Below are 288358 nucleotides of genomic sequence, written 5' to 3' on the forward strand. Positions count from 1 at the left end.
TTTAAATAAAAAAATGCTTGAAGCAATTTTCAGTAAAAAAAAATAAATAAAATTTAAATTATTAACATTAAAAATAAAAAAAAATGAAGTCAGTAATTTTAAATTCCTTAAAATAAAAAAAAAATAATTATTTTTAAAAATAAACCTTAATTTTCTTGAATTATTAAAAAGTTACTTAAATCACAATAACTGCTTTTTGCTACAAATAAAAAAAAATTAATACAACAATAGAAACAGAAAAATACACTTTTTAAACACACTTCATTTACTAACAATATTACACGCAATAACGGTTAAATAATTTTGAAAATTATAATAAAAATATTTAATTAATATTATTAAATGAAACATATAAATATATCACTTACAATTCAATTAATTATTCAGAAAAAAATGAAAGAAAACATAAAATAATAAGAAAAATTAAGGGATGCGGTTTAGAATTGAAAAAAGGAAATTAGAAGTTAAAAAAGTTTAAATTTTAATTCAATTAAAATATAATTTAATAAATTATTGTTTCTAAATAAATCAAGTCAGAGGACTTTAAAATAAACATTTATTTAAATATGATTTAATTATTTAAAAAAATGTAGAAGATGAAAAAATATATAAAAAATAACTAAAAAAAATAATAATAATGAAGACATAGTTAAACAACCAACAACCCTATATAAGCATCACCTGTATATATGAACAAAAAACCTCTTGGATTATGTACTTAATTAAAAAATTATTTATTAAATTATAATTATTATTATAATTATAAAACAAAAAAAAACCTATTTATACACATATAATGTATGATTATTATATTAATTTATTACATTATTAAATATATTATAATTAATTATAAATTAAACAAAAAAAAATATTAAATTAGTATAAAAATTAAATGAAAAAAAAAATAGTCATAATATACAACTTATAATTTATTTATTTGCTTATTTATTGAGAAAATTGATTATAATGAAATTATAATATGTAGTAAATTAAAGATGAAATGAAAAAAATGTTTTTTGCATTTAGAAAATAATTTTAAGTTTTTTAAAGTAGTTTCAGGATAAAAAGGTAAATTTTCTTTTTTTTTAATTTAAATTAATTTTGTTCAAAAATATTGACCATTCCTTATTTAATTTTATTATTTTATTTATATTTTAAATTTTTTACCATCTTCAGGATTAATTTTTAAGTATTTTTTTGTTTTAAAAATATAAATATAAATGTAAGTTAAAATAGTTTTTGAGTAAAAATCTTTAATTTTTTTTACATAACTACAATTATATTAGATATAAAAAAAATCATTAAACTTATATTATAATTTTTCATAATTTAAAAAATTATATTTTTTTAATAAAATTAAATGAAATTGAAAAAAAAAATAATTTAAAAAAGGAAAATTTAAGTTCAACTTTTAAAAATTTAAGATTATTTATTTTTTTTTTTTGTAAATTTAAATATTTTTTGAATTAAATTAAAAAAAAACTTTCCTGAAAAACATTTCAGAAAACTTTTTACTTCCAACGGTAATTTTTTCACTATCTTCAGGATTAATTTTTTAGTATTTTTTTGTTTTTAAAATGTAAATTTAAATGAAAATAATTTTTGAGTGAAAATACTGAAGTGTTTTTTTTATAACATAATTAAAAAAAAATATATTAAATTAATTTTAAAAAAATCATTAAATTTATATGTAAAATTTTCATAATTTAAATAATTTTATTTTTTTAATTTAAAAATAATAAAATTAAATAAAATTGAAAAAATAAATATTTTTTTTAATTTAAGGAAAATTTAAGTTCAACTTTTAAAAATTTTAAATTAAATTTAAAAAAAAACATTTTTTCAGTTCTATCTATCAAACTAACGTTTATTCATCCATTTTAATATTAATTTACAATTATTTTTATTTTCATACATTTTTTTTCGTTCCTTTGCTCAAAATTTTCTCTTGTCACTCTAACCCAAAATTTATCTTAATTTATTTTTTGTTTATGATTATTTTAAATATTTATTAATGACAAATATTTTTTTTTTTTTGCTTATTCAACTTCGTGAATGAACAATAGAAACTTGATATTATCACTCGACAGTTTTTTTAGTAGATAGTTTTAATTAATTTTTAATTTAATTGTGCAATTGAATCACAAACCAAATGGATGGTTGGTTGCTGAAAATTTATTTACAAATTAATATTTAATTTTTTTTTATATTCTCCAGAGACTTTTGAAATCTGGGTCACGTGAAAGAAAGCAATTTTAGGTGGTTTCAATTTTTTTTTCGAAGGAAATTTTTTAAACTTTTTTTTTCTATCTATAGAAAAGTTTTTACTTTCGTCGACGACGTTTCTTGTCAGCTTCATACAATTTCGGTAACTCATGTTCCAAATCGAGCAATTGAACGTACGTCTTAAGCACGTGTTCCTTATTATTATTTTGCACGGAAAATGTGGAATAAAAAGTCAAGAGCTCTTTGGATCCGTCATCGTCGAGATCCGCTATCAGAAGTGAATTATCCAAACTGTTAATTTTGGGTTGACAGGTATTTGTGTCGTTTCGACAGAATTGCATCACGTGACTTTGACTCGTATTTTCGATTATCAGATCGTGGGAATTTGTGAAAGCTACAAGTACGACAGTTTCCTTCAGTAAACGGACTGTGACGTTAAAGCGAATGGCAATGGTGTTCTCGATTTTACGCAGAAGGGAGACAATGTGGTTATTATCTTCCTTGTTGCTCCATTGGAGATATTTGAAGACGAAGCCATAGGTATGAGGTTTGGCTTTCACAAAAGTCAGTGGCTCGGGAAAATGTGTATACATATTGCTTCCGGTAAAGTTATACAAGAGATTTTCGTCTCCTGTTCGGGTATTATCGAACAATTGGATGCTGGAATTGCAATTTTCCGGACATTTTCCGGTATTTTCGATTATCAAGCTGAGATGCTGAAGAGTTGAGTTCGATTTGAACGGTAATTCGTGATCGTATCTGAACTGGGGAATGGAATTTGTGGAGTTTAAGTAACCAAGACCGATTTTTGATTTGGTCAAAGCACTATATAACTCTGACAAACCGATTTGTTTGGTATAAACAGCTGTGGCATTCATGCACGAATATCGTATTGTATACATTTCTGCTAATTCAAGCTTGAAAATGAATCGACATTCATCGACAGTGATTGGATTCCCGATTAACTTCCCCGTTTTGCCGGAAAGGAGCGAAAAGCTATTTTGAATGTTTGAGTCTGAGCTGAAAATATGCAAAAGTTCGTTCACTTTATCGCCATTCAAGTCGGGCAAGAGTAACGGAAAGTTGAATAACTCTTCAAATGGTTCTGGAATTTTTCCATTTTTTGCTTCCAAAGTTTGCCAAATCCAAGTTCCCGAAATGCTCTTTAAAGTACTCAATTGCCCAAAGGCATCTACAATTAAGCAATCCATTTCCCCATCAAGATCGACATCAATTATCGAGCAATTTGTGTAACGTGGTTCAACTTTCATTTCCGCAAACCACGAAATCTTTCCAGTTTTACTCAACATCGAAATAATTCCATTCGGTTTCGGGTTCACTTTTACCAGGGGATCGATAAATTTATCTCGCTTATACATGAAAATCAAGCTAGTTTCAATGCGGTCCGTCATACGTCGTTTTATCACATTCACAGGTCCACGCATCTCGAGTTTGTCGTAATCTTTCACCCAACTCATGCTGTCGCCATTTCCCCTGCACTTGCCATGTTCCGGACACGGAAGAACGAACAAGAAAATCATCACGAGTCCCAGGAGAATCACAATGGACGAGATGAAACAAAGCTTTCTGCCTGGCGACATGCCACGTTTACCCAATTTTCCACTAATCATCATGAGTTGGTGCTGATCGTCCGCCTCCAATGTCGACAACGAACCTATTGAGCAATCGTTCATTGTGGCGTTGTTCGATTCCGTCTCGGAATCCATTGCTTGTGATAAAGCTGCGATGAAAAAAAAATACAAAGAAATTTTTTTTTTAATTTGACTCGAGGACAGATTTATCGATTTTATCTTACGAGCATAAATTTTGTTCGATTGATCAGGCATTTTTGCAATGCTGTTGTGTACAAATCTCGTCAATACTAAATTTACTGCAAACTTATTAACTTTTTACATATTTAATGAGACATCAATTTGCGAGAAAAGTTCGATTTTTTTTCGCAGCAGAAGTTTGGTGCAATTTCTGTTTATGTTTTCAATGGAAAAACAGGAAACGAATGACACTTCCGGAGATTGCGCAATGCGGCGGAACTCAGTGACGAGTGTTTGTGTAAAGGAATTTGACGTTTGGAGACATTTTTTAGAGAAGAAAGATTTTCTGGGTGAGTTACTTTATGATATCATGAATCGGGTTGAAATATAACCGGTTCATCAATTTGAAACTTAGTTGCTTGAATTTTATTTTTTTGAGGATGAATTTTGCTTTGATTTTTTTTTCTTTGATAAAAATAACAAAATTTATCCTCAAGTAGTTCAATTTCTTTTAAAAATTAATTACTTTACTTTTTATAATTCTTAATAAAAGATCTGAAATAAAATAACCGATTCGCTTTTCGATTAAAACTGTTTTTATTTAAAAAATCGGTTCAAAATTACCGATTCATAAATTTGAAAATTAACCGATTGATTAAATTTCTTTTAAAAATTTTTTACAATTTTTACGGCTATCTAAGTTTTTTAATTTTCGATAAAATTACATGATTTCAAGTCAAAAAATGTACACTGATCACTTGAATTGCCCGTTTTCTGTTCGGCCAAAAAATCGGTTAAAAATTACCGATTCATCGATTTGAAATTTAACTTTTCTTTTTTTGAAAATTTATTTAGTTCAGCAAAACTTGAATAATTTTCAATTTGATGATTTTCTTTATTGCAAAAATAAAAATTTATATCTGCAAGTAGTTTTATTTCTTCAAAAAATAAAATTACTTACCGATTATTTTTTTTTCCGCGTTTTCTGCAAAACCTCCATTTATTCTCATAAAAAGATTCAAAATAAAATAAAAAATATCGATTGTGCATACAATTTGAAAATTAACCGATACGGTTACACATACGTGTGATTGCTTAGTTTTAATATTCTGCAATAAAACTTTAAAACAGGGTTTTTTAATTTTGCAATACATTTACGATTTTTTTCAAGTACCTACGAAAAATTTTTCTTTTTATAGTCAAAATTTGAAATATTCTTTTCAATTTTAAATTTGAAATTTACTCGTCATTTAGCTCATAAAATTACCGATTCATAAATTTGAAAATTAACCGATTCATTTCGTGCGTCATTTAATCCGTTGCCATTGAATATATCACAGTCTTCCCTCAGGCCCAGTTGGAGTGTTTTATTTGGTTAGAGTGATCATTAGTTAAATTTATTTTTCTATAATTTTTCATTTTTATCAAGTAACGAAAGTTTTCTAAAAATTATGTTCATAGTTTGAGCCAATTTATATTTTTTTTTAAATTTGAAAAAAAATTAAATATGATATATTTGGACTGTTAAGTAAAAAATTACCGATTCATAAATTCGTAATTTAACCGATTCACTAATTAAATTTAAGAAAAAAAATGGTTTGTTCAAAAATTATTTTTCTGTAAGTCTAAAATTAACTTTAAAAAATATAAATTTAAATTAAATTTAATTAAATAAATAAAATTTAATTAAAATTTAAATAAAATTTATAAAATTTAACCGATTTCCGTAAATAACCGTTAAAATTCTAGAAACGTCAAATAACTCACTTCTGCTCCAAAAAAGTCGCTCATTCTCTCTTTTTGTAGACATTTTTCATTCATATTCCCATTCATAATAAACACACAACTTTTATTATCACAACAAATAGCTGATTGTGAACGACGTTTGTTATGGTCCCTTTTCCGTACGCACATATCGCACAAGTCTCCACACCGTATGTCGTACAAAAATCAATTGGTGCCCATTTCGCATGCGTGCTCTCCAAAAAAAAAAAGACAGTAGTGAAAAATCTGACATATCTCTCACAGGCTGGTGCATGGCTCGTCGTCGTCGTCGTCAGTCTGTGTGTGTCAAACGAAAAAATAATACAGATGAAAATTTGACCAAGTTTTTCTTTTTCATTTTCCCAAAAACATCACAAATATTTAATTGAAATTTACACGAGCGACACGGAAAAGTACAAAACTCTCGCATAATTTTGCCGTTAAGTTGTGATAAAACTCTTTCGATAGCTTTTTTGCGTCAAATGTGATTGCTTAATCAGTGGATTAACCCAGTGCTAGTGAAAAAAAACTAAAAAAAAATTTTTTTTTTTCGTTTCTATATATTTAGTATAAGTAATAATATTTTCTACTACTACTACTATAACAAAACCACTTGGTCTCTGTACTACTTTGCTTCTTGGTGTGATAACTTTTTTTCGCCAGCACAATATTTTGCGAGGCTTTTATCATCATTTCGAGCTGCTTCTCACGAATTAATGCAACAAAAGGAAAAAAACACACAAACGCAGAGAAAAGTGTCATGATGAGAATTGCAACGACGACTGTATGACTTGCAGGCAGAACGAGCATCTACAGCTAAAAAAGTGAAGAAAAAAAAACTATTGTCGTAATTGAAAGGGAAAATATTTTTGTGTGCAATTTTTGTACAAAAAAAAAAAAAAATTGTGAATACACAATGAAAAACTTGCGACGACGTACAAATCCGCATCATTATCACCAGAAAAGTAACAATAAAAATAATAATAATCGTAGATAGTTGTTCCAATTTTCAATCAAATATAAATTTATCGCATCATACATTAATGTATATTATTATCAAAAGGGAGAATTCTGCTATGTGTGCATGCATCAGCGACGAATTAGGACGACGACGTTCGTCTAATATGAAATCAAATCACGCGCAATGCTAAGAAATCACATCTGTATAAATATTTATTATTGTGAAGTGTGAATATTAAGTAATTCAACACATAATGGAAGTGATCAATGTCAAAATAATCCAACTAAAATTAATCAAGCAGCACCGTCAGTGCGAAAAAATGTGCGAACACAGAGAAAAAACTTAGAAAAAAGCGTCATGATGTCGAAAAGTCGAAACATCAACTTATGATAAGAAACTGGACGAACAAATAAACTAAAAATAAATTTAAAAAAAAAAAATTAAAAGTGATAATAATAAATAAAAATAGAAAAAGTCGTCCGTTTCTCTAAAATAAATAAAGTTTAAAATAGTTAAAAGCTCATTAGTTATTAAAATAAAACAAAACAAAACAAAAAGTTATTAACTTTTACCTGAAGAAAAATAAATAATAAATAAATTGTGTCAACGTTATTTTTTCTCTCACCTCTCTGAAAAATAATACTTAAAAAAAATATTGAAAATAAATAAATACAGTTGTGTTATTGTACAGAATTTAGTGTAAAAAAATATCAAGTAAATAAACAAAAGGATAAATAAATAATAAAAAAGGAGCACATAATATTTATACGTAACTGTGTATTTGTTGTGTCTATGATGTCATTGCTAAATGTTACAGGTAAATATAGAAAATGCATTTTCTCGGGATTTTTCGTTCTACATATTTATTTACGTGGAAGCGATGTTCTGGGATAATTTCATACCCTGGAAATAATTTGACGACCGACTTTATTATATTTAGCGATTCAAGGATTTAAGTCGTAAAATGGGGATTTTTGAAATTGGGTTTGAAAGTGAGAAGGATATTGATAAATTGAAAGGGAAATTATTTATAGAAATTTTTTGGTATTAGTTGAAAAATTTAAGATAATATTTATTAATTAAAGTTTTTTAATTAAAAATTAAAAAATAAATTTAATTTAAAAAATTAAAATTAAAATCAATTTTATTTTTTAATAAATTAATTATTTTATTTTTTTTAAATTTTATTAAAAAATTAATTATTTTTTTTTTATTTTTAAAAATAAATTATATTTTATAATAAATTAGTAAATTTTATTTTTTTAAATTTTTAAATTTTTTAATTATTTTTTTTTTTATTTATTAAAAAGGAATTTAATTTTATAATAAATTAATTAATTTTATTTTTTTTATATTTTTTAATTAATTAATTATTTTTTATTTTTTTTATTAATTTATTATTAATTTAAAAAAAATTTAAATAATTATTATTTTTTAATTAATTAATAAATAAATATTTTTTTTATTTATTAAATAATTAATTATTTATTTTTTAAATTTAATACCAAAATTTACGACCAAATCCCCTCAAAGCAGACTTGTTTTATATTTTATTTTTTTTCTTATTTTTTTTTTATTTATTTATTTTTTATTTTATTTTTATTTTATTTTAGAAGTTTAAAATTAATTATTTTAAATTAATTTTAACTTTAAAATTATTTAGACCATGAACAATTTGTTAGAACATTGGGGAAGATAAACATTTCATATTTTTTAACTCGGTTTTCTAGAAGATATTTTTTAAGACGATCACTTAAATCGTAATCATATTCCCAAAAATTCACGTCATTTTAACAAAATTTGTTTCTGTTTTCACCACGATACTCCTTTTAGATCGTTTTATACTCTTGAGAATTTGCACGTGAACCATGTAACAGATTTGTTAAATTTTATTACTCTCCAAGAATTTTTTGTCGACATTCTTATCTTTGTTTGGGATATTTTTACTCCAGAGAACAAGTTCATGACTTGTTTGCAGATTAGAAGAGGTTCAAAAATTTGTCCTTGAACATTAATTCCGCAAATACCAAAAATTTCTCCCACAGGAAAATTTTCTGTTTTTATTGTCTCACGTTACTCCGTCAAGAAAAAAGAAATTTCAACCTTGAATTTTTTGTCTGAAAGAATAAAAAAATTCAAAAATCATTAACCTTGAATGAAAATTTAGAGTCAAAATTAGAATAGAAATTATTCATTTACCCGCAGCATTAACGACCGTTTATCAAAATCCTCAGTCGTATGCTAATTAGGTTCCCACAAAACGATTTAATTGTGTAATCTTCTCGTCTTTGTATGTGTTGCGTATCCCAAAAACGAGTCTCTTCTCATCCAGCGAACAACAAAAAGCTATCATCACGCAACAGCCCGTGCAAAATAAACAATTGTTCGTCATACATGTGTGTATTAGACGTCCCTGTGGGTGAAAATGGGTCAATTTAACCCCTTAACGGATCACGTTAACAATTCGGGAGTTTATCTAACCTCCCAAATGATCTTTCTAAACCGTTAAGGGATTAGGTGAAGCCTTAATAAGAGGTTAGTTTAACTCCTCGGGAGTTAACTTGACCTTCAAATGACATTGATATCTCCAAAGGTCAGTTTAACCCCCTCGGGACTTAATTTAACGCCTTGAGTAATTTTGTAATTCCCTACTGGATTAATTTAACTTCATAATGGGAAGTTTGATCCCTTGAGAGGTTTAATTAATTCCATAGGGTTAATTTAATCTCTTGAAAGATCAAAGAAGCCTCTTAAAGGATCAGAAGAACCCCTTTGGAGTTAATTTAACCCCTTGAGTGATTTTTTAACTCCTTACTTCTAAACGACTTGCGCCCTCCATCTTTACGAAATGCAGCAACGCAAAATTCGCTAATTTACAAAGGGACATTGCTCTTTAATGAAATGGCAAAAAAAGTGAAAACTGATACTGAAATTAGTGAATTTAAGAAAGAGCTAGAAAAATATATAAAAAGTCATATTGATGCATGAAAAACCAAAAAAAAGTGACTAAGCTAGAAAAATTATCAATTGACTCAAATCATCGCAAGATGGAAACCAGCACAACAACAACAACTTAATTAATTTAACTTCTTAAAAAAATTCTTCTTAATAATTCAAATTAACTCTCCTATCTCAAGGACTAAAATTAATTCATTAAGGAGTTGAATTAATTCCTCAAGGGGTTAAAAATTCACTTAAGGTGTTAACTTAACTCCCGAGGAGTTAATATGACCCATTTTTTGCCCATAGGGTATGATATCCGATTTCCAGTAATTCTCATTAACTCTTGATGACTGAACTGAAACATTCAGACTTGTTTTTCGTGCCATGAGACAACAACAACATCATCCCATAACATAATAACAATGTTAGTTCGCATTATTTTGTTTTCTAAATATATAAGACAACTACTCGTTTAGGCCATTATTAAATCTGTATTAGATAGATATGATTGAATCTGGAAATGAAAATGTCAAGATAATGCTCGTGGCTGCTGCGAGAGGAAATACGAAAAAAAAAATATGCAATGGAGTATTTGGCATGACGTTCCATTTTAAAAAGCGATTTATTATTATTTTATTAGTTTGTGCGGTTCTCTGTTCGCAACATAATCACGAACAAACATAGCAACTACAAATAAATCGCAATAAAAGACGAAATCCTATTTCTTGCTTCGCTTGTCAATACTTTTATAGATATTTATTTTGCACAGTATCGATTTGTGTATTTGTTGTGTGTGTGTGCAGAAGAGTGAGAGAGCGAAAGTTTGTTTGCAACACTAAATAATACGTCAACCAGCTACTTAAAGAACTTACAAAAGTACCTCAAACAGAAGCTTATGAAGTAACGAATGACATTTAAATATGGATGAAAAGAAAACTTTTCCTTAAAACTTTTTGAAAAAAAAAATCTTTCTTGATAAGAGATGCTTTTCCTTTGAGACTTTCCCGGAAACGAAAATTAAATTTTTTAACAAGGTGAACTTTTCGTGATGAAAATTAGATGGAAATTAATAGTATTTACTTAGGATTATTTATGTGGAAAGATAAAAATAGATTTAGTTACCTTAAAATATGTAATGAATTAATTTTTCAATATTTTACTCCTCAAGGTATGCAATGAATCTTAAATAACGTTTTTGCAATTTTCCTGAGGATTTAATGTTATTTTAATAATTTTTTCTGCACAGAAACCTTCTCATAATTAATAAAAACCGTTTAAAAGCAAAAATAGTGAAATTCGTGGAACAAAACTTGAGTTATTGCATTTCTATTAATTTTCTATAAAGAAATTAATATTTAATAATTTTTTTTTAATTTTATTATTTTTCTAATAAAATTAATTTAAGAAAAAATTATAATTTTTTAAAATATGAAAATTTTTTCTAATTCATTAATTTCAAAAAAAAAATGAAATTTTAAAAATTTTTTCCTCAAAAAAAAAAATATTAAAAAATACAAAAAGTGAAAAAAAATAAATAAATTACAAATTTTGAATTTTTTTATGTTTTAAAAAATCCTAAATTTTTTTAATTTTTTTTTTAAATTAATTACAATTAAAATTTGAAAAATATTTACAATTAATATTTATTTAATTAAATTATTCAAATTATTACTACATTTAATTATTAACTTATTATTATAATTAAATTTTATTATTTTTTAATTTTTATTTAATTATTTAAATTTAATGAATAATAATTTTTTTAAATAATAAATTCTAAAAAAAATCTTAAAATTTTCATCTCACCAAAAAAATGCAATTTATGACCAAATCCAGATACCACAAATTCCAAAAAATTTAATAAAGCAAAAAATCTTCTTCTTCATAGCCTCGAAAAAAAATTCAATTCAACGAAAAAAGCAAATTCCCACCAAATCATTAAAATTTTCTCACGAATTTGCTCATATTACAGCCTTTTTTCTATGTAGCGCAACACAATCAGCAAATTTTCAAGGACAATGTCACCCAAATTTCCGTCATAATTTCATTGAATCGAAAAGCAAACCGTACTCCATCGCATTGAATGACTACCATTGAAAGCTTTGTAAATTAATTACCTGCTAAACACTTGTCAAATATACGTCAAGCAACACTGCCAGCATGATACTTTATTGATCAAAAAAATTTATTGAACGTCACATTTTCGAATTTAATCGAGCAGGATTTTGTCTCACCCTCAAAATGAACGAAAAAAAAAACTTATTTTTAGACTTTAATTTTACGAAAGATTCTTGTTCTTCCAATTCATTAAACCAGCTGAATAGCGATATGACAAGACCAGTTAGGCGCTGTTCTAAATATAAATAAATCTGGGACCGGATGAATTTATTAATACAATAACGACAAAAGTATAACATGTGTTTGCCTACCTTTCCTACCGGGGAAAAAATGTCGGTTGATGTTCTTTTCTCTTCGCTTCTTGCTCTTTTTGTTTGGAGATATTTACAACAAAAGGGAGCAAATGCATTTTCCTGCGGATGAAAATCATTTAGAGTGAAAAATCATCATTTCATCGGGTGACGTAACGCGGTTTTTTTATGTTCGAGGGTTTACGCTTGTGTGCCATGCAATGTGCTTATGATGATGATTGAATGAAAAGTGTGTTGCTGTCATTGTTGTTCGCGCTCGGAAAAAATTCAAAAGCTTGTAATTTGTTTAGAAAGAATTCTATTGTTAGTAATTTTAGAGTGACATTTGACGGCAAAAAATACCAGGCAACTCCACGAAATCTCTGACAATGACAGCATTCGATATTCTGTACTAATAATTGAATTGATTGAATGTTCCGTCATTTCCGTTATTCGAAAGACAAAGGGGTAGGACATGATTTTACTTGAATTTAAAAATAAAAATTCTTGAACTGTAGAATTATGTAAAATTAATTTTAAAAAATTCATTAAAAATTTTAAAAATAAAATTCATTAAAATTTGTCTAAAAATAGTTAGAAATTTCTTTTTTTTAATTCTGATGTTGTAATTTTGATAAAATTACATTTTTCAGTATTTTAAGTAATTTTATTTAATTTTCAAAATTTCAAAGTTAAAAAAAAATAATTAAATTTAATTTAATTATTTTAAATTTAATTAAATTAAATATTTTAAAAATTTACTTTTAAATTTTAAAAAATAATTTAATTTAATATAATTAATTAATTAATTTTAAATTTAATCAAATTAAATAATTTAAAATTAAATAATATACCTAATTTAAATTAAATTAAAATTAATTCATTCAAAATATAAATTTAATTTATATTTAATAATAATTTTTGACTGACAAAAAAAAGTTTCTAAAATTATTTTATTTTGAAACAACTTTATTATTTAATTTGTAAAAAAAAAATTCTGTAGGTACTAATTTTATTTTAATTTATTTTTATTTTAGATAAAACTTTAGCTTTATTAATTTTTTATTCAATAATAATTTTCGATTTTAAAAAAATAAGCCTAATGTCAAAATTATTTCATTTTTATGAAACATTTTTTAAAATTTTTACTGTAATATTTTTTGTAATTAAATTTTTTTAAAGTTTTCTTTAAATTAAAAAATCTCAGAAATCTATTTTTTAATTTTAAAAAACTTACGGTTTTGATAAAAATTTTAAAAAATTTATTAAAAATTTTATTTAATAAAATTATTATTTTTCAATAAAATTTAGATTTAATAAAATTTTGTTTTATTTTTTAAATTAAATTAAAATAAAAAAATATAAAGTTAAATATTTTTTATGTAAAAAATAAAAACAATTTTTTTTACTTTTTGAATTTTTATTTTATTTTTATGATTTTTTTTAAATTTTTTCCCTCAATTTATTTTTTTTTATTTTATTTTATTTTTTATTCTATTTCTTAACTTTTTTTTGTTAAAAAATGTCATTTTATGCCCTACCCTCAGCCTCTTTCGCATCAACAAATTCACATGAAATTGAATGATGAAGGAAAATTAAAACGAATTTTATTGTTCAATTATTTTGTACACCGCACATTATAATTGACGAGTTACTAACATATAAAATACAGGATTGAAGTGCATCCTGGCTTCGTATTTGTTTATGGCAAGCGTTGAAATTTGCCACATGGGAAATTTCATTATAAACTCTCGCACCGTGGGTAGATGAATAGAGGACAGTGTTAACAACGAAACACAAAAAAAAAACTTCAACACATAATTTAATGCAATTGGTTGCGTTTACTGATGAGCTTTTGTTTGTCCTTGCGCTGCTCCGTTCCTGATGTTGACAATAAATCCAGTTTGCTCGTTAAAAGTTTTGCTCTATTATTTCGGGGAATTAAACTTTTTCCATTTTTTATCTGAAATAACTGGCCTTGGATAATTTTTATTTTTCAATAGAAGAAGTTACCTCATCAGAAATTTTTTTTTATAATTTTCATTAAAATCACTTATTGGAACGATTTTTTATTATTTTGTCGTATAAATGGCTATAAATATATAATCGACACCCCCGAATATGCTAAGCAAGCAACAATCATTGATAAGCACGCAATCCCCTTTTTTCAACCGACTGACGCGTCTCTCATGCCGTCGTATTATATTACGAATCAACCAAAAATAAATGAGATTTTTAAGGTTTTGTAGAACAAACTTGATCGTATTTTAATATTTTTTCTAGTTTTCCATGATTTTTCGGAAAAATAAATAAATTTCCACAATTTACTGAAAAATTTTTAGAATTTTCCCAAATTTTTCGAAAAAAAAATCATCAATTTTACAGAAAACTTTTATAAAAAGAAAACTCCTCAAATTTTCTTAGTTTTTCCGGAAAATTAAAATATTTTCCTATTCGAAAATTTGTGATTTTTTTTAAAGTTTTTCGAAAAATTTATCAAATTTTCAAAATTTTTCGAAAAATTTATCTACTTTTTTATTTTTAGGAAATTTTATTTCAATTTTCCAAGAATTTTTGGGAAACTTACCTAAATTTTCCTAATTTTCCCGGAAAATTAAAATATTTTTCCATCCGAAAATTTTGAAATTTTTTTTTAATTTTTCGGAAAACTTTACCAAAATATCCTAAAATTTTCAAAAAATTCATATATTTTAAAATTTTCAGGAAATTTGTTAAAATTTTCCAAGAATTTTCTGGAAACTTACCCAAATTTTCCTGATTTTTCCGGAAAAATATTAGAATTTCCCACAATTTTCCGAAAAATTTTCCGTTTTTTTTTAATTTTTTTGAAATTTTTCAATTTTCCACGATTTTCCCAAACAGACATCAACTAGTAACATTTTTTTCAACATTTTATTCGAAATGCGGTAAAAAAACAACAATAATGCGATTGATTCAATCATTTCATTTTCCTTCATTTTCATTCGAATTGCGAGCATGAATTTTGTATTTATTTATTTTTCGTCTAAAAATAGGAAATTTTTCGTTACTTCGACACGATTTCACCGAAAGATCCATCATTATATTGTGTGTGTTGGCGGACGGCTTCGTCAACAATGAATAAACACAAAGTAACACTATCTCTCCCTTTGTCTTCTTATTATAACCGTCTATTATGATTTTCTCTGAAAATAATCTTCACTTTTCTCTGAACGAAAATTAAACCACAAAAAGTTTGCCTTTTGATTTTTTTTTCTCAACACTCAACGAATGCTTTATTTAATGCTCATTGCAAAACAAAACAACGAAAAAAAGCGACAGAAAAAAACCAGAAACAAGAATAATTTTCTCCTTTTGTTTGAATTGCGATTCTTCCAGTTTTTATTTCGCTTCGCTAAACACAATTTTACGGAAATTGGGAGCAAATGTATGAAGTTGCTGTTTTTTTTTTATATTAAATAAATGCGTTTTAAAACAAACAATTATAGGGAAAACTGCGAGAAAGACACGAAATAAAATGTTAAATCAGCTGTTAAGGGATAAGAAAAAAAATTATTTATGAAAGCGCATTTTGTTTAAAATATTTTTTTATCGGATAAATATTTTGATTAAAAAAAATAAATTTTTTTAATTTTTTTAATATTTTTTTTATTACAGAAATAATTTAAAAAATATTTAATAAATTATTTTATTTTAATTTTAAAAATAAAATAGAATTTTTCGAATTAATTTTTGTACCTAAAAAAATTGTAAAAAGGACAAATTTTATGAACTGTCTACATTATCAAGCTTTTAAAAATAAATTTTAAGTCTCTCTAAATAAAAATAACAAATTAACGAGAAAATTTCAAAATTATTTAATAAAAAAAAAATTCTAAATTTTTTAAAAAAATTTTAAAATTTTAGTTTTCCTTTAATTTATCAAAATTTTAACTGTTTTTATTTCCTTTTTTATGACATTTTAGATAGTTTTAATTTTTTTTTATTTATTAAAAAAGCTTAAATTTAACATAAAACTATATTTTTTTATAAAATTTTAATTTATTTTACAATTTTATAAATTTAATTCAATATCAAAAAATTCAATATCAAAAAATAGTCAAAAAATTTGTTCACACCTTTGAAAAATTTGTTCTTTTTTATTTTAATATTTAAATTTTTTTTAAATTTAAAAAAAATATTTTTAATTATTTTAAATTTTTTTAATTTTTAAAATTTTTTTTTATTTTTTTATTTAAATTTAAAAAAAATTATTTTTAATTTTTTTAATTTTTTTTTATTTTTTTTTTTTTTTTTGTATGTGAAAAATTTTATTTAATTTTTTTTTTTTAAGACTTACACGGACAATTAATCGACGAAATCCAGAACATCTTCCACAAAAACATAAAATTATCACAAAATTTATTGTCTTCTTTTTTTCATAATTTCAGTTAAACGAGCTTCTTATGCTGGAGACCAAGGTAAGTTATATTTTTTTTTGTCTTATTCAAATATTTGCGGCTGTCTTTTCAAATCAAGCCCGAAACGAAACAAAAAGAAATTATTCGAAAAACTTTTAAACTGACACGTAAAAATTTAAATTGAACATTTTTTTTCGTCGCTTACAGCTTCCCAGTTGAACACATACGTAACGGTAAAATTGCAAAATGTCAAGTCAACCACTGTGACCGTAAAAGGCGCCGAGCCATGTTGGGAACAAGATTTTGTGTTGTAAGAATTTTACCTTTTTTTATTTAAATGACGTTTAATTAACGCGCAAAATTTGGCAGCGAAACAACAAGTGGCGATGTCGGTCTCGTTGTCGAAGTTTTCTCCAAGGAGATGCTCATCATCAATCATCCAATCGGGCACAAATACATTCCGCTAAACACCATTCCTTACGGGTATCCGAACGAAGTGACGAGCAAATGGTATACGCTGGACCGCGAACTTGTCACGCAAAATGGCGTCGTCGTTGGCTCCAAAGACCCCACGCAGCACATGCTGATGCTGGATTGTCGTTTCGAGCTGCCATACGGTGAGAAAATAATTGCATTTTTCGCAAAAAAAAAAATAATTAAAAATTGTAGATATTAAATTCTATTAGCTCGTATAGATTATTATAAACTGTGGCTCTCTCTCTTTCTCTCAATGTAACTCCCCTCCCTTTATCGCCCCATAAAACTTTATGTTGTATTCCCGGTAGTAATCTTGTTTTCTTGCGTGAAATGTCGTAACTATAACTACTAACTGCGCTTTAATCTGTTCTACCTCCTTCTTAGTCGCCCACAACTCTCGCACAAAGTCAATTCTATTAACTTGCACCTACTAAAAAAATTATTTTCTCGGTAAAGTCCCACTTTCTGTGTCTTTCTCCCTTCTAAGAAAAATCACAGCTACACTTTTACACGCACTAACAGCACACAACTTTTCTATAAAACATAAAAAAAGAATAAGCATGATTCACTTAATCCATTTTTCTTTGTAAATCTTCACGATCTTCTTATGTTCCTTTTTTATTTATTTATTTTTTACTTTTTTTTTAACGTGAGAAGAGATATCGTTCCCCGGGCTGTTAAATTTAGGTATTTCGCAACTTTGAAAATTTTCTGAAAAATTTGCGAGATTTCAGAAATTGCTTCTTAATTTTTTTTCACGAATTTTAAAATATTTTTCTAAAGGTTCAAAAATTATCGAAAAATTAACGGAAAAATATTTACCTGAAAAATAAAAAAAAAATTAAATGAGATTCTTAATAATGATTTTTTTTAAGTAAATGAGAATTTTTAAATTTTAAAAATTAAATTAAATTTTTTTTTATTTTAAAATTTTTGAAGTTTTTGACCATTTAGGACTAAAAGTTTTTGAAAATAAAATCTTTGCTTGAATTTTGTTTCAAAAAATGATTAAATCGACATCAAATTTCTGAATTTTCTGAAATAAAATCTTTGAAGTTTATTATAAATTTATTTTTTTTAAGAAAAAAAATTATAAATGGATTTTTTGTGTTTCGAACCCAGATAATAATAATAATAAATTTTTCATTAAATCTAAATTTAAAATTCTTAGAAATAACAAATTTTTAAAAAAATAAGAAAATATTTGATTTTTGACCAATTTTATTATGAACTATTTAAGGATTTTTTTAAAAATGTAAAAAAAAATTATTCAAGGAGATTAAAAATTCCTTAATCAAAAAATAATTAAGAAAAAAAATAATAATTTTGAATGAATAATTAATTTCATCAAAAATTAAATTAAATTGTTTTTTTTTAAATAAAATTAACAATATTTTAAATAAATAAATTAAAATAAAAATTATTTCAAGTTAATTTAAATTAAAAATAATTTATTAAAATTTTTATTAAAAATAATTCTTTTATTTTTAAAAGTTCAAATTTTTTTCTTAATTAAAAAGAAAAAAAAAATTAAAAAAAACTCGAAATCATACTTTTATAATCGGTTTGCAAAACCCAAAATTTTCACAAATCTGATGGAGAATTTTGCAAAAATTATCTCAATTGACCAAACTTCAGACGCCAATTCAACTTTTCCTCTGTTCCTTATATTTTTAAAGCTAAATGCTTTCAAGGCACCTTTAAAAAAATAGAATAAACAAAAAAAGGTGTAGAGAAATTTTTTTTATCTCATTTGTTTGTCCGTAACCTGTCTCACACTCTAACGCCAAGTCAGCTTCTAAAATCGTTGTCAAGTCAGCAGTTTCCGCTTATAATTTCCTCCTTTTTTGCATATTCTTCAGGGATCTATCATTCTCACTCTTTTAATTTTCTGTCATTTCACTTCATTCTTTCGCACAAAATTTTTTTCACTTCTTTTCATCTCCTACATCCAATCTCCAAGCATGTCAATGCAAAAGGTAAATCTAATTACTTTCCAGCAGTTATTTCGCATTTTTCCTCTCCTTGCAAGACCCATTTTTATTTATATTGTTACTGGGACGACGACGACGTTGATAAGGCAGTTAATGAATGTAACAAGTCGCCTTCTATCAACACAGACTTATTATTACGTCGTAGATTCCTGTGGGAAGAAAAAGATTTAATTTTTTGATTTATACGACGATGATTAGATGACCTAAAAACCCGTTTTTTTTTCCTTTTTTGTATGACGAAAAGACTGACAATCAACCCAAAAACTGACACTTTGACGGATTTTTGCACGTAGTTTTGCCATCAATATTTTCTTTTGACTTTTTTGTTGTTGCCGCTGCTGCATGACTTCGAAGAAGAAAAAGTGGCAAGAAACTTTTTCTTCATAAAAAAAAAATGGAAAAATGAGAACGACCGACGAAGGAAAAGAAGACAAGCAGGTGCATGCAATATTTCACGCTGGTGAAGACGGTTGTTCGTCATTTGTTCACTCACTCAAAAGAAACACCAAAAATGTTGTCTATGATAAAATTTAAAAAGAACTTTTGCGAAAAATATGGTAAAAGAGGTTTGAGGTTACTTTAAAGAAAAATGATTTTTTTTTCTTTGTTAAGAGACACAAGTTTGACTAATGAGCAACTTTTATCAGGAATCTTGAGGGACTTTTGTGGTTTTTGATGCAAAAAATAATTATTTTAATAAAATTTTTATAAGATCTAATTGAGGTTAGTTTTTTTTCTTAGAATTTTTCTTTAAATTTAACGTATTTAGAAAAAAGTAACTTTCTAAATCTTTTAATTTTTTGTAAGATTTTAATTTTTAATCATTTTTTTTTTGTTCAAAAACCCTTTTAAAAGCTTTTTAATTAAAAATAACTTTAAAAAAATTTGAAAATTGTTGATACTGTCTTTCCTCGAAAACAAATAACAAAATCAAATTCTTGTTTGGTGAGACATTTGTTCGTTGGAAGACAGTATTCGCTATATTTTGACATATCTAAATAAAATTTGTGAAAAAAAAATTTTTTTTCATCTTCAGCTTTTTTGTTAAAGGTCCAAACCAAATACTTTTTCATATTAAATTGATAAAAACAGATGATAAAGTTTTCGAAAAAAATCTAATTGTAAACAAATATTTCCTTTTAAATAAAAATAACTTAAATATCTCCATTTGAAACCTCATAACCTCAAAATTGCATTAAAATGAAAATTTTAAAGTTTTTGAATAAAAGCTAGTTATAGAATAAAAATAGAGAGAAGTTGGGACTTTTTAATGACCGTTAGTCACTCACATAACAGCTTTTCTTCTTCTTCAACGCGTTTTAATAGATTTTCCGACATCTTTTAATATCTCTCTCATTAACATGTCTGACGGCAAAGCCTTTAATACTTCCACTTCACCAAACTTTTTTGCTTGTTTCTTTATTTTTATTTTTTCCATGAATGTTGATGTCGCTCTCTTGATGTTTTTATTATTTTCCGATATTGTTATTATTTTTATTTTATCAAATTATTCATACATGAGTATTCCGTACGTTTTTCGCATGGATTCGAATTTGAATTTTAAATTTCTTTTAACAACGTTTTTTTTTTGTCTTTTTCGTTCTTCATACATTGTCATCTAAATTCATTTATTAATCCACACATTTACTCACGCCAAACACACACAAAAAAAACACGAAAATAAAAATAGATGGAGATTCCAGTGTGAACCATATTCTCATGTTGTCTTCGTCCGCCACGCAAAAATCGGTTTCTGCAGCTGCCACAAACGCTAAAAATGCCAGCAATAATTGTAGTGCTAGTAATAGAGATAAGTTTTTCGCGAATCAAGGTATGAATGCGAGTGCTTATGCGTCCGAATTTAATTATGCAGGACAAAAAGTTGGGCAACAAACGATGAACAATGCCACGATGATGCAACAACAACAACAGCAGCAAGGCATGTATGGCGGGAATCAGTATGGCGCGATGACAACAACAACAACAAATAATTATATGCAACAACAAAATGTGGCACAATATCATCAGTATAATAATCAATATAATCAAAATATGAGACAAGATAATTCTTATGAGTATAGTGGCTATTATGACGACGGAAGTGGATACAATAACGATAGTTGCTACAACAATCAATTAGTTCCTGACGTGAATAGTTGTTATCCGGACGATACGGCGGATTACGAGCAAGACGATGATTTGTATTATAATAGTCGTCCCATGAAGTGAGTTTTATGCCAAAATTTATTTTGCGACTTAAAGGAGACATTTTTAAATTATTTTACTGTTTTTCGCCGAAAACATGACACACTGATCAGTTTTTGTTTACATATGCTATATTTTCGGCGGAAAACTGTAGTTTAGATTTTAATTAAAAACAAACACTTACAACTTATTTCAATTTTCAGAAATAGTTGGTCCAAAAGCAATTCACGTCGAATGCAACCGCAACGTCGCAGCTTAGAACGTCAAGATACGCTTTACAGCGACGATATGACATACAATGGCGGCAATGTTGATTCCACGTATTCCGACGGTTACAATAACTACTATCAAAATGACGACAGTTTCGATCAGTCTCTCGATGCGGATTACATTTCGGAAGAATGGGGCAGCGGAGGACGTCATACGTCATATGGCAAACGACTTCCCGATGCTCCGACAGTTCGTGGTAGTACGAGTGTCAGCGAGGGCCTGTATTACTCCAATAAGCGTGGTGCAAGTCTTCCGGCGACGCCGTTAGCGCAAAAACGAAATCAACAGTCGTCTGTGGTGACGGCTTCGTCGCGCGTACTTCCACAACCAGTTGTTGGAGCAAAATCGCAAAAAATGTTACCGCAAGTCCCAATTGCATCCGTAACAGCAGTTTCGACGTCCTCGAGTAACTTTCTCAGTAGCACCTTTAATACGACGAGCAAACGAAAGATGCCCGTGCCCAAAATCCAGCCAGATATTTATTCGGAGACAGATGTAAGTTGCTTTTATTTTAAAAAACAAAAAATTGAATATTTGAACTGAATTTGAATTTTCGTTTAACGACAACCCGTGTATCACATTTTTATCCTTTTTTCTGTTGAAATTGTTTCATTTCCGTTCCACATAATGAATTGCAAGTCATCAAAAAAGGAAATCTGGCAATAAGTCACTGATTGTTTCATCCTTTTTTCCTCTTTCTCTTTTTTTTAGACAACTCTCAATAACTCACCGTACCATAATAGTCACATAACAGCATATTCTAGTTCAACTCAAAACTTTAATGAGGATTACAATTATGCTTACGAGGTAAGACTTTTTTTTAACAATTTTATGAAAATTGATATTTAACTTTTTTTCTCGTCTCTTTTTTTATTCGTACAGGGTTCAGAAGCAATAAACGATAACTTTTACGAGTCTTATGGCAATTCAACTAGAAAAAATAGAGTAGCAGCATTACCTAGCGTTCCTCAGGTGACATCGTCGTCATTAGCATCATCATTAGCCATTACGGGTGTCTCTGATAGGTAATTTTCGTATTTTTTTTTTCTCACTTAGAAACAGGGACATAATTTATTGTATTTTATTTTAGTACAAGTTTGTATAACAACACTTACAATATTTACAACTCATTGACGCCATCAACAATAGCAACTACAACAACAAACTCTTTGTTTCAAAAGGATTACGGATTATACGACAACACCTATTCTTCCATCATCTCGCCGGCAATTACGACAACAACATCGTCTTACTTGAATGACAATTATGCGACTTCGAATTACTCGAGTTCACTTTTCGGCTCGAATATCCAGACAACAACAGCATCCGTGCATCACGCGGACGAACATAGCAAAGTCGATAATTTGTTTGGAAAATTATCGTCGGCAGCGAGTGCGCTAAAGTCGACCGTTCAGAAGCAATTACCTACGACATCGACTGGAATTGTAACAACAACTTCGAGCACGTCGAGTTATAGCACGGGATTATGGAGTTCAAGTGGCATTGGAAATTTCTCGGGATTCTCCTCGTCACTCACATCAACAACTATCACGAGTAGTAACAACACAACCTCGATCAATAACTTCTTGAATAGTAACAAACTACCATCCGTTCCTACAATAACTAATTCCTCATATGGCATAGATAGCTCGTCGCTTCTCCATACGACAACGTCAAGTTATCTTACGAGCTCATACACATATTCGGACTCGATTTTACCATCAACTGTAACGACGTCGACGAGTTATTTGACAAGTTCTTACACGTATTCTGATTCGATTCTGCCATCAACTACCACGACATCCAGTAGTTATCTTACAAGCTCCTATACATATTCAGACTCAATTTTGCCGTCAACTACTACGACATCCAGTAGTTATCTTACAAGCTCCTACACATACTCAGACTCGATTTTGCCATCAACCGTAACGACAACCAGTAATAGTTACTTGACGAGCTCCTTGTATGATACTGCGCCAACAACCACAACTACAGCCAATAATTATCAATCCTTGTTGGAGACACGAAGCACAAATGAGAATGATGATTCGATGTTTAGTCGCTTCAACAGTTACGAAAGCGAAAGTGTTCCGTATTCGACGTCTAATGACTTGTCCATGTACACTACGGCGACACAAGGAGGACAAGATCTAACACTGACGGAATACGAAAATGCTACCGATGTATATAATGATGACCTTGGATACGATTACGGCGGAGGAACAACTGACATTGGCAATTTGAAGCAAGATTTGGATGGATTTGGAGATTCTTTCTACAACACAACGTCATTGGTGACGACGACGCACAATTCGTTAATAACGACAACAACTAGTTTAGGCATATCAGATATCTATAACAACTATACAACAACAACATCGTCGACATTACCTGCAAAAACGCTCCCACCTATCCCGGATTCCGCTTATGACACGCAAAACAGCAATTTGTACGATGAAGAGGAATACACGGATTTACAGAATTATTTGAATCCCGTGGCGACTACATCTTCCGGTATCGCGACAACTACAAGCGCCCCCTACACATCCACGCTCGATGATTACATGCTGGAGCCGACAACAACAGCGCCATCTATCATGAACACGGATTACACAACAAACTTGGCGCCGTACGAAGAGCAATACGATAATCAAAATATCAACGTCACGAGCACTACAACTCCTGGCTTAACCACAAACCACATGACGGACAGTGCGTATACGAGTGATTACTATGACAATTGTCAGTACGATTACGAGTACAAGGAAAATGAGGCGGATTTCTTGGCGTCTGGCGATATCATTGAAAAAACCAAACAACAGCCTGTCATTAGCACGGCAGCATCTAGCACAATGTATAACGTCATGAATAACAATAATAATAACAACAATAACATCTACACAACAACGCCATCTATGACAAGTAACTTTAACGCCAACTCGTATCCGTCGTCACGCCCAGCTGTGGAGCAAGCAAAACAACAGGAACAAAATAAGACTGCTAGTATATTAGGTCAAAGCAAAAGTTTATTTGGTGGTTTAAGTAATATGATAGGAAGTAGCGTAACTAGTTTGATAAGTAAATCAAGCGAATTGACAAAGCCAGCGACATCAGCGCCATCTAACGTCAATACATCGTCCGGATCAACTCTCGGCGGTTTCGGAAGCAGCATGTTTAACCAATTTAACGCATCATCTGCAGCAGTAACAACTTCTGTGGCAGCTACAACTACCGCAGCGTCGATGTACGGATCATCAGCCATGCCGACAACGACAGCTTCGATACCAACAACTAACGCGTATGGTAGTTATGACATGAACAACATGAGTATTGCACCGCCAACATCAACTGTTGATAGTTTAATGAACTCGAATACGGATCAATATGGAAATTCTTTGTACAATGATGGCGGAATGATGTTAGATATGATGGGTCAACCGGAAATTCTGGAGCCATATCGAGAGGATTTCGAAGATGAATATCAGAATAACGGGATGATGGGAGGAAATCAACTGGATGATGCTTATACCAATGGATATTATGATGAGAATCAGGTAAAATTCTTTTTAATTTTTTTTAAGAACAAAATTTTTAATATTTCTCTATTTTTTTAGGTAAATGGCTCACAAATGATGAACAAACAACCGCAACAACCTGGCGAAGAGACTTTCTACAACACATATAACGACTACATGGTTTTCAACGAGGAAGACGAGGACCAATATCACGAGCAGGAAAAGCTCGAGGAACAATTGGAGGAATACAAGGAAGATTTCGAGGATGAATATATGATGCCTCCTTCCAGTAAACCCTCAACCACAATGGACAATAGCATGGTGCCCGTTAGTCAGGGCGCCTACTCAAACAATCATCACACCTCACACTTGAATAATCAGAGATCCCTCCCGCCCCAAGACTCCTTCGACGACTTGGAATACGACTCGAAACTCAATAAAAACTCCCGTTTGCTGCAGAAACAAGACACGATTCTCAGCGAAGCGACGGAATATGTCGAACACGATCAGGAATATTTGGACGAGTATCACGAAGACATGCCTCCAACGTCGACATCAGCAACTTCGACATCCAAGCGTCATCTTCAAACGCAAGAATCGCTGTTACCGGGCGAAGAACCCGAACCCGATATGTACGCCGAGAAACCTCATGTCGATAAAACGAGCGGAATTGAGATGATTCACGAGGAGCCGCCTCCATCACGCAAAGATTCTGAACCAATTCCGACGGTGTTGAAGGAAAAACCAAAACCGAAGCCCACAGCGAAGGAACGCTGGCACTGGGCTTACAACAAAATCATCATGCAACTAAACGTAAGTACAAAAATTTTCAATTTTCTCTTATATTTACGACTTTTTCTCTCGCAATGCAATTCAATTAATGATGAAAATAAATTTCCAACTTATCGCACGTCATCAAAATTGTTTGATGAGAGAATTCCAAGTTTCTCAAGTGAAATCCTTCAACATATTAAAAAACTTTGTTATGCAAAATTTTCGTGACCTAATAGAGTTAGATGTGCAATATATTCAACCTTATTGACACACATACGTCAAAAAATGACGATTGTCTCATTCATTCAAGAATTTAATGAAAAATTGGAAAAAATGCGGGTTCAAATCATGATTTGAATAACAAATGCGAGTGAAGCTGATATCAGACGACGAGACCTTAATGCCGAATGACACATTGCTAATAAGGTCGAAATTTTAATAATTATCAGTAATGTGAGTACGCAATGATATGAAAAACAACAAAAATAGACTTTCATTGTTTATGGACTCCATACGAGAGAAACGTGCAGCGCGCCAGTATTTTGTGACAGTCTATAAATTTTTCGCGTCAACACTTACTCGTAACGGAAATAAAAACAACAACAAGTGTTTGTGTTAGTTTCTGTGTATGGCTTGTGAAAGAGTTAATACACGGGAAAGGGATTTCAGGTCTGTGAAATTAAGTTGAATACTTAAAATTTTTCGTGAAACATAAAATTAAAAAAAAAATTAACTGTTATTTTATTCTAAAAATAGAAAGAAAATTTTTTTTTTAAATGAAGAAAAATTTTAATTACCTAAATCGAAAAATTTCAAAAATTTTACTTTTTTGAGAATAATTTAAAAAAAAATAATGAAATAAAAGTAAAATTCTTAAATAGAAAATTACAAATTTTCGAAGTTTATAGTAAATATTAAATATTTAAAAAAAATAGAAATATTGAGCAACATTTGGAAATTTTTTGATGAAAAATTTTATGAACTTAAAAAAATTTTAATTTTTCTTTTATCCTTAAAAATCTAAAAAAAAAAATCGAAATTTTATAGAAAAATTATTTGATTCAATAAAATCACGAAATTTTATAGAAAAATTATTTAATTCAATAAAATTACGAAATTTTTAAGAAAAATTATTTAATTCAATAAAATTACGAAATTTTAAAGAAAAATTATTTAATTCAATAAAATTACGAAATTTTATAGAAAAATTATTTAATTAAATAAAATTACGAAATTTTAAAGAAAAATTATTTAATTCAAAAACTTTTTAAAAAAATCAAATAATTTTAATTTAAAAATAAAAAATCAGAAAACATGACAAATTTAAAAAAAATAAAAAAAAAAAATTTAAAACCTTTTAAATATCCGAAAAAATAATTTATAAAAAGGAAAAAAATATTAAAAACGATAAATTTGCTTCTCGAGAAATTTTTACTCTAAATGAAAATCTAAAACAAAAAAATCCAAATCGCACAACTCGAAAACCCCTTTCCGTGTCTCACACACTTTTTTCTGTCTCTTTCTTCATTACCGCTGACTGAACATATTGCTTTTAATACCCGTGGCGTTAAAATCGAATTCTGTCGTCGTCATCGCATTTGCGGCAAATATTTCCAAGCAACCAGTAGTTGTTTTTGTTTAATCTACGCATCCAACAATATTTAATCCATCTGGTCACACACACAACATTTTTATCACCGCAACTCATTTCACGAAAGATAATTGCCAGATAATGTCGCGTTGTTAACATTGCGCGCTCGTCAAAGATAAAAGTAAAATTTTCCAGTAAATTCCATTAAAAAAAAAAATTAATAAAAATGGACGACGACGTCTTGTCACAAGCAAGTACTTCGAGTAAAAACAGTCGAAAATTCTCGTATCAAGGACCGCCGATTTCGTCAAAGGAACGTACTCGTCGCTTGAGTATCCTCTTGAAGCACCATGGAAGTGTAAGTTTTTGCCTTCTGTTTTCAATTTCGTTTTAAAATTTCATGTTTATGTGTCGAGAGCGAATGTGTGTGTGAAACATTAAAAAGGTACCTGGACCAAGCATTAAAAGTGCCATAAAAGAAAATTATAGTCCCGTGGTGTGTAATCTTGCGAAATTACACGCGCGTACACACACAAATTTGACAGTTAATGCCACGTCTCGAGCAAAAAGGCCATTTATGCGAGAAAAAACACGGATTTCTTTCATAAAACAAGAATAAAACAATAACAAGGAACATTTGTGTGAAGACGATGAAATAATTGAGGGTGTAAAAACAAACGAAAATTTAGTGTGGGGCTTCTCTCAATTGATTCTTGTGTCACAAAGTGTCAAGAAATGATTAAATTTCAATAAACAAAAAGTGTTATATGAAACTCTGGATTGGATTAATTAAAAGTATTTGTTATTTGAATACAGAGAGAAATTAAGAGGCAATTCAAATTCAAATTTGTGCATCTCATGAACAAAGTGAATTTGTGAGAAATTAATTGATATCAAAGAGTATCAAAAATGATCAAAATGCTATCAATTGACACGTTATTCATTCGGAAGTAATTGAAATATTTGGCAGTCAATGTCAAAGAAGTAATTTTTGAAGGCATTTTTATTTATGGCATGAATTAAATTAAAAATTATTAAAATGCCTTTAAGAATTATTTTAATAAATTAAAAAAAAATTGAATAAAAAAATTATTTTAGTAATTATTTCAATAAAATTAGAATTTTTAATATTTTTTCAAAAAGCTAATTTTAATTTTATTCTTTTTATCAAAAAAAATTAACGTTTAAAATTTAATAAATTAATTTAAAAATTTAATTTAATTTTTACTTAAAATATTTGTTCAAAAAAATAAAATTTTTAATATTTTTTCAAAAAGCATTTTTCTTAACAAAAAAATTAACTTTAAATAAAAATTAATAAATTCATAAAAAATTTACTTTAATTTTTATTTAAAATATTTTTCATAAAAAATTAAAATTTTTAATATTTTTTCAAAAAGCTAATTTTAATTTTATTTTTTTAACAAAAAATTTAACTTTAAAAAAATTAATAAATTAATTAAAAAAATTAATTCAATTTTTATTTAAAATATTTTTTATAAAAAATTAAAATTTTAAATATGTTTTTAAAAAGCTAATATTAATTTTATTTTTTTAACAAAAAATTTGACGTTTAAAAAATTATTTTTAAAATAAAACGAGTCATTTATATTTTTTCGTTATTTTTATTTTTTTTGGATCAATTCTTCTTAATTTAATGAATTAATTTAAAAACAATTTTAAAATATTTCTATAAAAAAATTAAATTTAATGTTTAAAAATATATTTATTTATATTGAAAAAAAAAATTTTTTCTTATACCTAAAAATTCTAAAAAAAAAAAATTTTTTTAAGGCTTAAATTTTTTTTATATAAATTTTTTTAAAGCAACAGTTGCCGAATCCTTTTCAGACGAAAAAAAAAACATTTCGTAATCCCATTTTTCTGTCTAATTATCTCACTAATCATCCGTTCACGTAACCTAATTAGAATTTCCGTTAACATCCTTTTTTTCATCTCGCTCATTTCTTCTCCCAAAGCAAGTCATTGCTCGCTTAATACTTTCATTCCATTTCATTTCTCTTGAAAAGTGCTTACTCCATGTCGATCCTTATCAAAATCGTAATTCTAATAAAATTAAGACAACACAAAAAAAAAATCATCTGGACTTTAGTTTTTCGTCGATTACGTCTACATTTTTATTAATAACCGTTCGTTATACAACTTGTTCTTGTTATTCTTCCCATTCGTAACAAAGTATCGCAGACGAATCCTTGCCATTGTCGAAAATAGTCATGAATGAACAAAATGAACACGGTGCGCGCTCGTTTCCATGCCATGTGGAGTCCATTCACTTTTATATTTTTTTTTTTTTTGTATTTTGCCCCCCGTACGCATCTCGTACTACTACTACTACTCCGAAGGGGGAGGGAGGGATGTAAATACACACACACAGCCCGTCGCCGTGATCGATATATATTCGTTGAGTCAGTTGGCGCATGCACTCTTTTTTGTGTTGTGCCCCACAGAAATCTACGGCATGTACGAAGAGGACGAAAAATCTACTACGACAATTTTCTGTTCGAACAAATAACGTCATTTTGGGTGTGTATTGGTTACCTTAGCGGATCTCCATCCCAAAATAATCAAAAATTTACGAATTTCCCAGACAAATTGTGACTAAAAGAGGTCATCAAATCCGGAAAACTGCCAATTTTCGTGCCAAAAATGGACTGTAAACCCCCAAAATGGGGCAAAAATCAAAATGTTTTCATTTTTGCTGCAAATGTATGTGTGAGCCTCATGAGTACCGTCTTTCGTGGTATTAGTGCCATTTGAGTTACTTCTCGACAACGTACCAAAATTGTGGATGAAAAGTTTCCCATTTTCCATTTGTCGCTGTCACATCGCGGTTCTATCTCGCCAAAAACTCACACAAAAAAAGGGAAAATAGCTAAAAAAAAATTTAAAATTATCATTTTGTAAATTTTGTCGCTTAATTGTTGAATTAAATTCGACGTTTTTCCCTTTAAATCGTCGCAAACGAGCGTTTTCGGTATCTCGGTGCTTTAATTTCTGCGAAAAAAGACGGAAAATCAAAGAAGTGATTAAGAAAAAAAAAAGTTTTTCTCACGAGCTACGCCATTATACTAAAATCTCAAACTTGCAAAAAAATTTCTTGTGTGACAGAAAAAAGTGTTTCAAAACTCAAAATTGTGCATAAAAATTCGGAAATTTGTGGATAAAAAATAATTTCACACCCAACTCGCATTACTATACAAGAAAAAGCGAAAAAAATTCACACACAAAATTTTTCCCGTCGTCGTTTTCGTTCAATCTAAGGAAAAAGAACCTATATGTGTGTGCGTGTATATGTGTCTACTAGCTATATTATATACCTACAGTGTGTAAATATAAATAAATAATGAAATAACACTAACTAGAGAAACATAGAGTGACATAATATCGCTACAACATTACAACAACAACAACAACATACACTACAAGAAAAAAAAATAATTAAAAAAAATTATTTAAAAATTAATTGTCCATTTTTTGAATAAAATCTAATAAAAATCTACAATCTCTGTTGCTTCAAATATACAACAAAATACGAAAAAAATCATTTTTTGGATGGAACTTCACTTTACAACACAACGACTTCTGTGTACATGCATAAAAATGTTGAATTCACGCATGATCCAAGCATGTAGCAAGTGAAGTGAAAATATACACGAAAAAAAAATTTAATACAAAAAAAGTCAACAGCAAAAAAATAGAATTTACAACATTTTACAAAATAAAATATTCTACAGGATTTATACAAAAAATTTTTCTCAACATAATATTTCTTATTCTTCTACTACAACAAAACAACAACAACAACTGCACACACCAATAATCTTATCAATCTATAAATATATATGAAAAAAAAAATTGCTAGTGATAAATAAAAATAGATAAAAATAAATAAATAAAAAAATCACACAAGTGAAATACAAATAAAAATAATAAATTATTCAAACGAATTTCTTAATGCATATCATATCGAAATAAGTTCACACAATAATGTACGAAAAATCATAAAGCAAAAAAAAAATATAAAGACAAAGTAGTGATATATAAAGCCTATCGATCGGAAAATGATACTGCCGCACACCAATGATAATAATGATGAAAAGTTCGAAAGTGATATGTGAGCCTCTATCGTCGCGGTATTAAAAAAAAAAGTTTGAGAAGTGTAGGCGTCATTTAAATGAGACAAAGCTTGATTTTTATTTAATGGAGTTTGGTTCGGAAAAAAGTTAGGCACGGATTATGGCTATTTTTGTAAAAAGCAAAGGAAAATGTAATCAATGATTTAATCGAGTGGTTATTAGTCACAGTTAGGATTGTTTTTTTTTTAAGGAAAAATGGTTAAAATATTTCTAAAAATTTATTATTTAGGTTTAAAATTATTTTTTTAAATTATTATTATTATTATTTTTTTTTTTTTTAAATTTTTAGGATTTTAATTTATATAAAAAAATACTGAATATCCGGAATTTTTTAAATTAAATTAAAAATTAAATTAAAATAAAATTTGAAATTTTAATTTATTTAAATTTAATTTATTGAATTGAATTTAATTTATATTTATTTTTAATTTAATTTAATTTTAATTTATTTTTTTTTAATTTTTAATTAAATTTAAATTAAATCTGTGCTCAAATTTATACTTTTATTAAAAAAAAAAAAAATAAAATTAATGTTAATTAATTTTTTTATTTAAAAAAAATCCTGAATATAAGAAATTTCATAAATTAAATTAAAAATTTATTTAAAAATTAAATTGAACTATAATTAATTAAAAATTTGATGAATTTTATTTAATAAGGAATTTGAATTTAATTTATTTATTTTTAAAAAATAAATTAAATAAAATATGTGCTTAAATTTATAATTTTATTTAAAAAATAAAAGAAATAAAAATATGTTAGTAAAAAAAATTAATTTTTTTCACAAAAGAAAATTTTCAATGATTTATAATTTGTATCGATCTAGATTAGTGAAAAAGTATTACGAAATATTAATGTTATTTAAAAGAAGTTATTGATGGATTCTTTATAAGTAATTTAACGAAAGCTCATATTTTCATCAATAACTAACTTTTTAATGCAAGAAAAATAACATCAAAAACTTTTTCAAATTTTGTAAAAAAAAAAATTAACTTTTCGTTACATTTTTAATTAATTTAATTTTTTTTCTTTAACTTTTATTTATTTTTAAAATTAATTTATTATTAAAAATTTTAAACAATTTTAAATAAATTTTGTGAATTTTTAAAATTTCAAAGAATTTTTCCAAATTTTATACATTTGAATCAATTTCAAGCAATGTTAAAAATAAAAAACTTCCAAAAGTCATTTTTCATTGTTGAAACTTAAAAACTTTCAAATTTCAAACCAAACTCCATTAAAAAGTTTCTTTGTGTTGAAAATTTTTGCCCAAAACGAATGAAATTTTAATGTTTCGTAATCCGTTATGCGACGGCAAACTTTAGATTGACACAAATTGGTGTCAATTAGTCTCCATTTCGCATGCAATCCTTCTCCTTTGTGATTTCTCACTTTCGAACTTTTATTGATCTATCATTGGTTGAATTCGTTACAGTTTACCGAAACTAATCCGATTAATGCGTTGCTCGGATATATTTTCGGTGAACTTTTAACGAACTGTATCAACAATTTTTCGGTCTGATTTCAGAAATAAATAAAAAAAATCAACTAATAGAAAAAAAAATAGTGAATTGGTGGCATTTTCCTCTATCTACAAAAAATAATAAAATAATATCAACACTTATATACGTATACTCAATCTGTCAATAAACTAACTAACTAAATGTCTAACTGAGTGTTTAAAATAAAATATCAAAATGTCTCACAACAATTCAGATTCGAATAACGGAAAATTAGCGAATCAATTGATGAGCAACAGCATGGAAAGCGAAATGATGGATGAGCAGTTACGAGCGTCGTTTGCTCGCATGACAGCCAGTACGACATCTAGCAATTCGGGTGTCAATGAAGCCGTGATTCAACATCAGCAACAAATTGCCGCGAGTCAACAACAACAACGTATCGCTTCGCCGCGTCATCGTCAATTAATTCTTGCCTCGACATCGGCTTCGGCGTCTCCCGTACCCGGTTCGTCTCCGACACGCGCTCGAAATTTGACGCCAACTCGCATGATTCAGTCCGATCATCAACCGCGTTCGCAACCCATGTCGATTCCCTTCCAATCGAATAATTTGTCGCACGCCATGTCCTCGCAATCTTTGCAACACATGAACTACATGCGTTCCCAGTTTGGCGGATCGCAGGCTTCGTTTGCCGGATCCCAAGCCGACATGAAAAAATACTCGAGCGATCAGCATTTGGCGATGATGTACAGTGCCCAGCAACATTCTGACTACATTATCTCCGATTACATGGACAAAATTTCGACGAAAATAAACCTCCTCGAAACCGAGTTGAAATACGCTTGGCGCGCATTGGACTTACTTTCGGGGGAATACGGTAAAATGTGGCAACACTTGGAAAAGTTAGAAAACTTAACAGTTGAACAGCAATCTGTGCTTGCGAATTTAATGAATTTATATGCGTCGACAAGTCAAAATGCCGCCGCGACAGTTGCTAACCTCAAAGATCAAAAGCCCTTCTTGATGCACGATATGGGCGGCATGATTCCGATCGGAGCTCAGTTAATGCATCCGCAGGACATTGCAGCACTGAAAATGGCTCAACAACAAATGCACCAAAATGCCAAGGCAAATGTCGAACAAGAAGCTACCACGACGGAGTTTAATGAGATGTTGGAAGAATTGAAAGCTGATGCCATTCATAATAACAATCAACCGGATTACAATCAAATGCTACCATCATTGCCAATTTCCGGATCGGCGGGAATGTATCAAGTCCCAAATTTATCGCAAAATTTCCTGAATACGAACGAAGATACGACAATGAATCCGATTTATGATGAACTTGCGGAAAGTGTTAACGAAAGAAATACTCTTGCGGCATACGGCAGCGCACGCAATATCGCTGGAGCCCAAGCCATGGTTAATCCACGTGATCAGCTAATTCATAATTTACTTACGGAAGCGTATATCAAAGAAGGGTTCGAAGAAGGTATTGACTTAATGAATCTCCCGGATGGCATGCAATTTGAAAGAACAGCGCAAGGAGCCGACGACAAATTCTACCAAATGGGCCCCGACCTGTCGCTGTTCCAAAATGAAAACCCGCGCCTCCGAAATGTCGAGCAGGATTTTTTTCGGTGCGGCGAGATCAACAGAGATATTTATAGCATGAGCGGTACGACAGCGACAGTGACGGATCAGACTATTAACGCGCTACTAGCCACGCATCCGGACAACAGCGAGATCACCTTCGACCAAATTGAACAGTGTCTCGCTGCGCAACGTCCCTCAATTTCGCGTCCTGGCTCGTCGCTCGGCATGATATACGAGGACAACGAAGAACAAGAGGGCGATGGGGGCGGCGCGAGTCAAGAACACTCAAGATCCGACGATCCAAAAGGTCGAAAGCCGAAGCGTGGCAGCGAAAGACGTCACAAGAAAAAGCGACATCACAAAATTGACGCAGAAAATGCGAAAAATGCTGGTCTTACAAATGCTGAACTAAAATTGCTACAAAAACAAATGGAGGACTCGGAAAGTGATGAGAAGGAAACTCCCGCAGACTCGAGTTTCATGCGAAACAAAGAAGAACGACGTCAAAACAAACAAATTATTGAACAGCTAATGCTTGATATCGGAAACGCGGAAGATTTAAAGGGAAAAGATCAGGAAGAACTCGATGAATTGAAACGAATCCTTAAACGGGAAATTGATTTTTTTAAACGTATCAAAAAGAGAGACAAAAATTTCATTTCACTTCTGTTGAATCCCGTCACGAGCGTCGATAAAAATGCGAAACACGTTTTCGTGCAGAAAATCGATAAGAATATTCAAATCCTGAAGAAATTACTCATCAACGACAAGACTTTTTTAGATGCTTTTGTCAAGACTGACTTTCCGGTATCGAGCACTTCGAGCGATTTGGGTTCAGTTAAAACGCCAGGTTCAGATGTTTATGGCTCAGATCCGCGTTCTCGTTCCTCAGCTGATCTTTTTCGAGACTCGCTCAAGACAAGTAATGCTGAGTTACATGCCCAACTCAGTTTTTTAGATCAACAACAGGATTATTCGATGCCCACAAAGTCAACTTTTGGTTCGTCGATTTCTATTAAAAAAGCTTTGAGTCCTGGACAGACTAATTCTTCTGCAGCAATGACATCGACTTCGTCTATGCATAACATTTACAGTCAAGACGAGTACTTGAATTCGTTAAAAAAGAGCTTGGAACGTCACAATAGTATGTTATTCTTGATGCGAATACAAAATCCAGAGATGCAAAATAAATTATTGGATGATGAACAGTTAAGCAATCATTCGAGTAGTCCGCCTCCTCCAGCGCCCAATGGAGAGTCTAGCATTTATGGAAGGTATAGTGATGGTATTGACGAAAATCTCATCGCTACGAGTGGAAATCCGTTTGCTGCAGATATAATGATGATGCAACAACGCAGAATGAAGCCAGAACAGCAAACTGTGCGTCAACTAGGTGTCGAATATTCACCAAAAAAGACAAAAAGTGACTCTGGATTATCTTCAATGAGCGGTTTCTCGAGCTTTGAACGTTCCCCCAACTCTCCCATTCATAAGGCAGGCATGCTTTATCAGTCCCATGCTCCAATGCATACTCAAACGAAGAGTTTGTTGTCTGGGCAGTCCGATACAGGAGCCACAAGTACCGACTATCAAAACGAAATTAAATATCTTACGGCAATGCTAAAGATGCAAGAACAAGCAGCTACAGGACAAAACGAATTAAATGCGAACAATTTAATTTATACGGAGGAAAATTTGAACTACATACGAGAATTATCTAAAAATGTGCCTATCTGTTCGGTGTTCGAGAATAAGTCGATATTCGATATAAAAGAGGGAGGCGAAGGAGGTTCCAATTCATCGTGGAACATTTACAATCAGAATAATTTAACAAATAACGAGAGTTATGCGCAAAAATTATACAAATCATTGGCGGAAAGGCAAATTGCGGCATCACAAGCAGCATCAGGGCAAGCTTTGCAATTGCCAAACTACCCGGATCTCGTAATGAATGAAAGTAATTCGAGTGAGAATCAATTTTTTCGTGCCATCTCGCCCATTCCATCACCGCGAAATAAGCCGCAAAACGAAGAGGAAGTAGTTTATGCACGTCCCATGAAAGGTCCCGACCGCCAAAATCGCAATCTCACAGATCATTTGGTGTACTACCCTTCCTCGAGCAAAGTTGATTACAATCCAAACGTGAATTATTACGCACGTACTTACGTTCCTGATGCGCATCGTTCATCTCCGCACCACTCGTCATCGTCTCAAAATGTCTCTCAGGAGACCTACAACGCACGTACGCTCATCAATCAGCAACAGCATCAACAATATTTGCGTATGCAAGGCATTCCGCCATCCGCATCCTCGTCGTCGGAGCAACAACGCGAAGAATATCATCATTATTACGACGCACAATCCGCCCATCATCACAATAACTATCGCGGCGATAATAATTACCAACAAGCCCAAAATCATCATCATCCAGACTACCGACAAGACAACGGCAACAAACATCACAAAGGCGCCAAAGTTATGAATAAATTGAGTAATTGGGTACACAATATGCCCGAAATTAAGCTTGGAAAACTCACGAAACGACATCGATCGCATTCGCTGCCCGATAATGTCGATGCCAATAGTCAATCTTCGTCGTCGCCGCGTCACGGAAATGTTCAGCAATACATGCAAAATGCCCGTAACCGCGAGCCAGACTTCCAAAATGATGGAACGCATCACGGAAGGAAATCGTCGGCTTATATTAAAAAGAAACGAAAACAGTTTGCCAAGCAAATGTCGAATTTTATGCAAAAAGCTAAGCAGTATCGAAGACACAGTTTTACGCACAAACCTCCGGATTACGATGACATTTCTATGGATCGCCCGGCTTCGTCGTCGACACGACATACGAGTAGTGTCTCCGATACTGAGGGCGCTCAAAGTATCTTTAGCGACGAGGATTACAGTGTAAGCGAAGCGGAACAATTTGACGACTCAGGGTTCGAACAAATGAGACCCAAAGCTCTTTTTGAGCAAGTTCGAGCTCCTGCAGCAGCAGCAGCTGTCGTCAAGCCTGTTCCATCGCCACGGAAATCGTTGCAACCAAAGCCTCTACCGAGAACGGAAGAGCCAAAGTACGAAGACGAATATGAGCAAGAGGAAGCAGAAGAAGAAGAGGAAGAAGAGCAACAGCAGCAAGAGGAATATGACGACGCAAATGAGATCGATAACCTTTTTGCGACTATCGGTGAGGTAAAGAAAGCACACGAAGAAGAGAGAACATCACCACCGAAGGAAAAGCATGCTACGCCGCCAGAAAAGGCACAATCTCCTCCACAAAATTTATTTGAGACAGTCCAACCTGTCATTATCGAGGAAAAACCCGTGGAGCAACCGAAAGATAATCACTCCGTATCGAGCGTTATATCGCCCGAGCAATTCAGCAGCGATGACAGCAACAAAAAATACAAATTCCCAAGTACAAGCATGGAATTTGCCGCGAGTCGTAAAGTTGGCAAGTTCAGAAAAAAGAATTCCGTGACAGACGAAAGCCCGGGGGAGAATCAAACGCATTTACAACCGATCCAGAATCGAAGTGCGGAAGGCGGAAAATCATCGGAGAGCGATAGTGAAGGTCGCAGTGCGAAACAGGCAGCAAAATCACGTCCAAAATTGCAAACTGCACACAGTGTCTTGCAAAAAACGCATTCAATTTGCATCGAAGATATGACCGACTATACTTCGGAACAAAATGCACCGAAAGAAATCTTTACACCGCCATTAGTTGTAAGTCCTCGACCCGTCGAACAGCAATCTTTTGACAATCAGATTACGCCAAATAGCTCGCAACCACGTCAGCAATTCCGCTTCGGGCAACGCAGTCAAGCAAGCTTGGATGTTCCGCGTGGAAATGCCGACGACGAAGACAGTCGCAGTCAAAATTCGTTCCGTACGTCGCTTTCGTCGCGACGACAAAGCACAGAAGATAGCATCGACACCGACGACGAGTATTTTTGCTATGAGATGAGATATTTGGAGGAGATGGAACGCAAAACGCACGAAGAAGCGGAATATGTTGAACCAGAAACGAATCAAATCGACGAAATTGTTGAAAAAGAATATCAGCCAGCAGTTAGTTACTCGCCAGATCCAGAAGTGCGCGAAAACATGGCACTGCTATTGGAGGAATTGAAGGATACTGTTCGTGTTGCACCTGCTCATGAACCGACTTTTACCCAAGTAGATAGAAAAAGTAACAAATCAATGGATGCTTATGAGAAATTTGCTTTAGTGACAGATTCCGCGTGGCAAAGTAACGCAATAAACATCGAAGTAGATCCCGATGGCGACCGTTGCATGAAAGAACTCGACATGCTCGAACGCGAAATGAAGAAAAATGGCGGAAAGGAACTTTCGTATTTCGCAACCACTGAGCCAACGCTCGAGCCGTATACGGAAGATCACGAATACGACGAACGCTATTTGGTGCCAGCTGACAATGCACGAATGGATGACGCGTATTCCCATTCATCGGGAGCCACTTCGGGTCCCGATTCGCCGATGCAAAGCGACGACGAGTTCCCGGAGCAACATTCGCCGCGACACCTTGATGCCGCAAGTCGTCGTAGCTCCTTCCGTGGAAGCGATAGTCGTCGCCCTTCGCATCAACCTGAACCCGTAATTGTGTCACAAGAGGCGTACAAGAGTCCGCCAAGCGTAAAGTCACCGCCATCGTCGCATGCGGTGCCAGAAATGCGAGCACAAGACATCTCGCAAGACGACAGTTTTGAGACCGATCCAAAAAACGCGGTAGCTGCGCCCCTTGGTGGCGCAGCGTTTTCGATGGATCAAGCTGGACAGCTTCCCGCGCAGGAGGCAGAGGCCAAACCAAGTTCTTTTAAAGCGGCGCTCGGCAAGAAATTGAGCAACGAAGGGAGCGTTGACTCAATCGCGAATGGGCAACCAGGCGGAAGTCGTTGGAAGTTGCTGAAAACGCTGAAAGAACGCAAAATTGAGGAGCAAGTTAACCAAGAAAAGATCAAGGAAGAGGAGGCAACAAAAGACACCACAAAGGTAATTTATGTCAAAAATGCTCGTAAAAGAATTTAAATTGAATGATGTTACACTCAGACAAATTTCCGCCGAGATAAATCTTTTATTTTTTCGGCAACAATGAAAAGTTTGAACAAAATTTGTTGAGAAGAAGAGCATTTCGAGATAAAAAAAAACACGTGACTTATTTCATCTCGAGATAAATTAAACCACGTGACTTATTTTATCTCGAGATAAATTAAACCACGTGACTTGTTTCATCTCGAGATAAATTAAACCACGTGACTTAAATTCATCTTGAGATAAAATAAACCACGTGACTTATTTCATCTCGAGATAAATTAAACCACGTGACTTCATTCATCTCGAGATCTCGACTTATTTCACCTCGAGATGAATTTAACCACGTGACTTATTTTATTTCGAGATAAAATAAACCACGTGACTTATTTCATCTCGAGATAAATTAAACCACGTGACTTATTTCATCTCGAGATAAATTAAACCACGTGACTTGTTTCATCTCGAGATAAATTAAACCACGTGACTTATTTCATCTCGAGATAAATTAAACCACGTGACTTATTTCATCTCGAGATAAATTAAACCACGTGACTTATTTCATCTCGAAATAAATTAAACCACGTGACTTAAATTCATCTCGAGATAAATTAAACCACGTGACTTTTTTCATCTCGAGATAAATTAAACCACGTGACCCATTTTCTACAAACTGATAAAAAAAAAGCGATTTTTCCTTTAGAAATTGCTTTCCCAAAAATAAAACCAAAGAAGAAAAACTTTAAATTGAAAAGAAAATAAATAATGAACTTTTTCAAGAAGATTTTCGACACACAATTCAAGCCCATTTTCGGAGGAAACGCAAATTTTCATTGTTCGCCGTTAAAATCGTTCTTTTTTTTGTTCTAATTTGTTTCGTACGAACATGCAAATGTACAATAACAACAACATTAAAAAGTTCAAGCGTTTTCTACTTGAACTCTTGATAACAAGTTTTCACAAGTAAAGCTCTTTGCCTGGTTGTGCAATAAAAAGGAGGTTATTATGTTCGTGCGTATGTTGTGTGAATCTGTTGCTGATGCTCTCAGGGGCAATGAATACGAGACTGGGATCAAATACCGAAGGGAGATGAGAAAAATAATTTTGTGTGCTTTTTTGTGTGTAGGTAGAATAAATATTAATTGGACGATTTTCAGAACCTTTTTTTTTTCTTGTTTTGTTTGGTACAATGTTGTTTATTTATTTTTGTGACTTACTTTGCGACTCTACTTGTAATAACAAGTTACTTGTCCATTCCATTCCATTTCAGTTATTTCGTTCAAAAGAAAAATTGTTTACCAAGAAATGTTTGTTCCAGTTTTTTATTTATTTGTTTCACAAAAGATATGCTCGAACGTGAATTTTTGTACTATGAACTTTTTTTTGGATTTGTGGTCAAAATTATCTTCAGAGAAATTATTTAAAAAGAAAATAAAATTTTAAAAAAATTAATTCAATTTTATTTATTTTTTTATACAAAAAAAAACTTTTAAAAAATTTATGAAAGTCTGTAAAAAAATTGAAAAAAAAAATTAAAGTTTGACTTTATAAAATTTCTTCAAAAATAACATATTTTAATTTTTAATTTTTTTTTTAAATTCAAATATTTTTTTTTTTTTTAAAAAAAAATAAATAAATATTTTTAAATAAAAAAAAATCAAATTTTTATTTAAAAAGTTTTCAAAAATTAAAAAAAAATAGTTAATTAATTTTTGATAATTTATTAAAAATTTTTTATTGAAAATATAAAAAAAATCTTTTAAAATCAATTAGATTTTTTATAACAAAAATGTCAAATTTTAAATTAATTTAAAAATTTTCTCCAAATATTTTTGAAAAAATTATTAAAAATTTAATAAAAACTTAATTAAATTAATATCAATTTTTTTTTTCAAAATTAAAAAAAAATTAAATTTTTTCTCAAAAAATTAATATTTCTGCACATTTTCATAAACTATCTTTTTTTAACAAATATTTTTTTTTTTTTGCAAAATCTGACAATTTTCATCAAACAAAAGTCAGCAGTACAAAACAACATTTTCACCCAGATAAAATATTGCTTTTTGTCATTTTATGAAGCTGTGCATTGCCTCAAGCTGTCCGCATTTTTTCCATACCTTGTTTTCTCGGATGCTGTTTGTTTGTTTTTTTTTTTGTTTTTCAACGAGATTATGAGACTGCCACAGAATTAATTTCATTTCTCACTCTCTGGAGCTGGAAAAGTGAAAAAAATGATACAACGGCAAAAAAATTAGGTCAGCTCTTCGTCGTAATTGAATGCCATGCCGACAATAATGCATCTAATGGCATCCTGTTTATGTGCCTGCACATATTTTGCACATTTTAACGGAAATAATTATTAATTGAGTTGCAGCAGAGAATATTTATATGCTCGAATGATAGTAAAATAATTTGTGAAAACATGAAAAGTGCATTTTACAAATGATAAATTATTCAAATATTTCTCTTTCTCTTCGCATTTTCTTCTTTTGCAAATGTAGAATGGTGGCTCTGACGGTACCGGAGGACGTGGAGGAAACGGGCATCCCGGAGACAATCCTTTCTACAGCAACATCGATAGTATGCCTGATATTCGACCAAGGCGGAAATCCATACCTTTGGTATCAGAACTTGTAAGTACCGCTGAAAACTTTAAATTTTCTCAAAGCAAAAATTTTTTTTTGTTCTTAAAAATAAAATCTTTTGTTATGTTGAAATTCAGTGTCACACGTTGCAGCAACAATTCTGCTGCATCTCGACTTTCGCGAGGAAAATTTTAAATTATATTGTTACAAATGCTCGCGACGACAAAGAAAAAAAATCCTCGCCGAATTTGTTGTTTGTTGGCGGCTTGCCAGAAGCAAACCAAAAGCAATTATTATCTCTTTGAAAGTTTTATTTCATATATTTTTTTTTTATTTTGCACAACATCAAATTTTCAGTCAAACGACGAGACTCGAGAGTTTATAAACATTTATTTTTTTTATATATTTATATCCCCCGTCGTCACACGACTTCAGGTGTTTATCGTTCGTTAAATGTGAAAAAAAAGTTATTATGATCCAACTTCTGTCATTCATTTTTTTTTTCATATAAAAAAATTTGTTGAGAGAAGTTTTCATGATTTGTCGTGAAAGGAAAGTTGCTTCGAGCAATGACGTTAAAATATTTTTTTTAATTAAAATGCGGTATATTTCAGTTTCAGTAATAGAAATAAAATATTTCTCGGCATATAATTGAAGGGAGAAGTTGCATCGTTTGAGATGATCCTTGTTTCAATGGAAATACTTTGATGACTTATTCTAGAATTTTTCATTTTAATATTTTTTTTTTGAATTTATTGATTGAAAAGTTCGTTATGAATAAAGTTGTTCATTTTTATTCGAATTAATTCAATAAAACTTTGGTAAAAGTAATTTTTTATTAACAATTACAGGAAAAAATTGTTCAAATATTTTTGAATTTTTGTTTCTGAAGGTCAATTTAATTTTTTATTTTTTTTTATTTACTTTAAAACTTAGATTTTTTATTTATATAATTAAATTGAAGATCAATAATAGAGTTAAATTAAATTAATTAAAAATTCTAATTGAATTATTTCCTTAATAGAAGGATATTAATATTTAATTGAATAATAAATTACATTTATATGACAAAAATTAATTTTTTCAAACTTTTTGTAACTGTGAAAAATTAATTTAATTCATAAAAAAAGTATTTTTTTCATTGCTCATAAGGACAAATATTTGCTAAAACATCGGTTATTCAAATTTTTACGGTTATTCAAATTTTTACAGTTTTTCAAAATTTTATCGGTTATTCAAATTTTATCGGTTATTCAAATTTTTACAGCCCTGTTCCTCATCGACAGTCGAAAGATATATCGAAGTCATATGTCGACGATATGTCGATAGATATGTCGAAATTTCCCGAGTTCGGCATATCAATCGGGAGAGAATTACCGCTCTCTCATATTGTTATACGGCTATTATACAGTTCTTTCTCGCTTATAAAAACTTAATTTTAATTGATTTAACTTATTTTTATTTATAACAAAATAGTGTCAAATTACATAAATTATATGAATTCAGGTAAAAATATCCACACTGATCACTTGAATTGCCCTTTTTTTGTTCAGTCCGAACAGAATTTTGCTTAAAATTACGAGACTTCGCCATTGAACACCCGATTGTTGATCCAAAAAACGTTTATCTGCCTCCGAAATGCTGTTCTCGAGTCACTAATGCTCCAAATACAGCCTGAAACACGAAAAAAACTTGAAAATTTTGTACAAAATTAGATGAACAGCAAAACTTACCCATAATTTTCACATATTTTGATGATTTTCTGTTATTTTTGCGATGTAACTTGGCTTCGGAAGCATTTATTTCTCCTACATTTTCAGGATATCTGCAAAAAATGACAAATTTGGTCCAAATCGCTCCATTGTAAAAAAAAAATAAAAATTACTTAAAATTTTTTTGTCATAAAATACGGTTATTCAAAACCTTTTTTTCCTGTAAGTTGGATGCTTCATCTTGCCTTTTTGCATATTTTTAACCCGAAAATAAACTAAAAATATCGAAAATTGTGCAACACAAACAATACCGCGTGGATAAATATGATCGACTACACAAATGCGTACACATACGTGTGACAATTGCTCGTCAAGTGTCATCACGTACAGAAACGCGAATGAGTGTCGATGGGTCGGAACAGGGAGCTTTTCAAAATTTTATCGGTTATTCAAATTTTTACGGTTATTCAAATTTTTACAGCTTTTCAAATTTTTACAGCTTTTCAAATTTTTACAGCTTTTCAAAATTTTATCGGTTATTCAAATTTTATCGGTAATTCAAATTTTTACGGTTATTCAAATTTTATCGGTTATTCAAATTTCATCGGTTATTCAAATTTTATCGGTTACTCAAATTTTTCGGCTCTTCAAATTTTAATTCGTTATTCAAATTTTATCGGTTATTCAAATTTTTACAGCTTTTCAAAATTTTATCGGTTATTCAAATTTTTACGGTTATTAAAATTTTATCGGTTATTCAAATTTTAACTGTTATTCAAATTTTTCGGTTATTCAAATTTTATCGGTTATTCAAATTTTTACAGCTTTTCAAAATTTTATCGGTTATTCAAATTTTATCGGTTATTCAAATTTTAACGGTTATTCAAACGGTTTAACGGTTATTTTTCACTTTTATTTCACAGAAACCATCATTCTTTAAAAATAATCCCTTTAAGCGACCTTCATTTACAAAATTACGTGTAATTTTCGGCTTCAACAAAATAATTATTCACATTCCTTTATTCACAAAAAAATTTTTTTGCTGATCCACATACGTTTGGTTTCTCGAACGTCACAAAACAACCCAAAAAACATGACGCACATTACGGGATTAACTCAATAAAACTCAATGTGTGGCAGACATGCGACCATGAATTAAACCGTCAAACGCGTTCCATTCATGTGTGTGTGAGAGCTTTCACAGTTCCACATAACCATCAGCGAACGCAAAAAACAAACAAAATTTATTATCACAATACTGTCTGTCACTCTTTTTCCTTAATTTATTGGGATCATGATGCAACAAATACGAGCCCTGTCATGCAATGCTCCTCCCGATGATATATAACGCAAATTTTATTTTTTTTTTCAAATTTATGCAAAAATTGAACACATTGGCGAACGATAAACGTAAAACATAACAAAAAATAATTGAGTTATCGATAAAAAAAAAATTTATATCATATTGAAGGGGATACTGTTTTAATTTAGAAATTTTTCTGCTGTGTAACGTAATTTTGATGCAGAAAAAGAGTTATTACATTTTTTTTAAATTTTTTTTTAATTTTGTCGGTGATGATGCCTTCAAAAGTAGGTCAGATATCAACGAGTCTCGTTATGATTGAGAGAAAAAAAAAGTTGTGCTTCATATTGAAGTCAGAAGTACCTCTCGAACATTTCAGTTAACTGAAGAGGAATACATTCACATAACATGATCCTTATCCGGCATTGTTTTAACATTCGTGTCTGTGATAAGGGATGATTCAATTTTCTACGAAACACGAATTTTTTGATTTAAATCGCTTTCGGTTCACTCAACAATGAAAAAATAAAGGTTTAAATTTTTTTTTTTTTTGACATTTGAACCGATTCAAAAAAAAAATTTTTTTTACATAAAAAAAACGTTAAACTAAAAAAAATATCGTAAAAAAATTATTAATGTCTTTAATTTTTTTATTTTTTTTTCTCCTCTCTCTCTCTCCAATTTTTCCAAACAAATCAATTACCCGTCGAAAATAAAACAACTTTGCATATAAAAAAAAATCGAATAAAAAAATTATAAAAAAAAATTAAAATGGACTGCAGGTTCTCAAGGTATATAAAACATTCAAAATAATAATTACAAAGTACTTTTGCTTAGCAGTAAATTTAAATTATTAAAATATTGTTCTTGTTATTTTTGAAATGTTTTCAAATCTTTGTATACTACAAAAAAAAATATACAAAGTTTTTACTTTTGTATTTTTAAATATTTATTTTTAATAAATTTTTTAATAGAAGCTAGATTTTTTTTAATTTTTTTTTGAATTATAAAAAAAAATAAATAAATAGTATTTTAGAGTAGAGAGCAACAAAAAAGCATAAAAACGAGTGGAAATTCGGTTCATGCGAATATTTGACGCGTGCGATTGAATTTCCACTCGCGTAGTTTTGAATGATTTCTTAGAATGCTTTTTATATATAAATTACTTAAATATATTCTTATCACTTTTAACGCACATTTGCGCATTTCACATGGAAACTTTGAACACTCATATCGCTTAAATTCAAGTTTGTGAAGTGTTTTTTTTGCATATTATACGTTCACTAATTATTACACACATTTTGCATTTCTATTTTTATCATTGTTTGAAAATTGTTCTGTTTTTTTTGCAATTATTTCATAATATAATATTTATCAAGGTTGTTACTCGTTTTTATGTTTCTACATGAAAAAGTTACAAAAAACATACATTTAAGTTACAAAGTTTGTGATAAGTGAACACAGACACTTTTGACATTTAAATATATATTTTGTGCCAAAGTAATGTGTGATAATCTCCGTGCGAGTCTCAGATGATGTAAAAAGGTACAACACCCCTTTTTTACGTATGTGCGGTAGATTTATCTTTCGTAATGGAGAAAAAACATTAACGATGATGATGATGATGATACTTTGTAAAAAAGTAACGGATCTAACGAATTTTTTGTTCTAAAATATTTTTAGCAAAAAAAAATTCTTTAAGTTTTAATGCTTGGTTTGAATTAATTAGATTTTAGGATTTTTGAGAATTTTTCAAAAATAAAAAAAAATTCTCAGGTTCCGTCACTGCTCGTGCACGACATAAATCTACTCACAAAATCAAAATTATCTGCTGGTTGGTTTTGTGTTTGGTTAAAATTACCAAAGATTCGTTCGTATGAAATACCTGAGATAGCTTTGCTTCTCTCATTTACTGTTTAATTGATGAAATGCGCAACAAGGGTAGTGTTAAGGTTGACAGTGATGATGACAAAATAATGTCCCTCTAGTTGCTGACCATCTGTTTGTTTCACATGAATGTGATACACGGACAAGGAAGTAAAAGATTTCAGTAAATTACCAGACGTCTCCACATAGTGATGATAAATTTGAAGGGTAGTTCGAAGTCGAATCAATTATTTATGGGGTTTGTCTTGTTTTTGTAATGTACTCTATTTTTGATAAGATTTTGTCAGGAGTAGGCAATCAATTGTAATTTTGTGAGAATTTTTTTATATTAATTTTTCTATAATTTAAAAAAAAATATTTTTTAAGTGTTGCTTAATTCTTAAATTAATAAAATATTTCAAAAAAAACGAATTAATGTACTATTAAATATTTAATAAATTAATTTAAAAAAAAATATTTTGGTATATTTAAAAAAAATTATTAAATATTAAATAAATTTTATTTTTAATTTATGAAACTTAATCATGTAAAAATTTAAGGTTTTATTAGTTGTAATTTTGTGAGATTTTTTTAGGATTCTCCTAATTTTTTTATTTTAATTTTTTTTTAATTAAAATTTTATTTAAAAATTTAAAAATTTTAATGATATTTAATTATTTATTAAATTGAATATATTTTTTTTATAATTATTTTATTTTTAAAAAAATTATTTTTATATTAAAAATCAAAAATTAAATAAATTTAAAAAATATTTTTCAAAAAAAAATTTTTAATTTTATTTAATTTTTGATTTTTAATCAAAATTGTAAATAAATTTTTAAAATTTTTAATTTATTTAAGAAGATAAACTACAAAAAACACAGAAGAAAATATATTTAAAGTAATAAGAATATTTGTATATTAATTTATAAAAATATTTTTAAATAATTAAAAAAAAATTTTTTTTTCAAAAATTTTTTGCAAATGTCTAATTTTCTCACAAAATAATTTTTTTCCTGTTGATTCATAACCTTCAAATATTTTTCGGTCGTTATTTACATAAGAAAATAAAAAAAAAAACAATCATCCAATTGAGACGAAGAAAAAAAGAAATAATGAACATTTTTACGACTTCTTATGAATTCAAGCAGACAAAAAAAAATATTCAAATTTTAATTTTTATTTTGTTTTAATTCATTTGCATAATTTTTATATTCAACTCGCTATACAAAACGTTTTTTATTTTATTAAAAAAAAAAACGAAAAAAAAAAATTACAAGTTTATTTATAAAATTTTACAGAAATTTTGTAGTCACTTTTTGTCATTAAAACTTTTTCTCGTCTTTGCGTTTTTTTTATTTACTTTTTTTTAAAAAACAATCAAATTTTCATTTGACAAAAGTAGAAAATAAGTGAAAAATCTAGTCGTGGCGTGTGTTATGTAATACTTTTAAGAAGGGAAAACTGAAATCTGTTTCTTCTCGTTTTCTCTATAAATTTATAAGTCTTAAAGCTTTTCCGTATTCCATTAAATTTTCGCAAAAACCATAATCTGTTTGGTTTCCTTCTTCGTCTTCGTGGCATGCAGGAAAGAAAAATGCGTGATTTTTTTTCTACAAGCACTAAAAGCACATGCCACAAAGTAGCTACGAAGAAAAAGAAACATTAATCCCGTTTATTTTATCCGTACAGTTCTAACCGTTTATTCTCACGTAAATTGCGCTAATAATTTTATGGTTAAGTCTAGCTGTGTGCGAACGAATAAAAGAGGAAAAGAAATTTAATCGGGCACAACAGATGTTCCACACTACAACTCGCAGTACATTATGTTTGTTTTAACCTCATTTAACGAGAATAATGAAGGTTAATTATTATTTTATTTTTTTTTTTCATAAACGTGCTTCTGACTGACCATTGGAAATAGGACGTACAGTACATTAAAATTTTATAATGTTTTTTACCACGTGTTTGGCGCCCAGCTTTATGCGATTATGATTATGGTTTAAATGCCCATTTATTAATTCTAGAAATATATGTTCAACTTTAATGATCCGTGGCGCAACAGTTTACACATAAATGATGCTTGAAATGCGTTTTATTGCCTCAGGAATTGAAAAGTGGTTGATAAGGAACATATTTGGTATTAAATTAACACTATAAGGAGCTAATTTTGCTTCATTTTAATACTTTTAGAGACAAAATGTGTTAAATTAACCCTTTATGATCTAATTTCGGTGTCTTAAAGGGTTAATTTAACACATTTTGTTTTTAAAAGCTTTTATACGAATTTATTTGAAGCTTAGTGGGATTTAATTAATACCTTCAGAGTTCCATTTAACACCAAATGATACTAATTTGACATTTGAAAAGCCAAAAGTAACATCTCAAGGTATTAAGTTAACCCTTTATGACATAGCTTTAAGATCATGAAGGGTTAATTTAATACCTAAAGATATTAATTTTGGCTCTCGAATGTCAATTTAGATTCATTTGGTATTAAAGTAACTCTGAAGGTAATAATTAAATCCCACAAAACTCTAAAAAATCCGTATAAAAGCTTTTAGAGGTAAAATGTGTTAAATTAACACCTAATGGCTTAAATTTAGTACCTTAAGGAGTTTAAATAGCTCTTCAGAGTGATAAATTAATCTTAGAGGAACTTAATTTAACCACTTTAAAAAATTTTATAGAGAAGAAAGATGTTAAATTAACCCCTTATGGTTTGAAAATTATATCATAAGGGGTTAATTTAACATCTTTGAGAGTTAATTTAATACCTTTAGATACTAAAATGATGCTTTTGAAGCTTAAATTAACTAAAAGTTTCAGCTTTGAATTTCTAAGGGCTAAATTAATACCTTCAATGATGTTAATTTAATACCTTTGGATGTTAATATAACTCTTGAAGGTATTAATTTAACTGCTTTTCACATAAAATTTAATTTTTAAATAATTCAATTTTATCTCTAAAGACCTAAATTTAATACCTAAGTCATAAAAAACCATCTTTTCGATTATTAAAGCTGCTCCAAACCATAAAATACCAGCCGCCTCCTCCACACGTGACTTAATTTCAATAAATCCACGAAGAAAAAAAATGTATTAGGAAGGAAAAATGAAAGAATTACCGGATGCTGTCCGGAAAATATCAAATACACACGCATGACACAGACATTCTCTGCTGTATTATATAGAAAATAGCAGAAAAAGGATGTGTCATAAATAATTTTTTTCTTTCATCATTACATTTTGCTTTATGCTCTTTTCCGTTCTCCAGTAGCGTTTGGCACAGTTGGGCATCGCCCGTTTGTTTCCATTTATATTGTCACAACTTACATGTCTATCATAAATTTTTATCACAGGACAGTAATAATAATTATTACGAATCCTAGCATGATGGCGTGTCGAATCTAATTTTATGTCGCGTTTTGCGTTTGAATACAAAAACAGGAGAACGCCCATCCATCGACTTTTGACCGGAACAAAAAAATCACTTTTTCTCTTTTAATCTATTTCGAGAGGAATGATATTTAGATCCGTCGTCCGAAGGAAGTAATTTTCAAATATTTATGTGTGTCACTTTTTTGCCTTTTTCCCATTTCATCATGTGCAGAATGCTACTCAAACCCTTTTTTTTGCCTCTTCGTACATTCGCTTCTAATATTATTATCTTTTATCATAAATAAAATCACGTATAAATAGTGTCACTCGGTGCTTTCTGGCAACGTAACACACGCAGGCATTTGTTCCATTCATTCAGTCAGAAATGTTAATAAAATGGGAATGCGAACGAAATGCGAATAAGAAAATTCATGAGGTTGACAGACTGAATGTTCATGAAACATCCTTCAAGATTTTTTTTTTGTTTTTCCATCAAAACGAAGGTTTTTGTTTTTTTATCGCATCTCAAAAAAAAAAGATTATTAGGAAAAGTAAGAAAATCTTTTGGGAAACTCAAATTTCTTACAATAAGACAAAAAAAAAAAATAGAAAAGAAATAATAGTGAAAAAAAAATTTTTTTTTTTGAAAATCGGGAAATTTTAGGAAAATAAAAATTTGGTAGTGAAATTTTCCAAAATTTTCCGATTTTTTGAAATTTTAATTTTTTTTGCTTTTCAAAATTTTTTTAATAGCCATTTCCCTTGAATATTAATTTATTTTTTACATTTTTAAATTTCCAAAATTTCATAAAATTTAATTTTTGTGGAAAATTTTGGAAAAATAAGATAAGAAAATGAAAAATTTATTTTAATAAACCTTCGTAAAAAAATTTGGAATTTAAGAAATTTAAACAATTCGTAAAAAATCCAGTCAATTCTTGAAATTCTAAATTTTTTAAATTTTTTTTCGAATTTTCAAGAGTTTTCTGGATTTTTCACGAATACAAAATATTGACTATTTCTTAATTTAAAAATTTTTCTACGAAGGTTTTTCAAAATAATTTTTCATTTCCTTAAATTGATTTTTCCAAAATTTTATACAAAAATTAAATTTTATGAAATTTTGAAAATTTAGAAATGTAAAAAAAATAATATTCAAGGAAAATGGCTATACAAAAATTTTGAAAAGCAAAAAAAAATAAAATTTCAAAAAATCGGAAAATTTCACTACCAAATTTTTATTTTCCTAAAATTTCCCGATTTTCAAAAAAAAAATTTTTTTTCACATTTGTTTCTTTCCCACAAAAAAAAAAAATAAAAATTTCGAAAAATTAAGAAAACTTAAAATTCGATAAAAAAAATCTGAAAAGCACAAAAAAATCAAAATCTCGAAAAATTTTTAGAACAAAAAGTATTTTTTTCCTTACACAAAAAAAATGCTTCGAATTAAAGAAAGAAAAAAACTTGACAGATCAGCTTTTTTCTTCAAATTAAGGTCAAAAAGGTAATTAATCTGATGAAATATTAATCTCACTGTCAGCCAATCTACCGCCAACCTGCTAATCAATAACAGAAACCAATCAATCTTTCTTCCCATATTCAAACAACGTCTCAATAAAATCTCAATGAGAAAAAAAAGCGAAAAGCAAACAAGGGTTTCATCATCGTCGTCTGTCTGTTGTTCATCCATTTATCCCTCACACCCTTCTTCTTCTTCTTCCTCTTCTTCTCGAGTGAGATATATTAAAATGAAATATAAAAAGATCAACATCTCCGTTCCGTTCCTTTATTACCATTAACCATTATAAATAAAAGGTTTATTTCGAAACCTTCCGTTTTTTTTTCTTTTTTTTTTTCATGTGAAGTGTGTCCCTCATTTTTATGAGAGAAATATTTTTCAACACAAAAACACGTTTTTTTGCACAAACGCACACTTTTCCGCACAAAAACACACAAAAATTGTGGATCAAAAGTCAAACGATCTGTGCGGCGACCTGCACTGACTGTTTATTACTAGATTTTATGTTTAACAAGCACGCCTGCTATAATAAAAAAAAAAAAACAAAAATAATAATCGCACTACTTACATACATGAATAATAAAATTCAACAGGTTACTCGCCCACAAGGCTTTTTTGTAAATATTTTACACACAATTTTAATAAAATTATAATAATAAAAGTATTGCTTGAAATTTTTTACTAAATTATTTATAATTTTTTCTTTTTTTTATAATTTGGCATGAATTAGAAAAATTTAATAGACGCTTTTATGTAAATTTTTTTAATAAAAAAAAATTAAAATTTTAATACAGAATGCAATTAGAGCGCTACTTTAATATTTTTTTTAAATAAAATTTTATTTAATAAAAATAAATTAATTTTAAATTAAATTTTAAAAATAGAAAAGCTTGAAAAAAATTTTTATTATATATTTCAAAACAAATTTTTAAACAATAAAAAATCTGCTCTATCTAAAAAAATAAAACTAATCAATTTTCTCCTTTCCTTTTGCTCTGCAACTTCATCTTTAATCAAAAAACAAAACAAAAAATGTTTCATATATCAAAAACACAAAAAAATAAAAGACTATGGCTGCTACTAAACGTAACGCTGGCTTAACATCTGCTGTTCCAAGAGCTACACTTAACGATGAGGAATTGGTAATTTGATAACTATACGACTAAAACGAAGATTTTTTTATCTAAAAATTGGCATTTTTTTCTTTTTCTCTTTTTTCTCGCTCTTTTCACATCAATCGCATCATCATCCATATGTGTGTTTTCATACAAAACCAAAAAAAAACAAAAAACAAAATAGAAAATGCATGTCTACAAGAAAGCTTTACAAGCCTTGATATATCCTATTTCATCTACAACACCACACAATTTCGTTCTATGGACAGCCACTTCTCCCACTTACTGCTATGAATGTGAAGGTTTACTCTGGGGAATTGCGAGGCAAGGTGTAAGGTAAGTCACGAAAAAATTGAACTTTTTACTTTATTTGTGTGTGTGTATGGAAGGGTGGAAATCAAAAGGTTATCTGAAGGGATTTGGAAAATATTGTATTACGACAAGAGAGTTGTGAGATAATTTACGAACGGAATTAAAAAAGAAAAATCGAATGAAATTTGTATCTCGCAATTTTTTTGTTGTTATCAGAAGACTCGAAAATTAAATAAAAATTATTTTTATTGGTTTAAAATTTAATTTATAATTTTTATTTTTAATTTAATAAATTTATTATGAATTTATTTTACGAATTTAAAAAATATTATTTAATTAAAATTTAATCAAAAAAATAAATTTAAATTTAATAAAAAAAATAAAATATAAAAAAAAATAAATAAATTTAATAAAAAAATTATAATTTAATTTAAAAAAAATTATTTAAATTAAATAATTAAAAAAAATAATAATAAATTAATTTTAAATTTAATTCAAATTTAATTAATTTTAAAAATTAAATTTAATAAAAAAAATGATATAAATTAAATAATTTAAAAAAATCTTATTTAATTAAAATTTAATCAAAAAAATAAAATTAAATTTAAAAAAAATAAATTTCCTGAACAAACATGAATTTTTAATTTAAATAAATTCAAAAATTTTGCATGCATTTGGCCGACGTTGCGTTTTCGCAAAAAAAAAATTAAATTTATGCCAAATATCAAAAAAATAAAAAAATTTAAATAAAAATTAAAATTAATTTAAATTTAATTCATTTAAAAAAATAAATTTTAAAAAAATTAAATTTTAAAAAAATCTTATTTAATTAAAATTAAAATTTAAAAAAAAATTAAATTAAAATTTTATTAAAATAATTTTTAAAAAAATTTAAAAAAAAATTTAAAATTTAATTTTTATTTTGAAAATTTAATTAATTTAAAAAAAATATTTGGGTAAATTGAATAAAAAAAATTAATTTAAAAAAAAAAAAAATAATTTAAAAAAAATTAATTTTAAAAAATTAAATTAATTTAATTTAAAAAATAATAATAAATTAATTTTATAAATTATTATAATAAAATTTTAATAATTAAATTTAACTAAAATATATAAAAATATTTTTGTTATTAATTTAATTTTTTTTTCATAACTTTGAAATTCAAATTCAAGTTAAAATATACTTTGAATAAATTTTGTTACAAAAATCTCTTTCACAAATAAAATAATATTTAATTTTCGTGCCTTCTGTTACTTTAACATGAATTTCTCACAAGGTCAAAACTTTCTAACAAAAACATTTTCTGATTTTTTTTTTCTTTTTCTTTTACGTATCTTTCACGAACTTGACGAATTGCAACATCGAAACAACCAACAATCCAACAGGTGTACTGAATGTGGTGTCAAATGTCATGAAAAATGCAAAGATTTGCTCAACGCGGATTGCTTACAAAGTAAGATATACAATTTCTTTTTATTTTACATTTTTTTTTTCTCTAACAAACCTACCAAAAAAAGACATTTTAATACAGAAAGCAAAGATACTTCACTACTACATCTTTCTTCTCTACAGAACTCTCTCTCTCTCTTCAAAATATTTTACAAATAAATAAATTTTTCTTACCTTTTTAATATAATATGATATGATAATACAGATACATTTAAAATGAATCCAGGTTTTTATTATAGAGGATTTGTATCATGTAGCAAGAAAAAAAAATAAGTTTATTTAATAACCCTTTCCATTTATTTTTCACGTATGTACGGAAAATTTCTCTGCTCTTTATTATTATTATTTTTATTTCTGCTGATATTGATGACGGAAGCCATATTCCGATTTTATTATTTTATTTTTATCTTTCTTGCCTTTCTCTCTCTTTATTTTATGTTATTATCCTTAGCCTAGAAGTGCCTTTTCTTACTTTTCTGTGTCTCGCATGCAAATTTTCATATTGGTGTCTAAAAAGTCAAAATTATTTTTCAATCATCCAAAAATCTTTTTTTTTTTAGTTTTAATTCAGAAATGAAAAAAGTGACCTATTAAAATAACAAACCTATCCTAACAATTCTCAATCACAAAAAAAAATAAAGAAGAAAAATATTGATGACCTCTGTGTCACTTTCATAATATTTTCATTCACATTTTCACAAAAAGAAAATATATCTGGAAATGTTTTTTTTTTATTTTTCGCACTCATTTATATTTTTTGCGCATTTCAAGGAATTTAGAAAAAAAAATATTTCATGACTTTTGTTTTTTTTTACTGAATGATAAATAAATAATAAAAAATAGAAAATTTTTGAAAATCAGAAAATTATTTTAAGAATTAGGAAAATTAATAGAAAAAATTTAAAAAATTATGAAAATTCCTAAATTTTTGAAAAATTTTGTAAAAATTTTAAAAAATAAAGTAGCATCGTAGAAACTATTAAAAATTCACATGAAAAAGTATTCGATTAAATTCAAAAAAAATTCTTAGAAAACTTTTGAAAAAATTCATGAAAAAATAAAATTTCGGAATTTATAAAAAAATCATAAATATATTGATTTAAAATGAAAAATAATTTAGAAAATAAATTTTATGGAAAATTTTAAAAAATAATAAAAGGGGAAATTCAATAAAAAATACGTAAAAATAAAAAATAAATTACAAAAAAATTTTTTTTTGAAGGAAAAAAAATAAAATGCGCTCAAATTCTTCATTTCACACCAACTTTCATACCAAATATTTTTTTTTGTACTTCCCTCGTACAACAATTTTTATGATTATTTTTTTTTCTTAATCTCCTTGAATCTCTTCTTCATCGTCTATTCGCATCTCCGAACAAAATATTTGTCTATCATTTCATAAGTTATCATTTTTTTCATCTCGAATCCACTTGAACACACAGAAGAAAAATATTTCCACAGAAGAATAAACTTTTTAATGTGTAATTGCGTCGTTTAAGCGTTACAAGGTAATTGGATCAATTTCGGATGATAATAGAAATAAAAAGAACTCGTTTTATCATTTCTTGGAATTATTTCATTCGGTAATCAATATTTTTTTTTGTTTTCGGTTATTTTTTTGCCTTGACACCCAAAAACTTTGTCTCACTTTAATGGACAAACTTCCTGATTTTCCGTTCAATCGTTGGTCATAAAAGCCACACCAAACCATAAAATTAACGCCGCCTACCGTAAATTGGCGTCATTTTTGCCATTAACTTCAAGTACGTGTTGGACATCCATCCATCGATCATAACAAACACTTGAAAAATTTTCAGGCACTCGTAACATTTAATGTTAATGGACGTTTTTATGTAAAAAAAATATTCGCTCCTCGTAAATAAATCTCGAAAGTGTTGCAAATAAAATGCAATTTATTTCATCTCTTTGCAGTAAAAATTATTAAATTTAAAAAAAAAATAAATAAAAATTTTTAAATAAAATTAAATTAAAAAAAAATAATTAGGTACCTATTAAATAAAATTTAAAAAAAAAATAAAAAAATAATTAAATTCAATTCAATTCTTATTTGAATTCAATTTAAAAATAAATTATTCAACTAAATAAAAAATACAAAAAAAAGAATAAAATATTAATAAAAAAAAATTAAAAATTAAATTAAATTAATTAAATTAATAAAATAAATTAATTTTTGTAAAATTATTTTAAAATTATAAAAATTTTTAAATGAAGTTTAATAATTAATTAAAAATAAAATAATTAAAAAAAATACTTTTAATAAAAAATAAATTATTTAACTAAAAAATATAAAAAAAAAATTTTTTAAATTAATAAAATTAAAATAATTAATTGAATTAATTTCTAAATTAAAAAAAAAATAATTTTCTGTTATAAAAATTTTCAAACATTCGCAACATTTTAATTTTAATGGACCATTTTATGCCAATTTTATGTCAAAAAAATCTCTTCTCGTAAATCTCGAAAAGTATTGCAAATAAAATTCAATTTATTTCCTAAAATTAAATGAAAATCAACAGCTGAGTGCGATATCAAACAAATATTGCACAAAACAGGTCAGCAACTGGTCGAAAAATCAATAAGATTAAGTAATTAAAGTTGTATTATGATGCCGAAGTGCACACAAAAAGGGATTTAAAAGTTTTATTTTTCAATCATGCTCATGTTTGTTGGCACTTGACCCGACAATTTTTAATCTAAACCTTTTGAGTTGCAACATAAAATGAAAACCCAGAGAAAAACTTTTTAACAAAACTCGTCTTTTGTTCTAAAATTGGTTTGTCCAACAAACAAATTCCCCGAAGAACGAACAAAATGTAACAAGTTGATTTTTCGCTTGTCATTTACTGCAGTTGATGATGCAAAAAATTGCCCAGAAAACACTTTTTATCTCATTTTAATGCGAAATAATCATCGTCAGCATCGTGAAGAGGCCATGCATGCGTTTAACGAGTCCTTTTGTCGGCTGCATATATAATCAAACAAGTACCCAACGAGATGGAAAAACTTTTCACATGCTCATTATTATGCGGTTAAAATGTGTAATCATCTCACATTTTTCAGAAAAAAAAATTGTAAAAAAGAGTAAAAAATTGTATTTAAGTATCGCAGAAAATGCTCTCTTAATTTTTTTATTACACAAAAGGAGGCGGATGTGCGGTATTTAGGTGTAAGATGATGGGAATTGTTGAAAAGTGTCTTCATGAAAACGAAGAGAGAAAAAAAAAACGTTATAAAAAGGATTTTCGTTAAGCGTGAAGATTTGAAAAAAACTTTGACAAACACGGAAATACTTGAAAAGAATGAAATTTAAGCATAAAAGTGATTAAGTTGAAAAATGGTGATAATAACTGATGAGTGTCAAAAAAATTTTTAACGAAGAAGTTCATAAATTTGTATTGACAAGTGTCTTTCTTTTTGAAAACTACTTTTGAATTTTAAAAAAGTTCAATTTTTCTTTCAAAATTAAAAAAATAGTATGTATAATTAAAATTAATATATTTAATTAATTAAATAATTTATTAACTTACAATATTTTACGAAATTAATTAATTAATTATTAAAAATAATAATTTATTTATATTATAAATTTAAATAATTTTTTCCAAAAAAAAAATTTTTATTTAAAAATTAATTAAGAAATTTTTTTAAAAATTAATCAAATTAATTTTTTTCAAAAAAATATTTTTATTTAAATTTTAATTTTTTTATTTATTTAAAATTAATTAAAATTTTTTTTTAAAATTAATATAATTAATTCAATAAATTATTAATTTAATAATAATTAATAATATTTCATAAAATTCATAAAAAAATAATAATCGATTTAATTATTATAAACTTAATTAATTTTTTTTTTTTTTTTTTGAAAAACATTATTATTTAAAAATTAAAGTCAAAATTCAACTTTTATATTTGAAAAAAATTATTTTGTATTTTCAATGCTCAATTTTTAACATAAAAAAGTTCATTAAACGATATTTCCTTCAAAAATGCACAAAAATAATTTATATTCCACTAAATTTTAGTGAAAAATTTACATCTGTCATTTTGACTTATGTCAAAAAAATTTGAAGTTTCTTAAAATTTGACAGCTGTCATTCTGATAGAATTGAATTTTTTTCCAACTATCAAAGCTTTAAATCTTATTTCTACTCAAAAAGTTAGAAAAAACTTTCAGAAAGAACAAAAATTAAAATATTTTCATTTGTCACGTTTTCAAGCCATTTAATTTAATCACAAAAATGTCCCTCATTCAACCAATGAAAACTTAATTTTTGACCAGTTTGTGTGGTTTGTCCATAACCAAACTGTAAAAAAAAGATAAAATCATTCTGTGACTCAAAATTTCATTTTAAATTTATTCAAAATATTCCTTAAATGTGAATTCAACAATGCCAATGAATTCATCTGCAGTTTTTGAAACGAACGATAACAACGATGATGATGATGATGATTATTATTATTATTACTACTATCAACAACATGTAATTTTTTACTCCTTTTATTCATTCTCAACAAAAAGTTAACTGCAACACGGAGTAAAATGTAAATTTAGAGAAAAAAAAACATTTATGCTGCAACATTTTAAACAGTGCTCATTCATTTGAATTTTGCATTTTTTTATGTTTTTGAATTAAATTATATGAATTTTCGCTCCTTTTTCTGCTGCTACAGTAATTTCAAAAACCAAGTAGAGAACAAAAAATTAGTAAAAGTCTAATTATCACTGGATTTTTTTTTTTGCTAATTTAAATTATAATAATTTTTAATTTAAACAATTTTCCTTGATGAAGGAAAAAATTATTATGAAATATAGAGAAAATGTGCGAGATTCAATTATTACGGAAAATCCTTTGGGTTTTCCTTTGATTAAGTAGTGCCCCAAAAGAGATTTGAGATCAAAAGATTTTTTGTTACATCAAATATAATTAAAAAATATTCATATAAAAGAGATGTGCGAAAGTAGGTTGGAGTAGCTGCTTGACGAAACAAGAGAAGCAAAATAAAATTATAAAAAAAACAAGCTTGAAATCTGTTCTCGAAATGAGAAAATTGAGCGCATTTGTACAATGATAATTTTTTTTGTCCCAGTTGACATTTTAAAATTTTTGCCCAAGGCATATTTTTTAAATTTCGTCCCAATAAACATTTCAACTTTTACTCAAACCTCTTTTTTGAGACTAAAGAAATGTTTTCAAATTTAATAAAAATTCATACTTTAAAAATTTGCCCCAGTTAACATTTTAAAATTGCTCAAAGAATTATTATAAAAAATTTTGACCCAGTAAACATTTTAAAAAAATTTTAAAGGCATAGTTTTATTTGTTCTTCTGTAAATATTTAAATTTTAAACCCAAGGAATAATTTGAAAATTTTTGCCCCAATACACATTTCAAAAAATTTTCTGAACGGACAAACCTTTGCGCATTATTTTCCCATAAAAAGTAAATGTACTTCAATCCATGATGGAAAAAAAAATTTACACTTCGATTATTTAAATTTTAAATGTGAAAAGTTTTCTCTTTTCGTTTTTCTTTTTTTTTTTTTTTGCAAACTTTTTCCTGCTAATACAACGCACACTTTCGGACAGTTTTAAATGGATTTACCTACCATCCATCCATCGTAGGCAGCAAAAATTATCATGAGATGCCTTTGTTTTACATGCCATAACGTCCTACTCCTGGGTAAACATTATTATATCGCTCCAAGACATGTATATGCCCACGTACCCTCATTAAATATTGAAAAAGAGATTCTTTTGTGCCGTGTTGGATGCCACTACTTGTGAATGTATGAAAAGACCCAATAAGAAGATCAAAATTTGTCAGGAAAACCATTAAAAAGAGCTTTTGGAATTCCGTCGACGTTACTTGACGCAGCAATTTTTTCTTCTTCTTATCCGATTACCTTGAATTACACATTTCATCGGCACTGCACTACTTCAAAAAAAAAATGTATCGCAAGTTAAAATATCCTCGAGCATGAATATTAACAAGATTTCCAATCAACAAAAACATAGACATTGAGAAAAATTTTTAGAATGTGAACTGGGTTGAAATTTGAAAATGTGCATTGGGTCAAAATCTTAGAATGTGAACTGGGGTGTATTTAAAAATTTGCTTTGGGGATATTTTAAAATGTGCTTTGGGATGAAATAAGAATATCCCAATGCATATTCTAAAATATTGCCCCAATGCACATCCTAAAATATTGCCCCAAAGCAATTTTTTAAATTTCACCCCAGTTCACATTCTAAAAATTTCTTCAATGTCTATTTTTTTGTTGATTGGAAATTTTGTTAATTTTCATGCCCGAGGATATTTAACTTGCGATACATGTTTTTTTTCGAAGTATTAAAGCATTAAGCCCTTTCTAAAAATTTTGCCCCAATGCACATTCTGAACAAAATTTATGTCTCGCTGATATTTTGGCTTGTGAAACATGAATTTTGTATACGACAACCTTAACCGAGTATCACTTGACAAACATAAGCTCTTATTACTTCACTTCTTTTCTCATTATTTATCCTCTTCCATCATCATCTTCTTCTTATTTTTCTGCGACACTACCATCCTTATAATTTACCACTTTCTTCAATTTTTTTTTTATGAATTCTTACGGAAAACGCTCATATCATATTATGATTGCTTCAAACAACAAAAAAAATGTCATTTTTAGTCATTTAAGTAACATATAGAAACACCTAAACTAGAATTATACGAGACTTAGGATCACCGCTGTAGAATCGTGCGCGCCATTAATTCAACGGAAAAACGTAGTTTTCACATAAAAATCATAAAAAATCATTTTTTCTCTCTCTCTTTAAGTACATTAATAAAAAAGTAGATAGTCAATATTTTCATTATTACAAATTTCTCTAAATGTTGTGATTTTTCTTCTCATTTTTTTCTTACTTTTTATCCGTGTGTGGTTTTGTTTTTTCAACAGGAAAACATTTCTCTCAAGTGAACAAATGACCCATAATACGAACACGTACAACACGTCACACAACATAACAATTGTTGTGCATGTTCCGCTCAATGTCTCATTTTTTTCCTTTATTTTTTTGAATGAAAAATGAGAATTTTTTTATTTTTTATAAAACAAAATTTTAGTTTTATAAAAAAAAAATTTAAAAAAATTTCTCATATTTTTTATTAGATTTTAGAAAAATTAAAGTAATTTTTTTAAAGCTTTTGTGAATTAAAAAAAAAATAAATAAAAAATTAACAGACACACACAGTCAATCCAAAAATAGACTTCATTCCGTAGAAACTATTCCGAAACTCTTAAAAAGTTTAGTTAAATTTTTCGTTCGATTTTTGATAAAAAAAAAAAAGATAGATTTAGGTCCGCCGTCCATAGGTTTAGGTGTTTTCTTCTTCCAATTAGAGAACTTTTTGCTACGTTCGTTGAAATCTAGTGTGTTTTGCAGGAGCGGCGGAGAAAAGTTCCAAGCATGGCGCCGAAGACAAAGCCAATTCCATCATAACAGCCATGAAGGAACGCATGAAGCAACGTGAACGCGATAAACCCGAGATTTTTGAGTTGATTCGGTAAGTTTTTTTTATGACCGATGTACTTTCATGTCCTCTGCATTTGTAATACTATAAACCTTCTAACCCCCTTTCTATCTACGATGAAAAAAAAATTTAAAAAAAAAATCTCCAAAAAAATTTTTTTCTACCTTTACTGTTTAAAAACTATCCTTCAAAATTTTAACTTAGGGGTAACTTTTTTTTAATTAAAAAAAAAAATTAAAAAAAAATTATTAAAAAAAAATTAATCGAATAAAAAAAACTCGACCATAAATCGAATATTTAGCGCTGTATTCAGTGTTGAGGAAAAAAGTCATGCGGGCCATATGAAAGCGGTAAAGCAAAGTGTATTGGACGGAACGAGTAAATGGTCAGCTAAAATTGCAATAACAGGTTTGACACTGTGACATTTTCCTATATATATATTTTTTTCAAACGTAATTGTGTAATAATCAGACGACTCGTAAATAATTATATATTGAATGTTCGTAACGATATTTTTTTGTTATCATAAAAAAGTATATCTTCGTTAAATTTAATGTATTTTTTTCGGATGGATTTTTTTTTTATTGATTTTTCAAAGAAATAAATTATTTAATAGATAAACAACGAAAATTCATAATTTATTTAAATTTTTTTTTGTAATTAACCAGGCGTTTCCATTATAAAAAATAACGGAAATCAAATTAACATACATTTTCCTTGTTTATCTATTAAATTTAAAATAATTGCATTAACATATATAATGATATTATTTCATACATTTTTTTTTGTTGTATTAATAATCCGTTTAATTTAATTATCAAAATTTTTTTTATTTTATTTGTTGCATCACCGTTCTAATCGTGATCGTGGGCAGCTAGTTAAAAGTTGCAAAAATATAAATGTTTTTTGTCGTTTAATTAAATGTTTGTTAATTGTGCTTTTTTGTATCAAAACTAACAAAAAAAATAATGTTTAATGTTATCATCATCAAAAAGAAAAAAAAGTTATGTTTTTTTTTCATCATGAAAAAAAAAGTCACAGAATTATTGATTTTCTGTTGTCAATACAAATGATAAAGTTAACACGCCGCATAATAAATAAAAGTAAGAGAATACAACAAGGACAAGTTTAATTACTATTTTTTCTGCACATTTATAGCTGTACCATCATCAATCGACACTATTCATCGCCACACCGAGTCAGATAATCAATTAATGACGCAACTTTTTTTTTCTTTGTGATTGTCAGGGAATATAAACGAAGATAGAAAAAAAGAAAATGAGTGAAAAAGAGAATGACAAAAAAAGTTTTGTTTATTTTCTTTCATTTTTATGGCATAATTTTTGTCTTTATGCTATAACATAATAATCATAAATCAAATATTCGGTCTCGGATTATTTTTTGACGTTGTGCAAAACGGCTTTAATGATAATCTTTTGTTTCTATCTTTTTTTGGATACAAGTTTTGACGTTGAAAAGAAAAGTTTTTCGGGGAAATTTGATAAGGTTGTGTTTAGATTATGTTCTTAATGAATCTCGTTCCGTAATTATAATGTTTTTGATATAGTTATCAAATTATCTGATTTTTCAAATAAAAACATATAATAGTGTAAAACATTTGAAATTTTAATTTAAAAAATTTAAAAAAAAAATAAATTATAAAAAAATTATTTTATTTTTAATAAATAATTAATTTTTATTAATTTATCATAAGTTTTAAAATTTTAATAAAAAAAAATAATTTTATTAGAATTAAAATTTAAAAAAATTAAAATAAAAAATTCATAATTTATTTTTTTATTTTTCATAGCTGAATTTTCAGAATTTTTTAAAATTTTGTTAAAAAATATTTTTGATTTATTAAATTTAATAAATTAACTTTAATCTTTAAAAAATTATAAAATCGAAATTTTTCAATTATTTTTTTAAAATAATATTTTAAAACTTATATTAAATTAATTATTTATTAAAAAAAAGATTAATTTTAAAAAAATTGATTTTTCTAAGAAAAAAAATTTGAAAACTTATAAGATGTGAATAAAAATAATTAAATACAAAGCTTTAAGATATTTATTTATTAATAAATATTTTTTTATATTTAATTTAATTAAATATTTATTTTTTTTATCTTAAAGTAATTAAAAATTATTTAAAATAATAAATTTATTTTTTTTTTGTGAAAACTTTTGTTTTAATTTTTTAAATTTTAATTCTAATAAAATTATTTTTTTTTATTAAAATTTTAAAACTTATAATAAATTAATTATTTATTAAAAATTAAATAATTTTTGTATTTAAATATTTATTTAAAACAAATAATTTTTTATTGCAAAAAAACCACTTTTTTAAATATTTTCTTCAAAAAAAGGGACCAACAGTCATAAAAAAACTTATCTCAAGCTAATAGTAGTTCTGATAAGAATTTCGGCTTTTTGAATTTCTCATCAACTATAATAATATGACAAAAAATAATAATAATAAATGATGATGATGGTACAGATATAAACTTAAACAAAATGGTAAAAACAACATTAAATCTTGCAAATCTTTCCCATAAAAGCATTTATGTTTCATATTTTAACACAAATCATTTTCGATAAATGTGTCCAATTATTACGTATTTTCGTACATTCGTGTTTACACAAATAATAAAAATATTGTTGTAATCCACACAAATTTGCATATTTATGTCTGTTATGATTTCACAATCAGCGAACATTCTATAGATAGATAAATTTTCAATAAATTTTTTTTAAACGAAATTTTATTTGTTGAATAAAGGGATTTATTTTTGATTTTATTTTCGTTATTATTATTTTTGGACCAATAAGCGGTTCGAATTTTTTTATTTATCATTTTTTAATACAAAATCACGTAAAAAAAATAAAAAAATAATTTTCGCCGAATATTTGCATGCTGCTAATAAGTTGATAATAATAACGAAAAATGTTTATGAACTAATTGAATTAAATATTAATTAAAAATAATCAGAGTTAATAAGCAACGCACCGTACAATATTTATTATCAAAGCTGTTCAAACATCACTTTTATTTATTATTATAATTTATCATTTTGGTTGCGGTTAATATTTAATAAAAATTGAAAAATCTTGAACTGACATCTCGTTCATGACACAATTTTAGCGAATATATTAAATTTTAATGGTTTTCGGCGCAAAAACACAAGCTTTATTGCAATATAATCCGTAAAATATGTAGGAAGAAGCCTAGAATAGTAGCGAAAATATTCATGAGAGCTTTCCCATCGTTCGTCAACAACATACTCAATTATTTATTTATTTTCGAAAAACCAGATTTATATTTACACGTTCATTAAAATTAAATATCAGAGTAAACAAAATATTTTCATATACCCCAGAAAAACAACTAAAAACTACAGAAACTCAACAACATCTGTACAAACATGGTTTATAGAATGCTATGTGATGGTTAGGAACTATGAAAAAAAAAATAAATAAACGCACGGGAGGTATTCCGATAAATATTAAAATTATGTCTACGTTGAGTAAATTGATACAAATTAGGACGAAAATGCGTTGTTGACAAGAACTAACGACGAAATCTGTAGGAGAGATTTTTCTTTGCAAACGTGAAAATGTCATTTCTAGGGAAACTTAATCGTGTTTCAGACGGAATTATGAAAGTATTTACAAATTAATACTTTGGAAGATGTTACAAAGATGGTGGCAATGACAGTTTTCTGTGAAATAAGGCAAAAGTCATGATAATTACTTGTTCTCTTAACAAAATTTGATTCAAATTTATTGAAAAATGTTGTAAAAATTGATAAAAGAGTTTAAATGTCAATTCAAAAAATTACCGTTAAAAATTTGAAAATTGCCTTTTTACTAATTCAAGTAAAAAAATAATTTTTTACAATTATTTTCTGAAAAAAAATTAATTAAGAACTAACATTATCAAGAATTACTTAATAAATTCTTTAAAAAATCTAAATTTTTACTTTTAAAATATTTAATTCAAAATTTGAGAATCGCCTTTTCACTAATTCAAGTCAAAAATTTTTTTTTCTGAAATAAAGAAAAAATATCCAAAACCTGTCATAATTTTTTATCAAGAATTTTTGACCAAATTTGAAAATGTCAATTCAAAACTTGACAGTTAAAAATTTGAGAATCGCCTTTTGGGTAATTCAAATTAATTTTTTAAGGAATTTTAAAAATTAAAAAAAAAAATGAAAATTTAAAAAAAAAATATTTGAAATATTTAAACTGTATTTAACAAAAAATTATCAGAAAAGTCTTTTCGTGTTACAAATTTATTATAATTTGAAAAAAAAAATTTAAATTTTTAACGAAATTTGAAAATGTCAATTCAAAACTTGACCGTTAAAAATTTGAAAATCGCCGTTTTGGTAATTCAAATAATTTTTTTGCAGAATTTTAATCCAGAATCTTATTTAAAAAACAGCTCTAAAAGATTTTGTAAGAATAAAAGTTTAAAAAAATTAACTTTTTAAAGAAAAAAATACAAAAAAGATGAAAAAAGCATAAAAATAACCATCACTAACTTTGTAACATTTTTCAAGGTCGTCGTTTCTCAATTCAGTTAACAAAATAAATACTCAAAGACAAAATTGATTTAAAACTCAAAAATTTACAACTTTCGCAACAAATTAAAATGGTTTGTTTTTCGGAATTAAAAACGACAAAAAAGGGGGATACTCGCTAAAGACTAATAAAAAGCGAAGAAAAATGATTTATGGGATCAGATTATGCAAGGCACGTTATCTCCCTATTTCGCTCGTTTTTCATTCTTTCTCGGTTGTTGTCTCGGTTTTTTTTTTAATAAATAATTTTAATACATTTGTGTCACAGCAAATCTACGAGACCGAGAAAAAAAACGGAACAATTAAAGATTATATTTTCTTTTAGGGACTGGAAAAAAAATAAAACAGCAAAAATTTAAATGAATAACAAATTAGGCAGAAATTTCTCTTTTCGACTTTCTTCTACTCTCTTTTCTTCTTTTTTTTCTGTCTATTCCCCGATTTCTATCTTTCCCTTTTTTTCTTGTCTCCATCAACAAACGTGAGATATTTTGGAAAATTAGCGAGTACGAAGAAAAAACCGAAAATTAACATATCTTGTAATAATCTTTAATTTTCTTCATCAAGACATCTCCTCCTCACTCTCTTAGAAGGTTTAATTCGTAAAAAAATGCTTTAAAAGCGTGAAAAAAAAATAATTAAAAACTTTGAAATTAATAAAGGATGACATTTGGTGTGGATCCTGACACTCACATAGATTCTTTAGAGCATGCCAAGCAGGCAACCATCGACGGAACATCAAAATGGTCATGTTCAATTACATTAACAGGTACTCTCTCACTGAAAAAAAAAACAAAAAAAAAATATACATTTTAAGGAAAAATTTAATTTCCATGAAAAATAGACTTTTATCCACTCTATCTCTCTTTTCTCTATTTTTCTTGAATTTTGTACAGAAAAAAAAATTAGTTATTGATAGAAAAAGTACAAGCTACTTTGTTACTACCTACAAAAAAAAATAAAAGATTTTTCCAACTTTTAGATATTTTTCCTATATAAATCATATCACACTCTATTTCTCTTTTTTCCATCTCAATTCAATCACTGAAGCATCTTTTAGTGCATAAAACTCACAATTTTTCTTCCACTTTTCCTTCAAAGAAAAATTCAATCAACTCTTTTTAGAAATTTTTATTGCACTTGGAATCTCAACAGAGTATCTGTTTGTACAAAGCTGCCTCCTGTTTAAATTCCATTTTAGTCATAAATAAAAAAAAATTTAAAAAAAAGTTTAGGCCATTTCCTTTTTTTTCTTCCATTTTTATTAAAAAAAAAAATAAATTTAAAAAAATTGTTAAATTCTGTAGATGACAATTTTTTCTTATTTTTACATCCTTTTTGTATTATTGCCTTCACCTAACGACCTATTGATAACTGAAATCAGAAATGAAAGCTAGATATAAACTTTTATTATGTAACTCTTTTTGCACCAACAACGACGCAAGTCATATCGAATTACATTCAGGATACTATTCCTGTTGCTATACTCCTCACAAAATCACATAAAAATACACACGCAACACACAGCTGAGAATGATAGAAATGTGGCGGAACAACAAGCAGCACCAGATGATTAAGTTCATTCAATTTAAAATAAATTGAAACAATTATTTGGCTTTAATGTATATTTCTCTTGATTTTTCCTGTTATTTTTTTGTGTTTTGAAGCTTAACCACTCATATAAAAGAAGTGTGAGAAATTTACGTTTCGCAAATTTTTTTATCAATTTTTTAGAATTTAAAGTTTATTTATTCTAAAAAATTTAATTTTAATGTTCTTAAAAATTTTTTTTAAATATTTTTGGAAATTTTTTAATTTTCATTAATTTTAAATGAATTTAAAAAAAATTAAATTTAAATTAAAAAAAAATATTTTTTAACTAAAATAAAATAAAAAATCAACAAAAAAAATTGATTGAAAAATTGAAAATAAAATAATTTTTGTTTTTTTAATAAAAAGAAATAAAAATTAAATTTAAAAAAAATCATAAAATTAACAAAAAAAAATAATCATTAATCGAACAAATAATAAAAAAATTACCTTTAAAAAAATTAAATAATTTTTTTTTATATTGAGATTTGACTTTCTTGAAAATTAAATTAAAAAATTTAATATTTTTTCAAATTTAAGAAATACTTTGTGAATTTTTTTTGTTTCCATAATTTTAAATAAATTTAAAAAAAAATTTAAATTTAAAAAAAAAAAAATATTTTTTAATTAAAATAAAATTTAAAAATCAACAAAAAAAATTGACTAAAAAATTTTAATAGTTTTACACAAAAATAAAATAAAATATTAGGTATTAAAGTTTAAAATTAAATATTTTGTTGAAATATTTTACCAAAAAAAAATTGAAACAATAAAAAATTTAAAATATTTTTTTATTCTGAATTTTGACTTTCATAAAACTTTGATTTAAAATTTTAAAATTAATTTGATTTTAATATTTTTTATAATTTAATTTTTTTTTAATTTTTAATTTAAAATTTTTATGTTAGTTAAATTTTAAAAATTTTTACAAAAATTCACTATTATTTTTTTTCCAATTTTTTAAAATAATTCACTGAAATTTTAACATTTTTAATAAATTTATAAAAAAAAAATAAATAAATTGCGAAACGTGAATTCCTCACAAACCACTTCGCGTCACGGCATTTCGAGTGTTTTAATGCTATTTTTCTATCTGAAAGAAGTTTTTATTATTATTTTTTTTTTTTCGTCTAACAACAAAACCACATTTACCTATCTCACTGAACTTTGACTTATACTGCTAAATAGAAATGTGTGCTTCCCATGAGAGCGAAAAAAAAGAAAAAAAAAATTCGTTCCATCTTATGCAGGAACAAAAATATATGGTTGAGAGAATTCGTGATAAAATGGCATCCGCGCGCTCTCTGAGGCAAACAGAAAAAAATACACTGGAAAAGAGGAAGGAAGTATTTTAACAGCTGACGATTTTTTTTTTGTCGAGGAGGACCAAGATGACGACGGTTAAAGGACCTTTTTAAAACTTTTTTTTTTTGAATTGAAATAAATTACTGTCGCGATATTTTTCAATTTTAGTGCAAAGGTCAGACTTGGTCTCCCACGTAACTTTTGCAATTTCCTCGTCACTCGCTCAGTCACAAGGGATTTTTAGATGGAATTTTCCACGTGGCGAGAAAAAAAAATGTCAAAGCCGCAAAAGTACGATAAACTTAAATTACATTAAATTTATCTAAAAAGCACGAAATAATTGGTAATAAATTTTGGTGTAAAACGCGCGACACAAAGCACATTGTCAAAGATTGCTAAAAATATTAAAACAACATCATCCAATTATTCCCCGCAGAATGGATGGCCATTTTTCAAAAAATAAATTTCCTGTTTCGCCGTCGTTCCTTTTAAATAAAGCTAAAACAGTGAAATAGAGCAAGCTCATTGACAGCTTTGAAAAATATGGGTAATGATGTTATTTACATAAAATAAAATAAAATTAATAAAGTCACATTCTCTCTCTTTCTGGCACACACTTGCCACGCGAACCGCATACCAATAGATACAATTGCTTTTTATTTCGGCACAAATTAATATAATTTAATGTGGATTCGTTCAATTATTTCCTGTATTGTTTTCGCATTTGTGTTCTCAATTTTTCCTCGTATGAGAAAATGGAATTTGGGATATATGGAAAACCGTTGAATTTTTAATAACGATGTAAATTGGGGTATTTTCCTGGTATTTTTGGAATGCTATTTATTTATGACGTTTGTGCTATTTACGAGAGAAACATTTGTATCACTTGTGCAAATTATTTAAAAAATACCAGGCGTTACATTTTGATATGGAGATTTTTTAAAAAAAAATTAAAAATTGAATAAAATTTTAAATTTTTTTATCAATTAAAAATAATTAATAGATAATTATAATCGTAATGGAAGCAAATTAAATTAAATTACATTTAAATTTATTTTAATTAATTTAATTAAAAATTTGTAAATCAGTTTTAATACCAATTTTTCATCCCAAAATCAGCTTTTTTGTGACAAAAATTTTATAAAATGAAGATTTAAAAAAAAAATAAAATTTTATTTTTTTAATTTCTTTTCAATAGTAAATTAAATAATTAAATTAAATAATTAATTAAATTATATTAAAAAAATTAATTATTATAAATCAATAATTAATTTTTAATCACAATTTTTTTATGTCAAAAATTGTATAAAATAAGATTTAAATGACTCAAAAGTTAGAAATTTGCTTTACAGTTTAGCTTCTCTTCATAGTTTGGCAATCTCTGGTTTTTCATTTTTGAAAATTAAAAAAAAAATTGCCAAAATACATTTTAAAAAAATTAAATTTGTTAAAATTTAAATTTTTTTTTTTTTTGATTTTTTTAATTAAATTCTTATTAAATTTTTATTAAATTTAAAAAGTAAAATTTAATTTTTTTAATTTCTTTTTAAAAAAGAATACATTTAAATAATTAATTTAATTAATTAATTAAATTAAAAATTAAATAAAATTAAATTAATAATTAATTAATTAAAAGGATAAAAAAAATTAAAATAATTAAATTAATTATTTTTTCTGAAAAAAAAATAATGAAAAGTAAGAAAAAAAATTTAATAATTTTTTCCCGAATTTTTTCAACAAAATTTTCCCTGCCAAACTCCCTCAAAAGAAAAAACAAACAAAAAAGATCCTTCAAAGCGGATCAATGTCACTCGTTCGATGATAAATGACTTTGTTACATTTTTCCACTCCATAAATAGGGACCAACATACCCGCCATCCATCATCGACCATGCAATACTTCAAAAATTAAAAAAAGCAATAAAAAAAACTTTAATGAGACTTTTAAAAAAAATTTGCATTTGTTCCTTTTTTTAAAGTGACTTTTCCAGTTCTGGCCTTCTTCGCAGCTGAATAATTGAACGAACCTTCACTCGCCATTATTTATGCATGTTTGTCACAGAATCACACAAAATGGAGGTAAACAATGCTCAATGAGCACGACGACGACGAACAGCGACGACGACGGTGATTTGCATTTAATCAATAAACCACGTTGCGTTGTCGTTCGTCCTGACTCGCGAAACAATAAAAACCCTTGTCGCGAATGTTTAAACACAATAACATTGTACTTTTGTAATAAATAATATCTCGGCAAATAACAACCCTTCCTCTGCTCCGTGGTTGCTCCTTCACCGAACAAAAAGGTGTTATTCTCGAATGATGAATTACGTGAGTGATATGATGATTTTTTATACATTTTTTTTTTGCATTGTAATGTTGTAATACTTACTTTGTAAATAAAAGTAAGGAAAAAATGTGAAGTTTGTGAATAGAATTTAAAAACAAGGAATGAAAGGAAAAAAACGGAGACAGATTCGGAAATGTATACAATTACTGTATTTTTTGTGTGTTACAGACATTGAGCTTGCAATTTGTTACTCGAGTGTAAAAATATTTTTTTTGTCCGTATTAAATAAATAAAATTCAATGCGAGAGATTTTTTCTTGTTTTTCTGTTCGTCAGAGACTGATTTATTGAGGTCTAAAGCTCTTTGGTCCTCATTTAAAAATTTTTTTGCTTGGTTTGAATTAATTGAAAATAATTTTTCTTCAATTTTTTGAAGAATTTCGGGCCTTAAAATTTTTTTGGTCCTCCTGAAAAAAAAAATTTTTTGCTTGGTTTGAATTAATTGAAAATATTTTTTCTTCAATTTTTTGAAGATTTTCAGGCCTTAAAGTTTTTCTGGTCCTCCTGAAAAAAAATTTTTTGCTTGGTTTGAATTAATTGAAAAAAATTTTTTCTTCAATTTTTTGAAGAATTTCAGGCCTTAAAATTTTTCTGGTCCTCCTGAAAAAAATTTTTTGCTTGGTTTGAATTAATTGAAATATTTTTTTCTTCAATTTTTTGAAGAATTTCAGGCCTTAAAGTTTTTCTGGTCCTCCTGAAATAAATTTTTTTGCTTGGTTTGAATTAATTGAAAATAATTTTTCTTCAATTTTTTGAAGAATTTCGGGCCTTAAAATTTTTTGGTCCTCCTGAAATAAATTTTTTTGCTTGGTTTGAATTAATTGAAAAAAAAATTTTCTTCAATTTTTTGAAGAATTTCATTTTTGAAGTAAAAAAAATTTTTGGCCTTTTTCACTGTTTTGTGGTCCTCCTGAAAAAAAATGAAAAAAAATTAAATTAATTAAATTAATTAAATTAAAAAATTAATTAAAACATCTCTTAAATTTTTAAAGAGCTTTAATTCTTAAAATCTGTCACTGCTCTTCATTGAAAAAAAAATTCTCATTAAAAACACGAAAAAAGATAAAAAAAAAATAATAAATGTCATTATAAAGATGAAAAGCCTTGGCGATTTTTCAATTTTTTTTTTCTGGCTCTTTGCGAAATTTTTCGCTGATAATTTTTTAATGAGTCTGTCCACGGTTTCACAAATAAAACCACGATGACAGTAATTTTTTTTTCATTATTATTAAATTTATTATCCTCATCATCATCTTCTCTCTTTTTTTGCAAGTCGAATAAAAATTCGAAAAATAAAATAAAAACATTCGCGATATTAATAATGGGATCATGTAATTTGCTTGTTTATATTGTGTATACCTCTCCAATGACATGACATCAATGTTTTTCGCTCTCAATCGGTTCACGATAAAAAAAAAAGAAAAAAATTTCATTTCAACAAGTATCGATGTAAATTTTATATATTGATTATTTTATGTTATCGATACATGGAGATGATGATGCGACGCGGGAGAAAAGATGATGATGATGCGTTCATGTGAATGTGAGTCAACTTCTGCAACAAATGATGTGTAAAAAGTTTTCTGTTTTATCGCAAGTTTAATACATATTGATACATTGTCGGATGCGAAAATATATAAAATAAATGACTCAATGATGATTTAAAATTTCCATTGAATAACACAATAAATGGTAAATTTAGCAGATAATGACAATTTGTATTCGATTTAGATGGATTTTGTGAGAAAAAGGTTAGGTTTTATTATTTTTTATGAATTTTTTTTTTTAAATTATTTTTTTTTATTTTTTTAAAATTTAATTAAATTTAAAAAATTAAATAAAATTTAAATTAAATAATTTTAATTTTAAAATTAAATTTAAAAAATTAAATAAAACTTTAATAAAATAATTTTAAAATAAAATTTTTCCAAAAAGTTTTAAAATTAAAAAAAAAATAAATTATTTATTTAAATAATTTTAAAATTAATTTTAAATTAATTTAATTTATAATTTAATTTAATTTATAAATAATTTATTTTAATTTAATTTAAAATTAATGTTTCATTTTAAAAATTAAAAAATAAGAAAAAAAATTTGAAAATCAAATTTTTGCTGTATGTTTGAGTCAAAATTAATTTAAATTTCATTAATTAATGATTTTAATGTCTAATATGTTAAAATTTTTATTTTTTTTCAAATTTTTCTCTTTGCAAAAATTTGACAACAGATGTCGCTTTTTACTAAAAAGGAATTTTTGTGAAATTTTAAATATTTTTAGAAATTCTAATGATTTGATGATCTCTAAAAAATTTTTATTTACAAATGATATTATTTTCTTTTTAATTTTAAAGAAAATTATTAAAGAAAAAAAATACCGTCAGAGGGCGCTTTGTTTTCAAAAATCTCTTTATAATCCTTTGAATAAATTTTTTATATTTTATTTTAATTTTTTAAGTGATTTACGTCTTTTTTTATTTTTTTTAGAAGAATTTTAACTTTTGAAATTTACTTTTGAAATACAAAAAAAATTATAGAGGGCGCTTTAAGCCAATAACTTTTTTTAATTGATTAAAAATAAAAACTTTTCTCACAAAATAAAAAAAAGTTTAAAAAAAAACTTTCTGTCATTCAAATAAACTTCAAACTAAAAGCTAATCTTATCCGAAATTAAGCTGATATTGTCATATACAGTATTTGCTGTTTTTTTTTTGCACTAAATATTTTATGCAACAATACAGCAGCAGTTCTACTGGAATGACTGCGAGGATAACAATTTCCATTTTATTTTATATTTTAGAATAAAATCGTGATTAAAATTGATTGTCATGCCTGCCGGAGTGCATCATCCCACATTTCTATCTGTTTCGTCTTGCATGTGTATTTATGTTGTCATTGCGCCAATAAGCACGATGCGATATGTATAAAATAATAAAAAAAAAAGAATTCTCTATTTTCTTTCGTGATTTCTATTTTGCTGCTGTTTTATCTCAGCGATTCACCGTATGAGCATGATAAATTTAAAATTTCTGTCGTCTTCTGTTCTCTCTGTTTAATGACGACAAAAAGATAAAAGTTTTTATCGTACACACGTCTCACGTTAGTTCGATGGAAATTAATCGTCTAACGGTGCATTTCAAGCATGAAATTTGATACACATTGCAGTCGAAGGAGCGATACTCCCGTGAGAGATAATTGAATGCTTTCACAATTGAACCCACGTTCATCTACTTTGTCTCAAAGTTATGCAAAGCGAAACACTTTTAGGATATTTTTCATGTAATTTTTTACAAAAAAAAACATTAAAGCACGCCCTTGTGTTCCACTTGTGTCACAAAACTCACTCGAACTCACGACAACTCGTGAAAAGTACATAACGAGAAATCATTTTACATCATTAAACCATCATAATTAAAAGAGTTCTCACATTTACCTGCCAAGTCATGCCATAGTCCGTACAGTTACCTAAAAACATTTGAAAAAAAAAAAATTAGAAAGTTATCGTTGAAATCGCATTTTAACGGGCACTTTTTTAATTTTTTTTCATAATAATTGAAAAAAAATTTACCTAAGACACATTTTGAAATATATACCCAGTGCACATTTTAAAAATTTTAACCACGTGATCAATTTAAAACTTTTTAAAAGTTCTACCCAGTGCACAAATTATTTTTATTTAAAAAAAACTTTAAATTTTAACCTATGGCACATTTTAAAATGTCTGCCCAAAGCACATTTTAAAATTTTTGCCCAATATACATTTTAAAAAGTTCAAAATGTGCAAATTATGAAATTTTTTCCCAATGCACATTCATAAATTTCACCGAATTTTTTTTTTTTTAATTTTTACCCAGTGCACATTTTTAAGTAAAATTTTAAAATTTTTTAGTTCAAGACATAAAATTTGAGTTTTTCTCAAAAAAAAAAAAACTTAAAAAATTTCTTCCCAGATCACATTTTGAAAATTTATGCCCAGTTTACATTTTAAAAAACTTACCCAAGTACAATTTTACATCAGACAGACTTAAAAGTTCTATTTAAGCCAAATTTCTATTACACGAAATGCAGTAAAAAAAAAGTTAAAAAAAAATTAAAACGTACCTTCATCCGTTTTTTTTCCACTTTTTCTAACAATCGTACATTCATTAGTCGACAAAACTAGATTTTAAATTTTAATTGTTCCTTGCATGCTCACGACGGAAAAAAAAGTAAATACATTAATTGGCTTGCTTTTGTGCTTTGTAGACGTCCTTCTTGTGTAAATATATGCTTTTGACACACTTTCGCAGGTATCCTGTCGAATTTTCGTGGCACGTTCGAGATAACGAGAGATAAGGCGTCTCCACATTACCTCCGGTAAATTATGGAAAGTCATAAACTTTTTGCTTATTATTTGCAATATTTCATCATTATTAAATAAAATTTCGTATGAACAAAGGATTTCATCTTATCTCTCGCAATCTCAAAATATACGAGGCACGAAGACAAGACAAAGCTTTATTTAGTTTTGATTTTGTACATTTTTGAATAGCTTGCTTGCCATTTCACCTCTTCTTATTTTTCTTTGAGAGTTTTATATAAATTTTCTCTCTCTCTCTCACTTTCTTCATGTTTTATAATCACATTTAGTAGCTAAGTAGGGTAGAAAGTAGTACAAGATATGAATGTGTATGGTGTTGTGAACGTGCGTAAGAAACATAAAAGAGTCAAAAAAAAATTGGTTTTCACACAAGAGAAAATTATTATTCAATTGAGTTTCCTTTTCTTTTCTCCCTCTTTTTTATTATTTTTCGTCTGGACTGCAGTCATGTGCGCACAAGGTTTGATAGCCAAGGATAAAAGTGGCACAAGTGACCCTTATGTCACAGTTCAAGTAAGCAAAGTAAAGAAACGAACTCGCACAATGCCGCAAGAATTGAATCCCGTGTGGAATGAAAAGTTTCATTTGTAAGTAGCGCCATTCACGTTATGTCATTAATTAGGTCTACAATGCGATCCCTTTTTCTCTCTTTTTTCTGCAGTGAGTGTCATAACTCTTCTGACCGGATAAAGGTTCGAGTATGGGATGAAGATAATGATTTGAAATCGAAATTGCGACAAAAGTTGACACGTGAATCGGATGATTTCTTGGGACAAACCATCATTGAGGTGAGTTTTTTATTAAAATTTAATTTTTTTATTGAAATTTGACGTTTTGAGGATTTGACAGCTGTCAAGTGTCAAATTTTGACATTTGTATCTGTCAAATTTGAATTTTTAAAGTTTCAGGATTTCAAAAATTTTTATTTTATACGAAATTTTATCAGTAATGTATGTCAAAATGACATTTGAACTTTTAAAAATTTTGACAGCTGTCAATTTTTTTTTTTTTTTTGTTTATTTTTGACATTTTAATTGCCAAACGTTAATTTTGACATCTCTTGAATTCAAAATTTTTTTATTTTTATGTCATTTATGCTTCAAAATTTCAATTTTCTGTCATATATTTACTTTTGATCCATAATTTGACATTTGAAATGTCAAAATAACTGTCAAAAATTTCCTAAATTTAAATGTACGTGAAAAATTGTCAGTCAAAGATGTAAAATTTCTATAAAATTCAATTTGAGTAAAAAACCTGTCAGTTTAAAGTGTCAAAAAGAAATTTTATATTTTTTTAAAACTTTTTTGACAGCTGTCAATTTAATTATATTTTGTTAAAAATGTTAATTTGACATCTTCAAATGACTCAAAATTTTTAAATTTAATGGTTTTCGTATAATAAAAATTTTATAACTGTCAATTAACTTTCAAATTTTGAGAGCTGTCAATTTAAAATTTTAATTTGACATTTAAAACGTCAAAATTTATTTAGAAAAAAAACTCTTATTGCTAAATTTTTTTACTTTTATCATTTTAATTTAAAAATTTGACAATTCATGATGTTTAATTGACATTTAAAAAAATCCATTTTTGACAGCTGTCATTAAAAACTCAAATTTGACATTTTAAACGTCAAAATTTATTTTAAAAAACTTTTTTTTGTTAAATTTCTTCAATTTTATCATTTTAAGTTGAAATTTAACAACTTGAAAGATATCAAAGTGACTTTTGAAAAAAAATTTTTTGACAGCTGTCATTTAAAATTCAAATTTCGTCGTTTTAAATTATTTAATTCAAAAAATCATCATTTTAAATTGTCTCACATTGTAAATTTTATATCGAAAAAATCAATATAAATGACTAAATTAAGCTGAATTCCTCTCATGTGTGTTTTCTTTGATTCTTTCTCGATTGTTTGCGAAAACATACAAACATTCACATGAAAAAAGCTTGAAAGTCACGTCTGTCTAATAATATAAAATTTTGTTTCTCGTTCATAGGTACGAACCTTATCGGGCGAAATGGATGTTTGGTACAATTTGGAAAAGCGTACGGACAAATCTGCAGTCAGTGGTGCAATTCGCCTTCACATTTCTGTCGAAATTAAGGGTGAAGAAAAGGTTGCGCCATACCATGTTCAGTACACGTGTTTACACGAAAATCTCTTCCATTACCTGTGCGAGGAGAATGTCGGCATTGTAAGAAAAATTTATTGATGGCACAAAAAAAAAATAAAATTTATTAAAAATTTGTTTTTTTTTTAGGTGAAATTACCAACAGCCAAAGGAGATGACGCATGGAAAATTTACTTTGATGATCCGCCGGAGGAAATTGTCGACGAATTTGCGATGCGTTTTGGTGTGGAGAGCATTTTCCAGGCCATGACACATTTCCATTGCTTATCCACGAAATACCTCTGTCCCGGTGTGCCAGCTGTCATGAGTACGCTCCTGGCCAACATTAATGCGTATTATGCGCACACAACTGCCTCCAGTGCGGTGTCGGCCAGTGATCGTTTCTCCGCGAGCAATTTTGGAGTAAGAAGAATTTTTTTTGTCGACTTTTGAGAAAAAATTAAGAATTTTTTTTTTTGTAGAAAGAGAAATTCGTCAAGCTTCTGGACCAATTGCATAATTCACTTAGGATAGATTTATCAATGTATCGAAATAATTTTCCTGCATCTAGTCAAGAAAAACTTATGGACCTGAAATCAACTGTAGATCTTTTAACCAGTATTACCTTTTTTAGAATGAAAGTAAGTTTTGGCACTCATTCTTCAAAATCGAATTTCGCAAAAAAAAAGAACTTTAAAATGTGCATTGGGTGAAATATTTTAAATCTGCATTGGTACCAAATTTTATAGTAAAAAATATAAAATATTTTATTGGTAAAAAAAAGTTAAAATTTGCATTGGGAAAAAAATTTATTCTAAAAAATTATAAATTCGCATTGGGACAAATTTCTAAAAAAAAAGGAATTTTACCAAAAAATAACATGCGAAAAATTAAAATGTGTATTGGGGCAAAATTTTCAAGAAGACTAAAAAATTTTACTGAAAATTTTAAATCTAAAATATGTAGGTACTGGGTAAAAAATAAATTAAATTTGCATTGGAATGAAAACTTTACAAATTGTTTTGAAAAAAAAATCAAATGTTCATTGGGATTAAAAATTTAAAAAAAAAATCGAAATTTTATAGTAACGAATCCAAAACATTCAATGAGTAAACAAATTAAAATTTGCATTGGGATAAAATTTTGTAGAATATTAATTAATAATAAATTCAAAATACGAACTAAGTAAAAAAATACGCATTGGGTAAAAAATTAAAAAAAAATCAAAATTTTGTTTTTTTATTTTGAAAAAAATACATTGGGACAAAATTTTTAAGAAATTTATAAAATTTTATTTTAAAAAATTCAAAATATAAGAAACTTTCGCATTGGAACAACTTTTTAAGGTTTTTATCACATTAAAAAAAAAAATTTTGAATTAGGAAAATTTCAAAATATGCATCGGGACTTTACAAATTTATTTAAAAAAATCTTAAATTCGCATTGAAACAAATTTTAAAAAAATTTGAAAAACTTTTTTACAAAAAAAAAATCCAATTGAATTTTTAATAAAAAAAAAATTAAAAATTTTTATTGGGAAAAAGTCAAAATATGCATTGGGGCAATTTTTATAAAATTTCATCAAAATTCAAAAAAAATTTTTTTTGTTTTGTTTTTTTTAATTCACTCAGGTAAAATTTAACAAAATTAAATGCCATTTCAGGTACAAGAACTGTCTAGTCCGCCTAGAGCAAGCACTGTCGTGAAGGATTGCGTGAAAGCCTGTCTTAGATCCACCTATCAATTCCTCTTCGAAAATTGCTACGAATTGTACAGTCGGGAATTTCAGGTAAGTCCCTTTTCTCGCACTTTTTCTCTTCTCGCATGCTTAAAATTCATTTAAAGGTGGATCCAAACGAGCCCAAACGGGATCCTGACGACCATGGACCAAAATTAGATAGTGTAGACTTTTGGCATAAACTAATTGCTCTTATTGTATCGGTTATTGAGGAAGATAAGAATAGTTATGGCTTAGTTTTAAATCAATTTCCACAAGAACTTAATATTGGACAGGTAATTTTTTTTAATTTTTTTTTTTTTTTTTTTTTTTATTTAAAAAAAATAATTTTAAAATTTTAGTTATCGGCTGCCACAATGTGGGGCCTTTTTGCCGTCGACATGAAATACGCACTGGAGGAGCACGAGCAACATCGGCTCTGCAAGTCGTCCGCTTACATGAATTTGCACTTTAAAGTAAAGTGGTTGTACACGAATTACGTGAAAGAAGTTCCGCCATACAAAGGCGCCGTCCCCGAGTATCCAGCATGGTTCGAACCATTTGTGATGCAATGGCTCAATGAAAATGACGATGTTTCACTTGAGTACCTGCACGGAGCGATTAAGCGTGACAAGCAAGATACTGTAAGAATTTCAATTTTTTCTAACAAAAAAAATTTTTTTTAATATTAAATTTTTTTTCAGTTCCAAAAAAGCAGTGAACATGCCTTATTTTCAAATTCCGTTGTTGATGTCTTTACACAATTGACACAATGCTTCGATGTAGTCAGTAAACTTGAGTGTCCCGATCCTGAAATCTGGAAACGGTACATGCGAAGATTCGCCAAGACAATTGTCAAGGTACTGATTGCATATGCAGACATTGTGAAGAAAGAATTTCCCGAGCATGTGAGCGACGAACGGATCGCTTGTATTCTCATGAATAACGTGCAGCAATTGCGTGTGCAATTGGAGAAGATGTTTGAATCGATGGGCGGCGAAAAGTTGGAAGAGGATGCCGCAAACATCCTCAAAGAACTTCAACAAAGTCTGAATTCCGTACTGGATGACCTGGCAATCATTTTTGCCGATAGGTATGTTTTCCCCGACACGTTTGCAAAAGTCGCAAAAAGAAACGCACAAACACGCCAAAAAAAGTGGAACAAAGAAATTTTGTTCGCAACTGCTGCCAGCAATTTCCGGTGTTCAAGCGAAGCATCTGCGAACAAAAACAAACTTTTTTGCACTTTTCCTTTTCTTTATCCTTCTATTTTCTTCTTCTTCTTCATACTCTCTCTCATTTTATCTCACCCCTTTTTACACATTTCTACTTCCAATAACCTTTTTTAAATAATAATGAAAAGCATTCCCTTCTAGGAACCTAAATATTCAATTTTATTAGTTTAGAACTGTTGCTAATTGACACGATTTTTATTATTTTTACCTTGCTTTTACCGCATTTCGAAGAAAAAATTTTCAAAATGTGCACTGGGTCTAAAATTTTAAATTTGCATTGGGTCAAAAATTCTGTTTTGGGACAAAAACTTAACAATAACAAACGAAAATTTAAACAAAATTTAAGAGATTTTACTGTTTTTCATTAAAAAAATATCAAAATGTGCATTAGGTCCTAATTTTTTTACAAAATGTGCATTGGGTAAAATTTTCAAATATGCATTGGGGCATAATTTTTATGAATTTTTGTCGTAAATCAAAAAAAGCGCAAAAGATCAGAAATTCAAATTAAAAATTAAATCAAAAATTCAAAATATTATTTAGAAAAAAATTTTAAAATGTGCATTGGGACGATTTTTTCTAAATTAATGCGTCATTTCTTTAAAAGTCTGTGAACTGGGTAAATATTTAAAATAAAAAATTTAAATGTGCAATAGGTCAAAATTCGAAATAGGTTATGATGCAAATTTTTTATTAACAATTTAGAAAAAAATGTGCACTGGGTCTAAAATTTTAAATTTGCATTGGGTCAAAAATTATGATTTAAGACAAAAATTTAACAAAATAAGTGATTTTAAACAAAATTTGAGAGATTTTACTGTTTTTCATTAAAAAAATCAAAATGTGCATTGGGTAAAATTTTCAAATATGCATTGGGGCATAATTTTTATGATATTTTATCTAAAATCTAAGAAAAAATCCAAGAGATCAGAAATTTAAATTGAACATTGGGTCAAAGATTCAAAATATTGTTTAGAGAAAGTTTTCAAAATGTGCATTGGGACAAAATTTTTAAAATTTTTGCGTCATTTCGATAAAAAGTCTGTGAACTGGGTAAATATTTTAACTAAAAAATTTAAATTGTGCAGTAGGTTGAAAATTCAAAATTATTTATCAAAAATTTTTACAAAAATTTTTATTGGGTAAAAATGTGCATTGGGCAAAAAATTCAAAATATGCATTGGGAAAAAAATTTAAACGAAAGGAAATTAATTTTAATTCGAAATGCGGACAACTTTTCATAGTTTTTATTTTTTTTGCTATCTCTGATTTTTGTTTTTGATCATCAAATATTTCATTAGTTGGAACAAAAAGCATTCAAATTAGCCAATGTAAACTTGATTTTAGAGCAGTTTCAATATTTATTCATTTTGTTGTAGAGACACAACAAATTTGTTGCTAAAGTTCTTTTGTTTACTGTTCCTGATGTTTATTTTTATTCATCAAAGCCAAACAAAAATTTGTGTAGTTTCGAGATTTCCTTAGGAAAGGCTTTTGTGTTGAAACATTGGCAATTTTAAATTATTTTTGTTTTTGTTGACAAAGTTGCTTTCATTTCTTCTATCATTTCCCAAAAAAACATCACAAAATTCACTATTTTTTCGTATAATTTGCATTTGTGTGACATTTGTTTGCGATGTGTAGAAATTTTGAGTTTTACAAAAGAACCTTCGAACAATTTCCCGTTGCAGCTTGGAGCCACGCATAACAGCTAGCGTGAAAGAATTGGGCGACTTGCTGATGAACGTGAAGGCGCCAGCTGCCAATCAAACAGCTGCGGCGCAAAAGAATGCCGTTGCCATGGAAGCGGATGAGGTGCTGCGACCTTTAATGGACTTGCTAGACGGCTCGTTAACGTTATATGCGCAATCCTGCGAAAAGACAGTGCTGAAACGACTGCTGAAAGAATTGTGGAAAATAGTTATGCGTATTTTAGAAAAAACAATTGTATTACCTCCAATGACTGATAGAACTGTAAGTTGGAATTTTTTAAATTATTTTTTTATTTTGATTGAAATTTAATTTAATTTAAATATTAAAATTTAATAAATAAAAAAAATTGAAAAAAAAATTAAAAGTTAAATTAAATTAATTTTAATTTTAATTAAATATTTTTTATAAATTAAAAATTTGAAAATTTTATTTTTTAATTAAAAAATAATTAAATAAATAAATTTAATTAATTTAAAATTTGTAAATATTTTTTTTTAAATTATTATTATTTTTTAATTAAATTAAATATTAATTAAAAAAAAATTATTTTAATTTAATAAATAAATTTATTTTAAATAATAAAAAAAAAAAAAAAAATTAAATTAAATTAAATATTAAATCAATATTTTTTCTAATTTTGTAAATTTTATTTATTTTTTTTAATCAATATTTTTTATTTTGTAAAAAAAAATAATTTAATTAATAAAAAAATAAATTTAAAATTTGTAAATTATACCAAATTAATTTTTTTAATTAAAATATATTTTTTTAGTAAAATTAATTAAAAAAATTATTAAAATTTAATTTTAATCATAATTTATTTTTTTAATGATTATTTTTAATTTTTTTTAAAGATGATGTTCAAAAATCTTACGGACAACGCTAAAAATTTGGCGGCAAATGCGAAAATCGAGGACATGTCAAGACTGTTCAAGAACTCCATGTCGGGCAAGCAGGATGTCAAGAATGCTCTCAGTGGCGTGATGGATATCTCAAAAGAAGTACGTCTCTAATTAATTAATTTTCCGTCAAAAAAATTCTTTAAAAAACGTGAAAAATTTTACAGCGCTTGAGTACGTTGCAAGTGGAGAAGAATTTATCGCCAAAACAGTGTGCCGTATTAGATGTAGCGCTTGATACAATCAAACAATATTTCCATGCCGGTGGAAATGGACTCAAAAAAGCTTTCCTAGAAAAATCACCAGAGTTGCAAAGTCTTCGTTATGCCTTGAGTTTGTACACACAAACGACAGATACGCTTATCAAAACATTTATCACAAGTCAAATAAATGAAGGTAAGATCATTTTCCCTTTTTTTGTCATCCTCTTTTTGTTTTCTTGAAACGACATGAAAAATAGAACAACGAAAAAAAAAGAGACACACAAGTGCACCCAAAGAAATTCCCTTTTTTTATTTTTTGTACAGAAAAAAATTATCTTAACACACAAAGGACTCTTACCTTTTTTTCCCTCTTTTTTTTTCTTTATAACCTCAAACTTTACTCTTACTCTACCTTTAAAACGACAGATCAATTCTATAAGTGTTGCATCTTTGTGTAATGAATTATTAATTAATTGACTGTGTTAACATGAAAAAACATTTTCCAACGAAAAACTTTTATTCCCCCATATTTGATGTGACAGTAAAAAATAAAAAAAATTTTGCTTGCAACCCTTTTTCAATAGACGTGTGCATGGTAAAGTAATACATACTATATGAAAATATCGGAAAATAATTTAAAAATGACAGAAATGTACAAAAATATGGACTTAATTAATTCTATCGTCAAATGAGTTTTTGGAACTTCAAAGACTGAAAAAGGATGATTTTTGAAGGTTTTTCAATTCAAATTTTTATAATTGCTGTTCGACATAAAAACTCAAATTTATTTTTTTTTTCTTTTTTTGACAACGAAAAAATATTTTTGAGCTTTGCCGCGGATAAACGTTAAGGAACTGGATTTTGTTGTTGGCTTCTCTATGCTTGGCAGACACCGGGATTGGCTTTGGGCTTTGCAAAGGTGTCAACTGTTCGGATTACGTTTTCAATTTTGAACTTTTAAATGGGATTCCGCATATAAGGCTTTTTCCCCTGATCGAGTAATTTAAATGTTAATTTTCATTGAACAGTTGAGAAGTTTAACAAACGAAATATTAATGTTGATCCAAGATGGCGAACATGATCACCTGATTATTTTTAGTTCCATTTCCCGCCACAAATGGCGCTTTAATCTTTTATTAGAAAAAAAATTATTTAAAAAAAAATTTAATTAATTAATTTGGAATTTAATTTAAAAAAAATAAATAAATTTGATAAAAATTTAATTAATTAATTTCAAATTAATTTTAGATAAAAAATCCTTTTTCAGTTTTTCAAACGGATCAAATTATTTATTTAGGAAAACTTTTTCAATTAAAAAAAATAAGACTAAATTTTCCTATTTCTGACTTACAAACTTTCTTTACACCAAAAGTACATCAAATAAACACAAAACCAAAAACAAACTTGCTGTCCAATAAATTCTCCTCTTAATTACTTTATCAGTTAGTTTCCACTGTTTTTACTGACCAGACTCTAAATTAAATGTAAAATAAGATAGTTTCCCACAAAGTAAAAAAAAGACAAAAAAAAACTTTTCCTCTTCTTATTCATCTCTCTTCAACTGAAGAGTATTAAAATCATTAATGGCTCCTCTTCATATAAATATAAATGTGTACTTCTTATGATTATATATAATTGTTTTTAATTTTCTTCTTTTTTTTCTCTTGTTGTATTTTTCCTTCTACTACTTCCTTATAAAAATAAATAAATGTGTGTAAATCGTGCCTACCTAACAAACAAAAAAACTTACAAAAAAACATACAAAAAAAAACTCAAATGAAAAAAATAAACACAGTGCAATCACAAATGAAACGACGAAGTCTTGCAACTGAAGATATAGAAGGCTTGGAGTTAGATCCAAATCTGGAGGAACCACTTAAAATGAAAGCTCGGCGAACAGATTCACAAGACAAAGGTTTCTCTCTCAATACTAAATATTACTTTTCATTCAAAATACTTTTGTATAAAATATTTTAAAAAATTATTTTTATTTTTTTGTTACGTTTTGTTACTAATTCTGATTAATGATTCAAAAAAAAAAAATATTTAAAAAAATTTGATTGCCTTAGAAAAATTTTTATTCTTGGCAAAATTGATGTTCGAAATTTTAGTTGAGCTTTGCTTTTTAATTAAATTAAAAATTAAAATTGTTTTTATTTTTAAAATATTTAACCACACAAAGTGATGAAAAACATTTTTTTTTAGTTGTAGTCATTTTTCTATTTATTGAATGAAGATGCAAAATGCACGCTAAATGACAAAAAAAATCTAGAAAATTATTTCTTAAAAAAAAAACAAAAATTTTAGAAACTTTTTTTAGAGACTTCAAATTTTTTTTGAAAAAAATTAAAAAAAAAATATTTTTGTGACATTTTTGTGAGACTTCCGACATATAAAAAAAATAATTAGCCAATAGTTTAGGACTTTTCGTTCGTTATTAAAACAAAAAATTTCAAAAATAAAAATTTAGGTCCGTATTCGAGAAGATTTAAAAATATTAAAAAGAAAAAGGACCCTTTAAAAGACGAAACTGAAAATAAAGAGAAAGAAGGTAACGATTCAGGGAGGAATCTATAGAGAAAAAAAATCATTAGAGACGAAAATCAATCATCATGCTTCGCGTGAACTCATTGAATGTCGATTTTTTTTTCAAATACGAGACAACAAGAGAATAAGCACAATTAAATTTCGTGCATGCTTTGTTAAATTGTTCAATTTAGCTTTCTATCAAAACTCTTTCTTTTAGTTCCTTGTAGCCTCTATCTAGTTGCATGCTTTCCAAGAATTTAAAAAAAATAGAATAGATCGTGTAGAATAGTTCCCAAAAAAAAAACAATCCATTTTAATAAATACCGTTACACCAAATCCAGCACCAGTCACCAACATCCACATCCAATGTAGAAATTTAATAAAAAAAATTATTTTAAAATTACACAATTGTCATTTTTTATTGACAAAAAAAATTATTTTAACACCCAAAAAATTTTAAAAATTTAAAATAGGAAAAAAATTTAAAAAAAAATCATTAGTTTAAATTTGAAAAAAAAATCATAGTAGATATTAGAAAAAAAATATTTAAAAAAAAAACAATCAAGTTTAGAAGTTCCATTTAATTTATAGTTCTTACGATTTTTAAATGATTTTATTCTAATATATTTTTTTGTGAATATTTTTATGTTTCTTTAGATACTGGAAATCAAGATGAAGGTGTTGTGGGTGAAGTATCGGTTCAAATTGATCTCTTTACGCATCCAGGCACGGGCGAGCATAAAGTTACAGTCAAAGGTAAGTTTTTTTTTCTCAATGTTTTTAAAAATTTTAAGAGTTTTTAACAGTTTTTTGTATAATATTTATGACAAATTTTATTATTTATTTTTTTTTTTATTAAAAGAAAATGTATTGAATTCATTGCAAATCTTTTGATTTTAATTCCAAACCCAGATAAATTTAAAAAAAAAATATAAAATTTTATTTTTAAAGCAAGTGAATTTAAAAATATAAAATTTTAAATAAATTTATAAAAAAAATTAAATATTTAATTTTAAATTAAATTTTAAAAATTTTCAAAAATAAATTAAAATGAAATAAAAGAAAAATAATTTTTAATTTAAAACTACAATTCTATAATTTTCTTTTCTTAATTTCTAAAATTAAAAAAAAAATAAATAATAATTATAAAATATTCAAACTAAATTTGAACAAAAAAACCAAAATGCGTAATTTTTTATAAAATTATAGAAAAATAAAAGTTTATCATAAAAAATATTAAAAATTTACCTAATTTAATTTTTAAAAAAAAAAATTAAATTTTGATTTATTTAAATTATTGTTAAATTTAATAAAAAAAATAATTTAAAATGAAATAAAAAAAATAATTTGAAATTAAAAAAAAACCTTACAAAATTTTCTTTCAATTTTCAAGAAAATATGTTTTTAATTTCTAAAATTTGAAAAAAAAAATAAAATAATAAATAAAATATTTAAATTGGATATGAAAAAAATTAAAAAACACGTAAAATTATGTATAAAAAAATAAAAATATTTTTAATTTAAATTTTTTATTTTTTTTATTTATTATTTTTATTTTAAATTATTAAAAATTTAAATGAAATATTTTTTGTTCAAAAAAAAATTATTTTTTAAAAATTCAATTTAACTAATTTTTAATTAATTTTTTTCAGTCATCGCCGCTAACGACTTAAAATGGGTTATACAATCAGGAATGTTTCGTCCATTTGTTGAAATTAATCTAATCGGACCACATTTAGCGGAGAAGAAGCGAAAACACGCCACAAAATCCAAATCAAACAACTGGTCACCGAAATACAATGAAACTTTCCATTTGTAAGAATTCCTCCTCGAATTTCATCTCAAACAACTTAAACATTTTAATTAAATTTCTTACAGCACAATTGGTAACGAGGAACAATTAGACTATTACGAACTGCACATTTGCGTAAAAGATTATTGTTTTGCTAGAGACGATAGACTCGTGGGCGTCGCTGTCCTACAGCTGAAAGACATTGTTGATCAGGTAATTTCTTCATATTTCCTCAATTTCATCACAAAATTAAATTTTAAATAATTTTTAGGGCTCCTGCGCCTGTTGGCTATCACTCGCCAAACGCATCCAAATGGACGAGACTGGCTGGACAATCTTGCGTATTCTGTCGCAGCGCAACAATGACGAAGTGGCGAAGGAATTTGTCAAATTAAAGTCTGACATTCGCACAGAACCGACAGTTGGATCGACATAAATTGATTTTTATTTGTTAGAAATTTAGTTAGTTGTCGAACTTTAAATTTATTTCACCAAAGCTTCGCTTCATTCCTATCATCATCCCTAAAAAATTTTCAAAAAAATCAATTCTTCCTCTTAAAAATTGTCATTTTATGAGAAAAAAATTAAATTTTTAATATTTTTTGTAAATTTTTATCAAAAAATAAAAAAAAAATATTTTTTTTCTCATAAATTGATAGCAAAAAAAAAAGTTCGACAAATCAAATCACACTACTACGACATATCTATGACTCTCTTTCAATGCTTATCATGCGTTGAGACGCTTAAACTATCAAAAAATTTGTTATACGGACCACTTTTCCGTAATCTATGAAAAAAACTAATTTTATCATTATTATCATAATCATTAAAAATTACGTTTAACACTCACTCACTCATTCACTAACGTATAAAGAAAGCATGTTCCATTTAAATTCTCACTTATAAGCTTTAAAACAAAAAAAAAAGACATTTTAAAAACATCTTACAAGTATTAACAATACAAAACTACATTTTTTATTGCATACAATAATAAACATACACAATTGGAATAAACTATTGAATAAAATATGCTAAAAAAAAATATCATCATCAATAAAATATATTATGAAAGTAAAAGATAATATTAAAAATTAAATAAAAAAATAATAAAATTAAAACTAAATTTAATTAAATTTATGAATTAAATTAACTTTAAATTTACTTACAAACAAAAATTAACTTAAAATGATAGAAAACAATATCTATGAATGTAAAAGATAAAGAAAAACAAGAATTTTAATAGATAAATAATATTAACTATTATTAAAAATTTAATTTAGAGCAAAAAAAAATGAAGAAAGATACAATAATTCATTAGTTAAACGTAATTTTCGATATTCCGCTGTAACATTAAACTTAAAAAAAACCTATTTAATGATAAAAATAACGATTATGATAATAATTATTACTTTAAAAAATAAATAAATCTAAAAAAAAATTGGTAAATAATAAAATTACTTAAAAAAAATGAGAAATGATAAAAAATAAATGATTATACGTTAAAATTTACGAAACTTTTTTACTTTTGACGTATTTTTCGAGGCACTCGTGTATTTTTTTCATATTTTCCATCAGTTCTTCCTTGTCATTAAAGTCTTTTAATTGTTTTCTATCCAAATTCAGGGTGTAACAAGGGCCGTATTTGAGGAAAAATTCATGATCGGGCACGTCTTCGTTTAATTCTCGCCCTAAAATGAGTCCCGTGAGTGAAGTCCAGTACTTGCTGGCACTTATCGGGTCATATCCGCCTCCGCCAAGGAAGATTTTTGGTCCATTTTTGCTTAAAATTCGCTCAACGCACGTCATCATGTCAGAAATTTGCAAATTTGCACTCCCCAAAGGGTCTCCCGCGAGAATATCGGCGCCACATTGAACGACAAACACTTCCGGTTGATAACTTTCCGTCACTGCGTCAAAAATATCACAGAAATAATCGATGTATTGCGAGCCAATGTTGAATTTAAAAGGTGCATTTATGGAAAATCCCTTCCCGTTGCCGATTCCATTGGCTTCGATGCTGCCTGAGCCGGGAAAATATCCCGGTTCAAGGACGTGAAATGACAAAGTGAGGACTTTTTGTGTGGAATAGAAGGCTTGTTCGACGCCGTCGCCGTGATGCACGTCCAAATCGACGTACAAGATGCGCTTGAAGCGTTCCTTGAGCCTTTCGATGCCGAGAACGATGTCATTTACGTAACAAAAGCCCGCCGCAGAGTCTCGCTGGGCATGATGCCATCCGCCGCACCAATTTATCGCGATGTCAGCTTCTTTCGTGAGAATTGCTTCGGCAGCGGAAATGGTACCCGATGCAAGGGACAAACAAAATTCCAATAAATTATCGATTTTCGGGCAATCATAGCCGATTCCGAACTCTAAATCGTCGTCTGTGATAGCAGCATCTGAAGTATCTGACAAAAATGAGGAATTATTGAACGACGAATCGACCGTCGGAAGTGATTTTAAGTATTTCACGTAGTCAGACGAATGAAAGTCAAGCAATTCGGAAGGGGCTATGCGACGAGGATGTTTCACCGTTACTTTTGGATCTGACAAGAGATTATAAGCTCTGATGAGGGAATGCACCATTTGGCTCTAAAAAGATAAAAATTGAATTATTTTGGAAAAAAATGTTGATTTAAAAACTTACGCGGTTTTTTATCACTTCAATTTTATCACATTGCGTTCGGAGATGTGTGCTGGAGATGTAAACGACTTTTTGTGCCATTTTAAAGATTTTTTTTTTTGTTAAACTGGATTTTTTAAAAACAAATCATTCTACCGCCTCTCAGTGAATTTCACATTTTCGTACTCCTCAATTGTCGCAGATGCACAGTGGGCTGAAAATAATTTTTGTTTGCCAGATTTTGTCAATAAAACTATTTTTGACAAAGTTTTATATATGAAAATTTTTCGATTTTTTATAAAATTTAAAATACTTAGTTTTGTTTTGAAAACTAAATCAAGAGCAAAACTAAATCAAAAACTGTGTCAAAAACTGTGTCAAAGACATTTTTGTCAAATCTTGCTCCAAATGGATAAAAATATGTCAGATGGGCTCTAATTTATCATTTTTAATCATTTTATAACTCAAAACTGCCAAAAAATTGAAACTGAAAAAAAATTTTTCCTTTGACATAGTTTTGTTTTGAAAACTAAATCAAGAGAAAAACTATGTCAAAAACTGTGTCAAAAACTGTGTCAAAGCTTTTTTTGTCAAATCTTGCTCCAAATGGATAAAAATTTGTCAGAGGGCTCTAATTTATCATTTTTAATCATTTTATAACTCAAAACTGCAAAAAAATTGAAACTGAAAAAATATTTTTTCTTTGACATAGTTTTGTTTTGAAAACTAAATCAAGAGCAAAACTATGTCAAAAACTGTGTCAAAAACTGTGTCAAAGCTTTTTTTGTCAAATCTTGCTCCAAATGGATAAAAATTTGTCAGAGGGCTCTAATTTATCATTTTTAATCATTTTATAACTCAAAACTGCCAAAAAATTGAAACTGAAAAAAAATTTTTTCTTTGACATAGTTTTGTTTTGAAAACTAAATCAAGAGAAAAACTATGTCAAAAACTGTGTCAAAGCAATTTTTGTCAAATTTTGCTCCAAATGGATAAAAATTTATCAGAGGGCTCTAATTTATCATTTTTAATCATTTTATAACTCAAAACTGCAAAAAAATTGAAACTGAAAAAATATTTTTTCTTTGACATAGTTTTGTTTTAAAAACTAAATCAAGAGCAAAAAAACTGTGTCAAAAACTGTGTCAAAGCTATTTTTGTCAAATTTTGCTCCAAATGGATAAAAATTTATCAGAGGGCTCTAATTTATCATTTTTAATCATTTTATAACTCAAAACTGCCAAAAAATTGAAACTGAAAAAATTTTTTTTCTTTGACATAGTTTTGTTTTAAAAACTAAATCAAGAGCAAAAAAACTGTGTCAAAAACTGTGTCAAAGCTATTTTTGTCAAATTTTGCTCCAAATGGATAAAAATTTATCAGAGGGCTCTAATTTATCATTTTTAATCATTTTATAACTCAAAACTGCCAAAAAATTGAAACTGAAAAAAAATTTTTTCTTTGACATAGTTTTGTTTTGAAAACTAAATCAAGAGAAAAACTATGTCAAAAACTGTGTCAAAAACTGTGTCAAAGCAATTTTTGTCAAATCTTGCTCCAAATGGATAAAAATTTATCAGAGGGCTCTAATTTATCATTTTTAATCATTTTATAACTCAAAACTGCCAAAAAATTGAAACTGAAAAAAAAATTTTCCTTTGACATACCTATATTTTGAATTTTTTTTTTCAAAATAATTTTTTTTTATTTTTCTTTCTCTTTGATTCGAAGTTTTCTCAGGTGTCTTAAGAGATACAGCCTCCGAGTAAATTTTTCTTGAAAGAACATCGAAAATGGAAGAAAATTGTGGTTGAATGAATAAAATCGGACTTTTCTGAAAAAAAGTTATTCTAAAGTTTATCTCAGCCTTAATCAAACAACGAATTTCGAAAGAAAAATATTGTAAATTATTTTTTTTTGCCAGAACTGCTGAATAAAATAAAATTAAAAAAATTATGAATAAAAAAAATCTTCTACAGCCCACTGTGCGGCGACACATTCTACCTATAATTCCCCTAATTCAAAACCACGCCATACCTTCAATTGCAGGTACTGTCAATTCAAACTTCACTCTCTTCAGATATTCATTATTTACGAGAGTATCGCAGAGTGCAAAGTGCTTCGAAAAACATTTTATTCTTTAAAAAATAGAAAATAAACATTTTAATTCAACATGACGATACAATAGGATTACCCAAGTGTCCATAGCTTTAACAAATCCAAATTAGGGTACGTAACTTATCTGGCAACAAGTGCAATTTAATCGTAAAAATTAGGGAGCGAAAATATTACGAAAAAAAATATTCATAATGTTCCATTGAATGACCTACATAAATAGAGTTTATTAACATTAAACATTAATAATAACAACACACGAAAAAAAATATGTGAAAAATTTCTCTCATGCACAAAATCAGTAAAAAAAAGTGCCTACAAAAAAAATCTTATCGTGAATAAAAATAATAATAAAGTAATAATTGATTACTTCTGCGAGTCCCTTTCATATTTTTGTTGCGAACAAAACTTTTGTTGTGGGAAAATGTCTCCTCAGGTAAAATAAATGCAAAAAAAATCTTTACAACACATCATAAAGTTCAATGGAAAAAATTTCATTCATACAAAAAAATAATAATAAAGGTACCTGCATAGAAAGAAGACGACTGCGACTCGTTCACAGGTATTTTGCAAGCAATATTATTAATACAATATGTGCTCTCAGTTGTGATGTTACAATTTTGAACAAAAAAAAAATCATAACAATGGATCTCTATTGAATCTCAAGAGTGAGTGAAATTAATAATAAAAAAAGTAAAAATCATTAAAAATGAGATTCTACGAATGCAATTCCAGCTCATACCAGTTTTGTGCAAGTCGCGCAAGTGAAATCGAAAATGACCAAAAATAGCTTTGAATCATCATCGCAGTCTCCCTTTTAGTCAAAAGTTTCGTTCATTCAGTCGCTCGATCGCTCGCGATTATTATTATGCCCTTGGTTACCGATTTATGAATGCTCGTGAACGACCAAAGTGAGCACGATGACGATGAACGGTCATTATTTACAAACATCAACGGACCGTTGCCGACTCTCATGTGTATCATAAAGCAATGATCATTCATTTTATTAATCTAAAACTTTTTTATCCGCGTTTTTTCTCGTTTAGCTACAAAAAAAAAAAACAAAACGCGTCATTGTGTCTTTACTAATGGCAATGTTTTATTTATGAAAAATGATGAAATAATCTTCTTGGAAGCAACTTGAGCAATCTCAGTTATGACAAAATCGAACAAAAGACAAAACTTGACGGAAACAACAAGTGAAATTGAAACTAAAAAGCCCGAAATTTACATTTTTTCCAGCAAATTTATCTCGGCACATATGTGAAAACAAATAGTAGTTAAAATAAATGAACTCTCGGAGTATTTAAAACTCGCAATAAGTAAGAGCAGAAACAGTGAACAAAGTCATAATGCGACGTAGGGGGGCCCGTGAGTCGGAACTGAGAACCGGAAATAATTAGGAACAATGCATGGATGGTTATGGAGAGAAGGTATGCAGGTGGTGTGCATTACCTTACAAAAAAAAAAGAAAAAGTGATTTAAAGCTATTTACGATTTAATTGGAAGATTAATGATTCAATTTTTATATTTTATGAAAAGTTATAATGGTTCATTGTGAATAAAATTCCCCCCTAAGAGAATTATTTTAATTCTTTATGATGAAAAATTTTGTGGAATTGTGACTTTAACAAACATTCCTGACTGAATTTCAAAAGTTTCATCAGAAAAAGTGAAAAGCAATTGAATAATTTGAAGATCTCAGAGACGATAGAGAATATAAAATATAATATAAAAACATTGAATTTTCGGATTTAAAAAGTAACAAGACGTAAAGTAAAGTACTTAACGAAATTTGGAGAATTATCTTAAAAATTATTGAACTAATTTTATTTTATAGAATAAGTTTCATGATAAAAGAGTCAGATTCAAGTTTCAAGAGGTCTAAATAAAATAGAATCAAAAGTTTACTTTTAATTTACAATGATGACAATATCAACAACAAAAGATAAAAATAAAATCATCGGTTACAGGGGAGAGATGTCACTTTTGTGGCAGAGAGAAAAGAAGATAGACGTACTGGAGATATTCTGGATAATTTTGGAAGAATAAAGCGATTGTTTAATTAATTGATTGAGTTTTCATAGTCATATCGTAGAAGTGTCGAGGAAGCCCAAGAATGGGTCGAGAATCTTGATTTGAATAAATAAGGTTCTATATTTATTACAAACACTAAAGTTGAATGACACAAATTAAATGGAACATAACTGTGGTGAACCTCATTGAACAATAGAACACATCTATATGGACTTTCATTGCTAATTAAATGGATTTAAAAGAGAGCTACAAGCCTTTCAAAAAACTTTTGAAATATAAAAGAACTGATTGATGAATTTTGTTTCGAAATTTTAAACTGAACTTGAACTTTTGAAAATTTTACTAGTTACAAACAGTGGCGAATTCACAGGTAGGCTAATAAGGCCCCGATTATTCTGTAGAACAAAATTGTTTAAAATAGGCCTTAAAGCTGTTGAAAAAGTCTTTATAGCCTTAGACCTGATTGTCAGTTAATTGGTTACAAAGTTCGAGATTCAAGTTATCATCCAAGTACCTCTCGAGTTACGGAATGAAACATTTCAGGGGGATCTTGATACGTACAGAATATACGTGACCTATAGATACAAATCAGGGGGGCACAAATTTAACCTTACCAAAACTTCTTAAATCCTTTTAGAAATTTTTAAACCAAAGATCATTCAGAAAAACAATGAAATTTTCTACCTATATTTCTTTTAAAACCTATATTCTGGATTCTGTCCCTATCCCTCCTCAAATGTGTCTGTTACTCGAGAGAAGGTACTTTGATGATCAAACCGGCAACTCTTCAACTACAAAATTTCCATCCCCGTTATCTGTTCATCTGCCGCAACAACAACATCTCATTTGTGATTCAGATGCTGGCTGCTAAATAGATAGAAAGAGTCATGTGTGTAGTGTGTCTTTCGATGTAAAATAATAAAAACACACATTCGCCATTGTTTCTGCCACGCCACACATGTACTGCTCGTCTGAATAAATAAACTTTTAACGTACTTTTTTTTTGTTTATATAATCATAACAATAAATATAAAGAGCAATATTTTTTTCCGTTTCGAGTAAGATGATGCTTGCTTCATAAGCATAACAACACTCCTTTTCTCTTAATTTCAGGCCTAAAGTAAGTGTCGCCGTAAAAAATTGTTGAGCAATAATTGGCGGCGACAATATAATTTAGTAATGCTGTCACAATGGGAGCACAAATGGGGAAAAACGGTGGAAATCTCCTTGAACTTGCATCAACTCAGGTAAGTGCTTCTCTTAAACAAAAATTCAAATTTTTTTTATGGATGAAAAAAAAAATGAATGAAAATTATTAGTGGGATGTGAATCGTGCTCAAAAATATACTTTTGTTGATTATTGGAGTGGTGCTAAGTTAGTTCGTTTGTCACGACTTTCGAACGTTACCGCGCTTTCGTCTCGTTCCTCATTCATTCCTCTTCTTACATCATTATTGACGACGACGTTGATTGTCTCGATATAAATGATGCGTTTTTGTGTTATTTAAAAAATTCTTTGTATCTTTAATTTATGACGCTAAGTTATTGTGTGTGGCATGTCGATTTTGTATGCATGAAGTTTTTCGTGGATTTTTTTTGTGGGAACAGAACGAATAAATAATTTGAATAGAACACAAAAGATCGATTGAATTCGTAAATAGCTTATTTGTCAATTGTCTCACTTTTCATAATAAAAATCGAGAAGAAAAGAAAGATCGAATCAGCAATAAAATTAACACTTTTTATATCGATTTCGCTGGAGGCTAGAAAACTAATTATTCCGAGTTCTTCGAAAACGAAAAAAAAAGAAACAAACAATAATCGACTTCCGGGCTATTTTTTTTATTTTCAATCGAATTTAACTAACAGACATTTCATAAAAAAAAAAATATAAAGAAAAATGCGACCAGCATAATTTTTAAAAATTTCAGACAGAAGAAATACGAATACACGCACGTCGCATAATTGATATTAAATGTATTTGTACAAAAAAAAAAAAAAAAGATTGAAAATATGGCCGGTAGTTTGCCAAATCACGAAGCTAATAAACAGTGTGGAAAGAAAGAATCGAAAAAATATAACTAAATAGATAATGAAGAAGACAACGATGTCGACGACGACAACGCAAAAAAATGCAGAAATATCGAGTTTACAGGATGGCATAAAAACTTTTTTTTTTGTTTTGGTAACGAAGCGATTTTTCTTGGTATTGTGATACTTTTTGACAAGTCACGTGCAATAATCTGGTTAATAAAATGTTTGAAGCGGATCAGAAAGGATTTACGAAAGAAATGTTTTATTGAATTTTTAAGAAGTTTTTGCACCTGTGACCTGAATTTTGAGCTATAAATAGTATTTTTGTTGGTTATTGATATTAATTTCATCAAATAGAAATTTTTAATGAATTTTTTAACAGTTTTGATTTTAACAGAAAAATTCAAGAAATTATTAGAGAGGAAAAAAATTCACAATTTAATGCTAAATAATTAGTTTTTAGCTTGACTTTTAAATTTAAAATGTAATTTTTGACAAACTAAGTGACAAAAGTCATTTTGACAGATGTGAAATTTTTCATACTTGTCATTTTACTTAATGATTAATAATTAATTAATTATTGATAAATTAAAGATTAAAATTTAAAAAAAAAATATTTTTTTACTTTTAATGAAATTTTGCAAGATATTCTTCTAATTTCGGCTCAAAAATTCAAATTTATTTAAAAAAAACATTTTTTTTTCTATATTTATTTCGTTCATAAAATAAATAAAACATAAATATATAATTTAAAAACTAAAATAATATTTTTTTAAATCTCTATAAAAGATATAAGTTATAAAAAAAATAAAATTTTTGAATATATAATTGGTTCAAAAAATTATTGAAAAATTGTTAAATTAATTTAAAAATAAATTTAAATTGTTTAAAAAATCTCAGTTAAAAAATAATGAAATTTTTCAAAAAGTGACGTTTGTCATTTTGACAGGTGTCAAAATTGAATTCCTTAAAATTACAGAAAATAGTATTCAGAAATGTTTAAAATTTTTTAAATATTAACATATGCCTGTCAAATTCTAGAAATGGAAAAAGTTTATTTTTCCCGGGAAACAAACTCATTTCCCAAAATTATATTTACCCCAATATAATGAAAAAATCCTAAATTAAGTCAATTTTATACATTTTTAAGGTAATTCTACAAATTTTAATTTTCAAATCATAAAGTTTTCCCATTTTTCTCCTAAAAAGTCAAAATTTTTTTATGATTTTTGAAAATTTTCCGGGAACAAGGTTCGTAGGTTCCCGCACTTTTTCCAAGACCGTCAAATTCTTAGAAAAAATGACAAATATATCATTTTAGTTTTAAAACTTAAAATTTTTGAATAAAATTATTTTTCAAGAAAACCTAACTTTTTTTTTAAAAATTTTTAAAACTGTCAAATTTTAAAAGAATCCAAAATTTGATTTTTAAAAATTTACTTTTAAAGTTCATTTTCAGTAAATTTTAAACCTTAAAAAGTTTTTTGACAGATTTAATTTTTTTTTTCAAATTTCACCTGTCAAAATCAGCAGTTGTCAAATTTTTTCGTTAGCGACATAACCCCTTAACTCATAGAACTTTTTTTTCAAATCTCTAACGGTAAAAGTCCAAAGATCACGTCTCTCACTTGTTTATGTTTTTATTTTTTGCAAAACTCTTTCTTTCTTTTAAAATTATGAAAATAAGTACAAAGTACAGACAATCAGTAACAGCAACGCCTATAAAAATAATAATACAAATTTAACACAACAACAACACGAAGAAAAAAAATGAGAGAGAGAAAGTTTTCATTCTTATCACTGATTTTCGGTTTAATATTCAAAATTGGCCTGTTTGTTTGTTGTTGTGCTCTCCAGTACTTACGTAGTTGCTGTCCAGTTCAATGGTCTCATCAATACACATGCAACGTCAACTACTAACGTAGTGCAAAAAATACACTTTCGTTTGTGTCGTATTTGAGATTCTAAACTGGATTGTGACCTATACATGCACAAACTGACAACGTCGCTGCAGTCAGGCAATTATCGCAGATTCACAGTGAATTTCTTGCGAGACGGTCGTTGTCTTCAAAGTTTCCCCCATAAATAATAAAGAAAAAAATTAACGCAACGAGTTTCACATTTTTTTTACGTTAATTGATAAAAAAAAATAATAAAAAAAAGTAAAATCATGCCGGTTAAAGTAGCTATTAAGAAAGTGTTGGTTTGCGATGCTGTCGATGAATCATGCGTTGCGTTGCTAAAAGCGAACGGCGTTCAAGTGGATTACAAATTAAAATTGCCCGAAAGTGAGTTATGCAAGGAAGTCCGTAACTACGATGCGTTAATCGTGCGTTCCGACACCAAAGTCACGGAAAATGTCTTGAATGCGGGCGCCGGAGCGTTAAAAGCTGTTGGGCGTGCTGGCGCTGGCGTCGATAACATCAACGTGGATGCCGCCACGAAAAATAATGTCGTCGTACTGAACGCCCCGGGCGGAAATTCCATCTCGGCTTGCGAATTGACTTGCATGCTCGTTTGTAGTTTGGCTCGTCCTGTTTGCCCGGCAGCCGAGAGCATGAAACAAGGCAAGTGGGACAGAAAATTGTACTCTGGAAGTGAGTTATACGGAAAAACTTTAGCAGTTCTTGGCTTGGGTCGCATCGGGCGTGAAGTTGCCTTGCGATTGCGTGCTTTTGGCATGAGAGTCATCGGTTACGATCCAATCACCTCAGAAGCTGATGCCAAAGCGGCTGGCATTGAAAAAATGGAGTTGGAACAAATTTGGCCCTTAGCGGATTACATTACGGTTCACACACCCCTGATTCCGAGCACAAGAGGCCTCGTTGGCACAGAAAGTCTCAAAAAGTGCAAGAAAGGTGTGAAAGTCGTGAATGTCGCTCGTGGCGGAATTGTCGATGAAAAAGCTCTCTTTGAAGCTCTTGAATCGGGACAATGTGCCGGCGCTGCTCTAGATGTTTTCACCGAAGAACCCCCCAAAAGTGAGTTTTTGCATCAGCTGATCAAACATCCGAAAGTCGTTGCTACCCCGCATTTGGGTGCCAGCACGAAGGAAGCACAAATTCGCGTTGCTGTGGAAATTGCCGAACAATTTATCGCCTTAGCAGGCACTTCAACGGCTTACACGCAGTATCAGGGCGTTATCAACCGAAACGTCTTAGAACATTATCAATAAACAACAAAAAAAACAACAATGAGAGGAATTAGCTTTCCACTTTACGAAAGTCGCTCGGTTTATGTTACTATGCCAATTGTAAACATGTTTGTGCCATTGATGACAAATAAATAAACAAGTTTCTTATCTAATAATAATTTAATTCCATAGTTGTCTCGCAATTGCAGTGGCAGACAGAACATTTATGAATAATGGATGAAATAGATCGGAAATAAATGCATTTTGATTGTTATTTTGCAAGAAATTTCATATAATTGATTCAATTTGCTGAATTTTTGAGACTTTCTTAAGTTTGTTTGCTTGGTTTCAATTTTTTTTAAAAGGAAAAAATTTAAAGTTGGATTTAACAAACTTTAATTTTTGGTTAATTTTGAAAATTTTTGCTCCAAAAGATCCTTTGTTGACCTGAAAATCGAAAAGTTTTTTGCTTGGTTTGGATTAATTAGTAAAATTTTAATTTTTTTAAGCTGCTTTTGATTTTCTTTTCAGACTCGTATTGAAAAAAAATCTCCTCGAGAGTCCAAAATCTTGTCAACCTAAAATAAAAATTTCATTAAAAATTTAATTTGAAAATTTAATTCATAAAATTATTTTAAAAATTTAATTTAAAAAATTTAATTAAAAATTTTAAATTAAAAAAATTTAATTTAAAAAAAAATTAATTAAAAAAATTTAATTAATTTTAAAAAATAAATTTAATTAAAAAAATTAATTTTATTTAAAAAATTTAACTTAAAAATTTAATTTAAAAAAAATTAATTAAAAAAATTTAATTTAAAAATTTAAAAAAAAATTAATTTAAAATTTAAAAATTAATTAAACTTAATTTAAAAATTAATAAAAATTAATTTAAAAATTTAAAAAAATTTAATTTAAAAAAAATTTAAAAATTTAATTTAAAAATTTAATTTAAAAATTAATTTTAAAAAATTTAAAAATTATTTAAAAAATTTAAAAAAATTTATTTTAAAAATTTTATTTAAAGAAAAAAATTAAAAAAAAAAATTAATTCAAATAATTTAATTTGAAAAATTTAATAAAAAAAATAATTTTAAAAAATTTAATTTAAAAAAAATTAATTTAAAAAAATTAATTTAAAAAAAAATAAAATTTTAAAAAATTTTATTTAAAAAAAAAATATATAAAGCTTGAAGCTTTTTTAATTTTTTACAGACTATTTTGAAGAATTTTGTTCTTTAAACCTTTAATAAAAGTTGAAATTTCTGTGAAATTGAATAATTAGGCGGCTCTTGGCTCCCACTCAAAAAGAATCAAATTAATGACAAGATAATGAGTCCGCCTTAATGAAGTCTATAACAACACCTACATCATTGATTTTTGCCTTTTTTGTTGTTCCGTTACCGTTTCGTCTTCTCGTTTTCTCCCAAAGCAACAGAAAACTAGAAGAAAAGAAAAAGAATTAAATAAGCTTAGAAAGAAACATTAAAGAAAGATATATTTTATGATATTATTCTGATACCGTTCTCTTTTTACATTCTTTCTCCTTTGGATATCCATTTTCATAGCTTTCTTTGTGTGTTTCGCTTATTTATGCGATGTTGCTAGCTAATGGACCGTACAGTTGCATTCTTTGTAAATTTGCGTAAAATTATGAGAAATTCGCTGAAAATGCTGAAGGGAAAATAGTAGTTATCACGAAAAAAGGTTGGGAGGTCTTTGAGGAATTATTTTATTGCTACTTTTTATATTTTTATAAATTTAAAAAAAATGGAAAAAATATATTTTTTTTTAATTTTAAAAAATTCAACTTTTTAACAAAAATTAAAATTAAATTTAAAAAAAAATTAATAAAATAATTTTTTTAATTAAAATTAATTAAACTTTTAATCAAAAAAATAATTTAAAAAAAAAATAATATTTTATTTTAAATTTTAATAAAATTTAAAACAAAAAAAAATTAATTATTTAAAAAAAATATTTTTTTTATTTAAAATTTTGAGTTGTCAAATGTTAAAATTAACAAAATCTTTTAATTTTTTTTTGAATTTCTTCACTAACAAGCTTAAATTTGTCTCAATTTTCATGTCTTTCAAATATTTTAACTTTGTCGGTTTCTCCTTTCAATCAACAAAAAGTATTTAATCCCATTTTCTCCAGAAAGAATTTTACCTACATGCCTACTCCCAACTAAATGAAGATTAAAAAGGATCGTCTAACTATCTATTTTAATAAAAAAAAAAATCCACCTTCTCATACAAAAAAAATGTCATTTCGTAATGCACTTTATTACTTTAACTTTATGACAATAATCTGGAATGTGTAAAGAATGTAACAGAAAACGTCTTTTTTGTGTTTTTCGAGCGAACGTTGAGCGGTGCATGCAACTGGAATGCAGTAATCTTTTGTGGCTGAAACACGACACGAGACACCGATTATTACGAAATGAAAAAAAAAATAAACGAGTTACAGATATCACATTCTCATCTCTTTTCTAACGATTTCTTGTTATTTTTGTCTTTTTAGGGCACTCTCCACATTGTAATGCTCGGCTTAGACAGTGCAGGCAAAACAACAGTTTTATACAGGTAATTACTCAATTTTGTTCGTTATCTTGACGAGTTGTAAACTGTAGGAAATTCATGTCTCGCAAGTTAAAATATTACAAAGACATGAAAATAAATTTGGTAGAAAACAACAAAAAGATTGTACATTGGGGCAAAATTTTTAGAATATGCATTGGGATAAAATTTTTGAATGTAAATTGGGGCAAAATTTTTAAATTGTGCATTAGGGCAAAATTTCAGAATGTGCATTGGGGTAAAGTTTCAACCTGAACATTGGGACAAATTTTTAGAATTTTCAATGGGCCACAATTTTAGAATGTGCTTTGGGGTAAAATTTTGTAATATGCATTGGGGTAAAATTTTGTAATATGTATTGGGATGAAATGCCCCATTGTACATTCTAAAAATTTCGCCCCAATGCAAAATCTGAAATTTTAAACAAAAAACATTTTTAAATTTTGGCTCCAATAAAAATTCTAAAATTTTGTCCCGATGCACATTTTAAATTTTTGCCCCAATAAATATTTTAAAAATTTTGCCCCAATGCATATTCTGAAAATTTTCTTCTATTATTTTATGTCTCGCGAATATTTTTTCTTCCGAGACATGAATTTTTTACAGTAAAAAGCAAACAAAAGTAATAAAATAATTATGTTTGATTACACCTGTCACTCGTTCTTCTGCTCTTTTCTGGCTCGTTATGGAGTGAAATTGTCAAGAGGAAACGATTAAAAGAAATTTTTACCTTTTTTTTTCTTCTTCCGCAGACTCAAGTTTGACCAATATCTCAATACAGTTCCGACGATAGGTTTTAATTGTGAAAAAGTGCGCGGCGTTGGCAAAGCCAAAGGTGTCTCATTCTTGGTATGGGACGTGGGCGGGCAAGAAAAGCTACGACCCTTATGGCGAAGTTACACACGGTAAGAAAAAATTTCTTTTTTTTTTCAACATTTTCCGTTCTCGCAAATGGTGATGATGATGTTGCAAGTGCTTCTTAACTTTTTTATCCGAGTAAATATTTATTTTTATTTTATGCGAGTATTATACTAATGTGCGCTCGTTCCTTTGTTGTTGTTATTGCATTCATTTTCATGCCGTAATTCTTTCTTTTTTTTCTTTTGTAATCTGCGACTCAACAACAGATGTACCGATGGCATCGTGTTTGTCGTTGACTCTGTCGACACCGAGCGAATAGAGGAAGCGAAGATGGAGTTAATGCGAACAGCAAAGTGTCCAGAAAATATAGGTGAGTTTAAATTAATTTCCTGTAAAATGACCGATAGTGAACTTTGGGGGCAAAGAGCAATTACGAGAAATTTTTAATGAGGCTTTAGCGGATTTTTATAACTTTATTCCGTCAAAAATTTAATAATTTTTGCTTTTCAAGGGGAGTTTTAGTGAAAAATTTAAAATTTTATTTGAATGTTTTAATTTTTTTTAAAACCGAAAAAAAATTTAAGCTAATTTTATAAAAAAAAATTTTCAAACACAAAAAAATTAATTTTTTTGACAGTGTCTTTAAAAAATTTTCAGAAAAAATAATATTTTGGAAAATTTATTATTTTTTTTATAAAAATTCAAAATTTATTCCAATAAACTTTAAATTTGAAAATTGTTCAATTTTTTTATAAATAATTTTAAAATAAAAAAATCTTTATAGTTTTTATTTAAAAAAAACTTCAGAAAAATTCTTATTTTTGGTCAAAAACTTAAGATTTTATTTTTTTTTTTTAATTATTTTATTAAAAATTTTCTAAATTTATAAAACTTTAAAAGATTTATTTAAAAATCTATAATTTTAATTCTATTTTTTATCTTTTTTTTAATAATAAGAAGTAAAACTTTAAAAATGAAGCTAATTTTATTTTTTTTAATTAACTAAATTTTTATTCTTTAAAAAATAAATCAAATAATTTTGAGAAATTTTGTTTTTAAGCAAAAAAATTTAGTAAAAAAATTTTAAAGCTAAAAAATCGATTTTTAATTCATTTTTTATTGAGTTTTATTTCTTGTTTTGAGAAATAATTTTTTTTATTTCATATTATTTAATAATTTATTATTTTAAAAAATTTTAATTAAAAATAAAAAAAAAATTAATAAAAAATTTTCAAAAATTTAAATTTTTGATAAAATTTTACAAAATTAAATTAATTTTTTTTTTTAATTTATTTTTTTTTATTTAAAAATTTGGTTTGTTACAGACAGACACAAAAAATAGCTTTAAATATCTCTATTCACAAAAAAAAATATGTTAGAAATTTTATTTTATCAAAAGGTCATCTATCGAAAGTTAATAGAAAGTCATGTTTTTGACCAGTTAATGCTCACTCATCAAACCCGTTGCTCTTTGTAACAAAAAAAAACTCGATTAACTGATAAAAATCTCGTGTTTTCAGGTGTACCCGTTCTAGTCTTGGCCAACAAGCAAGATTTGCCCGGTGCATTGGATCCCAAAGAAATCGAAAAACTCTTAGGTTTACATGAATTAACGTTTGCGGCGCCCGTCGTGAGTAGCAGCAATTGCACCGGTGCCTCATCCTCCACGTCGTCAACGCAACTAAGTCAGGCAGCTGCTGCCGCCGCCGCAGCGCAACAACAACAACAAAGCTCCCCCTCCGGCATGCCACTGAAAATGTATCACGTGCAATCGTCGTGCGCCGTCACGGGCGAAGGCCTGAACGAGGGCCTCGAAGTATTATACGAAATGATTACCAAGAAACGTAAATTAAGTAAAAATAGCAAGAAAAAGCGATAATCGTTACTTTGTTAAGGTAACATCATTATCCGATATCGAATAATAATAATAATGAGCACACTGGGTGTTACCTTAACGTAAAAGAAAAAATGGAAAAAACTAACTTTTAATCGGAAAAGTATGTGAAAAGTAGTCCTTGAGTGTTGTAAAGACGGAAAAAAGTAAAGAACGAATGCAATCCAATTTTATCACTTTTTTCGATCCCCTCCCTCGATTTTTCGCATTTTGTTCCATTTTTAGCACAAACGCGTCTATTGTCTGATATGATAATTGATTGCAATTTCATATCGTGCTGTTACACTTTTTTTTCCGCCACTCATTTAGGTAACTGTTCTGTGCAAATATACATTATTATTGATTATTTCCGGATTGATGCGGCTGTGTCAAAGTCAGAAAACGACGGAAAAAGAAATAAAGTGAAAAAAATTCATAATTACACTTTAACTAATAAATATATCAGAGAGAAAAAAAATAATTATAAGAGAAAAATAGGAAGAGAAAATTACTATTATGATTATTATCACGCTCAAAGAGTAGAGATATTGATGTTTTAACAGTAAAGTTAGTCGTAAAGTAGACCTTTTAACTTGTTTTAAGTAGATGAAGACCTACTTGACCAAAAAAATGCTTTATATTTTATCGAGCAATATTTATTTGTAGTTGTTAACTGTCATGGGTCGCTCAAATTTCAACATTTTTAATACAGAAAAACTACAAACTACCTAAAAATTAAATAAAACAGTATTTATTTATAAAAAAAAATAAAAATAAAACAATAGAAAATTAATAAAAAATTAAAAAATATATATATTGTGATCCTTCCTATATATAATCTTTATTATTATCATATTCTTGGAAAAAATATATCTTTACGAATTTAAATTATTTTGATTAAAAAAAAAAATAATTTTTTGGAAAATACAATTAGATTCCCTCCCAAGATAACGTAAAACAACGTAAAAAAATATATCTTTATATTAAACGTGTCTTTCTTAAAAAAAATATATAAACAAAGAAAATTATAATGCTTTTAGAAACAAATATTTTAAAAATAAATAAAAAAAATACATATTTACAAAGAAATAGAATTTCTCTCCTTCAATCATCCCTGTCGGTCGAGCTTCTTCTTAATTGTTAACAATTTATTTTTTGTTTTAGTTAACCTTGTTAAATAATTTTGTTTAAATAATGTTTAAATATCCTGCATATTGTATATAAATAATTAATAAATATATAAAAAAAATATATAATAATTAAAATTATTATTAACGCAGTTTAGAATATTCATTTTTAAAATTTTTGATACCCTGCGAATATGTAACCAAAGAAAATAATAAAAAAAAATACTAAATAAAAATAACAAATATTAATAATAAAAAATAATATGAGAAAAAAATTGGTACTAATCATTAATATATAAAAAAATATTAAATAATAACATAACTCTTAAGTTTTATACAATTTTAAGAATAACAAAATTTTACTTACCTCTATAGAGAAACATTATGAGTAATATTAAAGCAAGTTTTATGGATCGCTTTTAACAAAAAAAAATTATTTAACAATTTTTAAACGGATTGTAAATAAATAATAAACTATATGAAACTAATAAAACTACATGTAAACAGTGAATGAATACATTATATTAAAAAAAATATATATTATAAACTAGTAGTATATGGAAAAAATTATTAACATACATATTATAAATATTATATATATAAAAAAAATAATGAATAAAATAAATCTAGATATGAAATTGTGATAAACGTAAAAAAAATCTTTTATTTATTTTTTTTTTTTCTTTATTTTTAACAATAAATAATAATAAATATATATTTAACAATTGTAAGTTATATAACATTAGTATACTATTCTATATAAATAAATAAATAAATTTATAATAATTTCTTAATATTTGAGGTAAGTTTGTTAGTAATTTTTAAAAATAATATTTTTTTTTACTATTATATATATTCAACAGTTCTCCATTCATGTGTTTCATTATTATTAACATCATAGTTGTAGACATCGGTGTATACCATAGCATGATCGTATCGTGGATCCTAAATATTATATATAATTATTTTATGTTAAATTATTATTTTAATTTAAATTTTAATAAATACTTACTCAAAAAAATATGAAAAACAGGAAAAACGATTGGGATAAAAGACAAAAGACAAGGAACACTCAAAAATTGGAAGTTCGAGGAAGGAAATAATTCAAAAAAACAACATTTTCGACTTTAACAGTTATATATATTTTTCTCGTATAATTTTTTTTTTACTTCAAAAGTCCATACTCATCATTTTTTTATTAATATTATTAATTTGAACATAAAACAATTAATCATTATCTTACTTTTTTGTAATATTTTATTATTATTTTGTATTCTTAATCATTATTTTTGTATGTATTATATATATTTTTATTAGAAAAGGATGAGGTAAAGTATTAAGTTTTTGATTTTTATTATTTTTTTATTCAAAAAATGTGGTTAGAGAACACAAAATAATAGAAAATTCCGAGATATATAATGATTGTTATAAACGTATTAATTATTATTTAGTTTTAAGTAAATATTCATTGTATTTTTTTTTGTGTAAGTTAAAGTTTATCTCCTTCGTTTTACGAAAATTTAGCACATTATATAGAAATTTTTAACTTTTGGCAGAAAATTAGATTATCATGTTTGAAAATTGGTAAGACTATGATTATATAATGATTGCTTTTTTTAAATATATATTTTTTTTCTATTGATTATTATTATTTAATTTTAACCAATAGCTGCCATAAAATATTAACTGTCATTTCTGGTAAAATATATATTTTGACGATTATTATTATTATCAATAATAATATTTTTTTAAAAAAAAAGTTAAAAAATAAATATATTTTAATTAAAAAAAAAATAATGTTTGTATATATGTTGTAAAAAATGTATGAATAATAAAATAAAAGCTCTATCATCTATTAAATGTGCGTTAAAATGTAATGTTCTGTTATTTGTTTTTAATATATTTAAATTGAAATTGAATACTATTTTGTTACAGTGTGTGATGTTTATTAATTTTATTTTATAGAAAATTTAAAGGTTTTGGCTACTTTTTTATATTTTAAGGTAATAATAGGCACTTGATGTTTTTTTTTATATTTCTACGAGTTTTTATAGGCAAATACTTTATTTTTTGTTCATAAGAGTTTGAAATATTTAGGAGTTTTGTATTTTTTTTTATTTCTAATGCAACAAGTTCACAACGTTATTTTTTTCCAAAAATTTTATCACTATTAATTATATATTTTTTTTTAAATTAAAAGCGTTTAGAAAAATAATAAAGGCACTATTTATATATATTTTTTTATATTTTAAATTTAATTTTTTTTAAGAAAAAAATAAAATAGGAAGCAATAGGTAACGAATATATTCAATATTTGTAATAGGTAATAATAATAAGGATAATAGGAAGCACGAGTAATTTTTTTTTGGTATAAAGTTTTTTTTTAAGAATATTTTTTTAAAGAGTAGGATTTTTTTTTAATTATAACATCGACTGATTTTCTTTTGGCAATATTAAGTTCGAATTTTTTTTAAATATTTTTTTTTAATTATTTTTTAATTTCTATAAAAACAAATTTTTAACAAAAAAAAAATATTATTTAAATTTTGATTATTATTAATTCATTAGTTTTTAAATAAAATTGCGTTTCTAATGTTTAACAATTAATTTTTTTTCATATAAAAATTTTTAATTAATTATTTTATTAATAATTTTTCCATGCAATATTATTAATTTTCATGCAAAATTATTTTTTTCGTCAAATGTTTTCTCAAAACATTTTGTCATGTTAAGTTGAATTAAAAAAAAAATTAAAAATTGTAAAAAATGTTAGTTACATGAACGATTTTCGTAACGTTTCTTTCATTTCTTGTGTTTTTTGGACGACACAAAACACTTTTTATTGGTACCAGGGATCACGACGTACCCAGCGTAATCTGCACTGATCGGAGCGAATCTTGATGGAAGCTCCTTCGGCGGCGCGAACTGTTTCCTTGACACTCTGCATCAAATTTTGTGCGTTGCCGACGAGCATTTCGGTGGCTTCACGATCTTCCTCGGACCCTAAATTGCGAAAAAAATCATTAAAATTCGGTTTTTTCTTGTTTTTGGACAAAAAATGTTAGTAAAATTGGAAAAAAAAGTTAGAGTGAGACTTACAAGGTTCTCCTCTCCATTCTGCTTGAAGTAATTTCAGCAAAATTATTTTTTATTTTTTACACAAAAACACACAATTATGGTCGATAGTCATAGGAGGTTAGTCATGAAATAAAATATTGAATGAATTTTTAATTAATTTTCATGCCAAAAAAAAAAGGTTAGTGAAAAAAAAGGAAAAATTTCATGCTGTGAACTGAAAAATTGATTAAAACGGAAAAAATTGTTATAAAAAATTTTTTGGAAAAATTACCTTGAGCTCCCAACATCGTGGCTTTGACCGTTGACAAGATGTTGAGTTGCGTTCCGATTGTTGGGATTCTCTCGCAAACTTGCAACAAATCTGTGCGGATGCGTTTGTCCGTGCATTGACGAGCCAATTCCTTGGCGGCACGTGTAACGTCTTCCGAAGCCTCTGCGATGAGTTTGGCAGTTGCAATGAGCTCGCGTTTGCTACCCTTGGTGTCTTGCGCAACCAATTCCGAGAGACGTGCCATGAGGATTGCCATGCGTTTGGCGGCAGCGATAATTTCGTTGTCTTTCGACGACCATTGACGTACTTCTTGATGGAGACCGTGAGCGGCAACCTGTGAGATAAAAATTGAGTTAAAAATTTTTAGTCCTTTGTTCCTTTTGAAAATTAAAAATTCATAATTTTATTTTTAGAAATTTTATAAAAAAAAAATCTTTTGAACTAAATTATTTTAATTTTAAATAAATTTTAATTTTAAATTGAATTTTTAATTAATAAAAAAAAATAAATTAGAATTTAAATAAAATATTTTTATATTTTTAATGCATAATCAAATATTTAATTTTAAAATAAAAATTTTTAAGAGATTTTAAATTTTTTTAATACAAATCAAATTAAATTGTAAAGAATTTTTTTAAAAACGTTTGAAGAACATTTTAAAACTTTTTTTTTAGAAATTTCGAATAATATTTAATAAAAAATTAAACTTTTTGTCAAAAATGTCGAAAATAAATAAAAATTGCAAATATTTAAAATAATTCATTGCGAAAGAAAAATAAAAGGAGTCAGTAAATTTAATATTAATTAATTAATTAATTAGTTTTATATTAAAAAAAAAAATAATTTTTTACGATTGGCAAAATTAAGAAAAAATTAAGAAAAAAAATTTTTTTTTAAATTTTTAAAAAAATCTGAAAATTTGAATAAAAAATTAACAAAAAATAAATTTTTAAATACAGAAAAATTAAATTAAAATTAAAAAATCAATTTAAAAAAATTTTTTTTAGAAAAAAATTCAAGATAACGGTATTTTTTAATTTTCAATGGAATAAAAAAATATTATTATTATTTTTCTTTTAATATTTTTTTTGTTTGAAATTTATAAGAATTTTTAATAAAAATTTTTAATTTCAACGAAAATTTTGAAAATAATAAAAATATTTTTTTGTGCAAATTTTAAAAATTTCAATACAAAAAAATAATTCTGATATTTTTTTACTTAATTATGTAAATTAAACTAATTAATTTTAGATGAAATAAAATTTTAATTAAAAAAATAATAATTTTTTAAGACTTTTCAGGAATAAATTTAAAATTATTTGTATGTAATTTTTTAAATCTATTTAAATATATAAAAAAATACTTTTTTTAATTGAATTAAAAAAAAAAATATTAAAAAACTCACCAAAATAGGTTGATTTGCACTTGGCGCTTGTCTGAAGTAATGTTCGCCTTCGTCGTCAGTTTCCGCTGGCGGAGGACGCGTTGGCGCCTGCAACAACGACGGATGCGGCAATGGAGGACGAGGCGGTGCCTGTGCATTCGATTGTCCAATACGAAGACTCGAAAGATCTGGCGGCGATGGCACAGCTGGTGGCGGCGCAACTGCATTTCTCACTTGACGCACACTATCCAACAACCTCTTATTGGTATCGCGCCAATTGTGTGCCGCTGTCGGATCATGAATATTCGTCGCGACAACTTTTGCGTCTTGTACCATTGGCGGCACGGCATTTTGCAACCCATTGGCAGCTCCATTGACATTCCTGATGTATTCGGGATCTTCGGAATTATCCGCTTCTTGTTTCGCAACAAGCAAAACGCGATTTGCAAGACGTGCAATGCTCGAAGTGTTGTCCACCATTTTTTGCGGTTCGCCCTTACGGATCGCATCTTCACACAAAAAGGTGTGTTTCTGCATCGCCTCTTCGCTGGCCTTGATAAAATCAGCGGGATCTGTCGCTTGATCGCATAACGTGCGCATCCGAAGAATCGTGTCGGCATATTGGTCCCGCAAATTGTTCAAATGCTCCTCAGCTGCCTTACTTTCGGGGTAATTCATGCGAATGCGACCTGCGGAGATGAGTTGCGGCGTCAAACTGTCAATTTGGTTGGCGGAAGCGAGCAAAACTTCGGCGAGTCGCTTATTGCCGCCCAAACCGCTCGCAGCTACCATGCGGGAAGTCTTCGAAGCACGATCGCTAAACGCTTGCAAGTTTGCTGATTTCTGATTAAAGTTGGATTCGCGTCCTGGAGTGCCTTCGGGAACATTGACAGCTTCCATAAATTGCTTCAAGGGAGTCGAAACATCGATAAAGTCTTCGACAACGCGACTCGTGACAGCATTTCCGATCTTTTGCTTCAACTCGTGCAACTTTTCGTTCAATTTACGCGCGACTTCTTGTCCTTCGGGCGTCAAAGCTAATCCAGCGGCGCATAATTTCGCATATTGGTTCGCCAGCTGGTCAACTTCGTCGCACAACGCTAAAAGTTCTTGTTTTTCGTGTCCCGTAAGACCTTCGGCAACGCGTCGACCCTCATCAACAATCAAGCCGATGGCACGTCGACCGGTTCCCTTATCGTCAATTTCGGGATTTTGGATCCATTTGACAGCTTGGTCCAAGCGACCTTGAACCGTGTGAGCCGCTTGTTGTAAACCGGTTTTTTCGACGCCCATCACGGCATTCTGGATCGCTGTTCCCAAGTTATTGAGCTTTTCGCGGATACTACGGGCAAGACTTTCAGCTTGAGGCGACGTGCCTTTGCCTTCTTGACGCAACTCACAGAGGGCGTTGGTTTGAGCTGTAATGTCATCTGCCAGACGTCGGATGACGTTGGCGTCATGAGGTAAGCTGCGATCGGCGACTTTGTAAGCATTTTCCAAAATTTGTCGTAATGCTTTCTCGCCAACGCCTCCTCGAAGCGCATATGGGTTGTTAAGCCAGTCCAAAGCCGCATCTAATTTATTTTTAATCGCATTGCATAATTTACGCAAGACCGTGACATTATCCAATTCGCTCGTATCTTCGTCGTACGTGGTCAATTGCAGCACCCGAATAATCTCCTGGATCTCGTCACTCATGCGCGACGCCAAATAATTGCGATTTTCGGCAGCTTCGCCGGCTCCAACGCCGCCATTTTCCACAATATGGATGTAAACTTTCATGCCGCAGATCAAAATTGGCGCCAAAATTTTAATTTGCTCCAAACAACGTACCAAAATTTCGCTGTGGACCTGATGCGTGAGTTCTTTTTCGCGAGTTCCCACTTCGCGCGACACTTTACTGAGGCACGGACTCAAATCCTTCAAAAATTGCACCAAATCTTCCATGGTGTCAATGACTTCGGCAACTGCCAAGTAGTCCAAAACGCGTTTGCATTCGCGAATAATTTTTCGCACCTCGGACTCGTCGAAGCACAAAAGCAACGAAGACGTTCCCTGCAAAATGCCGCGAGAACCTTCGATCAACTTTTTACGCGCCGACGACGAATAAGGATCCGACTTCAAAAGCGCCGCTGCATCTTCCAACAACTGAGAGGCATTTTCAACGCGAGCCAAAGACGAAGGCATGTCAGCTTTCAGGATTGGGTCATCGGAGCTGTTGATCGTTTCGCGACCAACTTTCACGAGATTCGTCACTGCCAAGCTGACGGCTTGCACGGGACGCGACAAATCCGGCATGGCATTTCCATCCTCGGCTTCTTCGTGTAAGATGACCAAACGGGAAACCTACAAAAAAAGACGAGAAAAATCTCATTAAATAATTTTTTATTACATCACAGCTCGGGGAAAAAATCAACAACACAAAACAAACAAAAAAGTAAACATTAATTTTTATTTTTATCTCATTTTTACACCTCTTCATCATTTCATCAACACAGCAATGATGTAAAAATTGTTCTGATCTCGTTTGTTCATGACGACGTGACAGACCGTATTTTTGGCATTGAACTGTTTCGAATGTGTGATCTCAATACACAATATTGTAAGGTGGTAAGCGAAAAAAAAAAAAGAATGAAGAGAAACGATTTTTGTGTGATGTGAAAAAAATAAACGACACCCCCGCAACTAGCGCCATATAGATTAAGTTATGCAGTCAAAATGTTGTACAAGTTGCAGGTTTTTTCAACTAAATGAGATTTTTTTTAAATTGCTTTAAAAATTATAAATTTTTCGAAAAAAAAAATTGAATTTCGAAAATTTTTAAAATTTTTTCGAACATCTTTCGAAAATTTGAAAACTTTAACGATCGATTTTCGAAATTTTAAGTAAATTTTTTAAACTTCAAGAAAATGTTTACAAAAAAAAATTGAAAATTTTCAATGAACATAATCTTTAAACTTTAAGAAAAAAGTTTCGAAAATTAGAAATTTTTTTCGAGCATCATTTGAATTTGTCAAATTTCAGGTTCAGTTTTCGAACGAATTACATATGTATTTCGAACTTCGAAAAATATTTTTAAAAAATTGAATAATTTAAAATTTTCTTTAAATATTTTCAAAAATATTAGGTACGAGTAATTTTCGATCTTTTTTACTAAGCATTTTTGAAATTCAAACAATTTTCGAAAATCAGATTAATTAAAAGAACAATTTTTCGAAAATTTGTAAAACCTTATCGAATATTGGATAACATTTTTAAACAAATTTCGAAAATTTTAAAAAGTTCTAAGAATTCTTAAGAAATTTTTCGAAATTCGAAAGAGTGTTTCAAAATTTCATGAAATATATTTCGAAATTTTTAAAACATCTAAAAGCAATTTATAAAAATTTAATGCATTTTCAAAGAGCAATTTTCGAAACTTTAGAAAATTTTCGAAAGTTTTCGAAATTTTTAGAACAGTTTTTAGTAAAATCTAAAACTTTTGTTAAAACTTTTGACATAATTTTCGTTAAATTTAGAATTTTTTTGTAACTTTCTTGTTCAAATATTGAAGGAACATATTTTCGAAATATCGAAAATTTTCGAAATCGATTTTTTTTATTTAATTTTTTGAAGATTCCTTTGAATTGAACATCCCTGTTACGACACAAAAAAATTGAAAAGGTGATTTTATGAAAATCGGCGATTGAACATTAGCTTGATATTGTTTTTTTACTACATTACTTGAAAAGGAAATTCGACCGTGCCTGAACTACTTAACGCAAGAAATTACATATTGAGTCACTTCCTCATCGGCATTCATCAATAAATTAGTAGAGACTATCCTTAATGACTCTTCTTTTCTGATAAGATTAAATTCCCATAAGACACCGTTCGACCTGTCGTTCGTTTATTTATTTATATTTTGTCTACAAAGTCATTGAAGCAAAACAAAAAACATTTTCGGGTCTTCTTGTGCACTTTTTTAACGACTTCTTCAACGAACATCAACAACATCTGTGCGCGAAAGTGCTTGGCATAGCGAATTTCTAGTAGTAGTCTCGTTGTTTAAATATAACTTTGCGTTTTTTTTTTGTGTGTGAGCTTCAAACATAAATAATAATATGACCACATCACTTCACTTCGCGTTAACGACACATGACTCATAAGAGCAGCAGCGCGCGCTCTGCGAGAATTTTTTTTTTTTTTTTTTTTTGAAGAAAATCTGTTTTTGTGTCGTCGAATGGGCGAAACTGCCTCGCGAATGATGGAATAATTAATTAAAATGTTAAAAAACGATAAAAATCCAATTGATGTGAATCAAGTCGATGTCCCGCTTAATTACTCGCGATGTTCATCTCTCGTCGCGTTTTCACTTCCGCATTGAATTTTCAGTTCATTTGAATTTTTTTATGACATTTTCGCACCTGTGTCTATTTTAGGGACACACATCTTTGTTTTTTTCCGTAATTTGTCTTTTTATGGTCATTTCACGTACGTTCTAACACGCTACGGGTGCTGTATGGATTAATTAATCGTCAAATGTATTACCTGCTGAGCCACGGGCTCGAGAATGGACTCGATGGTTTTTGTGTGGAACACGGGCATTTTTCACGGCACTTTGCGACTTGTCGTCGTCGTTTCTCTCGTCCAAAAAGCAGAAGAAGAAGATGAAAGAATTTACTCCGAATTAGGCAATTTTTACACTCGTACACGGTATGCGTTGCTATATGGGGAGATGAGAGATATTTCTTAACTACAACAACAACAACACTTTGATTTTTTTCATAAACGCGACTTTTTGTCAATTGCACTTTTGATGTGATTTTTTGCGTGACGAATTTTGGTGCGCGAACGTGTTTTTGCAGAAAGAAATCAATTAAAAACGAGTTAAAATCAAATAAATTAATAAAAGTGTCCAACAGCGAATTTTGCCTTGTAGCAAATAAACTCGAGTGGAATTTTCGACGAATACAAAGAAGACTGTACTTCGTGCTGAGACGAATGAAAATGAGATGTTGTAAAATTTTTGTGTTTCGCAGCATAAAAAAATATATTCGAGACCCATGCGAGAAAAATTTGTAAGTTTTAAAAAGAGATGCATTTATTTTTTTATTAAATTTTAATTTAAATTTAATTTATTTCAGGCTAATCATAAATACAGTAAAAAGTTTTTAAGAACTTTGATAAATTTTTACTTCACTGTTCTTACACGCAACATGATCGAACTAAAAAAATAGGCAAAAAACAATTAATTCCATTAAAGTACTTCATTTTATGTATCAACGAAAATTTTGCTCACTATCAGAAGCAAGGAAACTTATTAAGGCAAATAAGAAGCAGATCAACCCTTAAGAAGAACCAACGACAGCTTGAGAGCAGAAAATACCTACTAACGTTATAACGCGTTATGTGCGAATTGAAAGAAAAATATTTGTCGACAGAAAGCTATTCAAATAAGTACGCAATTAGGTACGAATAGAAAAGAAAACTTATCTTGTTCACTATTTAGCTTATATGTTAACGAAATCGTGAAATATGTGACTAAATGCAAGATAATTTTTTTTGCGGACGATACGCTTCTATGGACAGATGGTGATTCCTACGACAATGCAATCAATGACCTCAAAACTGATTTTATGAATGTGAAGAATCCCCTGGATATGTTAAAGTTAAAATTGAATGTCAGTAGAACAAAATTTTGGAAGAATTGTTTTTGGAGTTAAATATAACGATACAACAGAATTGATGTGAACAATAAAGCAATAGAACGTGTAAAGACCATCAAATACTTGGGAATTGATATTGACTAAAAATTGAATATGAAAGAAAATCTCAAAACTAAGATAAAAAAGACAGTTTTTTAAAAGTTAAAAAAATTAATTAAGAAAGTTAAATTTAATTTTAAAATTTCAAAAAAATTTCTGAAAAGTTTTTTAACTTAACATAGGAAAAGCTTTGAATAATAATGGAAAAAAACAAATAAATTCTTTGATTTTTTTAATTTTTTAAAATTTTACGATATCTCGCATACGTCTTACATATTTTTCATCTTGCGAAACGCTAAATTTTCACAGTACAGAACTGTCATTCTGCCTCAATTTCAGCCGACTCAACTCAAACGTAAACAAAAGAGGAACAAAAGCACAAAAAATTCATCAATTTTTATCATTTTCCCGTATTTTTGTAGCATTTTTTGCATTTTTGTTGTTATTTTTGGGTAAGCAAGTGCTTTGTGATTCATAATTTGATAAAATTTCACAAAAAAATCAGCCTTTTTTGAGTGTTTAAAGATATTCAACAAGTGGATGTTTGACTTCATTACCGCTAATTTATTAAAAAATCAACAAAATTTCTTTTAAAAACTCCTCTTAACTTCGAAAATTCAAATTTTTTAATATTGAATTTCTAAATTTACGCCTCTCTATTTTCTATTCGGTCTTAGATCATCATCCCGTAACTCACACACATCAACAAGCAGTATGGACAAACTCAAGCAAGTGCTCAGTGGACGAGAAAATGAAGAAGAAACGGGAATTATGGGAACCGTAAGTGCTTTTCTCATCATTTATTTTGCAAAAATTAATTTTCCTTTAAAATTTCTTGTAGTTAAACGAAGCCAGTACCCTGAGTTGGGAAACTCGTATCAAAGGTTTTGCTATTTGCTTCGTTGTTGGCATTCTCTTTACACTTCTGGCATCATTTGCATTATTTCTCAATCGCGGATTGACAGTTTTTGCGGCCTTTTACACCATCGGCAATATTTTGTCGCTTCTCAGTACGTGTTTCCTCATGGGACCCGTGAAACAAATCAAAAAGATGTTTTCATCGACACGCTGGATCGCAACATGTATCATGTTGGCATCATTGGTGCTTACCTTGGTAGCTGCTTTAGTGGTTAGTAATTCGTTAAATTGTTTAAATTTACAAAAAATTAAAAAAAAAATATTTTTTTAGCTCAAAAAAGCACTTTTGGCGTTGCTTTTTATCATAATTCAAGGATTAGCAATGACTTGGTATTCACTTTCTTATATCCCATATGCTAGAGGTATTATTTTAATTTAATTTTTTGTTATTATTTTTTATGATTTTTTATTTATTTTATTATTTTTTTTAATTAGACGCCGTCAAGAAAACATTCAATGCATGCATAGATGTTTAAGTTTTGTTGATATTTTTAAAGAATAAAGAAAAAGTGATTGTGAAAAAAAGGAAGAGACAACACAAAATAATAATTTTTGTGATAATTTTAAGTCTAAATAATGCACAACTCTATACAATTTACCTATAACTTGTTTCCATTTATATACAATTGTATTATTTTTGATAATAATATTTCAGTTACTCAAGAAACAATCATTTACATTTATAAAATTTAAAAAAAAATAGACAATAAGACTAAATATATGAATAAATAAAAAAAATATTATTAAAAAATAGTTTTAGTTACTTTACCTCTATAAGATTTTGTCACATCGATGAATTTTGGTAGGCTTTTCATCATATTAAAATTTAAAAAATCTAACTTTTTGATGGAAAAGTTCATAATTTTCTCTTAAATTTGCATTTTTGGTCATGAAATTGTCAATTGATATTTATTTAACGTTTTTGTTTATTAAATTTATTTTTTTTTAAATTTAAATTTAAAAATAAATTTAGGATTTTTATTAATTTAAGATTTAAAAACCTGAATTTATTTTTTGATAATCTTAAATAAAAAATTTAAAAATAAATTTAGGATTTTTGTTATTTTTAAATTTAAATAAACTGAATTTATTTTAAAAAATAATAATCTTTTTATAAAATGTTAATTTTCTTATAAGAAAAACAATTCACATTCATTATTTAATTAAATTATTATTATTTTTTTTTTTTTTTAAAAAAAAAAATATGAACTTTTTTAAATTAAAAATAAAATAAAAGTGTAATGTTTTGGGTTAAATTTTTAAAAACATTAAATAAATTTTTAAAAAAAGTTTAGAAAAAAGAGCTTGAAAAAATAACATATATGCTGCATAAAAGAAAACTAATTTTAATACAAATTAAAAATTAAAAAGAGTTTTTTAATTTTTTTTTAGTTTAAAATTATTAAAAATTTATTGGTATTCACTTTCAGTTTTTTTAATAATTAATTATTTTTTTTTAATTAATTAAAAAATTAAATTAAATAAAAAAAAATATGTATATGATAAAAACACATTTTTTAATTTTTATATCCCAACTAACAGCATTTTTATTTATCGTTAATATTAATATGAATTAATTTTAGTATTAAATTAATTATTTTTTACTAAATAATTTTTTTTATTAATTATTAATTTTATTATTATATTAATTAATAAGCATCGTACCTTATCTCTTGTTTTATTTTTTAAATTTTGATCAAACTAATTTTGGTACTTTTTTTGAATTATTATTACACAGCGGTAAGTATAAATGATAAGAATTATAAGAAATATGATAGATATAGATTAAACATTGTTTACTTTTTATAACTAGTGAATATAAAAGAGTTTGTATATCATAGTGATCGATACTGAATTTTTTATATTTACAATTTTTTTTATTAATTTTGTTATTTTTTTAAAAAAGAAAATAATTTTATGAGTAAATAAATTGTTAATTCAGAAATTTTATAAAAATATATAGATTTTTAGTTAAAAGTTAATAAAAATTGAAAAATAATATTAATTAATTACGTTTTTATTTATTTATTAGTCTTCGTATTTTTTAACACAAAATTTATTTTTTTTAATAAAGCAAGATTTTTATTAATAAAAAATTAATTTTTCTTTTATATATGTTTGTATATAATTAATATAGTTGTATATATTTTTTTAAATTGTGCCATAGATTTATCATTTATTTCTTATCAAAGGTCTCCACTTAAACACTTTCAGCTTCAACATTTATCGAGGGACCAAATCGGACGTTCAGATGTACAAATACTATTTTTTTTTATTATTATTAATTATATTTTACTGCATAATGTAGTTTTGTTGGTTGGTTTTTTTTTGTTACAGTATAAAAATTTATTTTGATATTTTTTTTTCTGTCTATCATTTCCTGTGTTGCGTTAAAAAATAAAAATAAAATAATTTTTTTCAGAAAGAAGAAATATATTTTTTTATTTAAAATAAAATATGATGATAACAACTTTTTTTTTAGATATTATTATTAAATTTATAATAATTGTAGTTAAAAAGCGCTAATATTAGATTAAAGATTTAAATGTTAATAAAAAGGCAACAAAAAATTAATGCTTGGCTGGTTGGTTTTTAAACAATTACTTTTTAAATTTAATTTTAAAGAAGAATGTTTTTATTAAAATTAATCAAAAATAAATTTGTAACTACATCATCATTATTTTTTTTTATTTGTATAACATTTCAATCATAATAATTATTATTAATACACTGTTTGATTAGTTTTTTACTTTTTTTGTTGAATTAAGGACATGAGACGTTAAATATATATGTTTATAAAGCAAAAATATAAAGTTTTAATTTTGGCAAATAATTTTTCGCAAGTTTTTGTTCGTGTAATTTCTTTTAGATGTTTTTTGGTTTGTATATAATATACATTTATACATATATTGATACACATTTTTTACTTCAATGCACATTTTTCATACTTTTTAATATTAATTTTAGTTTTTTTTTTTGTAAATCTTTAAATGATGGTCGTTGATTTTTAATTTTTTTTTTCTTGTTATTACACATATTATTTAATAATATTAATTATTATTATTATTAGTTCAGTTTTGAAGGCAAAATTTATAAAATGACACATTTTCGTTTGGGCTTGGGTGGTGCAACGGGACAGAGTACTGCTCGTATCGCTTCGTCAAAGACTGTTTTCAAGCCTTTTTGTGTGAGTGCAGAACATTCAAGATATTTTACGCCACCAATTTCCTTATTCATTGCTAAACCCTGTGAAAGAAAAATATAAAAAAAATATTAAAAAGTTGTTTTTACGTGAAAATTTTAACAAAAATGCGACGAAAAGACAATTTTTTAAGCTGTATGTTAATTTTTTTTATACAACCTATTGTTAATTGATTGAATGTTTGATTTTCTGGGCACGAGTTATAATATTTCACATTTGCGAGTTTTGCGAGGCTTTAAATTTTGTGGCAACAAAACAGCACGAATTGCTTCATCAAAGACCGCTTTGAGACCTTTTGAGGTCAAGGCAGAACATTCTAAGTATTTGATGCCGTTGATTTCCTTGCACATTGCCAGAGCCTGTGTTGTTAATTGTTAAAGTGAACTTTTGTTTGTAAAATTGATAAAATTGACTTTGAACGAAAATTTGAGACATTTAAAAGCAAGTGTGGGTGATTTGATGAGCCCATATCCTTTTGGATTTGACATTCACTGACGATTTTTGATTTTTTAAAATATTTTTTAATTTAAAAAATTTTGCATTCTTATAAATTTTGATTATCTCATTAAAATAATCATCAAATAAACAATTTAAAATTAAATTAAAAAATATTTAATTAATAAGATATTGAAAATAATTTAATTTAAAATATTAAAATTTATATTTTAATGTTTTATTTAATTATAATTCAATAAAATTATTTTTTTATAATTTTAATTTATTTTTTTAAATTTTTTAATCAATATAATTAATATGATTTTCATTATCTTAATATAATTAAAATTAAAATAATTTTAATATAATTAACTTGAAAAATTAAATTTTTTATAATTTTAAATATTTCAGTAAATAAAATTTTGTTCCCAAAAATAAGGAAATGTTTTACAAATTTGCAAATAAGCATCGATTCTTATAAGATAATATTTTTAACACATTATTTTCAACATAAAAACATACAAAAAATATTAATTTGAATTAAAATCCATGAAAAATAATTGAATACTACCTATTTTAATTATAGAAAAAAAAAAATAATAAAAATTAAGCTTCCAAATATGACAAAAAATATTTTTTAGTTTAAAATTTTACTTAAAATGTGTCAAAAATCGAAAAGTAAAATTTTATTTTTTAAAAATTTTGTTCAGAAAAAATCAGCGAATTAAAATTTAACTTAAAATCCTTCAAAAAAAGAGAAAAACCTTCAAATTTTTAATATTTCTTCAATTTCGTTACATAAAAAAAAATATTTTCCAAGGATTTCTCGCATTATTGAACACGATACAGTAAAAATATTTTCTCAGCGGAAAGCAAATTGATAATAATTGCGACGATGACTTATTCAAGGCAATAACAATATTCCTCTAATCAACCGCGAATTCATACATATTTTCCTTTATCACTCTATTCGCGCCGGTTTTGTACATGATAACACAAAAAAAGCAAAAAAAAAATCATACCTGAGGATATGTAATTGGCGATAATTTTTTATCACGCAATTTTTCAATGGTTGATTTATCGTCGCGTAAATCTAATTTTGTGCCAACGAGAATAATTGGAGTTGCGGGACAATGATGTCTGACTTCAGGATACCACTGAAAATATTAAATTAATTGTTATTTTTTTTTTATTTGACGTCACGTGATTATTTTTTTACCTTGGCTCTGACGTTCTCAAAGGAAGCCGGATTGACGAGAGAGAAACAAATGAGAAAAACATCCGTTTGTGGGTACGACAATGGACGGAGACGATCGTAATCTTCCTGCCCAGCTGTATCCCATAAACCTAAGTTGATTGGTTTGCCATCGACCATCACGTTGGCAGAGTAATTGTCGAATCTGAAAAAATAAGAAAAAAAAATTATAATTAATTTTTGAAAAGTAAATATTTAATTTTAAATAAATTAATATTATTTTAATAAGAAAAATTAAATTTAATTTTAATTTAATTTTTTAAGAATATTTTAAATTTATTTGAATATTTAAGTTATTTAAATATTTAATTTAATTAAATATTCTTTTTGAAAAAATTCAAATTAAAAAGTTTCGTTCATTAAAATTTAATAAAAAAATAATAAACAAATAAAAATAAATAAAATAATTAATAATAAAATTAAAATAAATAATTAAAAAAATAAATTTATTTGAAATTTTCTTTAAAATTCAAGGAAAAGTTAATTATTGCTTTGAATTAATTTAAATTGCCACAATAAATTTTAAATAAATAAAAATTTATTATTAATGCTAACTGATTTAAATAAATTAAAGTTAGTAAAAAAATAATTAAAATATATTATTAAATTTAATGTAATCAATAAAATTTTATTATTATTAAAAATATTTAAATTAATTTAATTTTATAAGCTAAGTTAACAATTTTAATTTATTAAAACATTTATTTAAAATTCACATATTAAAAAAAAAATTAAATTAAATTAATCCATAATTTTGCAAATAAATAAATAAATTTTTAAATATCATTTTTTTTAATAAAATTTTGTAATATTATATAAATAAAAATTTAAAATAAATTAAATAAATTATTTATTTTAATAATAATATTTTTTTTATTAAAAATTTATCACGAAAATTTAAATTTAAATTAAATTTAATTTTTAATAAATTTATTTTATTAATTTTAATTATTTTTTTTTATTTTTATACAATTTGAATTTCATGACTTTTAATTAAATTAATTATTTTTTGCAAATATTTAAATATTTTAAAACAAATAAAAATAATTAACACTTACACTGTGGGAATATACTCTCCGGGGAAGGCATTTGTAGTGTAACTGATAAGCAAGCATGTCTTACCAACGGCACTGTAAAAAGATAAAATTTGTTAGCGTGTCAACTTCTAATTATCTCCAAATGATAAGTTTACGAAAGAAAAAAAAACAAATTCACGAAAAAGAAAAAAAAAACAAAAAGTCAAAAAGTTGTGGGTGGTTGCTCTCTCGCATTTTCGTTCGTCGTACGGTGTAATTATTACGCAAATCAAGGTCAGATTTTATAATAAGTTTCGTGCTCTTGTCATTTTGTGTGGTGTGTGCTGTAACAGACACACATCACATCAAAAATAGATCTTTTTTTCACATATGTTGCATTCGCGTCGCGATAAACTTTTGTCGGAACGGACAAACTCGCATCCATAAATCAACCACACACCGAGATTTTCGGTATGCGCCGCCCGCGTCTGTGTCTTCTTATTGGAATCTCGTATACATGATGGCAATTGAACGAAAGGGCTATTTAAATCGCATTTAAACGACCAGTCGTAATTGAAACGATTTACATGGCAATAATGAGATATGGTGCATTGTTCGTTCATAAGGCCAACATCATCATCTCTCGTCGTCGTCGTCGTCGTTTGTGAGTCAATCAAGGAAATTCTAGCGTACGTTGCATTGTACGATACACACACGCACCGATATCAACACTTTTTTTTTCTTTGTTTTTTTTCCTGCGGTTCCGAGTCCCGAAAGCCCATTACTTACCCATCGCCAACTACCACACACTTGATCGCCTGCATTTTTGCGCGGACTCGTCGTTGAACGTCGAGAAAAAAAGGTGAAAAACTAACAAAAAAAAATTTGAGCGACGACTAAATAAATGGGTGTGCTTCACGACGGAATTTCAAGCCGTTTTTTTCGCAAATGTTTCGTTTTCTTCCGACTGTACGAGCGTCTCGCCGTTTTCCGTGTCTCTCGCTGGATGCGTTTTGCCAAAATTATTTCCAAAAATAATAATATTGCGGTAGTTGAGAGATGAAAAATTATCGTCCAACAAAAAAATTCGCTTTTGTACGAGAAAATCACTACAAATACTGAGGTTTGTGTTCCGCCGAATATCGCTACTGTCATTTTTCATATAAAAACCACTATTTGTGTCTTTTTCGCTGTAACAGAGTATGAGACGAATTAAAATGATAAATTGTAGATGGCGCTTTTTTTGGAAAAAATCGGTGCCGGAAATGAAAAAATCGGTGCACTTCCGGTCGAGAGTAGCGCCTTCTTTTGAGACGAATTCAATACAAATTCAACAGCTTTGTTCCGGCGTCGGCAAAAAAAAGGGCATTTTTTGACCCCCCCCCCCCCCCCCCCTATAATCGTAAACCGTCGAAATCCAACAACCCCCCGTAATTTACGACGTGTTTTTTAACATGACCCCCCCCTCAATGAAAAGTAAATTTTTAGTATCAGATCAAATTTCAATGAAAGCTCGTGAAAAATTTGAAAAAAAAACTCAAATTAATGAAAATTTAAAAAAAAAGATTAAAAAGTCTGAAATACTCTCGGAAATACTTCAAAAATTATTTTTAAATAATTCAAAACTCATTAATGGATGACGCCTAGATCAACTTTGGATCAGCTGATCAAATAAAAATTTCAAAAAATGCAGATCAACTCAAAATATTTAAAAATTATTATTTTTTTAGTTAAAATAAGTCCCTTTGTGACAAGAATTTGAAAATATTTTAAAGAAAATTATTTAAAATTATTTTTAAAAAAATAATTAATAAATTGCTGATCATGTTAATATTTCGAAAAAAATAATTTCAGAGCCCATTTTAAGTTAATTTTTTTTAGAATTTTAATTTTTAGTAATTTTTTAAAATAAATTTTTTAATGCACGATCTGCATTAATAATGCAGAAATTATTTAAAATTTGAAATCATGAAAAAAACCCTGAAAAAAAATATCAACTGAAACTTAACCAAAAATTTAAGCTGATCAAGCAAAAATTCTTAATTTAAAAAATTGAATTTTAAACTGTTTGAATTTTTGTAGTTTTTGACAAACATAAGTTGCTTAAAAAAAATCCTGACATTTTAATTGAAAATGATTCAAAGTTATTAAAAAAAATTATTTAATATTTTTCATCAGATAAAAATTTCGAAAAATGCAGATGAAATCAAAATATTTAAAAAAAATATTTTTTTAGTTAAAATTTGAAAATAGTTTAAAGAAAATTATTTGAAATTATTTAAAAAAAAATAATTAATAAATTGCTGATCTTGTAAATATTTCGAAAAAAATAATTTCAGAGCCCACATTTTTTTTTAGAATATAAATTTTGAGTAATTTTTTTTAGATAAATTATTTTAAAAAATATTATAGAAAATATTTGAAATTTGAAATCATGAAAAAACCCTCAAAAAACTATCACCTGATCAAACAAAAATTCTTAATTTTGAAAATCTAAAAATTTCGAAAAAAATTATCATTACAAAACGAAAAAAAATCTTATTTAAAATTTCTGATCAATTATAAAAATTTTTTTTATCGAAACAGCTAAAATTTGAAATAAAAAAATATTTAAAATTAAAAAAAAATTGAAAAATTTAAAAATTTTAAAATAATTTTAAATTTTTAATATTTTTTTTTTTAAATTTGGTAATTTTTGATAAAAATTAAAAAAAGAAATTTTATTTTTTTATCAAAAAAGTTGCTAAAAAAATATTTAATTTCGAAAAAAGCTCATAAGAAGCTGAAATTCTAAAAAAAAATTTTAAAAATTAAAAATTTGAATTTTTTTTTTAAATATTTTTTAAAAATCAATTAAAAACTTAAAAAATATTTTTTGTCAAAAATATAATTTTGAATAATTTTAAAGAAAATTATTTGAAATTATTTTTAAAAAAATTATTTTAAAATGATGATTAGTTAAAAAAAAAATTAAAAAAAACTCTTTAGAGATAAAAAATTATTTAAAAAAATTAATTTTGAGTAATTCATCACTTCAACAAATGCAACAAGTGAATCAAAGCAACTTTTCTGTCACGTTTCTCACACAAAAAAATTCCTTGACAACGGTTGTTGTTTACCGTTATCGACCACACTTCACACTCGAATTCACTAAAACCGCACAAAAAACACGAAAAAATGGATTCTCCAAGCAGTTCATCTGCCGAAACTTGCATCCAAAGCCCAACTGATGAATTTCACGACGAAATTCCCGTTCACGATCACGACCACGAGCACCAAAACTACGAAGATTTCGACGATGCCGAACCTCTGGATGAGCAACTCGACCATTCGCATCACGAAAATGCCGTTTTGCTGCTTCAACCGATCCACGTTTACGACGAAAGTCGCCCTTTGACTGCCGAAGTCGAAGAAATCCCGCAAGACGAGGACTTTTTGGACAAAATCAAAGACAATCCGCTCTTCGATCGGTTCCAAAAAACACTTAAAGAGCACTTATTGAAGGTCCAGGCGCAACTCCAGGCGGAAATTGACGACTTGGACAACCAAATAACGGAGTCAGATCGCCAACGAGAGGAACTCGGAGCGGAATTGTATGACATGCAGGCGAAAGTGGACAAGCAACGGGAGCAAATTCACAAAGCAACGATGGAAATTCAAAAAACTTCGGAAGAACGGAAGAAACGTGAAGACAACATTGTCATCCTGAAGCGCGATTTTCGTCAAAAATCCGAAAATTATAAAGAATCCACGAGAATTTACAACGAAATGTTGATGGAACTCGACAATTTGCAGGCGCTCGAGAACGAAATCAGCAAATGGCACAAAGAAGTCAAAGACGAGATCAAAGTTTCGAAGCGAATGGTCTCGAAAGATGCGCAGGACAAGAAAAAACTCGCCGAAGAAAAGCGTAAAACGGATTTTTTCCTCATGAATTTGGAGCAGGACATTGCGCGACGCGAAAAGGAACTCAGCAACATCAACGTTCAAATAAAGGAGCAAGATGTCATCATCAACGACCTCAAAAGAAGCATCGCCGATGCCAATGCCGACCTCGAAATCATTCAAAATGAGCAAAAACGGCTTCATCAGTCGTGGAACGAGGTTATTGTCGCCATCACGCAACGTGACAAAGTCCTTGCCAAGCACAAGGAAGAGCTGCAAAAAGAGCATGAGGCACAAAAAGTGCTCCAATCGAGCATCGATGCCACTCGCAAGGCGCTGCGGAAGGAAAAAGAGACATTTGTCAAGTTGGAAAACCAAAAAAATCGCATCGCGAGCGATTTAATGTCGATGGAGCGCGATTTTGAACGCGATGATGACGAACATCAGCAAACGTTGCAACAAATTGACGCTTTTAAGGCTTTGCTGGAACAAACGGAGGAAGATTTTAAAAAGGCCCGTTCCGAAGGTTTGCTCATCGAGAACCATCTGAAAAAAATTAATTTGCAAATTGAGAGGCAAAACAAGCAAAAATTTACTTTAGAGGTTAGTTGAAATTATTTTAATTTTAATTTTAATTTTAATTTTAATTTTAATTTTAATTTTAATTTTAATTTTAATTTTAATTTTAATTTTAATTTTAATTTTAATTTTAATTTTAATTTTAATTTTAATTTTAATTTTAATTCTAATTTTAATTTTAATTTTTAATTTTAATTTTATTAATTTTAATTTTAATTAAATTTAATTTAATTTTAATTTTTAATTTTAATTTTTTTAATTTTAATTTTTTTAATTTTAATTTTTTTTATTTTAATTTTAATTTTAATTTTAATTTTAATTTTTTTTAATTTTAATTTTAATTTTAATTTTAATTTTAATTTTAATTTTAATTTTAATTTTAATTTTAATTTTAATTTTAATTTTAATTTTAATTTTAATTTTAATTTTAATTTTAATTTTAATTTTAATTTTAATTTTAATTTTAATTTTAATTTTTAATTTTAATTTTAATTTTAATTTTAATTTTAATTTTAATTTTAATTTTAATTTTAATTTTAATTTTAATTTTAATTTTAATTTTTAATTTTAATTTTTAATTTTAATTATTTAATTTTTATTTAATTTTAATTTTTAATTTTAATTTTTTTTTAATTTTTAATTTTAATTTTAATTAATTTTAATTTTTAATTTTAATTTTTAATTAATTAATTATTTAATTAATTATTTAATTTTATTTTAATTTTATTTTATTTTTTTTTAATTTTAATTTATTTTAATTTTAATTAATTTTAATTTTAATTTTAATTATTTAATTTTAATTATTTAATTTTAATTTAAGCATTGAAAGGATTTTAAGTCAATTTTCATTTAAATGTTTTTCAAAAAATTTTAAATTTCAGGAAAAAGTGCTGGAATGCCTTCAAGATCAAATCACTTCAGATAAAGCTTCGGACCATCGTGCGAAATTACTGCGAGAAGCACAAGCGGAACGTCGAAAACTCGACATTCAGATGTCCGAATTGGAAAACAAACTCGCCAACGGTTTACTGGACCTGGAAAAATGGAAAACAACGATCGCCCAAAGCAAGGAAAACATGGATCGGCTACAAAAAGAGCACGATGCGACCGACGAAGTTGCTGCCGGCATCGCCAAAGAGCTCGACGACATGAAAAAAGAAATCGACCAAAAGATGCGGAAGTTGGATCTCATGAACAAGGAGCTAGATCGTCTCATTCAGGAAGCGGGCGGCAAGGAAATCAACCCGCTCGAGATGAAAGTCCTCGAATTGGAGAAAGATATCGAAGAAATGGACAAAGAAATCACAAAATCGCAAAAGTTTTGGATGCAGTTGCAGTCAAATGTGGTGAATTTGTCGCAAAAACGCACAAATCAACTCAACGAGATCATTATTTCGCGAAAACAACTTCTCGTGATCGAACAACGAGCGTTAAAAATCGAATCAGAGATGGCGCGGTTGGATAACGAGAATAAAGACACGCTCCGAACGCTCGATAATCTGCAATTTACGTTCCAACAGTTGAACGCGCAAATCTACAAAACGAAGAAAAATCACGCCGAAGCCGAACATCGATGCCAAATGGCCCATCAAGAGATCACGGATCGTCTCGAGGCATCGGAGCGCGAAATACTCGACCTAGAAGACCAAATTGCGCACTTGCACGCGGAAATTGACGAAATGAAGCACGCCGTCATGGAAAAACATCACGAAGCCCTTTCGTGGGAGACGAAATTCAAAATGGCGCAAGAAACGAAAAAATATCTGGACGAGGAACTCGCAAATACCTCGGAAACGGCAATGATGAAGGCCGAAATTCATCGCATGGAGGTCCGTTATGCGCAATTAAAGCGGGCGCAGGACAAGCTGATGCAGGATTTGGATAATTCTGTTCATCAGCGCGGGCATATTTTCGATACGGCAAGTTGTCGGGAGAAAGTTAACAAGGAAACAAAGTCACGATCGGCGATGCATCACAAGATTGGCGAGATGAAGGCGAAAATTAAGGCACTTCAAGCGGAAATTACGACAGTGGAGAATGGAATTGTGGAGGTTACGGGCAAAAAACGGTGCATGGAAACGGAGTTGGAGACCAAAAAGCAAGAGCTGGAAGATGAAATTATGCAGGATAAGTTGTTGCAAGCGGAAATTGAGCAAGGAATGCTCTTGAAACAGGAGGTAAGTATTTTTTCGTTTTTTTCATGAACTTAAGGGTCTTAAGTCATCTTAAGTTAACTTTTTCATGAATTTTTTTATATAAAATCGTACTTTTTTTCATTTGACCAAAAATCGATCAGATATCAATGGAAATCAACTTTAGAATGAATATTTATTAACTTTTAGCTTTGAAACCCATCAAAAATTGGTTGAAAATTGACTTGAGAAAAAAGTACGATTTTTGCTCCTCATATGATAAAATCGTACTTTTTTTATTTGATCAAAAATCGATCAGATATCAATGGAAATCAACTTTAGAATGAATATTTATTAACTTTTAGCTTTGAAACCCATCAAAAATTGGTTGAAAAGTGACTTGAGAAAAAAAGTACGATTTTTGCTCCTCATATGATAAAATCGTACTTTTTTTCATTTGATCAAAAATCGATCAGATATCAATGGAAATCAACTTTAGAATGAATATTTATTAACTTTTAGCTTTGAAACCCATCAAAAATTGGTTGAAAATTGACTTGAGAAAAAAAGTACGATTTTTGCTCCTCATATGATAAAATCGTACTTTTTTTCATTTGATCAAAAATCGATCAGATATCAATGGAAATCAACTTAAAAATGAATATTTATTAACTTTTAGCTTTGAAACCCATCAAAAATTGGTTGAAAATTGACTTGAAAAAAAAGTACGATTTTTGCTCCTCATATGATAAAATCGTACTTTTTTTCATTTGATCAAAAATCGATCAGATATCAATGGAAATCAACTTAAAAATGCATATTTATTAACTTTTAGCTTTGAAACCCATCAAAAATTGGTTGAAAAGTGACTTGAGAAAAAAGTACGATTTTTGCTCCTCATATGATAAAATCGTACTTTTTTTATTTGATCAAAAATCGATCAGATATCAATGGAAATCAACTTAAAAATGCATATGAATTAACTTTTAGCTTTGAAACCCATCAAAAATTGGTTGAAAATTGACTTGAGAAAAAAAGTACGATTTTTGCTCCTCATATGATAAAATCGTACTTTTTTTCATTTGATCAAAAATCGATCAGATTTCAATGGAAATCAACTTAAAAATGCATATTTATTAACTTTTAGCTTTGAAACCCATCAAAAATTGGTTGAAAAGTGACTTGAAAAAAAAAGTACGATTTTTGCTCCTCATATGATAAAATCGTACTTTTTTTCATTTGATCAAAAATCGATCAGATTTCAATGGAAATCAACTTAAAAATGCATATTTATTAACTTTTAGCTTTGAAACCCATCAAAAATTGGTTGAAAATTGACTTGAGAAAAAAAGTACGATTTTTGCTCCTCATATGATAAAATCGTACTTTTTTTCATTTGATCAAAAATCGATCAGATTTCAATGGAAATCAACTTTAGAATGCATATTTATTAACTTTTAGCTTTGAAACCCATCAAAAATTGGTTGAAAAGTGACTTGAGTAAAAAAGTACGATTTTTGCTCCTCATATGATAAAATCGTACTTTTTTTCATTTGATCAAAAATCGATCAGATTTCAATGGAAATCAACTTAAAAATGAATATTTATTAACTTTTAGCTTTGAAACCCATCAAAAATTGGTTGAAAATTGACTTGAAAAAAAAAAGTACGATTTTTGCTCCTCATATGATAAAATCGTACTTTTTTTCATTTGATCAAAAATCGATCAGATTTCAATGGAAATCAACTTAAAAATGCATATTTATTAACTTTTAGCTTTGAAACCCATCAAAAATTGGTTGAAAATTGACTTGAGAAAAAAGTACGATTTTTGCTCCTCATATGATAAAATCGTACTTTTTTTCATTTGATCAAAAATCGATCAGATTTCAATGGAAATCAACTTAAAAATGAATATTTATTAACTTTTAGCTTTGAAACCCATCAAAAATTGGTTGAAAATTGACTTGAGAAAAAAAGTACGATTTTTGCTCCTCATATGATAAAATCGTACTTTTTTTCATTTGATCAAAAATCGATCATTTTTCAACTTAAATCTTTTAGCTTTGATCGTACTTTTTTTCATTTGATCAAAAATCGATCAGATATCAATGGAAATCAACTTTAGAATGAATATTTATTAACTTTTAGCTTTGAAACCCATCAAAAATTGGTTGAAAATTGACTTGAAAAAAAAAGTACGATTTTTGCTCCTCATATGATAAAATCGTACTTTTTTTTATTTGATCAAAAATCGATCAGATTTCAATGGAAATCAACTTAAAAATGAATATTTATTAACTTTTAGCTTTGAAACCCATCAAAAATTGGTTGAAAAGTGACTTGAGAAAAAAGTACGATTTTTGCTCCTCATATGATAAAATCGTACTTTTTTTCATTTGATCAAAAATCGATCAGATATCAATGGAAATCAACTTAAAAATGCATATTTATTAACTTTTAGCTTTGAAACCCATCAAAAATTGGTTGAAAATTGACTTGAGAAAAAAAGTACGATTTTTGCTCCTCATATGATAAAATCGTACTTTTTTTCATTTGATCAAAAATCGATCAGATTTCAATGGAAATCAACTTATCTTTTAGCTTTGAAACCCATCAAAAGTTGGTTGAAAATTGACTTGAAAAAAAAGTACGATTTTTGCTCCTCACATGATAAAATCGTACTTTTTTTTATTTGATCAAAAATCGATCAGATATCAATGGAAATCAACTTTAGAATGAATATTTATTAACTTTTAGCTTTGAAACCCATCAAAAATTGGTTGAAAATTGACTTGAGAAAAAAAGTACGATTTTTGCTCCTCATATGATAAAATCGTACTTTTTTAGTACGATTTTTGCTCCTCATATGATAAAATCGTACTTTTTTTTATTTGATCAAAAATCGATCAGATTTCAATGGAAATCAACTTAAAAATGAATATTTATTAACTTTTAGCTTTGAAACCCATCAAAAATTGGTTGAAAATTGACTTGAGAAAAAAGTACGATTTTTGCTCCTCATATGATAAAATCGTACTTTTTTTATTTGATCAAAAATCGATCAGATATCAATGGAAATCAACTTTAAAATGCATATTTATTAACTTTTAGCTTTGAAACCCATCAAAAATTGGTTGAAAATTGACTTGAGAAAAAAGTACGATTTTTGCTCCTCATATGATAAAATCGTACTTTTTTTATTTGATCAAAAATCGATCAGATTTCAATGGAAATCAACTTAAAAATGAATATTTATTAACTTTTAGCTTTGAAACCCATCAAAAATTGGTTGAAAATTGACTTGAAAAAAAAAGTACGATTTTTGCTCCTCATATGATAAAATCGTACTTTTTTTTATTTCATCAAAAATCGATCAGATATCAATGGAATATCAATTTTTCGCTCAAATTTTAGGTATCGTGGGAACTTTGATCAAAGAACACGATAAACTAACTTTTAGACACAAAAAAAAATTTTGTGGAAAAAAAATCCTTAAATGAAATTGTAGTTAAGTTCAAAACTTTTTTGAAAGAAAATCGACTGCTGCACAAAGAAAATTTACCTGTTTGACCTCAAACTCTAAAAAAAATTAAAAATTTCATCTTTTTCCCGTAATTTTCAGAACTTGGAAAACATTGTTCGCAAACAACATCGCGCCAAATGCTACAAAAAACTCCTCAACACGTGCCAGCCGTACAAGAAACGCAGCGAAACTGCCGTCAATGCCGACTACGAGCGTCAACTCGAAGCACACGAGCACTTGACGAACATCGTCGAAGGCCTTCAACAGGAATTCCCCGAACAAAAATACGTCACAACAAAAATTCTACAAACTCTAAAGGGCTAGAGGACTAATTTTGTATTTAATTTGTATCAGTAAATGTCTTTTGCATTAACTTTCATCCGTTTTTGTTGCTGTCGTTCCGCTTGCTGTTCGTCCTGAAGCCGTTTCTTCACCTTACGGAGCTCCGTTTTGGCATCGTCTTCAATGTAGGCATCCGATTGACCAATTTGCTTCTTCAAAACTACAAAAAAAAATTTTTTTTCAGGAATTTTAAAAAAAATTAAAGACTTACAGCAGTAAACGGCTTCGTAAGGTAATAATTGTGTAATTTTCTGATAATTTATGTTCCGTAAATATTCCGGCGTGAAAAGTTGTTCCAAGTTACAAGGTCCAATTTTGGCTTCATTCACCATTTTTAGCCGTAATTCCTTCAAAAAGTTCGCGTCAGATCGAATTTTGAACGAAACTCGTGCCAAATCTGCCTCCGAGGCGATCGGTTTGAAAACTTCGCCTTGACTGACTTCCGTTTCCGACTCCGTTTCGTCATCCCCTTCGTCAATTTCAGCAGTTGCGGGCATAGATTCCTGTTCCAACGTCTCTACCATGTCTTCTTCGACCTCCTCGAACAAAATTTCCTCAATCAGCTCGTCGTCGCCATGCTTCGTTTCCGTTCCGGTGGCATAATTGTGTTCCGTAATCGATGTCACGGCAGATTCTTGCTCGTCGGCGTCATTTTCGTTGACATCCAAGCTCTTATCGGCGGTTTTTGTCGCAACAACAGTCCCAAATTTCTCCTTGTTTCGTATGTTGGCCATGCGAACGCGATTTTTCAAGCGATTTATCTCCTCCAGCGACATGGTTCGGATTTGGACCATATGTTTTCCGGATCGCAAGAGCAGTTCTACGGGAAAAATTGATAAATTTACGGTTAAAATGAAGAAAAATTACATTTACCGCGAAATATTTGCTGATACGGGACCAAATTTTCCATGTTTCGTTGCCCATTTGCTCCGGTGTGGTTGCATTTCAGCAAGAAATCCAGCGAAAAAATATTTTCCAACTTGATATCTCCCTTGGATTTTATATAAGTTTGCTAAAAATATTAATTTTCAATCAAAATTCGTCATTTTTTATGTTTTTTCAAAGGATTCGAACTCACCAAATCACTTTTGTAGAAGGGATCATGCAGAATTTTCTTCGAAATAACCGAAAGCTCCTTGTCGTCATTGATGGGGGTAAAGTGAAAATTCGACGGAGACTTTGCCCGAACAATTTTTGGCTTTTGCTGCTTCCCAGGAGAGATTTTCTTCAAAGGGCTCCGTATAACATAGCTCACGGGAGACGATTTTGTCTTCGGTTCCGTCTCCAAGTCGTCCGTTTGCGAAATTTCCTGCACAACAACGACATTGGGCGCCTTGGATTTGCTCTCTTTCTCCAATTGCTGCTCCCGATCCAGGCACAACGCATCCAATTTCGTCTCAATTGTGCGAACTTTCACGATAATGTACTGAATGAGCCGCTTGAGCTCCTCATTTGTCGTGTCGGGCATCGTTCGGGCACCAAATTTCGATGAAATCCGAGAAAAATGCTACGATTATGACAACAATTTGGTTTGTTTACGTCGTTCATAAGAATTGAAAATTCGAATTTGGTTTGGGGGAGAGAAAAAAAATTGAATTAACGTGAAATTTTTTATTTGTCGGATTTATTGAGTCTGTCTTTTTGTCGTTTGACGACCATACGATAGCGATTTTTGAGTCTGAGAAGTTCGGCTTTGGCATCTCGCTCGATTTCTTCCTTCGATTGGCCCAGGTGACGTTTCAGGTCTGAAAAAAAAAGAAAAAATTGATCAATGATGGCTTTTTAATTCGATTTTGAGCATATTTTTGAATTTTGACCCATGTGACATTTTTAAATTTTGATCCTAATGCACATTTTTTATACTTTTGGCCCTATTGACATTCAAAATTTTGATCCTAATGCACATTTTTTAAGTTTTTATCCCTATTCACATTCAAAATTTTCATCCTAATGCACATTTTTTACATTTTTGTCCCTATTGACATTCAAAATTTTCATCCTAATGCACATTTTTTACATTTTTGTCCCTATTGACATTCAAAATTTTGATCCTAATGCACATTTTTTCTTATTTTGCCCCTATTGACATTCAAAATTTTGATCCTAATGCACATTTTTTATACTTTTGGCCCTATTGACATTTGAAATTTTCATCCTAATGCACATTTTTTATACTTTAGTCCCTATAGACATTCAAAATTTTCATCCTAATGCACATTTTTTATACTTTTGGCCCTATTGACATTTGAAATTTTCATCCTAATGCACATTTTTAACTTTGTTGTCCTTGTTAACATTCAAAATTTTTATCCTAATGCACATTTTGTACATTTTTATCCCTATTCACATTCTAAAATTTCGACCCAGTGCAAATTTTCAATTTTTTCTTTTTCAAAATTCGTTAAAAAAATCGATTTTTATCGAAAATAATGAAAGAAAACTTACAACAATAAACTTCTTTGTAAGGCAGCAGCTCAGACAAACTAATTTTATCGTGTGTGCCCCAAAAGTTCGCATTGCTCAGGTACTCTGGCGTAAAAAGTTGTTCCAAATTACACGGTCCACTTTCCGATTCCTGCACAATTCGAAGCCGCAAATCCTTCAAATAAACCGGATCCGTTTCAATTTTCCTGCTAACTCGATTCAAATCGCGATCATTCTTGATTGGGGTGAAAGCTTCGTCAAAATCTGATTCTTCCTCTTCTACGATCTCTTCCTCTTTCACGTACTCATATTCCACATTTTCATCGTCTTCCTCGATTTTTTCCACCAAATTTTCATCATCAAGTGATTCTACGTAATAAATTTCTTCGCTTTCCTCCTCGTTGGGCTCTAGTTCTTCGATAATTGTGTCTTCGTGATCCATTTCTTGCTCGTAAAGTTCCTCGTCGTCATCCTCGTATTCAATTTCCTCCGTATTTTTGCCTCTTTTTCGTAGTCTATTCATGCGAACGCGATTTTTCACGCGGTAAAGTTGGTCCAAAGACAATTTTTTGATTTGAGATAAGCTTTTTCCGAGTCTTTTGTAGTGCTCTAAAAGAAATTTTTTTAAATTTCATGATTTTTTAAAGTAAAAATCGGCTTTACCGATATAAATTTGTTGGTAAGGTACCAAATTCTCGACATTTCTGCGCTTTTGGGCTCCCGTGTGGTTACATTGCAGCAAAAAATCCGCCGTAAAAAGATCTTCCAACTTCAGGTCCGGCTTGTATTTCATGTAATTTAACTAAAAAAATACAAAAATAATTATTTTTCCTTAAAAAAATCTAAAAATTTCTCACTAATGAATTTTTAAACTCCTTGTCCTTTTGAATTTTCTTCGAAATCAGGTCCAATTCCTTGTCATCCTTGATGGGACTGAAGCTGAATTTTGGTTTTTTCTTCGGAGAGCTTCTCACGACTTCAATTTGCTCCACATAAACTGGCGCCTGCTTCACTTCAACTTCCCGTTTTGCGTTATTTTCATCCAGTAACAAGTCCAACTTTGTCTCGATCGTTTGAATTTTGACGATTACCTGATGAATGAGTTTCTTCAACTCGTAATTCGTGGGTTCAGGCATTATTTCGACAGAATTTCTGAGGATTTTGCGTCGTTATTGGCTCAAAAAACTGAAAATTGTGCGTTTGTTTATGTCGTTCATCAGAATTGACGTCTGCGATGGATTCCAGAAAAACTTGAATTAGCGTGAAAAATTTTTTTTAAATTTATTTTTCGATTTTTTGAACTTTTTTAGGTAAAAAATGAGATTTTTCAGTATATTTTTGATTAAAAATTTTATTTAATAAAATTTAATTTTAAAAATTTTATTTAAAAATAAAATTTAATAATCAAAAATATACTGAAAAATCTCATTTTTTACCGAAAAAAGATCAAAAAATCGAAAAAAAATTTAAATAAAAAAAAATTTATTTTAGAAAAATCAAAATTTATTCACAAAAATCACACAAAAATGTACAAAAAACGATTTTAATTGGAATTTTCGAGTCCAATTCCATCACATTCGATGACACAAGTCTGTCCTTCCTCAACAACACGAAATTTGGCTTTGGTCATTAACTCGCAAACGTGAATTGCGGTCTTTGTATGTAGCGTTAAAGGTAGGGTCCTGACCCGGCTTGTACCTTTGGCGAGTGCCATGAAGATTATCAGTTGATCTTGCACGTGGGAGTCGACGCAGGCGCCACTATTTGTCGCGTAAAGCATTTCCAGAGCTGCTTTTTCGCCCGTGACTTTACTGGATTCCTTTCGACTACCGATTCTGCCGCTCCCGATGAAGCATCCTGTGGTAGTTTCAGTGCAAAGACTACAAAAAATGGATTTTTAATTTTTTTTTTTTAAGAAAAAATTAATTTTTCTTACATAATTCCTGAACAATTGTCTCTTGCGATTGCTGGATCTTCCTTATAAACCTCAATATTCGCTCGAACTGGAAGGTTTTGCATTTTATTCTTTGCCCCATTTGCCATGTCGTGCGCTAAATTAAGCGGCAAAGTCCCCGCCACGTAATTCCATCCATAAATTTTCATGTAATCACCAAAATTTGTAATTTCTACAGCTTTCAAGGACTTTACGGGACGACATTTGATCACACAATGCCCGCCCCCTTTCGGAAAATACCCCCGACGAAGAAGATCAAAGTCAAAAGTTGCCCCGAATTTTTCCAGATTCGGTCTCAGAATTTCCGTCATCTCATCAATTTGCGGTGCCATTTCGCAATTTGTGCCGCCCTTCAATTCCAAGGTCACTTCACGGTCAGCAAACAAGCAAACCGGCAAGGAAATTTGCAACAAAAGCCCAATACTGCCGGCAGTTTTTGTATCTGCTGTGAAAGTGCCGCCTCGAATCGTTTTAGGCTCGAACTCGATTTGGGAGCTTCCGAGTTCAGCTCCGCGCACATTGGCTTGACAAATGTCACGTAAAAGCTCGATTCCCTTGAGATGTTGGGCAGCTAGACCGCCTTTTGCGCGATTTGCACGGATTTTTGTGATGCGAACCGGGATTCGGCAAAGGGCGCTTAAGCTGAGGGCGATTCGGAGGATTTGACCGCCCTGGAAAAGTTTTTTGATGAGATTTTTGTGAGAAATTGATGAGAATTTGGGAACTTACGCCTTCAAGAATACTGCCATCGATCTCAAGGGTCATTTTGGAGGAGGAAAATTTCCTTCGTTGTGCGAATTTGGACAAAAATCAACAAAAACAAGGAAAAGGTGAATGTAACTTGGGACGAAAATTATTCAAAAATCGTTTCGGTGAGAAATTTTAAGTATTTTTCTTGAAATTTGATGTCAAAGCCACGGATTTTAGACATTTTTTAGTGCATTTGGGTATATTCAAGTACCTCTTTGACATGCCCGATCTCACTAAAAATGCATAGAAACACTTTGGTTCGTTCTAGAATTTTAAATTTAGGTTTTTTGGACTACTTTAGGCCTAACTAATACAAAACCATCAAAAAATCTCATGCCATTTTTTTTCGATGAAATGCTGATATATAGGGTGATGTGAAGCCCTAACATAGTCAATAGCTTTTTGTGGGTTGTCAGTCATTTATCAAAGCTCAAAGACATTATCAAGTATTGAAAATGTCTCTTTATAAAAAAAATCTCGAAATAGAATTTGAGCCATCTTGATTATATGTGCAATTTGCGGTATGCCGCTTCGATTTTTAGCAAAATATACGAATTTTTGGGCCAAATTGTCGAAAAATCCTTAAAAATCATGAAATGAGCCGGTGAAAATACAGAATGCCGCCTCTGTTGGCAAAAATTAGTAAGTAAAAATATGTTCTGCTGTTTCTTCTGCTTCAAAGCAAATTTTGCATTCAGCTGAATCTCCCGTTTTGTACATCTTTTTGATCAATTTTTAGTCTTTTGGAAGTTACTTCTTTAAAAAATCAATTTTTTTAGTAATTTATGACAATTTTGTCCTTTTACTTGGCGTCGGATTGCCTCGCCTCGGTTCGTGTCTTGCGTAAACTCTTTTCTTCATTCGTCTCAATTCTGTTTTGGCGTCATATGCGATGTCTTCTAAAGTAGCTCCTTTGATGCGTTTTAAATCTAAAATACAAAAAAAAATAAAATTTTCATATTTTTTTTATGTGAAAAATTGTGACTTACGGAAGTAAACTTGCTGATAAAGCATGAGATCCGTCAATTTATCCCTGTCACTCATGCCCAAGTAGGTATAAGAAAACAAAAATTCATCCGTAAAAAGTTGATCGAGACGACAAACGTTGTCACGATTTAAACTACTAAAATGATTTCGCTAAAAAAAATTATTTCAATTAATCCAAACCAAGCAAAAAAAAATATTCAAAAATTTACAAGCTCTTCCAAGTACTCCGGATCCTCCATAATTCGTTCGTCAACAATGATAAGTTCCTTTTTCGTGTTTATCGGTTCATGCGGGAAGCCTGTGGGCTTATTGTCACTTGTACATGCCATACTTGTCGAAGGTACCAATTTTATCAAAGGCTCATCACTGTCACTGTTTTCGTCGAAAGGTTCATTTTTGATGTCTAACTGGGAATTCTCTTCGTCTATACTTAAACTGTCTTCGTTAAAGTTTTGATAGTCGTGATCTACTGGAATTTGTCCTTCTTCGAGATTTTCGTAGTCTCTTAGTCTCATATTTAGTCTGTGACGAGCCCTTCGACTTACGCGCTTCTTGATCCGATGAATTTCGTTCATCACAAATTTACGTATGAATGTGGGGTCTTCACCGTTTAGCTTTCGAGTGTCTTGAAAATGAAGAAAATTATTAAAATTTGCTGAAAAAATACTTTTAAAAGAACTTACAAACATATACTTTTTCATACGGAGCGAGATCTTCAAGTTTCTTTTTGCCGTAAAGACCGGAGAGATTGTAGCCAAGTAGAAAATTTTCAGTGAAAAAATGTTCCAAGCAAAGGTTTTGCTTCGATTGCATGAATAATCGCTAAAAAAAGACAAGAAATTAGAAGTTTTCTGTTTTTTTTATTTTAAAACTCACCAAATTTTGCAAATATTCTGGATCATTGTTAATTAAGTTTGAAATTTCTTGGAGTTCTTCGTCATCATTGATAGGATTGAAATTAAAGCTCAAATCAGGTTTTTCTTGAGGAACTGGAATCTCAATTTGTAAAGCAGGTATGTCTTTTTCTACATCCTTTTCTACATCTTCGTCGCTTTTAATGCCAAGAAATTGATCCAATTTTGACTCTATCGCGTGAACTTTCTTCAAGACGCGACAAATAAAGTCCATTAACTCAGCATTCGTAAAATCAGGCATTTTTGGTGAACATTAACTGGCTCTCGAGTTCTTGATGAAAACGTAAACAAAACACAACTGTCAAACGAGTAAAAAATGCAACATGGGCTTGGCGTCAAAAAAGGCGCAAACTGAATGAGAGTTTGTTGCACGTGGATTGAGGAGTTAGATAACCTAAAATTTGGAAAAGATCAGTTTTGATCAGTTATCTTGTTTAAAATGATTTAATTTTTTTCATTTTTGACCGTATTTGATTTTTTTAAACATACTTTCTAGTCACCAAGATAAGTTTTTGAATTCGTAAAAACATAAAATCTGTTTAGCATTTTTTTTATTTTTTAAGAGATAACCTTAAAAAGCAGCTTCTTTGAATGTAAGTTATTTTGGAATTTCAGTAATTTAACTTAGATTTTTGTCTTTTTACACGGCGGTGGTTTGATACGTCTTGTTTCATTTCGTGAGTAAACTCTTTTCTTCATTCGTCTCAATTCCGATTTGGCGTCAAATTCGATGTCTTCTAAAGTTGCTCCTTGGATTCGTTTTAAATCTAAAGGACAAAAAGAGTCAATTTCAGTAATTTTCAAGTGAAAATTGTGACTTACGGAAGTAAATATCCTTATAAAGCGTGAGATCAGTCAATTTTTCCCTGTCGTGCATGCCCGAATAGTTGTATGTAAACATAAGCTCACTGGTAAAAAGTTGATCCAATCGACAAACGTTGTCGCGATTTCTACTGAAATGCTTTCGCTAAAGACAAATGTTCAAATCAATCAAACCAAGCAAAAATTCAAAAAAAAAAAAAAACTTACAAGTTGTTCCAAGTATTCCGGATCCTCCTTAATTCGTTCGTCAACAATGCTCATTTCCTTTTTTGTCTTTATCGGCTCGAATGGAAAACCCCTGAGAGGAGTGACACTCTTCGTAGGTTCCAAACTACTTGAAGGTTCTTCACCTGCTGAAGGTACCAATTTTGCCAAGGGCTCATTACTATCACTGTCCTCGTCGAAAGGTTCATTTTTCACAATGTCTAACTGAGAATCGTCTTCATCCAAACTCAAACTGTCTTCATTGAATTCTGATCTTTGGTAATCGTGATCTACAGGGATTTGTCCTTCTTCGAGACCTTCATAGGCTTTTAGTCTCTTTTGTAGCTTATGACGGGCCCTTCGACTGACACGATGATTTATCTGGCTGATTTTGCTCATCACTAATTTACGTATGTACTTGGGATCTTCACCGTTGAGCTTTAGAACGTCTAAAAATTCAAGGTAGTCAATTTAGGTGCAAAAAAAAAATATTTTGTAGGGAGACTTACAGACATACACCTTTTCAAAAGGTGCAAGACCCTCAAGTTTCCTTTTACCATTTATACCGCAGAGATTGCAGCCGAGTAGAAATTTTTCAGTAAAAATGTCTTCCAAACAGAATTTTCGCTTAGATTGCATGAGTAATCGCTAAAGGAGACAAAAAGTTAGAACTTCCCTTGATTTTTTTTTTAAACCCAAGCAACTTACCAAATTCTGCAAATACTTTGGATCTTTGTTAATCAAGTCAGTAACTTCTTGCAGTTCCTTGTCATCATTGATGGGATTGAAATTGAAGCTCAAGTCGACGTTATCATTAAGAGTTAATATATCAAAAGGCGATGCAGTCTGGTCTTTCTCTTCGTCGTCGTCGTCATTTTTAATGCCAAGAAATTGATCCAATTTTGACTCTATCGCGTGAACTTTTTTCAAGACGCGACAAATAAATTCCATTAACTCAGTATTCGTGTAATCAGGCATTTTTGGTGAACATCAACTGGCTCTTGAGATCTGAGTGAAAATATAAACAAAACACAACTGACGAAGGAGTAAAAAATGCAACATGGGCTTGGCGTCAAAAAAGGCGCAAACTGAATGAGAGAGTGTTGCACGTGGTTTAAGGAGTTAAATAACCACAAATTTCGGTAAGTATATTTTTAAAATTTATATCATATTTTATATCTAATATAGGATTATAAGATCATTGAAATCAAGGGAGAAAATTATGTTCGACTATCAAAACTCCACACTCTCAGAAGCCAACATCATCAGAGAGGGTGAGGGGCAACTAACTAACCTCTGAAATCTGAAAGATCTTGCGAATCGACAAACCAAATGGCGACAATTCGTGAACCGCCTTTGCTCATTATGAGGACAGTCTTGAATCTTCGGACAAGAGACAAAGCGTAAAGTAAATAAGTATAAAAACTCAAGGATGTACATATCTCATATGAGTTGCAGGTCAAGGATCTTGGTATCTTGCTTGAGAAATTGTATTTTGGAAAATACATTGACATCATCGTTAGCAAGGCAAATTCAATCTTGGTCTTTATTCAAAGATTTGAAAGGAAGTTTGAGGATTTATTTGCAATTAAGTGGATATTTGTATCATTAGTGGTTTCCATCATTGACTATTGAAACAATTCAGAAACAATTCTTGATTTTTTTGTCTACGAAATTTGGGCTGGAATAAAAATCAATTGCCTTCCTCCAAACATAGATTGAACTTGATTGACATGGATATTCATGAAAAATCTTTATAAAAAGCTCATAATAACAGAAACCGTAAAAATTTCTACAATTTTCATCAACTGTCATTTCAACCTTTTTGACAGTTCATTTGAATTTTTTGTGTGTACTGTAAACAAATCGTCTTGGAGCCAAATTCTCACATAAAATTCACTTAAAATGTCTCAAATCACAACAATTAAGGACGTTGTGCAACTAATTCTCGCCCTGCAGCGAAAAGTAAACCACATTGACGAAAAACTGGATAAAGTGATGCACATTGAAGAAAAACTAGATAAAGTGCTCCACATTGATGAAAAACTGGATAAAATTCTCGCGAAATTCGAGACGCTACAAATTCGAGAATCAAACAAAGTTGTAGTTGTGCGAAAAGTCCCTCAAACCGCCGCTCAAAATGCCGTCGTCGAACCCACAGTAGCTCCAAAATCCACAGTAGCTCCACAACCCACAGTAGACGATTTCGCCTTTCGTCCCATCGAGAACCAAAAAGAAGCCATCTCGCTCGCGAACAAGTTGCGAAGTGACGAAGGCTTTGCGCAACGACTTCACAAATTTCTCAGCGCCAAAGGAGACTTGAAACTGGATGACATGTATTCGCCGCGATATCTTTGCAGTCAAACCTTTGTGATGTTGAACAAGACGCTGCTCTTTAAAAATGTCTTTGTGCGGATCAAGAAGAACGAGGGATACACAGAAGCTTCTATCGAGAATTATGTGGTGCAAAAAATACGAGATATCAAGGAAGCGCGCAGGAAATATGAGCTGGAGAAGATGAATCATTTGCAAGGAGTCGTGAAAATTCCGGTAATTTCGCAAGTTTTGTCGGCGATGCATGAACAAGAGGCGGAAAATGATGAGGAAATGGATATTGAGGAGGAAAATGGCATGGGCGATCTTGAACCGGGTGAAATTCCGATCAAAATTGAGAAACCAGAAAGCCCGGATCCCTCATTTGTTTTCACTCCAATCCAAAATGACGCAGAATTGAAACAGATTTCGAAGAAAATTCGGCAAGATTCGTTGTACAAAACGCAATTACGACGATTTATCAAGAAAATTGGAAATTTCACGGTAACTGACCTTTTTACGGAAACTTTTCTCTTGAGCTTGCTCGAAGGCAAAAATGAACTTCACACTTTGCAAACGTTGGAACCTTTTGAACAAATTTATGTTTGTAAGTTTTTTCGATTTTCTTGAATTTTTTTTCAAAAAATTACGAAAAATTATTTTTTGTAGTTCTCAAATTCACTGCAGGCGAAGGATCTCAAGACACAATTCGTCAATCAGCTTTAGCGGAAATTAATGCCATTCGAGAACGCTTTCCGCCGCAAGAACCAATCATTCCCATGGATACTGTTCGTGTCAAAATTGAAGACGATCCTTCTTGCAGTTCATCTTCTCAGCCGGAAATTCAAAATTTTGCTTTGTACGAAAATGACGCTTCAACATTTGTGCCAATTCGGAACGAAGATGACTTGGAAAAATTGACGGAAAAACTGAAAAATCCCCAATACGTGAAGGATTTGCAGCAAAAGTTGATGGATGAAGCCACAAATCAAAATTGTAAGCTGGAACAAATTTTCAGCGTGGAGTTTTTGCGACAACAGGAAGTTTTTGACAATGGACAAGCGAGACTGGAAGGACTGAAGGCTTATAAAGTGCTGTATGTCGAGTGCAAGAAACAGCAAGGATGTTCAATGAAAGACATTAAGGAGCAAACAAAACAGAATTTGACAAATTTGTGGAATCATCCGAAAATGATTATTCATCGATTACGAAAGAAATAAATTAATTTATCGATTTTGAGTGAGAAAAAAATGATTTTTTAAATTTTAACGGAAATTTTTTTGAATTGACATTTAAAAATTTTCTATAAAAATATTATTCATATTCGAATTTTTATTTTTTTTTTCTAATAAAAATCCAAAATTCTTGATCAAATATTGAAGAATTTCTTAATTATGAGTTGAAAAATATTTTTAAAAAATTTAACGGCCGTTTTTTGAACTGACATTTAATAATTTTTGATTAAAAAATGAAATTTTTCTCTTAATTTTTTAAAAATTTTTACATTTTTTTTTCAAAATAAATTTATAAAAGCTGTAAAAGATCTCAAGAATTTATAATTTTTTTTTTACCGCATTTCGAAGAAAAAATGCGGTATTAAATTCGACTTGTCAGTAGCGTGTGTGTGTGTCAGTAGCGCTGTGCCCAAAAAAAAAATTTTTTATTTCTTCAAAAATCGAGGAGATTTTGATGGAAATCATCTTTAGAATGAATATTTATTCAATTTTAGCTTTTACTTTTACTATTTTTTCATAAAACTCGGAATACTATTTTTTCATAATTTTTTTGGAAATTTCACGATTTTCATCAAATTTAAAATAAAATTTCGTTAAAACTATTGAAAAAAAATCAAAACAAAAGACTCCAAATTAAAATTATTGAAAATTAAATCTTTATTATTTCTCTTTTTTTGTTACCGGCGGCAATTCTCCGCGTTTCCGTTGAACTTTTCGACGAGCAGCCATGCGATTTTTCAGTCTTTTCAGCTCATTCGAGGCATCCAGTTCAATTTGTTTCAAGTCAAGTCCCGTGTGTTTCTTCAAATCTAAAAAATTTCCCATTAATTTCAGTTTTTAAACAATTTTTTAGAGATTTCTTACAAAAATACAGAGCTTTGTATGGAACGAGATCCGCTAATTTCCGATTATCTTGCCTGCCATAGAGATTAAAGTCCTGCAAATATTCCACTGTGAAAAGTTGTTCCAAAGTAATTTGTCCGTTGTCTGATTCGTTGACCAAATGAAGGCGCTAAAAATTAAAATTTTCATGATTTTTTAAAATTTTATAGAAAAATTATTTTTTTTTACCAATTGCTTCAAATATTGCGGATTATTTCGAATTTTCTGCGTTACTGCTTCGAGATCGGCGTCAGAGTTGATGGGACTGAAAGCGTATTCCTCGTCGTATTCGTGATACGGCATCTCATGCTCGATCGTCTCTTCGATAAATATTTGGCCAGGTTCGGTGTATGTTTCATGCGATAAATCCTCTTCTTCCTCTTGAACTTCCTCGATGGGATCTTCAACGACAATTTGTTCCTCGATTTTGTACCGTGGCGCAACTCGTTGCTCCTCGAAATGCGTTTCTTGTGCCGGAGTAGCGGTCCGTTTTTGTTGAAGGGAACGTCTCTTGTAAACGCGATTCTTGATTTTGGTCAATTTTTCCACAAGTTCTCGCTTGATCTCGTCTTCTGTGAGGGATTCTTTCATTTTTAGGTCTGAAAAAAAATTTTTTTAACTATTTTTTTTTATAGAAAAAGACAATTTTTGCACTTACACATGTAAATTTGCTCGAACGGGACGATTCCTTCCAATTTTCTCTTGCCATTGGCGCCGCTCAAGTTGTAATCGAACAAAAAGACGTCCGTAAAGAGATGTTCTATGGTGAAATTTCCCTTTGATGAAATGTAAGCCAGAAGCTTTTTCCGGTATTGCGGGTCATTTTCGATGGTTTGTGTGACTTCGGCGAGTTCTTCTTCGCTGCCGATTGGAGTAAATTTGAAATCAAAGTCCAAATCTTCGAATCCTTCTTCGCCTCTGTGGATGAACCGGACTGCTTGTTTTGTTTGTTGGTTGTTCTTCAGTTCTATCAGGACCTGGTCGATTTTGTCCTCGAGCGTGTTGACTTTGTTGATGACTCGATGAATGAGCTTCACTAAATCCTCATTCGAATAATCGGGCATTTTTACGGAGAGTTTTTAGGAATTTTGGAGCGAAATCGACTATTTTGTTTGTTTACATGAAATTTGTGTGAATATGAATTCACGGTGAATTCACGATGAAATCCGAATGAATTTATTACTTTCAACCGTCTCAGGAATAGTAACTGGATTTCGAAGTATTTAATTTAAATTTCCGTTAATTATATATATAATTTATGTATCATATATAATACATTATATGATATTAAAATATTCATAAATAATAATTATAATTATTAATAATTTAATAAAAATTATAAATATTATATAATTTTATTTATTTATTATTTAATTAATTATTTTATTTTTTTTATTTTAAATAAAAATATATTTTTTTATAATAATAAACTAATAATAATTAATTTTATTTAATTTAAAAAATAAATAAATATTTAAAAATATTATATTTATTTATATTTTTAAAAATAATACATATTTTTATAATAACTAAATAATAATTATTATAAAATATAAATTAAATAAAATTAATTATTATTAACATATTATCATAAATATTATTTAATTAAAAAAATATATTTTAATTATTAATTAATTTTAAATAAAATTAAAAAACTTAATTATAATAATTAAAGTGTTTGTTTTTTAAAATTTAATAAAATAAAACATTTTAAATAAATAACTTTTCTGCCAGAACTTGGCACTGATAAAAAAAATAAAAATTATAATAAGTAGGTATGTAGAAATATTTTCATATTTTTTTAAATATTTATTTTAACGATAAAAACCCATAAAATTACCTTTTTCAACTCAAATTGAAGCCATTTATAATAAATAAAAAAACAGTATTGAATTTTATTACACTTATTTATTTTTCTTATCATTTATAAATACAGCATAAGTAACTATTATTTTTTTAACATAAATTTTCTTAATTTCTTCTTATTATTTTTCACAATTTTTTCATTTTTTTTTTCGAAACTCTTTTCTCAATTAATTTTGTATCAAATGTTTATAGTCATCCTATTTTTTTCGTTTTATTTATTTTTTTTTTTCTTAAAAACAATATAAAGGCAACTAAATAATTGTTATACAAACTGATGATTATCATTCAACTTAAACTTAATGTATAATATAATATTTTTTTTTCTTTATCATATTAAAACTAAATTAAAATATAAATTCAAATAAAAATATTGCATGAGCCAATTCTTCTTTTTTTTATTATATATGCACATTATTTATTAAGTAATTAAATTAAAGTAAAATTGAATGTTATATTTTTATTAAAAATAAAATGAATATAATATAATATGACTGTTCGGGTTTTCTATATATTTGATCTTTTTCATTTGATTTTTTTTTGCATATATTGCATATGAAAAAATTAGAAATCAATTTTTTTCTTATTTAATATTTGATTATACGCCTAAAGTTTTTTTTTTATTTTCCAAAATGTACAATTTTTTTTATTTATATATATTTATAATATATATAGCCGAAAAAAATAATTAAATTTGGCAATTTCTCTTTTTTTTTACAATTGTTTCTCGAAAAAAATGTGTTCTTTTCTTCTTCTTTTTTAATATATATTTTTTTAAAATGTTTATTATTGTAGTAGTAGATGCAGTAGAATTTCATCTTGAAACTAAATAATAAAGAGAATATAGGAACAAAATGTAAAATCAAGTATTTTGACGTGATATTGATCAGAAATATCATTCAAACAGCATTCGTTTTTTTTTTTTATTTATTTTTCACATACATACACAAATGTTTATTATTCTGTTTGTTGTTGTTTTATTTATTTTTTTTGTCATTATCGGTATTTTTATTTTTTATTATTTTGCAATATTATAATAGTAGTTCTTGTTGCTGCTTGTGTGGTTTTGCATGTAACTATCTTAATATGTTGTGTGTAAGATTTGGGTGTGTTTCCATCATTTTACTCATCATATATCTTGATGCATAAGTTATGAGAGTTTCTTTGTTCTTTATGTAGTTTATACTAATTCTATTAATAATAATCATAAAATATGTGTTGTGATGTGAAGGAAAATTGGGGCAAAAACTTGGGGAACAAAATTCTATATTTTTTTATTCTTATGTGTTTTGTGTGTGTTTTCTATTATTATTTTTTTTTTTGACAAAAATGACAATTTTATATATATTTTCATATAATATATATATAATTATATACGTTGAATACACGTACAAGTACATTTATAATTCTAATATTTATTTCATTGTTTGAAATTTGAAAAAAGTTTTTTTTTTGTGTAAAAATATAGTAGTATATAGTTTGTAAAAAAATGTTACTCTTTCGTAATGAAAGCGAAAAAAATCAAGTTTAGTCTCTTTTTTGTCTTGTAATAAAAGTTAGGCATCTTTTTACGATGTTTATGATAATTGGGGTTTTCATTATTATTTTTTTTAATAATATATATAATAATTATTTTTTTAAAAAAATTATTATATATATATATTTTTTTTTGCAAAAAAGGACTAAACTATATTTAAAAAAAATATTTTTTATTATTTAATAAATGTATTCGTCTTTTTTATCTTTATATTTTATTTTTTTTAAAAAATAATTTTTCCAAAAAAAAAATTTTTTTAATTAATAATTATTAACAAAAAAAATATATATGTTAACAAAACACGAGACAAAAATTCAGCATCAAGTTAATAATTAATAATAAATAGTAAGACTTAAAAAGTAAATATTCTGCTATTGTTTATATCTGGGTTATTGTAAGTTGTATTTTTTTTAAAAAGAGTTTTAACCATTATTATTCCAATTACTAAGTTTATTATTTTTATTTTTTTTTAAATATTATTCTATTGCAATATATATGGTTGTGTGTGTAATTGTTCTTCTGTAAGGGAATCAAAGGGAGACTATTTATTTATGGATATTTTTTTTTCATTAACACTGTATAGCTGATTATTTGTTAATAATTAATAATTTAATGATGAAGTAAATATTCAAAAAATTTATTTTATGCTGTATTTTTTTTTTCATTTTTAAAAGTTAATTGTAAGTAAGTTTGCTGTATTTTACTGCATTCTAATTATGAAATTAAAAACGGTTATAATTTACGTTACTATTGTTGTTTATGGTGGATTAAATGTAATATAATTGAATACATATTTTATATATTTTTAATTTTTTTTTATATTTATTACAGTTAATGATGTTTATTTTATTTTATTTTTTTTTTGTTTTAAAAGACAAATACACTCATTTTTAATTACTATTGTTTATGTTGTTTAAAAAGAAATTTTTTAAAGAAAATTCAAAAAAACAAATTTTTTAATATATATGTTGTTGACTAATTTTTTTTATTATTTTTGGGTGGGTTTGAATTATTATTTTTTTTAAATTATCCCAAAATTCCATGCTCCATTTTTTAATTTTTTTTTTAAATGATTGATTTTTTTTTGTATTTGAGCAAACACACTCCCTTAGAAGTTTTCAAGATCGATTGTATCGTTATTCATATATTTTAATATATATATCATAAAATACAAACAAAAAAATTATTATTGCACATTTCGCAATTCAATCTATCTTTTTTTTAAAGGAAATATTTTAGATAGATGTTAAAAAATTAATTAATAAATGGAAAAAACACATAAGAAAACTTTTAATTAGTTAATTAATTAATAAATACAAATTCTGAGCTATTTTATTTATTTTATTTTATTTTTTGTTGTATTTTTGTGTAATTATTGATTTATTTTATTTTTAAATTCTTATATTTTTATGATGATTATTATATTTTTTTATTTTCGTGTGGTGGCATTGTTCTGGTGTCAAAGTGTAGTGTGTGTGTGTGTGTTTGTGTGATTTTGTGTGTGTGTGTGTTTTGAATGGAATTTCCATTTTTTTTCTTACTGCTTTTTGTGGTTGAAGTTTGATTTAATTTTTATTTTTTTTTTTAATTTTAATCATTTATTCGTGGATTAAAATAATAAAAAGAATGAATTTAGATATTAACTTGGTTTTTTTTTATTAAATTTTGAATGATTTTTTTAAGCACGTTTTTTTTTTTTGTAAATTTCCCATGATTTTTTTTATTTATTTTTTTTTGTCCAAAGTTGCGCTTTTAAATATTTTTTTTTATTTAAGAAATTGTCCGGGCTCGTTGGATGATGACTCGTTGAAAGGATCAATTTTTTGCCGGAAGATTTTTTTTTCTTACAATTTCTTTTATTTTTGGTATGTGTATCTATTTATTATTATTTTACGTTTTATTGATTTTTTTTTATTTATTTATATATTATTATAACGATTGTAAACAAATTGTGGTTAACGATCCAAAAGTTTTGTGTAGCATAATCGGTGGACGATCCGAACAAAAGCATTTCTAAAAATTTTTTAATTTTTTTTTTTGATCTTTTAATGACGACTCGTGCAGAAATGCATGTTCAAAAATCATACGACACACGTATTATGCGTTTGGGCTATTGCAGTTTTAACAAAAAACATAATAAGTAACAATATGTCATTCGGGGGAGACTCGTGACTTGTGAAGAAAAAAATTTCAAAAAATAATAATTTTCAAACTTCGTGGATGGACAGCATTTTTGAGCGTCTTGTTCGGGCAAAAGCAAGACTTTTGTATCATTTTGGGTCTAAAATTGAGTTTGAAATTATTTTTTTTTAAATTTTTTTCATTACATGTCACAACGATGTTTGGTGTCTCCCCGAAAAATGTGTTTAAAAAAATGACGGAAAATGCTAAAGAAAATTCTTTAACATCTCCGCCCTTGCTTATTCTAGTAAAAATGTAATAAAAAACTGAAAAATGTATTGTTGTGTGGCGTGAATTGCGTTTAGATCCGTTTCGGGATCTCCATAAATTCACGTTTTCGGGCTATTGTATTATTTAACTGATTACTTTTGTTCTTTTTTTTTATTATTATTTGATGTTATTTATTTATTTTTTTGATGTTTATGGACTTTTTATTATTTTTTTTTAACATTATCTGATGTTATAGATGTTGTTTCGATAATGTTATATATCGGGCTTATTTTTATTTTTTTAATATTTTATTTATTTTTTAATTTTATTTTTTTTTCATTTAAATATTAACCAATTTTCATTCATATTTAAATATTTTCATATATAAAAAAAATATTTCATGATAATAATTAATAATAATAAAATTAAATAAAAATTATAAAAGGAGAGCGGGACGATATGATATAATTTTTGATTTTTTTTAATGATTTGTGTGACAAAGATCTTCAATATTTGATGAAAATTAATTTTTTTTTAAAAATATTTTCATTTATATTGAAGAACTATGCGTTCGGGCTATTGCAACTATTGTTTTTAAACTTTATTTTGTTTTTTTTTTAAATATATATGTATAATATATATATTTTATATACATATATTTTTTTATTGTTTATTATTAAACCAATTAGTTTTGTGTGGCGTACAAATTTTACTCGCTGTCGTAAAATTTCGTACGTTTTTGGGCTATTGTATTGTTTATATTTATAATCTATATGATATATAAAGAGTTGAATTGATATATGTTGTATTCATTTTGTCACAATCGGTAGTAATTTGGACCGGAATATATCCTCGGTGTCCTAAAAGTGTCACAATCGGGTAAGCTGTAGAGCAAAATGTGGCTAAATAATCAATTTTGTCATTGATTTCATTGTTGTTGGTTGTTTTTCTCAAATTCTGTACATTTTGTATGTTAAGAAAATTTACATCTAGAGTAATAAAATATCACTTACATTATTTTACAATTTTTTTTACTATTATCGCAACTATTTATTTTAGTTTAAATTTTATTTTTTATTTTTTCTTTTAAATATAAACTAAAACAGCAAAACTATTATATGTTGATGGGGAGCCAATTGTAAGACTCCGGTACGAATTTTCTGCGCAGTGGCCGTGAGTTGACTTACAATTGGTTTAGTGAGATAGGATATTGGGTGTTTATTATTCGTCTGTTTATTCTAATAATATAATGTGTTGATTTTTTTTTTATTAAACTCAAAATTTTAAATTAAAACTGTAATGTATAACTTGTAAATGTATGTCCGATGTGTGTTTCTTGCCAAAAATGTATTTGTATAAAAATCGTAACTCAGGATGCTTACTTGTTTAATTTTTTTTATTATATATATTTGTCAAAAAGTGGATTATTTTTTTATTTTTTTAATAATAAAAAATTCTTTCAACACTTTTTTCGACAAATATTCGCGTATATTTTTTAATTTTGATTTTTTTTCGGCCGAAAATATTTTTTTTCGTTATTTTATTACTTTTGAATGCAAATTTTATGCAAGTTACATCATGAGATCTTGATGATGTTTGAGAATTTTTTTTGGAGGAAATTTCCAAAATTTAATTTTTTTATTCAAAATTTGTTTTTAATTTTTTTTTAGTCCAAAGTTATTTTTTTGGTCCTCCGTCAGATGTTCGTGTCTTCATTGTTTTATATGTTTTGTGTATGTTTGTGATGTTTTTCATATAAAAATTATCTAAGAAGTTATAAAAAAAAAGAATAAAGAACTGAAAAAGTCTTTCTTTTTTGCGATTTTGTATTATTCTTTAGTTTAAAATAAAATTTTTAATAAAATTTATAAGAAAAATAATTTTTTTTTTAGTATTTTTCTATGTTTAATATTATATGCATTGTTTTAATATGTTGTTTCGTCAATAATAATTCATTTGTTTCAATTTTTTGTTTTTTTCGAAAAACGGGGTCAGGGTTAATTTTGAGTTCGAAAAATTTATTTTTGGTTTTTTTGGGGGAAAGGGATTTATTTGGGTAAATTTTTAACATATTTGTTCTTTTTCATATAAGCTATTAGTTGCTGCTATTTTTAGTTTATTGTATGTTTTCCATGTGTTTTTTTTTTGTATATATTTTACTAATAATGATTTTCTCTGTATTTTTTTTAACACATCCATCACTTTCATTCATACTCATACTTTGCGGAAAACTAATGAAGAATTAAAAAAAAATTTTTTTTTTGAATTTCAGTCTTTTCTATGAATATAAGAAGAATAAAGTTGTATTTTGTGTGTATGGCAAACAATTGTCCTAAAAAATTTTTTTTTATTACTAAAAATTGATTTATTTTCTAAAAATATTGATTTTGAGAAAATTGTCAAAACAAGTGTTTTTTGATTGTACCAGAGAAGTTTCGCTTGATTAAATTTTTTAATTATATTTATATTATTTTTTTTTTTAAATATTTTGTATAATGTAAAGTAAAATTACTATACAATGTACATTAAAATATTTTATATATCATATAATGATATAATTTTTTTTAATAATTTTGCGATGGTTTTAGTTTCCAGAAATACACAATAATTTTGTACAATTTGCCATGTTTTTTATATGTTTATAATTTTATAATAATTTACAACAAGTAAAAAATATATAATTATATAAAATTTCTATATGATACACGAGAACTGCCAAAAAATTTTTTCACAATATTTTTTTTTATAAATAAATAAAGTTATTAAAATGGACAGTTTTTCCGTTTTTTTTTTAGAAGAATCAATTATATTCATAATGTTTAATAACCTTTTTTTATACATACATTAGTTTTCGTCACAGAATTAAATGCAATGTTTTTTTTTAAGTTCACACTTCATACGCACACGCATTTTTTTCATTTTAAAAATGTTTCAAGATTATTATATCTAAATGTTTTTTTTCTGTATATAATAATATAAATAACTATTTTCTTTTATTATTTTATTAACATTAGTTATTATCTTTTTTCTTAAACTTTCACTTTTTTTCTTAAATTTTCATTTGATCAAAAAAGAAGAAGTAAAAATATTTCAGTTTGCAAAATTTCTATAATGATCGTTTTTATTACTTAAATTTTGTATATATAATATATTTATGTTTGATTTAATGTTTTTTTTATACTTCATATATATTTAATTTTTTATAATAATAATAATAATAATCATTCATTATTATTATTATTTATTAATTATTTTAATGTTTCATCTGTTTTTTTTTTTATTTTCATCATCATATAAAACCCACTTATATTTTATTTATTTATTATTTTTACTCTGTACTTAATGTTAAATATGTTTTCTTTTTTTTATATTAATAATTTTCATCAACTTAAATAAAGATTGTTATCATACAATTATTTAATTAAGCTATCATCAATTGGTGTATAATATAAAAACGAACAAATTTCTATATTGCACGCTAGGATTAAAGAAAAAAAAAGATTTAAAAAAATAACTTTTTATATAAATTAAACATCATATGGCAATTTTTTTTTACGAAAAAATGTTTTTAAAAAAATTAATTATTAATTAAGATTAGGAACTAGCTCACCATTAATATTTTTTTGAATTTTCTAATTTTTCTCAGTGAACTCAGATATAACCTGAGCAATTTCTAAGGTGGTTTTTCATAGCTTGATCATAGTCTTAATTAAATTTTTGATGTTTGAAATTTTTTTTTACAGTTTTTACATTTTTTTTTTATGTTTAATATTATTAATTTTATTTACAAAGTTATGTTGTTGTTGAGACAATTTTTGTTCTAAAATTAATTTTTTTATTTTTTTCTAATTTTTTTTAATTTTGTGGATTGAATTTTGTTTGTTTTTTACTGTCTAGGAACACTTGAATCCGTCCTCTTTTAATATTTAACATTTTTTGATGTTCTTTTTTAGAAAACAAGATGACACATTTGCGAGTTTTTGCGAAATATTTCGTCTTGTTTTGTACAAAGGCTCTCAAATATAATCTAAATTGCCTTGATTAAGTTGCATAACATTAATATTGGTTATTTACACGTTTGTCGTTGGGCACTCACCCGGATCCGGGAATTGACGTGGGCAATAACGGTTGCTGCTGCTGCGGATCGTATGCGGCGGCGGCGGCGCCGTTATTGTAGGGCGGTGCTCAAAAGTAGTTGAACTGATCTCATGGATTGTGTTGCGCCGTTTGTCCCGCAAGCGAGAATCCGAGGGCACGTGGATCGCTGCCCTGCAAACGGAGTGCCTGCTCGAGACGTTGTTCGTGCAAACGGAGGGCTTCACTGAGCTCCGGCGACACCTGGGAGTTGAGTTGATTTTGCGTGGGCTGCGATTGCTGTTGGTTATTGGGGTGTGATTGGTTCTGCGGATGCACTTGTTGCTGATTGTTCGACGGGTTCGGTTGGTAATTGTTGCCATTGTGATGCGCATTGACGCCATTGTTGCCGTTGTTCGACGAGGCAGCGACAGCAGCTGCTTGCGAAACGAGTCGCAGGGCTTCCGCTTGCGTTCGCAGAATTGCTTCGGCTTGTTGTTGCATCCGGATGGCAGCTTCGGGGGTATTTTGTTGGTGCTGATGGTGATGCGGTTGATGGTTCATCGACATCATCGTGTCTGCCATGGAAACACGGAGCATGGCTTGGGCTGCGGCATTTGTGGCGTCATTGTTGCTGGGCGGCGTCGTGCTACTCGGACCATTATTTCCGCCTTGATTGCCGCCGTTGTTCAAATTTTGGTTGGCAACTTGGTTCATTCGCATCGCAGCAGCGAGATTCACGACAGCGGCTTGTACGGCAGCTGCCGACGAATCGGGAGTCGGTGAGTTCAGATTCGGTTGTCCGTTGACGGCATTCGAGTTTGCCGCCGCTTGCGACTGATTCACAATGTTTGCGGCGGCAGCCATGACCGCCATCCGGTTCGCATGCATCTCATCGACTCCGTACTGATTGTGCAAATGCCCATTGTTGCTGGTTGCTCGCAGCACATCGTTCACCGAAAGTTTGTTGTTGCAGTTATTGTTGTTGTTGTTGTTCAGCAAACCGCCATTTCCGCCCCCAATCTCTGATCCCGCGGAGGAAAGACGCTCGTTGTTCGATGACGTGTCAGATTGCGCCGACGGGGATGCACACATCGAATTTTGGCCACCTCCTGTATTGGAAGTGTTAATTGAGAGTAAACCTGAGCCTGATGCAAATGAGGCAGCAAGGAATGACTCACGGTCTCGACGTTCCGCAGCGGCGCGCGACAGCACATATTGCGCCGCAAACTGATGCTTCGGGTCCATACGCATATGCTCCATATGCGTCAAGAGGCCTGAAAATAATAAAAAAAAAATTTTCGTTAAAATCAAATTTCTCGTGGAAAAATCGGAAATGGACAATCTCACCTGTTTCATGAGTGAAAACTGCTTGACACACAGAACAGGGCCACATCCTTAGACTGCTGGCCAACTGTTGTGTCTCCGGATGGCAGGCCAAATGCTTCCTCAAGGATCCCTCGTTCACGTAATGCTTGCCGCACACCGGGCAGGGATGGTTCGCCGAGCGGCGCTTAGCTAAGTATTGGTCGGTTGGCGATAAGACAGGGTTGGGAACAATAGTAATAATAGAAAGGTAAATGCGAAAGCCCCAAATGATTGTGAAGAGTTTGTTACATGAAGTCATGAAAAATGTTAAATAACACACACACACACAGAAAAATTTCTAAAACAGTAAAAAAATCGAGGAAAAATATTTTTTTTTCATTTTTTTGAAGCAATTTTTGGTTTCATTAAATAATTTTTTTTTTAAATTAATTTTTAATTTAAAAAATTTATTAATTAATTTAATTTATTTTAGTTCAATTTTTATACAAAATTTATAAAAAAAATCAAAACTTATTGAATTTTTTTAAATAAAAATCTTTGCGTGATCTTTAATTTTACAGTTTAATTTTTTTCAAATTTTACTGTGCAATAAAAATATTTTTTTAATTTTTTTTTTTTTCAAAAAATTTGATAACTGATATAATAAAAAAAAATTAATTTTAAAGTCCCAATGCATATTTTTAAAATTTTTCAAAAGATTTTAATTTTTTTTAGATTTATTTTAATTTTTTAATTATTTGATAAAAAAAACTTCAGAACTTTAGATATTTTTAATTTACAAATCTAATCATAATTTTTTAAAAAGTTTTAAAATTTGCACTGGGGCTTTATAATTTTAAGTTTTTTTTTATAAAAAATTAATTTCTTTTTTTTTTCGTTTCAAACTTCTTAAAAAAAAGAAAAAAAAATAAATAAATTTTATTTAATTTAAAATTTAAAAACAAAATTATTTTTAAAGTTTAAAAAATCAGTCCCAATGCACAATGTGAAAATTTTTCTAAAATTTTTATAAAAAACTTTAATTTTTTTTTTAATATTTTTTTAAATTAAACTTAATTTTTTTTTTTATTTTTAATTTTTTTTTTCTGAATAAAATTTTTAAAAGTTACGTAAAATTGCTTCAAATATTAAAAAAATATTTTTCTGTCTCGTAGAGTAAAACAATGTTTTTTTTTTACTGTGAACGAACGTCTTTTGCAACAACAACAACAACATCTTTATTTATTGTCTGATGCGAAACACACGTCAAACATCATAATTTTAAATATTATAAAACAATAAATTTATGCTGCACCTTCTTCGTTTTCTTCTTTTATCATCGTCGATCGATCGGTTGTTGCATAAAACGTTCGCTATGCTATATTTACAAGCAAATTGAAAACAAAAAGAACACAAAAAGAGATGAAAGAAATAATTTTCTAATATTTTTTTTTATTTTTGCATATTTCGGTGTCCCATGTCTCACTACGAGTCCCGTGCAATCGATCATATTAACATAAAATGATGTTTGCCGACAAGACGCAGAGAACAACGGAGCGACACATGTGCAACTTAATATCGGGCTATTGATTATCATCATGTCTACTTTATTAGCTAGAAGGGTATAATTTAATCGGAATCATTTTGCCGAACGTGTGTTGGCACGACTTTTTATGCTTCTTTTGTGTTCCCTAATGGCACAAAACAAAACATTTCTACACACGAAATTAGGTTGAAACGAGTTTAGTAGCAATTATATGCCTTCTTTTTTTCTCAATGGAACAACAAAACAGAGACGTCGCGAAAAAAAAATTGCGTTTTTCAGCGGGCATTTGTGCGAAATACGGAACTGAAGGCAGAAAAATAGAGAGAGAACGGAGATAATGTAATCGGCTCGAGGCTGAAAACATTATTAATGGATGTTAGGTCCGTTGTTGCATTTGAAAAGTGCACACGTCGGTAGCTTAGGTAGCCTCGGTAATGATCGTAATGTGATGAAAATGTTTAGAAATTGACATGATAGATTTTTTTCAACGAGAGATTTCAATTTTTTACAAGTTTGAGGTTCATAAAATAATTTTTAAAGACATAAAAATTGACAGAAATTTGCGATTAAAATTTTTTAGGCAGTTTTCTTTAAGATTTAATAATTTATTTAAGCATTTTAATTTTTTATTAATTAATTAAATTAATTTTTTAACAAAAAAAAATATTTTTTGTCCTATTGCATATTTAGTTTTTTTGCCCAGTGCATATTCTAATGGTTTTAGAATAATTTATGAAAATGTGCATTGGAACTGAAAATATGTAATGTAACCCCAATGACTATGAAAACTCAATCAATTAATTAAAAATCGCTTTATTTTTCCAAAATTATCCAGAATATCACCAGCACGTCTATCTGTCCTTTGCTCTCTTGCATAAATTCGTATTTTTAAAATTTATTCCCAATGCGCATTTTGAAATGTTTGCCTAAGACAAATTTCTTTATTTTTCAATTTATTAGTTTAGTCTTTAAATTTTCCCCAGTTGACAATTTAAGAGACCAAAATATTTTCCCCAATTGAAATTTTACTTTTTTATCCCAGTGCACATTTCAAAAATTCTAACTTTACCAAAAAAACGAAATTATTTTATGAACCTGCTCTGTTAGTATTTTTGTTAGTAGAAATTATGAAATCCCAGCAAAAAAAGCACTTATTTTTAGTGTTAATTGTTAGAAATTATTATTTTTTTTTTCTTCATCCAACAAAAAAAAATTAAAACAAAAACCATCTCAATTCTTTCAACTTACTGGCTACACCCGATGCATTAGGGTCCTTGTGCGTATGCTTCATGTGTTCCATCAGCGCTTCGCCTCCTAAGAAGAGTTTGTGACAGATGGGGCATGACGTTGCGTTGGGTCCTCCAATTAAAGCTGCATGTTGCTGCAACACACCAAGGTGCAACTGTAGTTCCTGTTTAGTTTTATGTGTGTTCGTGGTTTATATGTAATTATACAAAAAAGGAAAGAATCCCGCCACCCCGACAAAAATAGATGAATATACAGGAAAAATTTGATTTGATGACTTATATTTATAAAAATGAGAATTATTGACAAAAAACATGCAAAAAAATTAAATTTTATTGAACAAGTGTCAGAATCGCAGTAAACAAATCGAAGAAGAAGAAGAGAAAGATAAAACCAATTAGAGTCAATGTTGTCCAATAAATGACACGTTTCATGCAAACACAACAAAAAAATCCCCAAACCCTCATCGTGTCTAAAAAAAATAAAGTTATCTCAGGACATTTAACAGATTGTACGTGTTTTTCCCATTAATATTTACACGCTCAACTCACAAACACCGACAACAGCAACAACAACGAAAAAAACCAAGTGAAAACATAAATATTTTCATTGCCGCTCGTTCGACGATTTTCGTGCACAAAAGTGACGTGAATATATCATTTTTTTATTGCCTTCATCTTTTGCACGGACAACGACGAGGATGAATGGCAAAAAAAAAGAACGTGAAGAGTAAACAATAACTCTACCACTTACTTATGGAGTCGAGTCGAGTGATCTTTTGAATGTTTGATGATGAAAAAGTGAAAAAAAGAATTATTCACACCTTTTTTTGCGTTTTTTTTTTCGTTCGCGTTTTAAAGGATTAAATAAAAAAAAATTGATGTAACAAACGTAATGTGGTCTGTCTGTTAAAAAGTATTTAAACTAAGGTAAGAGTTCTTTATTATTCGATTTATTTTAATATTTTTTTAAACTTTATTTTAAGGATGAAACTGTCTGTAGGAGATCAAAGCACTCTAATGAACCTTCAAAGAGATGAAGTAAGTACTATGAAAAGTAACAAAAGCTCAATATTCTACCGTAAGCCATGTGTTCGAAAAAGAAATAGTTCCTCAACAAGGAGTCAAAGTTTTTAGACCTGATGGAATGCACAACTTTTGAAATATGATCAAAAAAATGAAAAGATACTCTTTAAAATCAACATACGACTTTTTAAAAGTAGAAATGAAGTGACGCTGTTTTAAACGATTTGGAAAACAAGTAATCCAGCATGTAAAAACTGAGGTTATATCATATACCGGATAGCAAAATTCAAAGATATGTACGAAATGCCAAATTTATTTAACAAAAAAAGTATCATAGAAAGGTTTAAGACCAAGGTAATGCTGTTCTATCTAATTCTAATGACAATTTTCAAACAGTTTATGTTCAGCGTTTGTCCATTTTATAAATAAGAATAACTTCCTGTAAATACAGCAAGAATAACCTCCAGAAGACCTGATGAGCTAAGAAGACCTGACGACGAAGCAATTAATTTTATTAAACAATTTTTTTTTTTTGTGAAAATTTCCGTAGAAATTTTAATACAGAATCACAAAAAAATCTAGAAATCGAAAAAATCTCTAACTTTTTCGAAAAATGCACTTTTATATCCCTTTAACGCTTACTTTCATGTCTCACTATAATTTTTTTATTTAAATTGTCTCAACGGCAATACACCACACCAGCAGTAGCACTTAATTCTTTAAATTCTTTCGTAATTAAACATCCACTTAAATATGGAGCTTTGCCTGCTCAAACAGAAGGAAGGCACGTCGCTGTTATCTTTGCAGTCATTTTTTTTAAACATAAATAATTTTTTATTCACTCGTACTTTGTTTGTTCAAGTGAAAAGGGTTCGCAGGCTCATAAAAGGAACCTCTTAACGACCAACAACCCTGTTCAAACAATTTTTATTCTTTTTTCTCTGAAGGCGTCAATTGCCACGAACGACGATGAAAAAAGAGTGTCATTACATTTTTTTTCATCCATTTCTCTTTAGGTACTTCTTGTATTTTTTTTTTATCTGGACTCATTTTTTTCCAAGCTTTGTATTCATTTCATTGTTGGCGCTGTTCAACAACAGCAAACAACGAAAGAAAAAAAGGAATGCAAGTGAAATTTTCATGTTTCGCCAATATAACATCATCAGTAACAACACAACATTTTCAAAAGAGAGAGAGAAAAGACAAAAAAGACATGAGATAGCTATTTAAGCGTATAACGTATTTACTAGACTCGTTCGGCTTTTAGTGAAAAATTGTGTAGTTTTTGCATAAATAACATTGGGAACCTTGGATGTTTTTTTCTATCATTGCTTGTTGTTAGTGCATTCCAGTGCACAAAAAAAAAATTGTTTTGAAAGAGTTTGAGTGCCATTCGTTTTTCACTTAATTGCTTAATTGTTTCTTCATCTCGTTCGCTGGATTTTTGGACAGAACGATAAATTTTTCTCTGTGCGAGGAATAATTAGTATTCGCATTTTTTTTTTGTTATTTAAATCCGTTCAAACCTAATCGAATAATTAATTGAGTGATGGCAATGCAGGCAGCTGCTGCGATGACAAGACCATTGATTTACTAATTTAATAACATTTTCTCTTCTTTTTTCCTTCTTCTTTGCTATTCAATCATCATTATGACGACTTTTGCAATTTTTTTCTCTTTATAGAATAAATGCAAAAAAATATTATAAAAAATTATTGAAAGGAAAAAGCAAAAAATGAATTCAATTGCTACCTAATGAACTAGAAGAACAACATTTTTTGCCGTTTTTTTAAAGTGTTGACAGTCGTCGTCATCTTCTTGGGTGTGCAAGGAAATTTTTAATTACTTCCGATTTTTTTTTTAATTTTTTTCTGTTTAGAATAGGGATGATCTAAGTATTTTAAGTGAAGAATGGCGCAAAAATTGATTTAATTTTGCACGATGACTCAATAAAATGGTAAAATGCAACCAATCTACCATGCGCACAAATAATGGAAGATTTTTTTTTATTCATTCAAATATTTATTTTAATATTATTATTCATTCTTTTTTTTTCTACGGGCATTTATTTGAATATAAAAGAGTATTTAAGTACTCATTTAAAAATCAGTGAGGCGTATTTTATTTACCTTTTTTTCTTCAAATACACACGTACAACATTTTTTTTTTGCTATTCAACCAATACCGAACTGTAATTGCATTTTGTTAGTTAGAAACGTGTGTAGAAAAAAAATTGTACGGAGGGCAGTGCATTTTTTTTCTTGTACGTATTTATTTCACTACTTCACGCGGTGCATATTAGATATGTTGTTCAAATAGTTGTCGTATTAATTTTTTTTTCATTTGTGATTTTTTCACAAGGGTGACATTTACCCCCTAGCAAGACAAGAACGACGACGAATTATTAACAGCTCGTTGTTCGACAATGTAAATATTGATGAACAGAAAAAAATGTCGATGAAAAAAAATTGAAAAAAAAAAAAAATCAGAGCAAAAAAAGGCGTTATCTAAATAATATAAAAATATCAGGTCGCAAGGGTCGAAAATATATAATAAAAAAATGTATGTTAAATTTAATTGTATTCGTTCAAGAGTCTGGAAAAGTTAACGTATTAAATGTTGTTATGATTAATTTTTTTTCATACATTTTTTTTTAATATATTTTTTTTTTTTTTGTAAAAAAATAATCCTTGATTGTCAGAAAATAAAAAGTCAAACAGTCAATCTCTGAGTGGATTTATTTTTTTTATTCTGTCTGTTGATATTTTTAATCCAAAAATTATCATGAATATTATATAAAAAAATATATATGAAAAAAAAATTATTAATCCAGTCTATATGTTGAGAAAACAGTAGAGAAAAGGGCATCTAGGCGACAAATTAAATTGAAATTAAAAAAGTAAATAAAATCCTCCCTTACATATTAATTACATCCTGTCTGCTGCTTTTTTTCTATTTCTTTCTGTTTTATTATTAATTAATGTTTTACAATTTTTTATTTCAAATAAAAAAAAAGTTTAAATTAAAAATCGTCAATGATGATTAGTTTTAATTTTTTTTTCTTTAACAAATTTTAATTTAAGTTTATTATGTATAATAATAAAAATTGTTGTATACAAAAAATTTACAGAAGTAGGACAGAAGTTTTTCTATTCATTCATTGATTATAATTGTATAATAATATTGTAAGCGCAACAACATACATAAAAAAAGTACAAATATGCGCGAGATTGTAACTTTTTTTGTATAGAATAATAATAATAAAATAAAAAGAAGGAATAACGGGTTTCCTAAACTAAATTCTTCTGTTCAACTCAAGTTCAAGTAGTAAGTATATTATACTGAACATCATATATATTTAGTTTATATATGTTGCAAAATAATAAATATATTATTTTAGATAGATAATAATATTAAATAAATATTTGTTATAAATATTTTTATTATATATTTTACTTAGTTATAATTAAGCTTGGCAAAAATATGCATTTTGAACTTTATTATTATTAAATTATAATATATAATATTAATGTTCATTAAAATTTTATATAATTTTATTATATATTATTATATCATATTAAAAAATAATATAATAATAAATATATAATTTAATAATATATATTAAATATATTTAATTTTATAATATATATTGTCGTGAGACATGAGCGATCGAATGTCAAGAATATTAAGTCACTTTCAAATCGTAGATGTAAAGCAGGTAACTAAAAGAAATCATTTAATGTATATATTTATGTTGGAAATTCGAAATAAAAAAGTGTTAAAAGTTATGATATATATTATTATTCTTAATATATATTATAAAAATTAAAAGTTTAAGCTTAAATTCTCTTCCAATTAATCCAAACCAAGCAATTTATTTAATGAATTAAAAAAAAATTTAAGCTTTAAAATACTATAAAAAATATTTAAATATATTTCTTAATCCAAAACTTGCGCGAAAAATTTCCCACATCGAAACTATTTCTGCGTAGGCGATTTTTTACGTGTTTCTTTTCTTTTTTCTCTTTAAACATCGCTTACAATTTTTTTTTAACTTAATGTACTTTTAACTACACTTTTTCTTTCCTTGTTATTCAAATATACTTTCGTACATAACTTTAAAACTTGCATAGTTTGCAAGAAAAAATATATTAATAATAAAAGTCAAGTGTTTGCCAGCGCAACGAAGAACGCAAGAAGGAATTTTAAGCACATAACACCTAATTAACCTTCTTTCTTAACTTGCATGACTCTCTGGATCAAGTTATAATCATCATCATTAATATTAAACCTTATTTCATTTATTATATTGAATTGTTATTGAAGTTGAAAATGATTATCATTACTATTACTATAACTATTATGATTATGAAATAATTGAAAAAATGGCAACTTTGTTGATTTTGTAAAAAAAAAATAAAAATTGTGGATGGAGAAGAGTTAGGTAAATAAAAATCGCAGCACGCTATAAAATTATTTCAACAACTTGATAAATTGGCTCCTTCGTTATTATAGTTATGCACATCACATCACATTTTCCATAATGATACATAGTAAAGTTAAAAACGTAATAAAAGAAGGCATAGTTGTCCCCCATGCTGATCAGGCACTTAATATATAATGTATATGTTGCATTATTATTATTTATTTAAAGTTAAGAGTTAGATATCGATTAATGTATAACATATATAAATACATATATTTTACAAAAAAATAATAAAAAAATAAATTTTAACTGCTTTTAACAATTATCGCCATCAGTTTTACCAACATTGTAACTATTTTTATGTTATTAATCATCATGGGAGTCGTTTTCCCATCACGTTGTTACAGATAGAACAACGTGAAATGCATCAAAAGTGACAATTTCCTTTTTGCTGCCATATTTCATTCGTGCGGTTTTCATTAATTTTTCATTTGTTTCAAAACTGTCAGACATGTTATAAAAATACCCAGTGATTATGTGTTTTTTTTTCTTCTTTACATATAACTTCTGTGTGAAATTTATTATGCACAAAGTTACAAAGTATTTTTTTTTATTTAAATTAAATGACCAGTTTAGCGTTCAAGTTATTTTTTTTCTGTTTTGTTCTATATACTTAATAATCATTATGATAGCACTTTCATGGAGTAATCATCTACACGCGAGTTTTTTAAACCCTTTTTTTTTACTTAAATGCAAGGAATATCACACGCAAGAAAAAGTTTAGGTTTTTTTTCTCCACCCTCAAGAATGAGTCCATTGATTTTTTTTTTGTTTAATAACATGTTACAAAAAAAAAAGTTTTTCACGAGTAGCTGATGATGAGTAATAATTAGGATAATGATAACGTAAAGGGTTAGTAAAAAATTTGTAATTAAAAACTTTGCCATTCATTGTTTTATTTTTTTTCTGCTTCGAATAATTAGAAACAGATTTTTTTTTCGTTCGATTGTTTTTCGAATAAAAAAAAAGTTACCACGAAACTGGTAAACCGAATTGCGAACAAAACGGAAAACAGATTCATGTTTATTTTTTTTTTTGCTGCTCTCTTTGGTTCACGCAACGTTGGAAGGAAAGACGATGCAGGACATTTGGTGAATGTCTAACCACAAGAGAGACGAAGCAAAAAACAGAGCAGTTTAATAAAGTTTATCTATTAGATTATATAATGAAGGACAAAAAATATTGTGTGGAAAAAATGCGGGAAGTTAAAAAAAAATTGAGATAGAATTGATGGAGTGAAATATGAGACTTGAGCGTATTTTAATTGTTTTAAAAGGATTTTAAAAATATTTTTAAATATTTTTTTTAAGAATTTTCTTGAATTATAAATTTTAATTTTTCATTAAAAATTTAATTAATTTTTATTTTAATTTAATTTAAATAAATAAATTAAATTAAATTATTTTTTTTTTAATTATTCTTAAATTTTTCGAATCTTAAAGAGTTGTTTTTAACAAAATTTTTAATTTAAAATAATTTTAATTTTTTTTTTAATTTTTTATAATTTTTTCAAAATTATTATTATCATGAATTTTTCTTAATTTTCGCAATTTTTATATAGTTTTTAAAAAATTTTTAAATTTTTTATTTTATATTAAAAATTTTGTTAAAAACAACTTTTTAAGATTCGAAAAATTTAAGAATAATATTAAAAATTAATTTATTTTTTTTTTTTAAATTTATTTAATTCCTTTAAAGTTTGAAAAAAATTTATTAAAATTTCAAAAAATATTTATAAAAATTTATTAAAATTTTTTATTATTTTATTTTTTTTTTTCTTAATTTCATGAATTTTATCGATTTTTTTTAAATAAAAATTTTTCATAAATTTATTAAAAAATATTTTTTTTTTATTTTTTTAAAATTCACAATAAAAACGAACAAAAACGCATTTTTTAATAATTTTTTTTTAAATGCTAAAAAAATCGTTCGTTTTTTTCCATCCATTAACACTTGTTGTTCTCGTTCTCAACTTTTTCCTGCTGGTTGGAACGTGCTTGCAAGTCATTTCACGTCGTCCTTGCATCGTCGTCGTCGCTGGTCGTCGTTTAGGGAAAAGCATAATGAAGTAAATGGTTTAACATTTTTTTTCAACTTTTTTTTTGCTACTGTCCCTTGTTTCGCATGATGATGATACGACGAGAGAAGCAACAAGATGTGAAAAATACGCAAAAAAAAACTTGTTCAACACTTTTTTTCTGCTGCTGCTGCTGTGACCAGCATATTGTTCTAACTTTTGCAGAATCAGAGGAAATGTAAAAAAAAATAACAAGAAAATATGTGCGGATTTTCTACTTTTATCCCTTTTTTTCTATTCGATTCGCATGTTTTTGACTTTGGATGGAAATGGAAACCGCATCCGAGATTTATTTATGTCGAAGGTGGTCAATCAACTTTACCTTTGAACGAGACTGGATTAAAGGGGATCAACGAGGTTTGTCAATCGATTTTAAATTTTTTTTTGCAAAAAAATTTTTTCGAGACGTCCGTTAATTGCTTGAAAATTAAAATTTAAAAAAAAAATAATAATTATTATCATCGTGAATGTTTAAGTACCGCCATTTCATCTCAGACGTGACTGCAGAAGAAGAAAAAAATTAAGTGGCGCAACAAACGTTTCGTTATTATTGATGGAATACGACAGAAACGACTTTTTTCGTCAATTACGTCGTGTCCCTTAATTTTTTTTCTTCGTTTTTAATTCAAGATGATCCCCGCGTTTATTTTAAAATAAAATTGAAAAAAAAATATGGAAATGGTAATGGATTCAAGGTTGTCCTTTTTCGTTTTTCTTTGCTTTCTTTAATTTGTTTTGACTGCGATTTTAATTTGTTGTTGCAATTGTATATATTTTTTTTTTTGTATAAATTAGTCCGCAGAAAAATCTTAAAAAAAATAAATGAATAAAAAAAGGAAGTTACGTTAGTATGATGAATACCGGGTTTAATTGCGAAGAAGATTTAATTTGATTAGTGAGGTACTTAAGATTTTTTTTGTCTCTTCTAGATTCTGACACTTGTTTAAATTTTATTATATTTTTTTTTATTTAAAAAAATGTTAGTAAAAAATTCTAACTAAAAAAATTATTTTAAAGCGAAATAATAAAGGCACCACTATATAAGGACCACTACTTTAGTTTTTTTAAATTATAATTTTTTAATAAATAATTATTTTTAAATAATTTTTAATTAAAAAAAAATATTTTTTTAATAAATTATTTAAAAAATAAATAATTTTGTGAAAAATGTTAAAAAAATAAATTTAAAAAAAATATTAAAAAATCAACGCTATTCAGAGAGATAGGGGCCCATATAAGATATATATTAAAAAATTATATTATATATATTTATAAGTATACGTAATAATAAATACTGAATATATATATATAGAAAATTGTAATAAACATACCCCGCTCTGTGAATTGCACTGTTTGTATTTAAAATGAATAAATGAGAGAAAAGAAAAAAAAATCAATCAAAAAACAAAACTTTATTAGATTTAAAAATTTTTAAAGAAGAATGAATGATTTAAAATAAAAAAAAAATTAATTTAAAAAAAAATAAAAAAAACACGCAAAAAAATAAAAAATAAACACAAATAACTGACCTTGGATGTGTGCGTTCTGAGACTAGACTCAGTGGCGAAACCTTTGCCGCAGATATTGCAATGGAACGGACGATTTTTGGCACGCTCAATTTGGGCATCGTGATTCCGCAAGTGTTGCTGCAGATTGGACAACTGGATAAATGCACGTCCGCAATCCTGTAAGTGGCATTTGTACGGGCGTTCACCTGGAATTAACAAAAAAAAAAAAAATTAATATTGATTTTTTTTTTGAATAAATTTTTAATAATCTTTAAATTTCTCAGTAGATAACGATCTTGACCTTTTTTTTGTAGAGAAAATTTAAATCGAGACAGAGGAATTTTTAATCAAAACTCACTTCAAATTGTTCTAACAACAAGAGGAACTTACAAGAGAAGCAAAAAAATAAAAATAACAGATACTTGACGAGGAGTTCAACAGATTTTTTCTCTCTTCGCATATCATTATATTACATTTTTTTTTCTTAATCAACCCTTTTATATTATTCATTGAATTTTTTTTCGCTCGCATTGTTCTTGCTTCAGTCATTCAGACAATGTTGTAATGTATTAAATTGAAACAGGATCTAATTCTTTTATTTTTTTTCCTCATTCCTTTAATAAATACATTAGTTACAGTTTTGCACAACGGCGAAGAAGAAGAAAGAATTCTTTAATTTTTTTCTTGGTTCGAAAAAAAAATATTAAAATAACGAGAGCGAGCAATAAAATAAAAGAAAAAGGATGAGGAGCATCAGCTGTCTTAATAATATCTCGTCGTCGTCGTCGTGAGAAAAAGGACTGAATGAAATAAATCAATTTTCATTAAAAAAAATTAAAGTAACAGAAAAAATTTGTTACAAGCACCCAACGACATTCAAGTATGAATACATCAAATTAATTGATATCAGACACAGATAAGATAAATACACAGCAGCAGCAGCAACGAAATAAGGCAACAACAAGCAACAACACTGCAAATGTAAATTTTTTTTTCATTTTATTTTAGACAAGTACATATTACTTTATTATTATTATAACAATATTTGCGTACAATGCACTTGAATAAATAAATATACATATACGACGCGTATCTTATTTGCCTTATTTGAGTATATAACATATATTATAGAGTAAGAAGATAAGTGTAATATGTATAAATGTAATAAAATATTGCTTGTGTGGCTTTTGGAACAACAACATCTGCAAATCTAAATATTTTTTTGTACTTTTTTATTTTGAATATTTATTGAAACTTGTATAAAATATTGAACTGATACATTTTTTTCCGGTTGTAAGGCAATATTTTTATCAAATACTTGTAAAACGGCATTGTATATTTTTTTAAAAAAATGTATATGTTGAAATGTTTTATTATTTGATTTTATTGCAAGATATATTTTGTTGGTATATTTAACAAAAAAAAAAAAAAATATATATATATATTTTATTAAAATAAAAATAAAATAAATTTTTTTTTATAAATTTTTTAAAAATTTAATTATAAATACATAATAATTTTTAAATTATTTATTATTTTTTATTATATATTTTTTATTTTAATGAATTAATTTTTTTAATAAAAATAAAAATATTTTCATACAGATATATTTAAAAAAAAATTAAATAATAATAATAATTTTAAAACTTATAAAATTTAAAAAATAAGGATCATATTTTTTTCAATTTATTTTAATAAAATAAAAAAATATTTTTCTTATATTTTAAATAAAAAAATTTAAATAATTTAATTTAATAATAATTTAAATAATTTAAATAATTTTTTTTTTAAAAAAAAAATTTATAAAATATTATATCAAGATCATTATTTTTTTTAAATTATAAAGATTTTATTTTTTAATAAAAATTTTTATTTTTTAAATAAAATTTTTTTAAAAAAATTCATATCAAAATGATTACATCACAAAAACTGGCGATATAATGATAAAAATAATAATAATAATCAGGAAAAAGGAAACATAAATCTTACTTGCATTGTCAGAACTTTTTATTTTCAAAAATAATTACCGAACAACTGACTATCAACATGCCGTATCACACATTGCACCTTGTGTTATATGAACATCTTACATTCACTTCTCTTCTACCTCTCATCATAAGTAGTCGTTTAAACGAACAATTGAACACACAAATTTATGTGGTTTTGTATTTTTATTTATTTACCAACAAAAAAAACGTAATGTTTCTTCAATTAATTTAAATATGAACAAAAAAACGAGAGAGAATCAAATCAGGTGTAACGATTGACCTCGGTACCTGTTTCTTTATTAATATTATTATTATTATGTACAATTATTATGTTAAACTGAGGAATATATTGTTAAAAAGTAATAAATAATTTTGATCTCGATTAACCCTTTTAACATTAAAAAAACAGAAAAATAAAAGAAAGACGCGTGTTTAAAAATTCCCGTACAAACATATTGAACAGATGCCAATCGAAAAATTGGTTCACAATAACAATAAAATAAATTCATTGATTTGTATCACGATTGTTGAAAATTGAAACAACTTCCAACCAGAAACAGAAAAAAAATAATAATACAAAAAGGGATTATACAAAAATATTATGAATACACGGTTTATCAACACTATAATATTTCATTCATTGCGAGAGGATTTATTTTTTCTGTCGTTTTTTTTTCTTGCTTCGTGCTATGATGCAATGCACTGATGATGAGGAATTATGTATGAATGTGAATAAAGGCAAAAAAAAAAGAGAAGAAGCCGAATGATATAGTAAATTATGTTATCGTGATCCCAATAACCTTTCTTGTACCTTTTGTAAAATTTATGCTATTTTATGTTTTGCTTTGCTTTGCGCTTCGGTATCCTCCTCTAAGCAATAATATTATAATAATAATCGGAATATCAGGTGTCTTTGTTGTTGTTTATTTTTTTTTCGGTATTTCTTTTGTAAAGTCTTAGGAGGGACTCTAATGTTGATAATAAACTTAATATTAATAATGGGATTGGAATCAATAAAAATAATAATGAAAGGGAAGTGTGAAATTTTAAGCCTTTTTTTGTCGTGTGTGGTAAAAAATTTTAAAATTTGACGATGATCTGAATAAATAACGGCTGATTTGAATTTTTTGGTTAAGCGACGATCAATAACAATAACAAACAAACGTCAAATGATCAAATCCGCCATCTTGGATTGGCGCGTGGAGCAGAAAAGTAAACAGAGGTGAGAAATTTTACAAATTTTATGATTTTAAGCTCTTATTCAGAGATTTATTTTTGATAAAATTGAAGAAAAACATGAAATTGACTCGAGATTCATGAAGATCTGAAGGAAAAATAGCAAAAAGGTGCAAATATGAGCAAAAAGGATTCACAAAAATCGTAAACAGCTAAAAAGCAGCAAATTCTAAGTTTGATCAATCTCGTAGAAACTTTTTAATTTTTTTAAGAATATCCGAAAATAATGAAGAAAAACAGGTAAGTTACTCAATATTTAGTTTTTAAGTATCAGTTTTTTCAAATCCAGGCTAGTTTTTGGTATTTTTCAAATTTCATTATTTTTTTTTGGCTAGAATTAGAGTATTAATGGCGCATAAAATGTTTTTTTCATATTTCTGAATCAAAAGTTTAAAATTTTTTTTTTCTAAATGACACAAAAAGAACTAAGTTTAATATCATTCTTTAAATATGAATAGGTATTAATTTAATTAAAAATCTAATTTAAAATTTAAAAATCTAATAAAAAATCTTTTTTTTAATTTAAAATAAAATTTTTAAAAATTTTTATTTTGTCAACTAGAAATTTACTTGGAATTTGGAAAAAATCATTAAAATTTCTCAAAAAAAGGAAAAATTAGCAAAAAAATTTAATTGTAGTCCCCTGAATCCAAAAACATTCACTAATCGCTTAAAAAAACACATTAACAAACTTTGACAAATATCTTAAAATATTATGTCAAGGCAAAACCGTCCAATAGTTAACGATTCGATTCGCGATTGTCTAACGAACAAGTTTACTAAACGCAACAAAAAAAAACTTAAAAGCACCTATTTCATTATTTACAAACAAAAGTAATAATTTATAATGCACTCTCGCACATAATAACGCAAAATATGTGGATCAACAAGCAAAAGTACTCAAGTCGTCGACGCAACACGTGATAATTCCACACATTCACACACACACTTGGCGAAAAAATGTGAACAAGCATTAATTCGCGTGCAATAATGATTGCTTGGTGTCACTTTGCTTCATGTAGACCCCCAGCTAAAAAATTACACGACACACACTGGAGGAATTGTGCGGCGGCGACACTAATTGATAACATTTTACACAAACATTATTTTCATATTTTTGCACTTAATTGTCATGCTAAATATTTTTACCGCACACACACACGGAACACGGCGACAAAAAAAAAAGAAATAAATTGCAGTACTTAAAACATTGTTATCCTTTTTTTATTACAGCTTTTGGTCGTTCTCTCGGACGATGGTTCGCTGAGGCAAAATTAAATTGTTTGCGATTTTTATCATACAGAATTTTTATTTTTTTTTTGTAGGGTTTAAATATTTGTTAAGGCAATTACTTGCCAAGTACAGGACAACAACGAGGAGGAACACCTTGTTTGTAAAGCATAAAACACATAATAAATGTACATGACCACTAAATGGATAATAATAACATATTTTTTTAAAGTTTTAAAAACGACACAGATGTTCTGCATTTTTTGGTGATTACAGTTTGGAAAAGAATAAGTACTTAAACCAAAAGAAAAAAGTGGTAGCCAGAAGCATTTTTATTTTAAAAGGAAGTCGTGATTCTTAAACTTAATGATTTTCGGACCTAAGAGCGACTTTTGTGGTAAGTTGATTTTTTTCAAACGAAAAATCCATGAGAAATTTTCTTAAAGATCATCAACGACCTTCAAATAAGAAACATCCCTTTAACGTTTAATAAGAAAGGGTTACATAACAAATTTTTTTTAACTTCTCTAATAATTCAAATTCATCCTCTCAAGAAAAAGAACAAGAGGAAAGATCAACAACGAACAAAGGTAACGCAAATTAGAATAAAATGTAGACCAGGAAGTACGGCGTGGCGTTACAGTAACCAGATATTGTCTTATTATTACTACCAAATAACGGCGAAGGGTGAGAAAAAGATTCTTCTTTGACGTCCTTTGATTAAAATAAACGTAAGTTCGTCTTTTGTTTCTATTCTCTTCTCTTTGATTGTCATTTCTTTTTTTTTTTTTAAGAAATATCAACAAAGGGATCTTCTTAATTTTAAACCGGTTATTTAATTTTTAGCGTTGATTCGTTCAAAAAAAAAAACTCGTGAGAAAATCAGCGTGGTTAATCATCATCATCATCTTTCTTCAAATCACTCAAACTTCACGCGAAACGCAAAAAATTAAGGAAAAAAAGTAATTAAGTAGCTCGCGTGATTTTACACCACCCTTTATCATCGCGTGAGACGATTTTATTTTTTCATTAAATACTTCTTTCTTTCGTCCATCCTGATTTCTTCCTTTTTTCGCATAGATAACCATATAAATTCATTTTGCGAAAAAAAAAACAAATCGGGGTTGGGTGTCAGCGAAGAAGAAAAAAAACTGCCAGAAGGCAAAACCATTTAAAAATTCTTGATTGGTGTTAAGTGTATTAACATAATCTCCGGCTGTCCTGAGTAAGTTGATTCATTCAAGATTGCGGCACGAAGCATTGACCTCTGACGCAGTTGCAATGCATGCGATGCACGTGATGATCAGGTAAAGGTTAACATACTCTTTATTTTTCTCACATATGTTTCCTGTTGCTCTCTTTTGCAGATGATCTCGTTTTTGGTAAGATTTTCAATCAATTCAATGTGGTCCATCCATGAGAAAAGAAGTCATTAAACTCGTTGTTTTTTTTTGGAATGATACGAAAACATCAAAAGAGAAACACACAAAAACAAATCAGGAAGAGCATATGCTGGATAAATGTTTTGAAATTGAAGTTGATTGATCATTGAGAGTAACTTTAAGATGTTAAAATTGAGTTTTCATTACAAAGGAACGATGCCAGTCAATTTTGGTTCTAAAGTCTTAGGACCGCGATGATGCATCCTCAAACCTAACCTAATACAAACATCAGTACTTCACACTGAAGAATAAGAAGCGATAATAAAAGACTTAAAAAACTTAACCTTCAAACCTAAGGGCTTCTCATACCAGTTAGAAGCTCACATCACTCGATCTCATCATTTCATCGAAAAAAAAATGTAGCATGAGATTTTTTTATGGTTTTGTGTTAGTTAGGTCTAAAGTAGTCGAAAAACCCTAAATTTAAGATTCTGGAATGAGCTTCAATGCCAAAGAGGTATTTGAAAACCTCCAAATCTACTAAAAAATGTATAAAATTTTAAAAGCTCAATCCAGGATTTTGAATTTTAGTTTTTTCGACTTCCTTAGGCCTAACTAATACAACAAAAATCTCATGCTATATATTTTTCGATGAAATTATGAAATTGAGTGATGTGAGCTCTTAGCTGGTATCAGAAGCCTTTAGGTTTGAAGGTTATATGAGCTGAAGTGCGAATCATCATTTGTAAAATTAAAGCTTTGGAAAAGAAAATCTCATCACTTTATGAAGACTCATGTGTGTGGTTTGCTGTCTTTAAGCATTCGAAATATGTTGATTACAGGAAAATTCGTGATAACTCGACGTTTTCAATGTAAATATGTAGTAATGGGGAAATGCTTGCCTTCAATGAATAGATTCTAAAATTAATTTAATACATATTCTCTTTTTTTCCTTTTTAAAATTTAATTTTCATTATTTCGTCTTTGTCAATTCTGGATTCTTTGTCAATGAACGACTTTGTGTCACTGGAATGGCTAAAAAATAAAGTAACGAAAAAACGTTAGAAAAAATAAAATACTCCTAGCCTTAAAGCTGTTAGAGAATTTTGAACTAAAACAAGCTACTTAAAAATAATTTTCTCCATGAAAGTTACAAGAAACAATAGAGATCATGCCGCTAATCTCCTTAATTGAATCAATGCAAAAATCTCAAGTGTTAAAAAAAACATTCCCTTCAAGCCAAAGGTCCAGAAAGCCATATAACAAAACCGTATATTTATGCAATTAAATCATAAACCGATTTGTAATTCAATTTGTTTGCGTTCGTTCCACGTATTAACATTCACCGCTTAACATTCACACGATAAATACGAAAAGAAAAAAAAATTACAAAAAACAACATGTAAATTTAATGTAATAATAATGTAATAACCACACCATTAAATATTAGGTATACACGCTTCTTCCCTCAATTCACATTCATTAATTCACTTTTTTTTTGCATTCTGACACATTTATATAAATTTCATCCTTAGCAGAGCAGAAAAATGACCACCGTAAAAAAAATGTTCAAGTCTTTCGGAGGACGACTGCTATTTTGCATAAAGAAAGATAGAGGATTAAAAAAATGTGAAACAAACAACTCACATGGGTAAATTATGTTCGTGTCATTAAAAAGAAATTATTTCGTCGTTGTCGTGGTTTTGTTGTGAAAAAAAAAAATAAATGAAAAATTTATTTGATGATAAGGGTTCACACAGATTTTTTTTAAAATATTTTTTAAAAAATATTCACATCACGATTCATCAGTAAGTGACGACGACATGGCGCTTAAATATTAAAAAAAAATGAAAAGGGTGTTAATCATTTAATTTTTCTTTTTTCTCAAACAAGACTCGTTTATTTTGACAAATTATTGTCTATCTATTAAATTGCTTGGAAAAAAAACTTGAATGGACATCATTTTTAATAATTGCGTGCATTTTGCTTGTCTAGGAAGGATTTTTTTACCATTTATTTCTTTTTAAAAACTTTTTTTTTGTGCATGAAATGAAGTGAGGAAGAAGAAAGACATGAAAAATAAAAAAAATGTATAAAAAGGGTTGATTTTTAATTTATTTTAGCTCGCTGATGGTCGCTGTTTTAACGACTACGACGACGACGATGGAGTGTCATCAATATGAACATTAAAATAAAATAAAAAAAAAAAAATTTGATAGTTGTTATAAATGAAGCAATTTTTTATCATTAGAGAAAACGTGAATTTTTTATAATTTCGTTATTGTCTCTTTTTTGACATTTTTTTTTTGTCTAAAGAAAGTTTTTTAATATAAAAAGTCATCATTTGAAATTTAAATGAGATTGCAAAAAAATGTACTGTAAATATTTGCATATTATAGTGAAATTTAACCGGAAATAATATAAAAATCGAAGAAAAGTTCTTTCTATATGTTATTACGTTAACATTCACTTCCTGTTTTCTATACACTCGAGTGGCTGTGCAAAAAATAAAAAAAATAAAGAAGCAACTTTATTCAATTTTTGCTAAAACGAAAGTTTCATGCAAAAAACATCCTAATTATAATAAATAAATAAATAAAAAATAAAATTAAAACTCCCCCTTTTCACAATTTTTTTTTGTTCTGTTACTGAAACCGAGCTGAAATGAAGTGAGTAAAAGCTGGTTAAACGCTGGACTTATGTCTAAATAATATTTTAAAAAATTAAATAGAGGGGTTCGCGAGTCACTACTTTCACCTTTCGCTTCTCGTCCTGCACATGTTAGAAAAAAAAGTTATTATTCATAATAATTATTATTTTTTTTTGTAATGTTAAGTTATGTTTGTTCAGGCAGGCATGAAAACTGTTTACATTATTTTTTTGCAATTTAAAAAAAAGTATTTTTTATTGTTCTTATCACTTTGGACAGAGACATTGGCTGATAATGAAAAATCATGTGATTACTTAACGAAAGATTACGACAAAAAATTTCATTATCACGTTGCCTGACAATGAACATGACATGTTCGGAGACTTCACACATGTCCAGTTTGCAAAAAAAAAAGTTTCTGTCTGAAATTGACTAACGAGCAGAAAATAAAAAGAAAGTGTTCTCATGTGAAATATTTTATGCATGAATGTGTTTATCGGAAATCAAAAGAGCGGAACTATAATTGAGCGTGACAGTTTACAGTTAGAAGGACGTTCGATGGTAACTTTCGAATGTTGTTGAGGAATTTTTTTCAAGTGAGAAACAGGAAGAAAGTTTTTGAGTTGAAGAGTATTTGAGTTTTAATTCAGAAAAATGTTCTCAGCGGACTTTTGGTTCTCGAATTTTTTTATTTAAGGATTCAAGAAGAAAGTTTTTGATCATCTATTAATTCTAACCTTAAAATTGTAAAAATAATCAGCGGACTTTCGGTACTCTAAATAATTTTTATTTTAGATTAAAAAGAAATTTTTTTAATGTGAGAAAAATTTTACCTCAAAATTCCAAAATCAAAGTTTTCAAAAGATCAAAAGAAAAGTTTTTGAACATAAAAAAATTTTAACCTAAAAATCCTAAAAATAGTAAGCGGACTTTCGGTTCTCGAATTTTTTTTATTTCTGAAAATTATTTTTTTAAAATAATTTTTAAATTTTTTTAAGGATCAATGAAAAATTTTTTGATCATAAAAAAAATCTAACCTCAAAATATTCAGCGGACTTCCGGTTCTTGAATTTTTAGATTTTATTTCTTTAGATTTTTTTGTTTTTGAATTTCTTTTAAATAAAAAAATAATTCTAAAGTCTCAAAAACTTTTAGGAGAATTTCGGTTCTCAGAGAGATTTTAATTTTTGAGGATCAAGTAGTAATTTTTTGATCATCTAAAAATTCTAACCTCAAAATTCATGAAAAAATTTTTCACATAAAAATAATCAGCGGACTTCTGGTTCTCGATTTTTTTATATCTAAAAAATTTTTTTTTTAATTTATTTAAAATAATATTTTTAAAGTCTCAAAAATTATTAATAAGGTTCTCAGATTTTTTTTTTGAAGATAAACAAACAATTTTTTGAACAAAAACAAAAATTCTAACCTCAAAATCTCTTTTAAAAAATTCAGCGGACTTCTGATTCTCAAAAAAAAATTTTTTTCTTCAATTTCCATTTAAAAAAATTTCCTCATAATAATTGCTTATGTAACCGTACCTCCCATCCCCAAAGTGCACTTAATAGTCCTTCGTGTCTCTTTTTTTAAATAATAACAACAACATTTATGTTATCACTTTATCCTTTTTTCACTTCTTGTATTTCCCTTTAATACTTTTTTTTTCTCAAAACCACTCAATTCTCAAAACACAAAAAAAAAAAATAATTATTTCATCATCACACTCCAGCTCCTATTGTTTCATATTTCATGACGACAATAATGTAATGAAAAAGTGTGTAAAAAAAAGGGAAAAAAAAGAACAACAAACCAATAAATAATTTTTAATGTACACCCCAATGATGGCACAAAAAACGCGAGAGGTACAAATAATTGGATTTGTACGCGGCAAATTTGTAAGAAAAACAAGAGAAAGAGTTGTATTGTTTGAAGTAGTCCAAAAATTTTTTATGCAAATACTTTTCTAACGGCGCGTGGAAGAAAAAAATTAAAATACAAAAATTCATCAATAAAAACGCGAATTTTTATTAAAATAAAAAAAAACCGAAAGGGTTGAATAAATTTTGGTCTCAAATGTTCCGTCTTCAATAATAAAGTAATAAAAATTTATGATCAGGAGAAAAAAAATTTAATCTACAGAAAAAAATTAAGTGGTTATTTTGATGAACTAAAAAAAATATAAACTGAACAAAGAGGGGTCGCATCATTTTCTGAATATTAAAATTGAAGTTAATCGCAAAATCCTCGTTGTTGTAATGTGACAATGATCTTATCGGTCTCAAGGTTATTCACAGCAAGATGCAATCAATGATTTATTTCGAAAAAAAAAAATAAAAACTAAAGTCGGCTAAAAGTTAAACTAGAGCATGAACAACAAACAACAAATATAAAAGAGAACTTTCAAAGTTCAAGGAAACTCATGTTTAAAATGTTTTATGACATTCTTGCCTATGTCGTCATGCCACATTAAAATTTAAAGTCAGTATCTTTAAGATGAAAATTTTGCCGTTTAACATTTTTCGGTATGGTACAGCGCGAGAAAAGAGGTACGACACCGAAAAAAGGGTTTTTCCTTAAATTTTGGGGAAAAATTTACGATCGTCTGGTACGAGAAACGTGAATGACTACATAAATGCCGCACAATTTTAAAGTGATTGACATACTTTCGGCTCACAAAAAAGACTTTAAAAGCGTCACTTACCGGTATGGAGTCGCGTGTGTTGCTGTACATGTGACAGTTGTTTGAATCTTCGATCACAGTACGAACATTTGTATGGTTTTTCTCCTGAAAATTTTAAAAATTGATAATTAATTATTTTTTTATTAATATATTTTTTTTTAATTTATTTTTTTTTTTTATTTATTTTTTTTTAATTTATTTTTTTTAATTAGAAAATTTTTGGAGTTTTTTTAATTACAAAAAAAAATAATAATTAATAATTTTTTATCAATTTATTTTTTTTCTAATTTATTTTAAAATTTTTTCAAATTTATTTTTTTTTATTTTTTTAATTAAGAATTTTTAAAAATTTTTTAATTTTAAAAAATAATAATTAATAATTTTTTTTATTTTTATTTTTAATAAAGAATTTTTCGAGTTTTTTTATTTTAAAAAAATAATAATTAATAATTTTTTATTATTAATTTATTTTTTTATTTAATTTTTTTTATTTTTTTTTAATTAAGAATTTTCGAAATTATTTTTTAATTTTAAAAAATAATAATTAATCAATTTTTTTTATTAATTTATTTTTTAATTAATTTTATTTTTTTTTTCAAATTATTTTTATTTAATTATAATTTTTATTTTTTTAATTAAGAATTTTTCTGAATTTTCTTACCTGTATGCACGCGAATGTGTTGTACTAACTGATGATTGCTTGAAAAACTCTTCAAACATTGATTGCACTGGTGTGGCTTGACTTCGGCTCCCATTGCACCTCCTAGTCCGACGCCGCCTCGTTGAAGATCTCTAGCATGTTGCATTTGCATGGCGCTCTTGTGCATAAATATCTGCTTTTGCGTGCAAAAAAAAAGAGAGAAAAAGAAAAAAAAGTTTCTATATAAGTACGACCACACTTGAAACTTTAACTTTTAATTCCACCTCAGACTTTTCAGTAACGTCGTCGTCGTCGTCGTTGCTCGTCGACGAGACACAAAAGTTGCATACATACTTTGTGTTTGTCTTTTCACTTTTTATCGCTTTTCCGAACTTTTCTTCCCGAACACTTTAAATACCTAACGGTTCATATAAAATACAAGAGTATTCATTCATCGTATTTTTTGTTTGCAAAAAAAAAAAATTCATTCATCTCAAAAAATGATAAAAAAAAGGAAAAACTTTATTTTTTTAATTTTAAATCACTTTTTATGAAAAAAGTATTTTTTTTTGTTCTTCCTTAACTGCTGGAAATTTTCATATAATAAAATTATAGAACAAAAAAATATTTTTTTTGTGTTTCACAGAGAATAATAATAATAGTTTTTTAATTTGTACGGGGTTTTCTTCGCTTTTCGCATTATTGAGTAAGTAGCTGCAGAGAAGCGAGGATAAAAAGCGAAGAGTATTGTGAGCGCCCTTTTAAGATAAACTTTTTTCATTTAAATTATTTCCGGTTTTTTTTGCAATTTCTTTTTTCGTTTTTTTTTGTAGTCGCGCGTATACAAAGTTTTTCGCTATTTTTTGTTGTTTTATTTTTTTTATAATGAAAAAAAAATAGTTAATCGAGTTGCTTTTTTTGTATCTTGAGTTTATTTTCAATGAAGAAGAAATGTGGGATTTTAAAGAGGATGTTTTGCGAAATATTTATTGTATTTTTATTATAAAATTTATTTATAAAATTTAAATTATTTTATTTTTTATTTATTTTATAGAAATTTTAATTTTTTTTTTATTTTATAGAAATTTTAATTTTTAATAATTTTTTTAAATACTAAATTTGGTAACTTTTTTTCTAAAAATATTTAAAAAAAAAAATAAATTTAAATAAAATAAATAAAAAAATTAAATTTACTTAAAATATTTAATATTTTCAAAATATTATCTCGTAAGAAATTTATTAGTTTTTATTTTTTTAAGTTTAATTTTTTTTAATTTTTAAATTTATTATTCATATTTATTTTATTTTTTTTTTTTTTCATTATTTATATTTTTATCATTCAAATATTTTTATTATTATTTTTTTTATATTTTAAACATATTATTTTTTATTAAACATTTAATATTCTGTTCAATTTCATAATAAAAAAATAAATATTTTTTTTAAATGGTTCAATTTAAAATATAACAACTTTTGAGTTATTTTTGTTGAGATGAGTGAATGTAAAATTTTTTATGAAAATTTGTATATTTTATAATTTATTTAAATTTTGACTCGAAAATTAAATTAATTGCTAATCATATAAAAAAATTTTTAAAAAATTATTTTTAAGTTTTATTTTTAATTTAAAAAAATTGTTTTGATGTAATTTAAATAATTTATTTTCATTACCTAATTAATTTTAATTTAATTAAATAATTTTAATTTTAATTAAATAAATTTTATTTAATAAATTTAAAAAAAAATTAATTTTATATTAATTTTAATAAAAAAAGATACTTTTAAAACCTTATGGTAAAAAAATATAAAAAAAAATCTTGAAAATCGCCTTCAACTTTAATTTTTCTCATTCCCGTCAACTTTTCGCACAAAAAGGTGTGAAAAAGCTAATTCCCAATTAAATCACATGTCGCTAACAGCATTGTCGATCAATTTATCGAATGACAAGGAGCGCAAGAGAAAAAAAACAAGTTAATTCTTATATGTTTTTTGTGCCATTTTTGCGGTGCAAGTAACTTAATTTATTATAAATATCTCGATAATTATTCAGTTAGTTGTAAAACAAACATCAAACAACGCATTGACGCATGTCAGCGTGCAAAAAACAGAAGAAAGAGCAAAAATCCAGAACATAACTTGCTTGCTGTTGCCACCTGGTACTTTTCCATATTTGTCGAGAAACGAGTGTGATACATAATAAGCAAGAATTTTTTTCTGTCGTTTCTTCATTATTATTATCGTTATAATGTAATACAATTTCGCGTAATAAATATAATAATTGTCGATCGAACGTTTAATTTTTTTTTCTGCGTCGATAATGATTTTTTTTGTGATCGCGCACGTTTTTGTCTTCATTTCCAGGCATCTTTGATGAATTAATTTGCAATCCATCGCACGCTACGAAAGTTATTTGTGCGCAATTATTATGTTTGTCATACCACGCGGCGTTCCGTGCCTGCATCATCAAAATGGTTATCATGCTTTGTGCGCGGCATTGTAACGTTACCGCAGCAAGAATTTTAATGTTAATCATGGGAATTTCTTTAATTGTTTCGAGTGTCGTCTCTATTAGCGAACGGACACCGCGCGATTAACCTTCGTTTTGTCGTTCAATGTCTCGAAAAAAAATCACCAGTTATTTTTTTTTTTACTTGAACATCGAAGAAAAAATGCTAAAAATAGAAAAATTTTCGCGATGATGTTGATGATGATGCACTTGCTCGTTTCTAACGAAAATAATGAAAAAAATTGTTTAGTTTAAAAAAAAATATATTTTTTCAGTCGTCGGTATAAAGAACCGATGGATGTAAAAATTTATTATTATTATTAGAAAAATAATCGAAAATATTTTTTTTTCTTTTATTTTTAATACTGCACCTCCATCGGAATTTTTTATGTGTTCTGGCAATTTTCCAGCGCTAAAAAAAATATTGCAGCGAAATTTTTCAAGACTTTTTTCCGCTCGTTGTACATCTTTGTTAATATTATTGCGAAAAAAATTTTTTTTTTTTAATTTTACTGATCAAGAACATCAAAGAGATCATAAAAATAGCTCTGAATAATTTTTTATTTTTTTTATACACAAAGAATATAAATTAAATATCAGTTACTATCGTAACGACATCCTAATTATTTTTAAAAAAAATAATAAATAAAATAACCCCGGAAAAAAATATTTTTTTTTTTAAATAAAAAAGTTTTCCCGTTCCCCCTTTGTGGCAATCCAATTTGATTTTTTTCTATTTTTACTCGCGAAAGTACAAAAAATAAAATTTTATAAATAAATAAAGTAAAAATAATTATAATTTTAATTAAAAACTTCATCATCATCATGGTCCTCTCTCTCTCTCTTTCTCTGTTGTTTATATGAGATGCGACTCCATGTACATTATTGGCTAGTTTCTCAGTCTAGTTTTATTTTCTATCTTTTTTTCTCTTCATTCCATTAAGACAATATCGTCTTACTTAATTGTTTTCATTTTTTTAATATTATTTTTATTATATACATTTTTTTTGCTGCAGTGCCTTCATCAACATGAACATCATCATCATCATGATGACTCGCTTCAAGCGTTTATCCAACATCATTATTATTACTTTTTTCTATTATTTTAATAAAAAAATATTTTTATGCGATCTCGTATCATGATAACAAATTTTTATTAATATTATTTATTAAAAATATTAAAATTTATTTAAAATATTTTTTATTTACAGTTTTTTTAAGTAAAAAAAAATATTTAAATGTATTTTATTTTTTATTCATTAAATTACATTATTTCGCAAAAAAAAATATAAAAAAATTAATATATTTTTTATTATAAAAGAATTATTAAAATTTCGAAAAAATAAAAAAAAATATATTTTAATTTTTTTTATTTATAAAATTTCAAAAAATTTTAAAATTTTAAAAAATAATTAATTTTTTTTATTTTTAAAATTGTTTAAATATTGCAAAAAAATAAATAAAAAAAATATTCAAATATATTTTTTATTAATGAAAGCTAGATTTTTAAAATTTTAAAATAATTTTATTTTTTATTTAAAAAAAACGACATAAAAAAAAATTAAATATATATTTTAATATTTTTTTTTTATTTACAAAAGCTTGAATTTCACAAAAAACAAATAATAAAAAAAATATTTCCTGACCTATCGCAATAAAATTAACATTGTCCACGATCACTTTTGACGCAGATCTTGTCTCGCGAGTGTAAACGGCGATAAAATATATTCATATATGTATAATACATGCAAAAAGATAAAAATATTCTGGAGCAACGTTCTTGAAGAAACTCTTCTGTTTACACTCTTTTTTCGCTCGAAATTATCATCTTTCATTTCAGATTTAAAACAAATCTAAATTTTTCATGTGTGCACGACGAGTCGACGACACAAAAAAATGAAAAAAAAGAAGAATAAAAAAATATATATTAATAAAATACCATAAAGTAGTGAATAAACACAGTAAATTTATCTATAAATATAAAAATAAATTCACTATATTAGTCGACGACGAGTCACAATATAATCACTGGGGGCCAACGAACCTTATTTATTCCGCCTGCGTATTTTTTTTTTACAAGTATAAGTTTTCTTAACTATAATAATGTAACATGTTGTTTTTTTTTATTATGAATTTTTTTTTGTATTATTTTTATTTCATTCTTCTAAAAGAGTCTTATTTAGTTTAGTGACGATGCGTGTGTTGTGAACTTCTACATATATATTTTTTTTATTTATTCTTTTTTGTGTTGTAATAAAAATATATAGAGATAATACTTTTTTTTTGCACTAGAATATGTGAAGTGAATTTATATGAGCATTGAAAAAAATATTCAAGCAGCATCTGAACCGGATCAGTATTTTTCCGATCAAAAATATATTTTTTTTTAATTTAAATTTCTTTTTACCGTTTTTTATTTAATTTTTTATTGATCATTATCATGAAATTATATATCTAATAATTGTAATTATTTCATAAAAATATTAATCCGCGCGCCAAACGTGGTCGGACATTTATAAAAAAAAAATAAAAATAATAAAAAAAATGTTGCATCGTTTAAAAGATTGCTTTAACATCTCACGTTTGGTTTGAAAAATATCTTCTTTCATACATATATATTTTTTTTTATTATTTTTATTTTTATTATTAAAGAATAAAAATTAAATATCATCATATATACACAACATATATATATATATACATTTGTACAAAAATGTTATTACAATTTCTTTGCGTCGTTGTTGTTGTTGCTCTTTTGTACACGTTCATATCTATCTATTTTATTATTATTATATTATATTAAAAGGTTCGCGTTTTTAATTCTTTTTGTAGTTCAAGTGCAAAAAAAGTACATTTTCTGCCTGCCTCCCATTTCATATGTACCGTACAACGTTCTATTTTTGCACTCTACACACATGATGATATAAAACTTGGGTGCATATATATGATGATGATGATTATACAGCACTTTAACAAAAAAAAGAGGAGAGTTTAAAAGAAATAAAAATTGCATAGTTTAAAAAAAAAGTTCATTAGATAGAGGAATTGATTTTGTTTGTTAGTAGAAAAAAGAAAAAGAAGAAAAAAAACGTAAGAAGCGTAAATAATGGTACTGGAATTGAATAGAATAGCCTTCCTTTTTAACTAACAACAATATATATAAAAATATATATAATATAATAATAATAATAACTAACAAGCGAAGTTAAGTTATTTTACATTTTTTTCTTTGCCATGATCTAATGTTAGATGCGAACACACTCTCTCTCCGCATTTCATGGCATCATGGCTTACATGGCCCCGTTTTTATGGTTGCGTTTTAATTTTTTTTTATATATATTATTTTTTTAATCTTGCATTTTTCCTTATTTTATTATTATTCACGCATGTTTTTTTTTTTGTTAAATAAATAAATATCGGACGTTGGAATTTCTTTCATCATTTTTGTTTAAAAAAAAACTTTTTTATTATTTTTCTTTTATTTTCATCTCAGTGAGTTGCACACATATAAGGCTTTCTTACTAATGCGTTTTAATTTTAAAATAGGTAGCTATCAATTTTAACAGAGAAAAGTACTTTATCTTATTTTTTGTTGTTGTTGCTCGAAAGTTGCATTAAAAAAAGTATCGTAAGTCATTAATCAGTTGTAAAAAATGTATATGTTGTATTTTTTTTTATTATTATTTATAATAAAATGACCTACAACACACTTCCTAGTTGAACAAAGTTTTTAATTTTGCGTGCAATTAAAACACGTAATAAATTAAACGCCATTAGGATTTAGTATTAAAAAAAGATCATAAAGTGGAAATTCATTCAAGTCACTCTTAATAAATTGTTTAAAAAATGTATAATATATAGATATTGTTTTATGTATGTTTCGGTACGAATGTATACAAATATTTGATTACTTTACTGGAATTTGTCTTTATTATATTTTATTTTAGTTTTTTATGTGTAGAAAAACCTGTAACTCGCAAATAAACCTGAATACTAGATCAAAACGCAGCATGCATAAATCTCTAAAAAAAATAAAATGTATAGAAATATGTTGGTAACATAAAAGGAGCATTTGATATTTGATTGCTTGTGAGAGATAGACAGATTTTTTTTTTGTTAATGTTATGCGTGACGTGACGTATTTTGATGTTTAAGATTTTTTTTAATTATTTTTTTAAAAAATATTTTTTATATTAATAAATTATTAAATATTTTTAAATTTTAATAAACAAATAATAATATTTTAATTTAAATTATTATTATAAATGATTTATTATTTTTTTCTGAAATTATTTAATATCTCATTATGATTTTTATTTAAATTATTTTATTAAAAAAATTATTTTGAATTTATTAAATAATTTATTCAAATTAAAAATTATAATTATAGTTTAATTTAAAATTTAATTTTTATAAATTATAATTTAAATTATTCTAAAAAGCAAAAAAAAAAAAAAAAAAAAAAATTAAATTTTTGATCTCTTTATATTAATATTTAATTAAATACAAAAATAATTTAATTTTTTTTAATATATATTTTTATTATTTTTGTAATAAAATTAAACAAAACATTTTTTTAAATATTTAATTTTTTTTTAATTTAAAAAATTAAATTAATTCATTAATATATTTAATTTTTAAATATTTATTTAATAAAATTTAATAAAAAAATTAATTTTAATTTATTTAAATTATTTTTTTAAATACATATTAAATAATAAAATGCTAAGCATATATTTTTAACATTAAAGATTAATTTAATTTTAAATTTAATTTTTTTTTCTAATTTTTTGTATCATTTAAAAAATATTATAAAATTAACATGATTTCATCATTTTATTATTTTTTTTTATTAAATATAACAATTGTTAATATATAAAAAAAAAATTTCATTCAATATTTTTTATTAATATACTTTTGTATAATACAATATATTTACATACAATGAACGGTCAATGCATTTAATGCAAGTTTCATGTTGAACGCGCGGATTCTCTTTTTTAAACACGCGGAATCTTAATGCATTTTTTTTCTTGTATATGAAACATTTTTCGCGTACCGCATAGACGATTTCTGTTATTATTATTATTATTAAAATAAAATATTGAATATGATACATATCTCGCTTATTGCTTGCTCGGTCGCTTAGTTGTTGCTAATACAGTTATCCAATTTTTTTTCTTTCGTATTGTTGTCATAGTTTCTTCTTGTACGTTATTGGAAGGAGAGAAAGAGAGAAAATTTTTATTTATTTTTTTTTTCAACATTTATTTATTATTATTCCTACGCAAATACTGTCGATCGGTCCCTGATCGATTTTAACTTCTTTTTTTTATAAAAAATTCTTTACAATTAATTTTTGTTTGTTTTAATAAATTGTATGCATTTTAATAGATAGATATTTATTTTGTTAATATTAATGCATTTTTTATACATGTTTGAAAAAAAAAATGTGTAAAGAAAGAGTTCGCCTAATTGGTGTTACATTATTGGCACATTTACTATGTAAATATATGCAAGTTAATTTTTATTTATTTTTTTTTTCAGCATTTTGTTAAGCTGACATGAAACACATTCGCTCCATGCAGCACATTACACATTATGATGAAGAAAAGCAGATTTCTTGCAAATATAAAAGAAAGAATAAAAAATATATAAAAATAAATCGCGTTCGCTGTTGTATATTATTTTGAATGTACGTCGAGTACATGACAGAGAGAGATATATAAAAAAAAATAAAAACACAAAAATGTTTTAAAGGCATTGAACTATCTCCTTGTCCTAGGTTAGTGCTCTGGTATATATATTCTTTTTGCAAATGTAACGTATGTGTATGATCATGATGTTGATGATGATGATGATGGAGTTTCTGTATATTTTTATATTTATATCTTTTTATATTTCTTCTTCTGCTTCGTCGTCGTCGTTGTTGTTGTCTTTGCGATCTGTGATCGCACATTTCGCATCGCAACGCGCGATGATCGTCATCAACGTCATTAGATGTGTCGTGTAGACGGTACAATATGAGCACAAATAAACATTACTTACGCGCGCGTTTTTTATTATTATTCTTATTTTTGCATACGATCATATATTTATCAGTGGCGGAAAATAACTTGACGATCATCATATAGAACAGAACTTTTTTAATATTATAAAAATTTAAATTGATCCAAACCAAGCTTATTTTTTCTTTTCTTTTGAAAAATCCGTAAATTATTTTTATTATACATAATTTTACTTTACTTTACTTTGTGTTTAAAAAAAATAATTTTTTTTTTTGATAACTTAATTTTTTTTATTTTTGATGGTCAAATCAATAATTGAATAATAATTAATTAATAAAATAATAAAATTATTTTTTCAATAAAAATTTATTTTTTAAAGTAAAAAATACGAAATTTACGCATTTTTTGAAAAAAAAAAAATAATTAATAGTAATGAGTTATTAATTACAATATTATTTTATTTTATACATTTTTAAATTAATTTTTGTTTAATTTAAATTTAAAAATATTTTAAATTAATATAATTTATATAAGTTTTTTTAATTTTTAAATTCATTATACTTTTTTATTTATTTCTTAAAAATATTATTTTTTTTGCAAGAAAAATTAATAATTTAATTAAAATCTTTCAATGAATTCCGAAAAAAATTAAAAGTTTATTAAATTAATTTCTATCAAAATATTATTTTAAATAATAATAATTTAAAATAAAATAAAATATTAATTTAAAATAAAAATTAATTTTTTAAAATATTAAATTAAATTTTTATTTTATTATTTTTTTCAATTTTTTTTGTACTTTATATAGTTTTATAAAAAAAATTAATTGTGGTGTAAATTTAATAAAAATACATTTAAAAATAAATAATATATATTAATTAATTAATTTAAAAAAAATATATATAAAAATTATTACTAAAATTATTAATTTTTTTTAAAAACGTTGATTAATTTTTTTATTTAATTTAATTTTATTATTCATTATTAATTAATACTTAAAAAAATGTATACTTAAAAATGTATTATCAAAAATTTTTAATAATTAATTTCTATAAAATTTTTAATTTTTTTTTTAAATTATAACTTTTGCCTAAAGCACACAAAAAACTAAACGCGCCACTGCAAGTCATTTTAATTTAATTTTTTTCTTCATTGAGTGAAATTACCTCAGAATTTCGGTGAGGCATCGAAGAATGACGAGAGACGAAGCAAAATAAAAAAAAATATACAAATATTGACCTATGGCAATATGGCACGCGAGTATAATATTCGTGAGGTCGTGAAAGTTACCTTCGTCTTCGTTTCTCATTCTTCTTTTTTTTTACGCCCCATAGACGTATTTATTTTTTGTGTGTGTTATCAATTGATTCATTGTGGTTCTTACAAATGCTGTGCCATGCTAAGCTTATTATTATTTATTTTTTTTTGTTTCAATTCAATTTCACATGCATAAAACACACGACGACTCGATTTTCGTTTGTTGTACAACAACTCGGCGGGGCCGGCAGCAGCACGTGGACATTACGGTAATAATATAATGCAAATAATGTGTTCTCTTATATGCATCAATTGAATGCCCATTATTATCAATTGTGTGTCCATTTCAATCGCGCGCAACGCATTTTCAGTAGCAGGTCTGAATAAAAAAAATGTTCTTTCAAGTCATTAACACACAAGCGTGCATTTTCATTAATGAAATTAAAAGATGTCAATGACTGTTCTTGGTTCTGTTTTTATTATTTTTGCGTTTGTATGCGAGTCTGGTATTAAAGTCTTAAGATAATATTAAAAATTCTAAAAATAATTTTCTGCAATTTTTGCACTTTTTTTTATTTATATCTTGTGTGAGTCTCATTCACATATTAAACAAAAAAAAATATTTCTTCATTTTTTTTTTTATTTTTTTTTCACTCATACAACAAAACGAAGAAAAAAAATCATCATCATCAGCAAAAAAAAAATGGTTTAACAAGAATTCAGTTGTCGTAGGTCCACAGAAAAAAATATTTTGGACAGAAAAAATTTATAACAGCGAATTGCGCGGGTCATGTTTTATTGAAATTTAAATTTTATTTTAATTTTTTGTGCGATGGGATGTGTTGGTATGAAATATTAATCAAGGAAGGAACTAGATACGTTCGATTAAAATAAAATAATAAATAAAATTTATCGAAAAATTGTTTCGTAAGATTTTCTATTTTATTGAATTTATTTATTTTTAATAGTTTGAAAAGTCTGTACGGTTTCCTTATTGTTTGAATTAATAATAAAAAAATTATAAAAAAATAATCGTACCTTTTCCACAAATTCTAGTGGCGGTTTTTGATCAATTTCTTGGTTCATTTGTTGATTCATTTTAATTTTTTATTTTTTTTAAAATTGTTTTTAATTAAAATTTATTAAAAAAATATTTTTTTTAAAATTATTATTTAATATTAATTTTAATAATATTTCATCATATATCCATTTTTTCGATAAAATATCATATGGCACTTTTTTTAAATTTTTTTCGTCATTTTTTTTAATATTTTTTTTTACACTTGACCTTCGTTGTACTTCACTTTTTTTTAAATTTATTTATAATCAGCTCATCATTATGTTTTTATTTTTTTAAAATATATATAATTATTTTAAATATATATTTTTTATATATTATATCACTTTTGAAGCTTTTTTTAATTAAAAATTATTTTTTATAATAATTTTAAGTTAATAAATTAATTATTTTTAATTAATTTAATTTTTTTTCCAGCAAAAATATTTTTTTTTTTTTAATTTTAACGCGTCAAATTTTTTTTAAAATTAATTTTTTAAAAATGCTTAGACGGTGAAACAATGCGGTGGATGCGCTCACTTGACATTGCGTATTATTTCTAATTAAATATCAAAAAAATGCACTGACTTTTAAAAATATTCTGGTGCCCGCGAGAGAGAATCGTACAAAACTACTAAGGCAACAACTATTATATTCGTTGCAAAAGTAGTAAGTTTTGTAAAATTGTGCATATACTGGCAAAATAAAATATTGGTTGTTGTTTGTACCTACTCTTCTACACACATAGAGCGCTTTTTTTTTATTTCGTTGCATTATTTCTTTACATCGCGTCGTCGTCGTTGGAGTGCGGTGCATTGGTATGGAGTGCCGCTGTTGGCTATATCTAGTTTTGTTATTGTAAGTGAATCTATAAACTATGCAAACATACACATTGCACTCGATCTACTCCGCTCTCTGGGTCCACACACAGTTTTATTATTATATTTTTTTTCTTGTTATTTGTGCATCGATGTGTTTTCTTTTTATATTCTTCTCTAGTTGATGCAAAAAAAAAAAATAGAGAGAAAAATGTATAAAAAAAATACGAATCGCGTATGAAAAGACGCGCGTGTGTGAACATTTTTATCCTTCGACGCGTTACTCACACACATGTATGATGATGATGCAGTTTCTTTATTTATTTTTTATAATTATTTTTTTTTCTTCATTTTTAATATTAATAATTTTGCATCACTTCACACAATTGCAATATATATACATGAACATTTTATTATTTTTATATATAGGAACAATATTCGTTTTCTCAGTAGATGATCATATATATCATCATTTATACATATATGATACATGGATGGATGGATGGAACTAATTCGCGTTTTTTTTTATTCTAAAAATATTATTACGACTTTAAAAAAATATTTATTTAATTTTTTTTATTTGCAAAAAGAACCGGATCAAATCGTTTGTGTAATAAGATAATAGTGACAACCTATATTTTCTTATCATTATCAAAACAAATAAAAATATTAAATAATATTTTTATTTGTAGTTTAATTAAAAATTACTGATAATTATTTATACATAATTTTTATTGATTTATTTTGTAAATTTTATTATTATATAATAATATTGAAAAAAAAATATTTAAAAATAGAATTTTTTTTTGTAAAAAAATAAAATTGGCTTGCTTGACGCGTGAATATTTTTCACATGTTTTTAATTTTTTTCGTTGATTAGAATAAATGACAATTTTATTTTAACTTGTTTTGTAATTTTTTATATAAATTTGATACAATGTATCGTTTTTTACAATAAAAATAAAATATTACAGAAAAGTCGACCGATAGGAATGCAATATATATATTATAATAGTAATAATAATAAAAGACAATTAATACGTATTTTAACAATAAATTTTAATCGGACATTGACACAGGAATAAAAAAAAGTAAGGAAAAAATTCTGTAAGTGACCTGCATGCCACTAAAAGTGCATTTGTTTGTTACAAAAGGCAATAATAATAATAACAATAATAATAAAAAATCGTAAATAATAAATGTAATGGTTAATTACATGTTATATGTGTCGTAATAATATATCTCTCTCTTGTGGAATAATGGAATGGATTAATGCACCAATGTCCAGCATACGTACATACACAAAAGGGATTAAGAAGAATTTGCACATCCACACACATGATCTTCAATTCATTCCTCGATACACATTAAAAATTCACGTTTTTTTTTCTTTCTTTTTTTTATATATATAACATTAAACATGTAACGACGCAACATCTCTTTAAAACACTTTTTTCATCATATTAAATGAAAAAAAAGCAGAGATGAGAAAAAAATAGCAATATAATGGGAAACGATGATGATTAAAAATGTGTGTATATATGTTGGGGAATGGTGATGATGTAATATGGATGTATAATGTGTTAAATGAGTTTTTTTCGCATCTTCCTTTTTTGTGTAATCAACAACATTAGTTATTTTTTTGTTCGACATTAGCATCATCATTGCATCGTTTTATCATCATCATAGTTTGGTATTATACCATGACAATTTAGATTATTACTATAAAATGTGTAGATGCAATAAAAACGGTTCAAAAGGTGAAAGAATGTTTCGTTCGTTAATCGATGCGTCGACGTTAATGAACATTTTTTTTTGTCTTATGATCTGAGAAAAAAATTATAATATATAAATATAAATATAAATATAAATATAAATATAAATATAAATATAAATATAAATATAAATATAAATATAAATATAAATATAAATATAAATATAAATATAAATATAAATATAAATATAAATATAAATATAAATATAAATATAAATATAAATATAAATATAAATATAAATATAAATATAAATATAAATATAAATATAAATATAAATATAAATATAAATATAAATATAAATATAAATATAAATATAAATATAAATATAAATATAAATATAAATATAAATATAAATATAAATATAAATATAAATATAAATATAAATATAAATATAAATATAAATATAAATATAAATATAAATATAAATATAAATATAAATATAAATATAAATATAAATATAAATATAAATATAAATATAAATATAAATATAATAAATATAAATATAAATATAAATATAAATATAAATATAAATATAAATATAAATATAAATATAAATATAAGGTTAAATATAAATATAAATATAAATATAAATATAAATATAAATATAAATATAAATATAAATATAAATATAAATATAAATATAAATATAAATATAAATATAAATATAAAATATAAATATAAATATAAATATAAATATAAATATAAATATAAATATAAATATAAATATAAATATAAATATATAAATATAAATATAAATAAATATAAATATAAATATAAATATAAATATAAATATAAATATAAATATAAATATAAATATAAATATAAATATAAATATAAATATAAATATAAATATAAATATAAATATAAATATAAATATAAATATAAATATAAATATAAATATAAATATAAATATAAATATAAATATAAATATAAATATAAATATAAATATAAATATAAATATAAATATAAATATAAATATAAATATAAATATAAATATAAATATAAATATAAATATAAATATAAATATAAATATAAATATAAATATAAATATAAATATAAATATAAATATAAATATAAATATAAATATAAATATAAATATAAATATAAATATAAATATAAATATAAATATAAATATAAATATAAATATAAATATAAATATAAATATAAATATAAATATAAATATAAATATAAATATAAATATAAATATAAATATAAATATAAATATAAATATAAATATAAATATAAATATATAATTTTATTTTCTATAATTTTATTTGTTCGAAAAATATGTTTAAAAAATCATATTAATTTAAAATTCTGCATAGAGACAAATGTCTATCTCTCAAACATTATATATAACAATATTATTAGTAAAGAGACATCTTGTTCTGTATGTCTTTTGAGAATAAACATATTTCTGAAGAGAAAGAGAGATGAACTCACACAAAGTTTTGTCGTTGTGTAACCAATTATTTACACATTCATGAGTTTTTGCATATGTGTACTTACATAAATTCATTGATAATACCAACAATAATAATAATAATGATGCAGAAAAGACGGACTTTACTTTATTATTCTATTTACTCTCTTTAATATGTAGGTTATAGTTATAAATTGTTTCATCAAGCGGCAGTACATTACGACAGCCGTCTTGCGTATATAAACGCTAACCGGGAAATGATAATGAATAAATATATGTGTAACTGTAACAATAACCAGAATATGTGCAATATTATTATTAATATAATTTTTATTAGGAAGACCTTGATACACAATCATCAAGTTATACATATATTTAGGGTAGATATAAAGAAATCACGGAATACGAGATGAATTGATTTGAAACCCTTTTTCATCATTATACATAAACTTTTGGGTCATTTTTGCCTATACAATGATTTGTATATATATGCAAAGCCGGCAGGGAATCCCTTTATCATAATTTTTGACATGTCGCGATAATCTTGTCCATTTTACCCATTTTTAATTTTAGAATATTTTTTTTCGTCTGATGACATATATTTTGCCCTTTTGTTAATATATATATATTTTGAAACATATAAAAAATAAAAAGGGTTCGTTTTTAATTTAAATTTTTCTCTCGTGTATTTAAAAAAAAATAAAAAACACGCGACTGAAAAAGTTTCTCGCCAAACTTTGTTGTAAGTCTGGTCGGTTTTATAAACGTTCAAACTACATTTAATTTAAAAGAAATTGCTTTAAACGTCTTGAGTGCTCCTGTTTATGTTAATTTCATTAACTAACTTCTCATTCATGCCTTCTCTCCTTTGGTCGAACATATATACAAATTATGTGCCAATGTTAAATGTCTAATGCATGATTTACAGACAATCGCAATTAAGAATCGTTACCTGTTTATTCACAACATTATTTTGCACGAGAATTAGCGGAGAAAAACTCTATAATTTAAGAAAAAGAAGAAAAAAGTAGTGAGAAATGCAAGCATAAATCATTATATATGTTTAATATATACAATATATACATTATATATATTAAAGATATGTAACAACTATTCACGTACTATCAGTGCGCACGTGCTAAAAAGAAAACTTTTATACATGTATATGATAAAAAAAAATGTTAATAATGTGGAGATACCGAACAGCGATGCAACCATTTATAATAATTATTATGAAATTTATATCGCAGCACACAATTGGACAAAATAGACACCCAACCTGCTGTTTTTTTTAAATGTCTCATATTAAGATATTTTATTCTCTTAAATTAAATTAAAATAATACAAAAATCATGAATGCATGACGACGATGGAGATTCTTTTTTTTTCATTTTATTTTATTTTATTATTTTCTACGACGATACATATTCAAGCCAGCCCGACATAACTTACTACTACTGTTATTCAAGTAAATTTATATTTTTTTAAATGAAATATTTATTTCTCCATCCATGCAGTTAATTTTATTCGTATTTTTGCATTTATTATTATTATATATATTTTTTATTATATTTTTTTTTCTTATTTTTTTTTATTGAATCTGTGAGTCAGATGGATCTACGACCCGATTGAATATGATGATAAAGGAATTTTATATTTATTTTATTTTACAACTTTTTGCGAAATCATTATAACAGGTTTTCACATATCGTATACGAATGTGTTGAAAAAATGTGTGTAAATAAATCCAATCCAACATTATTACTTTTTTAATATATATTTTTATTATTTGTATTATTAGATGTCTGTTTTGACCCTTTTAAAGGAGATTTTTATTCAATTATTTTTATTATTTTAAATATAAAATTTAAGAGGTGTGAGAAGTTTACGGATTTGAAAAAATTGTTTTAAAAAATTGAAAAAAAAATTTATTTAATTTCATAATTTTTTAAAAATAATAAAAAAAAATAAATTAATAATAAAAAATAATTATTAATAAATACTTATTTTTACATTTTTAAATATAAATTAATAATAATAATATTTTTTAATAATTAATTAGTTTATTTTTTTTATTTTTAATAATAATAATCATAATCATAATAAATATGATTGAAATTTATCCAAAGCAATCAATAAATTAAATATTTAAAAGTGATTTTTAAAAAAATAAAATTATTAATTTAACTTAATTTATTAGTTATATATAGTTAGTTATATTTATTTATTTTGATATTTTTTTTTTAAAGATTGTAAATTTTTATTAAAAAAAAATAATTTTTTTGAAATAATAAAAAAAATAAATTTTATTATTAATATTATTTTAATATTTTTTTTATTTTTCAATAAAATTGATTTTTTAATAAAAATTAAATTCTAAAAAAAGTTATCATATATTTTTAATGTTTGCATGTTTTGAATACTTTAAAGAAGAAAAACTTAAAGTAAACATTAAATTTTAAAACAATTTATCGATCTTCACATTCACATGTTTTTGATACGACAAGGATAAGGATAAAAGAGGCATCACACTCTCTCTGCCTCAAAAAATCATACACAAAACCGAAATCTATATGTTGTACGTTCAAATGTTTTATGTATATCAAATTTTTGGGTATCTCTTCTAGACAGACACATAATAAAGGTGAGAGATGAGAGTGTGTACAACAACAAAAATATCATCATTCACATCCTCATACAAGGTACAAAAGGCAATGAATCTCTAAAATATAATAATAATAATAATGCCAACAGACGTTCATCTCCATCCTATATTTTTCGCTCCAAACAAAAAGTTTTCTGTGTAAAATTTTTCGTCTGTCGTTCATTATATAGATTTTTTTTATATATATAAACAATTATATTATATTAGTAGAACATTGTCGTCGTTGCCGAAAAATTTCGAAGGTCGATGAATGAATACTTTTGTAAAAATTTTATATAGAACCAGATATTTAAAAAGTGTACTTACCACACGTGTATGCAACTTTTGACGGAAAATTCTAAGATGGATGGAGTCCTCATCCAGTGCACGACTTAAATGGTAATGCATTACTTACCAATTAATCGGTTATAATTTTTATATATTTTATAACTAACCAAATCATAAAGTGAAACAATATACAATTAAATTAAAAATTATCGTGAATGTACAAAACAAAAATATATAAAAGTGGGAAGAGGAGTGATTTGTGGATGAAAATGGTGTATAATTAAAGTTAAAAGAAAGAAAAATGCAACCAATTATTTTTTTTTGATTTTAAATAAAAAAAAATAATAATAATAAACAATTAAAGAAAAATAAAAAAAAATTTTTTTTAAGAATTTTTAAAATTATACAGAAATTTATCAATTTTCGTTTTTTTTTTTAGTTTAAATAATTTAATATAATTTTTATTTATGAAAGTTTAGGAAATATGTGACCCCTTAAAAATTTATTTTTAATTATTTTTTTTTAATTTAAAATATTTATTTTTAAAAATTATTTAAAAAAAAATAAAATAATTATTAAAGTTGAACTTTAAAAAAAAATCTTAACTACCGACGGCAATTTTTTTTTTCAAATTTTTTACAATGTAACATTTTCACGTTAAAAATGTATTTATTTTTTAAATTAAAATAATTACATCCTCAATTATATTATTTTTAAATTTTTAATTTTAAAAATAAATAATTTAATTAACAAAATATATTCACTTGAATTATTTACGAAAAAAAAATAATAAAAAATAAGTAAGAAATTACGTATGAAGAAGATCCCAAAATAAAAATCAATTTATTCAAGGATGTAATAAACAATTTTCTTGTAACTTCATTAAATTACATTAAAAAAAATAAATTGAACCGAAAAAGTGTTGTAAGTAAAACAACAGATGTACATCGCCAATCAATCAATTTGCAGGGGTCACTTTCGAAAAAAAATAAAAAATTGGGTGAAAAGGGATTTGCGAAGGCGATAACGGAACGCAACCAAAAAAATTATTAATAATAAACGAAAAAATTGATAATGTTTCTGTGGAAGAGTACAATACACAGCGGAAGAGATGCCAACTCACTCGTTGCAGGGTTGACCAGCATTCTTCTAACGTGCGCTCATTAATTGATGAAGCATTATTCGACCGGGTTAACTGCTGTTTAATTTTAATATTTTTAATTTTTTTTATCACGATTTATGAGTGAGGCATGAAAAAAAATGAGAGAAGGAAAAAAATGTAAAAAGATTTGTTAGAATTTATTCGATGATTTTTTTTTTGCAAAACAGAAAAATTAATGTGAACTAACTACCACAACAAAAAACACCAAAGAAATGAGCCAGTAACAAAATGTGAGCGAAACATAAAATTAAAATAAAAAAAAAATAATTTTAAAATTAAAATATTGCCAATTTATTCTTTAATTCTTTTTTTTTATACATAATTATTTTTTTTATGTATATTTTTTATAATTTTAATAAATAAAAATAAAATAAAAGGTGAATAAAAAAATGTGCAAGCGAGATTTTTTTTTTCGTTTGATTCGTTTTAATTCTCTACAAAACACACAAATACAAAAAATATCATAATTACACAATTTTTTTTTATATTATTATTTCAGTCCTATTTCTTGCAATTTTTTCAATATATATATTTTTTATTTAAAATATATTTAATTATAACACTTTTAATATTTTTTTTTTCAATTGTTATTTTTTTTTTTGTATTTAATTATTAAAACAGCAGTTCTTTTTCACTATTCCTAATAATAAAAAAAAAAAAAAAAAATAAAAAAAAATAAATTTTTTCATCTCCAAAATAAAAATAAAAAAAAAATCAATTTTCGCAAATCACAAGGACTAAAAAAAATTTAAATAATATTTTTTAAATCAAACATTTTTTTTTTTAATTCAATTTTGAAACAAAAATATTTTTTTTTTTTTCGAAAAATAAATTATATTTGAATTACTTTGAAGTCTACTTCGTCTTCTTCTATGTCTTCGTCTTCGTAAAATGAATCAACGGAAGATGCTTCAATATCTCGTTCTAGAATCATGTCACTAAATGTGTGTTTTTTTTATTTATTTAATTATTTTTAATTTTAATAAAAATTTTAGTTTTTATTTTTTTTAAAAAAATATTTTTTTTGTATTAAATTTTTTTCTTCATATAAAAATGTTATTTTTTTTTTCACTTTAATTTTTTTTTGTAATTTAAATTCTTGAAAAATTCACTTGAATTTTTTAAATATTTTTTTTTACGTATATGATCAATAATAATTTTTTCACATATTAATTTTTCCTTTTTTTAATTTATTTTATTTTTCCGTATACAGTTTCCTAACACCACTGATATATTATTATTTCATGTGTGCGCGTACAAGCACACAGACCACTTCAGTACAAGAGAGAGAAGATAATAATAAGAAAATTAGAATACGGTACGGTTAAAATTCTTACAAGGACGTCTTTTCTTAACGAAGGCTCTAACCCTTCTGAAATAAAACTTTTTAAAATATATATAAAACTAAAAATACTCCTTTTTCTGATACGGATAATGTGTACATTTCTATTCTCCGTCTACAAAAAATTTTTTTTCCGTACGTGTACGACGAGAAAAAGAACGACTTGTCTCTCGCTACAGGAGTTTTTTTGTATTGTACAAGGAGAAAAGGAAAAAAAATATATATTTTATATATATATATAAAATAAAAAAATATTTTCTGTGAATTCTACGTACACGACAAAACCCGAGTTGAATTGTAGAAAAAAAAATGTACACCCCTATATTTAAGTGTGTGCAACGTACATAAGATACAAGTATGTACAATTATAATAAAATGTGTAAAAATAAAAGAAAGGGTTGTTTGCGAACATACCGGAGGGGTATTCTTCTTGTACATTTCTGAAAAGTCTCTACGTGCCGTACAGCGACACGAACTCGTGATAAAAGACGACCGACGACCGGTGTTCGTGTGTTCGTAAAAAAATACACAAAAAAAAGTAAGAAGTCGTTATTCTTCGTATTTTTATATTCCTCCTTATTTTTTTTTTTATTTTTTGCACTTTGACCAATGAATGTCCGAATATTATTTCTTCTTCTCTCATACCCCTTAAAAATTTTTTTAAGAAAATTTTCTTTTTTTTATTATTATTTATTTATTTTTTGTGGTCAAACACTAAAAAATAAATAAATAATAATAAAAAAAAAAATTTTTTTTTCTAAAGTGGGGGTTATTTTCTACATTATATTAATATAAAATCCCGCCCCGTATAAATTCTCATACAATTTTTTTTCTCTGTAAATTATAATGTTGGACGACGACCGCTTAGACACACACGCGCGAGTACCTCCATAGCGAACATGTACAAATGTAATATAAAAGTAAAACATTATATTTTATACTCTCTATATAAAAATATCAGAGAAAAAAAAAATAAGGACAAGCGCAATCCCTTCTTGTTCTTACTATTTTTCTACAGTGCCGACACACAATACGAACGCAACACGCACCTACATTGTCCAATGTACATTTTTTTCCCTTATTTGCCATTTTCTTGTCTTTCTTCACTTCAACGACGCGTACAGCACAACTCTATTTTTATAAAAAAATTTTTCCGTGCGCGCCTACAACTTGTCTCGTGCATATCATTATCGTAGTAGTATAACGGTACGAAGGACAAGAGTTGTGCGCAACAGAAAAAAATTTCCGGTGCGAGGAAAAAACTCAAGTAAACGTACGTCGTCGATTTTTCTCATATTTTACTGCTGAGGCTACTTTGAAGGACGTGTTTCTTTTTTTTTTTTTTTTGTCGAATGTGTGTGTACGGGAAAAAGGGGTGGTGGTTCATCGCAGAAAAGGCTCCTTTTTAAAATGTTTTATTATTATTTTTATGTTCCTATTTCAATTTTCATTTTATTACATTCAACTTTGTAAGTTTAGTATTTAAACTTTTGACATCAAACTTTCAAAAAAATCTCGCTTGCAATGTTAGTAAAAATTAATAGAAAAAATGAGGTTGCTCCAAAATTATTTCAAACTTTTTGTATTGGTTTTTATTTTATTTTTTTTTTTTTGAATAAAATATTTTTTCATGTTTATTAAATATTTTTCTATAAATTAATTAAAATTTTAATTCAAAAAATATTTTTATTTTATAAAAAAAAATTATATAATTAAAATATTCATATTTTTTTTTTTGATAATAAAAATTTGATAAAATTAAGTAACATTTAAAAATATAAAAAATTAATATTTTATGATTAAAAAAAATAATTTAAATTAATAAAAACAAAAAATAAATAATTTTAATAAAATATTCATAAATTAATTTTTTTTATAGAAAATAAAAAAAAAATATTAAAAATATGCGAAAAAAATTTTTTAAAGTATAAAATGGATGTTAAAATATAATTTTTTATCACAAAAAATAACTTTGTTAATTTTTATGAAAAATTATGAAATAAAAATTAAAAAATATTTTTTGATTAAAAAAATTATTTAAAATAATTAAAATAAAAAATAAATAATTTTAATAAAATATTTTATAAAGCAAAGCTAAAGAATATTAAAAAATTAAAATGTTTTTATTAGAATTTAAAAAGTAAAATATTTAATAAAAAATAAAGAATTTTTAAAAATTTTCATTAGTTATTTAGTTTTATAAAAAAATAATATTCAAAAAAAATTCGAAGAAAATTTTTTAAAGTATAAAATGTATGTTTAAATATTATTTTTAATACAAAAAAAAAATTAATTAGCTTTTTTAATTTTTTTTTCTTGAAAAGTTATGAAAAAAATTAAAAAAAATTAATTTTATAATGAAAAAATATTTTTTTTTAATTTAAAAAAAATCTTTAAATTTTTTTTATTTAATGGCAGGACAAAAAGTTTGAAATAATTTTTTTATAAGAAAAAAAAAATAGATAATAATTTTAAAACAACTCACCTGAAATTCATTGACGAGTTTTTCGGCACTCATTTTGATGTCGGGCGTCGAGCTACCGCCAGGTGTTGCGGATTGCGGTGGTTGCGGCGGATTATTATTATTGTTCACACTTGATTGTTGATTATTCAAATTATTGTTCGTATTGTTCGCGAGTTGTTGCGTTTGTGGCGCATTTTGTGCATTATTTTGCGTATTTTGCTGCTGTTGCTGCTGCGCTGCGAGTGCCATTTGCAAGTTCTGGCTCACAGCGGCAACATTTGACAAGTGATCGAATTTCTGGTCCAGTCCGCTGCCGCCGCCCGTCAAACCTCCGGGATTATTTCCCGCGTTTCCGGGCAAACCTCCGTTATTGTTATTGACATTCGGGATACCAGCACCGGTCAAATTTCCCGTAGCGAGATTCATCAAAGCATTTTGGATGGAATTTGCGTTTTGCTGACTTGTCGGAATGCCGCCCGCATTTTGTTGTTGCTGCTGCTGTTGTTGCATCAGAGCGAGATGATGATGCAAATTTGTGGGCGACAAGAGACTTCCGCCGCCTGCGGGATTGCCGGGCGACGAGGCACTGCCCGTTGTGGAGGGCGTCGTGCCAAGCGGGCCCGAGAGATTTGTCGGCGTTGGCGTATTGGGGGACGTTGAAGATGCCTGTTGCGCGGTATTTAGCAGGTTAAGGGAATGCGGCATCAATGGGGGACCGCGAGCTTGCTGCCAGAAATCCGTATTCATTTTACTAAATAAACTTCGATTGTTGGCCTGTTGCTGGATGTCTGTGGTCATTCCTCCCGCAAAACTGGGATGTTGTGCGAGAATTGGCGATAGGGAAGCCGTTGGGGTCGACCGTAGATCTAACGCTTCAGATTTAATTTTGAATGTATTATTTAGCCACTTGCTAACAAGATTATCTTGCTCCACTTTTATTATTTTTTACAACACTTGTCCCTCAGTTAAATTCGTTCCTTATTTTTTTTTCAAATTTCACTGAGTTTATTTTTTTTAATAATCAACTTTTTTTAATATTTTTTTATTTTATCAAGTTTTTGTCCAAAAATAATCCTTTTTTTGCCAAAACACAGGTACTTGTTCCAAATAATTATTTTTTTTTGTTTTTCACTTTTCTGAAATTTAAAAAATTAATTAATATTTTTTTCAAATTTATATTTTTATTTGACACAAAAAATCATGCAATGCTTTAAATAAATTTCGTAACACTTTCATCTTACAACAGAAAACTTTTCAAGTTCATTTTCCGTATATATTATATAGAAAACTTTCTTTTGCAACAAAATAATTTTCTCGCAAGTAACTTTAAAATTATACATTTTACAAGTAAAATTACAACAACTCTACATATAACATATATAAGTATATATAATATAAATATACATTTTTGTATATTTTGTACGAGGCGAAATTTTGAAGTTTATTATGAATGTAATCGTCATCATCTCATATATTTTTATTATTAATTTTTATTTATTTTAAAATTTATTTTTTTTATTATTAATATTTTTTTTAAAATAATTTTAATAAATTATATATATTATTTTATTTTTTTTATTATTTTTAAAATAGTTTTTTTTAATTTTTTAATTTATATTATTTAAATTATTTTTTTTTATTAATTTTAAATTTTTTTTAAATTTTAACATTTATTTTTCTCAATTATTAACTTTTTAATATATTATTAATTAATTTAATTAATTAATTATTATTAATTTACTTTTCAATAAAAAAATTATTTAAATTTATTTTTTTATATTAAAAAAATATTTAAAAAAAAATTACATGCAGTTTAAAACAAAATATAAATTTAATTCAACACTTCAAAATAAATCCGTACAAAATGTGAGTGAGTAGAAGACGTACAAATTTTCACTCTAGCGGCGTGTAGAAAATTACAAACAACAATTTCCCAAAAAATTTTTACCAAAAAAGCTTTGTGTGCGAGTGTTTACGGAATGTTTTCGTTTATTTGTAAGCACATGGAAAATAAAGTTAATCGGTGTTATTATTTTGATGTTGATGATTGTTTGTTATGTTAACGTGTTTTTTTATTTATTATTTATTTATTCTTATATTTAATTTTAAATTAATTTAATATTTTTTTTAAATAAAATTAATATTGCACTTTATTAATTTTTTATATTAATATTATTAATGTTATCTCATTATTAATATTTTATTTTTAATTAATGTTTTTTTTGTACTATTTTAATATTTTATTATTTTTTTTTTAGTAATTTCTCATCCATTGAGCATAAAATATATTTTATGATATTTTTGATGATTTTGAATTTTAGCGCGTTTTCTTGAGTCCTTGCTTAAAAAGTATATATGATAAAGAGTACAAAGATATATCTTTTCTAAGACATCTTCCTCCCACGACCGTACGAATAAAACTGAATTCCTTTTAAAGAAAACTTTGAAATATATTTTGCTTTTATTATTAGTAAAAGTGTTTGGATGGTATAGGACGCGCGTAAGTACACATTTCTAGCAGAAGCAATAATAATAACAACAACAACAACTTAACGCCAAGCAAGCAAGCCAAGCATTTCTTCTTCGCATCGTCGTCTATCTCGATACGATGCGATTGTTATTGGCCCCTATGCACGCCGTATACGTGTAAGAAGAAGGCAAAGTAATTTTCTAAGGGTTTTTCGCACATACACACGAGAGACACGACAACGACCCGAAGAAGAAAAATCTCGCCGACGAAGGGGAACCTGTTTGTCCCGTGAAACGAAAGAAAAGCTTTTTTCTTACGATTTTTGCCCCGTTTACGACAAAGTCGCCCCTTTTTCAGCGGGAGAGAAAAGATAAAGAACGCCGATAAGAATCTCGCCAACTTCATACAAAATTCAAATATGGACGATATGTTGTGTCACTTTATACGTCTCTCACACCCTCAACAATTTTTACCCTCTTTTATTTTGCCGTGCAGAAAAATTCCAAGTGTCCCGTATACGAATGTACGACACCCCCTTAGACTTTTACAACAACGGCTTCCTACACTTATTTTCAGCACGAAGGAAATTATGGCGCGCGCATATTTTTTTCATCCTCAATGTTTCTTCTTTGCACTTTTCTCCCGTACAGGCAGCGAAAGAAAAACCTGACTCGCTGTTTTGTGGTGAAAAAACTTTCTTAAAATTTCCCCTGCGGCATGGAAATCGTTACTTCAAAATTGCAGGAGAAAATCGTGACGAACAATGATCGCCCGAAATTAAATGTTTGATCACCACAAAGAAAAACGTGACATCCAAAAAATAAACAATTAACCAAAAAAGGTAAACATTGGATGTCATCAACTAAAAAAAAAATAAATAAAGGTGAGTCCCTCCTTTCAAAAATATTAAAATTAAAAAAAAATGAATATCATCATAAATATCAATTTTAACTCCTTTTTTTTGCATATTAAAAAATAAACATATATGATGACGTGAAAATTATACCTTTTCATGGTAAAAATTCTGAAAAAAAAATATAAATAATAAATACTTCCGATTTATAAATACTTGACTTCTTATGTGAAAGGTGCATGCAAAATGTGTAGCATGAGAAATCAAACATCTGTGCCTTTGAACGAAACGAAAAAAAAAATATGAAGGAATCGCTTGTAATGATAAAAAATAATTATGATTATTATTAATATTTTGCAGTGTAATTTTATCATAAATATATAATAAAATAATATAATGTATGGTAAAAAGGGTAAAAATCACACATTTTTCATAGAATTTTTTTTTCTATATGAATATATGATTAATAAAAATAATAGTAAAAAATCGTGAGAAATTTTTATTTAACACCTTTTTTTGTTGTAAAAAAATAATTATTTAAAAAAATATTATTTTTTTCTCACATTTTATTAAAATTAATTATTATTATTATTTTAAAAATATTAATGAAGGTAATATTCTCATATTTTGAGTAGAATGATGGTGGCGCCCTCCTGGTGAGAAATAGCGCATAACGAATAGATTATTGTCAAAGCTACTCAAAGTTTGTTCATTATCATACATTAATAGGTATATGATATGTAAATTATTATAATTATATGTAAATTTATTGTTTTAATTAGATAATAATAATAAAAAAATAATTTAAATCAATTTTTTTTTTTAATTTTTTTTTTTAAAAAAAAATTTTTTTATTTTTAAAATATATATACATATTTTTTTTAATTTTTATTATGTATTATTAAAATTTAAAAATATATTTAATATTTTTTTATTTCATCAATATTTAACATTTTATCTATTAAATATTTATTATTTAAAAATTATAAATTTTCATAAATAAATATAATTTTTTTATAATCTTTTAAGATTTAACGGATTTTTTTATATTTAAAAAAATTATTAAAAAATCCTTGAAAATAAAATAAAATAAAAAACCATGTGATATAAAATTTTATTTTACTTTTTATTACACATTGCACTTATTATATTTTATTGTAACGTTGATCTTAATATTTCTATTGTCACACAAGATATATATATATACATAATGTTCCATAGTAACAATTCACACTTCACATTAGATAGATATAGGATCGTTGTGTGATACTTTAAATAAGTAATTCTTAAATAAATATTAAATAAAAACGGCGCGAATGCATAAAAATTATTGCAAAAAGTAAATATAAAGTAACTTGGATGAATGTCATAATCTGATGCACGGCACGTTGTTTTTATTAAAAAGTTAATATACACATGCATGCATATTGTTTGGAAGGTAAGGTGAGTTTGTTGAATGCATTAGCGACGAAAAAAAAAATATTTAGAGGCTAAAATTCACCTTGACGTTATTTATTAGTGTGTTTTTCTAGTATTCATTTAATAGGGAATCGCGAAAGTTTTTGTTGATTTTTGGATTTTCTTGATATGAAGTTGGTGATTTTTTTTTTACATCATGAATGTAAAGTTTATCAATCTTTATATCATATTTTTTTTTAATTTAAAAAATTTTAAAATTATATTTTGTGTAGTTTAAAAATTTAATTTATAGTTCTTGAAAAATCTATGAAAACAAATATTCATAAAATTTATCTTTGAAATCTGCTATTTAAAAAATTATATAAAAAATTTAAATTATAAATAATATTAAAATATTTTTTATTTTATTATTAATTAAAAATAAAATATTTATTATTATAATTATTATTAAAATTAAAATTAAAATTAAATTTTTATTTTAAAATTATATTATTTGTATTTAAATATTTTTTTAAAAATATATTTTGTTTTTTTTATTATTTATAACAAATTATAAAAAATAATTTATTTTAAGTAAATAAAATAATTTAAATTAAAGTAATTTTAAATAAATCAAAAAAATATTTTTAATAAATATAAAATTTTATTATTTATAATAAAAATAAATTATTTTTTTAAGTTTTTTTTAAATAATTTAATTATTTATTATTCAAATTATTAACCGGATTTACTTTTGTTTTTGTAAAGAAAATTAAGCTTAATTTCACAATTGATTATTATTTATTTACACTTACGTGGCAATCCCGATTTAATCATCTATCACGAACAAACATTGATTATTATTTTATTTTTTTTTTAATTTCGCAATAATAATCTATATAAAGTTCACATATTATTTTTTTTTTGTTTAATTTTTTTATTTTTTTTTTTATTTTTCATATAATTTTAAGTTAAAGAAAATTTTTTAAAATAATCATTTAATTATTTTTTTTTATCAAAATATTTTTTTTTTACTAAAAAAAACTATTTTTGCTCAAAAATTAATTTAAAAAAAATGTTTCAAGTTAAAAAAAGCCACAATTCCGTACAAACGTTGTTAGAAAAATGGCAAGATTTTGATTTTAAATTACTTTGGTGTGACTTTTGCGTATGTTTGTGTGTTTGTTTGCCTTTATTATCATCATAAGAGATCGCACACAAATCATCATAGTTGTCGTCGTCGTTTTTCGTCACTTAATAGTGCATTGATAGTGGCAGCAATTGAAGTACTCACGAAAAAAAAATCGTTCGAAAATGTATTTTTGCCATGTTTGTGTCTGTGTGTGGCTGCGTTTTTATTATCGCCGTTGCAATCATAGCGAGAGAGTCAAAGAAGGTTGTTTGTACTTTTATTCGTGTCTATTCGCAAATATATTTTTCATTATCATCGGGCAACTACGGACACATACGTTCGTAATCTTTCAAAAAGTGCAATATTTTATTGCCGTAGATAAGACATCTGCACATTTTTCCACTGCACTATTTTTCCCGACGACAATTTCGTTGTATATAAATATTTTTTTTTCTATTTCATGATAATAACTTTGATTGATAACATGGCACTGATAACGATTTTTTCTGCGAAAAGGGTCCAATCTGTCTCTCAAAATGTCTGAAATGCGAAAGAAGAACGTAACACTTGACTGATCTCGCTTCTGATTGTTCGTTCTTGACGAATCTCTGCGTGAATTTGAAAAAAAATATGCTTGACTGCCTTCGGAGCCATTGTAAAAATGAAGTTGTTGCATATTTTATTTGCATTGTCTGAATGGCGAATGTACGTAACACAATCAAATAAATACAAAATAAATAAAATTTAATTTACAGCAAAAATCAAGGTTAGAAAGAGCAATATTATTAATTTACACTCTTTTGTATGCGATATAGACAGAGAGGGCAGTGTAATGAATGAATAGAAGATACTTGAAAAAATCTTGTAAGAAAAATATGAAATTATTATTTAGATGAAAGTTGTAAATAAGGTATGATTAATGATAATTTTTGAGTAGACACAGAAAGTTTTTAATTTTTTGTTTGAATTAGCAGAAGAGCGATTTTCAAATTTTTAACGGTCAATTTTTTTTTGAAGTGACATTTACGAAATTTTAATTAAATTCTGTCAAACATTTAAAAATTTCATTAAAAAAAATATATTAGACAATTTCGTATAAAATAACAATAAAATGCGAAAAAATTGATTTTTTTTGAAAATAAAAAAAAAATTGCATATTTGTCAAACATGTCAGTTCAAAAAAAGTTTCCGTTGATTTATCGTTACAAATAATAGTAAATTTTTTTCAACCATTTTCAAATGTTTTTTTTTAAATGATGCATTAGGTTTCTAATTGAAAAAGTAAAAAATTATAAAATTGTTAAAAATGTCAATTTAAAAAATTTACCGTTAATTATTTTTTGTGTTAAAAATAATTTTTTAATTAAATAAAAATTAAATTAAATTTTTATTTATTTTCTGAAAGGAGTTTAGTATTGAAAGGACTTTTATTAATAATTTATAATTAATTTATTAATGATAAAAAATAATATTTTAATACTAAATAATGTTAAATAATAAGTAAATAATTTTTTGTAAGTTGAAATTTTTAATTGCCTTTTTTCGAATTAGCAGAAAAGCGATTTTCAAATTTTTAACGGGATTTTTTTTTGAAGTGACATTTACGAAATTTTAATTAAATTCTGTCAAATATTTTTAAATTTTATATAGAAAAAAAATTATTTAAGACAATTTTGTATAAAATAACTATAAAATGCGAAAGAGTTTGATTTTTTTTTTGAAAATTAAAAAAATTGCATATTTGTCAAAAATGTCAGTTCAAAAAAAGTTTCCGTTGATTCATACAAATTTTAGTTGTTCAACATTTTTAAATGTTTTTTTAAAAAAAATTGAAGCATTAGGTTTCTAATTAAATAAAACGAGATTTTTTCATAAAAACTAATTAAATAAAATGATTTTTATTTATTTTTGACAAGTTTTTTCTAAAAAAAAAAAATAAATTTTAAAAAATGTAAATTCAAAATAATTGACCGTTAAAATTTTCTTTGCTTAAATGCAAAAAATTTAAAAAAAAAATTATTAAAACATAAAAAACTTTTAATAATTATTTTTTAAATTATAACTCAGCTTGAAAATTCTTTTTAAAAAAAATCGCGCAATTTTTTTTCGCCATTAAGTCAAATCCAGGTGTCTCCTCCCGACTACCACGAAGTCTTTTTTTTATTTATTTATTAAAAAGAAAAAAAATATGCAAAATTTCCGTCTTCTTATTAAGTTATTCATACAACAACGGCAAAAAAAAATTGTACTTGCAGCCAAATCCAGACCCAAGTAATATCAAACAAGTACATATCGTTCAATAACAAAGTCGAATGTTGTAACAACAAACAAAAAGATGTTCGCGTAATTGATCCATAAATTTAAGGTATGTTGTAATATAATTTATGGACTGAAAATGTTTCATTCCGTTACAACGTTTTTTTTCTATATTCTTATAAATTTATTTTTTGTTGTTGTTGTTGTAGGTTTATATATGGCAGAAAGTAATCAAAAGAATAAAAAGAATACATTTTTGTGTACTTGACGTCGTTGTGCAGCATACACTTGTCTCTGCTTACATTCACGACGACGACGAGCGACGACCGAACAAGAAAGAAGGAAAGGAAAGCAAACGGAACGGAAGGTTGTGCAAAAATTTTCTGCAGTAATCAAAATAGGCTTTAGCTTGCCATTTTCGTACCATGATTGCACTTGACTTCGTATTCAATTTTTTTTATTTTGTTTTGAAATAGTTCAATTCACTAACAAACGACGACGAACAAAAAAAAAAAAAAAAATAAAGAATAATTGTAAGTAAGTAAATAATGTTGAATAAATGAATGTGTAATTAAATATTGTTATCCGTACTTTTTTTCTTTCTCTTTCTCTGGCACAATGGCAATTCAAGCTGACTGCCTGTGCAATAACAGGAGCAAAGACAATTGCAATTGTACTAAATAATAACAAATGTTAAAAATTTACAAAACGATCTTTTAACTGAAAAAAATAATAATAATAATAAAGAACACATCAGAACATAAACAGCTGCAATTACATGTCAAGTCCAAGTCAAGACGTTCGGTAGTCATGATTCTCGCACAAAACAAAAAAAAACATCGAAAAAAAAGCAAAGTGAAAAGTGTTTTTAATGTATTGAGAAAAACATGGTTTGATTTTTGTTGTTGTTGTTGTAACTTTTTTTTTGTCGTTTCGTATTTTCTTCTGCTGGAGAGTACATAGGTTAATAAATTATTCGTTGTTTCAGTTAGAATGATGTAAAAATGTCTGAAAATTTGCATAAAGCATGTGTATTCATTCATTTGACACTCCCAACTTACTTTTTTTTTTGTTTTTTTTCTTTACAAGTTCTTGTTTCTAATTTTTTTTTAGAAGAAGAGAAAATTTTCATTTATGTTTGTCGTGTTTGTTTTGTGATAAGTACATGAAAATGTATTTTTTTTTAATTTTAGGTTTTAAATCATTTTTAAATCATTAAAAAAAAATTAAATTTTATTTGATTTTTAATTCAAAATATATTTTTAATTAGAATTTTAACTAAAATTAATTATAATGATTTTAATAAATATTTTAAAAAATTATTTATTTATTATATTTAAATTTTTATATAAATAATTAATTATTTATTTTTTAATTAAAATTTAAAATTTAATTTAAATAAATATTTTTATTAAATAATATTTTATGTTAAAAAAATTATTTATTTTAAATTTTTTAAAGTATTTTCAATCTTAAATTAATATTATTTATTTATTTAAATAATATTTAAAACTTAAGTAAAATTTAGAAAAAAACATTAAATTATTATTTGATAATGATTATTATTTTTTTTAAATATTAATTAAAAATAAAAATGTATATTGAAAAAAAAAAACATTTTTTTAAAAAAATAATGTAAAAAAAATATTTAATTTTTTAATATTATTTTTTTTATTTTCAATATAAGTTAAATTATTTTTAATTTAAATCAATGTCTCTATATAAAATTTTTTATTGTAAATAATTAATATTTAATTTTAATTAAAATTAATTGGCATAGAAAATGATAATAATATTATTCATTAAATTAATTAAATTTATAATTAATTAAAATTATACATTAAATCAATAAATTTAAAAATGTAAAAAATCCAAAAAATTTAATTCAATTAAAAAATTAAAAAATTTAAAATTTTATTTAATATTTAACTTTTCAATGTTTTTTTTATGAATTTAAAAATCGTTTAAAAATAACAAAAAATATAATTTTCTTTATTTTTATTAAAATTTATTTTTTTTAATTTTAACTAAAAAATTGTAAAAAAAAAAATAAAATATTTTGGAAATTTTTTTAATAAATATTGTAAAAATTATTATATTATATTTATTGTCGTCAAATATATTGTATAAAAAAATTTTAAAAAAATTTCTCATCAATTCTCCAAACGCAACCTCGTTAATTCACCAAATAACCGCGAATTGACTTGACATGACACACAATGCAATTGAACGACTTCATGAATGAATGACCGAACGGTTATAATTTCACTAAATGATCGCCGAACACTCCTTTTAAAAAGCAATAAATTCCATTTCCATCCCGAACGTTAGCTAATAATAAAATCCAGCACTCGTTAAAAAGTTAAGTTTTTTCTAAACGAATTTGCGGGGGCGTCAAATAAATTATTATTTGCTAACAAAATATACACAACATCACAATAAACTATTCGCTATTTTTTTTTTCTCGTATATTTTTTTTTTTTGCTACGAAATAGATAAATAAACAATATACCTAACTTTTAACTATTCACAGCGAGAGAGGAGAAAAAAAAATCAGCGATGTATTTATAAGATGTTGCGAAAAAAATGTAAGAAAAAAAAAGAACAACAGAGAAAATGCGTGTCGGTCCAATGTTGTGTGTGTGCGACAAGAAGAGAGCACTGGGCAAGAGCAATGAACTGTTCTTCTTTTAGAAAGATATAAGAATAAAATAAAAAAAAAATATGTGTATCGCTTCTTTTTCTACATTTTTTTATTATTATTATTATTTATCTTATTTTTTTTTTCATTTTTTATTTTGTGCAATGTGCATTCATTTAGCGCGCGCAAAATATGCTCGTTGTCGACATCTTTACGGCGCGTCGTACGAGCGAATAATAATAAAAAGATTTAAAAAATAAGAAAAAAAGTGCATGACACACACAAGAGCAGAAGTGCATTCATATCTCTTCTTTTTTAGAAAATACATGTAATAATAAAGAAAGAGATGTGAGTGGCTCCGCGCAAGTAAACGTCGTACGTACCTATAATAAAATAATAATAATAAAAAAAGATAACGATGAGATGTGCATTTTATATATTTTTTTTTATTTTATTAATAAAAAGTTAACTGTAAAATTCACCATTAATAATAAAAAGCTGACTCATTTTTTCTATTTTTTTTTCTTTTAGCGATTTTTGCCAACTCACACCCGGAAGATTTTTTTGGCGTCTCGCGAAAAATTAATTTAAAAAAAATAATTTTCCAAAGAGGAAAAGATCAAATTCAGTCTGTCTGTCATCCCGAAAAACAAACGCAAACCAAGCAAACGACAAAATTCAATAAATTAATTTTACGTGCAAGCCACAGTTTTGTGTGGAACAAAGGTAAGGAGATACAATACAGACCGAATACAGATTAAAGGATATGGAGTTATAAAGTTTTGTTCTCTCCATGTTTGTGAGGGTAGTTGTGTGATATAAATTTTGTGGATAGTAAATGCATTTATAACTGAGGTGCGTATTTGGGATGCTAAAATTTACGAAACGTACATTCAAGAGTATTAAATTGTCATAAAATGTGGCGAGAATTTCTTGGAATATTTTTTACAATGGAAATTTTTGCCTTGTATAGCGAATATTAAAAATAACCCAGTGTACAATTCAATTTTTCATCCCAGTGCATATTTTAACTTTTTAAAGTTATAAACTCGACATTTGCCCCAGTTGACATTTTAAAATATTTGACCCAATGCACATTTAAAATTTTTGACCCAATGCATAATTGAAAATTTTTAATTTCGCCCCAGTTGACATTTTGATATTTTTACTCCAATTCACATTAAATACTTTTGTCCCAATGCACATTTTTGGTATCTAACCCTGCTCAAATCGTAGAACTCGTTATAAAGCACTCAAGATCACTTCCATCATGATTTTTTCTTATAATTTTTTTCCATTATAATTGAATTTTATGATGAATATTTTTAACTTTAATGACATATTTTTTTCGTAAATTTCGTAAAAATAACTGTCGAAAAAATTTGAAAAATAATTTTTTTGAAAAAAATTTTAAAGAAGAAAATTCATGTTTAAATACGATCTTTAATTCAAAAATTCTTAAAAATTATTTTATTTTTAAATTTTGGGAAATTTTTTTTTAAAAAACGGTCATTTTGAAATTTTTTATTTATTTATAACTTTTCATGTTCATTTCAGGCTTACAAAATTTTTAAAAATTAATTTTGCTTCAAGTTTACAAATTTATAATTTTTTAAAAAATTATTTAACAAATTTTTAAGAAACGTTTCAATTTTTTATAATTTTTTTAAAAATCCTTTTAACTAAAAAAAAAATAGAAAAATTGCACATAAACTTCCTTGTTAATTTTTTTAGAAATAATTTTTGAGAAAATTATTTTTTTTTTAATTAATTCTTCCGTAAATCTTAAAATTTTAAATAAAAATCTTCCAATAATTGAAATTTTGATTAAAGTTGAGGTCAATCAAAGTAAAATTAGGAAGACCCACAATTACCAAAAATTCCTTAAATTGTGGTTTTCTTTATCGATCGTCATCATCATATTCCAATTTCAAGTAATTTCTAGATAATTTCCTCGACAAATCAACAGTCGTCAATACATCTCGAGTTATTTCTCATAACATTTCGCTACATTGTCTGATTTGTCCAACATATCGACACATCATCTTTGTTGTTGTTGTTGTAATGCATCTGGTGCGTTCTCCACACGTTACACTGACATTTCTCCGAATCCCGTCTATATGGCAGGCAACTCGATACGGTACAACAGTTTTCAATATCCAAAATCTTTATTATTCATGAAATAAATGAGAGGAGATGTTACTTTTGTCTGGCCCAAAAGTACTGGGGATTCAATTCTTGTTTGACATGTAATGAGAGGCAGAACAGGATTTTTGTGAGTTATCGACCAATGAAATTAAGAAAAGTGGTTGTTTATCAATTAACTCGGACCTTTGACAGGTTTTCCGTGATTTTTGACCGTTACCGAGAATAAAATGCGAAATCGATAAAATTGCGGGAAAAAATCGCATTTGAGCATGTGCATTATAAATTTTATTTGTAGCTAATTAAAATTTATAATTATTATTGGGAGGATGAGGCGAGTGAATGTGCAGGAGGAACAATAGTGGGGTGCATGGCGCATTATTAATTAATATGTTTTTATCTGAAACATTGCAACAAAATTATGAAATTATTTCGATGTATTTATATAAAAGAGGATTTTTGTCATGCGTCGCATGTGGCATACTCGAAATTTTTGCATTAAAATGCGTTTTTTTGAAAAAAAAATTCTGCTCCGTTTGTCATTTGCGGAAGGCTTCAGTGCATTTTTTACAGATTTTTTTTTTATCTTTAATCGCATTGAAAATAAATTTTAAAATATTTTTAAATACATATTAAAAATAATAAAATTTACAAAAAAAAAAAAAAATATGTAAAAAAAATTGTAAAAAAAAATTTACTTACTTTTCGCATTTTTTATAATAAAATTCATTAAAATCAAGAAATATTAGAAAAATATTTTTTTCTTCTAAATTTAAAAAAAAAATATATTTTTTTTTCAAGAAATATTTAGAAGACCAAATTTTTAAATTTTTAATAAAAATTTAAAAATAAAAAAAAATTAAAACAATAATTTGTTAATTTTAAATAATAAAAAGTTAATTTTATGATGAACTTTTATTCTAAAAATTAAAAAAAAATTATTAAAAATTTTAAAAAATGTGTAAGATTTATTGCATACTTTAAATCCATACAAATTTTGAAAAATCACAACTCAAGTATTATTTTAGGATTTTTTTGAAAAGTATCTAAGTCTACAAATTTACTTAAAAAAAAAAAAATGTATTATAATTTTTTTTTTAAATAATTATTTGTAAAGAAGTTTTGAAGCTTTTTTTGGTAAGTCATTTTCAAACATATACTTGAATAATCAAAAAATTTAATGTAGGCTTCATTGCATACTTCAGAAAATTATAAAAAAAAAATTTCTTTCAAATGATGTCAATTTGCTGCATTCAATACATAAAACTCAAAAGGAAGATTGAAAAAATTAAATTATTTTTTTTTCTTTCTTTATCTTATTTTTTTCAAATATAAATATAAATTTTTATTTTTTAAATGTTCTAATATTTTTTTTTTTTTTTTTTTTTTTTTCTAAAAATTAATAAATAAATAAAATAAAATATAATTTTTTTTTTAGATTTGAAAAATTCTTAAAAAAAATAATTAAAAAAAAAAAAAATTTTTAAATTTTTTTTTATAAATTAAATAATTTTAAAAATTTTTTAAATTTTTTAAATTTAATTTTTTCGATTTTTCGAAGTCATGAACTGATATTTTAAAAAAAAATTTAAAAGTTTTTTTTTTTAAATAAATTAAATTAAATTAAAAAAAATAATAAAAATTGAAAATTATTTTAAAAAATGCGCTCTTGGTTAGTTTTTTTTAACCCACGAGGCGAGTTACATTTTTTTTTGCTTTTACGAAAATAATAATTATAAATGTCCCGTTCTTCGTACTCATAGGCATTATTTACGTTATAAATCATGGTGTGGTTAATATAATATCCGCACATCTCTTCTCCTGTCTCTTTCTGTGTAGAAACAACGTCGAAAAGTGTGTATAAAATGCATTTATTACTGCTACTGAATTTTTGCCCACAAAACAAAAACAACAACACTGCTGCATATGCAATGCGTGGCAAATATCCGGTCGTTCTCTCGCAGAGCTTTGTTGCGGCGCTTGATAAATTTCTGCTGCTGCTGCTGCTGTTGTTGTTGTTTTTCCTCGTGGTCTACACCTTTTTTGGACGCTTAACTGAGCGAGTTTTCGCCGAAACGCATTTTAACATTTTGTATTCCGTTTGTCTGTGTATGTCACCCGCTTGCCTGGCTTTTTAATCGTCATCGAGCAAGCACATTATTATAATCAGCATGGCAAGTACGCAATCCCGTTCCTACGTTTGTCGCCCCCTCCGCCCCCCCAATCTCTCGAAAAACGCATGTACAAAATTTGGTACATAGGAAAAGTGCATCATTAAGCTTTTTGTGTGCATGTTTCATGTGTGAGAGCTTTCGTAGATGCGTACAAATGAGATGCACTTTTCCGAAAAACAATACTTTTGCCTGTGGAACGGGACGAAAAACGATGCATGTAGGCACCCCCCAAAAATACTCTCCCAAAAATGGGACACTGGAATGGGGTTTTTTGTGTTGCATTTTGTTGTTTGAGGAGGGTCGGTTGGCAGGACGCTAAAATTTATATGTATATAAAATTTGTCAGCGTATGTGAACTTTAATAATATAACGTGACCAACGCCATATTTTCGCTGCGAATTTCAGTGCCTGGATTTTTTTTAATTAAATTTTCGATTTTTTGTTCTTAAAAATTAAAAAAAAATAATTTTTAACAATTTTTATAAATTTTTAATTTTTTTTTATCATTGAGTGACGTCATTGAATCAACAGTTGTCAAAAACATTTTTTCTGATAAAGACATTTCACGTGAAATTTTGCAATTTTCTCGTAAATTAAAGGAAAAATCAATTAAAATTCCGAAAAACGAGAAAATTTCTGCGCTAAAATTTTAATCTAACCTACTTCAAGCATTTTTGACTCTCGCCATTCGTTTCGCCAGCGACAGACATGAAGCACGGTGGGTGGCTGGGTTGCACTCGTCGTCGTCGTCGACCGACCGACGATGATGATGATGATAATTCTGTTCCTGCTGCAGGGAAAAGTGCATTTTGGTTTTTGTCCTGATGCGTTTCTGTAGCGCATGTATCGATCCGAAAATACTGTGTGTGTCTCTGTGTGTATTTAGCAGAGAGAATAATATTTTGCTGCTCGAGGTGGACTCCAAAATTTTCATTTTCCACATACGAGTCCGTATGTATGTTATAAATATATATATATGTGAAACATAAATAATTTCAACCATTTTTTTTTATTTTCGGCGTTGTTGTTGCAAAAATAAATGCAAATTTCTGCAACGAACATATTTTATTGAATTTTATAGTTCGCTGATAAAATAATATTTTCTCTCGTGTACGGATATTTTTTACATGTGTACAGCAGTCAAGTGTAAATAAATGATATTATTTTAAAATTATTATTAATGCATTTCCAAAATGGTGGATGATGTTGATGCTTTTTCGGCAGAATTTTGGAAAAAAAAATTATAATGGTTTGTGGGATTTTGTGTGCGGTTCGAATATTTTATTACTTGATTTGCCATGAATATTTGAAATTATTACAAAGAGATCATGGAATGAGATAATTTATTTGGAATGGAAAACTTTTCGTTTTTAGGCTTGAAATTGAACATTTTTTTTTATATAAAACTATGAATATTACGTGATATTGGATAAAAATTAAAATTTTTTGGAACCGAACATATAAAAAATGTTAGAGTTTGAATTTTTACTTTTGCATTTATTAAATTTTCTTTATGACTTTTTTTATTTAAAATTAAATTTAATTATTAAAATTACTTTTAAATAATTTTTAAAAAATAATTTTAATTTAAAAATTAATTAATTTTAAATTTAATTTTAAAAATTTTAAATTTATTTAAATTAATTTTAATTTATTTTTTTTTTTAATTTTTTAAACTTTATTTTTTAAATTTTAATTTATTTTAATTTAATTTATATATTTCACTAAAAATTTAATCTAAAATGTTTTTAAATTAAAAAATTTTTAAGAAAAAGAAATAAAAAAAATTCAATGATTTTCCATTGAATTTTATTGGATTTAATTTTATTGGAATTAATATTCTAATAGATTCATTTTGAGAATTTTAATCGTAAAATTTTCTATGAATGACGTTTGTGCGACAAACAAACAAAATATTATAAGTCAAAATATGTTTTCTTTAAGATTTCAATGATCTATTGAGGATTTTTGGTGAACAAAACTAACTTCAGATAAGAAATTAGATCATATTTAAGCTTAAAAGATATCGATTCTAGATCCTTGTAAAATGATGCTTGAAATTGATATTCGAAATGAACTTACTTCAAAACAAAAGATAAATTCTCATGAGAAATTCTTATGTATATTAACATTTTACTACAATAATATATGGAAAATTATTTTAGAGTAATTAAAAATTCGATTAACGACGATTCCATTTTCGAAACTCTTTCTCTTAACATTTTTTTGTTTCAAATTTTATTTTTTTTAAATTTTCAACTGAAAATGTTGAAATTTTAACTAGTTTTGTATTTTTATATATTTTAATTTAAAAATTATCATTTTAATGTAAAAAACATTTAAAATACAACTAAAAATTTAAAAAAAAAAATACTTTAAAAAATTCAAAAATTTAAGAGAAATTGTCTTCTCTTAACTTCAAAATTAGCCTTCTCTTAATTTATCTACATTTTTCTGTTTCATTTGAATTTTAACGTTTTTTTTTCTCTTAGCATTCTCTTCATTACGGTAATGCATGGAAAATTATTTTAGGAAGTTGAAACTTCGATACGAACGAATATTTTTTTTACAGAGCTTAAACTAAATTTTGTTTGGTTTTGTTTTGTAAAACGGTAGTAATTTTAATAATCTCTGAATGTTAAGTTTTTTTTTTCAAGATTTACATTTTTTTCAACTTTTAGTTAAGTCAGCCATTCGAATGAAGGTCGAATGAAAAAGGAGTTTGTTCACTCATTTTAACGCATCATTGTAGTAAGTAATTTTTCAGGTGTTTTTTAAAGTCTTTGAGATTGCTCCTTTGTCGTATATCGGATGGTAATGTGTTGTATTTTGTAAAGCCGGTCACCAGTAAACTATTGTTTACAATGGTATAATATTATATACCTACTATTTAAAAAAAAAATTAAGAAATATAGCTTTTGATTTATCAAACAAAAAAAAACTGTAATAATTATTTTTGGATTGTTTTAATTAATAATATTAATCAATTTTGACTTTTTTGAATCAAAAGTCATTTTTAATATTTTTTTCTAATTTTAATAATTTTTTTTTTTTTTTAATAATTAATTAAATGTTTTTTTTTTACAAAATATTTTTATTTATTATTATTATTTAATTTAATTTAAATAATTTATTTAATTTTAAATGAAATAATAAATTATTTTATTTAATTAACTAACCTTCAACAAAATTCTCAATTTTTTTATTGTATCAAAAACATCTATATAAAATATTACTCATTCCAAAATTTTATTGCATAATTTTTGACTATAATTATTGCAAATTTTCAACTATTTTGCATGTAATGAAAAACCCGATCAACCAAATAACTTGTAAACTCCAATAAATTACTTCAAACAATTAAAATTATATATTTGTGCAATATTTGTAAATGTCTCCCTCCTTAACTTTTAATCATATTTTATGAGATGATGACGATTTTGTACTTCTTGCGCAAATAAACGGTAATTAATGACCAGTGGCTTACATTAAATCATCAGTTTATCTATTTAATTGCTACTTTTGAGAAAACTCGCATGCATGTAAAATTCAAAATGTACTTACCAATAATTAGGATTGGAATTGCTGCCTTCTTTGAGTCTGCTCTGTTTGTTGTCCGTTCGGTCTTCTTAGCTAGTTATTAAGTTTTTATTTTTACACTGTCGGTTTAATTTTTATATACACTTCCGTTTATAAGTTTTTTTTTGTTAATAGCCCACTTTTTACACATAAACTTTATTATTTAATAATATTAATATTTTTTTTTTGATTGATTGTTAATTATTATTATTTTATTAAAGTTTATTTTAGAGAAAATTAAAACAAAATTTGCTAAAGTTTATTTTTTGTACTTTTTTTTCTTATTTTTTTGTCTCTTACCCAAAAATGTCCGTTAAATATTTATTTTTCGTGTTATAATTCAATTCAAGTAACAAAGTTATGTACATCCAATTTTACTATATAGAAAAGTCTTGATGAACTAATAATTGCGTTAATACTTTTTTTTTTGCCTAGTTTATAAATTTTTTCTTAATTTTTAATATTATTTTTTTTTGTTTATTATCAAAATATATTTAGTTCAATATAGTAAGTTAACGACTTGTTTGTTGCGTGTTGCTTCACTTTTCTTGGTTTATTTACTTCTTCTTAAAGTTTAAGGCCGATTTAAGGCACAATAATTGCAATATTTTCAAATGTTTATCGTAATCGTGTCGAAATTCTTTTTTTTTTATTTATTTAAATATTATTAAGTCACAGGAATGTTTATTAATAATAATAAAAAAAAGGTTTTTATAAATAAATATCGTTCCGTATTTTTTTTTTTAAATATATATTTAAATTTTTGTATTAATAATTTTTTTTTAATTATTAATTGATCCAGGAAGTCACATCTAAACGTTTTTTTTTTGTTATATAAATTTTTATTTTTTTTTATCACTTATGTTTATTTTTTTTATATATTCAAAGTTATTGTAGGCCAAAAATATCACCAAAAGTCGTATGTTTAAATGTTTTTTCACTAATTTTCTAGTTTTTCACAATTTTGTATGTTTTATATTTAAGTACTCTGGTCCAAGATCAAATTTTGAGGAACTTGTTTTGATTTTGATATTTATTTATTTTTTTTTAAATTAAAAATAAATCACAAAAAAATTAAGTTTTTATGAAGAAAAATGTTTTTTTTTATATTTTTTTTGTGTTTTAAGTCCGAAAGCACTGTTCGTTATTATTATTCAAAAATTAAATAAAAAATTATTTCTTGCTATTGTTGTTGTTGTAATATTAAATATTACTGTTGTTGTAGGTTTGTTGATGATGAGGAAAAAATTAGCCCTTTGTTGTTTATTTATTTTATTATTTTTTTTCTGTTTTACTATTGTTGTTTGATGGTTTGTAGTTTATTATTTCGTATCCGTAGTCCACAAATAATTTTTTTTTCCAAAATTTAATAATTTTTTGTTTTTTTCCGAATATTGCTTGATTTTTTTTTTGCTTCAAAAGTAACTTAAAGTTGTTTGTTGACTTGATACGTTTGATATATTGAATCAGTTAATCTGCCTGTTTGTAGCCCGTTGTAGTTTTATAACTATTGTAAGTTGTGTGAGTTGTGTGTTTGATGATAATTATAAGTTATAATTGAAAAAACAAAACTAAGGATGGTTGTAATCTGCGATGATCCACTGCCTTTCGTGTATATTTGATCAAAAAATCTGGAAACTTCGTTTGGTGTTGGTTGAAATTCCGTAAAATAGCCCTTTATTTGATTGATTGCGATCAATATATACAGAAGTTCGTTTCAAATCGTCAGTTGTTGTTGTTGTAAACTTAAAATTTGTTCTATTGCGTTTTTTTATATTTTTTTTTCAAAGTTATTGAAAAATTAAAAAGTTCCTGATGCCCAATAACTTTTCTTGTTGTTTTTTATTTTTTTTTTTAATCGTTATATTTTTTTTATTCTGTGTTATATAATTGAAGAGATCAGTCTCCCTGAATTGCCAGTGAAAAAGTTTCCAAACGCCGTCAATGCTTGTGGCTTTTTCTGTGCAATTTTTTTTGATGGGATGATGACTGCTCCAAGTTCTAATTATTTTTTTGAATTTTGCGAGGTATTTTTCCAAAATATTTTGATGTCGTCGATCAAGTATTTTTTTTAATGAACTGATAAATGTTGGTTGGTTTGGTATCTTGCCAGGAAAAAAATTAAAAAATTTTTATTGTATCCTTTTTAATTTTTTTTTGTTTTTTTTAGAGGTAATTTGTACTTTTGTTTCCGTTTTTTTCTTAAATATTTTTTTTTTTGGTTCAAAGGCTGCTGCTTGCTTGTTGCCGAATGTTGTTCCAAAGTTGCTGAATTTTTCTAACTAGATCCTTGATGGCTTTTTTTTTAGTTTTTTTTTAATTACAAAAGGTCGTCGCCAAGATGATTGTTTTGTTGTTGTTGTAATAATTTTCGTGTAGATGAGAGAGAGTGGTTTATGTATAATATTATTGTTTTGCAATAATGTGCTTTTGTTTACTTTTGTGTCTGTGTGTGTGTGTGTGTGTATGTGTGTATTGTGTGTGCGTGTGTTTTGGGAAAAGTTTTTGCGGAAGGAGAACTTGTGTGTCTTCCTCCTTACGTTTTATATAGCAAAGTATATAAATTTTCCGTATATTGGATTTTCTGCGAGAGAATCTCGTGAGTTCTCTTCCGATCGGTTCCTTTCTCGAAACACAAGTTTATTATTTATTATTATTTATTTTATGTTTATATATTTTAAGACGAGTGAGTGAGTGAATGTGTGTGTGTGTGTGTTTTTTTTGCAATATGTGTTATCTATATGGTAAATGGTAATATTTAAAACTGTCTGTACCGGTGTCAGTGTAAGAAAGTATATTTTTGCAAGTGTGTATGATGCTGATGACCACCACTGCCGTTCAGCTCAAAGATTTTTCTGCTGCTTTTTTTCGCAAATTATGTGTTATTTCATAGTTTTTTTAAAAGTTTTTACTGATGCTGGATGATGGAATGACGCGTTGTTGAGCCAGAAATTGTATAAAACCGCTGCCAAAGAAATAATGATGTTTTGCCGGAAATAAACAAGGAACCTGAAATGTAAATTTGAATTTTTGTCTCAACTTTCAAAGATTTATTTCGATTTGAGGAAAATTTAAGAAATTTTTGGAATAAGAGCATTTTCTTGAGATTTTTGATATCATGTTCAATAAGAAATTATTTTCAAACAGAATATTGTACTAATTGAGTTATAAATAATCACAAAAGGAATGAGTTGGAAAGTTACTCATCTTCTTCTTCCTTGCTTTATTTTTTTAATTCGAACTATATCAATTGAAAATTCTCATTTTTTTAGTCAAAAATTAACAATGAGGTTATCAAAGAATTGAAAAGTTAATATTAGTATCAATATTCTTATTTTTAGTTTCTTAATAAATTTAATTAAATAATATATGAATAAATTAAAATTAATAATATAAAAAAATCTGGTTTTTTAATAAAATAAATAATAATTTATAACATAAAAAATAATTTATAAATAAAACATACATATATGAATATATATAAAACTTTAACAAATTATAATAATAAAATTAATTTAAATAATAATATATATTTTATTCAATATTATTTTAATATTTTATAATATATGTACATTTATATATAAATAAAGAAAAAAATATTGAGATACGTTAAATTAAAATTATTTTTTTTAATACTTTAAAATATAAAAACATGGAAAATACATTAAATTATAATTTTTAACTCCTCCTGATGAAATATTAATTAAAGAAAGTTAATTTTTAATACACATTTTTAATATATTTTTTTTTTAATAAACAATACATATTATTAACAAAAAAATATATTTAATAAAACAAGCTTAAAAACTTAATAAAAATAATAATAAATTATTAGAAATTATATATAAAAGGAACAATAAATTTGATCGATTTTAAGAAAAAATATTTTAATTTTAATTACTTAATTTAACGAACTATTAATTATATTAAATATTATTCAATTCAAAGAAATACATATAAATTATTAATAATGTATGTTTTACATTTTAATAATGATGGTCAAAAAAACTGTTAAAAAAATTATAATTTAAAAAAAATAAAGAAAATAGACAGAGCATAACGTATTTTGTTTTAAATAAAGTTTATTAAATTAAAGAATTCATTAGTTCTTATTATTATTTATTGTTTGTTAGTTAAAAAGACTTTAAATATAACATATAGCATTGTAACTAAGTTTTTTTTTTTTTCTTAATCAAACATTTAAATCAATCAATTAAACTTTGTATCATTTATTTAACTTTTTTTAATCTCAAAACCTATGGTTTAAACCATAACCTAAAAAATTCTAAATTTTAAGATCTAAAAATTATTTTTATATGTATTTTATATATTTAATATATTTTATTATATATATTTTAAATTTTTTTGTTTAAATTTTTATATTTAAATTAATAAATGAATAAATTTTGCTTCATATATTTTTTTAAAGATTTTGTTTAGTTTTTGAATCAAAATATATTGAATTATTTTTTTTTAAATATATATATTTTTTTAAACTATTTAAAATTTTATTATTTTAACTTTTCAAAAATTTAAATAATATGTATTAAAAAAAAATAATATAAAATAAAATAATTTCAAAACATAAAACATGCTTCTTTTCCTTGAACATAATATCAACATTTCACATATCCTTGATTTTCCGAAATAATTGTGAGAGTTCCCACATATCCGCTCTCACATCATATATAAATACATATTATATATGCAAAAATGGATATATCTTGAGAGTGCAAATTGCTTCGGCAAAAAGTAACTTAGAAATTCTCTCAATTTTCTCCCTTTTATGTGCTTCCTTATTATTGTTCTCCTAACCAAACATGTACTAAGCCGTACACTACTACACCCGAAAATGCTCTTCTTCTTCACTTTGCCGTGTGCATTATGCACTTTTGAGTGTCTACGGCTATTTTGAGTGAGATATAAGACGCACATAAGACAAGTAACGTCGTCGTCGTCGTTTTCTGTCGTGTGCCTATGAATGTTACTTAAAAGCCCGAATGCGTGCGTTTTACTTATATAATGTCGTCGTGGCTCATACAATGTTAGTAAAATATTAAAAAAAAAAATTGTATCACTGACTAACAACAAAGTGATATATTGAAGGGTTTTATATTGAATTATTGATCAAATATCAAGTCTAAAAAAATATTTTTTATGTGAAATACTTACACTTTGTGTTTGTTTGTGTTTTATAATCCAAAATAAAATATTTTTTTATAACAATTTTTTTTTGCTAGTTGTATCACAATTATATGTTGAAAGAAACTTAAAATGGTTTCCGTGAGTTTTTTCTATTATTTTCTCTTTTTTCACGGAAATTGGGGATTTTTCGTATTTTTTTAATTTTTTTTTTAATAATAAATTTTATTTATTTTAACTTTTTTTTTGTATCAATTATAATATTCAGTTTTATTGCAAAGAACAAAAATTATTTTATATATTTCTGATAATATTTGAGCTAGAGCGGTTTTTAGGCTCGTTGAACCTGCATCAAGTACACGATGCAAACTGCACTCAAAGTGCAACACAAAACACCCCAAAAGTGTAGCAAAATTCTGATGGCAAGTAGAAAGACACAGAAAATGCATGCTCGTCGTATATAAAGTTGAAAAACTTGGCTCCGCCAGCCCCGGTGTGTGTCTCCTCTACATTTTCGCACATATGTACATTCGCTACCTACAAGAGTTAAATTGGAAAATATATTTTCAAAGCACATTTTATATATGACACGAGTGTGTGTGTGTGTGATAAATACGAAAATTTACAGTAAACTCACATTTTGCGCACATTTCTCCGTACTCCCTTCGAAATTTTCCGTACACATGTGCAATAATAATAATAATAAAATACAATACAATGTGCCTGCATGCTGTAGAGAAATGCACAAAATTCACCCAAAAACCACTAGCTGCCCACAGCAACCCACAACATCACAAAAAAGGTACAAGGGAACGGGAACCCGATATTATGCATTTTGTGCAATTGTACGCAATTCGATGCGTGCGTTCAATTTTACATTATTTTCATCGTTCGCTGGCTGGCTGGCTGCTGTGTCGCTCGCGTTTGCTGTATCAAAAAGCGATATTTTTTCCTCCTGCAATTTTATTTATTATTATTTAAGGCCAGTGCGATTTTTGTTTTGTTTTGCATTTTATCATGCATAATTTATTATTAATATCATTTTTTTCTAATTTTAGATTTTTAAGGTTAAGTTCTTGATTGATTTCGAGAAATTAAATAATTTGCATTGAAAAAAACTGAAAATATAAAAAAAATATTTAAAAAATTATATTTTTTATATTATTTAAATAAATTGAAAAATTTTTTAAAAATAATAAAAAAATAAGAATGTACCGTAAGTACATAAAATTTAAAAAAAAAATTAAGCAAATTAATTTTTAAAATTCAATTAAATTAAAAAATTAAAATTTTCTATTCATAAAAATTCTTCTTTATTTCCAATTCTTTTTAAAATAAAATACAATTCATAAAATAAATTTGTGTTAAAAAAAATAAATCGAATAAAAATAAAATTAGTTTAATTTTTTTTACTATTAATTTAATAATTTATATCATTAATTAATAATTATAAATAATTAATATTATAAATTAAATTTTCTTCTACAAAATTGAAAAACTTAAATTTTTATAAAAAAAATATAAATTTATTTTTTATTTTGTATTCATTAATTTTTTTCTTTGTTTTATTTCAGAATATTTATATTTAATTGATATAGTTTACTTAATTTTAATAAAAAAGAATTCCAAAATTGTAACGGTACGAGTATATAATACGAGTTTACGAAAATTGGAAAAATAAATTTTAACTTTGAAAAAAATATAATAAAAATTTAAAAAAAATGTTGAACCTGTGGTTGAATTTTTAGAAATTATAAAAAAAAATAAATTAAATTAATTTCAATAATATTAATATATTATTATTAATAATTATTACCTAAATTAATTTTTATTCCTTATAAATTAATTAATTAAATTAAAATACGTACAACTTCCCATTTAACGAAGTTGCTATATAACGAATCCCCATTTATTGAAAAATAACGTTGCTGTATAACGAATTTTTCGTTTTGAGCAGGGTTAGGTACCCAAAATGTGCATTGGGAATAGTATTTAGTGTTAATTAGGGTAAAAATTTCAAAATGTCAACTGGGGCGAAGTTTTTATATGTGTTTTGGATAAAAAATTTTCAATTATGCATTGGGTCAAAAATTTTGAATGTGCATTGGGCCAATTAAATTAAAATGTCAAATGGGGCAAAAAAGGATGGATTTACATTGTGTCAAACTTTTTAAATGTGCATCGGGTCAAAGTTTTTAAATGCGCTTTAGGTCAAAAATCTTGAATGTGCATTGGGGCAAATATTTTAAAATTTTTTTAAAATATTTATAATTTTAAAAAGCTGAAATATGCACTGGGATGAAAAATTTTAATTTTATAAATTACAGCAACGATGTTGCTATTAACGAATTTCGTTAATTTTACGTAATTATAAATAAAAATAAATTAAAATTCTAAATCAAGAAAATTTTAATTTTTAAATTAATCTTATTATCTATGCAAAAATTAATTATAATTAAATTTAATTTATTTAAAATTTATTAATAATTTATTAATTTATTAAATTTATTAAAATTGCATTAAATTAAAATTAAAAAAAAAAATATTTGTTAAAAAATCAAAATTTCAACGTTGAACCGTTAATTTTTAAAATATGGTACTTAGAAATGCAAAAATACTAAAAATAATAGAAATTATTCAAAAATAATGTAAAAATTATTTTGAAATTGCACTTGCCTTATTATTCGTTCTTTGCTATCTCTCTCTCTGTTTGTGACATGCACTGTCCACGGACATACGAAGAGTTGCATTAAAATAAATTGCATGGCATCGCGCTATATTGTGACCAACAATCATATATTATTACAGCGATACAACAATTTATGTGCGTGTTTGTCCTCGCATACGGACACGGCGAGTTATGTGGAAAAAACCATTACCCAAAAAATAAATGAATGCATGTCGCCTCATACATATAGCAGAGGATAATAATAAAAACCAAGCCAATATATATATTTACAAACAGCGTGTGCTTTTTTGTTCTCGATGCAAAATTGTTTTGGGCTGCACACAAATCCTGATATCAGGCACAACAACGACGACGACGACGCACAAAAAACGCGGTGCGCGCGACAAATAACAATTTTTTTTTGCGAATGGAAAAGTGCATGTGCAACGCAGCAAAGGACGCCGCGGCATCAGCATCACCAATTTCCAATCGATGCACAGAGGAAATATTTAATCAGTTGGGTTGGGTTTTTTCTCCTATTTTATTCGCGCTTTTTATTGCTCTGGTCGATGCCGCGCGCGTCACTCGTTCGCGTCGTGCTGCTGCAGTAAGAGAACGTACGTGTCGGTCGGTCAGTGATTCTGATATGTCGATGAAAAAAAGGCGAAAAAAAAAATCGTTGCAGGAAAAAGGGAAATGCCAATATGTTGTTGTCTCTTTTTTGTGTGTTTTATTTTAATTTCATGTACATTCGATATTAAAATTGAATTTATTATTTGATGCGGACTTTTTTTTTCGCTCTGACATTTATTCGGAGTTTGAGGGACTTTTGTTGTCTGGACAAAAGGGTTTTAATTGATTAAATGATTGGCATTGAAGTAACTTTTTTTCTGCTCTTATCTTTTGTTATATCTCAGCTTTCAGTGAGTTTTTTTTTTATTATAGATTTGACGTTTTTATGTAAAAATATTGAAATTTTATCGATAAAGTTATTTAAAATAAAATTAAAATGATATTTTTTAGTTAAAATTAAAAAATTAAAAAAAATGACAATTTTTACGACAAATTTTATATTTTTGACTAAATTTATTTCAAATTTAAAAAAATTAAATTATAAAAAAAATAAATTTTAATCAAAAATTACCTAAAAATAACATATATTTACTAAAAACATTCTAAAAACAAATAATTTAAAATAATAAAAAATTCCTGAGAAAATTATTTATTTTTAGGATAAGTTTTTCCTCTAAATTTCATTTTTATAATTATTTAATTAAAATTACCTGTTTTTGGGCAATAATAATGTTTAAAAATATTAGTTGTATACTAAAAAATACATAACATATAAAATAACTTAAAAATTGATAAAAATTTTGTAAAAAAAATTATATTTTAAATTTGTTTTTTTTAGGCTTTTTATGAATATTAAGATTCTCACAGAAGTTTAATTTTTTAATTAAAAAAAAAAATATAAGATACTCAAAAAAAAGAAATTTTAATTAAAATTTATCAATTTTCATTGTTTTTTACTATTAAAAGTATATTTTTTAAAGTTTAATTAAATTTTCTTTTTTTAATTAAAAAAAAATAAAATATTTTTTTAATAGCCAAATTTAAATAAAAAAAAATAAAATAAATAAAAAAAATTATTAAAAATAGATAAAGAAAAATATAAAAATAAATAATTTAATTTAATTTATTTTTTTAATTTAAAAAATTTTTTTTTTCAATAATGACAATTTTGCCATTTTAAAAAAAATCTAAAAATTTAAGAGCTTGTTTTGATCAATTTTTGGTCAATAAAATGAATTTTGCCTTTAACTCGTATTTTCAACCAAATTTGTTATTCTTGTAATTTTTAGTCAAATATTTCATGTTTTTCCTCCCGCTCTGATTTACAGGCAAAAACCTGGTCAACGTGACAAACACAACAACAACAACAACGCTCATTTCAATTAAATTTGCTTTCCTTTTACATCATTACCATTTACTCCTTGCTCTATTACCTCCTCGAATGTCTTCGTTACAGAATTGCACGAAACTGCATCTAAAATTCACTCCGAATTTCGCATGTAATTGATGCTCATATATTATGAATGGGACCGAAATGGTAAACATTTAACTAAACATTTATGAACATATAAATAAACGTCTCTCTCTCTCTCCTTCTCTGCACGCAGACCAGCACAAGACACCTCTTTCCTCTACCGACACACGCAGGAAAATTTATTTGCATTTGCATTTCTGTCACACCAAAAACTTACGATATATCTTTGCTGAACTTTACTCTCTTTTTCTCCATTGTCACACACACACACACGAAATTCGGAAAATATCGAGAAAATGTTATAAACAAATAAAATTTTGTTTGTCGAAAGATTGGAAAACGTGCGTTTCGATTTTATGTGTGATCGTTGTTCAAACAAAACAGTCTTTGAACGAAACGAAGGTTTGTACACCAATTTCGTAACACGTTGACAATAAACGTCAAACTTCCTTTCTTTTATCTTTTTACTGTCGATAATCTTCCGAAATTGCTATGGAAATATTTTGTAAGAGTTGCAACTTTTTGTGGAACAGGCAAATTGACAGGTTTTCTTGTAAGTAAATTGTGTCTATGAATAAAACGAGAACAAAATCAAAATTTAATTGAAGAAAAATTAGGAAAAACAAACAAAACCCTTGCTTTCTTCCCTATTTTTTTGTTTAAGAAATAAATGAATAAAAGAAAAAAATAAACTTTGAAAGGGCGTTGAAAAAAAAATTAATGATCGCTTTTTTAATTATTAAAAAATAAAAAATTTTTTATTTAATTTTAATTATTTTTTTTAAAAAATTTTTTTAATTTTTTTTTTATTTTTATAAGATAATTTTATAAGTTTTTTGTTCTTTTGAATTTTAATCTATTTCAAATTTATAATTTTACGTTTATTATTGATTTTTTTTATTTAATTTTAATTCATTTTAAATTTATTTTATTTTATTTTAATTTAATTTAAATTTTTTAATTTATTTTTTTAATTAGTTTACTAAAGAATTTTGAATTCTTGAAAAAAATGTAAAGTTACTACATTTTTAAAATTTTATAATCGTTCAATTCTTTTTTAATTTTTTTTTTACGAATTTTAAATATTTTTTTTTAATTTCAAAATTAAATATAATTTTATACGTATTATAAAGAAATTAAAAATGCTTAAAAATTAAAATTCTTGAAAATAAAAAATAATTTGACTAAATAAAGTACTTTGCATCAATTAAACAACATGTCTGAAAATATTTTTTTTAATCGTGAAATACCTAAAAAAATAAAAAAAATTAATAATCATTAATTTAAAAGTAAATTCAGTATAAAAAATATTTAAAAGTAACTCTACAATTTTTAAAAGGCTTTAATAATGAAATTATTTGTTTTACAATTTTTTTATTTTTAATTTTATTAATTTTTTTGATTTTTTTATTAATTTAATTTTATTTTTTTAACAAATTTAATATTGTTTATTTTTAATTTTATTATTTTTTTTAATAAACTTTTTATGAATTTTTTTATTTTATTTAATTTTATTTTACGGACAACATTTTCCTTCAAATTTCATATTTTTTTTAAAAATGCGGTTAAAAAAATCTTTCCTTTTTTCATTTTTATCTTCAACATTTTTTCACCCCCATTCCTTTCATGGATGACTGAAAAATAAACAAAAAAGATAATTTTAATTTTTTTCTCTCTTTGTATTTTTTTTAGAAAGAGTTTGGGAAAAAAATAACAAAAAAGGCAAACAACCACGTTTTTCTCGTGGGTCAATTTATACAAGTATGCACGATTAAACTTTTCAACACCTCGCAAGTATAATTGGTTCCTTCTTCCTCCTTCTTTTTAAATTAAATTTCCTTTGTGTCAATAGCTCCAAGCGCAATGAATTCCTCTTTTGTGCTCTTCCATATTAAAAAAGTTTTAATAAAAAAAATATTTTTTTTTCGTGGTTACAAAAAATTTTTGAATTAAATAAAATTAAATAGAAATGAATTTTTAAACATGACGTCTCTGATTAACTGTAATTAAACAAAGAGTATGTTAAAAAATTGTAATTTGAATTGACCATTCTGCAAATTGTGTAATAAATTTTTAGGGTAGTAACATTGTATGAATAATAATTATTATTAAAAATTTCCAACTTTTTTCCGCTGCAATTTGTACGTGTGGCATATTATGTTGCAATCGGCAATATGATATAGAATAATGGACAAAAATGTAAATTAATGCATCTGTGTCCCGGCCAAAAATTTATTATTATAATCACTTCGATGCCACACTGCAAAACTGACCGACAGTTAATATTAATTTATAGATGATGAAAAAAAAATTCGCATGTTTATTATTGTAAAAAATGAAATAAATATTAGCTTTTTATGATAAAATGGAGAAAAAAAATAAAATAAATTATTTGGCGATAAATAGTTGTGTCATATATGAAAATAAATGTTAGCAACGCGTTAGGTTCACATTTTTCACTGCGTTTTGCCTCGTTTTGAGCTGTATGTGCGCGTGTAATATAAAACTACTCGGCATTATGATATTTCGTGAAAACGAGAGAACATAATACCATCGCTGGAGTGGAGTACTTGAGCATCAGACTGATAGTTCGTTTAAAATGTATTTGATTACAGATGCATTTGTCGAGGAGTAACAGTCGCCGCACATGAAAAACACTGAAAACAGTCGCGGAAACAGGGTTCGGAAGAGGAATTTTACCAATTAAAAAATAAAAGACTCGTAAACTGATAAGAAATTGATAAAAAAATATTTATTTTTAAAACTTCTTTAATATTTTTTTTATTTATTTAATTTTTATTTTTTAACCATTAATTTTGAACTATAAAATTATCATTATTTCACTAATTATGGAAAATTTCAGCACACCGTGAACACGTTTTTCTTAAATAATAATTATTTTTTTTTGTAATTTTTTTTCATTAAAAAAATCTACCTTCATGAGGCAAATTTGTAGAAAAACTTGTGAAAAATTAACAAAATTTTCCAAATTTTTATTTTTCTTTTAAAAATTTAATTTTTTGCATATTTTTGGGTTAGATTTTTTTTAACAAAATATTGATGGATAGAACGAAGTTTACGGGTAACATAAAATTATTGATAAAAAAAAATTTTTTTATTTTTTTTTTATTTTTTTTTTATTTTTTAAAAATTATTTATTATTTTAACTTATTTTGAAGTTTATTGGATTTATTTGGTAAAATTTAATTAGAATTAAAATATTCTAATTTTAATTCAATTTAAAATAATTATATTTATATTTTTTAAATTTAATAAAAATTATCAAGTTTTTTTAATTTTTTTAATGAAATTAAATTAAAATTTAAAAAATAATTATATTAAAATTTTAAGTAAAAATATTATTAAATTTATGTTTTTAAATAAAAAAAAAATAATTAAATTCAAATTAAACAAAAAAAAAATACATTAAAATTATATTTAAAAAATTAAATTAAATTTAATTTTTTAAAATAAATAAAAATTTTTAAAATTAAAAAAATAAATTTTTGAAGTTTTTGAATTAAAAAATTAATTAAATTTAAATTTTTGAATTAAGAAATAAATTAAAATAAAATTTTTGAATTAAAGAAAATAATTAAATTTAAAAAATTAAATTAATTTATTTTAAATTAAATTAATGTTAACAAAAATTTTTTTACAACTCACGTTATTTTTTCTTGCCCCGCATTTCGCTTCCTCTCCAACCAAAAATGCACATAAAACACTCGGATAAGTGTTTTGTCGCGTACATCACGTCGCAGCAAAATTTTTGTCGCAAAAATGAAAAATAAATTCTGCGGACAAGTACCAATTGAGAAGAAGCACTAGATATAGAACGAACAAAATAAACAGTTTATAATGTTTTATAAATATTGAGTGATATTTACCACTTTATCCTAAATACTCGGCAGTATCTGAAAAATGGTTTAAGTTTTCAATTTTTGGCCAAATGCAGCAAAACCTTAATCGACACTCTTCTGACATGCATGTACGATATATTTTTCAACGAGCCAGACAAAATTCGCAGAACAACATTCCTCGCGTTATAAATTGCCATTATCATAATTTTGCGAGTTATTACTTTCATTAGTACGCTTCTTCCTGCAAAAAAAATGAAAAATAACAATAAATGCAGATAAATAATTGGTAATTTTCATGCAAAAAAGTGTATGCAGAAAAGAAAGCTGTCATTATACAACAAACTATAAATAATAATAAAATTTTACACCATTTCTTTGTTTTTTTCTACAGCCATAAATAAGGGTGTTCTGGATAGCATAACATCGAAAAATACAGAAAAATATAAAATTACTTGTAACAACTTTAAAAAATTTGCAAGTCTTCCCACAAAAAAAAAATACTTTAATGGTCATCAATTTAGTTTTCCATTAAAAATTTTCGGTTTGTGTTAAAATTTGCACCCTTTTTATCTTTGCTTGACGTACCCTTTGTACATTTTCCTGTCATAACGCAACATCATCATCGCCCGAAAAAAAGAGAAAGAACGCAAAAAAAATAATCTTTCTCAAAAATTTTTATACTCTTAAAAAAATACTTCTTTTGTGCATATTTGAGCAAAATTGTGTAAATATAGAAAAATAAAAAGGAAAGATGCTCCCAAGATACCCTTGCCATTTAAAAATGATACAAGTTTAAATTAAAAATGGCTTTGGGATTTTTTTTCTTTTATTTTACTTTTTCGTCTTTTGTGTATTTTTTTTTATTCTTCTTCGAAAACACCCACAACCCTTTTTTATTTTTATTTTTCCTGCTACAAGAAGTATGAAGGAAAAAATCTGTGTTTTATCTGTGTTTGATAAAATAAAAAAAATAGAAAGGGTTCAAAAAGTTTTTCCTCTACCTTTGGTAGACAGACAAGCTTATTATGGAACATTTTTATATTTTATATAAAAATCCTATCAATTAAATGAAAATTCTTTTTTTTTTATTATTTCATTTTATATTGTTAAGCGTGTAGTGTACGCAAATTGCATTAAAAAGGGTGAGCGGAATTGCATGAAATAAAAAATTTGAAGGTGGGATGGGTTAAGCGACAAGATGAGACAATATGATGGGGTGTTTGATTTATAAAAAGTATTTTTTTAAAATACATTTTTATTTTTCATTAAAATTTTTGCTCATTGCTCAAATGATCAGAGGAATTAATGGGGTGTCTCATATTTTGTACTCCTGTCATACCATTCTACATGTCAAATGCATTAAATCCCATCTCAATTTATGAATGTGTGTGTGCATGATTTTGACTGATCTCAAAAAATAATAAATGAATGGCGAAATAATTATTTTTCGAAAAAAAAAAAATTTTTTTTTTTTTCGCGAAGGAACAATTTAAAATGCAATTTGATTACCACCTGAAAAGTATTTTAATATTTAATGTATAGATTTTTGCATAAAATATTATTATTATTATTATCATAATGATGAAAATAACAAAAAAAAAATATAAATTGGGATATTTTATCCATGCTCCGCCTAAAATAATGAACGAACGCGAGTTTTATTATACATAAATAATTGAATATTATTTCGTATTAAAATGTATAAAATGCAGTGATATATAAAATAAAATGCAAATATTTATGTATCGCATAAATTTGTTATAAACCATGCACCTTTTTTATGATTTCATAAATGTGCGTTTGTGCCATCATGCCACATTATGCCAGAGACACAACATCAGAAAATAATATGATTCGTATAGCAGCAATGCACATTCTGATAAAGAGTAACGCGAAAATAAATGCAAAATATTTTTTTAGGGTGTTTAATCGGAATAAAAACGAGGATGCTGGACATTTGAGTATGAAAATATATTAATGTTGTTTTTTTGCTCCCAGTTGAGAGAAAATAGGAGAAATTTGATAAAATTTATTGAATTTAAGAAAAAAATTTTCTGATGAAATATTTTTTTAAAAAATGGCGCCATTTTGAAAAATAAATTTTAGAATTTTTAGTAAAAATAATTCAAAAAAAAATGAATAAAAAATTAAATTTTAAAAATTTAAGAATCAAAAATTATTCATATTTCTCAGTCATTTTATTAAGATATTTTTGTACATCAATTTTGAGAGTTAAAAATAATAAATTTAAATTTTTTTAAAAAAATTAAAAAACTATCAAGTTAAAAAAAATTATTTCAATTAAAAAATTGATCTTTTTTTTCAACTGTGACGAAATTCGAACATTTTCTTACATACATAATACTTAAAAAATTGAAAGAAGAAAATTTTTTAACTTATAATATTAGAAAAAAGCTTTGACATTGATCAAAAAATATAAATTTCAAGAATTTTTTCTATAATCTTTAAAAATGAAAAAAAATTGTAAAAGTTTAGTTTGAAAAATATTTAAACTTGTTAAATTAAAAACAAATATTTTTGAATGCAAAAAAAACACACACAAATGAAAAAAATAAATTTAAATAAAAAATAGCTATTTCAATTTAATTTTAATGAATTTAAATTTTTAAAAATAAAAAATTAATTAAATTAAATTTTGAAAAATTATTTGAATTTTATTTTTAAAAAAAATTATTTAAATTAAATTCAAAAAAAATATTTTAATTAAATTAAATAAAAAAAAAATATTTTAATATAATTTTTTAACAAATTTAATTTTTTTTTATTAAATTTAAATATTTTTTTTAAATTTAAATTTTTTTTAAAAATTTTATTTAAATTTAATTTTAAAAAAAAAATTAAATTTGTATTAAAATATTTCAGCTGATTCATTTGTTTAAAAGTCAGAAATAAATTTATTAGCCTTGAATGGACAAAACACTATCATATTATTCAGAATCTATCATTAAGGCCTTCGAGAAAATCCTTAATTTTCGTCAAGTCCTTTGTTTATCCTGGATTTTCCAGGAATTTTAATATCTTTGACATAAACGAAATTTTCTAATAAATTTCTATCTTTCATCGCCTGTCAATAACAATAGCTGGACATGAAACAATGAACACAATAAAAGTATTAAAAAGAAATTTTTCTTACAAAATCCGTTTAAATTTGAAACATTTTCTTACCACTGACCACCGCATGCCAATTTATAATTATTATTATATTAGCAATTATGTTTGCACAAAATGCGCGAACAAATTTTTAGCCAATGCAATGCGTGCGCATGTATAATTATTTTTTCATGAGCCATGTACTGTACCACGTATATGTTTATATTTTTCCACCAAAAACTGCATTCACTTCACTAACACTCGTACTACAAACACATGAAAAAACATTTTGAGACAACATTCACGCGTATGCAATTTTAATTATTTTATGCATTTGATGCATTTTTCTCCCGGATGTTGCTGATCGATTTTTTCAGGGGACCAAAAAATGCACTTTTTTCGTATTGCAGCTCTGTTAAAAGCTAACCAAGAACTGAATTCACGAAAATTAAACATCGCAGATTGTTGTTATTAAATTAAATTATGGGACGAGGGATGTTATTGTTTTGTTGGAAAATATTCGGAGCCCTTCTCGTAACCGCATCGAAAGACACGTAGAATTAATGATGATGATTTCCGTATGCAAAAAGGACAGGTAAGGTATTTATCTCCGTAATGCCGAGTAATGTACATGTAAATGTCAAATGATTGAATTAATCAAAGAAGGGGTCTCATATGCATATGCACGAAAAAAAAACGCAGGTAGAAAAAAATTTTTGATGATGACCAAATAATATACGGAAGTAGAGAAAAAAACAATTATAACGGATTTAATCCTTTTGCCAAATGGTTAGTTTTCACGTAGGGATGCGTTTCGCTTAGTTGCCAAACACAAAAAGGTCAATGTAACATGACACTGTGCATCCAGCGATGCTCCGAACACACATCAGTCGTAAAAGAAACAGGATTTAATTTAATTTTTTGACAACTCAAATTTATTATATCAAATTGAACGAGTCGTATTTGTACAAATATGCAAATTATGTACGTTTGAAAGGACATGACGTCGTGTTGCATCATCATTTCGAGAAATGGGGTCCGAGAAAATTATGACCTCTCTCGGCTTTGCTTGTTTCAATCCCTTCATCATTTCGTTATAAACTATTATTTTTACAGTTAGGTTCAAACGGACTTGTTTTATTTTTTTTTTTAATATTGCAGCTGTTTCAAACAAAACAGTTGTCCAAGGTAAGTTCATCATATGGTACCTCGAGTGTGTCATGTATAAGTAAAGTGAGTGCAATTAAATTGATTCCTTACATATTTATTATTCTCACACTCTCCTGTCTTTTCTTTATTTCTTTCTTTTAGTCCACGAGGGTCGTTAAAGGAAGTACGAAGGATACGTAACCGTTAATGATATTCACAGGAAATAAATAACTGTACAAATAATTGAACTTTCTTCGGTTTGTCTTGGACGTTTTCGTCAACAAACATAATTTAACACGCATCATTGTGTTCCATATGTTTACTCCTTTCCTTCGTTTCTTTTTGTTTTTTATTTAAACAGTTATTTTATTTGTTCATGCTTTCTTACCACCAAGTCGGTAGGTAGGAAAGTCAAATATTATCTTGTTGATTTATTTTTAATAAATTGATATCCGAGTAATTGCCCTTTTAGCATATTTTTACGGGACTTTGACCTTTGGTCGATTACTTTTACCGTTAATTAGGCAACTGATACTTTTTACTTTTCTTTTTCAGGAAGCGGGAAATCGATTGAAGAAGATGAAAGTTGGTGAAAGTGACGAGTTGAGTTGGAGGTAGAATAGAATGTTTTTTACGTTAAATTTTTGAATTGAATTAATTAATAATTTTTATTTTTTAGATTCTGATTTAAAGAAAATAATTGCTTGATTTTAAATTCAACAAATTTCATTAATTTTTAGAGAGAAAGTTCCTTACCAAATCAAAGAGCAAAAGGACTTGAATCTCTCTTGAAAGAATTAAATTCTATGAAGGGAGCTATGAAGAATTGCACAATTTATCAAATCAAGCAAGGCAATATGACATCAAACTTTAAGAAATTTTACTATTAAAAAAATACATCAATTTGACCCATCGCTTATGGCATACTTGGTCTAGTGAAAGGACGGGGACAAATAAAATTTTTAGGGACGACATTTAAATAATTTTTCTGTTCTCCTTCAAAAAGCTGGTGATTATCGGGAGACCTTCGAACTTCCTGTATCCAATGTCACGTGTGGGGTTGTTTTTGTCGATTCCTGCTTGTTGTAGTTCGGATGCCAGGTCGCCTATCAGCAGTTGACAGTTTCAAAGAATATGTTCTATGGTTTCATACTTACTTACTTAGCTGGCGTTACATCCAAGACTTGGATTTAGCCGAGCTTAAGATGAGATTCCAACGTTGTCTGTCTTGCGCCGCGTTGCACCAATTCCTGATTCCCAGAGCCCTAAGGTCTTGTTGGACTCCATCGATCCATCGCATTCGGTTTCGTAGCAGTCACATTTTGGCAAGTTTACTATCTATAAGACACTCAATAAACAAGTAGTTAGGGCTTCAAACCTGACCAAGAATCAAAATCGTTGAGAACCTTTCTCTTGGGAGTCAGCTTAGTTCAATGGTTAGCGTATCGGAATGGCGTGCGTAAGCTTCAAGGCTGGAAATCATAAAAAATTGCTCCAATTTACTAAGATCTTTTAGAAACTCTTTGGCACCTTCTGAAAAAGCTGAGGGCGCCTACTTGAGATTAAAGGTAAAAAACTAGGATTTATTTCTTGGCGTTTATTGAAGAAACTTAGAATTCCAAAGTACGAAGCACTATAAGACTCTTTAGAGGCCAAGTTTCAAGCTAGTTTAAACCTTATAAGGATCTCTTTGAACATAAGGCTCTCAGAACAATATTGGACATTATTCGTAATTTCGAATATCAGCTGCGCCACGCTAGAGCCCTTCAATCGAAACCGCAACACACAACTTACTCGCAAAACAGCACAATCCATCGATGTACGAGTCTATTTAATGAGCTTTGCGTCGCCTCCGATTTACAGCTTCCACGAAATGCCTTTAGTGAAAAGCTGAAGAAAGTGATCTCCGTCAGATACAAATAATTATATGACACTTGTTACTGTAGTCTTTATTAGATGAAAGAAATAAATAAATAAATAAATAAAAATTCACCTTGGGTTACAAGAACTAATAATATTACCGTACGTAAAACTCAATAGATTTAGATGGACTCAATGAATCAAATGAAAATTCTTCGTTTTGCTAAATGACTCAAAGCAGAAAGGATCGATGAAATTCTTCAAAAAATAAGAAAAATACTTACTTGGAAATATCAATAAACATCACATTCAAGTTGATAGGCAGAAATGAACCAAATAACGTTAATAATAAACCGAAGAACGAGAATCAATATATCTGATATTGATAGCAATAAATGACAAATGTAATAGAATTCAGGGAATAGCCTGAATAAGATTACACTTCAAAAATTATGATTTATTGTATGATCTAATAGGACAAGTCTCAGTCTATTAAGGGCCTATTTAAAATTTTTTCTATCAAGCAGTTCCATTTTGTTGTACAAAATTTGTTCCTTTAAAATTCCCTGGAAATCAAGGTTCATTTTACTTTTCAAAGAAATGAAATTCTTACCTCCCAATGTGCTTCTTTGTTATCCAAACTGTCCTTTTGTATGTCGTCTTGAAGAAAAAAAAATGTCTTCATCTCCACATGAATTGCATTACTTGCTAATTCTGCCATCATATACCTTTTTATTAACTCTCACAGTTTCAAATTCACACAAATGGCGTAAATAAATACAGGAACAGTTTCATTTTGATTCTAAAATAAATAATAATAGAAACTATTCACTCGCAATGGGGTGGATTTGCGATAATATATGGGATGGATAACTCTCATTGATCATTTAACGAAACAAATGTAGAGAAAAAAAATGAAAGGAATTCCCTTCTGGGATTCTGCCTAATGCAATAATGAATGTGGACAGCAGCAGCGTGAATAATGGAAAAATTGAACGGGGAAAGAAATCTTTAAAAAAATTTTTTCGTTTTAAGAGGAATTACATGCGGCTTTACTTCTTTTGTGTTCAATTCGACGCCATCGTATTTTTTTTTGTATTTTTCAGAATTAATCCGGTTGCATTAAAAATAGATTCGCCAAAAAATTCGCGTGATTTCGCATGATTTGTCCCTTGATACAGAAAACAACTGGATCTCATTTAAAATTAATTACAGGGCTTAATAAAAAAAATGAATTTGCAGAAAAAAATAACATTTCAACAATAACGTTTAATTAATCATTCATTATGCATTGCATAAATCCATCTTTTTTTGTCCTCTGCGCTGAATAATTCGCGTTGTCGCTTATTTATTTATCATTATGATTGTTGTATTGTTTTCGCGAATGAATATATTTATTTATTGTGAATTGGTGAAATCCTGTTTAATATTTTTTTTTATTTTTTTATTATTTTCAGCGCAGAAAAAATTCATGTTGTTATATTTTCAATAAATCTCATTAAAAAATTAATTACGTATGGGTAAATATTAAAATGAAATTAATACAATGTCGTACCCGAATGAATAGTGCAACAAAAATTCAATCAGTTTATTGTGTTTGTGTGTGATTCGTTTGAAATAAATGAGTGCTTGGTGATATCTATACATACATAAAACATGCTCCTCCGATGCATGGCATTTCTGTGTGGAAGAGAACTTAATGGAGATACTGTAGTAAAATTATTAGGTAAGTTTCATTAATTTTTTTTAAGAAAAGAAACACCTAAAACTTATAGAATTTCAGAATCAAAGAAAATAGGCAGACAAGTTAATCTGAGATGCCAAAGATTAGCTTTAAGAAAAAAAAAGAATGATCCCTTTAGGGATCAGGTTGATCCTTTAGGAGTCCTTAAGGGAATTTTTTGATCCCTTAAGAGATCAGTTTGCTCCATTAAGGGTTCAATCTGATCACTGAAGGGATCAACTTGATCTCCTTTCGAATCGGTCATCTGCAGACCAAAATTTTGAATCATTCAAGAGATTCAACCTTAAGAAATAATTTTGATCCCTTAAGAGATCAAATTGATCTTCTAGAGGGGTTAAATTGATCACTTGAAGGGATGAAATTTTTTGGGTCTACAGATGATCGATTCGAAAGGGGATCAGCCTGATTCCTTAAGGGATCAATCTGACCCGTTTTTTGCAAAAAACATGTATTGAGTCGGAGAAACCAACATTACCTTTGAGATTTTCTTCAAGGTCATTTCAAGGACATTTACTATAATATCTCTATGTAAGCTCTAATAATGTGAAGTATTTACAAAAAAAGGTTAATAATTCTAAACAACATAAAAGTAAGTTTAAATATTTGATTCTAATGAACAAAACTCGAACAAATAGTTTTAGACATTTAAAAAAATCCACTGACATCCCATGCTGATTTCTCTTCAACGTGAAATTTATTTTAAGCTATATTGTAACCGTTTTTGTGATATTTTCAATCAATTATATTGTATTTCAATTTATTATCATTTTATTATCTCTCAGAGAGAAAAAATTGAAACATTGGCGCCCTTAAAATAACATGAGACACACTCATTAAATATTTTTTTACCATTGGAGCTCTTTTAGCGTTCTTAATTTATTTTATAAAATCAAACACGAGAATCAAAATAAGTTTTTTTTATATTTAAAATTTATTATTTATTATTCAAAATTTTGATTTTTTTGTAAATCATAAATTTTAAATTAAAAAAAAAACTTTCTTTTGTTCTCGTGTTTGATCTTATAAAAACTGATTTCTCAAGCTAAAAGAGCTCCAAATGGTAAAAAAATTATTTGATGAGCGTTAAATCATAAATTAAAATTTTTTGAGCCCATTAGGAAAATTTTTCATCACTCGAAACAAAAAGTCACAGCCAATTTTAAAAAATTCATAACTTTGCTCAGGAATTTTTCCACAGACACGAAAAAAAGTGTACTTCATTGTTTACATTTCATGACGATTCAATGTTCACATTATATTGTGAAATGTCTGGAAAAATATTTATTGAAATGCACAACAACTACAGGAAAAAAAAAACGTTGCATGACAGAATCAGAGAAACATCAATCAATTTGTAACTGTGTTGAGCTGTATTCGGTATAAAAATGAATAAAATGCACCTTGCTACCGATGCAGTTTTTTTCGCGCTCATATGCAAAGCGGAATTTTAATATAATTTTTTTTTTTGCAGGAACTTGTATTGTACGTTGTTGTGCGGAAAAATTTATAAGGTACAGGAAAAAGCAAATGCATCAATTTATTAATAAAAAATGTTCTCTTTTGTTTGTTTGCGTTTTGTATATAGGTACGCGATGGGGATATGCCGCAGCCAGCCATCGTTTCATGCACTTTTTTTCATCAACTTGATTATTTGCATGCGAAAAAGTGAACAGAAAAAAACGCGGACGATTGCATAAAACTCACACCGTCCTGCTTCCGACATCGAAACAGCGACGACGACGGTGAAGTCAAACCTCCCCAGTGATGCATAATAGTAATAATAATGGGAATAATGCAAAAAAAGAATAGAAGTCTGAATAATATTTAATTGCATACCCATGTTCCAAGTGCATACGTGAAATTTTTTTCACCACTCCATGCAAGTAATTTTGTTGTGTTCTGTGTGGAAAAAAAGAATCAGGGAAAATTATGCATGTTTTTCATGTAACCATCCATCCATCGGTATACGAGGAGGAAAAAAAGGCACATCCATGTGCAAGTGCAATAAAAAATTGCAACGTAAATTTTATTTTATGTTACCCATACCACAAATGCTGTTATTTTTCCGTACATACAACCAACAAACTCCCACAATAACAACAACAACAAGAACACTGATGGTGGCCGAAAATTTTATATACAAAAACATAAAAAAATTCCACATTTGTTCATGCTTTTACTCGACACTGTGTTCTGCTATTGCATTCAGTCACACCACTAACAAATGCATTTTTCTCCGTACGAAATGCACTTTTGCCGATGAAATGTAAATAAAATGCGGAGCTATTGTATCATTCGAATACACACTCGAATCGTATACAAACGGAGGAAAAGTAGCAAAAATATATAAATGTGGAAAAAAATTTATGCAAAAAAAAAACTCCCCTACATAATAAATATTGATATTGGTGTTGCATAAAATAATAGAGTAGCGAAAAAAAAAAACTGCACACGCCTACTTTCAGCCATGATTTTTTTTATCAACTTTTTTGTCTCGGTTCAACGATTACCTCTTTTATGCACTTTTTGAGGTTCATCATCAACATCAACAAGAACAACAACAACAACAGCAGCAGCATGTTTGTCTACGGTCCGCGATGCGAATGGAGTGGCATGTGGGTAGAGGTTTGACTTTGATGTTTTTTTTTTGCAAGTCAACAACAATTTTGGCAAAAAAAAGGCAAATTTTTGATGTGAAATTGTCAAATATTAGTTCGAAAGGCGAAAAATTTGATTTTTGTTGTCGTTTTGAGATGAAATTATCTTTCAATGTCTTTTGAGGATATTGAAAGAAATTAAAATTGATTTAAAAATCAATTTTGACAAAAATTTTCTTCACGAGTGGAACAAAATAATTTGAAAATGCCTTCAATGGCTTAAAAAGTCCATTTAAAAAAATTATCAGAACCATCAAATGCTGTCACAGCTTCTACAAGTACAATTTTGATAAAAATAACTCGTCATTAATTCTTTTTAAAGGAAAAAATTGGTTCAAAGTCATTTAAAAGCTCTTTAAAAGTCTCTTTTGGATCAAAAATTGTCTTCAAAGTTATTTTTGAACGATTTTTTTAAATCCAAATACATAAAAAGTTCTATAAAAAAACTTTTTGGTTATGAAAACCTTTCCTTAAGAACATTTGCTAGAAGTTAATGTGTCTTAAAAGTTCCACGAAACTCATTACGAGAACTAATATGAATGCAATTTGACCAGCTAACGCTCGCTTTTGAACAAAGGTGCTATTTCGTCGATAATCCGGAAGTCAACAGCCTCTATGATCAATGACGTCACTGCGACAATCAACAACCCCTCCTTCCTCGTGATTCCAAACTCACTTTAAATGCCTATTCTTCTAATTGAATTTTATTTTAAATTTACTAAAAGTGAAATTTTGTGAAGAGATTTTCCTTCTAATTACTTAAAACGCCTTAAATAGAACTTTCTCTGAAATGTTAATCCAAAATAATAGTTTTCCTGGCTCAAAAAGCCTCACAAAGCAAATTTTGTACCTGAAATTGCATTTTAAATTCATCTTTTTCAAAATTGACCTCAGAATAGAGTTTTAAAAATTTTTCATTTAATGTCCTAAGTTATATATGGACAAAATTTTGGCTCTCAGAAACATTTTACGAGCTTTTGACACCAACAATGGTTGACTTTTGATCTCAAAATATTGCTAATTTTTCATAAATTTTAATCATGAGTCACTCATAAACGTTGCAAAAGTAATTTTATCGAATCAGTTGAACAATCCACTTAATAATTCTTTTTGTGTCTCTTTGATCATCAACCAAAAAGCGAGTTTTCGGAGTCATCAAAACTGCAATAAACATAAAACTAAAACAAAACAATTATTTGCCAAAATTCGGTTGAGTGTCCTCTGCCACAATCACTCCATCGCCACAATATATTTATGTACAAAGCGAAAAATGATTTGTTTTCGTTATATTTATATTGTGGTATCGAAAATCAAATCATTTAACAATAAGTACTCGACAATAAAATAATAATGACGACGAAAAAAAAACGCACTTCGACCATTTTGCACAAAATTGCACCACGCCACGCATCTAATCATAAATGACGGGTGGCTCCATTTATAATTTAATTTGTTTTAAATTAAAATCATACAATTTTTGTGTTTTAGAAAAACAACAATACAAGCCAACACAGAGTCCTGCGTTGTGTGGCGATAACTTAATAAAAATCATCGGAAAATGCCGATGCTGGGTACACAAAACCTGTAAAATTGAATATGATGGCGAATAAAGCAAACATTATTGCAACGGGCTGCATTTTTGCACCGCACCGATCAACAAAAATGCAATTTCGCTGCATGGTTATAATGGTTACTCGAGCGTTTTTTATTTTTTGACTAGCGCGCGCACAAAGCGACAAAACAGAAGCTGCAAAAAAATAAATAAAAAAGGGACCATTCTAAAATAGATTGGAAATTGAAAACACCAGAATTTTATAATGATGCGCTAATTGCATTTAACATGTACAAAAAGTGCATTGTGCACAATCGGGAGGATGCTGCCTTGTGGAATGGCGTGCGAATGCGTATTCATACAATTAAATAATGGATAATTTTATATATTTTTGCGACATACAGTCACTCGAAAAATAACAAACAGTGCAATATTCCGGGTAATTCATGCAATATTAGCGTGGTGACATTAAAAATTCACGCTAGATAAATGGAAAATTTTCATATACTTTTAATATGTAAACAAATTGCATCACGTATGATGATTATTTTTGCAGCTTGTCTGTATGTTTTTAATATGTAAAAAAACGGGTAAATTTGATCCCTAGAATTTTTAACCAAGCATGCGAGTTGAGAATTTTGCCTCATGGGAATGGAAAACCGATGAAAAGGGATTTTTTGACAATTTAAATTGAAATTTTTAACGATTTTTTATTAAAAATTTGTTATTTTTGAGTTTTTTATCTCAGGAATTTGAGATAAATTGATTTAAAAAATTATTTATTTAATCAATGTGTTGTAAAGAAACAAATAATGATTTTTTTCGCTGTATTTTTATTCGAAAATTATTTTTGTGTTGATAAAATTGACAAAAATATTCAGCATTTTCTTCTACTTCATACTTTTAAGAAACTTTTTCGCAGCAACTTAAATGAGACATTATTTAAAAAAAATTATTTAAATTTGTAAAAAAAAAATATTTTAAAAATATTATCAATTCATGTAAAAATAGTCGGAAAAAATTATTTAATTGTCTTATTGCATATGAACATAAAAAAATAATAATTTTAAAATAAAAAATAAATAATAATTTAAAAATAAAAAAAAATATTTAATTTAAATAAAAAATAATTTGAATATCTATTTTTAATTTATTTTTTTTTTATTTATATATTTTTATTATTTTTTTTTTTATTTTTATATCTTTTTATAAATTTTAGTTTTTTAAAAATATTTTTAATATAAAATTTTAAATTTAATTTAATTAAATTAAATTTTTCACTAAAAAAAAAATTTTTTTAATTATTTTTTGGTATTGCTTGATTTAAAATTCAAAAATAAAAAAAAATCATCAATTTTTTTTAAGAAAATGGTCAAAAATTGGCACTTAACATTTGAAATAATTTTTTTTTACCCAAAAATATCTTTTGAAAAGACAAAAAAATATTTCTAAAATCTTTTTATGCCATTAAACTTCCACATAACGCACTTTTGTTTCGTAAATCCAACGTTAAACCGATTAAAAATTACTTTTTCATAGAATGTGGTGTCGTTTTAGTCAATCATCATTAGATTTTTTGTCTATTTCAAACAAAATATTAGCTTTGAATACAAAAAACCTGGAATCAGGATCAAAAGTAAAAAATTTTCAGTTTTTAATCCGTTTTACTATCAATTTTTAAATGATTTTGAGTATTTGACAAAATTTCATTGACCTTCATGAACGCCAATTAAAAGAAAAACATCTTCAAAAGAGCAGAAATTCGGGTTCAAGTTCAAGCAAATTCAATTTCATCTTGAAAACAAGAATGTTGTTCGTCCTCGAAAGAAGACACAACTTTAACATCATCTTTAATTGGTGTAGTAAAAGTTTTGGAAGTTGCACATATGCACTTTTTGCACTCATCTCTCGCACAAACACATGCATGATGCAGAGACACAGGAAAAAAATCAATAAAACGCAGATCTCATTTTCTACTCTAACAATTCCGTTTCTAAGTCAAAATCAAAAAGTAAAGAGCACTCGGTGAGTGCCTCGAACGAGTGACTGATGCTGCACATTTTATTTGCATATAATGATGACCCATTCCAACTTTTCTGCATGTGTGTCTATGGAAAGAAGTTCTACATTCTAAAAAAGGGTTTAGAACTAATACGCATGCAATAATGCACTTTTCTACACACACAAACACATTGAAAATTCGTCTCCCTCGTTCTCATAAACACAAAATTTTCGGGGGTTTGATGCACTTTGAATCATACCATTTTTCACGAAATGATATTTTAAAGGGTGAAATGGATGCAATTCTCTTATATATATGAAAACCCCACAAAATTTTGCATACAGACACGCAGGAAATCGGAAACAAGGCTTTTGTACATAATAATGGAGGCTGAAACGGGATGCATGGTGTGGGATGTTGTTGAGACTGCACTCTCTCTCATTCGATGTGTGTAACATATGCAATAATGATTCATTTAAATTTTACAAATTTCAGATTATCGACGCAATTTTAAAGCTTTTCGTTTTACATAAATGTAGTAAAAAGCTTTGGAAAGAATGGCGACGACGAGGCTAGTAAATTTTTTTTTGTCACCAAATTTTTGCGCCATTTTAATTTTACGGGAGTACAAAATTAAAATGAAACATGATATTTATAACAAAAGACCAAGCCCCATTTTTTGTTTGACTTTTGATGAATTTTGTTTTTTTTTTCCTTGTTTACTGAAGAAGACGTTGATGAATCAGGAATCAATCGATTGGAAAATAAATATTTAAAAAAATTATCGCGATGAAAGAATTGACTGTCAATCAAAAATTGACGTAAATAGGACGAAAATTAAAAAGCGAAATTTTTATTTTATTATTTGAAGTTTTTTTTATCTTTCGTTTTTTTAATATTTTTAAATACAATAAAATTATTTTAAATGGATTTAGACCTATGAAAAAAAAATTAAATGTTTGATTAAATATTAATGAAAATAATTATTTTATTTTAATTATATTATTTTTGTTAATAATATTTTTATTATTTTTATTTAATTATTTTTTTTCCCATTCTCCTTTGCAATTTTTGCAGAAAATAAAAATTTTCATTAAATTATAATTAATTAAAGAATTTCAGTTTTTTTAAAAACACTTTGCTAAAAAAAATTTTTTTAAAATAATTTTATAAATAATAAAAAATATAAATTTTTTAAATTACAGATAATAAGTCGTAAACATTGAAAATTTTATAAGTTTTAAAATAAAAAAAAATTAAAAAATGCTTTAAAATTTAATTTGGTTTGAGCTTTGGAAAACAAACTTATAAATGAATTTATTTAAATTTTTTTAGGTAATTATTTTTTTTTAATTTTAGGTATAAAATATTTATGTTTGATTTGTATTTTAAAATAATAATTACACGTTGAAATTTTATTTTATTTTATTTTTTTATGAATTATCACTCAGTGGGACGAAATTACCTTTTTTTAAGGCTCGAGGTCCTGAAAATAAGACCTTCAAATTTTTACATGGAGAAATTCCGAAATTTTTATTTTTTTGAAAAATAAAAAAAATGAAAAAAAAATTTTCCAAAAAAATAAAAATTTTGGAATTTCTCCATGTAAAAGTTTAAGGGCCATATTTTCAGGATCTCGAGCCTTAAAAAAAGGTAATTTCGTCCCACTGGGTAAAATTTTATAAAAAAAATTTGCAAAACAAAAAAAAAAATATTTTTTTTAAATTTCGTGATTTGATTTTCGACGGATGCTGAAGATAAGTTTTTGATCTTGAAAATATCAAAAAAAAAAAAGTTTTAGTAGAAAATATTAATTTTCACTTTCCTGTCCACGAAACATGATTCGCTTCTCTTTGCTCGAATATCAACAAGTTCAAACGTCTAAAAAACAAAGAATGATGTTTCACTTTCATTTTCATCCGGAATCCTGAATCATCTGAAACTGAATGAAGAAAGCCAAAACCCTCTTGACCCAAAGGCATGTTATATATGAACGTCACTCCAAACAATTTAAATGCATTCTCTTTAATCTCCAATTTTAGGAGATAATTTTTTTTCCAAATTTAATTAAATAGAAAAAAAAAATTCAATGAAAATTAATTCAATAATTTTAAAAAAAATTATTTTAAACCACTAAGTTTTTTTAATTGACTTCAGATATTTTTTTTAACTCAAAAATTGACCCATTACTAACAAAAAAAATCATCAAATCTTCTTCAGACACATTACGCCATCTACTTGTCCATAGTCCAACTGTCAAAAGTACTCCGTTTGTGTCTGTGTAAGTCACCCCATAAAACTACCGCTCAGTTCACAACAAATAAAAATTCTAGAATGCAGCGAGAAAAAAAATAGGGGTGGTTTTTATTTTTTGCTTTTGTCTTGTTTCGAACACGTTGTCCCGTGCACGACAACGACGACGACGGCCTTCGTTCGGTTTGTTACTCGTACAAAACTTTTTTTTTTGTTTCAAAATAAAAATGTAGGAAAAAAATGTGCAGGCAAACACCACCAATGAGAGACAACATGTTAGTGTATGTCGTGTCGAGTCGTCGTTTCTCTCCCCTGGCTATGCTTTTTAAAATTGTATGCATTTAAATGAACATGCAGAGACATTTTTTTTTCTTGTATTTCTTTAATGAAGTGAGAAAAAATTTTTTTTATGTAACATTTTTTAAAAAATATTTTAAATATTTTTTTTTTTAAATTAACAAACGCGGATAAACTGATGAAATTATTTGTAATTTATTATTCATGTTCGACAAAACAAAATTAATTAGCTAAATTTGTATTAAATTGAGTGGTTTTGTTTTTCACAAAAATCATATAAATAAATAATTTATTTAATAATAATCATTCATGAGGTTTTTTCAATAATAACTAAAATATGAATACATGAATAAATATTTGAATTATATTTTTTTTTTTGCGAAATAATACACATGATTGCTATTTTTTTTTGTTTTGTAATAATATTTGGTAAATTAAGGGTTTTGTGGAAAATTTTTGGAGCCAATGTTAATTTTTAATATTTCTCTTAAAATTATTTTATTGATTAAATGCTTGGAGGTTACATGAACATTAATTTTGAAACATGAAACTTTTGCATAAAATATGTTCGCCAAAAGCCAAAAATTGTGTTTAACCAAATTTATGAAGCTGATTTTTTAATTTTATTAACAAAAATTAAAAATTTTTTATTTAAATAAAAATATAAAAAAATTAAATTAAATTTTGAAATTAAAAAAAAAATAATTTTTTTAATAAAAATTTATTTTTTTAGCAATTAAACGAATTTAAATAATATTTTTTTTTAAATTATTTAAATTTTCGTAAAAATGAACCATAGAAGCAAAAATTAATTTCTGAAAAATTTTCTCATTGCTTGATAATTTTCCTGTTATTCCAAATTAAAAGCTTTAATTCCTTCTCTTTAAATTTTGGTTACGAAAAAATTATCGATTTGCCGAAAAAACAAACTTTTTCCTTAAAAATTACAACTTATTCTAACCTTGACACACAATAAATAGTTCATTAACATCTCCTTTTTCCACATATTGCCATCACAACATCGTCATCAACATCATCATCCGTTCATTCACATGCCACACACATAAATTTTCCTTACTTTTTCGACTATACGTACTCACATATCTGAAAACACAAACAGCACCCGAACCAAACTCACAAAACACACACGTGACATATACGAAAAAGATCTTTAAAATTTTAAAGCAAAAGTATTTTATCAAAATTTTACCCACATAATCATCGTCAACAATATCAAGGCAAGGCATGTGCGTGCGTTGTGTCTACCATATGCAAGCAGCATAGGATGGAAATTGGAAGGAAATGTCTGTAGTAGAAGTTATTGCATGTTCTCAAGTCTCGCTCTCGATGTTTTCTACATATTCTCAGTGCTAATAGGAGGTAACGTGAAATAGACTTTGAACATAAACAAAAACAATTTTCACTTTCGTTCAACTGCTTGTTTGATGTCTGACTACTTGTTTGGATGAAATTCATGAGTGTTTTGACATGAATTTGTTTTTAAATTGCAAAATATTGAATTTTACCTTGATTTTCCAGGAATTCTTAAAAAATTTATGAGAATTAAAGACATTTTTAGCTTGATATTTTTACTTGACATTATTTTAAATAGATTTAATGAGTTTGGTTAATGAACTTGATTTCACAAATAAAACTTTCTTTTCTTACTTTACTTAAATCTCGTTTGAGTTTAATCTTTGAAAAAATATTTTGACCAATTAAATTTGTTTTGTTTTAAGTCAACAGTTTTACATGTCAATTGCGACGAAATATTAGGAAGAGGTTCTATTTTAAGTGTCTATGACTTTAAAGTGGTAGCCTTGCCAGTTATAATTTCAATATGATGAATAAATATTTTTAACGTATATTTTGAAATCATCTGAAAACGTTCGCGAATTGGAGTTTCATTTAAAATTGTATTCGTTTAATCCTTTGTAATAAAATGAGTTCTGTGCTCTATTTGTCAAGTAATTTGGCAGTTCAGATAAAAATCTTCTTCGAAGTTCGTAAGGTTTGTGATTCGCTAGTTTATCAGTCAAGTATTCTGGAAGCAGATCATTTTGGCTTTATTAATAAGCTTTCTTGTGTTAAAATAAACTCTTTGTTTCACGTTAAGTAAGTCTGTGTCATTCAACATGGTCTCCATATTCACATTTCGGTCTCTCAGAAGCTCTCTGCTGGATCCATCTCAAGAGTAGTAGTTAGGGTGAATGAAAAAAATTAATTAAAAAAAATATTTAAAAATTAAATTAAAAAGAACTTACCTGTCCTCAGCAATTAAAAGGTTCATCAAACTTTAGATCTCCTTATGGGCCAACAAGGGCAATTTAAACGGTTATCTTCTCGACATTGAACTAAGTAATTGGCAATTGCAAACCCTTTTGTTAATCAAATCACTAAAAAACACAAAATTCTCAAAAAAGGTGATTTTAATAAAGCAGATATTGCACCCCCCTTAGTGGTACGCTGATAGCCCTCTGGATCTGCCTTTGTTGGCCAATATTGACAGTTTAAACGGTTACCTTCTCGACATCGAACTCAGTAGTTGGATTACCTTCAAACTCGAATTTGTTAACAAATACAAAGTTACAATTGAAATTCTTAGAATCTTAATTAAAATAAAGCAAATATTGAAAGTGTATCAATGAAGGAGTTCGAATTGAAGGAAATATTGAATTTTTGTATCGACAAAACGATTTCAACATTTAATATTTTTAAATAAATTTATAAATAAAATTTGCTAATAAAGCTCATAAATTTATTTTATTTTATCATTGAATTGGCTTGCAACTTGAACTTTATACTGAAACTATCTTCGAGTTCATTAATGCAAAAACATCATAATTAACTTAAAAGTGAAATTACTTTAATTTTAGTTAAAAATTAAATTGCAGTTGAAAACTATTTAACTCAATTTTTAAATTATTATTTTGTACCTAATTGACAATTTTTTTACTTAATTTTAATTTTAAAAATAATAGATTCTAGATCATACATAAAATGTTTGATTCCTGAGCCTCTTTTGCCCAGATTATCTTTATCAATTTAACCCAAGTCCGCTAATCTCCACATTAACACTATGAATATAATGTCTAATACGACGCATTCATGAAATAAATAAATAAATAAAAATAAAATTTTTACTTATTTTATTAAATTTAAAATAAAAATTAAATTATGTTTGACTAAAAATATTTTGCTAAATTATAAAATTTTTATTAAAAATTATTTTTTGCTCATTAATAAAAATATTTGATAATTATAATTTTTTACTTTTTTTTTGCCCCATTGGATTTTTGAATTTAAAATGGGGCATCAGACAAAACTATTGAGTTTCATTTGGAGCGGCCTAAATAGTTTTTTTTTAAACATGAAAATTTTCAAAATTTTTTCAGATATCTAAAAGTCGCTTAATTATATTACTTACCAAAACTGCTACAAATATCCAAAAGTAGGTCAAAAAGTCATTAACTTCCTTCAACTTTGCAAAAAAAAAAAGTTCAATTTTACCTTGATTTGTACATTTTACGTTCAAGTCCATCTCAATTCAATCCACACCTGTTTCCTTCTTTCGTTGATTTACATATTTTTTTTTATCGTCATCTTACATGTTCTCACACTTCTTACACTTTCGAAAAAAACAAAATCCCGTTACGTTCATCTTCCATCTGTCCCTTGTCCCTGTCCAGTGCAGTTCAAGCAACTCCAACGAGATTGATTAAAATAAATTACATTTGAATCATAACAGTACCAAGGACAGATTCACACATATGGACATCGTTCCTTCCTTTCCCTCTCTTCCTCTTGTTTTCACCGTTTTTTTGCGTTCGTAAAAGATTATAAACATAATTTAATATTACAAAAAATGAAAAGGGTGAAAAAGGTTTGTAAACTGACCATTTTAGTGACCATCTGCAATCACGTTCGTTTCGGTTCCGGCTTTTTTTTTATTTATTTCAGCAGAAAAGGAGTAAATTGAAATAAAATTTTCTCGAGTAAATTATGAGTCATTAGACGATGAATGTTTGAAAAAAAAAATGTAAAGAAGTCAATATTTGTCATTTTTTTTATCAACCCCCTTGTTTGATCAATTTTTGTCTATTTTTGTCGTTCCCATCGATTTTTCGAGGTGTGTTCTATTTGCGCACGGAAGGACAAGGTCCGTTGCTCAGCTGTTGACAACAGGCGGTCAATCAACGACGACAAATTTCAAGTCTCAATTAGCATGTAAATCGGTCTTAATTTAATTTCAACCGTTAGAAATCTGTGTCGTCGTCGTCGTCGACGGTCCGTAACAGCAGGAACATGGCACTGTTATTTTATTGTTATTTATCGTTTTTGTTTTTTTTTTTCGTGAGAATTATGAGAACCAAGTGCTGTTGGGAAAAAGATAAGAAAAGAGGCAATTAACGGAATTAATACCATCGCGCACTCGAAGAATTCGAAAAAAAAATCATAAAAATATACGTCGCTGTCCTGTACTGTCTCCGCCAATCAGAAAATAGCCCAGAGAATTTTTCTCCGCATGAAAAATATTTTCTTTTCGTACGACGACGACGACGACGGCATGCACGGAAGTCGAAGGAAAAAGTGATAGAAAAAAAGGCGCACGAACGTTCGTTGTTACTGTGTTGGAAAAATTTTCATAGAAACAGTCATTCTTTTGCGTGTGCGGCGAAGTGTAGCCATAAAAATATCATGATGGCAATATAACGGTACGAAATTTATAAAAAGGGTAGCATGTATCTATCTATGGAGGTAAGAAGATGGTGAGTAGGAGGACGACGACGTCGACGTGAAAAAAAAAATGGAATGATGGCGAAAATGTTTTCTGTGTGCATGTGTATGAAAAATATATTTTTTATACACTTTTTCAAGTCAAGTCAGCAGAAAAATCGATTTTTGTCTCAACAACGGAGAATGTGAGTGTGCAAGACGGAAAATTTTTCATATAGTCTAGAAAATTGTTTTGGAAAAAAATTACGATCGATATTATTTGCATTTAAAATAAAAAAAAAATATTTGAATTTAATAAAATTAATTAAATTTAAACAAATAATTATAAAAACATAATTTAATAAAAAATTTAATTTTAAATTTTTATTTAAATTAAATTTAATTAAATTAAATCTAAATAAAAAATTTAATTCAATTTATTTATTTTTAATATTTAAAAATAAATTTTTTAAATAAAAATGATTTTTAAAAATTTAATTTAATTTTTAAAAATTAATTTAAAATTTAATTTTTATTTAATTTATTTTTTTTTTAAATTAATTAATTTAAATTAAAAAATTTTAATTCTAAATTTAAAATTTTTTAATTAAATTTAATTTTTTTTATATTAATTTAAATTTTTTAATTTATTTTTTTTATTAAATTAAATTAAATTTAAAAATTTTATCAAAATAAAAAAAAAAATTAAAATATTAGAATTTTAATTAAAATTTAATTTTTTTTATATTAATTATAAATTTTAAAAAAATTAATTATTTTTTTAATTAAAAAATTAAATTTATTAATTTTATCAAAATTTAATAAAAAAAATTAAAATAAAATTTTAATAAAATTTGAATTTTTTAAATTAATTAGAAATAAAAAAAATTAAATTAGAAAAAAAAAATTAAATTGAATAAAAATAAATTCAATAAATAAAACTCACCCCATTTTTTCCTGCATTTTTCTCCCGCTTGACCAAAAACTGGTTTGTCCAGATTTTTATTTATTTTTATCCTTCGCTGCTAAAAGGGTTCTTATGCATTTTTCATCATCATGACATCATCGATTTGACCGAGTGAATAAATTTATGATAATTTAAGCATGAATTTCCCTCTTATGGCAAATCTTCACACTTGTCTCTCGCTCGCGTGTAAATTTGCTTTAAAATATTGAATTACTCCATCACGCTTACAATTTGTGTCATCGCGCACGACTAATTTCATTGCGATATGTGAGATGCGGCGAGATATTAGAAACTCGTATGTGTCGTACGGACCAAAAATTATCATAATCAAATAATGTCCGGGATTCTCCTTTGCTTTTGTGTATCAATAACGGCAACAACAACAACAGCAGCAAGGATTGTGAACGGACGTGGTTGTGGTGTCATTTATCGTAACATTTATTGGACAGAGCGTCAATGACCTTCTGTTAGTGTAACGGTGAGGCAGTGACGTGATGACATGAGGTTGGAATGAATAGAAAAATTTGTTGGTTCAGTTTAGTTAAATGAATTTTTGTTGATTTTGACTAAAAAAAATAAATTAATAAATAACAAAAATTTAAATAAATATTTTTTTTTAATTTAAATTTTTTAATTTAAATTAAATTTCATAATTTTGTGAAAAAAAATTAACAATTTTTATTTAAAATTTTTTTAAATAAATTTTTGATGAAAATATTATTTGTAAATTTTTTTTCTTGAATAAATAATTTTTAAATAAATTTTTAAAAAATATATTAAAATAATTTAAATTAATTTTCATAATTTTTTGAAAGAAAAATTTATTAAAATCTCAATTTTTATCCGAAAATATTTTTAAATGAATTTTTGATCAAAATATTTTCCTATTTTTTTTTTTTTTTTTTTGATAAATAAATTAAATTTTGTAACCAAAAAAATTTAATCAATATATATATGATATTATAAAATTTAAAAATTTTATAAAAATAAAAAATGTCACAAAATGAGTCATTTTTATATAAGTTTAATAAAAATTTGGCTAAAACTTTACTTTTTGAGTCTATTTTATGTTAAAAAAATAATATTTCATGCTAAATTTTCATGCTAAGTTTTTAGAATTAAATTTATAAATATTAATTTTTGACAAATTTTTCTGATAAAAGACATTTAATGCATCAAATTTAAAAATTTTCTTAAATTAAAAAAATAAATTTTAGTACTTTTTTGAAAAATTTAATAAATAAAATAATTAAAAATTTAAATTAAAATTAATTTTTTTTAAGGAAATTAAATAAAAACTTTTAAAATATTGTAAAAATCTTGTAAAAATTTTTTCTTTGAATAAATTTTAAATAACTTCAAAATATTTTCATTCTATAAAAAATAAAAATCATTCTTCAATCCGTTAAAATCCCTTCAAACGTGATTTCCAAAGTCCAGCCAGTCAGCTGTCGCTTAATATATCCTTGAAAATCGTAAAACAACAACGCAAAAGGGGTTAACGGTCAATCAAGGTCCAGTTTTGCTCACATTAAATTTTACGATGAGGGATTAAAAATATATTCTCTACCTGAAAACACGTGTGACTGCTTCTAAATACTAAAAATGGTCAGTTCCAAATCTACTGCGGAGAATTATTGACGTTACTTGTCATTACGACAAAATATTTCGCGTCGCGTTGAATTTCCATAATTAATTTTTATTTAATTTATTCTTTTAATTGAATTCATCAGAGTCAATAATTAAGTAATAATTCAATTCAAATATTCGTGAAAAAATAAAATATCATAAAATTGACAAAATATTTCAATTAATTGTTATTTATTGAAAAATATCAGAATCGCATGTGGATGTCGTTCTTTATTTATTTTATTGTTTTATTTAATTTTTTTAAAATTTTTTTTTTCGGGAAAAATAACTTTTCCATATAATTTTTTGGAAATGCGACACACAATAACAACAAAAAGCAATTAAGCTAATTAATATGACTGCAAAGGCAGTGCGTGCATCACTCGTTGTCGTCATAAAAGTATGATAAATGGATGTTATTGATTAAGTACACACAATTAATATAATGACAAAAATTCGCGAGCACAAAATATTTTTTTTATTTTATTTCGGCAAAGTCCGCAACAGCTCACATTGCACATATCGCGAATAATTAAACGGAACATTATTTTGCTTTTATTTAAATGTTTCACGTTCCTCGTCCATTAAATGCAGCAGCAGAAAAAAAATGTTTTTAAATTATTTTATGAAAATTGATATTGTTCCGCGTGTCCTGTTCAATAAAATAATAATAATAATTGCTGCGCTGCTTTTTATTATTAAATTATTTTTCTGACTGATTGGAAAAATAAAAAAGTCCTCTTATTATTCGGACACGAACATGACAGACTTTTGAATGACAAATTTTTGGTTTTTTGCATTGCATTCCAGGAAAATGTACTAGAGTATCAGAAAAGTGACCATAAAATTTTACTGCGTTCAATTTGCATTTAAATTTTGTCAATTATATTTTAAAAATATTTTCCATGATAATGTTAATTAAAATGGATGCTTGCGAAAAATGGGAAGTGGCACGGTTTGTTGGGAGGAAATGCAAAAGTGGGATGTTTAAATATTATTATTGATGTTTCGGATCAATGACTTTAGGCAGTAATGGGTCGTTAATGGAACGTTCGAAACAAAAAGTCGATTTTTAGATGTTTTTGGATTAATTTCAATTCAGTTATTAATTGAATGTTTAAATTATTTAAAATCTAAAATTTTATTATTTAAAATATTTATTTTAATTTATTTAAAATATTTATTTTAATTTATTTAAAATGAAAAAAAAATTATTATTAAAATAATATTTAAAAAATTTTTGAGATTTTTTAATTCTAAATTTTTATTATTAATTTTTTAAAATTTTTTTTTAATAAAATATAATGAAAAATATTTTTTTCACTTAAAATAATTTCAATTAAATTAAATTATTAAAAATTATTTTTTTTTTAATTAATTTTTATAAACTTTAAAATTTTAATTAATTATTTTTATTTTTTTAATTTTTTTTGTAATCAATTTAAATTTAAATTAATTTAATTTTTTAATATTTTTTTTTAATAATTTAATTATTATTTTTTAAATAATTATTAAAATTTTATAAAAAAAAAATAAAAAAAAATTTTTGGGTCATTCAAATCCTTTAAAAAAACTTAATTTCATGACTCAAAATGACATTTTCAAATAAACTTCTTAAAATTTTCCATTTTTTAACAAATTTTGTGACATTTTCTCACATGAAGTGTTGCAAGCATCGCTTGACTCACCAAAAACCTTTTCCTTATGCATTATTTTAATTAAAAATTTACATTTTTACTCAACTCATGCGTGAAGTACATTTACCATGCTCACACACAGAGAGAAAAATAATAGACATGAAAATGTTCTAGATAAAAAAAAAACAAAGAAACCTCTATCTATCTACTCACACGGAGGACATGTGTACATGGAAAAAAAAGATACACACAACAACGTCACGTAGCGTCGTCGACTTAGAAAAAGTTTTTTTTTTTTTAGCCATCTGTGTTTTCTTTTTATGGATCATTAAGAGAGAGGAGGCAAGCGAACGAACGAACGTCTTTCGGAACAGAAACGAACAACATAATATATTATCTTCCATTCATTCTCGCTCGTTTTTCGCTCGTACCCGGGTTTTTTTCTTGTTCTCGTCTCTTTGCTCTAATCTTAATTCATTTTTCAACTTCACACAATATTTATGATGAATTTTCTTTCTTTTATGCGAGCTCATTTTTTTATTCTTCGTCGTTTTCTAAAATAAAATAATAAAAAATCGTTTCTTCTTTTATTTACTCTGTATATTCATGAGTGTGTGAGGATGTGTTGTCTGGCAGCCAACAAGAAAGGCAAAAAAAAATATTGAAATACAGAAAGTTGTCGTGAAACCAGTCACTTATCCATTTTTTTGGAAATTTTTTTTAAACAATTTAATTATTTTTAAAATAATTAATTTTTTTTTAAATAATTAATTTTTTTAAATAATTATTTTTTTTAAATAGTTTCATTTTTTTTAAATAATTTAATTTTTTAAAACTTTTATTGCAATTTTTGTACAATTTTCATCAATTTTTTGTATTTTTTTTCTTTAGTTTTTCGATTTTTGAGTTTTTGATATTTTTTCAATTAAAATAAAAATAAATTTATTTTTTTTTTTATTTAAATAAATAAATTTCATGAAATTTTGCTATTTTTTTGTATTTTGAAAAAAAAAATTAACATTCTAAAATTTTTTTATTTTTTCTGAATTTCTTTGACTTGATCATCAAGTTTTCTAGAATTTCGTTGAGTTTTATTTTTTTGCTGAAACTTTTGATAATTTTTCTGGAATTTTCAAAAAAAATTTCTAGAATTTTTTCAAAAGTTTTCTGCGATTTAAATTATTTTTTTTTTTGCAATTTTGTAAGTTTTTCGGAACTTTCTAAAATTGTTTACAAATTTTCCTATTTTTTATAAAAAAAATTTACAATATTTTCATATTTTTTATGACATTAATTTAAATTTACAAAAATTTTTGACCTTTTTAATAAAATTTTTAAAATTAATAAAAATTAAATTATTTAAAATGAATTAATTAAAAAAAAAATAAATTTTGTAATAAATAAAATAAAAATTAAAAAAAAAATCTAAATTATATTTCAGCAGTAACAGACTCACATTCCAGCCCAGAAACCCCAAATTTATTCTCAAAAAAATAAAATAAAAAAAATGAAAAATTTAAGATAAGAAATGCCTTGAAGCGAGTCGTGAAAAATACTGTAATTAGAAAGAAACGTTGGAAAATTTCGTACCGCAAAAATTTTATTTTTTTTTACAGCAACACAGAAATTCATACATGCACAATCAATCATCTTTGTCTTTTATTTTCATTTTTATTGCTTGTACTTACCTCCGTCGTTGACGCCGTCTTGTTTATTGTGTTGTCGAGAAATATTGGAAGACTTAAATTGCTTTCGTGTATTTTTCTCGTGTGTGTGTGTGTATGTGTAAAAAAACATCCATTAATTTTGGCATAACACACACTTTTATTTTCTTTTTTCCCTCTCGTACGTATAATTGTGCAATATTTTCCTTTTTTATATTTTTTTTCGTAATTTTTCTTGAGGGTTCTACGCTCACTCGCATATGTGAGGCAAAGACGTGTGCTAATAAAAATTTTTAATGTACATTGAAAAATAAATCTTTTTTTATTATTTATTGTGAAATATGAGGGGTTTGGGTGGAAATTTCTTCTCACTTCTTAATTTTCGGAGGAATATGCATAAAAAATGTCTTCAGGCCGTTATCCCCGTTTTTTGTTACATTCAAGGGATCTTTTGATGAAATCTCTAGAGAATTAAAATTTTTTAAGACATAATGCGTCGTTTAATGAGAAATACGAAAAAAAAAAACAATCATGGTGTCTACCGCCTTCATTAAAAAATTTTTTGTGATGGAAATTCAATAAACTGCGTTGCATACAAATAAAAACAGGGGAGGGTGGGTCAGTGAATTGCAAAAAACAAAATAAAACGTTTGTTGTGTGCATTCAAGTGAATTTACCCTCGTATTGAATTTTTGTAGAGACAAAAGCGTTTGATATTCTCCATTTTTGATTGTTTCAAATTTTTTTATACGAAAAAAAATTTTTTTTTTTGCCAATTTGACAATGGCGCGATTCAAAATTGTTATTACACACATTATTGAAGCTTATCCACTCAAGTTACCTTTCGGAATTTTCAAGCGATAAGAAAATGTGAAAAGTTTGTCATCGTCATCATCATCCGGCGACAAAGAGCGACAACGAAGATGAAGTCAATTAACGTAAAAAGAAGGCGGGAAATTTTTATCAAAAAGTATTATTATTATTATATCATAAAAAGTAAGATGTTTGTAAAGAAAGCAGCTTAAAAATAATATTTTTCAAAAAAAAAAAAAATATAAAAAACACACAGGAGCGAACAACAACAAAAAATTATAAAAAAGAGGATAATGATAAAAAAGCATTGAATTCCGTTTATGACACTTGTGTGAGTTGAACGAACACACACACACACACACATGTTAATGACTTTCTTTTTTATTATCCTCAACGACGACGACGACGTTATTTTTCATCCAAAACTTTTGTGCTTTAATTTTTTTTTCGCTCCTTTCTTTTATGTGGATAAAATAGATAAAAAGGCATAGCAGCATTGTCGTTATTATAACTTTTTTCGGGAAAAACGTTCCTTAATTTTTTTTTTCGTCTTCTTTTATTTTAAGAATAATAATCTTTGAGACTTTTACGAACATGTAGTCGTAAGGACATGTGATGCCATTTTTTGCTTGCCTGACTTTTGTTAATGCAAAAACGTGACTTTTTAAATTTTTTTTTGTCGTGGATTGCGATGCACGGTTGGAGGCACGGTGGGATAAAATGTGAAAAATTAATAATAAAAAAAAATATTTAAATATTTAAAAATACTTTTTTTACTTAAAGTTTAAAATAATTTTTTTAACAAAATTAATTATTAAAAGTTATTTAAAAATAATTTTAATTTAATATTAAAAATAATTATAATAAATAATATTTAATTTATTTTCTTGAATTAATAAAATATTAATATTTTTTTGTATTATTTAAATATTGAATAATAATAATTTTAAAAAAATTTTTATTTTTACATTTTTACATTATAATTTAAAAAATTATTAAAAAATTAAAAATATTTTGAAAAAAAAAATTTTTTTTTCAATATCTTAAAAAAAACAACATAAGTCATTAAAAATGATTAAAAAGTGGATATTTATCATTAAATAATTATTTAAAAAAAAATATTTTAATTTATTTAATTAAAATTTAATAAAATATTAATAATAATAAAAAATAATTCAAAAAATTATTTATTTTTATAATAATTATTTTAATTTGTAAAATCAATTCGTTTTTTATTTCATTTGTTTATTTTTTTTTTGATATTTTAATTAATTTAGATTAATTTATTATAAAAAAAAATTAATTAATTATTTTTTTAATTTAAATTTAAATAATTAATTATAAATAATTTTTTTAAATAATAATTTTTATAAAGTAATTTAATTAAAATAATTTTAATTTTTAAATTTAAATTAATTTTTATTAATATAAAAAAATCAATTAAATTTTAAAAAATTAAGATTGATTTAATTTTTAATTAAATTTTGATTTTGATTAAACATTTATTTTCTTTATTTAAAAAATCAAATAATTTTTACCACATCTCAAAGAAAAATGCGATTTTTAAATTTAAATTTTTTAAATTATTTTTTTTTTCAGAAAATATCTGAAAAAATTAATAAATAAAATAAAAAAAAATTATCTAAAGTAATTTTTTAAAATAAAAATCATCTTTTTTTTTACCACACAAGCCATTCCAGCCAAAGAACCATAAGATAACGATCCATGCTTAATGTGATTTGGGAGAGAGAAAAAAAACTTTTTTAATCTTGTGCTGCTTGCTAGTGCTTTCGAAAAATTTTACAGTCATTAAAAATTGTGCTCATTTAACTTTTTTTTCTGTGTTTCTTTCTGTATTCCTCCGTGTCTGTGTCGTACGAAGAGACCTTCGGCTTGCTTTTTATTATTCTTCATCCCGTGCGGCGGGTGTGGGGATGAACAAACGTGTTGTCGAGTCATGTTCAGAAAAATTTTCAAAAGAAGAACAGCAGAAATTTATAGCTGTTGAACTAAAAAACTTTTCTACTCCTTTTTTTTTTGATATTATAAATGTGGCTCCTCTCCGTACAACAAATGCGCGTTCTTCGGAGAACGACTGGATGGAGAGAGATAATGAAAATTTATTTATGTGAAAAACGAGTTCATCTCTGTTTTGTGTCTTCTTACAACGAAAATGTTTTATTGTAGCAAATAATTTATCTTCGTGCGATTTAAAAAAAAAAAGATGGAAGGAGATTTTTTTTTTCAGATGAAAAAAGTCTCGAACGACCGATGACCAACCAACATGCGGTTAATTTAATGGTCAACCGTGTCTTTTTCCGAGATTTATGTGATTTTTTTGTTAGAATCAGTGAAAAAACGCAAAAAATTGTACATCGAGAAAACGAACGATACACGAACGAAGGGGTTCATTTATTCAATTGTTGCATGTTTTCCCTTGTCTTTGCTTTCCTTTCACACATCCGAACGCAAAAAACACATGTGTGACACGAACGATAGATAGAGCGCACAAAAAGTTAAGTAAATTGGCGGTTTTAACGCGTATCGTCTGTTTTTTCCCATCCACACTCGACACATATGCTCGAAAAAGTGTGTCGTGCGTGAATTTCATGCCGGTTCGTGAATGACATGAAGGTGTTTCGTGGTTAATTGGAATTAGTAACCGATATGTGAGAAATTTTTATATAAAAATTTTTTTCAGCGTTGTGGCTTCGCGCAATTTCCTTAACGACCATTTGGTTGGCACATGATAAAATTTTATATTTTGTCATTTTTTAATGTCTCGCGCATAAAATAAGAAAATATTACGCTTCTTTTATGGCGCGCGAAGATGGGGGAGATTTTTGCAACCATTAAGGGACGACGACACATAATTTAAATATGTAATGAAGAAGAAGAAGCAACAAAAAAATCTCTTTTATTTTACATTTTTCACTGCAGCACGGCTTGTTATTTCATTATTTTTATGATGACGGAAAGAAAAGAGGAGGACGTCTTTGTCGTGTGTCGTTGGAGGATGGAAAATATTTGCATATTTCTACAGTGAGTGAATGTCGCTTCTTCTTATTATTATTATTTTTTGCTTCAAGGCATCAGTAATGATACAGTTAAATCATAATGTCTGTCTAGTGAACAATAATATCATCATGATTACTAGCTACGATATACTTTTATTATGAGGAAAGGCAGCAGTGGCATTAAAAAAAGAAGCGACGCAGCAAAAAAATTATTTTAATTAGAAAAATTTTTTGTCATATTTTCTGAGATTTAAAAAAAAATTGCAATATTTATTTTTTTTAATATTTAATTTTTAAATGAATTGATTTGACAAACAAATATTTAAGAAATTTTTAAAAATAGTTTAATATAATTTTATTTTTTTTTTTTAAATATTTTATTTTAAAATCATTTTTTACAAAAAAAAATTATTACAAAAAAAATATTTAAAAACAAAATTTAATTAAATAAAAAGATTAATTTTTTTAAATAAAATTTTTTAAAAATTATTTTTAAATTGCCATTAATTTTTTACGTTAAAATATTTTTAAAAAAATATTATTTTAAAGAAATAATTTATAAATTTTATTATATAAAAATATATTTAAAAAAAATATTTTTTATCACCATTTAATAACTTAAGTTGATTTTTAGATATTGAAAATAATTTATTTTATTTAAAATTATTTATATTTTTTATTAAATATTTTTATAATGAAAAAGCTTTTGATTTTATTTTTCATAGAAATTTATTATAAATAATAATTTTATTTACTTAAATAATTCAAAAAATTTAAAAAAATTATTTTTTTTTTTTAATTAAATTAAAATATTTTTTAAAAAAGGAAAAATTCATGAATAATTTTTAAAGAAATCATATTTTAAAAATATTGTTGAGGTATAAATTAATTCACAAATTTTAATAATTCAACTATTAATTAAAAATTTTTAAATTAATTTTCATTTTTAAATAATTCATTAAAAAAAAAAATCGGAAAATATTAAAAAGTTCCTTTGAATTGAATACTTTCTTTTAAAAATTTTATTTAATTTTAATTATTTTATTTTATTTATTTCATTTTATTTAATTTTAATTTAAAATTAATTTAAAAAAAAAAATATTGATGAATTAAAAAATATTTGTTCAGTTAATTTATTTTTACCTTTTTAATAAAAAAGTTTTTATTAATTAAAAATAATTTTAAAAAATATTTAATAAAAAAAAAATTAATATTTTAACTCAAACCGACAAAAAAAAATAAATCAGATTGTAACTGATGCCAAAAGAATATTTTATTGCAATTAAATTTTTATTTTTTTCCCAAACTTTCATTGGATTACAAAACAATGTTTTATGACATAATTAATTTACTTCACCATCCTTTTCTGCCTCTTTTTTTCCTTCTTTTTCTCATTCATCGCTTGCTTGGTTAGCTTGCTTGCCACCCGTTCTGGCTCATGGCATGGGTGGCAGGAAATAAGAAATATGGCCGAAAATTTATTATATTTTGTACACTCTTTTCTTTTATTTTATTTTTCCTTCAGCCTCGTGTGTCTCGTAAGTATCTACAGAGGGAAAAAAAGAAGAAGAACAGAAACAAGCCTCGCTTTTATATTTATGTACCGACATTAAAATTGTATTGTTTTGTACATATTCTGTGGATGGAAAGAATAAAATTTTATAAAACAAAATAAAATATACAAAAACACCTTTCTTCGTTTTTTTTTCGTTTTTCTTCTGTGTTGAAAATTTTTCCTGTGTTTGCCATTTTCCTTCGAGCAGGTAAGCTACGTCCACACAAAAGAACGAGATTTAATGTAATTTACAAAATAATGGAATACTTTTCTGTCTGTTTTCTTGCTTGCTTGACTGCGTCCTAAAATTTCATTATTTTAATGAAAAAAAAAAAAATATTTTCTCGAAACTGAAGGTATGTCGAGGACAGTTACTCGCAAAAAATCGTTCAAGCTCAAAAATATATTGAACGAATTTTTGGTCGTCCTCCTTCTTTTTTTGCTGCGGATCTCGTCGTCGTCTTGTGGCGGCCTTTGTGGGTGGTGGTTGCGTGATGATGATGACGATGATGATTTTCTTCGTCGTCTCTCCCGCCTGCCCGACGACGCTACACATATTTTCACGCTTTTCCACTCGAACGAAAACTTTCAACCATTTTCTCCGAAAAATTTTTGATTAATGATGATTTAGTGATTCTCCCACTTTGGTGTTTCTGTTTTTCGTCTTCGGCATTCGCAAAAGCATTAAAAAGGGGAGAACTTTTTTTTTCTCGTTTTCTCACTCTGCCGTGCCGAGAGGTAGTTCTGTTTTTCTCTTAAACATAATCAAATAATAGGGTTTTAATTTTTTGCTTGCTTTCTGAAGAGAACTTCATCATCATCATCATCAATTCAGGCGAAAGTACAAGGAAAAAAAATCTTATTTCCTCGTGCGATTGAAAAATTCTTTACAGTAGATGTAGCGAATAATTAATTTTTTAGTTGAGGCACCAATCGAATATTAATTACGTTTTTTGGGGAATTTTCTGACGGATGGTTTCAACGTGATGGCATCCATTTTCTTCGTCGTCAAAAGAGAGAAAAATAAAATTACATAAAAAAAGTGACAATGAAAATGCAAATTCTCGCTAAATTTGGAGGGTTGTCTTTTCTTGCGTTGAGAAGTGAAAAATGTACAATTTCTCGTTTTTTTTCTTATTTTTTGTTTGTTCGTGTTGAACGACATGGAAAGAAAGCGACATGTACATTCACAGATAAACACGTGTTCGTGCACTTTTTCCTCGTTTATTTATTTTTCATTTATTTTTTTGGCGTTCCTTTTATTTTTTCATGAAGAATTTTTACATTTGTAAAGATGAAAACCAGAACTGAAGACAAGAAAAATCGTTAAAAAATAATAAAGGTTGGTAGAAACCGGTTAAAAAAGATGTTTTAGCAAGAAAAAAAAAATAAAAAGTAAGGGATGAACACGTTCGAGAGATGCTGTGTGAAAAGAAAAATTTAAAAGTCAAGGTGAGAAAATTTTATTAAATCGTATTTTGAGATTTTTTGTAGTTTTGTATGAGTTTAAGAAAATTTTCCAATGATGATCTTCAAAAGTTTAAAGTATTTCATGTTTTTTTTAATTTTTTGTTGCAAAATTTATAATAATTTTTAAATAAATTAAATTAAATTAAAAATAAAATTATTTTATATAAAATTTTTTATAATTTATTATATTTAAATTTAATAAAACTTTAATGAATTTTCACGGTTTTTGAATTTTTCTCAATTAAACATTTAATTAATATTTTAAAATTTCCAAGTTTTCATGATTTTAATTTTTAGAATTTCTTATCCTAACTTATCTTTTTATCTTATCTTAATTTTTAGGTAGGTACAATTTTTTTAACTTTCCTTTTTTTTTGTTTTCGGGTTTTTTTCCTGAATTTTCATTAAATTTATTTTAAATTTAATTTTAAAATTTTTAAAATAATTTTTCTTATATTTTTTCATAAAATTTTAAATAAATGATTTTTTTTAATTTTAATTCATTTAAATAATTTTTATAATTTAAAAATTTTATTAATCTAAAATATTTTTTATTTTATATTTTTAGAATTTCTTGTTTTCTTATTTTTTCTTATAATTTTTTATTTTTATTTATTTACAAATTTTGAGGTAGGAGGTAGGTAATTTTTTAAATAAATTATTTTTTTAATTAATTCAAAAATTAATATTTAATTAATTATTTAGTAAAAATAAAAATAAAATAAATAATTTTCCAAATTTAATTTTTTTTTAAATTTTTTAATTTAATTTAATTTCTTAAAATTTTTTCAATATTTTTTAAAAGAATAATTTTCAATTTCCATAATTTTACTGAATATTTAAAAAAAAAAATTGTAAATATTTTTTTTCCTCATTTTATTCGATTTTTTTTTTTATTTTCAAAAATTTTAATAAATGTCAAAATATCGCATTTTTTTATAATTTTATTTAAAATGCTTTTAACAAATGTACGAATCCCACACAATATGACGATAATAATGACGATACACATCTTGCATCCTACAAAAAGACAAAATAAAAAAAATTAAAGGAAGGAAAAAAAATTAAAAAGGAAAATGAAAATAAAAAGGGGTGGCTGCTGCTTGATCGCTCATTCTCCAAAAACTGTGAAATGAATTTTTTATGCAAATGCATGAAACAAGGAACTTAATGAGATTTTTTGTGTATTTACTTGGGGATGAAAATTTTTTCGCCTTAAAGTATGCAACGTACATGTTACGTTCTTAGCAAAAAGTTGCAGAATATTCGATTGAAAATTTATTTGTGAGTAATTTTAAAAGGATTTTTTTGCAAAAATAATTAATTGCACGCTTATTTGTTATCAAAAGCACAAAAAATGACATTTTTAATCTAATTTTATCTCGTTTGTCAATCAGTGCTGATAAAAAAAATTATCAATAATCGAAAAAAAAATTTTTTTAGTCTTCTATTGGACTTTTAAACTAAAAGACGCTTAATTTACTTACGAAAATGTCATTTTTCTTGCGAAATCGTAAAATTTTGCTTCTCGGAGCAGCTGGATTTACAGCAGGAGGCTCTTTTTTCCTCTATAAAAACCGCCAAAATTGTTTTTTCAACCAGGAATGGCACAAAATAGGCACCGTGAGTCATCTTTACGTCTATCCCGTGAAATCTTGTTCATTTATTGAAGTTCCTGAAGTCACCGCAACTCGTATGGGAGCAAAAACCAAAGAAATTAGTGATCGGGTGTTCATGATTGTGAACGAGCAACAAGAATTATGCACAGCTCGTTCGTTCCCGAAGCTGGTTCTCGTAAAACCTTCCGTCGATGACGGGTTTTTGCGTTTATCTGCACCTGGAATGACCGATTTCAGCATCAATTTGAAGGAAATTTCATCAATTTCGTCTAAAAATGACACAAAAGTTGCCACAATTTGGGAATCAAAGGTCCAAGTCATCGATATGGGCGACGAAGCTGCCGCTTGGATCACGAAAGTTTGTGGCGTGCCGGAAAAATTACGACTTGTGTACTATCCAGAGACGACATGCATGCGAGAATTGCGGGAAAAACACAAAATTTACAAAGAAATGGACAAAAATCACATCGGAGCGTTGCAAGATGCCACAAGTTTCATGTTGCTCAATGACGGTTCCTTGCGAGATTTGAACGAAAAATTGTCGAAAAAAGTCACGGCGACTCAATTTCGCCCGAATATCGTGATAGCAGGTGCTGCCCCCTATGACGAAGATAATTGGAATTTTATAAAAATCGGTGAAAAAGTCGTCATGAAAAGCTTGAAACCTTGTACGAGAGGCACTTTTTCCGCCGTTGACCAAAAATCGGGCGAACACTCGAAAGATGGCGAACCGCTAAAAACGCTCAATTCGTATCGTCGCACGAAAAACGGAGGACTGCCAGTAATGGGAGTGAATGCCGGCGTTTGGCAGACGGGAGAGATAAAGCAAGGGGATGACGTCTTCGTTTCATACAAAAAGTCCGAAAATCACGAGAAAAAGCAAAAATTTGGTTCATACATATTTTTGAACAATAAATCGGAGGATTGTGGGTAATGATCCATTAGACAGGATAATTATTATTACATGTTAAATGCAAAATAAAGTGCTCAGAGTATTTGTCATGTTAGAGCTGGCAAGGGGGAAAGGGACACGAAACTGGTTATCTTTTTGATTTATGAACAATATAATGTCACAAACTATATTTTACTTGAAAAAAAAAATTAAATAATAAATGCTGTACAACTAAAAATGTTGCAGGATGTAAGAAAAGTTTCTATGACTACACGACGACATCAGAGAATGATGACATTCGAAAAGCATTTTTGGAAGAAAAATTACTCTTTTGTGTCCTGAGGATGAATTTTTTCTCCATTTTCTTTAAAAGAAAAAAAATTATTTTGGAGATAAAATTGTTAAAAAATTATTTTGTCATATTTTTTGCTTAATTTTTTATGACAAAATTTAAAAAAAAAAATCTTTTTTACATTTAATTTTTTTCAGAATTTTATTTTTTTAGAGAAATCATTTTAGAAATCACTTTTTTTCGTTATTTAATTTAAAATTAAAAAAGCTAAAAGGTATTTAATTTTTAAAATTAAAAAAAAAAATAAAATAAATAAAATTTTTTTTTAATTAATATTTTAAAATATTTATTTTTATAAAATTTAAAACTGCAAAAATTTGTGAAAAAATGGTTGAAGAAAATTATTAATATTTTTTTCAATTTATTAATTTTATTATTTTTAAAAAATTTTATAATTTTTTTTTTATTTTATTTTTTTTTATTAATTTTTGATAAAATATTAAATTTTTTAAATTTTATTTTATTTAATAATTTTTTTTTATTTTCTTGTTGAATAAAATATTAAATTTAATTTGAAAATAAAAATTTGATTTTTTTAATAAAAATTTTTTAAATTGAATTTATTTTCTTATTGAAATTTTTTTTTAATAAAAAAAATATTAAAAATTAATTAATAATTCAAATTAAAAATTATTTAATTTAAAAATTTATTTTTTATAGCTTTTTTAAAAAAGGTAAATATTATTTTAAAAACAATAAAGTACCTTCAAAAAATAAATAAAATCGATTAAAAATATAAATAATTTTTAAGAAGAAGTTTTATTTTTTTTTTTTAATAAAAAAAAAGAATAATTATTTTTATTTTTTTATGTTTATTAATTTAATTTAGATAAATTTAATCAAATATAATTTTTAAAAATTTAATACTTATTAATTAATTTATTATTTTATTTATTATTTATTATTATTTATTATTTTTCATTTTTAAAAATAAAAAAAAAAATTATTTAAATTTTTGAATGAATAAATGAATTATTATTAAAATTTTTAAATTCTTACCTGTATTTTTTTTCATTTTTTCGAAGTCGAAAACAAAATTTTAATCGAAATTTAAGAAAAAAATCCTATAAAACGCATTTTTATAAACTTTTACGATGACTCTTGTCGTAAAACTTTCTTAGCCATTTCTTTTTCTTGCATGCTTTTGTTTTTCTGTCTCCTCTTGTCTTCTGGCTAGCATCTTATTTTTACACATAAACACACACAAGCACAAACAAAAAACGAAAGAAAGTCATAAATTTCCATAATTTTGTTTCAAAACTTAATTATAAAATTAAAAGTTCTCGAAGAAGACAAAAAAGTTTGTTGTTACTCTTTCACAAAATTTTTTTCTCTCCTGTTTGCAAAGTTGGACTAAAAATAAATGGCGTCACCAGGACAACAAAAAAATGTATTTTAAATGAAAACTACACTTTATGCCTTTCCAATGTAAACCGTATCTCCGATTTTGACGTTTCCGTAAGCGACGACGCCCAAATGCATGCCCATCACTGGCGAATTTCCGACTCCGGGGAACATCCGATAAGTTCTGAGAGTCTTCAGGGGTTCTCCGTTGGGGTCTTTTACTCCTGTTTCGGGGTCAATTGTGGTAAAAATGCATCGCGTGCATGGCTTGACAGCTCTAAAAGTTGTTTCGTCGCCAATTTTGACCCATTGGAAGTCGTCTTCAGCGAATGCTGGTGGGCCTTTTATCACGAAATTTGGGCGAAAATTCATCGGAGTCACGATCAAGTTGTCAAGACGCGAATTTAGTTCGGTGATGGAGCTTTCGTTGATCATCATGTAACTCGTGGCATCGTGCAAGGCGCCAACATGCTCGTCTTCGTACTCGGCATACTTGTTGCAATCACGAACGACGCGCGATGGCGAATACGAGGGGTAGTAAAATAAATGCAAGCCTTCGTCTTTTTTGAAGATAAATCGCGACAACCATCGACTCACGTCGTCGCCACAATCAATAACTTCCACTTCTTGACCCCAAACGCGCCCAATTCGACGACTTTTCTTCAGAATTTCCTCCAGGCGGATCTCGATGTCGAGCATTCCGGCAGCGGTGAGTTTCATGACGTTCCCCTCGATTTGCGGAAAAATCCGGACAAGCTTCGGTTGTTGACGCGCCGTCACAAAATTCCCTTCGTGATCGGTCACCATGAAAATCCGGTCGCGCAACAAGTTTTCCTGGAACCCGAGTTGCGAGCAATTTATTTCTTTGACGCGAACGACGCCGCATGACTTGATGGGGAAACAAAAGAGGTCGGTTACTTCGCCAACGGCCTTCCAACTGCAAAAAAAAAACATGAAAACAAACAATTGAGACTGAAGTGCGAATGAAACACGAGAGATAAGAGACACGGTTGATCGCATACTTTGTTGGAGGAGATTTCTTTTGGCATTTACGATTGCGACGATAAACGATAATTAGTCCAATGACGGCAACAGATCCAAAAGCCAAAGCCACACAAGGTAACGAAAATTTTCCTGAAAAAGAAAAATATTAAATTTTTATCAAAGTTGAGAAAAAAATAAAACTTACGCATTTTTCTAATAAAATTTCACTCGTAAACTTGCAGCGTAAAATAACAAACTGAGGTACCTGCAGAGAAATGAATTTGATGAATGAGTGTGAGAACATATGATACCGTTTCAAATGTATTTTTGTGATAAAAAGGCGGTTTCAAATAATTTTTTAAATGTTTTGTTGAAAATTTTCTTTGATCTGTTCGATTAACGGTTAATTTGAATTTTTTGTGCGACAAGTGATCAGCGACAATGACAGATGATCAAATCCGCCATCTTGGATCAGCTTTTTTGGTAGAAATAATATAAAAGTAAAGAAGTTTTCTTAAATTTAAGAGCTTTTAGTTATTTTTCAATAATTTATTTGTTAAAAAAAAATAAAAATGTAAGTATCAAATTAAAATTGACTCGAAAGTGAATTCTTAATTTAACAGAAAAAAAGTTAAAATTTTCCCGCGCTTTTTGAAGTTTTTTTAGGTTATGTATATAGCTTATTGTTGTTCTAATAATTTTTAATTTAATTTTTTTAAATTAAATTTTTTATTTAAATTTTAATTGAAATTAAAATTAAATTAAAAATAATTTTAATTAAAATGGGGCATTAAAATTTAGTGACTTACGCTTTTTTATGAAATATTTTTTTTTTTAATTTATAATTTGTAACTTGCGCTTACTTATTAGTTTAAATTAAGAAAAAAATGAAGACCATTGAAAAATTTCCTTAAAAAAAATTAAATATTAAAATTAAAGATGAAATTCTTCACTTTATTAAACAGGGCAATTAAAAAAATGTCTTATGTTATTTGAAAAGGCCTTACTGAGTATATGGAACAAATATAAGTATAAAAATAGTAAACATTTGAAGATATCGGCTTAGAGTTATCGACGATCTTATCGACAATTTAAAGATTAAATTGAAATATATAAACAATATTGAATTGAAACAATAAAATTTATCGTAAAACGAGTTTTTAAACCTCAAACTTATGTATAATTTTGATTATATGTATATAACTAGTATTTATGAATTCTTAATTTTTTTTATTAATTTTAGTTTAATTTTTAATATTTTAATATTGATATTTTAATATGATTAAAATTATAAATTTAATTTTTTTATTAATTTTAATAAATAAATAATTAATATTAAAATAATTATTTAATTTTTATTTTTTATATTTTCTTTTAAAAAAAATTTTAAAAATCATTAATTTTTTTTATTAATTAAAATAATAAAAATAAAAATTAAAAAATTTAAAATTATTATTAAAAATTTAAAATTATTATTAAAAAAAATTCAATTTATTAATTAATTATTTTAAATTATTTAATTAATTATTTAAATTAATCAATAAATTATTTAATTAATTATTTTATTTTATTTAATTCGAATTTAATTTATAAAAAAATTTCCTTAATAATTAAAAATTATTCATAAGTTCGTTGAACACTCAAACCCAATAAGACGTCAAAAAATCAAAAATGTTTGTGCTTCAATAACTCCTCATACGTGAACACACATGACTCTTAAAACTCAAACACATTCAAATGTGTTGATAAACAAAATCTCATGACACACAAAAATGAATGTTTGAGTGTATTTTGATAAAATATACCGGTAGATTCACTCATTTCATTTAATATTACGAATGTATTAGAAGAAGATATTTTTGAAAGACGAAGAATGACAAAAATGGAAAAAGAAGTAGAAGAGAATGAAATGGAATTCACTTGCATGCGTCATTCATTAGAACGAATTAAGTTTGAGAAATTTTTTCTAAAAAAAAAAATTTTAATTTAAAAAATAAATAAATTCAAATTATTTTTTAAATTTAATAAATTATTTTTTAAAATTTAATATTTTTTATCAAGAAAAAAAAATTATTAAAATATTATTTTCTACTGTAAAGTTTAATAAAAGGCCCTCTATTGTTCAGTGGATGAACTAAAATCAGTAGAAATAAAATAAAATAAAATTTTAATAAATAATTTAATTTTTTTTCATAATTAATTTAAATTCATATTTTAAAAAAATATTTTTTAAAAAAATAAAAAAAATTATTTATTTAAAAAAAATAATTAAAAAATAATTTTAAAAGCGCAACAATTCCCCTTCAAAAAATTTCCTTTAAACTTTTCACCCTTCGTTATTTCTACGCGAAAATCGAGGAGAAGCAAAACTTTTCTTCGTTACTTCTCCTTTCTTATCCCCTCCACTTTTCAACGACGATTTCCCGAAGAAAGCACGGAAAAGGGTGAGGGCGAAATCTTCGTTTAATCGTGAATGAACGGAAAAGTTAATGTTCTCTACGAACATATACATAGCGAAATATTATCGCTGTACAGAATTTTTCTAAGCTCCTAAATATAATTTTTCATGATGGTTGCTTGCGTTTCTTTTGCGATACTAAAATAAAAAAAATGGAGGAATTTTTTTTTATTTATTTTTTTTAACCAAAAATTGACATTTATCGACAATTTAATTGCCAAATCCCATCATCCACGGATTATCCAAAACCGACTCCGAATAAAATTCAATTAATGTCCCGCATGCCAGCAAAAGAGCAGATGAACCACAAAAAGAACACAAATCTGCGTGAAAAGTAAACAAATTAATTTACTCTCGCAGTGAACACAAAAAAATCCCCAAAGGATGTGAAGAGCAAAAAAAAACTGCAAAAACCGCATTTAACCGCTTTGTTAAAAAAGCATTAAAATATGCGTGAAAAAAAAATCTCCCCAAAAAAAATTTGTAATTGGCAAACGAGACGACGACGAAGCCAATCTTCAATGCGATTCAAATGATGCCGGCAACAAGCACAAGGATAGAACGTAATAATAATTCTTTTCAATATCAAGTACTTTTCACCTCTTTTTTCGTCACATTCGTGGCGCGCTCGTAACAAGAGGGAACGATTTTTTGCGATTTTTTTTCCACATGTCATCATCACGTTTTTGCAAATGTTTTTCCTTTTATCGCGCTTTTTCTTTCGTTTTTTTTTTTGTTTTGAACGTTTAACATGACCATCGAAAAATCACATGAGACTGAAATTACCAACATGTTGCTTGCGTGTAATTGCCTAATACATATTAATACCTCTTCAATGTTTTTTTTTCACTTTTTTTGTGTCGGAGTTACTTTGCTGTTGTTATTTTGCGTGTTTTTCGATGAGAACAATGAAAACGAGTAAAAAAGTCAATTTAAATGGGGATTTTTTTTTGTTTTTTTAATGATCGTGTGAAAAAAATCACTTTTTCGAGGTTTGATTGGAAAATTTCATTGTGTGATGTTCATTGCATACCTTCAAGGGGCTCTTGACATTTTCGTTGAAAATAATTTTTTTCTCTTTAGTTAAATTTGTGGTTAAAAAATCAGACGACAACGACTATAATTTCATTATTTAACTGGATTAAGGGAACAAAAAAGAAAAATTTATCCAACTTAATTAAATAAAAATTCATATTTCGCTTATTAAAATTACTTTGCATGGTAAAAGTAGAGGAAAAAATGTCTGAAATTTCTCTGTTGGAAAAATAATATTTTTTTTTATTATTATTTTATATTATTTATTTGGAAGAATGTGGGATTAATTAAATTTTGTATGAATGAATAATTTTGGCATGGTATTGTTCTGTGCTTCGTGATGTTCTTTGAATATTAATTAAATTTTACACGTTTTTGTAACGACTTGAGGTAGTTTTTTTTCTCTATTTAGTTGGATGGGGGAATGTTACATTCTGAATGAAGATTTGATTATTTTATTTTTTTATGATTATTTAAAAATAATTTATTTTTTTTAAATAATTCAAAAAAATAATTCAATAACTGATTAATCAAATTATTTAAAAAAAAATAATTCGTATAATTTTATTTAATTATTTTTATTTTTTTTATTTTGAAATTATTAATAAACAATTATTAAAAATAAAATTAATTTAAATTTAATTTAATTTTTTTTAATTATTTTAATTATCAATTATATATATTATTAAATATATTTTTATTTGTTTGATATAATAATTTATTTTTATTTGTTTAAACTTTTTTGAAAAATAATTTTTAATAATTTTTTTAGCTTCAGAATTAAATATTAATTTAATTAGACAAAAAATAATTTAATAAAATTAAATTTTAAAATTATTAATCCTCAAAAAAAAAATCCTAAATTTTATAAATTACTGCAAGATATTTGATGAAAATTTTGATAAAAAAAAAATAAATAAAAAATTTCTAAAATTCATATTAATAAAATTAATAATAAAATAAAATTAATAAAATTATTAATGATACAATCATTTTTTAATTTTAATTTTATTTAATTTAAATTATAATTTTTTTCGTAATTAGAAAATTAAATAAAATCAGACACAAAATTTTACAAATGTAATTAATTTTTTTTTTTAAATAAAAAAAATAAATTAAAAAAAACGATTTTTATTTCTTTCAAATTTCAAAAAATGCTCTAATGAATATCTACTACAAGACAAAAAAATCCATTTTCTCAAGAAGTTTAAAACTTTCTATCATCAAACCAAATTTATTTTTTTTCCATTTAAAACTAAAATTGTAAAATCCTCCGTAAACAAAAAACCTCGCGATATAATTTCCAAATAATTCATTAAATCCTTAACAAAAATATCTCACTCCACTTTTTCAAACGTCTTATCAAATATAAAATTTCTCCGTGTACGATTAGAATCTCCTCACATTTAATTATAATTTATAAAAATAACATTTTAAAAAGGGTTCGAACACCCTTCCTTCATTCCCTTTCCCATTCCGTTATAGGACAAGTTGTCTCAAGCTGATTACGTTACAAACTCCCTTCATCGCATTTTTATTTGTTGTTGCATTTTTTTCCTTTTTACAACGCCTCGTATCGTTAGAAAAAAATCTAAAATTAAAAATTTAGCTCCGCCTTGCCTTGTTTGCCTTGAAAAAAAAATATTTTTTTTTATTTTTAAATTAAAATGAGAGAAAAATTTTTTAGTGCTGTGTAATGCATTTTGAAACGTTATGTCAGTTTTGTCGAGTGAGAGAGATGAAAAGAAGGAAAAAAAGTTGAAACTACAACATATGTCATTTTCCTTACATTTTCCACTGTATGTGTGTTGCCCACAAAGAGAACCATAGAAATTTCTTCGTACGAGAAGCTAAACTAAATAATAATAATATTACTAGACGTTGCGATGTAAAAATTAAAATGCTAGAAAAAAGTTCGTTCTGAGAAGAGGGAAAACATATAATAAAAATTTTATGTGCCATTATCCCGTATTTCATATCAAATGTGGAGAAAAGACTCCTGCAACACTCACTTTCTCTGACGTACACACAACTTGCAGCGAACGAACGTCTCTCGTTTCGTATTATAATATAATAAAATGAAATCCTTTTATATTTATTTTATATTATAAAATCCGTCTCACACTCTACTTTTTTACTTCTTCCCTTCTCCGTGCACAGCTTTACGCAAGTGGGATGTAAAAAAAAATAAAATGCAGAGAAAAGTGCTTTTTCATTTAGAATAAACCACTTACAGAGTTTTTTTTCTCGTAAAACGCTTTTGAATGGATAGTTGAACGTCCATTATCCCCTCATTCCACAAAAAAAAATAAAAATCCCAAATTTCCTTTTTTTCTCTAAAATCTAAAAAAAAAATAATTTACTTGGACTTCTCAAAGACCCTCATTAAGACTCGCCTACAACAACAACAACGCATCATAATAAAATCATGAAAAATACACACGAGACGAGTCGTAAACTATTTTTTTGTATTTTTTACGATAAGAATTTTTTCATTTTGTTTGTTTTGACAATACTAAAATAGGAGAAGACAAAAAAAAAAGAAAATTAGAAAAATTTTTGTTAGTTTTGTGGGGAAGTTTTTGTTGGAGGAATGATGATAATGGATAGAGAGAGAAGGTTATTATTCATTTTCTTGTGTAAATGGTCATCTCGTAGAGTGGTTAAAGTAAACAAAAGTCAAGTGAAGTGAATTTAAATGAATATCTGTAGAGAAAATGAAGAAAAGTAGAGTTTATTTTTATGGTTAGTTAATTTTGTTGAAGGGGAAACGAATTCGTTTTTTTTTGTAATGAAAAATGAGAGTTTTTATTTGAAATTGAGATTTTTTGTTCTCTTAGAAATTTGAAAATTGAAGTAATAGTGTATTTCAAAATATTTTAAGAATTTTTTTATTTTAGATTTAATTTTTATTTTTTTAGATTTAGAATTATTTTTTTTATATTTTTATATTTTTTAATTAAATTATTTTTTTTTTCATTTTTCTATTTTTTTTTATTTTTAATTTATTTTTTTTATATTTATATAATATTTATTTTACATATTATATCATTAAAATATTAATAATAAATTAATAATAATTAAGAAATATTATGTTTAATATACTTTTAATATTTTTTTTCTTTGAACTTTTTTATATAAACGTTTCTTTATTCTAACTGTTGCTATTTAAAAAATATTGATTTTTTTCCAAAATAAACTTCTTGAAATTAAAAATGTTATATAAATATAGATATAATATAAATTATTTTAAATTTATTAAATAACATAAAAATTTATGAATTTTTATTAAAATAAATAAATAATTAGGTAAAGTTAAAAATCTTTTACGATTTTATAGAAAAAAAATTAAAATTATTTTTCTCATATTTTTTAAGTTAAAGAAATTTTTCAACTTTTTTTGACGTAAATTTTTTAAAAATAATTTAATTGATAGATTTAATATTTTTCGCTTTTTTCATATCAAAAATCAAGTATGACAAAAATGATTCAAAAATTATTATTAAAAAATAAATTATTATTTTTATTTAGGCGAATAAATTTAATATTTTCCTTTTTTTCCCATGAGGATTTTCATGAGGGAAGGGGGGGATTGGAAATAAAAAAATAAATATTTTTGAATTTTTTGTTAGTGGTTTTTAAACGTTTTAAATTCAAAAATTCAATGGGAAAAATAAAAAAAAAATTTAAAAATTTCATCTTAACATTTTTGGTGTAATTTTATAATTTTATTAAAACTTTCAAATTTTCAGCTTTGAAGTTGCAATGTAATATAGATCTAAATCAAAAATCTTAAAAATCGTAAATAAAAATTTTCTTTTAAATAATCATTTTTGAAAAAAAAAAAATTATTTTGGTCACGTGACTCAAAAAAAAATTCTTCAACATTTTAATAGGAAATGTCTTTTTAAAACAAGTTTCTTCAGTTTTTTGAATAATTTTATGATAAAAGGTAATTTTTCATGATTTTTCAATAAAAAAATTCCAAAATATGTCAAAAATATTTTTATTAGTAAATATTCATATTTTTATTTTTAGTGACAAAAAATGGATATATTAAATTTATTCGCCTTATTATAAATGTAATAATTATAAAAAAACATTTTAATTAATTAAAAAATCTATTTAGAAACTTTTCTACGGAAAAATTACAAATAGAAAAATACAAATAGTAACAAAAGTAATAATTTAAAAATAAAAACTTTATTAAGCTTTTTCCTTGTTAATATTTTTTTCTCTAGAATTATTATTTATTGACAGAAAACAACAACCTACTCAACAAAAATAATAATAAAAAAAAGTCTCTTTTCTAATCATTTTAATTGAACGAACTTCAAACAAACCAATAAAGTCACATCCATCGTGTCTCTCACTCGTCGTAATGAATAGCAAACGCCTTCCAGCTAATGCCATAGATGTTTATTATTCCTACTTAAACATAATAATTTTACTACAAAAAAGCGGCATTAAAAAAGAAAATTTATTCATGCGTCATATTCTCTCTTTTAAACCTTTTTGATGCTTATTTTTCTTATTTTCCTTGCGTTGCCATCGTCGTCGTCCCATTCCGCCTTGTAAAAAAAAATAACACTCTCTTGGCTTCGTTAACCTTTTTCTACATATACTACACGTTTTTGATAAAAGAGACTCTTTTATTATAAAATAAAATTATTTCCCATTCATCTTGCCTCCAAACATGCTGCACGTTGAAAAAAAAACTTTCTTCTCTCTACGTCGTCGTCGTCGTATCTTTATAATAATAATAAAATTTAGCTGGCATTGTTCTGCAGGGTATATAAAATTCCCGTACCTTAACAATAAAAAGACGAGGAAAAAAAATATCAGCATGAGTTGAATATCTGAATACTCTTGAACTCGAGCGTCGAGTAAGTATTGTGAAAAACGTACGAAAAAAAAAGTGGGGAGCAAACAAGAAATAATACAACGTGCACGTGCGACTCATACGGTGAAGACATCGCAGCCATGTTGCTTTTTAAAATTTTCACACCACACAAAAAACGAGAAAATCCTTCTACTTATACTTATTCTTCTTATGATATATAACGTACATCGCGCGCTACGGATGGAGCGCCAGCAAACATTCAGCCAACCAAACATTTCAACCATTTCTCGTGTACTTCTCGTAGCTCGTCGTCGTCGGCACGCGATGCGATGATGAAGCCCCGTTTTTTGTCTTGCCGTAGCGAGCTACAGTTTTTTACAGCAGAATTTAAAAAACACCTTAATTCATCCCTTTTTATATTTTGTTACAACGAAGGCTGTGTGAGGATACACGAAAGTACGTGCAGAGACACACACACAGAAGAATGAGGTATAATTATGTGAAGAGTGGAGCTCGAAGAGTGTATAAGAGGTTACATGCATATACATGAGAATGAGAGAAAATTACAAAAAGGCAAGAAATGTGGTACAAATGTTGCGAAAAAAAGTCTCGTGGTATGAGGCATTTCCTTTCATTCGGCTACGAACGGTACGAATATGTACAATTCTTTTATCCAGTGACGGATTTATTGTAAGTTCCGAGAATGAGTTGAAAATCTATTCCAATTAATTCAAACCAAGCAAAAAATTCAAACAGAGGTGAAAAGTTTCTTAAGTCAAAATTATATGACTTAATTTACATTTTTTTAATTTAAAAAAAATTATTACCGAAATTTTGTCGAAAATCTAAATAAAATTTGACTTAATAGAACTTAATGTTGAACTTAAGCTTAAGTCAAAATATTCTTTTAAGTTTTTTTAAGTCACTTAAGTTATACAAGCTTAAGCAGGGCTGTGAAACTTCTTAAGTCAAAAGTCAAAGCTTAAGTCAAAAAGTAAAGCTACTTAAGTTTGACTTAAGTTAAGTTAATTGACTTACTTCACAAAATTTTGATAAAAAAAAAAAATTGAATTTTTTCCTAAAATTTGATCGAAAATCTAATCAATATAGTTGACTTAATTCAACATATTCATAAACTTAAGCTTCAGTCAAAAGTTTTTTTAAGTCAAAATTTATATTTTTGACTTAATTCTAAGTCAAACTTCAATAAACTTAAGTTTAAGCTATAAGTTTTTATAAGCCCAGAATTTAAAGAATTAATAATCTATTGAGCAGAAATGCAAGAATTCATGACTTAAACTTAAACTTAAGAGATTTTTGAAACTTAAGAAAACTTAAGAAGAAAATCTTAAGTTTTTTGGCTTAAACTGACGTTTATGAATAATTTTAAAAAAATTTTAGCTTTATTTTAATTAAATTTTGTATAAATTATGTTAACAAACTTAAAAAAATTTAAATTTTAATTTGACTTAAATTCAATATACGAAATTTTGACTAAATTTTGAAAAAAAAAATTGTGATTTTAAGTTCAAGCGTAAAAATAACTTAATTAATTAAATAATTCAATTTTAAAATTTTTGACCAAAATTGTAAATTTTTTTTTTAAGTTGACTTAAGCAAAATAACGGTACTTTTTACTTAAACTTAAGTTTAAATTTATTAAAATTATTAAATTTAAAAGAAAATTATTTTCAAACTTATAAATTTTTCGTCCAGCTTTGAAAAGCCTTAAGTCCCCTAAAAAAAATTAAGTTCGTCACTGCCCTTATGTACAAAAGTATTATAATGAATGTGAAAAGTATAACGTTTTTACGATGATATTTTTCCTCCAGGATGTTCGTAGATATGCAAAAACATAGCAACAAACGAAAAACTTTTTTTTTGTGCATGTCAAGAAAGTACAAAATTACGAACATGGCAACCAAAATTGCAAAAATGAGAGAAAATTCTGTAAATTACATAAAGAAAGAAAAAAAAACAAAAGAAGAAATTTTCTTTAAAAAGTTCATATTTTACAACTCACACCACCAACTTGCCTCGTCACAACAACAACAACAGTGTTCCGCCCACTCTTTTCTCGTTGGTACTATCTCGAAATAGGGATCTCGATCCATTAATTATGTAGAACTGAACAAAAATAGAAGAAGACGAAGAGGAAAAAAAATGTCGTAAAATAAATAACTTTTTTGATAAAATCTTTATAATATTATGGTATACAAATCAACCAAGTACACAAAATTTTCCTATTCATTTTTCGGCATAAGGAGCAATAATGTCGGCTTAACGTTGTGTTTGCCGAAGAAAATTAACAGTCATGGAAATATTGTGAAAGAAAATTTTCATATCTTTCGAGCAAATGAGTAAAAAAAAATTTTTGGAGTTTTTGTGTTGATTTGAATAGGTTTATGAAAGTGATGGCATGTTTTCATTTCAGTGAAACAGGGATTAAAAATATTTTTTTTTATTTTTATTATAAAAAAAATTATTTCTGGAAAAATTTATGAAATCTTTAACTCATAATTTAAAATTTTATAAAAAAAAAAATTAAAGATAAATTTATTTAATTTTAAAACTTAAGAATAATGAAATAAATTTATCTTTCAAAATATTTTTTTTATTTTTTTTTTTTTAATTTTTTAAAAAATTTTAATATATGAGTTGAAAACTTCAAAAATTGTTCCAGAAATATTTTTTTAAAATTAAAAATAAAAAAAAAATATTAAAAAAAATCAGAAATTAATTAAAAAATCCATTAGAATATATAAAAAATTTTAATTAATAAAGTCAAATAAAAATATTAATAATATTTTTTATGAAAAAATAAAATTTAATTTATAAATTTTTAGTTTATTTTAATCAAAATAAAAAAAAATAATAAATTGATATTTATGTGAAAAAAAAATGTTGAGAAAATCAAAAAAAAATTAATAGCCGTTTTTAATTAAAACTATTTAATTTTAAACAAGAAATTTTCGACTTGGATTTTTTAATAATTTTTTTCTAAATTTTATTTAATTTTTTTAATTAAAATAAAATAATAATTTATTTTTTTTTTATTTTTGTAAAAAAAATATTTTTTTAAAGCTCTTTCGAGTCCTGATAACCGCTCAAAAAAGTAATATTTTTCCTTTTATCAGCACCAAATATGAATGCTAATGTCGTCACACACCGACCGACTCCTTCTCCTTGCAAACGGGGGGACAATCTTTCATAAATTCATGTGTATCGGTTCAAACGTCGTCGTATTCGTTGACAATTTCCAAAAAATGATATAGGTAGGCATTAAGAACAAAATCCTTTACAAAATGTTACGAAACGTTGCCGCTGCTGCTGGTGTGTGTGCTTAAACCCCCTCATTTATGAGAAACAAAAA

At 26.5% G+C, this 288358-nt stretch overlaps 20 protein-coding genes across 28 annotated transcripts; 8 read left to right on the plus strand and 12 right to left on the minus strand.

The window, feature by feature from the left end:
- Positions 1-2160: 2160 nt before the first annotated feature.
- LOC134834817 (uncharacterized) lies at positions 2161-4205 on the minus strand. Its single transcript, XM_063849603.1, has 2 exons — positions 4043-4205; positions 2161-3967 (listed from the first exon to the last, which is right to left on the minus strand). The coding sequence occupies exons 1-2, from the start codon at positions 4071-4073 to the stop codon at positions 2325-2327; spliced, it is 1674 nt and encodes a 557-aa protein (XP_063705673.1). The 5' UTR covers positions 4074-4205; the 3' UTR covers positions 2161-2324.
- A 3241-nt stretch (positions 4206-7446) lies between these two features.
- LOC134835421 (serine-rich adhesin for platelets-like) lies at positions 7447-26267 on the plus strand. Its single transcript, XM_063850299.1, has 11 exons — positions 7447-7540; positions 16505-16534; positions 16682-16784; positions 16844-17091; positions 20819-21170; positions 21354-21915; positions 22132-22227; positions 22303-22445; positions 22511-24974; positions 25035-25748; positions 26199-26267. The coding sequence occupies exons 1-11, from the start codon at positions 7516-7518 to the stop codon at positions 26265-26267; spliced, it is 4806 nt and encodes a 1601-aa protein (XP_063706369.1). The 5' UTR covers positions 7447-7515.
- A 7397-nt stretch (positions 26268-33664) lies between these two features.
- On the plus strand, positions 33665-89314 carry LOC134835422 (uncharacterized). Its single transcript, XM_063850300.1, has 23 exons — positions 33665-39532; positions 42073-42204; positions 53005-53079; positions 53237-53388; positions 54751-54899; positions 62271-62391; positions 62660-62766; positions 76992-77133; positions 77208-77334; positions 78549-78746; positions 78813-79085; positions 79145-79303; positions 80326-80451; positions 80508-80675; positions 80742-81023; positions 81084-81472; positions 83306-83588; positions 84182-84328; positions 84394-84622; positions 87616-87714; positions 88611-88773; positions 88837-88963; positions 89022-89314. The coding sequence occupies exons 1-23, from the start codon at positions 33665-33667 to the stop codon at positions 89184-89186; spliced, it is 9681 nt and encodes a 3226-aa protein (XP_063706370.1). The 3' UTR covers positions 89187-89314.
- A 697-nt stretch (positions 89315-90011) lies between these two features.
- Positions 90012-91530, minus strand: LOC134834449 (histone deacetylase 8-like). Its single transcript, XM_063849101.1, has 2 exons — positions 91398-91530; positions 90012-91342 (listed from the first exon to the last, which is right to left on the minus strand). Exons 1-2 carry the CDS (start codon positions 91473-91475, stop codon positions 90257-90259), a joined length of 1164 nt encoding a protein of 387 aa, XP_063705171.1. The 5' UTR covers positions 91476-91530; the 3' UTR covers positions 90012-90256.
- A 1934-nt stretch (positions 91531-93464) lies between these two features.
- On the plus strand, positions 93465-106755 carry LOC134833722 (ADP-ribosylation factor-like protein 4C). 4 transcript variants are annotated; one of them, XM_063848142.1, is made up of 6 exons: positions 93465-93602; positions 96639-96772; positions 103219-103280; positions 104027-104179; positions 104402-104505; positions 105656-106755. In XM_063848142.1, exons 2-6 carry the CDS (start codon positions 96716-96718, stop codon positions 106012-106014), a joined length of 735 nt encoding a protein of 244 aa, XP_063704212.1. In that variant the 5' UTR covers positions 93465-93602; positions 96639-96715; the 3' UTR covers positions 106015-106755. The 4 variants fall into 4 exon arrangements, with proteins under 4 accessions (XP_063704212.1, XP_063704215.1, XP_063704214.1 ...); XM_063848144.1 differs by lacking the exon at positions 93465-93602 and adding an exon at positions 93756-93924; XM_063848143.1 differs by lacking the exon at positions 93465-93602 and adding an exon at positions 94030-94050.
- Positions 99578-100753, plus strand: LOC134834533 (D-3-phosphoglycerate dehydrogenase). The gene has a single exon (XM_063849249.1). The coding sequence runs from the start codon at positions 99730-99732 to the stop codon at positions 100732-100734; it is 1005 nt and encodes a 334-aa protein (XP_063705319.1). The 5' UTR covers positions 99578-99729; the 3' UTR covers positions 100735-100753.
- Positions 106756-107937: 1182 nt separating the features above from the next.
- Positions 107938-116777, minus strand: LOC134835907 (vinculin). Of its 3 annotated transcripts, XM_063850914.1 has the most exons (6): positions 116399-116777; positions 111890-114214; positions 110485-110818; positions 110235-110252; positions 110002-110138; positions 107938-108080 (listed from the first exon to the last, which is right to left on the minus strand). In XM_063850914.1, the coding sequence occupies exons 1-6, from the start codon at positions 116453-116455 to the stop codon at positions 107982-107984; spliced, it is 2970 nt and encodes a 989-aa protein (XP_063706984.1). In that variant the 5' UTR covers positions 116456-116777; the 3' UTR covers positions 107938-107981. The 3 variants fall into 3 exon arrangements, with proteins under 3 accessions (XP_063706984.1, XP_063706985.1, XP_063706986.1); XM_063850915.1 differs by lacking the exon at positions 110235-110252; XM_063850916.1 differs by lacking the exons at positions 107938-108080; positions 110235-110252 and having other exon boundaries at positions 109724-110138.
- Positions 116778-117955: 1178 nt separating this feature from the next.
- Positions 117956-119248, plus strand: LOC134834834 (vesicle transport protein SFT2A). Of its 2 annotated transcripts, none has more exons than XM_063849623.1 (5): positions 117956-118067; positions 118293-118395; positions 118457-118744; positions 118805-118895; positions 118969-119248. In XM_063849623.1, the coding sequence occupies exons 2-5, from the start codon at positions 118330-118332 to the stop codon at positions 119007-119009; spliced, it is 486 nt and encodes a 161-aa protein (XP_063705693.1). In that variant the 5' UTR covers positions 117956-118067; positions 118293-118329; the 3' UTR covers positions 119010-119248. The 2 variants fall into 2 exon arrangements, with proteins under 2 accessions (XP_063705693.1, XP_063705694.1); XM_063849624.1 differs by having other exon boundaries at positions 118457-118755; positions 118815-118895; positions 118969-118996.
- A 2016-nt stretch (positions 119249-121264) lies between these two features.
- LOC134835878 (ras-related protein Rac1) lies at positions 121265-125545 on the minus strand. The gene is made up of 5 exons (XM_063850868.1): positions 125231-125545; positions 124484-124555; positions 123390-123570; positions 123193-123327; positions 121265-121779 (listed from the first exon to the last, which is right to left on the minus strand). The coding sequence occupies exons 1-5, from the start codon at positions 125263-125265 to the stop codon at positions 121624-121626; spliced, it is 579 nt and encodes a 192-aa protein (XP_063706938.1). The 5' UTR covers positions 125266-125545; the 3' UTR covers positions 121265-121623.
- A 2073-nt stretch (positions 125546-127618) lies between these two features.
- Positions 127619-134887, plus strand: LOC134835423 (coiled-coil domain-containing protein 40). The gene is made up of 3 exons (XM_063850301.1): positions 127619-128929; positions 129787-131082; positions 134663-134887. Exons 1-3 carry the CDS (start codon positions 127619-127621, stop codon positions 134885-134887), a joined length of 2832 nt encoding a protein of 943 aa, XP_063706371.1.
- On the minus strand, positions 134885-136439 carry LOC134833967 (uncharacterized). Its single transcript, XM_063848477.1, has 4 exons — positions 135984-136439; positions 135779-135917; positions 135117-135725; positions 134885-135065 (listed from the first exon to the last, which is right to left on the minus strand). The coding sequence occupies exons 1-4, from the start codon at positions 136371-136373 to the stop codon at positions 134914-134916; spliced, it is 1290 nt and encodes a 429-aa protein (XP_063704547.1). The 5' UTR covers positions 136374-136439; the 3' UTR covers positions 134885-134913.
- Positions 136400-138537, minus strand: LOC134833968 (uncharacterized). Its single transcript, XM_063848478.1, has 4 exons — positions 138187-138537; positions 137993-138131; positions 137351-137938; positions 136400-136650 (listed from the first exon to the last, which is right to left on the minus strand). The coding sequence occupies exons 1-4, from the start codon at positions 138463-138465 to the stop codon at positions 136517-136519; spliced, it is 1140 nt and encodes a 379-aa protein (XP_063704548.1). The 5' UTR covers positions 138466-138537; the 3' UTR covers positions 136400-136516.
- A 283-nt stretch (positions 138538-138820) lies between these two features.
- LOC134834264 (RNA 3'-terminal phosphate cyclase) lies at positions 138821-140124 on the minus strand. Its single transcript, XM_063848857.1, has 3 exons — positions 140013-140124; positions 139266-139954; positions 138821-139209 (listed from the first exon to the last, which is right to left on the minus strand). The coding sequence occupies exons 1-3, from the start codon at positions 140046-140048 to the stop codon at positions 138873-138875; spliced, it is 1062 nt and encodes a 353-aa protein (XP_063704927.1). The 5' UTR covers positions 140049-140124; the 3' UTR covers positions 138821-138872.
- A 175-nt stretch (positions 140125-140299) lies between these two features.
- LOC134834595 (uncharacterized) lies at positions 140300-142204 on the minus strand. The gene is made up of 5 exons (XM_063849325.1): positions 141897-142204; positions 141704-141842; positions 141230-141645; positions 141023-141170; positions 140300-140962 (listed from the first exon to the last, which is right to left on the minus strand). Exons 1-5 carry the CDS (start codon positions 142173-142175, stop codon positions 140817-140819), a joined length of 1128 nt encoding a protein of 375 aa, XP_063705395.1. The 5' UTR covers positions 142176-142204; the 3' UTR covers positions 140300-140816.
- Positions 142205-142459: 255 nt separating this feature from the next.
- LOC134834760 (uncharacterized) lies at positions 142460-143974 on the minus strand. The gene is made up of 5 exons (XM_063849533.1): positions 143669-143974; positions 143470-143608; positions 142964-143409; positions 142757-142901; positions 142460-142701 (listed from the first exon to the last, which is right to left on the minus strand). Exons 1-5 carry the CDS (start codon positions 143936-143938, stop codon positions 142559-142561), a joined length of 1143 nt encoding a protein of 380 aa, XP_063705603.1. The 5' UTR covers positions 143939-143974; the 3' UTR covers positions 142460-142558.
- An 847-nt stretch (positions 143975-144821) lies between these two features.
- LOC134834369 (uncharacterized) lies at positions 144822-146547 on the plus strand. The gene is made up of 2 exons (XM_063849007.1): positions 144822-145880; positions 145943-146547. Exons 1-2 carry the CDS (start codon positions 144866-144868, stop codon positions 146491-146493), a joined length of 1566 nt encoding a protein of 521 aa, XP_063705077.1. The 5' UTR covers positions 144822-144865; the 3' UTR covers positions 146494-146547.
- Positions 146548-147157: 610 nt separating this feature from the next.
- On the minus strand, positions 147158-148499 carry LOC134834884 (uncharacterized). Its single transcript, XM_063849687.1, has 4 exons — positions 148049-148499; positions 147580-147989; positions 147373-147520; positions 147158-147317 (listed from the first exon to the last, which is right to left on the minus strand). The coding sequence occupies exons 1-4, from the start codon at positions 148452-148454 to the stop codon at positions 147169-147171; spliced, it is 1113 nt and encodes a 370-aa protein (XP_063705757.1). The 5' UTR covers positions 148455-148499; the 3' UTR covers positions 147158-147168.
- Positions 148500-156600: 8101 nt separating this feature from the next.
- On the minus strand, positions 156601-210658 carry LOC134834510 (uncharacterized). 3 transcript variants are annotated; one of them, XM_063849220.1, is made up of 11 exons: positions 210537-210658; positions 205022-206136; positions 201156-201230; positions 182278-182449; positions 181638-181721; positions 170472-170656; positions 170274-170291; positions 161358-161520; positions 158606-158773; positions 158437-158532; positions 156601-158367 (listed from the first exon to the last, which is right to left on the minus strand). In XM_063849220.1, the coding sequence occupies exons 2-11, from the start codon at positions 205796-205798 to the stop codon at positions 157388-157390; spliced, it is 2718 nt and encodes a 905-aa protein (XP_063705290.1). In that variant the 5' UTR covers positions 205799-206136; positions 210537-210658; the 3' UTR covers positions 156601-157387. The 3 variants fall into 3 exon arrangements, with proteins under 3 accessions (XP_063705290.1, XP_063705289.1, XP_063705291.1); XM_063849219.1 differs by having other exon boundaries at positions 158606-158812; XM_063849221.1 differs by lacking the exon at positions 170274-170291.
- Positions 210659-272949: 62291 nt separating this feature from the next.
- Positions 272950-274011, plus strand: LOC134835424 (mitochondrial amidoxime reducing component 2-like). The gene has a single exon (XM_063850303.1). It carries the CDS (start codon positions 272950-272952, stop codon positions 274009-274011), a length of 1062 nt encoding a protein of 353 aa, XP_063706373.1.
- A 1245-nt stretch (positions 274012-275256) lies between these two features.
- LOC134834140 (mitochondrial amidoxime-reducing component 1-like) lies at positions 275257-276962 on the minus strand. The gene is made up of 3 exons (XM_063848705.1): positions 276855-276962; positions 276688-276799; positions 275257-276602 (listed from the first exon to the last, which is right to left on the minus strand). The coding sequence occupies exons 1-3, from the start codon at positions 276856-276858 to the stop codon at positions 275735-275737; spliced, it is 984 nt and encodes a 327-aa protein (XP_063704775.1). The 5' UTR covers positions 276859-276962; the 3' UTR covers positions 275257-275734.
- Between the last annotated feature and the right edge of the window lie 11396 nt (positions 276963-288358).

Source organism: Culicoides brevitarsis, chromosome 3 (assembly GCF_036172545.1).
Source record: "Culicoides brevitarsis isolate CSIRO-B50_1 chromosome 3, AGI_CSIRO_Cbre_v1, whole genome shotgun sequence".
NCBI classification, from domain to species: Eukaryota; Metazoa; Arthropoda; class Insecta; order Diptera; family Ceratopogonidae; genus Culicoides; species Culicoides brevitarsis.

What these genes read in the sequence shown, in the direction of transcription:
- LOC134834817 (XM_063849603.1), bottom strand. Translation starts at nt 4,073, where the DNA reads ATGCCTGATCAATCGAACAAAATTTATGCTC. An exon ending in ATCGAACAAAATTTATGCTC is followed by an intron (nt 3,968 to 4,042) that starts GTAAGATAAAAT and finishes TTTTCATCGCAG; the next exon opens with CTTTATCACAAGCAATGGAT.
- LOC134835421 (XM_063850299.1), top strand. Translation starts at nt 7,516, where the DNA reads ATGATGTCATTGCTAAATGTTACAG. An exon ending in TGGGAACAAGATTTTGTGTT is followed by an intron (nt 16,785 to 16,843) that starts GTAAGAATTTTA and finishes AAAATTTGGCAG; the next exon opens with CGAAACAACAAGTGGCGATG. An exon ending in GATATTATGATGAGAATCAG is followed by an intron (nt 24,975 to 25,034) that starts GTAAAATTCTTT and finishes CTATTTTTTTAG; the next exon opens with GTAAATGGCTCACAAATGAT.
- LOC134835422 (XM_063850300.1), top strand. Translation starts at nt 33,665, where the DNA reads ATGTACAGTGCCCAGCAACATTCTGACTACATTATCTCCGATTACATG. An exon ending in CACTTAACGATGAGGAATTG is followed by an intron (nt 53,080 to 53,236) that starts GTAATTTGATAA and finishes AAAACAAAATAG; the next exon opens with AAAATGCATGTCTACAAGAA. An exon ending in TCTCCGCGAGCAATTTTGGA is followed by an intron (nt 79,086 to 79,144) that starts GTAAGAAGAATT and finishes TTTTTTTTGTAG; the next exon opens with AAAGAGAAATTCGTCAAGCT.
- LOC134834449 (XM_063849101.1), bottom strand. Translation starts at nt 91,475, where the DNA reads ATGGCACAAAAAGTCGTTTACATCTCCAGCACACATCTCCGAACGCAA. An exon ending in TTGAAGTGATAAAAAACCGC is followed by an intron (nt 91,343 to 91,397) that starts GTAAGTTTTTAA and finishes TTATCTTTTTAG; the next exon opens with AGCCAAATGGTGCATTCCCT.
- LOC134833722 (XM_063848142.1), top strand. Translation starts at nt 96,716, where the DNA reads ATGGGAGCACAAATGGGGAAAAACGGTGGAAATCTCCTTGAACTTGCA. An exon ending in TTGAACTTGCATCAACTCAG is followed by an intron (nt 96,773 to 103,218) that starts GTAAGTGCTTCT and finishes TTGTCTTTTTAG; the next exon opens with GGCACTCTCCACATTGTAAT. An exon ending in AAAGTGTCCAGAAAATATAG is followed by an intron (nt 104,506 to 105,655) that starts GTGAGTTTAAAT and finishes TCGTGTTTTCAG; the next exon opens with GTGTACCCGTTCTAGTCTTG.
- LOC134834533 (XM_063849249.1), top strand. Translation starts at nt 99,730, where the DNA reads ATGCCGGTTAAAGTAGCTATTAAGAAAGTGTTGGTTTGCGATGCTGTC.
- LOC134835907 (XM_063850914.1), bottom strand. Translation starts at nt 116,455, where the DNA reads ATGCCCGTGTTCCACACAAAAACCATCGAGTCCATTCTCGAGCCCGTG. An exon ending in TCGAGCCCGTGGCTCAGCAG is followed by an intron (nt 114,215 to 116,398) that starts GTAATACATTTG and finishes CTTTTTTTGTAG; the next exon opens with GTTTCCCGTTTGGTCATCTT. An exon ending in GTGCAAATCAACCTATTTTG is followed by an intron (nt 110,819 to 111,889) that starts GTGAGTTTTTTA and finishes TTTATCTCACAG; the next exon opens with GTTGCCGCTCACGGTCTCCA.
- LOC134834834 (XM_063849623.1), top strand. Translation starts at nt 118,330, where the DNA reads ATGGACAAACTCAAGCAAGTGCTCAGTGGACGAGAAAATGAAGAAGAA. An exon ending in AAACGGGAATTATGGGAACC is followed by an intron (nt 118,396 to 118,456) that starts GTAAGTGCTTTT and finishes AATTTCTTGTAG; the next exon opens with TTAAACGAAGCCAGTACCCT. An exon ending in TTATATCCCATATGCTAGAG is followed by an intron (nt 118,896 to 118,968) that starts GTATTATTTTAA and finishes TTTTTTAATTAG; the next exon opens with ACGCCGTCAAGAAAACATTC.
- LOC134835878 (XM_063850868.1), bottom strand. Translation starts at nt 125,265, where the DNA reads ATGCAGGCGATCAAGTGTGTGGTAGTTGGCGATGG. An exon ending in GGAGAGTATATTCCCACAGT is followed by an intron (nt 123,571 to 124,483) that starts GTAAGTGTTAAT and finishes TTATTTTTTCAG; the next exon opens with ATTCGACAATTACTCTGCCA. An exon ending in CGCCAATTACATATCCTCAG is followed by an intron (nt 121,780 to 123,192) that starts GTATGATTTTTT and finishes TTTCTTTCACAG; the next exon opens with GGTTTAGCAATGAATAAGGA.
- LOC134835423 (XM_063850301.1), top strand. Translation starts at nt 127,619, where the DNA reads ATGGATTCTCCAAGCAGTTCATCTGCCGAAACTTGCATCCAAAGCCCA. An exon ending in AGCAAAAATTTACTTTAGAG is followed by an intron (nt 128,930 to 129,786) that starts GTTAGTTGAAAT and finishes TTTAAATTTCAG; the next exon opens with GAAAAAGTGCTGGAATGCCT. An exon ending in GAATGCTCTTGAAACAGGAG is followed by an intron (nt 131,083 to 134,662) that starts GTAAGTATTTTT and finishes CGTAATTTTCAG; the next exon opens with AACTTGGAAAACATTGTTCG.
- LOC134833967 (XM_063848477.1), bottom strand. Translation starts at nt 136,373, where the DNA reads ATGCCCGACACGACAAATGAGGAGCTCAAGCGGCTCATTCAGTACATT. An exon ending in CCTTCTACAAAAGTGATTTG is followed by an intron (nt 135,918 to 135,983) that starts GTGAGTTCGAAT and finishes TAATATTTTTAG; the next exon opens with CAAACTTATATAAAATCCAA. An exon ending in TTACGAAGCCGTTTACTGCT is followed by an intron (nt 135,066 to 135,116) that starts GTAAGTCTTTAA and finishes TTTTTTTTGTAG; the next exon opens with TTTTGAAGAAGCAAATTGGT.
- LOC134833968 (XM_063848478.1), bottom strand. Translation starts at nt 138,465, where the DNA reads ATGCCTGAACCCACGAATTACGAGTTGAAGAAACTCATTCATCAGGTA. An exon ending in AGGAGTTTAAAAATTCATTA is followed by an intron (nt 138,132 to 138,186) that starts GTGAGAAATTTT and finishes GTATTTTTTTAG; the next exon opens with TTAAATTACATGAAATACAA. An exon ending in TTACAAAGAAGTTTATTGTT is followed by an intron (nt 136,651 to 137,350) that starts GTAAGTTTTCTT and finishes TTTTTTTTTCAG; the next exon opens with ACCTGAAACGTCACCTGGGC.
- LOC134834264 (XM_063848857.1), bottom strand. Translation starts at nt 140,048, where the DNA reads ATGACCCTTGAGATCGATGGCAGTATTCTTGAAGGC. An exon ending in ATGGCAGTATTCTTGAAGGC is followed by an intron (nt 139,955 to 140,012) that starts GTAAGTTCCCAA and finishes AAACTTTTCCAG; the next exon opens with GGCGGTCAAATCCTCCGAAT. An exon ending in GACAATTGTTCAGGAATTAT is followed by an intron (nt 139,210 to 139,265) that starts GTAAGAAAAATT and finishes CATTTTTTGTAG; the next exon opens with TCTTTGCACTGAAACTACCA.
- LOC134834595 (XM_063849325.1), bottom strand. Translation starts at nt 142,175, where the DNA reads ATGCCTGATTTTACGAATGCTGAGTTAATGGACTTTATTTGTCGCGTC. An exon ending in CAGAATATTTGCAAAATTTG is followed by an intron (nt 141,843 to 141,896) that starts GTGAGTTTTAAA and finishes GTCTTTTTTTAG; the next exon opens with CGATTATTCATGCAATCGAA. An exon ending in TTATCAGCAAGTTTACTTCC is followed by an intron (nt 140,963 to 141,022) that starts GTAAGTCACAAT and finishes TTTGTATTTTAG; the next exon opens with ATTTAAAACGCATCAAAGGA.
- LOC134834760 (XM_063849533.1), bottom strand. Translation starts at nt 143,938, where the DNA reads ATGCCTGATTACACGAATACTGAGTTAATGGAATTTATTTGTCGCGTC. An exon ending in TTTTGAAAAGGTGTATGTCT is followed by an intron (nt 143,410 to 143,469) that starts GTAAGTCTCCCT and finishes TTGAATTTTTAG; the next exon opens with ACGTTCTAAAGCTCAACGGT. An exon ending in CGGAATACTTGGAACAACTT is followed by an intron (nt 142,902 to 142,963) that starts GTAAGTTTTTTT and finishes ATTTGTCTTTAG; the next exon opens with CGAAAGCATTTCAGTAGAAA.
- LOC134834369 (XM_063849007.1), top strand. Translation starts at nt 144,866, where the DNA reads ATGTCTCAAATCACAACAATTAAGGACGTTGTGCAACTAATTCTCGCC. An exon ending in TTTTGAACAAATTTATGTTT is followed by an intron (nt 145,881 to 145,942) that starts GTAAGTTTTTTC and finishes TATTTTTTGTAG; the next exon opens with TTCTCAAATTCACTGCAGGC.
- LOC134834884 (XM_063849687.1), bottom strand. Translation starts at nt 148,454, where the DNA reads ATGCCCGATTATTCGAATGAGGATTTAGTGAAGCTCATTCATCGAGTC. An exon ending in GTTCGAGCAAATTTACATGT is followed by an intron (nt 147,990 to 148,048) that starts GTAAGTGCAAAA and finishes ATTTTTTTTCAG; the next exon opens with ACCTAAAAATGAAAGAATCC. An exon ending in ATACAAAGCTCTGTATTTTT is followed by an intron (nt 147,318 to 147,372) that starts GTAAGAAATCTC and finishes GAAATTTTTTAG; the next exon opens with ATTTGAAGAAACACACGGGA.
- LOC134834510 (XM_063849219.1), bottom strand. Translation starts at nt 205,798, where the DNA reads ATGACCACAGACATCCAGCAACAGGCCAACAATCGAAGTTTATTTAGT. An exon ending in ACACATTCGCGTGCATACAG is followed by an intron (nt 181,722 to 182,277) that starts GTAAGAAAATTC and finishes TAAAATTTTCAG; the next exon opens with GAGAAAAACCATACAAATGT. An exon ending in ACACACGCGACTCCATACCG is followed by an intron (nt 170,657 to 181,637) that starts GTAAGTGACGCT and finishes TGTTAATTCCAG; the next exon opens with GTGAACGCCCGTACAAATGC.
- LOC134835424 (XM_063850303.1), top strand. Translation starts at nt 272,950, where the DNA reads ATGTCATTTTTCTTGCGAAATCGTAAAATTTTGCTTCTCGGAGCAGCT.
- LOC134834140 (XM_063848705.1), bottom strand. An exon ending in AAGAAATCTCCTCCAACAAA is followed by an intron (nt 276,603 to 276,687) that starts GTATGCGATCAA and finishes TTTTTTTTGCAG; the next exon opens with TTGGAAGGCCGTTGGCGAAG.